At 40.5% G+C, this 236,015-nt stretch overlaps 1 long non-coding RNA gene across 1 annotated transcript; it reads left to right on the forward strand.

Annotated features, from left to right (window-relative positions):
- Positions 1–2,836: 2,836 nt before the first annotated feature.
- Positions 2,837–163,037, forward strand: LOC133100947 (uncharacterized). Its single transcript, XR_009702562.1, has 4 exons — positions 2,837–2,889; positions 24,517–24,573; positions 41,007–41,165; positions 162,968–163,037. It is a non-coding gene; the product is annotated as an uncharacterized LOC133100947 (long non-coding RNA).
- The last annotated feature ends 72,978 nt before the right edge of the window (positions 163,038–236,015 follow it).

The raw sequence follows: 236,015 nt of genomic DNA on the forward strand, positions 1-236,015 counted from the left end.
CATCCCCCTCCCCCCTTGGTATCCATACGTTTGTTCTCTACATCTGTGTCTCTATTTCTGCTTTGCAAATAAGTTCATCTATACCATTTTTCTAGATTCCACATATATGTGTTAACATATGATATTTGTTTTTCTCTTTCTGACTTACTTCCCTCTGTATGACAGTCTTTAGGTCCATCCACGTCTCTGCATATGGCACAATTTCGTTCCTTTTCATGGCTGAGTAATATTCCACTGTATATATGTACCACATCGTCTTTATCCATTCCTCTGCTGATGGACGTTTAGGTTGTCTCCATGTCCTGGCTATTGTAAATAGTGCTGTAATGAACATAGGGGTGCATGTATCAGTTTGAATTATGGATTTCTCTGGGTACATGCCCACAAGTGGGATTGTTGACCCCGAATAGCCGAAGCAATCTTGAGAAAGAAAAAAGGAGCTGGAGGAATCAGCCTCCCTGACTTCAGACTATACTACAAAGCTACAGTAATCAAGACAGTATGGTACTGGCCCCAAAACAGAAATATAGATCAGTGGTACAGGATAGAAAGCCCAGAGATAAACCCATGCACCTATGGCCACCTAATCTACAGTAAAGGAGGCAAAAATATATAATGAAGACAAGACATTCTCTTCAATAAGTGGTGTTGGGAAAACTGGACAGCTACATGTAAAAGAATGAAATTAGAACACTCTCTCACACCATACACAAAAATAAACTCAACATGGATTAAAGACCTAAATGTAAGGCCAGACACTATCAAACTCTTAGAGGAAAACATAGGCAGAACACTCTTTGATGTGAATTGCAGCAAGATCTTTTTTGACCCACCTCCTAGGGTAATGAAAATAAAAACAAAAGTAAACAAATGGGACCTAATGAAACTTAAAAGCTTTTGCACAGCAAAGGAACCCATAAACAAGATGAAAAGACAACACTCAGAATGGGAGGAAATATTTGCAAATGAAGCAACTGACAAGGGATTAATCTCCAAAACATACAAACAGCTCATGCAGCTCAATATAAAAAAAACCAAACAACCCAATCAAAAAATGGGTGGAAGACCTAAATAGACATTTCTCCAAAGAAGACATTAAGATGGCCAACGAATGCATGAAAGGATGCTCAACATCACTAATTATTAGAGAAACGCAAATCAAAACTGCAATGAGGTATCACCTCACACCGGTCAGAATGGCCATCATTACAAAATCTACAAACAATAAATGCTGGAGAGGCTGTGGAGAAAAGGGAACCCTCTTACACTGTTGGTGGGAATGTAAATTGATACAGCCACTATGGAGAACAGTATGAAGGTTCCTTAAAAAATCTACTCCATTCTTTCCTCTTTCTGAGACTCCAACACATACATTAAGCTGCTTGAAATTTTGCTACCATTCACTTTTTAAAAACTGTTTTTCTCTTTGTTCTATGGATTAAATAATTTCTATTGATCTGTACTTAGGTTTACTGGCCTTTGTTCTGCAGACTCCAGTGTCCTGTTAAACCAATTCAATGAGTTTTCCATTATAGATATTATAATTTTCAGTTCTAGAATTTCCATTTATTTCTTTTTTTGTTATCAGCTCTCTCCTGATAATTCCCATCTATTCTGTCATTATGTCTATTATTTCCTAAGTTCTTAGACATATTTATTATCACTGCTTTATAAAGTCCTTGTCCCCTAATTCATCATCTGAGGAATCTCAGTATCTATTTCTATTGACTGCTTCTTTTCTTTGACTATGACTCACATTTTCCGACTTCTTTGCACACTTTGCTCAGTAAATTTTTATTATAAGCTGGACAACTTAGATGATCAGTCATAGGGAGACTAGAATAGGTTGTCTTCCTTTAAAAGATGTCTATATACTTTTTTTTTTAAAGCACTTATTTATTATTTATTTTTTTTGGCTGCATTGGCTTTCTCTAGTTGTGGTGAGCGGGGGCTACTCTTCATTGCAGTGCACAGGCTTCTCATTGCGGTGGCTTCTCTTGTTGCGGAGCACAGGCTCTAGGTGCGCAGGCTTCAGTAGTTGTGGCACGTGGGCTCAGTAGTTGTGGCTCGCAGGCTCTAGAGAGCAGCCTCAGTAGTTGTGGTGCACAGGCTTCGTTGCTCCGCAGCATGTGGGCTCTCCCCCGACCAGGGATGGAACCCATGTCCCCTGCATTGGCAGGTGGATTTGTATTCACTGCACCACCAGGGAAGTCCCTATATACTTATTTAAAAATGCATTTGAAAGTACAGGGGAAAAGAATTTATCAATTTGTTCATAGGCCAATGTAAACATTTTTAAAATAACTATTCATCTAGCAGACAGTGTCTTCCATCATTCTACCATAAGTCACTCTCAAGAGCTGGTTTCTTTATGTTGCTGGAAACATACTCAAATGGAACTGACTACAAGTTGCTTGTTAAAAAGATAAATGAACAAATGAATTGTAGTTGTAAATTCCAGGGAAAGACTTGAAAAAAGGTTAGAATTTGGAAAAGGTTATGCTAGGCACATGGGGCATAAATGCATATACTCAACAATAAGTTCCATATCTTCTTGACACTATCAAGAAATAGTGTTCTTATTTCATCCCTTTCCACTACCCTGTTGACAGCATTCAGAAAAGATATAATATGTTCATAGGTCTCCCTTTCATGGGTTTCTTGCCACTTTACTTAGTCTTCTAAACTGCCGTCAACTATTGCCTTATTCCAGGATCTGACCCAAATCTTTTGCTTTCAGGGATCGGGGGCACAGCACTTGAAATAAAGATAGAAAGGTGATTTACTATGACAGCTACCCTTCAGCTTAATTCCTTTCTTCTTCCTGCCCTGCTTTAGCACTGCTGTCACCCTCCTGGACTTGAGTGGACTGTTTGATATCTTAAAAAGGTAAATTTCTGAATTTCTAGTTCTGTGAGTGGTGGGTCACAGTGGGAACAGCCTAAAATGGCAGCCCTAGTTTACCGGCAACTTCTTAACTGAGTCCAATTTTTAAATTCTTCTTTTCCACTAAGCCCATTTTCAGTCCCACCACCCTACCCCATTCCTTGCTCCTGTTTTTCCTTCCTTTTAAGAGCAAACAGAGCCTGCCAGTCAGAAGTCCTGAAGTCCTATACATCTTGGACCCTTCTAAGCCTTCAGGCCTCTATGCCTTCTGGGAGGTGAAATGGGAATAGCTAGAACATGAGATTAGACCAGACATTTGGTTTTAATATTTAAATGCTGGGATCATGTTTTATGGAAGATGCTTAGTTAAGTATCCACTACCCCCTTTCTTCCTTGCTAACAGAACTCTATTTGCCTTGTGTTGGCAGTGTGTTCAGTCCCAGGCTTTGGCTTATAATTGTGATGGTAATGCTTACCTCCTTTGCAGCTAGTTGTGGTCATTTTCCCAATTCTGACCAATGAGATGATGGGAAATCTGTTATGGTGGGATGTTGTGGGAAAATGTTTGCTTTTCTCATAAAAGAATAGTCATGTGGGCATTGACCCTTCCTTCTTCTACCCTGCATTGAATATGAATGTGCCAGGAGAAAGAGCAGCTCTGTGACACTGAGGAAAAGTCAGGGATGAGCAGAGATGCCATAGAATCTGTCCCAGCAGGTGTCTCCCTCAAGCTTCTTATAACTTGGAAAAAAATATTTGTTTGAGTTACAGGTCATCAGGTTTTATTTGTTGTTTTATTTTTGTTTCTTTGTTTCTTGTAGCTGAAGCATTCCAAATTGATAGGTTTGGGGGATTTTTTCTTTCTTATACTAATAGGAAAAAAACAAATCCATAGAGGAAATGAAAAGATCAGTGGAAGAAAATACAGATCAATGTAAGAAGTGCCTGTTTCAAAACACCTAAAGCCTGTGGTTGATAGAGGGTGCTATGATCTGAATGTTTGTGTCCCCTTAAAATTCATATCCTGAAGCCTAATGCCCAGTGTGACAGTATTGGGAGGTGGGAAATTTGAATGATGATTAGGTCATGAAGGTGGAGTCCTAATGAATTGGATTGGTGCCCTTATAAAATAAGCTCTAGACAGCTCTCTTGCCCTTTCCACCACATGAGGACACAGCAAAAAGGTACCATCTATGAAGAAATGAGCTCTCACCAGACACCGAATCTGCCAGTGACTTGATCTTGGACTTTCCAGGTTCCAGAACAGGGAGAAGTAAATGTTTGTTGTTTAAAAACCAGCCAGTCTATGGTGTTTTGTTATAGCAGCCCCAAAGGACTAAGACAGAGAATATTGTTTTAACGTTACGATACTGTATTTTAGATTTTTCCCCTTCAGGCTATTTTTTTTCTGGAACACTTCATTCATTCATTCATTCATGCATTCAGCAAACATTTACTGAGCCCCAGCTATTTGGCTTTCACTAGGATAGGTACTGGGGATACAAAAATGAGATGAACAACAAAACCTCTTCTGTCCTCATGGAGCTCAGACTAGGAGGGGAGACACAAAAGTAAAGCAGCATGACTAGTAGGGGAGGGAAGAAAAAAACACAACAAGCTGAGAGAACTGTATGTACAAAGGTTCAGAGATGAACTGGCTTATGGAATATTAGTGATGAGTGAGAAGTTCAGCGTAGAACTTGCAGGACTGAGCGACTGGAAATAAAGTTGACATACTGAGCAGGGCTAGGTGTAAAACCCTTGATTGCCAAACTTTATAATTTGGTGAAGCCTACAGGCAATAAACTGTAGGTAATCTAAACCTTTTTTAGATTTTGTCATATTTTAAAGTTGTTGGGTTGACATGGTCAGATTTCCTTTGTAGGAAAATTGATGGGAGTTTAGAGGACTAACTAAAGTGAAAAGAAATCCATGAAAGGGAGTGCCACCATCTGTGTGCCACCATCACAGAAAGTTCTGTTCAACAATGCTGGTTAAATGTTTTAGAAGACTGGAATAAGGAATCAGGGAAATAGAAATTTAAATGACAGTCCATTTCATATCTGTGAGATTAGGGAAAAAATGGAAAAAGCCTGATAATACCAAGTGTTGCTGGGGATGTGGGAAAGGGGGGCGTCTGACACGCTGTTAATAATCAAGCACACGGTTATAAGCACTTTGAAGAACAATTTGGCCCCATCTAGTAAAGATGAAGCTATGTAACCCTACAACCCAGCAATTTAATTTTTAGGGACAAAAGTAAGAGAAACATTCTCATAAGCAAACAAGGAGCCCAGCCAGTACAAGGACATCGCTACAACATTCTTTCTAACAGGAAAAAAAAAAGATCCTCTAAATACCCAAATTGGAGGATGAGTAAGTAAATTCTGGACTCTTGATTTAATGGAAAACTATACAGCGGTTAAAATAAAGAGCTCCATGTCTCAAAATGAATATATCTCAAAAGTTTATTGTTGGACTTCCCTGGTGGCGCAGTGGTTAAGAATCCACCTGCCAATGCAGGGGACATGGGTTCGAGCCCTGGTCCGGGAAGATCCCACGTGTTGCAGAGCAACTAAGCCGGTGCGCCACAACTACTGAGCCTGTGCTCTAGAGCTGGCGAGCCACAACTAGTGAGCCCGTGTGCCACAACTGCTGAAGCCCGCGCGCCTAGAGCCCGTCCTCCGAAACAAGAGAAGCCACCACAATGAGAAGCCCGCGCACCTCAAGGAAGAGTAGCCCCTGCTCGCCACAACTAGAGAAAGCCCGCGCGCAGCAACGAAGACCCAACACAGCCAAAAATAAACAAACAAATAAATAAATTTATTTTAAAAAAGAACTTTAAAAATAATTTTTAAAAAAGTTTATTGTTGAATGAAAATTTTTGTCTATATTGTAAACAATATGCAAGGGGGTATACTGTGTTTATTAATTCCCTGACGTAGGGTTATTCTGCACACTGCCTCCATACTGCCACCAATTTTTCTAAAAAGCTAATCTGGTTATGTGAACCCTTGCACTTTCTTTAAATGGGATAAAAGTTCTCTCACTGAAAAAAATATACGTTGTCATTTTCCAGATTTGAACAATCTCTGTCCAGTTAAGTCTTGTGTTCTCAGCTCAGCATTTACGTAGTTTGAAGGTGGGTCAGAAAAGTAATAAAGACAATGCAAAGTTGGAGAATGTTACATATTAAGGAAGGTTGGCATTGTTAGCCTGGAAAACAATATGAACTTGAGGTGTTTAATGATGGTTTGAGGGCTTCTGTGTTTTCACTTAGATGTGCAGGATCTGTGTGGTTTAGCCTTGAAGATCTAAGTCTAACCTGTTTCTTTCAATGGATCTGAAATTATTCTGGGAATCCCTCCCCCACCCTCCTTTTCTTTCTCTCCTTCTCTTTTCTCTTCTTCTTGGAAAGCTCTATATAACAATGTTAGGAAAGCTTCAGGTGAAAAGCTGATTCCGTTGAATTCAACATGATTTGAAGGCACAGCTACTATTTATTTACCAAGCCCTGTACTAGGGCCTGGAGCCATCGAACTCAGTAACACAACCCAACCCTCAAATCTCATAGTCTAGTTGAATAAAGATCAATATAGACTAGTCATTGTACCCCTGCAAGATTAATGCCAAAATAGACTACCTCAGCGTCTTTATTCTATGCAAAATAGCCTTTATAGAGTCGAGGAGAAGAATGGCTGTAAAGCAATCTCGGTCACGGCGACCACCCAGGTGGTGCCAGAGTTGGAAGCAGCCCTCCTCCCCCAGCACCCGCCATCAATGCGGCTCAGAACGAATCAGCTTTTCAGGAACGCAGAGAGCAACGGAAAAGGCGGCCAAATCTTCCAGGCAGAAGCAATTCCGATCCGAGGATTAGAGCCTATCAGTGAGGGGTGACCGAACTGGAGGGAGGATAGAAGGAAGGAAATAGGGCTTAAGCTCCGAGGGAGACTCTCTCAGGAGACAGGGTCAGGCACCAAGCCGCCGCCTTCGTCGGAAAGCTTCCACCCGCGGGGGAAACAGGCCCCTGCGGCGGGGCTCTCGCGGCTGGGCTGCGGCCTGGCTGGGACCCCGCGCCCGCCCGGCTCCAGCCCGCGCCCCGACCGCCCGCGATCTGAGTCGCCCGGAGGAGGAACTCCAGCGGCCAGGCCTCCTTTGAAGTCTTGGCGGCCGACGGGAAGGGAGATGGATGACATGGGGGACAGGGCCGGGGCGGAGGGGCCCTGCCCGGTTCCCACGATCGATCGGCCAGCGCGAGGGGCCAACGCAGGGTGCGGGCTGGTCCTAGCGTAGGACGTGGAGTGGGTGTGCACACGTGTGCGGGAAGGAGCTGCGCGGGGAGAGGAGCCGGTCGAGCGCACGTGAGAGAGGAGGCCTGGTGGACTCTGGCCAGGGGCTCGGGGTCAGCTACCAGGAGTGTGGGCGGGACCGAAGGCTGGCGCGGAGGCGGCCGAGGAGCCGCGAACACTACGCCCCTCTTGCAGGGTGGCAGGCGGAATCCCTGCCCCTGCCCGGGCGGCTTGGGGCACGTCGGTGGAAGGAGACTCGGCAGGAATGAGGTTCCGTTTAACCTAGGAGCGCAGGAAGAGCTATTAACTTGTCACTGGCATCTGCTCATTCTTAAAAGAAAAAACCCCGCGAGCCAAGGGACCCCCAGGAGGGCGCGCTGGGGGCGTGGCCGTCACCCCCTCTGCTCTCAGGGGTTTTTTCCAAGGCTCGCCCGGCCCCGCCCATCCGCCCGACCCCGCCCACTCAGACTGCGCGGCGTCGGCCAGCGAGCCAATGGGAAGCTCTCAACCTCCAGCCCTGGCTGCAAATCACCGCAGGAAGTGTTAGGCTCGCCTCAGCCCCAGACAAAATCGATTACCTTTCTCCCCTCCGTGGTTCGGCTGGGAACCCGAGAAGAACTCGGGTGGATACCTGTCGGTCTGCCCTCGGGCCAGGAGAAAACTAGCGCTGATGGCTCCGGGGGCCCGGGAGGTCTGCTACTTACCTCTTCCTCCAGCCTTGCCGACACGGATAATAACGCGCCCAGTTTGAGGCTCGGAGAGAGGCTCATTAACTAGACACAATAAAGGCTCTCCTGGAGAGGAAGGCAGTCTTCTCCCCCTACCCCAGATTATTTCCGATGGGGGTCATCGGATAAATCCACAGGTCACATCTGTTCAAAGGGACCTATTAAAATATTTGTTGACCTAGAGTGAGAGTTACATTTGAGAGGGCGTGTGTGTGTGTAACATTGGAGGATGCACCCCACCCACCTGCTAAAATGCACACAATGAGAGGATGTGAAGGGGTCTTAAATAACTACCAGTTCGAATCCCCCTTCTCCCCCAGTCTTTATGTTTGAATAGTCTCCGCGTGCAAGGTACAACTTTGGGTTGCAAGGTAGTTGGGAATTCCTAAGATTTAGTGGTTAAGAAAAGCTTTGAAATGGGGAAAATATTGCACTGAAAAAAACTGAGCAGCAAAACCAAAAGATGGAACATGGGAGGGAGGGAGATAACAAAATAGATAATAGAAGACGCTTTAAAAAATAGCATCTGGGGGCTTCCCTGGTGGCGCAGTGATTGAGAGTCTGCCTGCTAATGCAGGGGACACGGGTTCGAGTCCTGGTCTGGGAAGATCCCACATGCCGCGGAGCAACTAGGCCCGTGAGCCACAATTGCTGAGCCTGCGTATCTGGAGCCTGTGCTCCGCAACGAGAGAGGCCTCGATAATGAGGCCCGCGCACCGCGATGAAGAGTGGCCCCCACTTGCCACAACTAGAGAAAGCCCTCGCACAGAAACGAAGACCCAACACAGCCATAAATAAATAACTAAATAAATAAATAAAAATTTAAAAATAAATAAATAAATAAAAATACTGAATCACTCATTCATTCATCCATCTATTCACCACACATTTAAAAAAAAAAAAAATAGCATCTGTATTCTTCAAGCTCAATAGGCATTCCTAGAGACCGGCTTTCTGTGGCTGATTCAGAGCTCAAATCTTTGTCCTTAGGGAGCTGCAGGTAGGGGTGTTTTTCTTAGCACTTATGTTTTATATTTATGTGCTCTTTTGGTTTATTATCTGTTTTCCCTGGTACAACATAAACTCCCCAAAGGCAGGAGGCAATTTTGTTTGTTCGGTCATTGCTGAATCCTCAGTGCCTCTGTGTGTGGACATAGTAGGCACTCAGTAAATGTTTTTCGAATGACAGTTCTCCTAACTTGTCTCTGACATCTGTCACCCTCCTTCATTCATCCTTTGAGCTGCCATCAGAGTGATTTGCAAATCCAAATCTTCTTCTCTCCTTGCAGGGGCACCCTCAATCCATGTCATGAGGTCCAATCTCCTTAGCATGTATTGCATAACTGTTGCCCAAGGCCACCCAGCTACCCAGAGCTGAAATTCAAATCTGGCTCTGACTGACTTCAAGCATCCAAACTCTTCAAAACTGTATTTTTCTTCTTCTTTTTTCCAGAAACATGGGGACTCTTTGGGCTTCCAACACAATGGGCTGTTTCACACTTCTGTGCTTTGACATATGCTGTTCCATCTGCCAGCAATGTGCTTCCACTTCTTCCTTATTCACCTTGTAAGCTCCTACTCATCTTTCAAGACCCAACCCAAATGTCACTACCTTTGAACCTTCACTGATCCATCAACCTGAATGAATCGCTCTGTTAGCTGTCCAACCAAAATACTTTACACTGTTTCTGTTTTTGCATTATCGCTCAATGTTGTAATTATTTATTTACTTTTTTTATCCACACAGTGAGTATTCAATCAATGACTATTGAATATTTTAGATACTTAAGAGTCCAGTTTTGATTAACTATACTTGAGATGGATGAATATCACATTAAAAATTAGTTTCTTTACCAGCCTAATCTTCAGCTTAGCTGCTCCTAAGTCTCTCTAGACTCATAACTTAATTGGCTAGTTAGAGAATTTAGAAAGTGTAGCATTTAGGAATTACCTTCAGCTGCTAATGACAGAGACCAGAAATAACATTTGCCAAAACATGACAGAAATGTTTTTTCTCTTGCAGAGGCAGTCCAAGGCTAGTATGGTGGCTTCACAGCCATCAGTGACTCTTTTTACATTTTTGTTCAGCGGTGTGAACACACTGATTTGCTTCTGCAACTTTAGTAGAAGGATGATGACAAACAGCATTTGTTCAGTTGTTTTCCGAACCCTATGAATCTGTACTCTTTGATTGGAAAGTAATACCAACACTCTGGGCTCTTGCCAGAGAGAAGAATCTTAATTTTAAATTATTTGGCTCAGCTGAGAGAAGTGATATATGGGGAAGGCTGCCCAGTGGATATGTTATTTAGTGTTTAAAATGAACCCTCAAATACTGAATTATATTAGCTTAGTCTGCAAAGACTCCCCTTCACTCAAGTCTTGATTTTTATGGAAGGTTATTACAAGAAGGTTATTACAAGCCACCACCATTCATAGTAGGTTGCTTCCATTCCCCAGATTGCTTCATGGTCCATGACGGATGCTGGAGCTGTAGCCATCACATCTTTTTTTTAAAGACAGGAAGAAGGAGAAAGGGATATTAGAATCACAGAACAGCTATATAAAATTCTGTAGATCCTTGGTGCCTCTTGGACTAGATTCTATAAGCTTCTCCTGCCACAACACAGCTGGTTAACACTGACTATAATTGGATTAAAGCATTTTGCTACCTGTAGTGGTTATTTTAAAAATTGCTGCAAATCCTTTGCTACTCTTCCCATTGGGTGGTAAAGTGCATGTCTACTTCATGCAAATCTGGAACCTTGTTTTGACTAATTAAGTATGGCAGAAGTGATGCTCTGTGACTTTCAAAACTAGATCATAAGAGGCCATGGAGCGTCCCTCTGGCTCTCTCGAGAGGTTTGCTCTAGGTTAAGCCAGTTGCTATAGAAGAAGTCTGAATATCCTGAGACTGCTATGCTGGAGAGGCCACATGTAGTCACTCCATTGGTAGCCCCAGCTGAGCTCTCAACCGAGAGCCAACATCATTGGCCTACCTGTGTTGGATGTCCCAGCTGACATGTCAGTGTGACCACAGGAGAAACCCCAGGGCAGAACCGCCCAGCTGAGCCACGCCCAAATTCCTGACCAACAAAATTGTGAGCAAAATAAAGTGGCAGTTCTAAGCTGTTGGGTTTGGCGGTTATTTGTTCACAATAACAGATATCTGAAACACGACCAGACAGTTCTGATTGATGTGTGCCAGTCTTTACCAAAGTATTTCAAACAACCCCTCTGGTAGGATCCTGTTTACACTCCTAATGATCTATCAGCAGCTCTCTGTATCTCACCGATTATAAATCCAACCATATTTTTGCATAGTTTCTCCAAAACTTTTTCCAGTTTTCTGTATTTCTGAGGCTCTCAGCCTGACAGTTTACCTAAGGAGCAAGTAGGTTACAGATGCAACTACCCTTCCTTAATGTTCAGTGATATATTGCCTATCTCCTTTGGGAGAAAGTTGCCTAGAACAATGTAAGATGGTTTACAGGTTTCACCGACTCTTCATTTTGTGGATAAGAACTGGTTATGAGTCACATGGCATGATTTCAACATAGATTATTAGTTAGTCATGACCTTTTTAAAAAAGTTCTCCTTTAAGTCACTATGCTACATAAGTCAGTCACAAAAGTACAAATACTGTATGATTCCATTTATATGAGGAGGTAGAATAGTCAAACTCATAGAGACAGAAAGTAAAATGGTGGTTACCAGGGACTGGGGAAGAGAGAAATGGGAAGTTAGTATTTAATGAAACAGAATTTCAGGTGGAGAAGATGGAAAACTTCTGGCAATTGATGGTGGTGATGGTTGCACAACACTAAACTGTACACTGAAAAATGGTTAAATAATAAATTTTATATTATATACATTTTGCCACAATAAAAAATAATTCAAAAAAAATTCTCCATTCCAATACCCCCTATAAAAATCAAGACAAGCAGGAACAGTCTCCTGACAGATCAGATAACAATCCTTTGAGGGGTATAAAACAGGATGATCTCCCTTGTCTTTTAAAAGACTCCCTGCCATGGTAAATAGGAAGAGAAACCTTTTCCTCTGGTCTGATGACATTGTTTTATTATCAAGAACCAAAAGTGGCCTCAAAAAAAAAAAAAAAAAAAAGTGGTTGCAGTATCTAACACCTGTCAAAAATAACAGCCTAACCAACTATAATAAAATTAAAGTCCTGGTTTGTGGGAGCTATTCTCAACTCATTCAATTTCATTTTGCAATGAACTTATTCTGGAGTCTCATCAGAAAGCCTCGTCATTCAGTCAGAGGTACTGTGGGAGTCCTACTGATGTTTTCCTCCAGCCACTGTGGGTGATTAGGAAACACCAGCTCTGAAATTTTTTCCATGCCAAAACAGTATGGAGCTCCAGGGACGCAATTAAACATTTGTTCAAGTGCTGGAGCATGTTCAAAGCAACTTCCTAAGGAAAATTTTGGTTCACCCTTGAGGTGCCCCTGCAGCCTACCTCTGAGGAAACCTGGGGTGGTCTTCAGCGGTGTGAACACACTGATTTGCTTCTGCAACTTTAGTAGAAGGATGATGACAAACTTAGCATTTGTTCAGTTGTTTTCCAAACCCTATGAATCTGTACTCTATGATCCCAAAGTAATACCAACACTCTGGGCTCTTGCCAGAGAGAAGAATCTTAAGTTATTTGACTCAGCTGAGAGAAGTGATATATGGGGGAGGCTGCCCAGTGGATATGTTATTTAGTGTTTAAAGTGAACCCCCAGGGCTTCGCTGGTGGCACAGTGGTTAAGAATCTGCCTTCCAATGCAGGGGACACGGGTTCGAGTCCTGGTCCAGGAAGATCCTACATGCTGCGGAGCAACTAAGCCCATGCACCACAACTACTGAGCCTGTGCTCTAGAGCCCCTGTGCCACAACTACTGAAGCCCGCATGCCTAGAGCCCGTGCTTCGCAACAACAGAAGCCACCGCAATGAGAAGCCCGCGCACTGCAACGAAGAGTAGCCCCTGCTCTCCGCAGCTAGAGAAAAGCCCACGCAGCAACGAAGACCCAACGCAGCCAAAAATCAATAAATAAATTTAAAAAATAAAGTGAACTCCCAAATTCTGAATTATATTAGCTTAGTCTGCAAAGACTCCCCTTCACTCAAGTCTTGATTTTTATGGAAGGCTATTACAAGAAAGAGGGCTGTGATATCCTCTTTTCTTTTCTATAAAAGTACTGTTAGGACACTTCCTGTTACGTCCCTTGGTGCCCTTTATGATACTCCGCATAGGAAATTTCTTTTAAAATTAGTTTCATTTGAAAATAGGCATTCTTTGCATTTTTCAACAGCAAGATCGGTATCAGCGTTTTTCTCTCTTTACCTTGGCTGCTGAGAAGCTCAGAACCAAATCTGAAGCTTGATTTTAGTAATCATGTTCACTCTTAGGGTTGCCTTATTTCAAGTTTCCATTTTTTTCCCTGGTTTTCTATTTTGATTTTACCAATTTATTTGAAATGGGGGTGTTTTCAGTCGTAGACCACCCAGATTCTTTTTGGAAAGAAATAATAAGTAAAACGTAATTAGCTCATAACTCTTAACTCCCTTTGATTGTGTCACCTCAGCTCAGCCTCAATTTACAGGAATTAACCCTCAAAACGAGTGCTTAAGAAACTTAAGGGAAGAAGGTGACGACTTAAGGCTGGTAGGAGGAAACATACCGAAGGTTCTAGAAGAGGCAATCCTGTATGCTAAATCCACATCAGAGACTTTCTTAGAGGGAAATGACCTTTAGTGAATTCCTTCACTTACTTGGAGCCCAAGACAGAACTGAAGTTTGGCCAGACTCAGTTTAATAAAGGACTATCCCTCAGCTGGGAGTAATCCTGCCTCCACTGAATTCCCTAGTACTTTATTTGGAGCCTATCTTGAGGTATTTACACTTTCTACCCCTTGTTACTGTCTAAACTTTCTTCCTATCACTAGACTGGATGATCCATGTGGGTAGGAGCCCTGCATTTATTCATATTTTATCCCTTTCCCAATTCTTTCTGAACCTCCTACCAGAAGAGGTTTGTCCAAATATTCCTTGAATGAGAAATCACTCACTCACTCAAGAAATGATGTTCTTTGAAAAGTTGCTCTGCGTGTGTTATTCACTCTTGGGAATCTGCTGCACAGGTTTGTCCCTTTCTCTGTAGTGTCAAACACTGGCTCTTTGCCCAGACAGGATACCAAGATCTAAGAAGCATGTGACATTCCTGGCATTGCTTTGCTCTCCAATGATGGTCAGCCATAAGGTTTCTGATAAGTAAATGGATGTCTCAGTCGGTCCTTTCTATTCCTTCCCCAAATTATCCTGATCATTAATTACACTTTCCAAAATTACTAGGCTTATTTGTCTCGAATGATGGCAATTAGACTTTGGAATACATTCCTAGAAGAAGATGCGGTTGAAAAACGAATTTGTATGAGTATGCCATTTGTGATTTTCTTACCAGGGATGAGTTTTTTAAAAATACTAAATAGAAATCTGCTCTAAAGAGATGTTAGCCAACTTCTAATCCGAAGTGCAAAAAAAAAAAAAAAAAAAAAAAAAAAATCTAGTGGCTGAATTCTTGCCAGGGAAGGAGCGCAGCGGGAGGAATTAATAAAGGAAAGTCTGACAAGCCAACCTGTAAGAAAGCACATAGGCATAATGTTATGTTTGTGGGCGGAGGCTGCCGTTCATTACTATTCCTTAGGTGTCCTGAATGACCCATGGCTCGGCTTTTGTACTTAGAATAGCTTTTGGGGGACGTCCTCCCCCTCCCGCAGAGGCGCAGTTAGCAGCAGCTCGCCGCTGCCCCCTCCCCGCCCCACCGGGTCGCCGGCCAGGCTGCGGCGCCGGGAAAGCCGAGCCCGCGCTCCCCGGGACAGCCCGGCCGCTCGACCGCCCCGACCCCCAGCCGCGCGCGCTCGCGGGCCCCGGCGATCGGGACGCGCCGCCGGGGCCCCTCCGCCCGCGACGTCTCGGGCGCTGCCGACCTCCGGGGGTCTCTGGCCCGCGGATCCGCAGGGACCCCCGCTGCCTGGGACGCGGAAGTCGCGCCCGGGAGCAACCAACGTTTCCATCCCGAGGGCGGTGTTGGGAACCCGCGGACACCTCCTCCAGCCGCAGGGGAACCGGCGTCGAGCACGGGGGCGGCTGCTCCCCGAAGATGCGCCCCGGGCGCCCACCTAGGGTGTCCTCGCGGAGACGTCGGCTCCCAGGTCTGCGGCGCGCAAGTGCCCAAGACCCGGGCGGAGCGAGGGGTGTTCGATTTCTCCCTCCTCGCGGGTGTCCGGGTCCCGGGGTTCCTCTCAGCCACGCGCCAATGCAGGGCGCTTTGACTTTCACCAATTAGGGGCACGTTTAGAGCCGGCATGAGCGTTTAAAATAATAACAATGATAATAACTATTATATTAATTAATTAGTATAATTAATATTAATAATAATTATTATTTTAAGCGTTTCGAAGAGGGAGGGGCCGGAGTGAAAGTGGAGGGTAGGAGGGGAGAAGTGTTAAAATCTCTACCAAACCACGAGAACTCTTAACTGGTTACGAGTTTGTGACAGTTTATTGGCTTTCCCCAAATATCCTCAGATTAGCCTGACAGCTCCTTCCCTAAAAATACCGAGTAAAAGCCCCCGACTGGGGAGCAGTTAAACGGTGTCACTGAATCCAATCTCAGAGCGATTACAGAGTTAATTCACATAATAAGCAAATCATAGAGTTGACAGATTATTATATGAACACGGACAAATTGTTACATAAAATATTTTAATACTGATTGTTTTATTAGTAATGTTAAGCCTCTTCATGGCTGTTTCTGTTTCTCAGGACTGACATGTTAAACAATGCTCCCTGCTAAATAAATAAATCAAAATGGTGTGAACTGTCTCCGTCATTTAACTGTACACTTTCATTAACATTATTAACAAGATTATTGATAATTCTACTGGATATTTAATCCGTATAAGGTTTTTCAGTAGCAAATGTTACCCACAGAGGAAAAAAAAAATGCCAGCTTAAAGTGGACTTGAATAACATCCAGGTGTGAAACAGATCTTTTTGATGTTTAAAGATAACATTAAGGGTTCTTGTATCCTTAGACTATTATGATATTCCAGGGCACATGCTCCAGCTCTTAAAATCAATTTCAATTATTAATGACAACAACAACAAAAAAGTACAAGGGGTGTAATCATAAGTCAAAACTTAGAAAAATGTTTTGCCTAGCAAAGAAAGGGGAAATGTAATTTATATTTCATTTTATCAAAGAAAGCTCTGTGCAGTTTACTTAGTGCTGTATAATTATGATTTCTAGTTTTAATAGAGACGTGCATATAAAATCAAAATGATTAATAGGTATTTTGCTGATAAAAAGAAACACAGCAACTCAATCTTTTACATTTCAAGTAAAGCTTCATTGACAAGGAACATTTTAGCTAATGAAAAGTCTTTAAGAACTTAAGTGGGGTGTTATGTATCACAGAAGTAAGTGAAAAGTCAGATTTTAAATTCAGCTGGGGTTATCAGTTTCTCTCAGAAACTGGAATCTTACCTATAAAATGAAGTGAACTTGGGGAAGGGGTGAAGAATTGGGAAAGAAGAAGAAGGAAACTAAAGAAATTTTAGTCTATGAACAACATAAATACATCAGTAAATCATATACATCTTTTTCTTGTAAAGAATAAATAAAAGGACAACAGTAAAACTTGTTAAAATTTCGTGCAACACAAAGGAAGTGTTCAAGCAACACCATCTATACTGTCCTATCATTCTCTTTCTGGGCACTAATTTAACCAGAAATATGTTTCCTAGTAGAAGAAGCAAGAAATCCAGAGAGACATCACTGAAAAGTGTTGTTTCTTAGGGGGCAGCTTTGCACATTGCAGTATTAGTAGCCTTGAAGGTACTAACTATGGCATGAGGTGGTCATTAGACCAAAAGTCAAATTTGCCTGTATGTTTTAAACAATGCGAACTGGAAGTATTTCAGAGGAGAGCACCGCCAGGACTAGAAATTTAAGTTACATCAATTGGAAATGTTAAAGGAGTTAAGTTTAAATCCCTGGTAAGGGAAGATTTAGGATGACTGATAATCATATTCAGTTATTTAAGTGTTATCCTAAGGGCACTGGAGTTGGGACATACTAAAAATTTTAGTGAGAAGAAATGAGAATTCAGTGGCAATGGGAGAAATGGGTATTAGTATCTGAAGACTTTCCTAATCTTAAAGTTACTGAACAGTAACAAGTCACTAAGCAATGCATTCCTACGGAACTATAGCTCAACTACCTATTTAATGTACCTTAATGTTTAGAATCTTCTAGACTAGCTGGTGAAGAAAGCTGAACTTGGGAGCTCCTCCTGGTCGTTCATTGTGAAGTTCTACATGAAAATAAATCTTGTGCAAAAATATTTCATTAAAATTTTTTTTTTGGAGTATAGTTGCTTTACAATGTTGTGTTAGTTTCTACTGTATAGCAAAGTGAATCATCTATACGTATACATATATCCCCTCTTTTTTGGATTTCTTTCCCATTTAGGTCACCACAGAACACTGAGTAGAGTTCCCTGTGCTATACAGTAGGTTCTCATTAGTTATCTATTTTATACATAGTATCAATAGTGTATATATATCAATCCCAATCTCCCAATTCATCCCACCCCCCGCTTCCCCCTTGGTATCCATACGTTTGTTCTCTACGCCTGTGTCTTTATTTCTGCTTTGCAAATAAGATCATCTATACCATTTTTCTAGATTCCACATATATGCGTTATTATATGATATTTGTTTTTCTCTTTCTGACTTACTTCACTCTGTATGACAGTCTCTAGGTCCATCCACGTCTCTACAAATGACCCAATTTCGTTCCTAAGTAATATTCCATTGTATATATGTACCACACCTTCTTTTTCCATTCCTCTATTGATGGACATTTAGGTTGCTTCCATGTCCTGGCTATTGTAAATAGAGTTGCAATGAACATTGTGGTACATGACTCTTTTTGAATTATGGTTTTCTCTGGGTATATGCCCAGTAGTGGGATTGCTGGGTCATATGGTAATTCTATTTTTAGTTTTTTAAGGAACCTCCATACTGTTCTCCATAGTGTTGTATAAATTTACATTCCCACCAACAGTGCAAGAGGGTTCCCTTTTCTCCACACCCTCTCCAGCATTTATTGTTTGTAGATTTTGAAATGATGGCCATTCTGACCGGTGTGAGGTGATACCTCATTGTAGTTTTGGTTTGCATTTCTCTAATAATTAGTGATGTTGTGCATCTTTTCATGTGTTTGTTGGTCATGTGTATGTCTTCTTTGGAGAAATGTCTATTTAGGGCTTCCTCCCATTTTTTGATCGGGTTGTTTGTTTTTTGACATTGAGCTGTATGAGCTGCTTGTATATTTTGGAGATTAATCCTTTGTCAGTTGCTTCATTTGCAAATACTTTCTCCCATTCTGAGGGTTGTCTTTTCGTCTTGTTTATGGGTTCCTTTGCTGTGCAAAAGCTTTGAAGTTTCATTAGGTCCCATTTGTTTATTTTTGTTTTTATTTTCATTACTCTAGGAGGTGGGTCAAAAAAGATCTTTCTGTGATTTATGTCAAAGAGTGTTCTGCCTATGTTTTCCTCTAAGAGTTTAATAGTGTCTGGCCTTACATTTAGGTCTTTAATCCATTTTGAGTTTATTTTTGTGTAAGGTGTGAGGGAGTGTTCTAATTTCATTCTTTTACATGTAGCTGTCCAGTTTTCCCAGCACCACTTATTGAAGAGGCTGTCTTTTCTTCATTGTATATTCTTGCCTGCTTTGTCATAGATTAGTTGACCATAGCTTCGTATTATTTTTGATGATAGGTTCCTGCTTTGTCATTTTTCCCCGTGTATTCCTACAATTTATTTGAATTTTTATAATTATCTACTAGCTTGGACTGACTACATAAACTCACTGAGTCTCATTTTCTTCAACTATGGTAATAATTCCTATCTCACAAGTTGTCTTGATGATCAAATACGATAATGAAGTAAATTCATGTTTAAAAAGGGTAATTAATATTAAAAGAAACACCCTACATATTTATATTATGGGTGATGACTTTCTATATTTTTTTCTTGCTGTATTTGGTTGCCTTTTTCCAAAGTGGTTAAAAAATCAAGAGCACAGTTGCCTTTCCTTGTTAGTTGTTTTAGCTGTAATTACAATTTTTTGTTTCTTTTGAGAAGTTAAATGAATACCCTAGTGGAGACCTACCTTTATTTAGCATGCTTTAAGGAACAAATTCACCATTAACGGTGAATATCAGAATTTCCTATTGTGGGTCCCAGTGACCTACCCCTGACACAGTGAGTCATGAAGTCCAAGGGTGGGATACAGAGATCCTAGTTTGAAGATGCTCCAAGAAACAAGATGCATGCCCCCAAATCTGAGAACCCCTGTCCCAAGAGTTAAATTCATTGCCTTCTGTCTATAGCCAGATATGCCAGTCATGTTTGTATATTGAGACCACAGAATGATTCTAGCTTATGGCTGTCATCTTCACTCCCTAGCCTTCAGGGAGACTGCAGAGAGCTGATGTCCTCTGTCACTTGTGAGCTAAGCTGGCTCACACACCTTCAAATTCAAAAGGGCTCATAAATGATTGGGTCTCCTAGAGATCTCAGAGCCTAAACTTTAGGATGGGCTTAGAATTTGCATCCATCTCTTTTGACAGTGATCGATGTGTTCTTAATTCTCATGGAATAACAGGTGTCAATTGTGTCTGCCCTGAGCAAACATGGATATATGGTCAGCCTACCAAACTTAGACCAGGCTTTCTGGAATCAGCCTGGAAGCATCAGAAAAATCTCAGCAAACCCTCCATAACCAAGGGGCATATCCAATCTCCTTCCTTCCCCACCCCCAGATCCTGACTCAGAGCTGAAAAACAGGACTTAGAATGCTTTGGGGGATCGAGAGTGGCCCTGGAATCCAGTCTGGTAGTCCTAAGAAGAGGAATATCTTCCCTGGGGACTCCCCTTTCATCATTCTGTTGGTTGTCAGACAACCGAGAAATGTCATGAGGGTAAGTGTGTCCTGGGGCTCCTGAGCTTCTAAGTCCATGGCTGGCCATTGTGCACAGCCCCTCCCAGGCAGAGCTCCTCCTGTCCCTGCTGGTGAAATGCAACTTCTCTCTCCATTTGCTGATCACTTTTTCATTTCCCAGTTTTCTCTGAAAAGCTCAAATGTTTTACAGGCCTAATATAATTAACCTTCCCAGATTCTTTCTCTTTCTCTAGGACTTTGTAGTTATGGAATTGCATTAACCTTTTGTTTCCATTCTTTCCTATCTGTTGACATTTTCTTCTCTTTACTTTCCTCTTTTCCGTATTATTCTTTCTATCTGGATGCTATGACAGGAAGCCTGGCTAGAGGAAGGCCAAAATTAACATATGAGGACCAGATTGAATGACTAAGAGACAAGGAGATGGTTGAAAACTTTGATGGAGTTTAAAAGATCTTTTAGGAATAGGTATTCAGGATAAAAAAGCAGAGGAAGAACACTGGAATCTCAGTGTTACTTTTGAAAATGTAAGGATTTGTGGCGTGTGTATGTGTGTCACCACACTTTATCTTTCCTGAATTCTGAGAGCAGCCAAGAGACTGTAAATAAGCAACATCAATCCCAGCACTTATTTTTGATCATTCAGTGTCAGCAGCAGAGGCGAGAATAAAATACAAAGTCTGTTGTGTTTTGTAATTTTATTTAAGGACCAAATAACAAGAGGGAGACTGTTCAGTGGTCTCTCATTTAATCTTTATGAAATTTGTTGCTGAAGCTGTTTTCTTAGAACTATTTTAACCTTTTCATATGTATATATTTTCTTTTTTTTTTTTAACATCTTTATTGGAGTATAATTGCTTTACAATGGTGTGTTAGTTTCTGCTCCACAACAAAGTGAATCAGTTATACATATAATGTTCCCATATCTCTTCCCTCTTGCATCTCCCTCCCTCCCACCCTCCCTATCCCACCCCTCTAGGTGATCACAAAGCACCGAGCTGATCTCCCTGTGCTATGCGGCTGCTTCCCACTAGCTATCTATTTTACGTTTGGTAGTGTATATATGTCCATGCCACTCTCTCACTTTGTCACAGCTTACCCTTCCCCCTCCCCATATCCTCAAGTCCATTCTCTAGTAGGTCTGTGTATATATTTTCAATTCCCTGCTGCGCTGCTTCTCTATGTCTTATAAGGTAATCCATGAACTTCCCCTCCATTTCTACAGATGAGAAAACTGAACCACGTTTATTTGTAATCCATTTCTGAATTCTCAGTAAAGCATGAACCCCTGGACATTATCACAACACTAAACTCCTTGCAAATTACTTCTACCCTTTGACTGAAAAAAGAATGAAAGGAGTCTTAGAAAAATAAGGTTAGCATTTCTAGAAGAACGGCATGAACATTTCATGTAATACAATGTGAAGGCAGGAAAGATCACACCGCTGTGGACATCACCGCCATACATAAAACACTTGCCATTTTTATCAAGCTATTCCACGAATTTGGCTTAGTTGGGGGCAAATTCTTGCCCTTTTCAAGGTGAAAGGGAACGATCAAGTTAAAACCATAAAAAATTCCATAGTTTCAGCTTTTATTTTTAGGATTATTGGAGCTTGAAATAATGAGTTCCAAAATCAAGGGTGCAAATTCTTAGAAAACCAAAACCAAACTAAAAATAATGGAAACAAAGAAGAGGTTCATCGAACACTACAGCAAGCCACTTCTCCAGTTTTGCAGTTTCACTCCCCTGGAACTTTAAGATTTTACATAGTTATATATCTAGTAAAAGTAAAATCATTCATCTGAGAAAGAATTGTATAACATTAAGAAATGTACAAGAAAACAGTTGACTATCTTACTGAACCAAATGTGAATGTTCAAAGTTTGATCAGATCTCTTACTAAAATTCATTACATTTTTAGAACTCTACATCTATGAAAGCTTTTCCAGGAGAGAAGTTTATATTGTAAAACATTTCATAAAAACAAAGAAACAAACACAACTCTGACCTTTGAAATTACCATGGAAAAGAAATCCAAAATATTGACATAAACTGAGAAACATACTTGGGAATTTAAAAGCGTGTTCCTTCTTTGCTTATCGGCTCCACTTAAATTAACAATGAATGAAATACACTCTGCCTTTTTCCTCAATTAACTTTCCATTCATTTACAAATACAGTGGACCTGGGCCCTGTAATTAGATCTTTCATTCTTCTTCTTCTTCTTTTTTTTTTTTTGCTTAAAGCAAAATCATGTAAATTTTATTTGCCAAATAATATGAGTAAAAGTTTTCATGGCTTTAAAACAAGCACATATTAACATTGGTAATATTTTTGTGATCTGAGAAAATAAATAAAATAAACAGATATTAGATCTTTCATTCTTAAGTCTGTGAAAGTTGTTAAACTAATCAAAGAAACAAAACAAAATGTGAAATAGCTCCAAGGAATTAAGGCTATTCCCTTAAGGTAGAGATGATGTCTCATCACTTACAGTCCTACAAATCCTTGGCATTCTCCAAAAAGTGAAGATTCCCAAATTTAATTTCCCCCTTAACTGACAGTTAACAAATCCCATAAAAAAGTTAACTGGTAACCATAGGAGAGAGAGAAGGGACGGGGGGAGGGGGGTGTGCATCAGAGCATCAGATTTGGAAGGAGTTAGAGAGCTTTGCGTCCCCATCTATTTCTTCTGTTTGTAAGGAAGGAACAGTTGTTAATGAAGATCAGACAAAGTTAGAAACCAAAATCTCTGTTTGTAGGGTCAAACAACTCATGGGCCTTTTAAATATTTAAAAAACAAAACAAGTTGCACAATCAATGTTATGCTTTAAATAACCTACTTAAATAATCTGAGTTGTCTCAGATTTCATTCCACGACGTAAAATGAAATCCAGAGACATAAGTTTTCGTCAAACAATTTGATATGTTTGTAACATATATATACACTAACAAACAATAAGCACATACACAGACGTCTGACTTTCAAGGTTTTAAGATTACATGCACCTGAGTCATTAAATTAGAGGAAGTGCTACAGGTCTGTTTTAATAGAACATGAAATAAAATCTTTATATACTTCAAGGGGTTAGGATTACTAGTATAGAAATGGGTAAATAAAAGCTTAAATCTCCTCTGATCACACTATGTCATCATTCTAAAGGCTCTACGTGTTTTCCTTGGAGAGTTAGTAGAGTAGACCATAAGCCCTTCCAGGAACCATGGGTGTCCCAGTATAATAAAGACAGAGCGGCCCGAGGGGAAACCATGCTTGGCTATTGTAACCACGCTATTTATCACAATAATGAAACTCTGTGGAAAGCAGTGGTAAGGATGATGCATCACATGGCCAAATCATAAAGCATGGTTACCACCAGTACTGAAAAATCTCAAGACTTTGGCCACCTCACAGATTGGCTTGACGTTTGTCTTCTGTGATAGATCCTCTGCAGTCCATCAACTGTGTTTATGATATTGCAATTCTCCCTTGTTGTAGATGTCAGGTCAATATACTTGCAATTTTAGGCAATAATTTTTAACTCATGCAGTTGACATCTTTGCTCAGTTTAGATTTTTGGGCTGGACCACAGGACTTTCCAGGTGACTGAGTGCTCTGCCTGTCGCTGACCATAGATGGATTTTAATCATGGATTTCAAATACAGCCAGCGGAATACAGAGGGCGTGAGGCCCAGGACCAGATGCACCTCCTGACTCCATAATACCTGCTACAGTCCTTCCCCTTTGCTCCTCTAAATTATTCTTTAGGTCTAGCTTAGCTGTCCCAGAGCTGTGATTTTAAAGATGCTATAGTGTCTTTTCAACTTCCTCCTTTACATTGTGCCTATCACCTCCACCTTTTTGCCAAGGACTGACATAGGAGAGCTTCCTACACTGAAAGAGGGGTTAATGTACAAATAGCTTTCAGTGAGTTAGCATTTAATTGTAATTCACACTATAATGTAAATGACCTGCACAGAATCCTTTCAGTGTCTGAAAAAGAGAAACAGCATAATGTTAATAGGTGTAGGCATTGTAACAGCATTTCACAAGTCCTTCATTTACAAGGCCATCCCCATTAAACCACAGCTATCCTCATTTTACAGCTGAAGACAGTGGGGTTTAGGGGAGTGTGAGGAAATTGTCTAAGGCTTACTATAGGACAGAGCCAGGCTTCACCCACATCCACCTGATATAAAATTTTAAGCATTCAACTCTACTACCTGAGGGAATTTAGCAGTTTGGCCTAGGCCTTTGTTCTCAGCCTCATCGCAGATTGACCCACAAGCATATCACCATTATGCCAATCCTTTATTTCACCAATATCTCTTTTATTGTTTCCCTAAATGCCACCACCTCCCTTCTCATCCTCTGTCTTGTCTGTGAGAACCACCTATAAGCTCCATTTAGAATCTCTTTACCCAGACTTCTGGACTTTATTCCAGAAGATTGATTTTTTCCCTTTAATTCAAGGTTCTTTTGTTTTAATTGAAGTAGAGTTGATTTACAATGTTTCAGGTGTATAGCAAAGTGATTCAATTATACATATACGTATATATTCTTTTTCAGATTCTTCTCCATTACAAGTTATTACAAGATATTGAATATAGTTCCCTGTGCTATACGGTAGGTCCTTGTTGTTTACCTATTTTATATACAGTAATGTGTATCTGTTAATTCCAAATCCCTAATTTATCCCTCCCCTTCTCTTTCCCCTTTGGTAACCATAAGTTTGTTTGCTATGTCTATGAGTCTATTTCTGTTTTATAAATAAGCTCATCTGTGTCATTTTTTTTAGATTCCACATACAAGTGATATCATATGATATTTGTCTTTCTCTGCCTGACTTATTTCACTTAGTATGATAATCTCTAGGTCCATCCATGTTGCCTCAAATGGCATTATTTCATTCTTTTTAATGGCTGAGTAATATTCCATTGTGTGTATATATATATATATATATATATATATATATATATATATATATATACCACATCTTCTTTATCCATTCATCTGTCGATGGACATTTAGGTTGCTTCCATGACTTGGCTATTGTGAATAGTGCTGCTTTGTATTTCAGGGTTCTTAACCTAGGATCTAAGAAAAAAACTTCTGGGGGTAAGGGGAATTAGGATAGGCAAAAGCCTTGAAATTGTAATTTTTCATGTATATAAACAAGTACATTTTTTCAGGAAAAGGAGGGCTCATGGTTTTCATCAGGTTCTCAAGGAATCTGTGACCACAAAATATGAAAACCATGGCTTGATTCAATTTCCAGTGTATAGAGGTGAGAGAGAATGAATTTGCCTAGAAAGTGGAATTTGGGTGACATCAGAATAGTGCAAGAACAATCTACTTTGAACTTCACAAATCTGCCTGAAATTTTCTATATGCTCTGTTGTAAAAGTTTTACCCACTGCCCACAATTTGTTACAGAACTTAGCTCACCGCTCAAAAATCAATCCTCAAGAGAGGCAGATGTTGGTAGAAAGCAAAGTTGCTTTTAATGAGAATGCCAGCAATCTGGGGAGATGGTGGACTCAGTGTCCCCCAAAAACCACCGCCGAAGATTCTGCTCGGCCATGAAAGTTTTTAAAGGCAAAAAGGGAAGTAATCTCAGTTAGTCATTGAGATAGGGGGTCAGAATCCTCGCCATCCCCCACTGTATGCAGGCTTGTCAACTTCTTGGGATTTTCCTTTAGATGCTATCTTGTTCACACAGTTTGTTCCCGAGATTACTGAAGGGGAAGCTAGGGAAGAGATCTGCTCAGCTGTTAATTACTTATTTTTCATTTCTAATTCTTTGGTCTATGGAAAGAATCAACAGGTTAGGCAAGGTATTGTGTGACCAAGAGATTTGAAAGGTGTGCTAAGTCCACAGATGAGTAGACCATGGGGGTACCTGGTTTAAGGTTAGTGACAAGACAAAGGGGTGCCTCCTGCAGAGAGCTCTTTCCTGCCAGAAGCTGCTTACATATTTAGTTCTGCATGTCTTATATGTGATCAGCAGCACATCAGGTACGGTGTGACTGGGCACAGTTATAGGAGGTACGGTGACTGTGGAGCATGTAGTAGGCATTCTTGATGCACCACATTCCCAGCTGGTTCTTGGTGGAAGGGGTTCTTGGTTTCAGACTTGACTGCTAGAGCGACAGTGCCCCTGAGCTTCTGGGATGCTCAGTAAGCAGTTGAGGAAAGTGGGAGAGATGGTGACAATAGTGGTAGAGTGTGTCTGGTAACTATGAACTATGAAATCTCCTCGGGTTCCTGGAGATTGTTCAATAGCCTCGCATTTTATGGTGTGGTTTACTTGGTCATGCAAGGTGAAATTATATACTGCTGTCTGATAAGATCCGACGCTTTTGATCATGATTAAAGTGTTAGGAGAGTTGAACGTAAGTGAGATTTAATGCAATTTAAGGGAGGTATTTAGCGGTGAGTGGATAAATAGAAAAAGTTTAAGAGGAAAAGTGTACTTTTCAAAAGAGAACATACTCAAATGCAAGGAAAAGAAAGGCTAATGACGAATGATGACAATCCTAGTTCTAATTACTGTTTAGGTGTTAGTAGTTAAAAAGGTTGTAACCACCCAATAACTATGTATTCTCATTGATGGAGAACACAATGAAATCTTTAAGGAAAATAATTTCCTTCTGAAAAATCATGGTTGTTGATCTGGAGGTGTGGCAGGGAGATGGAGAGAGGAGAGAATCAGAAATGGTAGTAGCCTTGTTCTTTTTTACTAAAAGTAAACGAACAGGTCCAAAGTGGTTTAACACATTCAAGTAAAGCCTCTAGGAGTTGCACTGAAGATGTCAAGGAGCATTGTGACATCTTGCTGGGGAGGCTTTGGGAAGCAGCTGGGCTGGGTCCAAGTAGATGGTCCCAAGCAGACGAAGGAGAGTCAAATTGGGAGGGACCAGGATGTGCCACTGAAAGTCCTAAAAAGGAAAGACAGAAAGGATGCCAGGAGACCACATGTGGGGCATCTTCTGTGGCCCCCTGGGGAGCAGGCAGCACAGAGAAGAAAGCTGGACTCGGAGGTGGGTCTTGATCACAAATAAACTGGAAAGAATCTTCAGGATTAAGTTAAAAGAAGACATTCAGCACATGGGAGAGACTAAATGGTTCTTTTAAACCCTGGCTAAGGCCACAAGACAACATGAAACTGTAGTATTAGTCCTTAGTTATATATGGTTTGCATTACCAAATTCTCTGGACACACAAAAGTCATACAAACTCCTTGTAAAATACATTTCACAGTGTGTACAAAACTATACAGAATTATATAAACTCCGGATACAAACTATAACATAAAAGTCTTTCCTGATCCCATTACTTTTCCCAGAGGCAACCAGTGTTAATAGTTCTATATGCATCAAACACTCACATACACATACGCACACAATTTTTTTGTATATATGCGTGTGTATTCTGTGATTTGCTAAACAGTGTACCACAGTCTTCTCACCATTTTAACTCATATAGATCTGCCTCATGCTATTAATGGTTGCAGATTATTTTGAAGTATCAAATATGGTAATTTATTTAGCCATGTCCCCTCGCCAATCCCATCTTTAGCAGAAATCTCTCAAATGCCCTTTCATTCATTTATTCATTCATTCATTGGATTCTGAACATCCACAATCAGTATGGCTTCATGTCAAACATATGGTTAGTACAAAGATGTAAAATCCATGATTTTTACACTCAATACTTAAAATCAAGTGGAGGAGATAAGAACCTAGTTGTATTAATATAGCTGTAAAATATAAGACAGTTTAAAGCCACATTAAATCCTTTCTGCTCTAGGCAAAGTATTAGTAGGAAGGGAGTCAATGTAAACAAATAAATAACCAGTTTGCAGCACTGGATTAATGCTGCATGGGGAGTATAAACTAAGAGCCTCGGGAGTTCAGAAGAGGGAGAGGTGGTTTCCAGCAGGGCTTTCCTGCTCCCATCCCCTCCATGCAACTCCGCCAGATCAGTCTTCCCGCAGCCGCACTTTGATCATGCCACTGCTCTTCTCAGAAACCTCCCGTGACCCTCCATGGCCTGGCCTCTCTTCCCATTTGCTGCAGAAATTACTTCATCCATGTCACTGTACCATTAGAATGGAGGTCATTGTAATAGGGTTGGAAGCAACCCAGAGTTGTTCCAAGACCTGAGTGTGAAACCTGCTTCTGTCACTTCTCAGCTAGGTGACCTGGGGTAATCCATGCAACTTCCCCAGATTCAGCTTCTTCATTTGTCGACTGTTGATATGGCCCATCTCATGGGTTTGGTATAAGAATTAAATGAGATAAAGTGGGTGAAAGTTCTTTGTTAACTATCGAGTGTTTTGTGAGTACAAGATATATACGCATATGTGATATACAGATTTGCAAAGGCACTGGATAATCAGGTATTTATAAATATGGCTAGTACTTCTGTATGATATGCCTAAAGGAAGCTTTGACATTTGGTTTAGACTCTGAAGGATTGATGGGATTTTGAGAGGAAAATGGGGGAATGGCATGAGAGTATGTAAAGAGGTTGGAAGGCCCACAGTGTGTTCGGGGAACGGCAAATCATGACTGGCTCAAGTGTGAGGTTTACCCAGAGGGGAGCAGGAGCTCACATTGGAAAGACCTGGGATCAGCTCTTGTGGAGGCTCCCAAGGGCTGGGCCACGAGAGGTTTTTGAGCAGAGGGGCGGTGTGATCAGTGTTCTGCGGGATGGATTGACAGGAGGGTGGTTAGAGGAAAAGAGGATTGCTGAAAGACTATGGTTAGGCCAGGTGGCAAAAAATAAGCTACTGAGCCAAGATTCTGGCAGAGGAAACGGAGAGGAAGAGGTGAGTTAGAGAGATTGCTGTGAAATCATTGGCTGGATTCTTCTTGGTCATTGATTGTACTCTGGGGAGGAGGGAGAAAGATGGATGAAGGAGGTTTTAAGCTTGATGGTGATCTGGGGTTGGGAAATGGGGCCGCTGAGCACCAGAGAAAATGGGGGCGGAGGGGAAGTGCATTTATTTGCCTGGGATATTGTGGTAATGGAAGAGAAAATAGAAAATGTAGCCAGCAGTGATAACTGACCTAGCCAGGGAGGCAGCTGCCTAGGGGCTAGGTAATGACCCCCAGTTTCTCCCAAACCTCACTGATTCAGAAACCGGATTGAAGCATACGTTTGCATTCTCTGTGAACACAAAGTGTACCCAGATAATTAATAGTGAAAACTAGACTTGGGGAGACTCTTAAATCTTAAAGGAACAAACAGTTTTCTAGAACCCACTTATTAGAAACAATTGACTTGATGATTATAATTTATTCTCAGCTGTCTCTTCTATTCATGAAAGAGTTTCCTTCAAAGGATTTGGCTTAGAAACTTTATTAATCATGTTTCAATGACGGTATATCCTTAAAAGGAATCCAGATGCATTTCTCTACAAATAGTCTTCAATTCAGACATTTTACCAGTTCAAACCCACTTTGATTTCTAATATGTTTGAATAAATAAGGCTATGCTGCAAACCTAATCTGTTTCCTGAGGATTTGAGAAATAACTTGGAAATCAGTTGTAAAGCACTATTTTCTGGGAAAACCCAGTACTCTGTAGCCAGATGTCTCCTAAAACACTATAACCAAGAAAAATCCTTCATCTGCATTATTCACCAAAGGAAACAGGAATTTCTCCCCATTGTCAAAACTAATAGAAATTTCTCTATTTTATGTGGGTTTACTCCATTTCGTCTTGTGATCTACTATTATCTATACTGAAAGCAGCAACGAAATATAGTTCACCATAAAAATGAGTCACTGAAGTATAAATGAGACCTTGTCATGCAAATAGATTTTCATGTTGGGATGATCACCAACACAGGGAAAATCAATGGTATAATTCCCAGATGTTAAAAAATGCACAACTTCATATTCTCATTTATTCCAAAGACCTATATATTTTAAAGAACTGACTAGAATTTTTGGTGATTTTTATACTTGAAATTATATAATGGACCTTCTTGAAAAGTTACCAACAGGGAATTCCCTGGCGGTCCAGTGGTTAGGACTCTGTGCTTTCACTGCCGAGGGCCGGGTTCGATTCCTGGTCTGGGAACTAAGATCCCACAAGCTGCGCAGCACAGCCAAAAAAAAAAAAAAAAACTTACCAACATAATTAGAAATAATACTCTCAGATCTTAAAACACTATATAGTTGGAGGTGGTTATTGGATTCAAAAGTACTTCTGTTGAGGGAAGTAAAAGCAAACACTTTGGAAACAATTGTTCAATGCATGTAATGGAGTGTCAAGAAATTGATAGGCTTTTTGATCAGTTCATTTCTAGCAGCCACTGATGCTAATATCTAGTGATGTTAATATCTAGTATTCACTGTAGAAGTCTAGTGAAGGCGGCAGAGGACATAGAAACATTGGAATGAATGTGTGGCCAGTAAGTAAGAGCCATAGAGGTCTCTATCTTTACTCCATATGGTCTGAAGTGAGTCTGATGGGATTTCAGATCATGGCCCGAGATAGCCCAGGATTGTGCAAAGCTCCTGAATGAAAACTCCAAACTTCTGAATCAAAACCTCAGATTCAAGCCAAGCTGGCTGAGAGGTTTGCTGCCTCAGGTCCTAAACTAGATAGGTGCACATTTCAAATGAACCTGAGATGAATTCTGGTTTCAGGTGGAAATCAAGTGAAACTCAGTTTCAGCTGTGCTTCCGTGTAAACTTAGGGTGAGAATCCACATAAGCCAGAAATATGTGCTCTTTCCCAATGTCTTGCGAACCTCACACAACAGAAAACACGAAACCTCCAGCCACTCAAGTTAAAGACGTTTTTGTAAAAGGCGTGCTTTTGTCTTGTACAAAAGTATAACCCACAGCCATGTTACTTCAATGGGTTGGGGGCTTCGGGATTCCTGAAACAAAGGATGAAGGTATTAATGTTCTGGACATGTTTCATATGGATATCTGGCATAGTACCTCAACTCATCCTGAAATAATACTTTATGCTGGTAGCTTTGAACCAAAACTAAGTACGCTGGGTAGACAGTCTTCATAATTCTCTGGCTGGCAGGATACATACTCTCCCATTTCATGGGCAGAGAAGTCAAGAGGGCCAAAATTCTGGATTACTGATTTTAAGGCCCAGGATTACATACCCACAAGTCATTTTAACACAGAAAATGAAGAAATGCTACCTATTACTTGGCCCTTTCCATACCTGTCCCGTCCACACCACCTCTTTAAAAGATGAAGATAGAATGAAATAGAAATGAAGAAAACAATAGCAAAGATCAGTGAAACTAAAAGCTGGTTCTTTGAGAAGATAAACAAAATCGATAAACCTTTAGCCAGACTCATCAAGAAAAAAAGGGAGCAGACTCAAATCAGTAAAATTAGAAATGAAAAAGGAGAACTTACAACTGATACCATAGAAATACAAAGGACCATAAGAGACTACTACAAGCAACTCTATGCCAATAAAATGCACAACCGGGATGAAATGGACAAATTCTTAGAAAAGTACAACCTTTCAAGACTGAACCAAGAGGGCTTCCCTGGTGGCGCAGTGGTTGAGAATCTGCCTGCCAATGCAGGGGACATGGGTTCAAGCCCTGGTCTGGGAAGATCCCACATGCCGTGGAGCAGCTGGGTCCGTGAGCCACAATTACTGAGCCTGCGTGCCACAACTACTGAAGCCCACGCACCTAGAGCCTATGCTCCGCAACAAGAGAAGCCACCACAATGAGAAGCCTGCACACCGCAACGAAGAGTAGCCCCCGCTCTCCGCAACTAGAGAAAGCCCATGCACAGCAACGAAGACCCAACGCAGCCAAAAATAAATAAATTTATATATAAAAAAAGAAAGACTAAGGGTGTTTCTTGAATAAAACAGACTTGAGCCAATTCCAAATATAATGTGTGCTTGAAAGTCATGAAAATGTCTATTGTTCAAACATTTACCTCTTTGGTGATAACTTTTCACTTTCCAATCTCCTCTTCCCTCCTCATCTTATTGCCCTTCCTTTACCTCTGTCCCACGTAAATCTATCCAAATGGGGGAGTGGGGTTTTTTTTCTTTTTTAACCATAAAACACTTTGCCTACTACCATCTATTGACTTTTGGTTTTCATTCCACACTCCCCTATGAATAATCAACTAAACAATGCCTCCAATGTAACCTCAATGAAATCGACATACGGATTGGCCTCGCTTCAATTTAAAGGTAGAGGCAGTTTCCCACATATCTATTTTCAGGTAAATGGCTCAGATTCCCTCCTAGGGTTCACAGAAAACTCTTAGTAACATCTGATGTGTTTGAACTTTAGAGTGGCGAGGCAAACAAAGAAACTTGATTCTTCTTAAGGTGGATCTATTTCTATAAAAATTAACCATTATAAATTAGAAATGTTGGAAATAAAATGAAAACTACATGCTGATTTAATCCTAGGCTCTTGGTACCTGGTCAGCTCCTGAAGATCTTTAAACAGTTCCCTTAAAGATGTTGGGGTCAGCCTACAAACACTGAGCCCTTTATGGGACACCAAAACTCAGACTTGGAGTAAATAATGATCAGAACACAACTCTCCAACCCTAACCTCTAGCCCTATATCCCTCCCCGCACTGTCCTCCCTATGCAGTGGCAATTGAATACAAACTTTATATCATCAACTCAAGATGAAATCATCCCCTTACCACTTTACTAACTTACTTACATTTTAACATCTTTGACATCTTACAATCAATGGTCTCTTATAATCAGTGTTGGCCAGGTAGAAGTCCTGACATAATCGTCATTGCTTTTGTTCCCATAACCTTGAACTTGGTTGACATTTTGGAAACATGACTGGATAACTGCAACCCTTCAATATTTAAGTCAACAAACTGTTAAAAGATAATTTGAGGAAGAAACATGAATTCTGGCTGTTGTCTGAAAACCTTCCTTTGATCTGGTGAGATCAAGCAATAACCAGCATTTGCAGAAATGGGTGTCTATGACTTGAAGGAAAATCCCATAGAGAATAGTGGAGCACTCTTGTGCGGCAAACACAACATTTTGATAGCACAGAGAGCAACACTGTGTGTGGAGAAAAATTCTGAATCAAAAAATGATGGAAAGAGTTAACTTGGGATGAAGGCTTCAGGAATAACTTATAGTTATTTTCTTCATATTTTTCTTTGTATATGTGCATTAGAGCAAAATATGTTAAAGAAAAATCTATCTAAATAAGCTTAAATTAACTCTTTCAATAAAAGCAAAATAAAAATTATAAGTTACAACTCCCCTCCCCAACTTTGTGCCATTTTAACTGGCAGTACTTTTCTTTTTAAATTATACCTGAAATGTTGGTTAGTCTTATAATCAGTGTTATCTCAGATTTGATGAAATAGAAACACATTCTATTCTTCGTGGAGGGAAAAGAAAAGAGGGAGGGAGTGGATATAGAGGAAAAGGAGAGATTTCTCTGTGACTAGGAGGACTTTTCTATTGCTTCTTGCTATGTAGAGGTCCAAAGCTGAAACTAGCCACTGGTTCAGTCTAAAGATAGCAGACTAGAACTTTGCACAGGATTAAAATAAGTGTGTCAAACACCTGCAAAGTAAGAAAATATAAGGAGGAGGCAAACCAGTGTTATTTATTTTACGACCTTTCTGTTGACCATCAACACTTGGTATTCCTGCAACGTGTTTCTTGGCAATTTGCAGCTGTAGGCTGATGGACCTTTGATACTGTGAGGCTGGTAGTTTGTTTTTACTTCCACTTTCCATTTCTACAAAAAATGAAGCCAACCAGTGCGTCCTGTAAGAACGGAGTCAAGCTATTGACTGTTGAGAAATAACTGTAGTCCTCTGCTTCTACCACTAGACAGTGTACTCTCTCCATATTCAAGGCACTGACAATGCTGTATTTCCTTAACCCTGAGAAACTGGGTATCTAATAGAAGAGGTAGCCTTATAAATAACTAAACACTAAGTGTAGATGGACTAGCCAATATTTACTACAGATCGTATCTGGGACGTACTCAGTGTCTTAAGTGCTTGTCTCCTCTGGATTTATTCCAAGAGTAAGAGAGAGAAGATTCCCAGGAGGAACATTGCATTCTTATGGCTCACTATTTTTTCTTGGGAAATGAATGATCTAAATTGCAGATGAATTCATTGACTCTCCAAGCTGTAGGCACTAGCTCCCCCACTCACACCACAGGAATCCAAAAGCAGAACTCCCTTGTTTTCTGGAATGTTGGAAAAATAGGAAGAGATATGGAGCTCCTTATAGTTATTTTTGAAGTAAACAATTGACACATATTTATTTATTTATTTATTTATTTATTTTTAAATTATGGTCAATTGATTTTTTAAAAAATTTATTTATTTATTTATTTATTTATGGCTGTGTTGGGTCTTCGTTTCTGTGCGAGGGCTTTCTCTAGTTGCGGCAAGCGGGGGCCACTCTTCATCGCGGTGCGCGGGTGTCTCTCTTGTTGCGGAGCACAGGCTCCAGATGCGCAGGCTCAGTAATTGTGGCTCACGGGCCTAGTTGCTCCATGGCATGTGGGATCTTCCCAGACCAGGACTCGAACCCGTGTCCCCTGCATTGGCAGGCAGATTCTCAACCACTGCGCCACCAGGGAAGCCCCTGACACATATTTATAAATAGAAGTACTGAGGTATAATGGGAAGAATTAAGGTTTTGATGCCAGATCTGGGTTAGCACCAAAACTGTGTGATCTTGGGCAGATTACCAAACCCCTCTGAGCCTGATTTCATAATCTGCAGCATGGGAAGTTTACAGGAGATAAATTAATCACTGGCTTGTAGTAGAAGCTCAATAAATGTTCATTTCTGTGAAAGAGAATGACTACTGGTATCATTACTTTATAAATCACCTCTTCTTAGAATGTGTGTTATTATAAATAATGCTACAATGAACATTTTTGTGCACAAATCTTTGTCTAATTCTCCAATTTTTTTTCTTAAAATATGTTTCGATCAGTGAAATCATGAGATCAAGGGTATAAACATTTTTAAAACAAATTATAACACATCCAAGCCTTTTCAGAAAGGTTATGTCTTTTTATTTTTATTTTATTTATTTATTTTTGGCTGTGTTGGGTCTTTGTTGCTGCCCGCAGACTTTCTCTAGTTGTGGCGAGCAGGGGCTACTCTTTGTCGTGGTGCGCGAGCTTCTCATTGCGGTGGCTTCTCTAGTTGAGGAGCACCGTCTCTAGGCACGCGGGCTTCAGTAGTTGTGGCTCACGGGCTCTAGAGCACAGGATCCGTAGTTGTGGTGCACGGGCTTATTGCCCTGAGGCATGTGGGATCTTTCTGGACCAGGGCTCAAACCTGTGTCCCCTGCATTGGCAGGCAGATTCTTATCAACTGCGTCACTAGGGCAGCCCAGAAAAGTTATGTTTTTTTACTGAATAGGAGAATGTCTTTCTCACCTATACCTCATGGGCATTACATTTAATTTTTCTTGTTTAATGGTATCTTTTATCTTACCTTTGTTTTAGTTAGCATTTTTTGATTACTTATGAAATTGAACTTTATTATTTATTAATTATTTGTATCAATAACACTTTTTCATGAAATACTGATTTGTGATGATTCATTTCTCATATAAGTTTTCATGCATACTAGAGTCTGATTCTGAATCAGCTATGTCTTCCATTGCTATGTCTTTCCAATCTTGTAACAATGTCACACTGTTTTAATTATCATAGCTTTACTCCAAATTTGAATATGTTTTGAAAAGCCTTAAGACCACTGAGCTCAAAAATAGCAAGGCATGGTAAGATGCTGGGGAAAAAGCAAAAAGAGAAAAAAGAGACCTAGACGGAGATAAAATGTTGGGATGCCTCAACAAACTTCCCAAAGACTTGCATAAGGCTTGAAATAAGATTTGGAAAGTCCCTTCAATCCATTATGGATTACGATAGAGATGAAAAAGATGGGTAGGGGGGTAGCTTTTCTCTGTACCCTGATCACAGCCTCAATGACCAGATGATAGGTGAAGAGTGGATCCCTTTGTGTATGCATTCAGTTTTCCAAATTGATTTTTTTATTCACCTGCAAATGAGATCACATCACTTTTTTGTTTGGAAATTTCCAATCACCTAACCATCACGTAAGAGTGAAAACTACACTTACAAGGCACTAAATGGCCTGGTCCTTGCTAGTCTATGCAGCCCTATCTCCCTCAAAGCCTTCCCCCTTCTGATGGCAGGAGAGGATCTGAATTCCCTGGGTAACCATCCCCCTTCCTTCTGTTCTCCTGATTTTTTTCCTCTGACAAATCCCCATAGTCCTTTACATTTCAGTTCAAATAGAATCTCCTTAATCAACTCTTTCCAGCCTCTTTCAGCTGCTCTCTTTTGTACTTTCTTCATCTTTCCATCACAGCAATGACTTTATTTTAAGGATATACACTCCTTGGGGGCAATGACCATGTTGTTTCATCTTTGAATCCCTGGCACCTAGCATGGCTCCTGGCACAGAATGAGTGACTAATAAAAAGTTCTCAAATAAATGAGACCAGATTGGATCTCGGATGCCATGTAAGAGATACAGCCACTTTTTTTCCCCTCCTGAGAAATACTCCAGAGTTAGAAATGAAACACAACTCTGTACAAATTTTTTCAATGTTAGTCTTTTGAGTTTTTGAATTTGTTTATTTGCTATTGCCAGAAGGGCATACTTGAAGATTTTTCTCCATCCACCTTATTGAGGCATGTGTAATGATTATAAAGCTCTTTTTGTAGAGAGGAAGCATGTGGCTGGGATAAATGTGGCTAATCTGAAGAAGAGGAGCGATATCTCTGAAAAAGCACCGCCATCATCCAAAGAAGGGAACTCGCAAATCCACCCACTCACTCATCAAAAACCAAGTAGGACAAAAACTATCAGCACCTTCTAACCACAAGACTAAATTATAAACTTCCAGCTGCCAAGCCTCGCTTCAGATATTGCTCTTATTTCTGGCTTTTCCAGAATTTTCCAGCTTTGACACACATCTCAATTTTAGTGCTAAACAATAAAGCACATCTTAAGGCCACAACTGAACAAAAACCCCTGCTGGCCTCAAAGTCCAGTGCTTCTGGGGACAATCCCTGGGAAGTGGGCTAGACAGGAAGCAAAGCTACCTCTCACTTTCACAAGTTGTAACAGCCTTCCAGATCGTGTCTGTGGTCAATGACTGGCCAGAACTGGCCAGCCTCCAACAGGCTTGTTTAGACTACTTGATGAGTTGACACAAGCAACGACTCTTTCCAGTGCTATTAGTGTCTGAACATTAACGAGCAAGTGTTCAGGGAGACTATTAAAGAGAAAGGGCATTTTAATCTTTGTTTTGGAAGTGAGCCCTCCAAATAAACCCGTGGTGAGGGAACCCTTCTGAGCCAGTGACTGGATGGCAGCAGCGGTTGACAGGAGATGGGCTGAGTCATCGCTGCCCAAGGATCCTCCGCTCAGGGACCGGGAAGAAGGGAGGGGACCGCCCCAGCCCACCACCCTGAGAGAAAGAAAATGCTAAATACACCCTATGATGAATTGTCAGCACTCTGTCAGCAATACTATACGTTTAAATTCCAAGCCAATGGTTCACAAAGGAGTCCCTTATCTTTCCTAACTGCAAAATAAACAAACCTCCAGGAGAGAGGGTTTCTCACCTTACAAAGGAACCCTTGCAATTTAGAGACTGCTAGGATGGTATTTAAAATTATGGTTCTGGGAACTGGTATGGTTCCCAGGTGTGTTACCCTGTCAATGACAATCTCAACTAAAAGTGTAGAGACGGTGGCAAGAATGTGACACATGAGGCTGTATCTGTCTCTAAGAGTGGGCATTCCAAGCCAAAACAAAGGCAAATGTTTCACGCGCGAAGGAGAAACATGTGCTGATCTTTGCTTCTTTTTTTCTTGTTCTTTTGTCAGCAAACACAAAAGCAGAGAATCATAAAACTTAGAGTTTAAAGGGAACTTAGAGGTCTTCTGATCTAAGATCAGTCTGTTTTGCATATTATTAAGCTGGAGAGTTCAGCTAATGAGGACTCTAATCATACTTTTCATCAAATAGTAATAACCATTTAATTTTCTCCCTGGGGACTTATAAAACTAGAAAGAGAAAAGTTGAATATCTCTGCATCCATGAGTATGAATCAAGAATCGTTGGTAGGATCTATGACACTTCTACTGAGTACGCATCAGTGTTTATTTTTAATCATTCTTATGCAGAATTTCCAAACAGCAAGAAATTACTGACTGTTCCACAAAATCTCTTTTCTTCCAACCATTCGGTTAACTGAGTCCCTCATCAATTTGGTTTGTATAACAGGGGCTGAAATGAAAAACAAAGAGTTTTAACTTCAGACTCTCTTTCATATTTAATAAAAGTGTTTGAAAATGGGAGAGAGTGAGAAATAAAACCATCATATAATATTCAAGCTGAAGAAGATGAGAAATCGGCCCTATCTATCCTTTCATTCTCCCCCTCCATCACTGAGGAAACTATAAACACTGGATTGTGAGAGGCCACTCAAATAGTAATCTTGGAGAACAGAAAAAGAAATGAATGGTTACAGCCTCAATTATATTAGTGATTACAATCAGCACCTGCAAGCCTGCTGCAAATATTTCTATGTTGACAATGTTAGAAATGATGGAAGATATGCCTGGTGCCCATTTTCAAGATGAGGTATATATGCTGGTGATGACTTAAGGTTGTCATAGAAAGTAACCACAGCTGCCTTTTGCTTCATTTATCTGTTTCTTTCATGCACACTACATATTTTAGAAAGTAATTGCCTCTGTCTTATTCCAAGTTTGGAAGTAGAACTTTAAACCACCAGCCTCCTATTCAAATATATGTTTTTCACTTTGGTAGGCTGAATAATGGCCCCCCAAAATACCCAGGTCCTGATTCCTAGAAACAGTGAGAGGTACCTTGTATGATAAAAGGGACTTTGCAGATCTAAGTTCAGGTTCTTGAGATGGGGAGGTTATCTGGGATTATCTTGGTGGGTTCTAAATACAATCACAAGTATACTTATAAGGAGGAGACTTGATTATAAAGAAGAAGGAAAAGGTAATGTGACCACTGAAACAAAAGTCCAGACTGTTGACTTTGAAGATGGAGGAAGGGGTCATGAGCCAAGGAAAGCAAAGAGTGCAATTCCAGAAACTGGAAAAAGCAAGGAAACAGATTCTTCCTTAGAGCCTTCAAAGGGCATGAGCCCTGCTGACACCTTGGTTTCCACCCAGAAAAACCATTTTGGGCTTCCCAGCTTCCAGAACTGAAAGAGAATAAATTTCTCTTATTTTAGGTCACTGAGTTTGTGGTAATTTGTTACAGCAGCCATAGGAAACTAATACAGTCACCTTTCCTTATTAAACAGGCTTTGTGGGACTTCCCTGGTGGCACAGTGGTTAAGAATCCGCCTGCCAATGCAGGGGACACAGGTTCGAGCCCTGGTCGGGGAAGATCCCACATGCTGCTGAGCAACTAAGCCCGTGCGCCACAACTACTGAGCCTGTGTTCTAGAGCCCGCGAGACACAACTACTGAAGCCCGCGTGCCTACAGCCCGTGCTCCACAACAAGAGAAGTCACCGCAATGAGAAGCCCCGTGCACCGCAATGAAGAGTAGCCCCCGCTCGCCGCAACTAGAGAAAGCTCGCGCGCAGCAACAAAGACCCAATGCAGCCAAAAATTAAAAAACAAAACAAAACAGGCTTTGTAAATCACTCACAAAATCAACATTTTTTTCCCCTTAGAATTATAGCTGATGTATATGGGAAACCTGGGCTGTTGAAGAAGTTGCATAATGCAGCACGATAAATTGAAACACTCTGCCCCTTTAAAACTGGTCATCTTTGGAAAGACACTTTTGCTCAACTATTTTTTGGTTTGCAATTTATAGCTTGTATAACTCCAAATAAATATTATATATTTCTAAAATTAGTATATTTTTGACATAATTTTATTTAACCCTTCGTTTCTATTACTCAATATTTAAATTTTCCAGTTTGGGCTTATTGTTCCTTTTAAAACAAATTGTCCTTTACAAAATACGTTATTTTCCCCCCCTTCTAAGAAATTAAATGAGAAATGGTGGCAGTCTATGTTGAAACATTTGTCCTTTAAATTATTTAAAAATCTCCGGAATAATCACATTTTAAACATCTGAAATGGCATAGGACCATTAAGGGTACAACTAGTAAGGAAGTGATTCTGGAGAGAGGAATTGTAGAGAGATGACACTGATGATCTACATACTTCATTGTCAAGCCTGTTTTTGAGTATGGACCCTCTCCCTCCTGGCACACTAATATTTAGCTATGACACCTTTATGAAAATACTTTCACTGCTTGTCATACTTTTATGTGATCTCATTAATTCAACCAACACATGTTGATTAGTACCAGGCAATGTGCTAGATAACAGGGAGATAGTGTTAAAAGAAGACCCAGGTCCTTGCCCTCATGGAGCTTATATTCTCATCTCAAATCAAATTTAAATTCTTTATCACCAATCTTTAGCAAATCTCCAATGCTATGAATTTCTCTTTCCTTTCTATCCAAGGACATACCAGCTTCTCGATAAATTGGTAAAAGAAGTAATGCTCTCTACATATGAAGGGCTACAGAATTTATGGAGCTTGGAATCTCATGTAGAGAGCATACTCTTTTCCTCCCTTATTGGATTTACAGTTATTCTCTTAGCCTCTCTACCCAACCTGTCTACCAATTCATCCTTACCTCCCAAATAATCCTTCACCTGAGTGCACTTTGAAACCCAAGGAGGAGTCAAAAAGAAAAAAAGAAAAGGAAGGAAAAAACAAAAGGGGGGGGGAAGAAAACATTTGGGAAAAACAAAAAAACAACCTAAAGAGTCAACTCTTGGGAGTGTGAGTGAATGTGTTGGCCAGGAGTTTATGAGGACAAGCCTATGAGATTTCAAGGCAAGGGAGACCAGAAACGAGAGAACCGCACATGTCTCCTATGGTTTGCTGCAGAATGCTATGTCATCCATCCGTGGTAACAAGAGACATTAACTGAACACCTACTTTGCTGTAGGTGCTGTGCTCAGCACTGGAGTCGAGATGAAGATTTCCCATCTTCAAGGAGCTCACAGACCATGAATTTAATGAATACCTGCACAACAGTATTGTTTCCTCTTAATTACCATAACTCAAGAGGATGATAAAAGAGAAGATCACATGAATGTGTGCAATGGTAAGAAACTCTTTATGTCTCTTTATGCTTGGTGGATTGTAATAAGGCCCACATTAGCAGGGTCCAAATGTTATCAGCTGGTTATTAAGCCCATTGTTATATCATTTGTTGTTTCTTGTCTTGGTGAAAAGTACTGCTCAGAACCAACCATCACCTGTGCTTTTCTGCTATGTTCATTGTGTAGTAATTTTACAAGTGAACATGAAATGGTGATGATGGTGGATGGGGAAGCATGGGTATTGGGAGTTGAAGTATCTATGTTACAATCCCAGTTCTGCTACTTGCTAACTCTGTGACTTCATACAGATTTCTTAATTTCTCCCTATCTTCATCTGTAAAGGTAGAGATAATATCTCTTCATAGTGATTTTTAAAAAAGGATCAAATGAAATAACACATAAGGAATATATCGAACCAAACCCAGGCACCATTGCCCTAGGTGGAGAGACAGGACATAATAGTGCCATGTTGGAATTGGGTCACAACCACGAGCTGGGATTTTTTTAGAGAGGGCTGACATTCAGCTGATGGGCACTGGTTCTGCTAGAGTTGTCGTTTATAGCTGGGGTCCATTTTGATTTGTTGGTGTTTGCACTAGACTGGCTATAAAATTTTCTGAATTTCACTCTTGCCTTGCAGGAAGCTCTTTCAAGGGTAAAACTACTTGTTAGTCTGTTGCCTCTAGAGCAGTTGAAACAACCTTATAGAGGTCAGTGCTCCCTTTTTATAATAATTCCCTTTATTATTCTAAAATAAAATAATTTTTTATTATTCTGTACAAGAAATATAGAAAAATTAAGGAGGAATAGTACAAATGGATACTCGAATAAACCTAGTGTTAGGGTAAGTAATAACAGTATATGTGTTTACCTATAATAATAAAAAGAAAACTAATCTTAATTTAAGTAAGGGGAAATGTCAAGAAGAAATACAGAGTCGAAGTGCAGAAAATGAAGTCCAATACTCTTACAAATGAGCTGGGTTCTGTTTATAAGTATAATATCAAAATGATTCCCAATTTATGACATGGATTAGGATAATAACACTATCTTACTAGACGTGTATTCAGTCTCTAGGATTTTAAAAGTCCTTGGAGGCTGTATTTTTTGACGGATGGTGCGGAATACAAGGTTTGGGAAAGGGAACTATAGTTCAAGAGGTTGTTGAGAAGTTGTGTGGTGGTACACCTCTGGGGACAAGGTCAGAGTCAGATTGAAAAACAGCAAACATCCCCTGCCCAAATTAGCAAGTACTTCCAAAACATAATTTTCACAACATAGATTTCTTATTATATTGCCTCCAAATTTTTGAATATGAAATATTATAAACCAGCCCTTCTTTTTAATGGACCTCAATCTGATCTCTATGTTTTGCGTGTCTCTGCTCATATAACGTTTGAATGTTAAATTCATTAAAATACATCTCAGTTATCTTTTATTACAATTTTTGGTGACATCTACAGATGTAGACTGAAACAGGTTTGTTGCATGGGCTGTTGAAGACCTTGAACAGCATGGTGATTGGTGACACGACTTCTCAAAATGACAAACAACACTTACTAACCTTCTAAACCAAACAAAGGACCTTCTTCCTTTGATTTACATGGTCTGTTGCTTTGCTGGAAAGTCAGTGTCTATTAAAACTGTTCAAAAATTATATAAAGTAGCATTAGGTTTCAGGCTGAGATAATTATAAACAAATGTCTCACTTATTTGACTATTTGTTGGGATATTTAAAAGCTGTACAAAGCTCAGCTTCTTCATTGAGCAGACTGTCCCCTGTCCTGGGAGACCTCTAGCATGCCTGCTTCATCAACTGCTAGAAGTATACCCTAATCATTGTGAAAACAAAAAATACCTCCACAGATTTCCAAAATGCCCTCTAGGGGGAGGTACCACCTCTGTTGAGAATCAATGATCCAGATCTGTGAACTTGCAAGTATGAGGATGGCCGTTCTCATGTAGCCTCTGAACACATACTTTCCCCTTTGTTTCTGTGTTGCATTACCCAGGCAATCCTATGTGATATTTCCAATTTTAATGACAAAAGAACTATAGAATAATTAACATATTTCTTAAGGTAACACTTGGCTAGAAGTCCAATTTGGTTGGACCCTGTTTTTAGTCTTTCTGTATAACACACAGGGAGGTGCTTCACAAGTTATAGATCAGAACATGAGCATTAGTAGAGACGGGTGAGGGCTGTAGACCTCTTGATGCTGGGATTTGCCTTTTTCATCTCTTCATCAACTAGGCCAATGCCTGGACTGTAACAGCTGCCACTGTTCCTTTCTGTTGGGTCAATGTTGAATGTGGTATGCTGGCACACCTGTTGCAATGCAAGGTAGAGGAAATAGGGACAGTGTCAGAGCTTGGCATCACACTCATCCGTTAGGAAGGATGGTCATTTGTGGAAATTGGTACCTGAGGGGCACACCAGGCTCAGTCTTAATCCTGGAGCTTGTGAGCCCAGGGGGTGTGTGAGGTGGGTGGGAAGGGAGAGGAGTTAGAAAGCACAGTTCAAGATGAAGTTCTAAAGGCTGTGGTGGGGGGCAGAGTAACCAAGAGTCTTGGGACAACACCTAGGCAAGCAGGAAAGCTCCACTGCTGGTTCACATCCCCTATAGCCGGGCTGAGACCCTGGGGTGAGACTCCTGGTCCTCCTGAGAGGGCCTTCAGGAACACAGTACAGCACGGGGGCTCTGGCACCAGCTTGGAGTTTAGGATCGTGTCCCAGGTCTCAGGGAAGTAAGCACGGCAACCGGCTGGACGTTTCGGAACAGAGTGAAAGGAAGAGTCCCAGTTCGATAGCCTGAAGGGGAGTGTGAGATGGCCTAAAGGATTGGGATGGGATGAGTTGTGCTGGGGCACGTTGTGGACGACCAGGGGCCACGGTCTCAAGTCTCAGGTACGATTGACGGCAAACGTGTGAGTTTGGGAGCAATGTGGTGGGACAGAGTCTGCCACTGGGCCCTGTGAGTGGGAGCAAGGCATGCTGAGATACTTTCCAATGAAAGAGAACCTGAGGGTGTCCTGGAAAGTAGGGTCAGGCTGGCCTCAGCTTGGAAGGACTGGATGAGGCAGAAGGGAGGGAAACTAGCTGGGTGGGTGGTAGAAGTGAGGTGAGGTAGGCAGCATCATTTTTCAAGTATACATTTGAATGAGGTGATGTATTTTGACGTATAATGTACTATGAGGTGCGTGAATTACGGTTAGTTTTAACTATATAAGTAAATCACAGGAACTTACTAAGAAAGGCTTAATTCTTAGTGCCCCAACCAGAGGGCAAGCAGACCAAAATTTCCAGGTTAATTTTCCGTCACTAAATGTTGGGGAAAGGTCTAAAGTCTTCCAGATGGAATGTCACTTGAAGTGGGAAGCAGGAAGGAGGGAGAAGTGTGTGCCATTTCTCACATTGACTTTACATCTGTTATTACTTTCTTATTTCCCTGAGATACTAGCCTTGCCTCCACAAAAAACAATCCCTTCTCCCTTCCCATAGCAAAAAGAAGGCAGTAACATAAATGTGAGGCTTTTTTGTTTCTAAACCTATCAATAGGATTGATTTTATTTGAGCATCAGTCATCTTAAGTTTCAAGATTGTCTTATCCTCAACCAAGCAGTGACTGCTTATGTAGAAACAAAGATCACATCACCGTTTAATGAAAGGGGTATGATGACAACACATTTCACTCTAAACAGGAATCTCAGCATTAATAGTTTTCATGTTATTGAAATCTCAAAATTTTTTAGCCACATGGCCTTGTATTATGGATTCTTGGTCCACATTACTCCCGAGCTGGATCCGGTGGGAACGACAAGTAGTTATTTCAACCTAACATTTTGTGTAGATCAAAACAAAGAATCAAAGAGAATTGTTAAAAACAACAGACAGCAAATAAAGTAGAAGAAATTTAAGACAAGATATCTGTCTCAAGGTCTAGTAAGCTGTGCTGGTTCAAGAAGAATATCTTAACACCTTTGTTGGTCCATTCGTGGGTCAGATTTAGAAGCAGTAAATTTAAATTCTGGGGTGTTTACAAAGCAAAGAAGAGATTTCTCACCGTCATCCTTCATAGTCATCAAATAGCTATGGACAAGGATCTATGACAAGATGCTGGGAACCTAATAAAATGGCTGCTAAGGGCCAGATCACGCACCTGGATGATAACTAGTGAAACCTTGTTGCCACCCTGTAAGTATCAGTTCTTGCTGTTTCCCAAGTCCTTTTTGCATAATTTTAAAGTTAGGTTAACCTACAGGAGCAAGTAAGCCTTCCCCGCTTAATAAGAACCATGATAGGCCCTACGGTGAAAAGATCCTAACCATGTTGGATAAATTAAGCCTATCATTGCTATTTTGCAAATAGACCGCATTCTCTTCTCCTTACCTAGAACACCCTCTCCACACCGTCCACTGATCTAAACACCATGCCTCAAGGCCTAGTGAAAGTCATTCATCATCTTAGACCCTGACCCTCACTGAAGCTCCCTGCAGTCCTGAGAGTCTCAACTACATAATTCAACCTGCGTTTCTTTGGGGTTTTCTTTTTTTCTTTCTTTCTTTCTTTTTTTTGATGCATGCTATTACTTCCAGTGTTAATCCTGCCTCTTCCACCAGAGCACTTCACTTATTCCCTTAAGGCGAGTTTCATGTGGTAAGCATCTTTTGCCTTCAACTGGTACAGAAATGAGTTACTATTTTTGGCAAAACGAGTTTAAGATTTACAAAGCACTTTCCTGTATATTCTTCTTTAATCCTCATGATAATTCAGTGAGATGATACTATCATTATCGTCATTTTATAGACGAGGAAACAGACCCACACAGGTCGAATTACTGGCCTGGGATCACACCCTTAGGGAATGGTGGGGCTAGAATTGAACTCAGTACTCTGGATTCTAAATCCTTGGCAATTTCCACTCTGTAGGTGGCCCCTTCCTAACAGGGTGCTCAGTGGACCTAGAATTTTCTTATAGAACAATTCTGTTATACAAGGGTGGGTGGGGGCATGCTTATGATTCTTGTGGTTTACAAGATGGAATTTAGTTTGTGAAGATTCAAACATTTTAAAGGTGCATGCTTGTAAGAACTTTAAATGCATCGATACTGTGGGAGGAGATTGATGTGAATTTCGCCTCCATAACTACCTGGAGCCACGTAGATTTATACCTATATGTAGGTATGTGCTGTATATGTTCAGTTCTTCTTCTTTTTTTTTTTTTTTACTAATTAAATAACTTAATTTTGAAATTAAAAAATTTCATACGGTTGATCACCTTCACTCATTTAACCCATCCCCAAACTCCCTTATCCTCTGGTAACCTCCAATATGTTCTCTGTATCTATGAGTTTGTTTTTGTTTTATTTATTGTTTGTTTTGTTTTTTAGATTCCACATATGAGTGAAATCATGTGGTATTTTTTTCTGTCTCCACCTGACTTAGTTCACTTAGCATAATACCTTCAGGGTTCATCCATGTTGTCACAAATGGCAGGATTTCATTCTTTTTTTATGGCTGAGCAGGATTCCATTGAATATCTTTATCCATTCATCCATCGATGGACACACAGGTTGTTTCCATATCTAGGCTACTATAAATATGCCACGGTGAACATAGGAGTGCACGTATCTTTTTGAATTAAGTGTTAAGTGTTTTTGTGTTCTTTGGATAGATACTAAGAAGTGTAATAGCTGGGTCATATGGTAGTTCTATTCTTAAATTTTTGAGGAATCATCATACTGTTTTTCCATAGTGACTAAACCAATTTATGGTCCCACCAACAGTGTACAAGGACTCCCTTTTCTCCACATCCTCCCCAACATTTGTTATTCCTTGTCTTTTTGTAATAACCATTCTAACAATTGTCAGGGGATATCTCTTTTGATTTGCATTTCCCTAATAATTAGTGATGTTGAGCATATTTTCATGTGCCTATTGGCCATCTGTATGTCTTCTTTGGAAAAATATCTATTTAGATCCTCTGCCCATTTTTAAATCGGGTTGTTTTATTGTTGTTGAGTTGTATGAGCTCTTGATATATTTTGGGTATTAACACTTTATCAGATATATGATTTGTAAATATCTTTTCCCATTCAGTAGGTTGCCTTTTTGTTTTGATGATGGTTTGTTTCACTGTGTAGAAGTTTTCAGTTTAAGTCCTGTTTGTTTATTTTTGCTTTTGTTTCCCTCGCCTTTGGAGTCAGATCCTCAAAACTATCACTAACACCAATGTCAATGAGATTACCACCTATGTGTTCTTCTAGGAATTTTATGGTTTCAGGTCTTACAGTCAAGTCTTTAATCCATTTTGAGTTAATTTTTGTGTATGATGTAAGATAGTAGTCTAGTTTCATTCTTCTGCATGTGGCTGTCCAGTTTCCCCAGTGCTATTTATTGAAGAGATTATCCTTTCTCCATTGTGTATTTGTCGCCCCTTTATTGTAAATTAATTGTCCATATGTTTGTGGGTTTATTTCAGGGCTCTCAATTCTGCTCCATTGATCTGTGGGTCTGTTTTTGTGCTAATAGCGTACCGTTTGGATTACTATAGCTTTGTGTAGTATAGTTTTAAATCAGGGAGCATGAGACCTCCAGCTTTGTTTTTCTTTTTCAAGATTGTTTTGGCTATTCAAGATCTTTTGTGGTTCTATACAAATTTTAGAATTATTTTTTCTAGTTCTTTGAAATATGCCATTCAAATTTTGACAGGGTTTGCATTAAATCTGTAGATTGCTTTGGGCAATATAAACATTTTAACAATATTAATTATTCCAAAATAGGAACAAGGAATAGCTTTCCATTTATTTGTGTCTTTTTCAATTTCAAGTTTAGTTCTTTATTCCACATTAAGTTTCTTTTTTAAGTATGGTGTGAGGCAGGGATTCAGTTTATTTTTCCATTTGGAAGGCCAGTTGTCCCAGCACTATTTGATGAGTAATCCATCACTTTCATTGATCATCAGTACCATTTCTACACTCATCAAGTTTCCATGTAGGTTTTTGATTATGGACTTCTTATTTTGATCCATTAGTTTGTCTACCCCTGTGCTAATAACTTTGTAGCTCCGTAATATTTTAGGGAAAATTCCTTAGTCTTAATAATCATTGTGACTCTTCTTGGCTTTTTGTTCTTCTAGGCCCTTAACCAGTTTGTTAAGTTTCACAAAAAATCCTTTTGGATGTTGATTATAATCGCATTGAATTTATATATGTACTATACCCATAGTAGAGAAAATTCAAAAACAGAAAGAACAAAGTCTCACAATATTAGCACCCTAACACCATCACTCATGGATACATATATATTCATACGTGTGCTTATTGTGTATTTCCCACTAGAATGTTTCCTCCCTGAGAACCAGGACTTTGCATGGCTTGTACTGCAACAATACTGATGCCTGGAAAAGTGCCCAGCACATAGTAGATACTCACTCAGTATTTGTAGAATAAATAAATAAATAAATAAATGTAGGTACATTTTCTTATAATCTTTTTTTTCATTACTGCATCTTTAAGTAGTTTTAAAACCTTTAACAGAGGGATTCGATTTTTTTTTCCATGTAGATTTGTGAAGAATAAGACATTATTCTAAGAAGACATATTTCCCATAATGTGTTGCACAGACATTAGACCAGCAGGATGCTGTGGGAAAAGAGAGCTCAGTGGGCAAACATGTTTGAGAAATGCCTCGTGCAATACTTGTCTCTTAGGGTCACCATGTATATTAGAATATTAAAGGTTCTAAGAAGTTCTGTAGTCATAAAGCTAGTTCAATTTTTTTCCAAAAATGATCTGCCCCCCTCCCACCTTTTAAAAATGCCAAACCCTTATTATGTCAAACACAAATGCTGTTCTAAAAAACAAATCTACTGTATCTGGGAAAGTGTAGAACTGGAAAATATTAGAAAATGTAAAATGATTTAAATATCTTCTCCTATACAATTGAACACTTACTGTAGTAATGCTATATGCCATAGAAAAGATGTGTTGATGGGCCTGGCACATCCCTTGAGAAGTCTTCAACTTTAATAACTTTTTCCCTGCTAGTATTAGATAAAGTGGAAATGATTAGTTGCCATAAACTTTCAAATTTTTGCTAGTTCATAGAAGTAAAATGTAGTCAGAGAAATACATTTACAAATGTCAATTTCATTAATTTTATGCTTGAAGGAGAATAAACTTGTAAACACTGTCTTGTATTTGTGTGTCTATGCTATTATACTAGTGCTGGCATGGCAGCCAATCTACCTCTGTGCTACAGCCCTTTTTTGTCACTCTTTGATTCTTTGGTTCCCAGAGGAGGAAAATTATTTAAATAATTGAATATTATATACTGTGACAACTGTATTTTCCAGATTTTAGTGACAGGTGGTATTTCCTGTCCCAGACCAAACACTAGTTTTATAAAATTTCTTCACTATAACCATTCTGCAATTGATTTTACATCGAATAACTGTAGTTTACTAGGACTTTCTTGAGAGTCAGTGTGGGCACTGTTCTTACATCAGGACAGTAGACATAAACTGGGACTGTCCCCAGCAAGTCAGGCATGCAGTCATCCTAATTAAATAAGACTCATTTCAAATGACTCCTTTAGTGTAGGATGACTGATTGTAACTATCCTACTTTTGAGGGCTTTAAAGCATATATTTTTATTATAATTGATGCAGTCATTTAAAAAATTACCCACAATTTTATGATTCCATCATAAAATCAAGAGTGTGAGGGAGTTGTAAGTGATAAATATCAGTCTTACCAGGCATCAGAAAATGTAGGACCTCTTTTTATAAAGCATCATAACACTGTACTTTAAAAAGAACTGTAGGACCCTGAATATAGACAAAGCCAGTGTGCTTCTTTTTGTTTGCAACTCTTTTAAAATAAAATTTATATATCATAGCTTTGAAAAAATGCCATGGATATGTCAGCTACCCTGGAGGTGACTGCATTGGCATTGGTAACACATCTTCAATTTCTGTTTGAGGAGCGGAGGTGGCTCTTTCCAAGGGGAAACCTTAAGGATAAAGCAGTGGTGATATTTTTACATTTTTTCAAATAATAAAGTATGATTTTGTATGCTATTTAGAATTAATAATTTATCTTTTGGGAACCTCTTTTCGACATCTCGTTAGAAGATAGTAACAAAAATAATCCCCCCAATTGGTGTTTTATGAGTAGAATCATCTTCTTGCTGTAGATATTTGATCCAGTTGGTCTGTAAAGGTATAACCTGGGAGTGCTTAAACTGAAGTCTTATATATACATAACACAATTATAAGCATAGCCAGATACAGATACAGATACACATGGTGTAGATACACAGTTATATATTCCACTTCTGAGGAGTTTCTCAGGAGGACTGTTTGCTTCTTTCAGAAATAAGTTAATCAGCTGTGAGGCCTTAGTAGTAAAATAATTAGGTCACATAGCCAGCAGCACATTGATAGATGATAGATAGATAGATAGATAGATGCAGGTATGGGTATAACCAGAGTATATAGCATATTTCAAATGTAAATAGAGATATAGATGATACAAATATAGGTATATGCAAATAGAGACATAGACACAAATATAAGTTATATAGCTTATTCTTTCCTATTTGAATGAATGTAATTTAATGAATGCACATTAATAACAGCAAATCCTTACTTTTCATCTTGATTTATTTTTCCAAGATATATTTTGGCTGTTATATAAATGAAACCGAAGGAATGGCTAAGATTCACATTAAGATTACAGACTTCTTCCCTTACATGCTAATTTGAGTTGTAAGTTTAGAGAGTAACTGATTTGGAAGACTACTCAACGGCTTATGCCCTGCTGGCTCCCCAGCCTGGAGTGTTCTTGCCACAAATTTCCAAGGCTCAATGTTAGTCTCATCTACTCAGAGAGGCCTTCTTGAGCACTATGACCAGGAGAGTTGACCAACCCCAAACTCTCTCTAATACTCTGCTTTGTTTTATTCTCTTACATTTGTCATTCCTCCTCCCTTCCTTCCTTCTTTCCTTCCTTCCTTCCTTCTTTCCTTCCTTCTTTCCTTCTTTCCTTTCTTCCTTCCTTCCCTCTTTCTTCTTTTTCCACTGTCTCTGTCTCTAAGGGGCTGGAACTTCATTTACATTATAGTGTTTTCAGTGCCTAGAATATTGCCTGGCACAGAGTAGGTATTCAAAATATCTTTGTTACATGGGTAAACGGATAAATGAATTAAAGTTGACCCAGTTTAACTCATCAGATAATGAGAATTTTGTGATCCTCCAATAAGAAGAGGAAACCACATTTTTTTGAACTCCAACCATATTGCAGGCACTGTGCTGGGAACTGCTGGAATATCATTCAACAAAATCATACATGTGAAATGGAACTGTTCCCATGTTTCTTTAACTGAATTTAATTTCTATCTGGGGCCCTTATTTTGTTGGGCAGTGGGAACTTTATCTTCATCTATTTGGGATTCCATGCCCCTTTCTTTGGGGTTGTGCCTACATTTCCAAGATTGACATGTGTGAGTGCGGAAACCAGGTTCTGGTGTTGTCAGCTCTCCATGCTGGGATCTGACGAAGCATCCTTGTTTCTGTGTGGTCCTTGTCTTTTGTCCAGTCAGCTCCCTTCAGGTGTGACCCTCTCAGCTAATTCCTGAAAACCTGAGCACATGGTCAGGCTGAGATGTGGGAAACTCTGCTTCCTTGCTTCTTTCAGCTACCTGAGACCACTGTCCTGCATCTGAGAAGAGAAGGAAGATGCAGATGGCACTTAAGGGGAACGTTTAGGAAACAAGCAGAGGAAAAGGTGCTCCATTAGATCCTTAGAAATGATCAAGAGGTATGAGGACAGAATGGCATCATGGGAACCAATGAAAGAGAGGATTTTGTAAAAGTGAAAGTGGTCAACAGCATCAGACACCAAGAAAAATCAGTTGAAACGGTGAAAAAGAGGCCCTAGGATCATGTCTATGCGGTGCCCAAACAATGATTGAAAAAAAAGAGAGAGTGAAAAGAAACATTAGCTAATATAAGGTAAAACATGGACAAATCATTTGTCTGGACTCTTTTTCCTTATGGAAAAGTTTTGCCATTATTCTATACAAATACAATGAATGAATGCTGGTCAAAGGTGACTTTTCAGTCATAAGATCGCTGACTATGGTGATGGTCACTGGTTCTGTCTCCTCAGCCTTTAATTTAACTAACTTGGCACACTTGAAAAATATTTTGTATTCCATCCTTAGATTTGTGCTGTTTCTTAAATGTCAGTGACCTTTTGATATGATCAGTTGCTCATTTTCTTTCTGCCCACCCCCCCAAAGAAAAAGGTTTTGTAGAGGCATTATACAGAACAGCTGCTTGAAACATGCATAGGCCAGTTTACATTAGGCTGTTTTTTCTAGAGAAAGTCATAGTTTAAACAAATGGTTGTGTCTATTTTAATCATTTTTGCCCTCTTTTGAAGTGTTTTTTCAAGCATAAGTTTTCTTTTTTAGAATAGAGTTTTGCATTATAAATTAGTCTGCTCTGTCATGTCCCTTTTAAACACAGCTGTTACTACAATGTAAACAGAGTTTTAAAAATGTAGATAAACAGTTATAAGAGGAAGAGTTTCAGGTGTTTTTAACACATGGTCAGTTTTTGCTTACTTGAATTCTGTGGTTTGAAAGTTGAATTCAAAATACACTTTTGATTTCACAGATGTCAGGCTATTCAATACAGCTGTTCACGGATGCCCTAAAAGGCATCTTAATTTCACAGTCATTACAATTTGATAGTATCATATTTTTGAAGTCATACTGGTAGTAAACCTAAGATGAATATGGAAATTTTATAATGGTACACTACATAGTACCCTTTTGAGGCATAAAAGTGGAATGGAAAAAATATCTAGTGGCCCAAAGCTAAAATGTGAAAGGATTTTGTGTGGCCAACCCCAACAATGTGAAATATATAGTAAATTTTAGTATCTTGGAAGGAATGATAGTCTTAGTAAGAGAGTCCTTATTCTTCAGTGGAATGATCTTATACCTATAGTCTAAGAATTTGTGCCTAAGCCTATACCTTGAAATGTGAAAAATTAGGCACTGTTTGAACATAAAGCTGATCTAAGTTTATTATTTAACAAATTTCAAAAAAATGGACCTGGGTACAGCAATGAGTCTAATATTTCCCGAACACCAAACTAGGTCTTCTAGGTACACAGGAAACACAAGCATTTGAAACTGAGAGAGTATTAGAACTAGAACATTTCAATGATTTTTGGTGGTATGATGACAATATATTTGAAATCAAAACTTCCATGAAATATCTGTAAATCTACTATCAAAATATTCTAATGATGTTTATGGATATCATTGTATAAATTATTATCCCCAAATCCTCGATTCATTGTTTATCTGTAATAACATGACATATTACTTGAGTGATAAATTTAGGGACCACAATATTTTAGATGATTATTTGGAAAATGTTCTCCCAGGCAATGTCACATAAAGTAAAAATGAGAGTAAAATTAAATTATATCTAAAATGTAGTCTAGTTAGAAAGTGACATTCATTTGAATGTCCAAGAAAAACATACACGATTTCTACCCATATTGTTCCCAAACCACCATGTCTGAGTTATGGATCTTAGGGAGGAAGCCATGTTACTAAACCTAATTACTCTGTGTTTGGCTTGGAAAAATAGTTAAGTGATTATTTAGCTATATCACACAACCCAACATGACCTCATTTTCAATCAAAACATCTGATTTTATCCAAAGCCTTCTGCAGTACTGCATAATTAGACACCTTATCCATCAAGCTGCAAGGAAACCTTGGTAAAGAGTAAAACAAGAATTTTCATGTGTTAAGTTATACAGTAGAGGGAGTCCCATGAATATAATACATACATACTGATATTGCCAAAGAAAAGTCAATTAAAAATTATATGCACTCTAAGAGTTACAAAGCTCAAAACGTGCTGTGTAATTCAGGTCAAATAGCCCTTGAGTACAGGTATTCATGAAAATTAGGCTTCATTTATTAGAGTTTTCATCTCTAAGAGCTTCTAAGACTTTTCCTAAGTGAATTTTGGAACTGATCTAAAAAGTATAAACAACATTTTTTCTTCATCAGAATGTTCAGAACATGTTTGTATGTATGAACACACATATTGTGTATTTATAAGTAGTGCCATGTTTGGAATCTTAAATTTTCCCCTAAAATTTGATCAAATACCTGATCCTTTAATGTTTTTACCTCCAGTGTACATAAATCTTGTTTCAAGGTAAATTGAATTGACTCCCTTAAATAAGAGAGAATCTGGATTTCTTCCAAAACGTCACCTCTTATTTTTATTCTCTGTGATGGCTGTCCCTTATACCTCCCTAGTCATATACGTGAAGGCTAAGACCAAGATGTTTTGCCAAATTTTTTCCCTTTACTTCTCTGTTTTGTTCAGCCTCACACTGTACAATTGACATGGAGAATCTTGCCAAATACAAGTAACAGTAACTCTATAGACTACAGTAATTACGGTCCCTAAAGAGCTTTGAATAGTGCTTAGAAATTTGTGATCAAGGAAAACTGTTAATATCTTCATAGGCTCTTCATTTACTTGTTTATATTTTTAAAAACATGCTCCTCTGGGGTTTATTTTGCCTATTACTATAGCCCATTGATATAATTAGTATAAATATGTAGTCAAATGTTATTTTATAAGCATAATACAAAAGGACCCACCCAACATATAAGCCATTTCTTCACTAGTTAAGAAGAAAGAACTAGTGAGATGTTGAAAAATTTAGGCAAGGTGTTAAATTGCTGCTGAAAATGTAGACTCTCCTGAGTGGATAGTTAACTATTCTACTGGAGAAGCTATCTTACTGGTGGACTTTCCTGTTTCTTTTAAATATTCTTCATATGACCCTGGAAAGGGCTTTCCTGAGGTCAAACGTTGAAATGTAAAGTGATGAGGAGATGATTGAGTTTACTATTATGAAACCTTCACTCTTCATTACTTTAGCATAACACAGCCTAATGCCAATATAATCTTTTCTACCAGATATGAAGGGTACGTACGGAATGATGAAAAGAAAATGATTTCATTTACTATCTTAATCATATTTTCTTTTTTGACTTCTTTATTGTTAATTTCCTTTATTCCAACAACAACAAAAAAAGTGTGTACAAAGTAGAGAGGAGTAATTTGTAAGTATGGTGCTAGCCATTGCCATTTTTGTAAAGGAAGCCCAAGGAACTTTAGGGAATGTAATCCGGTAAGTGTTTTATACCTTATCACTTCCCTACATTTTTGACCAGCTTCCTCTTGCCCTGGTCCCTTTCCTAAATGCCCCATGGTCCTCCCTTTTCACTTTCTCCAGTAGCTTTGTCCAAGATTACCTAGTGACCTTGCTAGCCTTTCCTCTAATTCTTTTTTGCTCCTCAGTCAATACATTTCCTGGAGATTGATCAGATAGTCCTATCTCCTTGAGGGAAAATGCTGGGTTCCCACTGGAGGCTTTGTGGCACTGAATAAATTCCATGACAGTGGCGGTGGTCAAAGGATGAAATAATTCACACTCTCACCAAATAAAGCACAAATGTCCCTTGGGTACAACCCCAGCTCATAAAGTTTTCCTGCCCCATGCACCACACCATTTCCATTGGGCAGCCAAGTATTTAAAATTATAAATATATGTTTTATTAAAGTTTCTAACCATCAGTTGTGGTTTTAAATGACAGAGAAAAATCAAATTCAATCTTGCATGTGCAATAAGAGAAATTTATTGGTTCAGGTAATTGAAAAGCCTGGGAGTAGGTCTGGCTTCAAGTGTGACCTGATTTAGTGACTGAAGTGATGTCATTGGGATCTTTGAGTCTCAGTTTTGCCTTTTCTCTGTTAGCTTCAGGCTCCAGAGCTTCAAGCTCCATATTCACTGATACAAGTTGAGAGGAAAACTCAGTACTTCCTGGCGGTTCCCACTGAAATCCCAGAATTCATTTTTATTAGATCAATTTGAGACAAATTTGTGAACCCATAGCTGTAGTTAGGGAGAAGCAGTTCCATTGATAGACAATGCCTGGGTCACAAGTTCCAGTCCTGGGATGGGGAATAGAGACCATCTAATCACATCGTCTGAGAGTAGAAGACAGGTGGTTCCCCAAAGCAAGTTCTGGTACTGTTTCCAAGAAAGGAAGATGAACACTGGGCAGTATTATCTTCTCAACTCTAGGCAAAGACACAGAATGTCCTAACCTGTTCTCAAGGTGGGCTTTCATTTGGCTCCAGGAAAAATGAGGCCATGTTCAAGGAACATAAAAATCAGGTGTTAACATCCAAATGGACACTAAAATATCTAATTCAATAGTAGGTTATTTAAAATATTTAAGCAATATTTGTGTCCTAGATCAGTTCCTTCCCTTTAATTTCCCATTTTTGTAAGCAAAACCACCTTCTCGTAGTGTTCCAGGCCCAAATGGTCCAGGGCTGGGACCAGGGTGGGTGAGGAGAGTGAAGGGAGGCACTTGCCCTAGATGCCAAATTTAAAGAGTCCTAGGGGGCTTCCCTGGTGGCGCAGTGGTTAAGAATCCACCTGTCAATGTGGGGGACACGGGTTCGAGCCCTGGTCCAGGAAGATCCCACATGCAGAAGGGCAACTAAGCCCATGCGCCACAACTACTGAGCCTGCGCTCTAGGGCCCATGCACCACAACTACTGAGCCCATGCACTGCAACTACTCAAGCCCGCATGCCTAGAGCCCGTGCTCCACAACAAGAGAAGCCACCACAATGAGAAAACCCGCGGACCACAACGAAGAGTAGCCCCTGCTCGCCGCAACTAGAGAAAGCTAGTGTGCAGAATGAAGACCCAACGCAGCCAAAAATAAATAAATAAATTAATTAATTAATTAAGAGATGTAAAAAAACTCAGTGTGGTAGGCTAAAAATTAGCCCCCCTGCCCCCCCCCCAAATCCACATCTAATCTCTGGAACCTGTGAATGGCAAAGACTTTGCAGATATGATTAAGTTAAAGATCATGAGATGGGGATATTCTCCGGGGTTATCTGGGTAAGCCCTAAATGTAATCATAGATGTCCTTACAAGAGAGAGGCAGAGGGAGATTTTACACAGGAAGAAGAAGAGAAGGTAGTGTGACTACATGGTAGAGATGGAAGTGATGCAGCCACAAACCAAGGAATGCTGACGGCCACCAGAAGCTGGAAGAGGCAAGGAATGGATTATCCTCTAGAGCCTCTGGAGGGACTGTGGTCCTGCAGACACCTTGATTTCAGACTTCTGGCCTCCAGAATTGTGATAGAATAAACGGCTGTGTTTTTTTTGTTTTTTTTTTACATTTATTTATTTATTTATTTATGGCTGTGTTGGGTCTTCGTTTCTGTGCGAGGGCTTTCTCTAGTTGCGGCAAGTGGGGGCCACTCTTCATTGCGGTGCATGGGCCTCTCACTATCGCGGCCTCTCTTGTTGCGGAGCACAAGCTCCAGATGCGCAGGCTCAGTCATTGTGGCTCACGGGCCTAGTTGCTCGGCGGCATGTGGGATCTTCCCAGACCAGGGCTCGAACCCGTGTCCCCTGCATTGGCAGGCAGACTCTCAACCACTACGCCACCAAGGAAGCCCCACATCTGTTGTTTTAAGCCACTAAATGTATAGTAATTTGTTACAGCAGCCACAAGAAACTAATGTACTCTGTAATCGAGATAAATATTTTAATGCAATATTTATTTTTAAACATCAAAATTAATGCAAAAAATCCATGGTAAACAAAATATCAAAACTTTAAACAAAGATGGGCTATCTTTGGAGTAATTCTTACTTCTTTTGCTCCCTTACTCCCTACAGCCGATCATTTGATTACTCCTGTGGTCTGTGCCACTGTAATTTCTCTTGACTTGCTCTTTTGCTCATCTTTCCATGGAGGCCACTTTTCCAGCTCAAATGCCCATGATTTCTCACTGTCATGATGTCAACAAACAGTAATCTGCTTTGCCTGTCTCTGCTTTCTCCTCCTTTCTAATCCATCCTCATTCCAGATAGATTTTTCCTAAAACATATATTTGGTCATGTCCTTCTATTTTTAAAAAAATCTTTAATGGGTTATCAAAGCCCTTGGAAACCAGCTTTCCAGTCTCATCTAACACGTTTCCTTTCCACATAGCCTTAGTTACCCAAATACACCCTGCTCTTTTCTAGCCAGCTATCTTTGCTCATGCACTTTCCTTATATTTCTCATCTATTTATGTTTTATAGACACTGTGGCGTAAGCCTTAAAATTAAGGTCCAATGTTATGTGCTGTCTTGACATTTGGTAAAATTGGAAGGACTTCAAATGGTCCAACTGCAAATTCCCTTTCCCACCCTGCTTCTGCAGATAAGGTCTCATAGGATCACGTATACCTCCTGTTTATCCCCAAGTAGCAGTTTTCAGATCCCTACCAGCCCGCAGGATTATTCAAACAAGCCAATTGTATTCTCCTGTGGAATAGGGGATACCTCACCCTCTTGATAATACAAAGACTGCTTCCCACAGGCTCTGCTTTTCTCTGTTTCTAAATGCAACCCCTGGCATGCAGTTTCCCCCTCCCCCAGGTGGTAAGTAGCTGTGATTAATGAACTGCTATCCATGTCATCTGTCCAGTGTTGGGTGTTGTGTGTTCAGCCATCCCCATAACCCTAGGGCAGGAATCCCTCCCTCACCAATGAGGTGAATTGGAGGTGATTAAAACAGAGATTCCTGTCCAGATCCCAATATACCATTTACTATCTTTGTGACTTAAGGAAAATGAAAAGGACAGGAGAATCATTTTAAAATTTAACAAACTATGAGCATTATCACCTCATTTTAAAGTTTAAAAAAAGGCTGCCAAGGACCAGCTTCAAGGTTCAAAGTACTGGGACTTTGTCACCCCATAGGGGGGTGTCATAACAGTCAAAAGTTCAGGCTCTGGAGTCAATTTTCCTGGGTTCAAATTGTGGCTCTACCTCTTACTAGCTGTGCAATCCTGGTCAGGTTTCTTAATCTTCCTAAGCTCTAGTTTCCTCAAGAATCGGGACAATGATAATATCTCCTTGCAGTGTTGTTGTATTGTCCACATAAAGGAGATAATCTATGGAAAAGCCCTGCCACAGTCCCTAGCACATAAGTGCTTCGTAAATATTAGTTTTTATTATTATTCATATTATAGCATGAGCCAGGGCAATAGATGTACATTTGGCTCTGCTACTGAGATCATATTTAGTTTCAAACAATGAAGCCTCAAGAGGCTCCTGGGGTCCTTGATCCTACAGTTTCATGTCTGCCATTTTATATATGTTGTCTTAATTGGAACAAAAGTGACTTTTCTAAGAATTCTATCACACAGACTGCAGGGTTCAGGTTGCCCTGGATAGAATGCCACCCTGTTCATTGAGCCCTCACCTTTCATGCTCTTTGATGCTATTGGAAGAGACTATCCTCAAGTTAATCCTAAGGATTATCCAGGTGATCATTCCAGCCCTTTTATCGGGGCTCCCTGCTTGACACCTTGCAAATGTATTTGGGCAAGTGATGTGCGGGGGCGAGGGGCGGGGGACAGTTTACATTCACACAGCAGCGTATGTCTTTCTCCCACATGATTTTCTCCCATACAGGGAGCAGAATAGAGACATCTTTACATACTAGTCAGATTTCTGTGTGTTGTATTTTGCCAAGTGCCAGACACTCTAGGTAAATGAGATTATATTCCATGTTTTGCAGAGTCATTTCAAATTAAACAACTTTGATTCTGAGTTCTCAGACTGCATCCCAGAACACTGTCTGGTTAAACATGTTTTTGTTTCCTTTTAGTCTCTGGGTGTCGTTCCATAAATATTGCTTTTTAACTAATCTTTCTTCAGGATTCCATTACTGTCCCCAACAGCACTGGGGTTTACAACAGCCTTGGAGTTCATCTCACCTTATAGCTTAGGGTAAATAAAACTTCTGAAAAAACAAGTAGAGAGATGGTTGATATCGTCCATTCATCATGAAGGAGGGAACATTGCCTGAGAGCTTCCATCTCCCAGATTTAGTTTCAGATCCTGGTATGGCTAGCAATCTGTTTGGTTTCGGTTCTTTTGAACTTTTAATTTCCGCTTTGGCAAACCCTCCATGGCACTTCTGGCTTCCTCTCTATTTCTTTCCTCCATAAAAAAAAAATCCCAAAGAAACAGACTTGGATGGTGGGTGACCCAGGTATTGTGTGGATGGTTGTTAGTTGTGGTGGGGCAAGGAAGGGGCAGAAAGGGAAGAAAAGTGGTGTCAGGAATAAGGAAAATATAATGGGGGCAACTGTTCCCTTCCTATTTCACTTCTGTGTAATCTTTTGAATTTTTATTTTTTATTTTTAAATTTAAAACAATTTTAATTAAAAATTTTTTAAATTTTCAATTAAAAAATTTTAATTTAAAATTTCTAAGTAAATTTATTTATTGAAGTATATTTGATTTACAATGTTGTGTTAGTGTACAGCAGTGATTCGGTTATATGCAGTATATATACGTATATATTTTTTCATATTTTTTCACTGATTTATTACATGATATTGAATATAGTTCCCTGTGCTATACAGTAGGACCTTGTTGTTTATCAATTTTATATATAGTAGTTTGTATCTGCTAATCCCAAACTCTTTTTTTCTGAAATTTATTTATTTATTTATTTATTTATTTATTTTTGGCTGCATTGGGTCTTCGTTGCTGCGCGCCGGCTTTCTCTAGTTGCGTCGAGTGGGGGCTACTCTTTGTTGCGGTGCGTGGACTTCTCATTGCGGTGGCTTCTCTTGTTGCGGAGCACGGGCTCTAGGCATGTGGGCTCCAGTAGTTGTGGCTCGTGGGCTTTAAAGTGCAGGCTCAGTAGTTGTGGCGCACCGGCTTAGTTGCTCCGTGGCATGTGGGATCTTCCTGGACCAGGGCTGGAACCCGTGTCCCCTGCATTGGCAGGCGGATTCTTAACCACTGTGCCACCAGGGAAGCCCCAAACCCTTTTTTTAAGTTAATTATTCTTTATACAGCAGGTTCTTATTACTTATCTATTTTATACATATTAGTATATATATGTCCAACCCAATCTCCCAATTCATCCCACCACCATCACCTCCCACCCCCCTGCTTTCCCTCTTTGGTGTCCATATATCTGTTCTCTACATCTGTGTCTCTATTTCTGCCTTGCAAACTGGTTCATCTGTACCATTTTTCTAGATTCCACATATATGCGTTAATATACGATATTTGTTTTTCTCTTTCTGACTTACTTCACTCTGTATGACAGTCTCTAGGTCCATTCACATCACTACAAATGACCCAATTTTGTTCCTTTTTATGGCTGAGAAATATTCCATTGTATATATGTACCACATCTTCTTTATCCATTTGTCTGTCATTGGGCATTTAGGTTGCTTCCAGGACATGGCTATTGTAAATAGTGCTGCAGTGAACATTGGGGTGAATGTGTCTTTTTGAATTATGGTTTTCTGTGGGTATATGCCCAGTAGTGGGATTGCTGGGTCATATGGCAATTCTATTTTTAGTTTTTTAAGGAACCTCCATACTGTTCTCCATAATGGCTGTATCAATTTACATTCCCACCAACAGTGCAAGAGGGTTCCCTTTTCTCCACACCCTCTCCAGCATTTGTTGTTTGTAGATTTTCTGATTACGCCCTTTCTAACTGGTGTGAGGTGATACACACTTTGCAGTTTTGATTTGCATTTCTCTAATGATTAGTGATATTGAGCAGCTTTTCATGTGCCTCTTGGCCATCTGTATGTCTTCTTTGGAGAAATGTCTATTTAGGTCTTCTGCCCAATTTTGAATTGGGTTGTTTGTTTTTTTAATATTGAGCTGCATGAGCTGTTTATATATTTTGAAGATTAATCCTTTGTCTGTTGATTTGCTTGCAAATATTTTCTCCCATTCTGAGGGTTGTCTATTTGCCTGGTTTATCATTTCCTTTGCTGTGCAAAAGCTTTGAAGTTTCATTAGGTCCCATTTGTTTACTTTTCTTTTTATTTCCATTATGCTAGGAGGTGGGTCAAAAAAAGATCTTGCTGTGATTTATGTCAAAGAGTGTTCCTCCTATGTTTTCCACTAAGATTTTACACTGTCCAGTCTTACATTTAGGTCTTTAATCCATTTTGAGTTTACTTTTCTGTATGGTGTTAGGGAGTGTTCTAATTTCATTCCTTTACATGTAGCTGTCCAGTTTTCCCAGCACCACTTATTGAAGAGACTGTAGTTTCTCCATTGTATACCCTTGCCTCCTTTGTCATAGATTAGTTGACCATATGTGCGTGGGTTTATCTCTGGGCTTTCTATCCTGTTCCATTGATCTATATTTTTGTTTTTGTGCCAGTACCATATTGTGTTGATTACTGTAGCTTTGTAGTAGAGTCTGAAGTCAGGGAGCCTGATTCCTCTAGCTCCATTTTTTTCCCTCAAGATTGCTTTGGCTATTCTGGGTCTTTTGTGTCTCCACACAAATTTTAAGATTTTCTGTTCTAGTTCTGTAAAAAATGCCACTGGTGATTTGATAGTCATGGCATTGAATCTGTAGATTGCTTTGGGTAGTATAGTCATTTTCACAATATTGATCCTTCCAGCCAATAACATGGTATATCTCTCCATCTGTTTGTGTCATCTTTGAGTTCTTTCATCAGTGTCTTATAGTTTTCTGAGTACAGGTCTTTTACCTCCTTAGGTAGGTTTATTCCTAGGTATTTTATTCTTTTTGTTGCAGTGGTGAATGGGATTGTTTTCTTAATTTCTCTTTCAGATTTTTCATCATTAGGGTATTGGAATGCAAGAGATTTCTGTGCATTAGTTTTGTATCCTGCAACGTTACCAAATTCATTGATGAGCTCTAGTAGTTTTCTGGTGGCATCTTTAGGATTATCTATATATAGTATCATGTCATCTGCAAACAGTGACAGCTTTACTTCTTCTTTTCCAATTTGTATTCCTTTTATTTCTTTTTCTTCTCTGATTGCTGTGGCTAGGACTTCCAAAACTATGTTGAATAATAGTGGCGAGAGTGGACATCCTTGTCTTGTTCCTGATCTTAGAAGAAATGCTTTCAGTTTTTCACCATTGAGAATGATGTTTGCTGTGAGTTTGTCATATATGGCCTTTATATTTCATTGAGGTAGGTTCCCTCTATGCCCACTTTCTGGAGAGTTTTTATCATAAATGGGTGTTGAATTTTGTCAAAAGCTTTTTCTGCATCTATTGAGATGATCATATGGTTTTTATTCTTCAATTTGTTAATATGGTGTATCACATTGATTGATTTGTGTATATTGAAGAATCCTTGCATCCTTGGGATAAAATCCACTTGATCATGGTGTATGATCCTTTTAATGTGTTGTTGGATTCTGTTTGCTAGTATTTTGTTGAGGATTTTTTCTATCTATTTTCATCAGTGATATTGGTCTGCAATTTTCTTTTTTTTTTGTAGTATCTTAGTCTGGTTTTGGTATCAGGGTGATGGTGACTTTGTAGAATGAGCTTGGAAGTGTTCCTTCCACTGCAATTTTTTGGAAGAGTTTGAGAGGGATGTGTGTTAGCTCTTCTCTAAATGTTTGATAGAATTCACCTGTGAAGCCATCTGGCCCTGGACTTTTGTTTGTTGAAAGATTTTTAATAACAGTTTCAATTGCATTACTTGGGATTGGTCTGTTCATATTTTCTATTTCTTCCCGGTTCAGTCTTGGATTGTTATACCTTTCTAAGAATTTGTCCGTTTCTTCCAGGTTGTCCATTTTATTGGCATCGAGTTGCTTGTAGTAGTCTCTTATGATGCTGTGTATCTCTGCGGTGTCCGTTGTAACCTCTCCTTTTTCATTTCTAATTTTATTGATTTGAGTCTTCTCCCTTTTTTTCTTCATGAGTCTGGCTAATGGTTTGTCAATTTTGTTTATCTTCTCAAAGAATCAACTTTTAGTTTTATTGATTTTTCTATTGTTTTGTTTCTTTCATTTATTTCTGCTCTGATCTTTATGACTTCTTTCCTTCTACTAACTTTGGGTTTTGTTTGTTCTTCTTTCTCTAGTTCCTTTAGGTGTAAGGTTAGATTGTTTTTTTGAGATTTTTCTTGTTTCCTGAGGTAGGATTGTATTGCTATAAACTTCCCTCTTAGAACTGCTTTTGCTGCATCCCATAGGTTTTGGATCGTCGTGTTTTCATTGTCATTTGTCTCTAGGTATTTTTTGATTTCCTCTTTGATTTCTTCAGTTATCTCTTGGTTATTTAGTAACATATTGTTTGGCCTCCATGTGTTTGTGTTTTTTACATTTTTTCCCCTGTAATTGATTTCTAACCTCATAGTGTTGTGGTTGAAAAAATGCTTGATATGATTTCAGTTTTCTTAAATGTACCGAGGCTTGATTTGTGACCCAAGATGTGATCTATCCTGGAGAATGTTCCGTGTGCACTTGAGAAGAAAGTGTAATCTGCTGTTTTCGGATGGAATGTCCTATAAATATCAATTAAATCTATGTGGTCTATCATTTAAAGCTTGTGTTTCCTTATTAATTTTCTGTCTGGATGATCTGTCCATTGGTGTAAGTGAGGTGTTAAAGTCCCCCACTATTATTGTGTTATTGTCAATTTCCTCTCTTATAGCTGTTAACATTTGCCTTATGTATTGAGGCACTCCTATGTTTGGTGCATATATATTTATAATTGTTACATCTTCTTCTTGGAATGATCCCTTGATCATTATGTAGTGTCCTTCCTTGTCTCTTGTAACATTCTTTATTTTAAAGTCTATTTTATCTGATATGAGTATTGCTACTCCAGCTTTCTTTTGATTTCCATTTGCATGGAATACCTTTTTCCATCCCCTCACTTTCACTCTGTATGTGTCCCAGGTCTGAAGTGGGTCTCTTGTAGACAGCATATATATGGGTCTTGTTTCTCTATCCATTCAGCTAGCCTGTGTCTTTTGGTTGGAGCATTTAACACATTCACATTTAAGGTAATTATCGATGTGTGTGTTCCTCTTACCATTTTCTTAATTGTTTTGGGTTTGTGTTTGTAGGTCCTTTTCTTCTCTTGTGTTTCCCACTTAGAGAAGTTCCTTTCGCATTGTTGTAGAGCTGATTTGGTGGTGCTGAATTCTCTTAGCTTTTGCTTGTCTGTAAAGCTTTTGATTTCTCTGTTGAATCTGAATGAGATCCTTGCTGGCTAGAGTAATCTTGGTTGTAGTTTCTTCCCTTTCATCACTTTAAATATATCGTGCCACTCCCTATGGCTTGTAGAGTTTCTGCTGAGAAATCAGCTGTTAACCTTATGGGAGTTCCCTTGTATGTTATTTGTTGTTTTTCCCTTGCTGCTTTTAATAATTTTTCTTTGGCTTTAATTTTTGTCAATTTGATTACTATGTGTCTTGGCATGTTTCTCCTTGGGTTTATCCTGTATGGGACTCTCTGTGCTTCCTGGATTTGGGTGGCTATTTCCTTTCCCATGTTAGGGATGTTTTCAATTGTAATCTCTTAAAATATTTTCTCGGGTCCTTTCTCTCTCTCTCCTCCTTCTGGGACCCCTATTATGCGAATGCTGGTGCATTTTATGTTGTCCCAGAGGTCTCTTAGGCTGTCTTCCTTTCTTTTCATTCTTTTTTCTTTATTCTATCCTGCAGCAGTGAATTCCTCCATTCTGTCTTCCAGGTCACTTAGCCGTTCTTCTGCCTCAGTTATTCTGCTGTTGTTTCTGTCTAGTGTATTTTTCATTTCAGTTATTGTATTGTTCGTCTCTGATTATTTGTTCTTTAATTCTTCTAGGTGTTTGTTCTTTATTTTTCTAGTTCTTTGTTAAACATTTATTGCATCTTCTCTATCTTTGCCTCCATTCTTTTTCCGAGGTTCTGGATCATCTTCACTATCATATTATGAATTCTTTTTGTGGAAAGTTGCCTATCTCCATTTCATTTAGTTGTTTTGATGGGGTTTTATCTTGTTCCTTCATCTGGTACATAGTCCTCTACCTTTTCATGTTGTCTATGTTTCTGTGAATGTGGTCTTCGTTCCACAGGCTGCAGGACTATAGTTCTTGCTTCTGCTCTCTGCCCTCTGGTGGATGAGGCTATCTAAGTGGCTTGTGCAAGTTTCCTGATGGGAGGGACTGGTGGTGGGTAGAGCTGGGTGTTGCTCTGGTAGGCAAAGCTCAGTAAAACTTTAATCTGCTTGTCTGCTTATGGGTGGGGCTGAGTTCCCTCCCTGTTTGTTGTTTGGCCTGAGGCGACCCAGCACAGGAGCCCCCGGGCTCCTTGGTGGGGCTAATGGCAGACTCTGGAAGGACTCATGCCAAGGAGTACTTCCCAGAATTTCTGCGCCAGTGTCCTCGTCCCCGCAGTGAGTCACAGCCACCCCCGCCTCTGCAGGAGACCCACCAAAACTAGCAGGTAGGTCTGGTTCAGTCTCCTATGGGGTCACTGCTCCTTGCCCCTGGGTCCTCATGCACACATTACTTTGTGTGTGCCCTCCAAGAGTGGAGTCTCTCTTTCCCCCAGTCCTGTCGAAGTCCTGCAATCAAATCCCACTAGCCTTCAAAGTCTGATTCTCTGGGGATTCCTCCTCCCGTTGCCAGACCCCCAGGTTGGGAAGCCTGACGTGGGGCTCAGAACATTCACTCCAGTGGGTGGACTTCTGTGGTATAATTGTTTTCCAGTTTGTGAGTCACCCACCCTGCGGTTATGAGATTTGATTTCATTGTGATTTCGCCCCTCGTACCATCTCATTGTGGCTTCTCCTTTGTCTTTGGATGTGGGGTATCTTTTTTGGTGAGTTCCAGTGTCCTCCTGCCAATGATTGTTCAGCAGTTAGTTGTGATTCTGGTGCCCTCACAAGAGGGAGTGATCGCATGTCCCTATACTCCACTATCTTGAACCAATCTCCCAAACTCTTAATTTATCTCTCCCCACCCCCTTACCCCTTTGGTAACCATAAGTATATTTTCTATGTCTGTGATTCTGTTTATGTTTTGTAAATAAGTTCATTTGTATCATATTTTCGATTCCATATATAAGTGATATCATATGGTATTTGTCTTTCTCTGTCTGACTTACTTCATTTAGCATTATCTTCTCTAGTTCCATCCGTGTTGCTGCAAATGGCATTATTTCATTCTTTTCTTATGGGTGAATAGTATTCCATTATATATATATATATATATATATATATATATATATATATATATCACATCTTCTTTACTCATTCATCTCTTGATGGACATTTAGGTTGCTTCCATGCCTTGGCTATTGTGAATAGTGCTGCTACGAATATTGGGGTACATGTATCTTTTTGAATTAGAGTTTTCTGCCCAGGTGTGGGATTGCTAGATCATATGGCAGCTCTATTTTTAGTTTTTAAAGGAACCTCCATACTGTTTTCTATAGTGTCTGTACCAATTTACATTCTCATCAACAGTGTAGGAGGGTTCCCTTTTCTCCACACCCTCTCCAGCATTTGTTATTTGTAGACTTTTTAATGATGGTCATTCTGCCTGGTGCTAGGTGATACCTCATTGTAGTTTTGATTTGCATTTCTCTAATAATTCGCAATGTTGAGCATCTGTTCTTGTGCCTATTTGCCATCTGTATGTCTTCTTTGGAGAAATGTCTATTTAGGTCTTCTGCCCATTTTTTGATTGGGTTTTTTGTTTTTTATTATTGAGTTGTATGAGCTGTTTGCATATTTTGGAAATTATGCCCTTGTCAGTCGCATAGGTTTGCAAACATTTTCTCCCAGTCTTTAGGTTGTCTTTTCACTTTGTTGATGGCTTCCTTTGCTGTGCAAAAGCGTATAAGTTTGATTAGGTCCCGTTTGTTGATTTTTGCCTTTATTTCTATTGCCTTGGGAGACTGACCTAAGAAAACATTGCTATGATTTATGTCAGAGAATGTTTTGCCTATGTTCTCTTCTAGGAGTTTTATGGTGTCTTGTCTTATATTCAAGTCTTTAAGCCATTTTGTCTTTATTTTTGTGTATGGTGTGAGAGAGTTTTCTAACTTCATTGATTTACATGTGGCTATCCAGCTTTCCCAACACCACTTGCTGAAGAGACTGTCTTTTCTCCATTGTATATTCTTGCCTCCTTTATTAAAAATACACCTGAAACTAACACAACATTGTAAATCAACTATCTCCAATAAAAAATTTTAAAAAAAGATTAATTGACCATAGGTGTGTGTGTTTAATTCTGGACTCTCTATTCTGTTCCATTGATCCATATGTCTGCTTTTATGCCAATACCATGCTGTTTTGATTACTGTAGCTTTGTAGTATTGTCTGAAGTCTGGGAGGATTATGCCTCCAGCTTTGTTCTTTTTCCTCAGGCCTGTTTTGGCAATTCTGTGTCTTTTATTGTTCCATATAAATTTTAGGATTATTTATTCTAGTTCTGTGAAAAGTGTCATGGGTAATTTGATAGGGATCACATTAAATCTGTAGACTACTTTGAGTATTGTGGCCATTTAAACAACATTAATTCTTCCAATCCAAGAGCATGGGATATATTTCCATTTCTTTGAATCATCTTCCATTTCCTTTATCAATGTTTTATAGCTCTCAGCATATGTCTTTCACCTCCTTGGTCAGGTTTATTCCTAAGTATTTTATTTTTTTGGATGTGATTTTAAAAGGTATTGTTTTTTTTCACTCTTCAGTGTAATCTTAATTCCTGGCTAGGGATCAATATGTATTTGTTGAGTTAATGCTTATACTTTTTGCAGTCTCTTTAACATAGCTGTGGGGCATTGTTAACAAGCAGAAAATGTGGAAAATGTACATACCTTCTTCTCAACAGCTGAGAATATGTATGAAAAGATATATGAGAGTATATTTCTCAGGCCTACTTCATTTGTAGAGAGAGAGAACACAAAATTCCACACTCTTAGCAACCTGACCCCTGGGCAAACAGGAACAAACACAAGATAATGTGTAATAAGTGAGGGTTACAGTGCCGGCTGGCAACCTTCACACCACAGAAGGCCCTACTGTCTGCCTTCTGGGCTTTAATGGGGAAATTCTCATGCAGGGAAATTTGCACAACGCACCAGCAAGAAAGACATCACCAAATAATTTCAAGAAACATAGAATTTTATCAACCTGAGGACTGGTCTTGTTATGAGGCCAATGTTTTGGCATCAACAGTTCCTACCAGCTGTGCATGATGATGTACCATGGACATCTGTTGTTTTTGCCTGCCCAGAATCTAGCTCCTCTTCTTCTCTGGTACAAGCACCTCTATTTCCATTTGGGAAATCATCGAACGACTATCACATGCAGGATAGGCAGGACCAGTACTTGATCTGCCAAAGAGTGGGAACAAGAGCCAAACTAGGACTCTCCTATTTTTCCTCCTGGGAATGTGACTATTGAATGGAGTGACACAATAAAGGGAAAAGATCAGAGTTAATTCATCCTGACTTAGTGCCCTGACTGTCCATTAACACTTGTTACCTGAATATTCAGAGCCACTCTAGTGTCTGTCCGTTCTAAAGCCAGGGGTAGCAGATTTCCCCTTAATTCTAGGAGCAACCAACCTCAAACCCTTTTAATAATCCCTTTATTACTTAAATTTTCCAGAGTCAGTGTCCTTACCTAGCAACTGAAGAACCTGAGGGAGTCCTCACAGGACAAAAGGAGGGGCGAGGGACTTGGGAGGCACACTTGGCTCTGTCCTAAAATAGTCTATTAACCCAGAGGGGTCCCTTAGTCTTTCTTCATCATGAGCCCCAGTTTCTTCATCATTAGATTAAATAATTGGGTTAGATGATTCTAAGGTCCATTTATCTATAATGTTCCTGAATTCTAGGTTATTTAAAAAAAACAAACAAACAGTCTTTACAGGGTTGTATTCACTTGTAAACATAATTTATTGAGCTCCTGTTGTGCTAGTCATTGGGGATACAGGAATGACCTTGGGATAGAGAGGTAATGTTCTAGTGCAGGAGATAAACTGTAACTCAGTAAGCAAATAAAATCATTACAGACTGTGAGAAGTTCTTTGCCAGCAACAAACAAGTTGATGAGACAGAGAATCAGTGGGGAAAGCCAGTTGGGAGAGCATGGCCAGGGAAGCCTCTCTGAGGAGGTGAACTGGAATGGAAACTAAAAGATGTGAAGAGGTGGGGAAAAGCACATTCTAGGTAGAGAGAAAAACAAGTGCTCAAGCCTGGGGTTAGGAAAGGGGACTGGTTCCTAGAGGACAGTGAAGAGTAGGAGAATGGTAGGAAAGAGACTGCAGAGGGAGGGGGACCAAGACCAGGCAGGACCTTGTGTGCCAAGGAAACGAATTTGCATTTTACCTTAAAAAATCCAACGTCTCTATCAAGGGTATCTCTTTGGATGCTCTGTGGGGTTTTGAATGCCACAGGAGAGGAGCAAGATGAGTTAGGAAGTTATTGCAGTTGTCTAGGTGGGCAAGGATTGTGGCTTAGACTAAAAAGGTGTGACAATGGAGAGAAATGGGTGGATTTGAGATAATTTTAGAAAAAACACCCAGAGGACTTGGTGGTGAGGAAGTTGAGGAAAAGAGAGGATTCTAAAAAGACTCTTAAATATCTGGTTGGACCATGTGGGTGGAGATGTTACCCTTTATCAAAATAGAAGAACCAGGGAAGCAAGCATTATGGTGTATATAGTGGTGGGGGATTCACTTTGCACATATGAAAAGTTTGATATCCTTATTAGATACCTGGTGGAGCTGTCACACAGGAAGTTGACTATAAGTATCTGGAGCTCAAGGGAGGTTGGAGATAAATATTTGAAAATCAGCCACATAAAGATTGTATTCATAGATGCAATTCCTTATAGGAGAACTATAAATAGGGAAGAGGTCTGAAGACCAAAACCTGAGACTCTCCAACATTAGAGGTCAAGTAACAAATGAGATTGTAGCCAAGAAGTGAGAAGAAGTGACCAGTGCAGGTAGAGGAGAGGGATGAAACCCAAGAGAGTGTGGTGTGATAGAAGCTGAGAGTAGAGAGTGTTTCATGAAGGAGAGAGAATGGTCAACTGTGTTCAGTGCTTGTGAATGTCTTAGGAGCATGGACTTAGCAACATGGAAGCCATTGGTGACAGTGACCGGGACAGTTTTAGTAAAGTGGTAGGAACGGAAGATAGACTGGAATGCATTGAAGACTGAATGAATGGGAGGTGACTAAAGTGCTGACAGCATGTTTAGTAGTCTTTTGAGAAAGTTTGCTCTGAAAGGAAACAGAGAAATAGGGCAACGGTTGAATAGTTGAATGGAGGGTTGTCAGAGGATGATGCTAACATAGCCCTATGAAAATGATTCAGTAAAGAGAAAGAGACTGCTGATGCACAAAAGCTGTAATAGCTGGCCAAGAAATGTCCCTAGGAAGGGGAGAGGAGATGGTATGGTATCTGAGCACAAATGAAGGGACTTCTTACTTTTTTTAGGTATAGAGATGATTCTTCTATAAAAGCAGGGGAAATGCTTTAAAAGGCAGATAAGTGTGTAAATACCTAAGCCACCCATCAGAATGCTAAGGAGTTTCTTTTCTCAGTAAAGTATGAGACACCAATGCCTGGGTGGTAGAAATAAGGGGAGGTTTGAGGCAACTGGGGAAAGTATTAAATTTTAACTCAAAGAGCAAGAAAGCAAGTTACAGAGCAAATAAATTAGAACTATTGGGCAGTGGTTTGGGGATTTGGGATGTGGGGTCATGATTTTAAAATAGGTCCTGTTGGTGGGCTCTCATCTGGCAACATGGCAACATGGGTTCATTCACAGAGATGGAAGAGAGTTAGGTTTAAGTAAGGTTATTTTTGTTTTTGTTTTTTTCTGTGTTTTGCTTTGCTTTGCTTTATTTTAATCAGAAGAGTATGATGATGGTGAAAGAAGGGAGTTGAGGGTGTTTGTAAGTGATACACAGTGGAATCTAAATTGAATAAAGGAGGGAAGTGAAGATATGAAGGACTGTGGATAGTGCACCAGTTGTAGGATAAATGAACAGTAAAAAAGAGGTGGGATCACCGAAGTAGAAAATTGTTGCAGGGGGAGGCGTCAGAGTAAGTGAGCTGGAAGGGTAGGAGGTAGGGACTCAGGGAATGTGTTTTTTAAAATCCAGGTTTTGGAGGAGGCATGTTGGGTTACAGGATTTGCGGTGCGGGTGGGGTGGAGTACACAGGCAATAAGCAAAGTGCTCTTGTACACCTTGTGCTGCTTGATTTTTAGTTGGATTCACCTGGTGAGATTTAGGCCTACTTTCTAAAACCTAAAGCGATCAGTCCAAATTCCAAACCTAATATTGTTTTGAGAGTGTCAGATTAAGCTGGGGCTGGGTGTGTTCAGACGGGGATGTATTTTGCTGCCAATACTAGAAAACTCAACCAACAGTGGCTTAAACAACTAGATAATTATCTTCCTAAGAGCCTAAGAGGTTTGAAGAGAGGCAACTACTGGCCTTGGTTTAGGGCCTCTACAATGTAAAGGCCAGGGTTTGTGATTCTTTTGGCCTTTTCCTCTTGGATACAAGGTGGCTGTTGCATCTTCATGTATCACAACTTCTGGGTCCGTTCTCTGCTGAGACCAGGTGGAACCATTTCAGATTCCACGAAGAGGATGGAAGAAGAGTCATTCTGGACAGTCACCAGGGTCTATAAATTATTATTATTATTATTGTTATTATTATTATTTGGAACTGTTATATGAGTGCAAACGAGTATGAAACTAAAAATATTTTTAATCTGTCATCAGATGTTTCCCTTCTCCCACTCCTACCCATCTCCCCAAAAGATCTGTAAGTAGACATGCACACTAGATTTATCAGAAATCTATAATTTGGCTCTCTTTGGGCAAAGAAACTACTCTACGCTTATTGTTGAGATTCTAGATATAAATGTAGAACTACAGACAAAGAAATATGGGTTTCACCTACAAGGATTTTCCGGCCATTTCTGCTACCCCACTTTAGGCAACCTCCTCCCACCACCCATAAATCTTGAAGAATATCAAGTTTCTTATTGGAAGCAGATGGGATGTCTTCAGGAGTTGACACCTCTATGTCAATGACTTAAAGTTTAAGTGCTTGGGCATCTGTGGAATTCTGAACTGAATGAATGGAAATGGCTAATGAATGGAAAGTAATTAAAATTCCATACATAAAACAGTAACCACCCAACTTCAGAGGGGTTATTTAGCCATTTTCAATTCTTCTAATCTTGCTTATCTAAATAAAAATCACAGCTAGATATTCTATATTCTAAGTTGTTTGATCTTTGGCATTTATTGTTTTAGACATATTTGATTTTTTTGTTATTTAGAAATATTTTATGTCTGAATTCTTTCCTGCTTTAGGACTTCATGAACATCTATTATGAGAATATCTTACTGCTGAATTTAGCACTCAAATTAATAAGGTGTGTGCCTTCAGTTGAAAGGATGGCATCCATGTACCTACATGTCTTCTGTTAGTAATTGCTACATATGAAATCTACTCTGTGCAGAATTTTAAAAGAAAAGCATAGATGACCCTGAAAATCAAATCCCTAGGAAGGGTCAGAATAGCAAGAGTTCCTACCAGCACTGGGGTTTAAAAACTGTTAATTTCCGGTTTCACTGAAGTGAATTTCAGTGGCTCTACACTTTTGTCTTTGATGCTCTCCTGATCTGGCCATCTTGTTATTGTTACTCTAAAAAGTGCTCTTAAAGTGCTGCTTTCCTAACTTAACTATGTCCCCACTGTCTATTTTAGAAAAAAAAAAAAAAAAGGAAAGAAAGAAGCAATAAGAGCCATAAAAACAATGGGCAAGTTAAATATACATTTACTTTTGACCTTGATGTTGACCAGTAAAGATTCTAATTATTTTCTTATACCTAAAGGGGAAGGGAGGCCTCTCTGATTTATAGTACACTTAACTTAGTAACACTGCTATCTCAAAGTACTATAGATCAGCTCACCATCAGTATTGTCACTCTCATAAATAATGACAAAGTCTTCTGAAATTGCTGAAATATATGCCCATAATTTCACTTTGATCTCTTTTTCTTTAAGACATGAATGACAACATCTACTTTATGCACCATCATTCAAAAGGAAAATAAAAGACTTCAAGGAGTTTATAATGGAATGACCCACCACGTGGGCAGGATTTATAAGCTAATATGGAAATTCTCCATGAGCATCCAGACTCGTATTCCCATTCATTGGTGTGTGTCCAGTCTAATGATGTTGGAATGTGTTTAAGTTTCCCTCGCATCCAAAGGTGCAATGGACAATTTCCATTCTGGCTGAGATGCCACCGACTTCGCCCTTTCCCATAGTTACCTTTATTTTTAACTATAGGGACTGATTGTGTGGCTCAGGACTTTAATTTAGAGAGATGGGGGGATTGAGCTTTTGGGGTAGAACAGGGATATGGATGGTGGTTCAGAAATCTAGAAACTGCATGTTAATATACAACTGAGTAAAATTTACTGAGCACCTAGTTTAGGCTAGGTGCTATTCTAAACACCACACAAGACAAACCCTTCTTGCATTCTTATGGCTCATCATCTCTTGGAGACTTTCCCAAGGCTTGAAAGAACTAAGAAGGTGGAGGAAGGAAGAGAAAAGATTAGTACCTAATGAAAGAAAAAATTCTTGATGTTGCTTTTCTTATCCTCTGACTAAAGGAATTGCAAAGGTTACCACACTAGTAGATTAACAGCAAAACCACACTTTTAAACTACTAATTGCTCTATACAAGATGCAGGTGTCTCTAACAAAGTTTTTAGACTACTAGACACAGTTATCACCCTAGAAGACTAATAGGTCCAGCTTTGTTGACAAACCATTAGAACTATTACCAGGTGTTTAGTGCTGTCTTTGAGTTGAGCAGCTCAAAACCTAGCACACGCAGGAAAGTGTTAATAGCTCTCTTCCCACGCTTGGTTGGCATGCCAGATTGGGAGGTGAAAGACTCTGAGCCTTTCCATTCATATTAATTCAATTCAGTAATGTTCAATTCATCTATAATTAATTAAGACATGACTTTGCTTTAGGTGTTTGGAAACTACTTCATACCCAGTCTATCCACTAAATCCAGGTCTAGCTGACTTCCTACTGGGTTTTTCCACATGACTATCTCATAGGCACCTAAAATTCAACATGTTCAAATTTTGTTCTCCAAAACGCTCCTTGTTCTGTGTTCCCTATTGCAGGGAGTAGAGCATTGTCATCTCAAATTGCCAAACCTGAAAAACGGGCATCTCCCTGTCCTTCAACCCTTCATCCATCAATGCATTCACTCACTGTAAACATGTACAAAGAGGTAGTATTCCAGCCACAGGGATGCAGCAGTGCATAAAACAGGTAAAATTCCCTACCCGCACGGAGCTTAAATTCTAGTTGGGGGCAGACAATAAATATAATAAATCTAAGAAGGTGGTAAGATTGACGGAGAAAATAAAGTGAGGTGAGTGGGGAGTACTGGCTTTAAATTTTTCTAAATATTTGGTCAGGTGACTTTGAGAAAAGATCTGAGGATGGTGAGGAACAAAACCAAGTGAGTATCTGGGATGGGAGGATTACAAGGAGAGGGCATGGTGGGGCCAAAGACCTTGAGGCAGGAGCATCCATGCTGGAGGAATAGTCAAGAGACCAGATGGCTGGATCTGTGAGCAGAGGGAGATGAGGCCACAGGAGAACTGGGGACTAGATCATGCAGGGCCTCAGAGGTTAAGAACTTTGTCTTTTACTCTTGAGCGACGTGGGACGTCATCAGTGTGGTTTGAGTTGAGGAGTAGAACATGATCTGATACACATTTTTAATGAATCTTTCTGTGTAACTGATTGTAACACGTTGAATGAAAAAGAATCTATGAGTCCATTGTGAAAGTCAGAAGAAGAAAGAGGAGGAATAGGAGAAGGAGGGCAAGAAGGAGAAGGACGGGGGGAGAGGAGGAGGAGAGGGAGAAGGGCAAGAGGATGAATCAGGGAGGAAGGAAAAGGAAAAAATAAGGAAGGCAATGTTTTAACTAAAATGTCTGCTAAAAAATAAGAGTGGGAGTATTTTGAAATCACCATTTCCCAACTTCCACTATAGTAAATAATCTAGGAAGGGTTATTCATAGATCCAAAAACCAGTGGGTAAAATGTTGTGGATAAGATATTTGGAAGGTGCCAGAATAGCACCCCACAACTTTTTACTAATTACAGAAAGGAAAATTTGCTTTCCTAATGGAGAGCTCTGGCAGGTCACCACGTTAACCAAGTGATCAAACTGCATTGCTAATATTAGGACAACCTGACATTATCTGCCTCTTGATATGATGCAATATGAAGTACATGACATCATCTATGAGGAAACTGACAAATTCAGAATGTGTGAGACATTCTTGATGGAAAAATGAATGTCATTTTTTAAAAAGCAGGAGGATGGTTCTAGATTAAGAGAGATTAAAAAGATAAATGAATACGTGAAACTGATTGGATCCTGGATCAGAAAAAAACAAAAAAACTGTAAAAGACATTTTATATTCTATTTTTCAACTTTTCTATATGCTTGAAAAGTTTCAAATAAGAAGTTGACAGGATAGAGTTTTATCGTACTGGCTGCTCTGTAGGGAATAGACTGCAGGGGAAGAAGCAGGGAGACAGGTTAGGAAGTTATTATATTAATCCAGGAGAAAAAGATGATGCCTTAGATCAGGGTGGTAGCAGTGGAGGTGCTGGGAAGTGGTCAGATTCTTCATAAATTTTGAAGCTAAAGCTACGTGGATGTGCCGAAGGAATGAATGTGAAATAAATACAAATAGTCAAGAATTACGTCGAAGCTTTGGATCCAAGAAACCAAAAATGAAATTGAGGTTACCAAAAACGGAGAGGGCTGCAGGTAAAAGAGGTTTCAGGGGAGGGCTCACATTCAGATTGGAGCGTGTTAAGTTTGCTGTCTGCACTGGACATCCAAGTGGAGATGCTACATAGACCATTGAATATTCAAGTCTAGAGTTCAGAGAAGTGTGAGCTGACGTTATGAATTTGGGTATCATTACAGGTTGGTTGAGATTGCCAAGGGAGTGAATGTATCCAGAAAAAAAAAAAAAAGAGGACCAAGGATTGTGCCCTTGGGGTTGGGCAGGGGATCGGGCTCCAACATCAAGAGTCTGAGCACCAGGACCCTAAATCACAGCCCAGAGTCCATCACCAGGTCCTATCTCCTGTTTCCTTCACCTACTCTCCATTCCCACTGAGCTTACTTTCATTTGGGCTCAATGCCATTTTCCCTTTGGCTTATCAAGATAGGCTCCTTACTAATCTGCTTACCTACAATCTTACTTTGCCCTCATCTAATCTCTCCTTAACACCTCTGCAAATCGTGTCCTGTCACCCGTCTGCTGAAACCTTTCAGGGCTCCTCCTGGATACCAGGAGAAAGTCATCAGGCTCTTTAAGATCTAGCTCCTGCCTTCCCTCCCTGACCTCATCCCTTACATGTTCCCTAGTAGTGTTCACAATCCGTGCTTCAGCCATGCTGAACTGATCTTTTAATAGCCATCTTCTCTCCTGATGTCTTGCCTTTAGACATGCCTTCTCATAGGTTTGTCATTTACTCACTTTGTGTACTTTGTGACCATGCCTGTCATGGCACGTGCCATATTCAATTAATTGTATGTTTCCCCCACCACCTCTAAGCTTCTTGAGGTCAGAGGCCTCACCTTAATTCCTCTCTCCCTATCTCAATAAGTGGGACACACTTATTTATCCAATAAATATTCATTGAATAAATGAATAAATAAAGATTTGCCTTTAGGAACGCTGAAGTTGAGGTTGGTGGCATGTCCTTAGTCTGGAAAAAAAAACTCAAATATTTATTGTATACCGACCACTATGGTCTGAATATTTGTGTCCCCCAAATTAATATGTTGAAATCTAATCCCAATGTATGGATGGTATTTGGAGGTGGGGCCCTTGGGAGGTGATTAGGTCGTGAGTGTGGAACCCTCATAAATAGTATTAGTGTCCTTATAAAAAAAGAGCCCCAAGAGAGCTCTCTCACCCTGCCGTGTGGTATTATAGCAAGAAGGTGGCTGTCTATGAACCAGGAAGCAGGTTATCACCAGACACTGAATCTGCTGGTGGCTTCATCTTGGACTTGCCAGCCTCCAGAACTGTGAGAAATAAATTTCCGTTGTTTATAGGCTACGTGGTCTATGGTGTTTTGTTATAGCAGCCTCAATGGACTAAGACATCTACTTAGACCAAAAAGAGGGCATTGTAGGTCTTTTAAAATACGAATTACAAACGAGTCTAGACCAGTTTAATTATAATCCTGTCAAAGGTTGGGAAGAGACAATCTCAGTAAAGTCCATTTCAAAGCACTGATTGCATGTTTCCGGTGTTTCTCCCTCCATATTAAAACTCTGAGCAGCTGGGTGCCACATTACTGAATTTGAAAAGCTACACTATGTTGATCCATAGCAAAAGAGTCTATGAGTCAGGTGATGATCCATCCATCAGTCATAGGAAACATGAGGCACTGAAAATTTAGTATAAAACCCCAAACCCACAAAAACTAGCCACAGTTTCCTATCACAGGGGATGTGACTCATATCTCAGCAGGGATACACATACCTTATTACAGTCACAAAAGAAAATGTTTCTCAAACAAACTTTATCCCCCCAAAATCATTTGCACAGAGCAGTAATTTGGTGAAAATCTTTTGAAACTTACAAAGTAATTTATTTCTTTGTGGTTGGCGCATATTGCTATGCTTGGTTCTTACCACAATGACTCTTAATTTAGGGAACAAGATGATGGGCAATTAATCCTTTAACCATATTCAGCTGAATCCAGAGTCAAATGGAGGATGGATGGAAAGAAAAAGCCCTTGGCTGACCTAACCTCTGGACCTCCCAGGAAGTACTCCCACACTCTAGGGATGCCCCCACCAATGCCCATAGCCAAGAGTTCCTAAACTAGCCATCTCAGTCCCAAGTGGACTCTTATAAATGCACTGCTTTTCTTGGTTGTGGATAAGGGAGAGACGCAAAGGAGGGAAGTGTTGCTGAGAGAAAGAAAGAGAGAGAGAGATCACAAAAATACATCTGAATTTATGGCAAAGAACTTTTTCTTAATACATCTTTAAAGTTGCAGTACAGAGTTGATGATTTTGTTCGTAAATAAAGAATAAGAGGAATGAATGAGTGGGTAGCATGGAGACCTCAATTATGCAACCACTCAATTATTCAGCATTAATTCATTACATGTCTATCATATGCCAGAGATTTAATAACAAAAGAACTAAAACATGAGCCATACCCTAGAGAGAGCCAGGATGCAGTGCGTTAGAATATGAAACAGAGAAAGGAATTCCAGGCAGAGGGAACAATATATGCAAAAGCTAAGAGGTAAAAACAGCATTGTTTGACACCCACTGAGGGGTCACAGCAAGTTATATTCTCACTGCTTTCACCCTGAGGATGTTTTGAGGCTGAAGTTATACCAAAAAAAAAGAAAAGAAAAAAAAATAAGCCTTTAAATGGAAATGGTAACAACATTAATGCATTTTTGTCAAAAAAGCATTTTCTGCAGTAATTTTCCTTAATCAGTTAAACCATTTCCAGTTACTTTTTTCCATTTAAAATTTTATTTTAATTTTCATGGATATCAATTCTTTCTTCTTTGGACCGATATTTACAAAATTCGATTAATCAATCAGCACTTTGATCATAATAACTCTATGGATTCCAGTTTTTTCTAGGAAAAGACAGAGAGAGAGAGAGAATTACTTCAATAAGGACAACATCCCTGGAGCAAATTTTGTAAATCTAAATTTTACTGAGTATCTTTCTATTTGTTGTTTTATTTTATTTTTTTTAAAGATTTGTTTTTGATGTGGACCATTTTTAAAGTCCTTATTGAATATGTTACAATATTGCTTCTGTTTTATGTTTTGGTTCTTTGGCTGTGAGACATGTGGGATCTTAGCTCCCTGGCCAGGGATCAGACCTGCATCACGGGCATTGGAAGGCGAAGTCTTAACCATTGGATTACCAGGGAAGTTCCTGTTGTTTTAATTTGTGTCAATTATTTCTATTAATAATATTATTCAGAAATTGAATAAAATACATATCCAGACATTGCTGGTTAATCAACCAGAAAAACTGAGAGAAATTCCTTTAAATAGTCTGGAGTCGCACTATTACATTGGTCTTCGAATTTTTTGATAAACCTATCTTCATTAACAGTCTGTGCTACTTTAGGTCCAAACAACTAATGATAAATGTTGGAGACAAAATGTTCTGCTTCAGATAGAGCCCATCCGTGACATGTCACATCCCTGCTTCTTCTACCTCCAGATTAACCCACGGACCAACAATGGAATGCCAGATTGCCATTTGAGAAACTTATAATCCCCTAGAACATAATCACCCAATTAAACAGCATAGACTGCTGGCAAAAGGATTCTTTAAGACCACATCAGTCACCATTCAGTCTTAAACTAGGCATTCCATTTTTCCCTGGTTCTCTGCATTTGATCTCTAAACTCCAGGTGCCTTTTAAATCAGTACCTTCCTGTGTTAAAACTTTCTATGTCAAATTCAGCCCTTCCTTAGCATATACTCTGTTCAAGCTGTTTTAGCTAATTTATTTCCCAGGTAACAGCTGTACTATTTTATTTATTTTATTTTATTTTATTTTTTAACATCTTTATTGGAGTATAATTGCTTTACTTTATTGTGTTAGTTTCTGCTTTATAACAAAGTGAATCAGCTATACATATACATATATCCCCATATTTCCTCCCTCTTGCATCTCCCTCCCACCCTCCCTATCCCACCCCTCTATGTGGTCACAAAGGACCGACCTGATCTCCCTGTGCTATGTGGCTGCTTCCCACTAGCTATCTATTTTACGTTTGGTAGTGTATATATGTCCATGCCACTCTCTCACTTCGTCCCAGTTTACCCTTCCCCCTCCCTGTGTCCTCAAGTCTATTCTCTACGTCTGTGTCTTTATTCCTGTCTTGCCCCTAGGCTCTTCAGAACTTTTTTTTTTTTTTCAGATTCCATATATATGTGTTAGCATATGGTATTTATTTTTCTCTTTCTGACTTACTTCACTCTGTATGACAGTCTCTAGGTCCATCCACCTCACTACAAATAACTCAATTTCGTTTCTTTTTGTGGCTGAGTAATATTCCATTGTATATATGTGCCACATCTTCTTTATCCATTCATCTGTCGATGGACACTTAGGTTGCTTCCATGTCCTGGCTATTGTAAATAGAACTGCAATGAACATTGTGATACATGACTCTTCTTGAATTATGGTTTCCTCAGGGTATATGCCCAGTAGTGGGATTGCTCAGTAGTATGGTAGTCCTATTTTTAGTTTTTTAAGGAACCTCCATACTGTTCTCCATAGTGGCTGTATCAATTTACATTCCCACCAACAGTGCAGGAGGGTTCCCTTTTCTCCACACCCTCTCCACCATTTATTGTTTGTAGATTTTTTGATGATGGCCATTCTGACCGGTGTGAGGTGAAACCTCGTTGTAGTTTTGATTTGCATTTCTCTAATGATTAGTGATGTTGAGCATCCTTTCATGTGTTTGTTGGCAATCTGTATATCTTCTTTGGAAAAATGTCTGTTTAGGTCTTCTGCCCATTTTTGGATTGGGCTGTTTGTTTCTTTGATATTGAGCTGCATGAGCTGCTTGTATATTTTGGAGATGAATCCTTTGTCAGTTGCTTCATTTGCAAATATTTTCTCACATTCTGAGGGTTGTCTTTTCATCTTGTTTATGGTTTCCTTTGCTGTGCAAAAGCTTTTAAGTTTCATTAGGTCCCATTTTTTAATTTTAGTTTTTATTTCCATTTCTCTAGGAGGTGGGTCAAAAAGGATCATGCTGTGATGTATGTCATAGAGTGTTCTGCCTATGTTGTCCTCTAAGAGTTTTATAGTGTCTGGCCTTACATTTAGGTCTTTAATCCATTTTGAGTTTATTTTTGTATATGGTGTTAGGGAGCGTTCTAATTTCATTCTTTCACATGTAGCTGTCCAGTTTTCCCAGCACCACTTATTGATGAGGCTGTCTTTTCTCCATTGTATATTATTGCCTCCTTTATCAAAAATAAGGTGACCATAGGTGCATCAGTTTATCTCTGGGCTTTCTATACTGTTCCATTGATCTATATTTCTGTTTTTGTGCCAGTACCATACTGTCTTGATTACTGTAGCTTTGTAGTATAGTCTGAAGTCAGGGAGCCTGATTCCTCCAGCTCCTTTTTTTATTTTTTTATTTTTTTATTTTTATTTTTATTTTTTTAAACATCTTTATTGAAGTATAATTGCTTTACAATGGTGTGTTAGCTTCTGCTTTATAACAAAGTGAATCAGTTATACATATACATATGTTCCCATATCTCTTCCCTCTTGCATCTCCCTCCCTCCCACCCTCCCTATCCCACCCCTCTAGGTGGTCACAAAGCACCGAGCTGATCTCCCTGTGCTATGCGGCTGCTTCCCACTAGCTATCTATTTTACATTTGGTAGTGTATATATGTCCATGCCACTCTCTCACCCTGTCACATCTCACCCCTCCCCCTCCCCATATCCTCAAGTCCATTCTCTAGTAGGTCTGTGTCTTTATTCCCATCTTGCCACTAGGTTCTTCATGACCTTTTTTTTTTCCTTGGATTCCATATATATGTGTTAGCATACTGTATTTCTTTTTCTCTTTCTGACTTACTTCACTCTGTATGACAGACTCTAACTCCATCCACCTCATTACAAACACCTCCATTTCATTTCTTTTTATGGCTGAGTAATATTCCATTGTCTATATGTGCCACATCTTCTTTATCCATTCATCCGATGATGGACACCTAGGTTGCTTCCATGTCCTGGCTATTGTAAACAGAGCTGCAATGAATATTTTGGTACATGACTCTTTCTGAATTATGGTTTTCTCAGGGTATATGCCCAGTAGTGGGATTGCTGGGTCGTATGGTAGTTCTATTTTTAGTTTTTTAAGGAACCTCCATACTGTTCTCCATAGTGGCTGTATCAATTTACATTCCCACCAACAGTGCAAGAGTGTTCCCTTTTCTCCACACCCTCTCCAGCATTTATTGTTTCTAGATTTTTTGATGATGGCCATTCTGACCGGTGTGAGATGATACCTCATTGTAGTTTTGATTTGCCTTTCTCTAATGATTAATGATGTTGAGCATTCTTTCATGTGTCTGTTCCTCCAGCTCCTTTTTTCTTTCTCAAGATTGCTTTGGCTATTCGGGGCCTTTTGTGTTTCCATACAAATTGTGAAATTTTTTGTTCTAGTTCTGTGAAAAATGCCAGTGGTAGTTTGATAGGGATTGCATTGAATCTGTAGATTGCTTTGGGTACTAGAGTCATTTTCACAATGTTGATTCTTCCAATCCAAGAACATGGTATATCTCTCCATCTGTTTCTATCATCTTTAATTTCTTTCATCAGTGTCTTATAGTTTTCTGTATACAGGTCTTTTGTCTCCTTGGGTAGGTTTATTCCTAGGTATTTTATTCTTTTTGTTGCAGTGGTAAATGGGAGTGTTTCCTTAATTTCTCTTTCCGATTTTTCATCGTAAGTGTATAGGAATGCAAGAGATTTCTGTGCATTAATTTTGTATCCTGCTACTTTACCAAATTCATTGATTAGCTCTAGTAGTTTCCTGGTAGCATCTTTAGGATTCTCTATGTATAGTATCATGTCATCTGCAAACAGTGACAGCTTTACGTCTTCTTTTCCGATTTGGATTCCTTTTATTTCTTTTTCTTCTCTGATTACTGTGGCTAAAACTTCCAAAACTATGTTGAATAATAGTGGTGAGAGTGGACAACCTTGTCTTGTTCCTGATCTTAGAGGAAATGGTTTCAGTTTTTCATCATTGAGAACAATGTTGGCTGTGGGTTTGTCATACATGGCCTTTATTATGTTAGGGTAAGTTCCCTCTATGCCTACTTTCTGGAGGGTTTTTATCATAAATGGGTGTTGAATTTTGTCAAAAGTTTTTTCTGCATCTCTTGAGATGATCATATGGTTTTTCTCCATCAATTTGTTTATATGTTGTATCACACTGAATGATTTGTGCATATTGAAGAATCCTTGCATTCCTGGATTCTTCCCACTTGATCATGGTGTATGATCCTTTTAATGTGCTGTTGGATTCTGTTTGCTAGTATTTTGTTGAGGATTTTTGCATCTGTGTTCATCAGTGATATTGGGATGTAGTTTTCTTTCTTAGTGACATCTTTGTCTGGTTTTGGTATGATGGCCTCGTAGAATGAGTTTGGGGGTGTTCCTCCCTCTGCTATATTTTGGAAGAGTTTGAGAAGGACAGGTGTTAGCTCTTCTCTAAATGTTTGATAGAATTTGCCTGTGAAGCCATCTGGTCCTGGGCTTTCGTTTGTTGTAAGATTTTTAATCACAGTCTCAATTTCAGTGCTTGTGATTGGCCTATTTTCTATTTCTTCCTGGTTCAGTCTCGGGAGGTTGTGCTTTTCTAAGAATTTGTCCATTTCTTCCAGCTTGTCCATTTTATTCACATATAGTTGCTTGTAGTAATCTCTCAGGATCCTTTGTATTTCTGCAGTGTCAGTTGTTACTTCTCCTTTTTTATTTCTAATTCTATTGATTTGAGTCTTCTCCGTTTTTTTCTTGATGAGTCTGGCTAATGGTTTGTCAATTTTGTTTATCTTCTCAAAGAACTAGCTTTTAGTTTTATTGATCTTTGCTATCGTTTCCTTCATTTCTTTTTCATTTATATCTGATCTGATCTTTATAATTTCTTTCCTTCTGCTAACTTTGGGGTTTTTTTGTTCTTCTTTCTCTAATTGATTTAGGTGTAAGCTTAGGTTGTTTATTTCAGATGTTTCTTGTTTCTTGAGGTAGGATTGTATTGCTATAAACTTCCCTCTTAGAACTGCTTTCACTGCATCCCACAGGTTTTGGGTCATCGTGTTTTCATTGTCATTTGTTTCTAGGTATTTTTTGATTTCCTCTTTGATTTCTTCAGTGATCTCTTGGTTATTAAATAGTGAATTCTTTAGCCTCCATGTGTTTGTATTTTTTACAGATTTTTTTCCTGTAATTGATATCTAGTCTCATAGCATTTTGGTCGGAAAAGATACTTTATACGATTTTAATTTTCATACATTTACCAAGGCTTGATTTGTGACCCAAGATATGATCTATCTTGGAGAATGTTCTATGAGCACTTGAGAAGAAATGTATTCTGTTGTTTTTGGGTGGAATGTCCTATAAATATCAATTAACTCCATCTTGTTTAATGTATCATTTAAAGCTTGTGTTTCCTTATTTATTTTCATTCTGGATGATCTGTCCATTGGTGAAAGTGGGGTGTTAAAGTGCCCTACTATGATTGTATTACTGTTGATTTTCCCTTTTGTGGCTGTTAGCATTTGCCTTATGTATTGAGGTATTCCTATGTTGGGTGCATAAATATTTACAGTTGTTATATCTTCTTCTTGGATTGATCCCTTGATCATTATGTAGTGTCCTTCTTTGTCTCTTGTAATAGTCTATATTTTAAAGTCTATTTTTTCTGATATGAGAATTGCTATTCCAGCTTTCTTTTGATTTCCATTTGCATGGAATATCTTTTTCCATCCCCGCACTTTCAGTCTGTATGTGTCCCGAGGTCTGAAGTGGGTCTCTTGTAGACAGCATATATACGGGTCTTGTTTTTGTATCCATTCAGGCAGTCTATGTCTTTTGGTTGGAGCATTTAATCCATTTACATTTAAGGTAATTATCGATATGTATGTTCCTATTACCATTTTCTTAATTGTTTGGGGTTTGTTATTGTACATCTTTTCCTTCTCTTGTGTTTTCTGCCTAGAAAAGTTCCTTTCACATTTGTTGTAGAGCTGGTTTGGTGGTGCTGAATTCTCTTAGTTTTTGCTTGTCTGTAAAGGTTTTAATTTCTCTGTCAAATCTGAATGAGATCCTTGCTGGGCAGAGTAATCTTCGTTGTAGGTTTTTCCCTTTCATCACTTTAAATATGTCCTGCCACTCCCTTGTGGCTTGCAGAGTTTCTGCTGAAAGATCAGTTGTTAAACTTATGGGGATTCCCTTGTATGTTATCTGTTGCTTTTCCCTTGCTGCTTTTAATATTTTTTCTTTCTATTTAATTTTTGATAGTTTGATTAATATGTGTCTTGGCCTGTTTCTCCTTGGATTTATCCTGTATGGGACTCTCTGCGCTTCGTGGATTTGATTGACTACTTCCTTTCCCATAGTAGGAAAGTTTTCAACTATAATCTCTTCAAATATTTTCTCAGTCCATTTCTCTTTCTCTTCTTCTTCTGGGACCCCTATAATTCGAATGTTGGTGCGTTTAATATTGTCTCAGAGGTCTCTAAGACTGCCCTCAATTCTTTTCATTCTTGTTTCTTTATTCTGCTCTGCAGTAGTTATTTCCACTATTTTATCTTCCACGTCACTTATCCATTCTTCTGCCTCAGTTATTCTGCTATTGATTCCTTCTAGAGAATTTTTAATTTCATTTATTGTGTTGTTCATCACTGTTTGTTTGCTCTTTAGTTTTTCTACGTCCTTGTTAAACGTTTCTTGTATTTTCTCCATTCTATTTCCAAGACTTTGGATGATCGTTACTATCATTACTCTGAATTTTTTTTCAGGTAGACTGCCTATTTCCTCTTCATTTGTTTGGTCTGGTTGGTTTTTCCCTTGCTCCATCTGCTGTGTCTTTCTCTGTCTTCTCATTTTGCTTAACTTACTGTGTTTGGGGTCTCCTTTTCGCAGGCTGCAGGTTCATAGTTCTGATTGTTTTTGGTGTCTGCCCCCAGTGGCTAAGGTTGGTTCAGTGGGTTGTGTAGGCTTCCTGATGGAGGGGCCTAGTGCCTGTGTTCTGGTGGATGAGGCTGGATCTTGTCTTTCTGGTGGGCAGAACCATGTCCGGTGGTGTGTTTTGGGGTGTCTGTGACCTTATTATGATTTTAGGCAGCCTCTCTGCTAATGGGTGGGGTTGTGTTTCTGTCTTGCTAGTTGTTTGGCATAGGGTGTCAACCACTGTAGTTTGCTGGTTTTTGAGTGGAGCTGGGTCTTAGCGTTGAGGTGGAGAACTCTGGGAGAGCTTTCGCCCTTTGATATTATGTGGAGCCAGGAGGTCTCTGGTGGACCCATGTCCTGAACTCGGCTCTCCCACCTCAGAGGCACAGGCCTGACACCCAGCTGGAGTACCGAGGGAGAGGGAGAGGGAGAGGGAGAGGGGGAGAGAAAGAAAGAAAGAAAGAAGGAAAGAAAGAAGAAAGAAAAATAAATAAAGAGAAATAAAGTTATTAAAATTAAAAAGTAATAAAAAAAAGAAAGAAGAGAGCAACCAAACCACAAAACAAATCCACCAATGATAACAAGTGCTAAAAACTATACTAAAAAATCAAAAATGGACAGGCAGAACCCAGGACAAATGGTAAAAGCAAAGCTATACAGACAAAATCACACAAAGAAGCATACACATACACACTCACAAAAAGAGGAAAAGGAAAAAAATATATGTATGTAACTATATGTATATATTTTCTAAAAAAGGAAGAGAGTAACCAATTCAATAAACAAATCTACCAATGATAATAAACTCTAAATACTAAACTAAGATAAACATAAAACCAGAAACCAGTAAGTCACATACAGGAAACCCCAAATCTACAATTCCTCCCAAAGTCCACTGCCTCAGCTTTGGAATGATTCGTTGTCTATTCAGGTATTCCACAGGTGCAGGGTACATCAAGTTGATTGTGGAGATTTAATCCGCTGCTTCTGAGGCCGCTGGGAGAAATTTCCCTTTCTCTTCTTTGTTCGCACAGCTCCTGGGGTTCAGCTTTGGATTGGCCCCGCCTCCACGTGTAGGTCGCCTGAGGGCGTCTGTTCCCACTCAGACAGGACGGGGTTAAAGGAGCAGCTGATTAGGGGGCTCTGGCTCACTGAGGCCTGGGGGAGGGGGGGAGGGAGGGGTACAGAATGCGGCGTGAGCCTGTGGCCCACGTGACGTTGCAACAGCCTGAGGTGCGCCTGTGTTCTCCCAGGGAAGTTGTTCCTGGATCACAGGACCCTGGCAATGGTGGGCTGAAGAGACTCCTGGGAGGGGAGGTGTGGATAGTGACCTGTGCCTGCACACAGGCTTCTTGGTGGCTGCAGCAGCAGCCTTAGCATCTGATGCTGGTCTCTGGTGTCTGCGCTGATAGCCACGGCTCACGCCCATCTCTGGAGCTCGTTTAGGCAGTGCTCTGAAACCCCTCTCCTCGCACCCCGAAACAATGGTCTCTTGCCTGTTAGGCAGTTCCAGACTTTTTCCCGGACTCCCTCCCAGCTAGCTGTGGTGCACTAGCCCCCTTCAGGCTGTGTTCACGCAGCCAACCCCAGTCCTCGCCCTGGGATCTGACCTTCAAAGCCCGAGCCTCAGCTCCCAGCCCCCGCCTGCCCTGTCGGGTGAGCAGACAAGCCTCTCAGGCTGGTGAGTGCTGGTTGGCAGCGATCCTCTGTGTGGGAATCTCTCTGCTTTGCCCTCTGCACCCCTGTTGCTGCACTCTCATTTGTGGCTCCAAAGTTCCCCCCCCCGCCACCCCCCGTCTCTGCCAGTGAAGGGGCTTCCTAGTGTGTGGAAACTTTTCCTCCTTCACAGCTCCCTCCCCGTGGTGCAGGTTCCGTCCCTGTTCTTTTGTGTCTGTTTTTTCTTTTTTCTTTTGCCCTACCCAGGTACGTTGGGAGTTTCTAGCCTTTTGGGAAGTCTGAGGTCTTCTGCCAGTGTTCAGTAGGTGTTCTGTAGGAGTTGTTCCACATGTAGATGTATTTCTGTTGTATTTGTGGGGCAGAGGGTGATCTCCATGTCCTACTCCTCGGACATCTTGAAGGTCTCCTCCAGCTGTACTATTTTAAAAATAGAATTGACACTCTTCAGAAGCTTTATAGAATTTATGATTTTTAAAAATAAGATAGATCTTTTTTGCTTTCATCATTTCAAGGATTATCACCTTCATATAAGATTAAATTTTCATAGGCCAGATCTCCTAACAGTTAGCACTCTGATTAGTTATTAGTCATTAAGAAAGACTTTCAGTGAAGTGAAGTACCCTTGCCTAATGTGAATCTGTAGCTCATAAAATGGTGGTTCGATATGTCACGATTTTATTTTATATATATTTTATAATATATTTGTATTTGCTTTTACTAGATAATCAGTCTAGTGTTAGAAGTCCAATTAATTATATTTTCACATAGAATTCTTGACGTAAGGACAGTCTCATGCCTCCATGTTGGTGTCATATGAGGAGGAAAACATCTTCAGAATTCATTAGAGTTTTTCTCCTAATTGCATTTAAAGATACATTTCAGGCATCTCTTGCTCTCTTAGACATTGCTGCTTTCCTGCACACACCACACCATGTTCCAAATGCCTTGAGATTGGTGGCCTCTGATGCAGAAAGGGCTAAGGGCTTATGGTTAATTAGTCTAACAAAAATACTTCATGTAACTTTCTTTTCTTAATAGTCTCCATTTAAACAAACAAAAAAAATCAAACTTTCATCTTCCAAGTGTTGTCAGAATTTACCTAAATGGACTTGAAACCCTTAGGAAGTTGATGCCTCAGGAACTGGAGCAACAGTGAGGATGCCCATGTGGCAGTGGCTTTTTGTTGGGCAGCAGTGAGGCCTTGGGAGGCAAAGGCCCAAAACCTGAAACCTGAGCAGAGGTCCCTTGTGATTCCAAATAAAAAGCTGTTACTGGGCCCAAATAGCCAAAACAATTTTGAAAAAGAAGAGCAAAGTTGGAGGACTCACACTTCCTGATTTCAAAACATGTTTAAAAGAGACAGTAAGAAGTCCTGGGAAGTACTCCTTGGTGTGAGCCTTCCCAGAGTCCACCTTTAGCCCCACCAAAGGGCCTGTAGGCTCCAGTGCTGGGTCGCCGCAGGCCAAACAACAAACAGGGAGGGAATTCAGCCCCACCCATAAGCAGACAAGCAGATAAAAGTTTTACTGAGCTCTGCCCACCAAAGCAACACCCAGCTCTACCCACCACCAGTCCCTCCCATCAGGAAGCTTGCACAAGCCTCTTAGATAGCCTCATTCCCAGAGAGCAGACAGCAGAAGCAAGAATAACTACAATTCTGCAGCCTGTGGAACGAAAACCACATTCACAGAAAGATAGACAAAATGAAAAGGCAGAGGACTGTGTACCAGATGAAGGAACAGGATAAAACCCCAGAAAAACAACTAAATGAAATGGAGATAGGCAACCTTCCAGAAAAAGAATTCAGAATAATGATAGTGAAGATGTTCCAGGACCTCGGAAAAAGCATGGAGGTAAAGATCAAGAAGATGCAAGAAATGTTTAACAAAGACCTAGAAGAATTAAAGAACAAATAATCAGAGATGAACAATATAATAACTGAAATGAAAAATACACTAGAAGGAATCAATAGCAGAATAACTGAGTCAGAAGAATGGATAAGTGACCTGGAAGACAGAATGGTGGAATTCACTGCTGTGGAACAGAATAAAGAAAAAAGAATGAAAAGAAATGAAGACAGCCTAAGAGACCACTGGGACAACATTAAATGCACCAACATTTGCATTATAGGGATCCCAGAAGGAGAAGAGAGAGAGAAAGGACCCGAGAAAATATTTGTAGAGATTATAGTCGAAAACTTCCCTAACATGGGAAAGGAAATAGCCACCCAAGTCCAGGAAGCGCAGAGAGTCCCCGGAAGGATGAACCCAAGGAAAAACATGCCAAGACACATAGTAATCAAATTGACAAAAATTAAAGACAAAAAAAAAATTATTAAAAGCAACAAGGGGTTAAATGACAAATAACATACAAGGGAACTCCCATAAGGTTAACAGCTGATTTCTCAGCAGAAACTCTACAAGCCAGAAGGGAGTGGCACAATATATTTAAAGTGATGAAAGGGAAGAACCCACAACGAAGATTACTCTAGCCAGCAGCGATCTCATTCAGATTCGACAGAGAAATCAAAAGCTTTACAGACAAGCAAAAGCTAAGAGAATTCAGCACCACCAAACCAGCTCTACAACAAATGCACAAGGAACTTTTCTAAGTGGGAAACACAAGAGAAGAAAAGGACCTACAAAAACAAACCCAAAGCAATTAAGAAAATGGTAATAGGAACATACATATCGATAATTGCCTTAAATGTGAATGGGTTAAATGCTCCAACCAAAAGACAAAGGCTAGCTGAATGGATACAAAAACAAGATCTATATATATGCTGTCTACAAGAGACCTACTTCAGACCTCGGGACACATACAGACTGAAAGTGAGAGTGTGGAAAAAGATATTCCATGCAAATGGAAATCAAAAGAACGCTGGAGTAGCAATACTCATATCAGATAAAATAGACTTTAAAATAAAGAATGTTACAAGGGACAAGGAAGGACACTACATAATGATCAAGGGATCAATCCAAGAAGAAGATGTAACAATTTAAATATATATGCACCCAACATAGGAGTGCCTCAATACGTAAGGCAAATGCTAACAGCTATAAAAGAGGAAATCGACAGTAACACAGTAATAGTGGGGGACTTTAACACCTCACTTACACCAATGGACAGATCATCCAGACAGAAAATTAATAAGGAAACACAAGATTTAAATGACACGATAGACCACATAGATTTAATTGATATTTATAGGACATTCCATCCGAAAACAGCAGATTACACATTCTTCTCAAGTGCACATGGAACATTCTCCAGGATAGATCACATCTTGGGTCACAAATCAAGCCTCAGTAAATTTAAGAAAATTGAAATCATCAAGCATCTTTTCCGACAACAATGCTATGAGATTAGAAATCAATTACAGGGGAAAAAAACGTAAAAAACACAAATACATGGAGGCCAAAAAATACGTTAGTAAATAACCAAGAGATCACTGAAGAAATCAAAGAGGAAATCAAAAAATACCTAGAGACAAATGACAATGAAAACACAATGACCCAAAACCTATGGAATGCAGCAAAAGCAGTTCTAAGAGGGAAGTTTATAGCAATACAATCCTACCTCAAGAAACAAGAAAAATCTCAAATAAACAATCTAACCTTACACGTAAAGGAACTAGAGAAAGAAGAACAAACAAAACCCAAAGTTGGTAGAAGGTAATAAATCATAAAGATTAGAGCAGAAATAAATGAAATAGAAACAAAGAAAACAATAGCAAAGATCAATAAAACTAAAAGCTTGTGCTTTGAGAAGCGAAAGAAAATTGATAAACCTTTAGCCAGACTCATCAAGAAAAAGAGGGAGAGGACTCAAATCAATAAAATTAGAAATGAAAAAGTAGAAGTTACGATGGACACTGCAGAAATAGAAAGCATCATAAGAGACTACTAGAAGCAACTCTATGCTAATAAAATGGACAACCTGGAAGAAATGGACAAATTCTTAGAAAGGCATAATCTTCCAAGACTGAACCAGGAAGAAGTAGAAAATATGAACAGACCAATCACAAGTAATGAAATTGAAACTGTGATTAAAAATTTTCCAACAAACAAAAGTCCAGGACCAGATGGCTTCACAGGTGATTTCCATCAAACGTTCAGAGAACAGCTAACATCCATCCTTCTCAAATGCTTCCAAAAATTTGCAGCGGAAGGAACACTCCCAAACTCATTCTACGAGGCCACAATCACCCTCATACCAAAAGCAGACAAAGGTACTACAAAAAAGGAAAATTACAGACCAATATCACTGATTAATATACATGCAAAAATCCTCAACAAAATACTAGCAAACAGAATCCAACAACACCATGGGATGGAACCCAACATCATCCCAAGGATGCAAGGATTCTTCAATATACACAAATCAATCAGTGTGATACACCATATTAACAAATTGAAGAATTAAAACCATATGATCATCTCAGTAGATGCAGAAAAAGCTTTTGACAAAATTCAACACCAATTTATGATAAAAAGTCTCCAGAAAGTGGGCATAGAGGGAACCTACCTCAACATACTATAAAGGCCATATATGACACACCCATAGGAAACATCATTCTCAGTAGTGAAAATCTGAAAACATCTCCTCTAAAATCAGGAACAAGACAAGGATGTCCACTCTCACCACTATTATTCAACATAGTTTTGGAAGTCCTAGCCACAGCAATCAGAGAAGAAAAAGAATTAAAAGGCATACAAATTGGAAAAGAAGAAGTAAAAATGTCACTGTTTGCAGACAACATGATACTATACATAGATAATCCTAAAGATGCCACCAGAAAACTACTAGAGCTCATCAATGAATTTGGTAACGTTGCAGGATACAAAACTAATGCACAGAAATCTCTTGCATTCCTAAACACTAACGATGAAAAATCTGAAAGAGAAATTAAGGAAACAATCCCATTCACCACTGCAACAAAAAGAATAAAATACCTAGGAATAAACCTACCTAAGGAGGTAAAAGATCTGTATTCAGAAAACTATAAGACACTGATGAAAGAAATCAGATGACACAAACAGTTGGAGAGATAAACCATGTTCTTGGATTGGAAGAATCAATATTGTGAAAATGACTATACTACCCAAAGCAATCTACAGATTCAATGCAGTCCTTATCAAATTACCAATGGCAGTTTTTACACACCTAGAGCAAAAAATCTTAAAATTTGTATGGAGACAAAAAGACCCTGAATAGCCAAGCAATCTTGAGGGAAAAAAATGGAGCTAGAGGAAACAGACTCCCTGACTTCAGACTATACTACAAACCTACAGTAATCAAGACAATATGGTACTGGCACAAAAACAGAAATATAGATCAATGGAACAGGATAGAAAGCCCAGAGATAAACCCATGCACCTATGGTCAACTAATCTATGACAAAGGAGGCAAAGATACACAATGGAGAAAAGACAGTCTCTTCAATAAGTGGGGCTGGGAAAACTGGACAGCTACATGTTAAAGAATGAAATTAGACACTCCCTAACACCATACACAAAAATCAACTCAAAATAGATTAGTGACCTAAATGTAAGACCGGACACTATAAAACTCTTAGAGGAAAACATAGGAAGAACATTCTTTGACATAAATCACAGCAAGATCTTTTTTGACCCATCTCCTAGCATAATGGAAATAAAAACAAAAATAAACAAATGGGACCTAATGAAACTTCAAAGCTTTTGCACAGCAAAAGAAATGATAAACAAGACAAAACGACAACCCTCAGAAAGGGAGAAAATATTTGCAAACGAATCAATGGACAAAGAATTAATCTCCAAAATATATAAACAGCTCATGCAGCTCAATATTAAAAAAACATACAACCCAATGAAAAAATGGGCAGAAGACCTAAATAGACATTTCTCCAAAGAGGACATACAGATGGCCAAGAGGCACATGAAAAGCTGGTCAACATCACTAATTATTAGAGAAATGCAAATCAAAACTACAATGAGGTATCACTTCACACTAGTTAGAATAGGCATCATCAGAAAATCTACAAACAACAAATGCTGGAGTGGGTGTGGAGAAAAGGGAACCTTCTTGCACTGTTGGTGGGAATGTAAATTGATACAGCCATTATGGAGAACAGTATGGACATTCCCTAAAAAACTAAGAATAGAATTACCATATGACCCAGCAAACCCACTACTGGGCATATACCCAGAGAAAACCGTAATTCAAAAAGACACAGGCACCCCAATGTTCATTGCAACACTATTTACAATAGTCAAGTCCTGGAAGTGACCTAAATGCCCATCGACAGACAAATGGATAAAGAAGATGTGGTACATATATACAATGGAATATTAGCCATAAGAAGGAACGAAATTGGGTCATTTGTAGCGACGTGGACGGACCTAGAGACTGTCATACAAAGTGAAGTAAGTGAGAAAAAGAATAACAAATATCGTATATTAACGCATATATGTGGAATCTAGAAAAATGGTACAGATGAACCGGTGTGCAAGGCGGAAATACAGACACAGATGTAGAGAACAAACATATGCACACCAAGGGGGGAATGCAAGGGAGGGGAGTGGTGGTGGGATGAATTGGGAGATTGGCATGGACATATATACACTATGTATAATATAGATAACTAATAAGAACCTGCTGTATAAAAAATAAATAATTTAAAAAAAAAAAGAAACCCTTAGGAAGTAAAAGAGGGCAGAGAAATGAGTTGATAATTCTCCATATCACACAGCATGGCTGTACCTGCACTTTAAAGGCATTTCATATTTAAAGAGCTAAAGGATATGTTGGTATCTGTATCTTAATTAGAAATTTGAGCAGCGACATCTTTCAAAATATACTATCTTACAGTTTGTATTGACACTAGGAATTTCAGTGTTGTATGTTCCCTTTTTGCTACAGAGGGAGGTTTTCACTGATCATTCTTCTGGGAGCAAAAATTGCAGTTTTTGCAGAGGTGACTTTGGCATTATATAGACAATTGTGTGTGTGTGTGTGTGTGTGTGTGTGTGTGTGTGTGTGTGTGTGTGTTGGGAGACAGAGTGTGGGGTCGTGGTGAGGAAATGGAGGATGGTTTTTATTTCTTCTCCTTTTGTGTTGTGCTGGCCCAGGCAGTAACTTGACTGTCTACAAGTCATCTTTTATCTGCAAGGCTCTGAAGGGCAACAAGAGTATTTGCAGTTCATGCGCATGTGAGTTGGAAAGGAGTAGCAGGCAGTTAACACAGCATTAGAAGCTGTAGCACTCTATAAGCTATTGTAGCATACAGTATGAAATAGCATTTTGATAATAGCTCAATTTCATTGACTGCAGCAAAGGTTCAATGAGTAAATGGCTCTAGAGAAACAGGAAATTCTTCAACCTAAAATCAATTTAGTCAAGATGTCTGCATGGGCACAGGCTCCCCACAAGTTAATAGCAGCTACTTCTGAACAAAAATATTTTTCAAAAGGGAGAAGGAGCGAGCTCTGCTTTATTTCAGGCTCAAGCAAATGCCAGTTTTTTTTTTTTTAATAAATAAACTTTTAATTTTAGAATAATTTTAGATTTACAGAAAAATTTCAAAGCTAGTCTAGAGAGTTCCCATGTACTCTATGCCAGGTTTCCCCTATTCTTAACATTTTACATTAGTAATGGTACATTTGTCCTAATCAATTAACCAATAATCATACATTATTATTAATTAAAGTCTGTACTTTATTCAGTATTCCTTAGTTTATACCCAATGTCCTCTCTCTGTTCCAGGGTCTCACCTGGTATACTATATTAAATTTACTTGTCACATCTCCTTAGGCATCTCTTGGCTGTGACCGTCTCTCAGACTTTCCCTATGTTTGATGACCTTGACAGTTTTGAGGAGTACTGGTCATGTATTTTATAGAATGTCCTCAGTTGGGATTTGTCTAATATTTTCCTCATGATTAGCCTGGAGTTACCAGGTTTGAGGAGGAGACCATTCAAGGTAGAGTATCATTTCCATTCCATCACATCAAAAGTCTGAACATGTACCTTATCACTGTTGATGTTTACCTTGATCACCTGGCTAAGGTAGAGTTTGTCAGGTTTCTCCACTATAAATTTACCCTGTTCCCCACTTTCACATACTCTAGTCTTTAGGAGGAATTCACTATGTTCAGCCCACACTTCAAGAGTGGGGACTTAGGCTTCACAAAGGCCAGTTTTTGTTTTTTTTTGAATTTTTGAATTTTATTTATTTATTTTTTGTACAGCAGGTTCTTATTAGTTATCTATTTTATACATATTAGTGTATATATGCCAATCCCAATCTCCCAATTCATCACACCACCACCACCCCACAAAGGCCAGTTTTTACACGGGCAGATTATGGAAGAAGTTGATACTTATCTTCAAAGCTTGTTCTCCACAAGTGTGTGCTTGTACATTCTGTAGGTTAGTTATCCTATAGCTACTCACATCTCCTCTCTTGCTAACAGAACACTGATTTGGTCCAGGTATTAGGTGGCCACGGGCAGAGACTATGTGGTACCCAGGCACACAGCTAAGCTACATCTCCCAGGCATCCCTATTTCTGACCAATAGAACGTGAACAGAGGGGATGTATACCCACAGAAGCCTCCCAATCAGCTCAGCTTCTCCCCCCACCGGCCTCTCCTCCAGGTAAACAATTCATGATACTATTTTCTAATACTTCTAAGATGTATATTTAAAAAAATTCAACTTTGCTGACATCAGTGGCACCTTAAATTTTTCGAGATGTAGTAGCTTAAGCCAAAGTGATGATTCTGTTTTTCCCATCAATGATTGTTTCCGGCCAATGGAGTGGAAGGGGAAGCTCTCTGGGGCCCCGATAGATGTTTTCTTGCTCTTAAAAAGGGGCTCAAGAAAGATATTTTCCCCCTTCTGGCTTAAGGACTTATGTGAATTGCCATCATTATCTTGTGATAATAAGGAAATTACCCTGGGAACCAGAGTTGACATGCTGAGCATGGCAGAGTGGAAATATGGGAAGAATCTGTGGTTTTAATGATGCTGTTGATCTCTGGACTCACCAACAGTGGAATCCACCTTTCTCTGGACTTCTTGATATGTGTACATTAAATCCCTTAATTTAAAAAACATTTGAGCTACTTGCAACCAAAACCATCCTAATAATTATAAAGATAACAGTGAAATAAACACACCTTCAGAAAATCCATCAAGTGGTGTTAGGGAGAGGGCACTGGGACAGGGGTTAGGGGAGGTGGGTGTCAGCTTGCACAGATGCCAGCAGGTGCTTGATATTGATCAAGTGACTAACTCTTTGGGCTATGGTTTTCTCATTTCTAAAATAAAGGATCTCCAAGGCCTCTACCCGTTCTAAAATACTTGTTTCTTGAGTGTATCTAGACCAAACTCTTCTGTTCTATTTAAGTCAGAGGGGGAGCTCAGAGGTTTAAATACCTGGCCTAAGGTTTCTTCTCCAGTTAGTGAAGAAACCTTACCACTGACTTTGTGACTATCAGTCCAGTGTAGTCTTTTATTTATGCCTTCCCAAGAAGGCGTTTATTAGAACATATATGATTCACACAAAGGTTCACAAACTCAACTCACAGTAATTCAAGCCAATTTATTGGTGTATATCACTGGTAGTCCTGGAATTAATTTGGCTTCATACATGGCTGGTTCTGAGAGTTCAAACAATGCTTCTCTCCCCCTCTCTTTCTCTCTCTCTCTTCCTTCCGCTTTCTTTTTTTCTTAAGCCCACTGCATTCTTAATTAAGATCCCTCCACATAGTGGGAGAGATGGACACTCACAGTTGCAGGTGATATTGTCCTCACAGGTCATGATCTTAGCAGAATCACCTTCCTTGTAGGGGACATATATTGATTGTTCGACAAACTTTTGGAAGAAGAATCACACTTCTTCTAATTCATATGATGGGAATGGGGGGCAACTCCCTCTCTCACCTAGGGAGGGTGAGATGCACTATCAAGCTGGCCAGTCAGGCTGTTACATTCCCCGGGCCATGAAGATTGTCTTCACAAGGAAGGTAGGGATTTGAAATGAAATGACTATCAATACTTTGAAAAGAGGCTGGTAGTAATAAAAATACCAATTTGCCTCCCTCTAGATAAACAATGTAAATCAATCCATTAGAAAGTACTTGTGAGATAGGCTTTGACATTTCTGCTTTGATAATTTTGAAATTTCTCAGAATAATTTTCCATTCGATTGAGGTTTTTCTCTACTTCAGAACTCAAGTCACAGCTAATGACCCTAATGACTTTGAATAGTTCCAGAGGTGGTTTAAAAGCAGGGGCTCTCAAACTTAAGCCTGGGTCAGAATCACCAGGAGAGTTTGTTAAAACAGACTGTTGGGGGGCTTCCCTGGTGGCGCAGTGGTTGAGAGTCTGCCTGCCAATGCAGGGGACACGGGTTCGAGCCCTGGTCTGGGAGGATCCCACATGCCGCGGAGCAACTAAGACTGCGAGCCACAGCTACTGAGCCTGCGCGTCTGGAGCCCGTGCTCCGCAACGAGAGAGGCCGCGATAGCGAGAGGCCCGCGCACCGCGATGAAGCGTGGCCCCCGCTTGCCGCAACTGGAGAAAGCCCTCGCGCAGAAACGAGGACTCAACACAGCCAAAAATAAATAAATTTAAAAAAAAAACAAAAAACAACAACAAAACCAGACTGCTGGGCCCCTCCTCCAGGGTTTCCAGGTCAGTAGGTCTGGGGTGTAGCCTGAGAATCTGCATTTCTAATAAGTTCCCAGGGACCCCACTTTGAGAACCACTGCCCTAGAACATTCATGAAGGCTCTTACATGTACATTATTTAGACATACACATCATTATGGCAGAAGAGGAATCTTATCAATACAAGGTATTATATTCATCATTACAAGGAAAGAATCTTATTTCTTCTTGTAGGCATAGCATAAAAGTTAAACTAGATGTAATTTTGGAACTGGGATTTTTGAGAGAGACTTTTCAGTTTGAACTTACCAAAGCACATACCTGCAAATCCTTCCACGGGTACAGAATCACCCGCGGATCTTTTTAAAACAGAGATTCTCAATCAGGGTCTCTGGGACGAGGCCTGAGAGTTTGTGTTTCTGGCAGGCTGCCTGTAGCAAAGCTAGCCCACGTAAACAAGGCTAGCCCTTATAAATTCTTGGGAAACAAAGGGTTTTCTGCGTCTCAAGTCCCAGCCCTGAAATGTATGCCTGTTGGTGAAAAGATGACTTTCTCAGAGTGAATTAATGGGTGATTTGGAAGTGGTCCATCGCTTTCTTGCACTGTATTCTCCTTGAGGGCTGGCCTCAAGAAACACATTTCAGCCTCTTTTTTTTTTTTTTGGCAGTTTAGTCCAGATTCCCCAACTTTTAGTTTAGGTAGAATCTTGCTGTGACACTTTTATAATTTAGGTTGAAATTCTAACCTTCCAAACACTTTGTGATTAAAGGACCTAGATGCTGTGGATAATACATTCAAGTTCTCTGGTGACCGTTTACCTTTTACACATGTCCAAATGGCCTTATTTTTTAATCAGCTCAGTTCAAGTTGTACATAAAGCCCTCTTTGCCCTCCAGTGGCCATGCCCACTACAGCTCTGGCAACTATTTCTTTCTCCCTCATTCCCACTCTGTTCTTTTAATTTCACTCTTGTATTTCAAGAACTTCTGTTTTTTGTTACTGTCTCCAATGGGTAAAGTAACCGGATTTCTTTAAGCAGTAGTGTTTATACAATTTGTGAGAAGACCTGACTTTTCAATCAAATCCTTCCTTCCTCACTCAGTGACCCACTGTGACTTCCTAGTGCTGCCATATCAAATCTGTACTCCTCTGCCTGCATTTAAAAGCAGTAATTTCTGGTGACCTGACATCTAGCAGGCTATGGATTTTTACAAGCATCTTTTCTAATAGAGACCAGTACCTATAGTATCAAACTAGTAATAATGTAGCCAGTGGCCAGCCTAGGTCAGTGTTCTTCTTGAGCTAAAAGCTGCATAATTTAAAACAAGGGCTCAATGGGAGTTCTGTATCACAGAGCCATAGCTGGCCATCCTTTCTTGAAAATTTTTTGATTACGTTATATTAATAAGAAACAGGCCAAATTCTTTAATCAGTCTCCTTGAGTGAGTGAAAATGTTCCACTTCAATACGACAAGGCTGCATCTCTTAACTTATAATAAATGAGTGGGAGTTGCGCAAGGGCAAATGAAACTCTAGTACATCCGATCTTGTGATGGTTAACATCTATGGATATTCAGTTCAATGCTGAATTCAATTTAATGTTGAATCACTTCAGGAAATCCAAAGGATTCTCATTACACATGGGTGAGTGTTTCCTCACAGAGGTACAGTACTTGGCATCTCCTAGATGAGTGTGAATCACCACTTCGTCTGGCTGCTATACAAGCACACATTGTTTTATTGAACAGAGGGTAAAAAGTCACATAAAACACTGCATACTACAAATGGCTGGGGAATAATTTGACTTGCCTTGGTGCAACTTAATTTACACATTGGACTTCTAGAAAAAAAAAAGAACTCTGCCATAAATATAGCTTAGTCTGGGCACATAAACCATGAATGGCTTTGATTATTATTTTTTTAGTTAAATTCCTCTTGCCCTTTTTTTGGATTGTAATATTTTTAAGATAAAACTACTTGAAGGTAGGGAGAAAATTAAATAGAATGAAAATAGGGTAAGAAAGCCTTGCTGTAGGCAAAATAGAAGAGGAAGACAAAGAACATAAATTTTTCTCAGATTTCTAAAACATAACCATTTATTCCCAACTCTATTGAATATAGCATACTTTCTTCTTTGCAGGGCTGAAATGTTTTTCCCCCCGAACTTCTGATTTTTAGCCACATTTAAAGTTTGGCATATTGTCTCCAGAAAGAAACAATAATGAACTTGTATTTCAAGCTCAGACAACACCCAGGGGATATTGCTTTAAATAGGATGTTCTTGCTGACTTTGTAAATTATGCTTGTTCTATAGGATGTCACTATCTCTGGAATTTTGTATACATGAAGATATTTGGATAAATACTGTATGCAGAGATCCTGATTTGAGCATTTGTGTTAGTAAAGGGAAAAATTAGACTATAACTAGAATATTATCTTGACATTTCCAAACATCCCATGCCTTTGTCCTGAAATATCCAGTTAAGTGATACTAGAATGTCTTCTGAGGGGAGATCTGAGTTACTTAGAACATTTACAAGTGAATAATGGGTATGGATATACATGGATCCAGTCTGAATTGGTTTCCATACTGAATCAGAATTAAGGAAAAGGGAGAGACAGGCACAAAAATGTGTTCTAGAGCTGTTCTAGACTCCTCATCCCCTGAGGCTATAGAAAGCCTTGCTGTCACCCAGGATTCCACTGTCGAACAGGGTTGTAGGTAGGAATTTCAGTCCTTTCTTTTATTTCTCATACATTTTAACCTTTGTTTTCAGTATTGCAGTGCACATTTTTATTTCTACACATCAATTCATTAAAACCTCTAGCTCTCTTTCTGGAAGGTAATTTAATAGCAGACTGGGGCTTTGCTGTGGTTTCAGGTAGTGCTAATTTTTCAGAAATATCCTTTGGGTTGTTGATTATTCCAGCTCACATGGTCCCATCTGATGGGTCTGCCTGTGCCACACTGAGGGCAGAGCAATCTTTGGTGAACACCAGGCCTTGGATTCAGGCCTGTGTCACCTCATGGCCATTTTTCCCTCATCTCCTCCCATGATCTCCAGGTGGTGAGAACCCACCTTCCTCCCCCCGACTCTAAAATGCCTTCCTAGTCTGGCTGAAATCTCTCCCTCTTCAGACTCTCTCCTCTGGCATGGGCTGAGGCTTAGAAATGAAACCCAAGAAGTCCTGTTTCAGACCTCCCATAGGCAAGGAAGCCCAGCCCAGAGTTTTCTACCTGCTTGAATGCAGAAGAGAAAATGAAAAATATCTCAAAATATTAAACTGCCACACATGTTTTCTTGTTTTTGGATCTTTCAGTTCCTGGATCTGGACCGTAATATCTGATTTTCATAACACGACTTGGATATGAAGGGCTTGTGGGAGGCCAGCTTGCCATAACTTTGGTTAAGAAAGATGGACGTCATGTACATGGACTTAGAGCCAAAGATTAGAGTTTGAATCCTCCCTCTTGCTACTACTCAACTGTCATGACGGATAACTTTCTTAACGTTTCGCCTCCTCATTCCTTTTCCCCCATCGGACCTCCATTGTCTTTCACCTGGACCACCATAAAAATCTCCTAACTAGTCCCTTGTCTCCAATAGTACCCTCTCCAGTCTATCATCTATCTTAATCATATATACACATATGGTCACCTCAGGTCCTTCATCCAAAACCCTCCAATGACTCCCTGTTGACCAGAGGGCAAAGTTCAAAATTCATAGCAATGTGTGATGGGCTTTTTCATGCTACTCAGGGGCAGATACTCCCAGTTGTCTTCCAAATTCCATTCTCTCTTTTTTCTATACTAATATTATCACAAATTTTAAACTGAGCACGTTGGTCACCATAGCAGAAGCTATTAGAAGTCTTTAGCAGTAGACGTGGCCATGTGACTAGCTCTGATGAATGAATTATAAGCAGAAGCGTCCCATGGCAGCTTCTAAGAATCTCCCTTAAAAGAAAGCTGGTTTATGCCTTTGTTCTTTTTTTTTTTTCTTTTCCTTCTTTCTGCTGCTCAAAATGTGGATGGGATGGCTGAATCAGGAGTAGCCATTTTGGACCACATGGAGGCCATGCGTGGTGAAAAAAGATCAAATGAATCCGACTTCCTGAAGACTTCTTTTCACCAACCCACCATACCAACCCAGAAACTTCTTGTTTCTCACTGGAAACAAGTGAAAACACTTGCTCTCACTTGTTTAGCTCTCGTAAAGCTAGAAAACACTCTCCAATCTCATTTTCCTCCTTTCTGTACTCACAAGCATGCTGAACTGTTTGCTGTTCTTGAATTCATCATACAGTTCCTTGCTTCTGTGCCTTGCCACTTGCTGCTTCTCTGCTTTATGTTTTATCTTTTCTGGCAAATTTCTTGTTAAGACCCACTTCAAGAATCTCCTCCATTGGAAAGACTACTCACTCACAGCCAGGCAAATACGGTAATTTTTCTTTTTTGCCATCATTGTATCTTGTGCATCTGACTAACACTGACTCATCACATCCCACTATCAATGTTTTATTTACCTATTTGTTCTACATAATAGACAGTGAACTTCATCAGGTCATGACTAAGTTTTTTTCATCTTTGTATTTCCAGCAACTAGCACACATTTGGGTCCAAAATTAAAATTATTGAATGGATGAATGATTGAATGAAATTCTCTTAACTTCCATTCCATCATCTGTAAAATGGCAGTAATATTAATTCCCATCCTATAGATTTTATTTTTTGAGAATTACATGAGATGAGAAATGAGAAGTTTCTTTGTAACTATAACGTGTTATCCGAAAAGTAAAGGTATTGTGTGTTTATGCAGATTTCTACTATGTGGTCAGTCATCTTGCACAAATATAATGTGTATAGAATCCAGGGCTATTGACCTACATTAAACCTACAGGAAATGGAAACAAAGGATGAATCAGAAAGAGGGCATACTTCTGATACTAGCAATGTAAAAATTAGTAATATAACCAAGAGTTCTTATGGTCAATTTATTTATTTTTTATTTTTTTAAAAACTTATTATTTATTTATTTATTTGGCTGTGTTGGGTCTTAGCTGCGGCATGCGGGACCTTTGTTGAGGCATGCAGGATCTTTCACTGCAGCACGTGGGCTCTTTCGTTGCAGCGCGAGGGCTCTTCGTTGTGGTGAGCAGGCTTCTCTCTAGTTGTGGCGTGTGGGTTTTCTCTTCTCTAGTTGTGGTGCACGGGCTCCAGGGCACGTGGGCTCTGTAGCTGTGGTGCGCGGGTTGCAGAGTGCGTGGGCTCTATAGTTTGTGGCATGTGGGCTCTTTCGTTGAGGCACACAGGCTCAGTAGTTGTGGTGCACAGGCTTAGTTGCCCCGTAGCATGTGGGATCTTAGTTCCCTGACCAGGGATCGAACCCGCGTCCCCTGCATTGTAAGGCAGATTCTCTACCACTGGACCACCAAGGAAGTCCCCTTATGGTCAATTTAATATCTGTTGCTTGATAGTTAAGTATATTTGATCGCACCTATCCTACAAATGCTTAGCTTTAAGTAAACTCTTTAGCCACTGGGCAAACATAGCTCCATGCAAAATAATTCTACTTAAAACAAAAATAAGACGTGTCAAGCAGCTTCCACTTGCTGAGATCACCTGTAGAACATAGAATAGGCATATGAGCCAAGAGCTCAGCTGCTCTAAGAGAACATGGGACAGTCAGAGCTGGAGCTGCAGCCCGAGATAGGATGCACTTTTGTTTCTGCCATATTAACCTAAGCAGCCAGGGAACTCCAGACATCCTTTGAAGAAAAGGGATCCTATGGGGTGATGGGCCTGCTCAACTCATGCTCACTTCTCTCTTGGGACTTGTATTCTAAGCTCAGCAGCCTCATGAAGTCATTAACCAGAGCCACTGTGTGATGTTGATTCTGCTATGGTTCTTCAACTGTCTGCTGTCCCTGGAGCCTTGCTTTGGTCCCTAAAACTTCCCAGCACCAAGATCTCATGTCTGAGATTCTAAAAGCCCCTTTTTATAGCAGTTAATTTGCTCTCACTACTTCCTTGGAATCCAGTCTTGTTTTTGCCTGTAGGTTCCTGTCTGTGGGTGTGGGGGGCATAGATTTAATGTCACCTCTTATATTATGAATCAATGACATAGGCTTTTAAAGCCAAAGTATTTGTAAGATCCCCTTTTAAAAAATAGAAGATTTAACTACCTTCACTCTCCTATTTAAACTGATTTCAGAAGGAAACGTAGGGTTCAAAGCGAAGTTCAGGCTCTTCTCTTCTGTATATTTGCAAATGCACAAAGCTGGGTCTGTTATGTCCTGTCTGAAAGGCTATCTATTTGTACAGCTTTATGCATCTCTTCAAAGAACACCCATGAAGTTACAGCTCATATTTCTACTTTAAATATTCGATCTTTTGGCTTTAAACACCCATAAGGGTTATTTGTCAAAACGGGTCTTAAACCTCGCCCCACAGCTCTGCAACAGATCTTTAAAGTAATGCTGTAGGGGTGGGAAGGAAAGGGTGGGGAGACGGGAAGAGTCAGCCATTCAGCAAGCATTTATTGAGTGCCAAGTACGTGCAGAGCATATGGTATCTAGTAATAGGTGCTGTGAGGGGGATAAAAAAGAAATGGAATACGTGTTCTTGCCCTCAAGATGAAGGAGACAGAAACATAAGCACTGACAGTTCAATCCTAGATCGAGACATTTTAACCTTATTTTCCAAAGATATTTGAATGAAGAGCAGGGACCAGCAACCTGGGGCATGTAAGAACACTTTAGCAGCAGAAGTGTTCTTACAGAAGGGGAGGGAGAGAGGGAGGGGGGAGAGGAGGGAAGGGGGAGCGGGAGAGGAGGGATGTGGGAGGGAAGGAGGGAAGTGGGGAAGGGGGAGGGAGGGAGAAAAAGGAGGAGGAGGAAGAGGAGAAAGGGTTTGTGGGTACAGGGATGGGATTGAGGGTGAAGAAAGAGTCATGCCTTGTATGGAAGGTCCTTTCTTGTTGTGTTTTCTCAGTCATCTTCTGACCCAAGATGCCTTTTGCTAGTTTTCTGAGATGCCAGCAGCAAGCTCCTATGTTCCCTTTTTACAGCAATGCATGTGTTCCTGATCCTTGGGATCCAGGCTTTCTGTTTTTCCAAATTTGTGTTTGTTTTGGTCTTATATGAAGATCAGCTTGCCTTGCTCCTCCTGACCATTCATTTCTACCATCAGCCTCTGTGGTTCTGAACTGTGTTGTGGCCAGACTCCTGGAGGGACACCTGCGTGAACCCAGGAGGGTGGCCTCCTTATCCTGCCCACAGAAGGCCTGACCACTCTAGTTCTTGTGCTGGGAGTGGAGACTTGGAAACCACTATGAGGTACTGCTGAGCCCTTAGACAAGTGTGCAGGGTAGTGAAGAGTCAGGCAGGCTTGGACTAGAATCCTGCTTCTACTATTAACTACCTTATAAAACCACATTGAGCCTCAGTCGCTCCATCTGTCAAATGGAAATTCTCTTCACGTTATTATGATAGGCAAATGATTAACGCATATAAAGTGCTTAGCATATAGTAAGCACTCAGTAAAAATTTTGGCTAGTATGATAACATTAATATAGTTTTCATTACTATTTATGAGTTTGCCTTGAGACTTTTCTTTGAGACCTAACATAACATTTGTTCTGTCCTACAGAGTACATGACTAAGAGGGAAACAGGAAATGTGACTTACTCTATCCATTAAACAAGCTTTTTTGAGTGCTGACTGCATTGCCAAGTACTGTATCAGATCCCTCCCTCCTAGCTCCCTTCCTTCATCCTTCCCCAAACATTTGTTGTGTGTCTATGAGGTGCCAGGCATTGCATTAGATTCTAGTAAAATGGCAATGAGACAGACAGGTTTTCTTCCACCAGAGAGCTTATAATTCAGGGAGGAAAGAAATATATTACACAAGTACACCCTGATATAGAACCAGGTGTAATTTCTAGGTGCTACAATAGTTCTCGTGGAATATGGGGGATGTAATAGGATCTGCAAGATCAGCAAGACTGTCATGTTATAAGTTTCCATTTCTGAGGCCTGCTCTCAAAAGAGTAAGTGACTTGGCTTCCAATAGGTCAGTGATGTTTTCATTATGCTTCTCTAGACAAGGCTGGCATTTTCTAATGAGATATCTCTCAATCAAATCCATGAATTTCCAACTCCATATTTTAAGTGACAAAATGGCTCTTCACTGGAAGATTTGAACATAGTACCTATTGAAAAAGGGACATATAAAGAATCAAGATTTAAAATAAGAACTTCATAGATACAACCTGGTGTGTGCTTTACTAATGCTTAGTGCAATGTGTTTTGTCTTAATAGTTCTATTTAGAACTTAGTCACCCAGTTCAGACTTTACTAGAATATTTCTTTGTACATCACCCTCCACTGATTAAGGCAAAAGCCAGATTATGAATACGGTTCTAAAACTTCTCAAATCACACCTGTATCTTTCTTCTGCAGCTAATAGCTTCCATGCCATTACAGCAAGGACAAAAGGATGGGGAACTTATGTCTACTGATTATCAGTTGTGTGAGTGCCAAATGTAGTCTCATGTAATTCTCACAGGAACCTTGTAAAAGAGGTCTTATTTCCATCTCTTTTCACATATTAGGAAATTGAGTTTCTCTCTCTTAACCTCTCTAGGTTAAGAAATTTGTCCAAATTTGCAGGGCCTTATCCAAAGCCAAGACTACCTGATTCTCAAGGGTACTCTCAATTTGGCCATGAATGAGCTGACCATTCACAGAAAGTCACACAAAGGGGCTTATTTCCACCCGTGCACAGTATATTTTAATTTATATAACCACTGCAAGGCTGAACAATCATGCAATAGTCACAGTTTAACTTACAAAAATCCACTTATAATTTTTGTATCACAAATTGTGTATAATTTATCCTGGGCCCTAGGAACTCCCTTCCCTTTTTGCCCTAAATCTATATTTCTTTGAAATTCTTTTCATATACTATAGTTTAAATTCACAGGATGCTTAAGCCCTTTCAATATGCCATAAATAGGAAGACAATACTATATATACCACTCTTTCTGAGATGATAATTTTACTTTCCCATATTCATGAAAAGTTCTCTTTTCAGCAGAGCAGACAAAATATTTGTCCTCATTCGGTGTGCCTAAAATGAAGCCCATCATCTTCCGTCAGGACTGGATTGATCTTCCCTCTTTCCTGTTGCTTTCCCGGGAGCTGTCTGCTTTCCCAGGCACCTGGGGTCAGGTCCTTGCGGCCATCCTCGACTGCTCACACCTCCTCACTCTCCCACATCCAGATATTGTTTATAATAAGAACAGCTTCTGTATCAAATGGCAATAAACCTTCACTCTCTCGTTTGCCTTAGTCTTCAGAGCAGCCCCCTAAGGCAACTGTTATCAATTCCATTTGACCAATAAGGCACCTGAGCTTCAGAGGACTCAGAAGTTGATAATTAGTGGAGATTTGAACCCAGGTCTTTATGGACGACAAAATACCGTCTATGCTTCCTTCATCATTGATCTTGTGCTCAGCTATTTCCTTTTATTTCCCATGAACTCACCTTGAGTCAGACTTGCATTTCTTTATGTTCAAATTAGTGCCACAGTTTCCTAACCATTCTCTTTCCTCAACTTCAGTCAAAATTCTATGCCCCAAACCAGGTATATCTTCCCAACCACTCATCTTTTTCCATTGTCTAATGCAGTAGTTCTGAAGCTACTAAAAATCAAATAATAATGGTGTTTCACTTGTTTACAGAAAAGGAAATGTTTACTTCTTAAAATAAGTATCTAAAATTTAATATTTTAAATTTCTCTCCCTGAAGTTTTTTTCTTAAACTTTTTTTTTTATTTTGCTGCACCGCACAGCCTTCGGGATCCTAGTTACCCAACCAGGGATCGGACCCATGCCCCCTGCATTGGAAACGCAGAGTCTTATCCACTGGACCGCCAGGGAGGTCCCCTTTTCTAAAAAACTTTTATCTTGATCATCGGCTAATACATAGTTATTTCATATCACCTGAAAATACTGTGGTTTCTAGGGAGCCTGTCATTTGTCAAATTGAGATTCATAGCTTTAGATAGTAAGTGCTAAAAGGATGGTCAAGACCCTCTAAACTCTGCCCACAGGTCACATTTCGGCTACTCTATAATCCAGCATCCTTCCTTTGTATGCAGTGGGTTGAAGTTCCGAGCCTAATGCGGGGCATACGAGTGGATTCAGTCATGGCTCGCTGCCGTCAATCCACTCATTACTCGGAGAATGCGCTCTGCTGCGGGACATTCCTGGCTTTGCTCATGCAAGGCGCTTGCTCCCAACTTCTTCCTTTCCTCTCCTTTTTATCACGTTTTAAAAGATAACAGTTAATATTTATTGAATGCTTCTGATGCTCCAGGCACTTCCCAAGGGCATTACATGTATTGACTCATTTAAGCTTCGCAATACCCTCTATGGTGGGTATTAGCAAGACCTCTTTCTGGGCTTCAGTTTCTGATTTTGTAAAATAAAGATTAAAATAATACTTGCCTCATAGGATTGTCGTGAAGGTTAAGTGAGTTAGCACATGAATTGCCTCGGACATGGTACTTAGTAAATATTATTATTTTTTTATGCCACCTTCCAATTGTGGAAATTAAAGCTTATGTTGATTAACGATTTGCTAGTCACCAGTAAAGCCAAGATTTGGACTCAGCCGTGTCTCCAGAGTCTGAACTCTCAAACACTGGGCTTCTTCCTTATGCTTTTCCCTGCTTACTCAAATATCCCACCCCCTCCAGGAAGTCTTGGTCACTCATTTGTGTTCCTAATATCTCCTTTGAACACATCATGATGTGGGGCATAGTGCTCACTCATATAAGACCTTAAGTATATGAAATACTTTCCTTCTTTGTTTCCGTTGTATTAACAGCTAGAGACAGACCTATGCAAATGACATACTTTTTCCATTTCCTATTTGTGCTAGGGCCCCCCAGGACCTCCCTCAGGTTCAGTGATTTGCTAGGAAAACTCAGAGGACTCAGCATAGAGTCATAGTCATAAATAAGATTTATTATAGCAAAAGGGTACAAAGCAAAATCAGCAAAGGGAAAATGTACACAAGGCAAACTCTGGAGGAAACCAGGCACAAGCTTCCAAGAGTCCTCTCCCCGTGGAGTCACACAGGATGTGCTTCATTCCTCCGGTGATGAGTTTTGACAACACACAAGAATTGTCTACCAGGGATGCTCGTTACAGTCTCGGTGCCCAGGGTTTTACTGGTGGCCAGTCATGTAGGCACTCTGCCAAGCACATAATAAAATTCTAGACTGGGAATGCCTTTTTTTATTCTTCATGGGAATAATGAAAGCAGCTGTTCAGCATGAACCACGTTACTCATACAAACAGTTTAGTCACAGTGAGTCACTCTTATCAGTTCTGGGGATGATGGGAACCCTCCTGTGTTGGTTAATTTTATACGTCAACTTGGAGGATGCTTTTGGATGAGATTAACATTTAAACGAGTAAATTCTGAGTAAGCAGATTGCCTTCCATGATATGGGTGGGCCTCGCCCAATCAGTTGAAGGCCTAAATAGAACAAAAAGATTGGCCTCCCCAGCAAAAGTGAATTCTCAAGCAGACTGCCTTTGGACTTCAGGTCAGCTCTCCTGGATCGCCAGCCTGCTGGCACACATTGCAGATTTCAGACTTGCCAGCCTCCATAATCACATGAACCCATTTCTTATAATACATTTTTTTCTCTCTATTATACACACACATATCCTTTTGGTTGTGTATCTCTGAAGAAACCCGACTAATCCAAGTTCCCAGATGCCAGTCAAGGGTCAACCTTGAAAGCAGGCCTTCCGAAGGAAAGCAGTCTCAGGCCGGCTATGTTAGCTTTATTCTGCACATTACTAACTTTTATACCAGCAGAAGCCACAGGTGGTAATACCATGGAGCAGCAGAGCCCACGGAAAATAAGAAACTATAGGGTGGAAAGAAAGGGAGTAGAGAGTGATTGGCTGGTAGTGGCAGAGAAGTGGAAGCAGCAGACAGAGTGCTGCAGTGGAGGATTCATGTAAGAGTTCAACATTCAAACAGGAAACAGGAGGTGTCTGTAGCAGGGGGAGTAGAATGAGCAGGTAACAAGATGCTCCTTTATTCCACAAGACCTGATTACATAACTGTGGTGGGTTGAAGATAGCCAGAGATTCTTTGCCACTCCTTACCTGAACGTGTAGAATCTGTTTCCCTTCTCCTTGAGTCTGGGCTGGAATGTGATTTGCTTTAACCAGTAGAACACCACAGAGTTGGCACTGTGGCTGTTCCAGGCATGAGCCTTAAGAAGGCCTTGCAGCTTCTGCTTTTGTGATTTGGGGAGCCATGAGTCACCATGCCATAAAGTTCATCTACTGTGCTTGGAGAAACTTGGAGAGAAAGGAAGAGAGAGAAAGATGTCTAGCCAGCCCCCAGCTGTTCCAGCTATCCCAGCTGAGATTCATGCATGTAAGTGATGTCATTCTGGATGTTCCAGCCCAGTTTGAGACTCCAGATGACAGCACCTGCCTACGTGACCCCAGGCCAGACCAGCAGAAGAATCACCCTGCTGAGCCCCACTCAAATGACAGAATCAAGAGCACATAATAAAATGCTGTGACCCTAAACTACAAACTGTTAGGATGGTTTATTTCATAGCAATAGATAAGTGATGTGGTGAAACAGCTGAAGCAGTCTGAGCACAGTGGCTTCACTGTAATGCTGGGGCACCAGAGGAGAAAGCAAGAGATGTCTGTGGATGGGGCAGCAGGATGACTCCGTGAGGCTTGACGCAAGGCGCTCTTTTCCAGTTTTCACTGTTTCACAACAGTGACACGTGTCACTTCATAAAGAAAACAGTCTGTACCCTTCTGAATTAAGCTTTACCCGAGAATCTTTTCCAGACTTCCCCAACCCTCAAACCAAAGTTTGTGAACAGTTGATTGAGATCCCATGTGTGATGAGTCATGTTTGTCTTCAGAATGCCTATTGCCTTAGTGGAGATCTTAGATCATCAAAAGTCCCATGCCCTGGAGCTCGTTTCTTCCTTTGGGAAGCCAGCGTACAATGTATAACTTCATCTCTGGCAAAGATTCTCAACATGTGCCTGAGCATGTACGCGCAGGATGCCAAATCAGTGAGTCCAAAAGTGTAATAGTTACCTGCCAAAACCAGTCTGACTGATTTTACTGACAGAATTAATGGGTCATTTAGTTGTAGCAGAAACTGGGCCTATGACCAATTGTTGCAAATATTTTCATCTCTCTTTTATGGATGAGGATACCAAGAGGGAGAGACAAAGAGAGAGAGAGAGATCCCATGAATTACCAGAGCCACTCAACAAGTCAAAATTGAAGGCAGGGACATAATCCAGAGCTCCCAAATCTCTCTTCAGGGCTTTCTCCACTATTGGCAGTGTTAGTTTTCATTGATATGTTTGTATATTTCTCTGCTGGAGAGGGCATAGGTGCAGCCCAGCATTTTTTATTACCTTAAGCAAAACATATTTCTTCTTTGTGATATCACTGTTTTACACTGAACACTTGATTAGTTTCTTATGGGCAGTCTCAGCTATCTCTTGGAAAAAAAAAAAGATCCAGTAAGAAATAAACTCCCCAAGGACCATGTGTTGAGAAAGAATGTAAAAGCCCAGCCAGCGGGGTGAGTGTGGAGAGGCTCTCCCTGCTGATAAACTTGGGAGAAAGAATTGCCTGACTTAGAAATATGACATTTTTCTAGGCCACCTCATTTCATCTGATAAAAAAATGACCACTTTCCGATATGTTCCTATTAAAGAAAATGAATGAAAACATAGCTAGGAGGTAACCTAGAATGATAAATCAGAATGAGTAAAATCTACATGTCCATATCTAGTCAGTAGATACTCTGTTTTATTTATAGCATACGGAGAATTCATTCACTCACCCATCCATCCATCCATCCATCCATCCATCCATCCATCCATTCACCGAATGTTGATTCACCTACCACGAGCAAAGCCCTATGGAGACACAGTAGGTACAAACCATACCTTCTGCTCTCCAGAGACTGCTTTAACAGTCTCATAAAGGAGATAAGACAAGACGTGAACACAAAGAACTATGATCAAGGTAATAAATGAGTAAGTACCACAGAAGAGAAAAATAAGGTGAGATGAAAGTTCAGAAAAGGGAGACATCACTTCTGGCCAAAGGAAATATAGAGTAGAATGATTTTTTAGAAGTATAATCTATCACCTTCCAACTCCTGGTTTAAAAGCCTCACACAGTTATTAGCTATATGACCTTGGGCAAATCATAAATTTTCTCTGTCTTAGTTTGCTTATCTTTTAAAAGGAAGGGTTGGAGTAAATGATATTGAGGGTCCTTTCTGCTCTAAAGTACTAGGGTACGTAATTTTTCATGAGACGGCCTAGCTAAATATGTGACAATCTATTATACAACCAGAGTAACTCTTTAAACCTAAATAAGATCATGTTACCCATGGCTTAAAACCCCTTCGTGGCTGCATTTCAAAGAAAACCCGAGCTCCTTTTGATGGCGTGCAAGGTCTTGCAACATCTGGCCCTGCTCCTTCTCTAACCCCATCTCCCAGATCTCCTCCTCTCACCCGTGCTCTCCCAACACAGGGACCTCTTCTCTGGTCCCTAATGCACCAACCAGGACCTTCACACATGCTGTTCCCTCTGTCAGGTATGCCTTTCCTCTCCTCTTAAAAAAAATGTATATATGCGTGTGCCTATAATTTTTATGAAAAGAATAAATGTACACAATTTAAAACAAATGATGCTATAGGGTTATAACCCAAAGTCAGAGACTTAGGAGGCTGGGAGGAGTAGAAATCATGTTCCAATATATAGATTTGTGCTTAAACCCTTGTTTCCATGCATCTCTCCCCTACTTCCTCTGGGCCTGGCATCCTGGGTATGAAGCCACTCAAATTTTCCATGGAATAAAAATCCTCTGTCATCCTGGCAGAATGAGGGAGGGACAGTTGCCTGAATAGGTGGAATGGAGGAGAGAATCTGGGGGCCTAAATGTTCTTTATACTGACTTCAAGACATTTTTCTGATTTCCTCCCTATACTTTCTACCCCTACATGACCCACATCAGGTGCCTTCAATTCCTGAGACTTTTCTGGGGAGTTCAGTGCTGTGACTTGACGCCTTTAACAACGGCATCCCCTTTGCAAGCACTTGGTATTTTGCATTTTTAGTTTTGCTAACTCTTCCTCCCACCTTTTATCTTCCGAAACTGTGATCACTCTTTGCAACCACAATGCTCTCTCTCTTCACCCATTCTCTTTGTCCTTCTGAGTTTCTTTCTCATTAATTCTTTTAATACTCAATTTGAGTAGGGATTGTTGAAGGGGTCAGGATGAATGTCTTATACCTTCCATGTTTAACTGGAGGGCCTCTTCCCTTTTCTCAGTTTTAGACTTTACATCCTTTAGATATCAGGTTCAAAGTCAGAGTGAACTTCCCCGACGACACGTCTAAGTGCATCCTCTTGGGTTTGTCTATTAGAGCACCGTGTTTGCTTCTTTCATAACAATGAATACAACTTAAAGCTGAATCCTTATTTACTGACTAACTAATTTTAAAAAATGTACGTTTATGACTTTCTTTAAGGTCTGTTGCTCCGACTAGAGTGCAGACTCAGGGAAGACAGGAACCATGTCTGTTTTCTTCAACCAATTTATACCGAGTGCTCAGTACAGTGCCTCACCCTAGCAGGTGCTCAAGAATTCTTATCTATGAATGTTGACAAACATGAGGATCAAATCTTAGACTCCACAGACAGCACTACCAACACAAGGACAGCCTAGAAAGAAGAAAGGCAAAGATGTAGCACACTGCTTAAGAGGATGAACTCTGGAGCCAGATTTTCTGTCTTCAAATCTTAGAATGACCACTCGCTTAGCTGTGCAGATAAATTACATTAACAAGGAGATAATAATAGTACACTTACCTCATGAGACTATCGTAAAGATTAAAGTGAGTCAGCATAGCTAGAACTCTTAGAACAATGGCTAGCACGTAAGCAGTGCTTTATTAGTGTTGACTGTTATGTATCAGAGTACTTGGCTTGGGAAGACCTTGGCTGGGTGAGGACCAAAGTCTGAAGTTTCACTTTGAAAAAAAGTCTAAACTTCCATAGAATATAAAACACGTTGACCTTGTATGTCCAGAATGTTTAGAATCCAATTTTGAATTCTGGGTTCCACTTCTTAGGTTTTCATTATGTTCCCACTTATGTCCAGTAATTTATAAAGCAAGTCCCTTTAGGGTAGCCCCAAACAGAAGACTCCTCCCTGGGGACAAGTTATGGTGGGGCGGATGGGGCAATGGATTCAAGGAAGGAGGTAACTTGATAGGCTTAAAAGAATAGAAGGCCTAGAAGAGTGGCATGTGAGGGTGAAGAAAGGGGTTTGGGGCACTAGGAAGGCTTTGGTTGAAATGCCAGCTCTACCTTTACCAGCTGTATGACCTTGAACAATTTGCTAGACCTCTTGGTGCCTCAGTTTCCTTGGTATATATATATAATCTGAGATGATGATGTACATATAAAACTTAGGCGAGTACCTGATATAGAGAAAAATACTCCAGTATTTAAATTATTATCACTATGATTAAGATTAGTCAGGAGACCTGGGTTTTAATCCCATCTCTGAATCTGACTGGCCTTGTGGCCTTAGAGAATTCATTTTCCTTTTCTATGTCCAAGAGGTTCATCTATGAAACTAAGTCACTCTATTTCTTTGCAGCTTATGAGTCAGAATCCTGCCAGTAGCTACTTCTGGAGACCCCCTATACACACACACACACACACACACACACACACACACACATTTACAAATTCCTGGGATCCTGGGCCTTTTCCAATTCTTGCCAGGACAGTGTTTCCAAATTCTGGTCTGCAGCTGGACAAAATTAACCTACATTACAGCATGAAGAGTCAGGGGGAAGCCAGCCTCCAAGAGGGTCCTCTTGAGCCCCACCTACTGGTAGTCATACCCTGTGCAGTCCCCTCCCATAGTGAATAGAGCTGACCAGTGTAACCAGGAAGATTTTTTAGAAATGTCAGAGTGTGACTCTGAGACTAGGTCATGAAAGACATTGAGGCTTTCCCTTTTGTTCTTGGCTCCCTCACTCTGGAGGAAGCCAGCTGCCATGTCAGAAGGACACTCAAGAGGCCCTGTGGAGAGGTGCATGTGGTCAGAACTGATGCCTCTTGTCAACAACTAGCACAAATTTGTCAGGCATGAGAATGACATGATCCTCCAGCCTCAACGAAGCCTTCAAGTGACCAGTCCCAGCCAATGTCATGACTGAAACCTCACGGGAGACCCTGAGTCAGAACCTCCCAGCTAAACGCTCCCAAATACCCAACACTTAGAAACTGTGTGTGATCATTTATGCTTATTTTTGTTTCAAGCCTCTACATATTGGAGTAATTTGTTATGCAGCAACAGTAGCTAATACAGGGCTCCCTGGGAACATGTTACGTACAGTTGAGTCAGCTTACAAGTGCAGACTCTCCATCTAATCTTCACACTGGCTGAAACCCCATGAACCTTTCTAAAATCTCATTTATTTCTCCTCCCCTTTAGGTAGCAGGCCTGTTTCCCAGATCTTAACACTGGATTACAGTTCCTTTTTTTCTAGGATTTTTTTGTTCTTTGTTTGTTTTGCGTATGGAGGCATTGTTCAGAGGTTTCTTGAATACCCAGGCCCTCTCCAGGGTCTGGCAAAGTTCAAAGTCCTTCACTTGCACAGTTATCTTTCAAGGCCCTGAGAAGGGCCTGTGCAATGTGTTCACATGGTCATATGGATAATAAAATTTGTGGAGAACAATAGTTGATGACAATTGGTTAGCACCACTCTATTTCTATTTCTCCTTCCACTCTGTCATGCTTCCCCTCACGTTCAGTGGCATTTGAGTGGCCATGGGCATTTTGTCATTCAACTAAGCGAGAGTTGAGTTTAATTTGAATGTAGTGGGATATGTTTTGTGGTTCACAGGCACTTCTATGTGGAGTTAAGCAATTTCTGGCCTTTTCAGTGTTGGAATGGCTTCCAGCAATATTCCTGGAAATACTGCTGTACTTACACAAAGGGACATGACCAGAAGCCCTATCACTGTAATACACCCTATGCCATGTCCTATGGGCATCAGAAGACTGTGGATTGGGGAGGAGAAATAAGGTTGGAAATATACAGAGCCAGAAGCTAGTTTGTGAAAACTTCTTCCCATCTTCAGATGTGTAAGATTGTAAGCCAAAGATTGACCAGGTCAATGTCTAGTTAAAAATACCAAAAATTTAAAAATTAATCATTCGATAGACGAAAGACTGAATTATTTTTCTGTTCACTCTGCAGAGAATTATGCTACAAAGTCATTTTCATAGGAAGAAATGAATGACCAAAAAGGAAATACAGCCAAAAAATAAAAATTAGGAAAACCAATATAGATGTGCATCCAAGAGTACAACTATTATATTTTTCTGGATTTTGCAAAGTCTGAGGTAATTGTCACATTTAAAGATGTGTAATGCATTGTGATTTCTCTTTCCAAATAAGTATTCGCTTTCATACCTGAGTTGCTATTTACAATTTTGTGTTCTTCTTAAAGAGAGTCCTCGAAATTGAATGCTGCTTCAGGCTCCATAAAACCTGGCCCTCTGCCTGGTCCTTCCCACCTGGCTCCAGATTCTTGCAGAAAGAGCTCCTCGTTTTCTGCAGCCCAGCCTCCCACTTTGGCTTTGATCTGAGCTGCTCTCCATTCCCTCACTTGTTGTTCTCAGTAGTTCTCATGAGGATCCTGTGGCTCTTCTTCCTTTTGGTTCAGATCCCTTCGTTTTCTGAGTGCCTTCTCATATCTCCACTGGCAAGTGTTGAATTCTTTCTCCATGAAACTCAGTTTCCTTTGGGAGCCCTCGTGTGCTTTTTCTTTGATGGGAGCCCATGGCAGCCTCACTTCTCCCCCACCCCCCAACAAGAAACGCCCTCCCAGGTCTCTGTTATTTCTACCTGCCTCACGGCCGCCATTACTTATCAGCTCTGTGAGGGCAGGAAACAAATTAGAATCATTCATGTGTGCTGAGTGCAAGTGCAGGCACAGTAAAGGTTTGTGGAAGAAATAAATGGGCACATAAATTATACTGTATATCTGTTGGCATAAACATGAATCCTCATTTATGTGATCAGTCTTTACTTACGATCAAAATCTTTTAGCACCAAGTAGGCAAATTGCCCTAAAATCCATTAGCTTGGCGGGAAAGAATATGTTTTCACCACAGGGATTTCCTCTTTGCTTTTCCACTGTTGAGGCTTTATCCCTAAGTTTTCTTCTCCTTCCCTTTTTCTAGCCTTTTCCCCTCACCTGTCACTTTCACCTAATACGTGCATGCACACGCGCACACACACGAATACTTATATACACTGGAGGAATTGATTGTGAATAACCGGAGGCTTGTGATCAGAGTTATTTATTTAACACTTAAATTTGTTGCCCAAGTTGCTTGAAATCTAGAGAGGGCAAGAACAGAGGAAATCCTGTGGTCAGGAATCAGCAGTGCCCTGTTCCAGCTGACAGTTTGCAGAAGATGAGGGACACCTTTCTTAAAATGGGCCTCAGGAGAGAAAACACAGGTCTAGGACTAAATCTCTGTTAGCTTCTCATAGTTAACAGGAAGGATACCTTATTTTCCCAGCAATAATACATTTCCTTCATTGAGATAAGTGACCTGTAGCTTTATTTCCTTGCAAACTAGATTATAACCCTCTAAAATGAAACACCTCACCCTATGATATTTTCATGGAATGGAGTGGACAGCTGTTGCATTTGCCTGTCCAGTATCCATCCCCTGTGATTCTGATAATAGTCCACTGGGTTTAGGATGATGGGGGCTCATTCCATGCCGGGATCCAGCAATAAGAATGCATCAGACATTCTTACCCCAGAAATTAAAACTTGAATAAGCTGTCAAAAAATGGAAATCGTAGCAATTCTTTTATCTCAACCTCAGTGGCCTGAAGAAAGTGTCCATGTATTGCTGGCCCCAGATCCTCGAAGCTGTTTGAGTTAACACCTAGTTCTTTTTTTAAAAATTGAAGTACAGTTGATTTACAATGTTTCAGGTGTACGGCAAAGTGATTCAGTTATATATCCCTTCTTTTTCAGATTCTTTTCCATTATAGGTTATTACAAGATACTGAATATAGTTCCCTGCGCTATACAGTAGGTCCTTGTTGTTTATCTGTTTTATATATAATAGTGTGTATCTGATAATCCCAAATTCCTAATTTATCCCTCCCCCCTCCCTTTCCCCTTTGGTAACCATAAATTTGTTTTCTATGTCTGTGAGTCTATTTCTGTTTTGTAAATAAGACCTAGTTCTTTTATTTTTACTTCCAAGCTACTTCTTAACCTTGATTCTTTTCATTCTTTTTTTTTTTTTCTTAAGTGTTCCAATGTGGGTTTCTGTAGTCTGCAATCAAGAACCTAGCAGATACAGATAACTGAAGTGGATCTAAGCTGTCAAGAAGACCAAAATCTGGGACCAGACCCAGTTATAATTGTACAGCAGGAAAAAACTTACTTCTCTGATTCCCCATTTCTTTCCCATTTTCATCTTGCTGTGAAGCCACAAATTCCCATCCCCACACCATCACCTCCTTAACACTCAGTTGAAAGGGCCATGGTGCCCTTTCCAATTCCTTCTTAGCAACACCTAGTCTCCAAAAAGGCACTGACATCAGCCATCGTTTATTTGATCAATACTTTTTGAGCATCTACTGTAAATTGTATACTCTTCCAGGTGCTTGGGATACAGCAGCAAGATCTCTGTTACAATGAGGCTTTCATTCTAGTGGTAGAAAACAGACAACAATCAGGTAAACAGATAAATTAACAATATAATTGAGCAGAGTGGTAAGTATTATGAAGGGTGACATTATAGAGAATGACTGGGTGGTCAGGGAGGACTTTCCCAAAGAGCAGACATTGGAGATGAAATGGTGATCATGTGTGGGAAACAGACACATGAAAACATGGGGGCGGGGAGCAAAGCTATCTGGGCAAATGAACAGCAAGTGCAGGGACAAGCCTGGTGTGTTATGGTGGTATGTGTGAGGGAGAGAAGTACAAGAGGTCAGGGATGTATGCAGGGGCCCGATCATCTTGGGTTTTGTAGACTATGGTAAAAAGTTTGTATTTTATTCTCATTGCCATGTAAAGCATTAGAGAGAGATGACATGATATAATTTCTGATTTTTAAAATATCACTGACTGTGGTATGGTAATCAGTTGTAGAGCAGAGAATCCAGCTGGGAGGCCATCACAGTAGTTACTGCAAGAGATAATAAGGCTGGGGCAAGAGTGGATATGGAGAGACGGGAGAGGATATTTTGGACATGGAGCTGCAGGTGCTGGAAAAACATGAGTGATGGTGCTGTTCACTGAGATGACAAAAAAGTGGTAGAGGTATGATGGAGAGGTGAACTCAAGAGTTGTTTCAGCTGTGTTAAATGTGCCTCCTATGGCCAAATAGAGCTGTCTGGAGTCCGGTGGAGGAGTCAGGGCTGATATAAAGCTGGGAATTGTTAGGATATGAATGGTATTTAAGGCTGTTGGATTAGATGAACTATCCAAGGGGAAAATCATGAGAGAAGAGAAGAGGGTCATGGACCAAACCCTGGGGCAGTTGACTACTACAATATTGAGCCATCATTACTAATTTAATTAATACATTTCCAAGGTTCTTTTAATAAAGAAAAACAACAACTCTTTTTATTTATTTATTTATTTATTTGGCCGTGGCATGGCTTGCGGGATCTTAGTTCCCTGACCAGGGATTGAACCCGAGCCTTGGCAGTGAAAGCGCTGAATCCTAACCACTGGACCTCCAGGGAATTCCCCCAAGGTTCTTAATCAAGATCTTAGTCCAGATCTTTGGCCTTGATAAGTTTACAATCTAACATAGTACTTTTAAAGCATTTATTATTATTATTATTTTTTTTTTTTACAGCTCGCTAATTTTTGTTTTCTTTTATTATAGTTTTTGTTTTTCTTTGCATAGGGAATCCATCCACACAGTAAAAAGGATATAGGGTGAAAACAAATGTCTTTTCATCCCTCCCCTGTCCAGCAGCCACCCTGCTCCAACACCCACTCAAGTTGCACTGAATATTTCCGAACCTAATCACAGGAGATACATGAGACAAAAACTGATAGAACTACAAACACAACAAATCCACAATGATAGTTGATGATTTTGACAGAATATGGATGCCATTAACCACATGTGGCTATTTAAATTTAAATTAATTAAAATTAAATACTCAATTTCTCATTTGCCTAGCCATATTTCAAGAACTCAATATATGGCTAGTGGTTACGATATTGGACAGCACAGATATAGAACAGTTTCATCATTGCAGAAAGTTCTATTGCACAGTACCACTGCGGAGGTAACTGCTGGTACCAATTCCTTGTGAACTTTCTACTTAGCCAGAATTTCTGCTATTCTCTTTTATTTTTATTTTTTGAATTCTTGAATTTTATTTATTTTTTATACAGCAGGTTCTTATTAGTTATCTATTTGATACATATTAGTATATATATGTCAATCCTAATCTCCCAATTCATCCCACAACCACCACCCCCTCTACTTTTCCTCCTTGGTGTCCATACGTTTGTCCTCTACATCTGTGTCTCTATTTCAGCCTTGCAAACCAGTTCATCTGTACCATTTTTCTAGGTTCCACATATATGCGTTAATATACGATATTCGTTTTTCTCTTTCTGACTTACTTCACTCTGTATGACAGTCTATAGATACATCCACGTCGCTACAAACGACACAATTTCGTTCCTTTTTATGGCTGAGTAATATTCCATTGTATATATGTACCACATCTTCTTTATCCATTTGGCTGTCGATGGGCATTTAGGTTGCTTCCAGGACCTGGCTATTGTAAATAGTGCTGCAATGAACATTGGGGTGCCTGTGTCTTTTTGAATTATGGTTTTATTTGGGTATATGCCCAGTAGTGGGATTGCTGGTTCATATGATAATTCTATTTTTAGTTTTTTAAGGAACCTCCATACTGTTCTCCATAGTGGTTGTATCAATTTACATTCCCACCAACAGTGCAAGAGGGTTCCCTTTTCTCCACACCCTCTCCACCATTTGTTGTTTGTAGATTTTCTGATGATGCCCATTCTAACTGGTGTGAGGTGATACCTCATTGTAGTTTTGATTTGCATTTCTCTAATAATCAGTGATGTTGAGCAGCTTTTCATGTGCTTCCTGGCCATCTGTATGTCTTCTTTGGAGAAATGTCTGTTTAGGTCTTCTGCTCATTTTTGGATTGGGTTGTTTTTTTAATATTGAGCTGCATGAGCTGTTTATATATTTTGGAGATTAATCCTTTGTCCATTGATTCGTTTGCAAATATTTTCTCCCATTCTCAGGGTTGTATTTTCGTCTTTTTTGTAGTTTCCTTTGCTTTGCAAAAGCTTTTAAGTTTCATTAGGTCCCATTTGTTTATTTTTGTTTTTATTTCCATTACTCTAGGAGGTGGGTCAAAAAAGATCTTGCTGTGATTTATGTCAAACAGTGTTCTGCCTATGTTTTCCTCTAAGAGTTTTATAGTGTCCGGTCTTACATTTAGGTCTCTAATCCATTTTAAGTTTATTTTTGTGTATGGTGTTAGGCAGTGTTCTAATTTCATTCTTTACATGTAGCTGTCCAGTTTTCCCAGCACCACTTATTGAAGAGACTGTCTTTTCTCCATTGTATATCCTTGCCTCCTTTGTCATAGATTAGTTGACCATAGGTGCGTGGGTTTACCTCTGGGCTTTCTATCCTGTTCCATTGATCTATATTTCTGTTTTTGTGCCAGTACCATATTGTGTTGATTACTGTAGCTTTGTAGTAGAGTCTGAAGGCAGGGAGTCTGATTCCTCCAGCTCAGTTTTTTCCCCACAAGACTGCTTTGGCTATCTGGGGTCTTTTGTGTCTCCATACAAATTTTAAGATTTTTTGTTCTAGTTCTGTAGAAAATGCCACTGGTAATTTGATAGTCATGGCATTGAATCTGTAGATTGCTTTGGGTAGCATAGTCATTTTCACAATATTGATTCTTCCAATCCAAGAACATGGTATATCTCTCCATCTGTTTGTGTCATCTTTGATTTCTTTCATCAGTGTCTTATAGTTTTCTGAGTACAGGTCTTTTACCTCCTTAGATTTCTGTGCATTAATTTTGTATCCTTCAACTTTACCAAATTCATTGATTAGCTCTAGTAGTTTTCTGGTGGCATCTTTAAGATTATCTATGTATAGTATCATGTCATCTGCAAACAGTGACAGTTTTACTTCTTCTTTTCTGATTTGGATTCCTTTATTTCTTTTTCTTCTCTGGTTGCTGTGGCTAGGACTTCCAAAACTATGTTGAATAATAGTGATGAGAGTGGACCTCCTTATTTTGTTCCTGATCTTAGAGGAAATGCTTTCAGTTTTTCACCATTCAGAATGATGTTTGCTGTGGGTTTGTCATATATGGCCTTTATTATGTTGAGGTAGGTTCCCACTATGCCCACTTTCTGGAGAGTTTTTTATCATAAATGGGTGCTGAATTTTGTCAAAAACTTTACTTGCATCTATTGAGATGATCATATGGTTTTTATTCTTCAATTTGTTAATATGGTGTATCACATTGATTGATTTGTGTATATTGAAGAATCCTTGCCTCCCTGGGATAAATCCCACTTGACCATGGTATATGATCCTTTTAATGTGTTGTTGGATTCTGTTTGCTAGTATTTTGTTGAGGATTTTTGCATCTATATTCATCAGTGATATTGGTCTGTAATTTTCTTTTTTTATAGTATCTTTGACTGGTTTGGGTATGAGGGTGGTGGTGGCCTCGCAGAATGAGTTTGGGAGTGTTCCTTCCGTTGCAAATTTTTGGAAGAGTTTGAGAAGGATGGATGTTAGCTCTTCTCTTAATGTTTGATAGAATTCACCTGTGAGGACATCTGGTCCCAAACTTTTGTTTGTTGGAAGATTTTTAATCACAGTTTCAATTTCATTACTTGTGATTGGTCTGTTCATATTTTCTATTTCTTCCTGGTTCAGTCTTGGAAGGTTATACCTTTCTAAGAATTTGTCCGTTTCTTCCAGGTGGTCCATTTTGTTAGCATAGAGTTGCTTGTAGTAGTCTCTTACGATACTTTGTATTTCTGTGGTGTCTGTCGTAACTTCTCCTTATTCATTTCTAATTTTATTGATTTGAGTCCTCTCCCTCTTTTTCTTGATGAGTCTGTCTAATGGTTTATCAATTTTGTTTATCTTCTCAAAGAACCAGCTTTTAGTTTTATTGATCTTTGCTATTTGTGTTCTTTGTTTCTATTTCATTTATTTCTGCTCTGATCTTTATGATTTCTTTCCTTCTACTAACTTTAGGTTTTCCTTGTTCTTCTTTCTCTAGTTCCTTTAGGTGTAAGGTTAGATTGTTTATTTGAGATTTTTCTTGTTTTTTGAGGTAGGATTGTATTGCTATAAACTTCCCCTTAGAACTGTTTTTGCTGCATCCTGTAGGTTTTGGATCATTGTGTTTTCGTTGTCATTTTTCTCTAAGTACTTTTTGATTTCCTCAGTGATCTCTTGGTTATTTACTAACGTATTGTTTAGCCTCCACGTGTTTGTGTTTTTTACGTTTTCTTCCCTGTAATTGATTTCTAATCTCATAGTGTTGTGGTCAGGAAAGAGGCTTGATATGATTTCAGTTTTCTTAAATGTACCGAGGCTTGATTTGTGACCCAAGATGTTACCTATCCTGGAGAATGTTCCATGTGCACTTGAGAAGAAAGTGTAACCTGCTGTTTTTGGATGGAATGTCCTATAAATATCAATTAAATCTATCTGGTCTATTGTGTCATTTAAAGCTTGTGTTTCCTTATTAATTTTCTGTCTGGATTATCTGTCCATTGGTGTGAGGTGTTAAAGTCCCCCACTATTATTGTGTTCCTGTCGACTTCCTCTTTCTAGCTGTTAGCAGTTGCCTTATGTATTGAGGTGCTCCTATGTTGGGTGTGTATACATTTATAATTGTTGTATCTTATTCCTGGATTGATCCCTTGATCATTATGTAGCGTCCTTCCTTGTCTCTTGTAACATTCTTTATTTTAAAGTCTATTTTATCTGATATGAGTATTGCTACTCCAGCTTTCTTTTGACTTCCATTTGCATGGAATATGTTTTTCCATCCCCTTACTTTCAGTGTGTATGTGTCCATAGGTCTGAAGTGGGTCTCCTGTAGACAGCATATAGATGGGTCTTGTTTTTGTATCCATTCAGCGAGCCTTTGTCTTTTGGTTGGAGCATTTAATCCATTCACATTTAAGGTAATTATCGATATATATGTTCCTATTACCATTTTCTTAATTGTTATGGGTTTGTTTTTGTAGGTTCTTTTCTTCTCTTGTGTTTCCCACTTAGAGAAGTTCCTTGTGCATTTGTTGTAGAGCTGGTTTGGTGGTGCTGAATTCTCTTAGCTTTTGCTTGCCTGTAAAGCTTTTGATTTCTCCATGAATCTGAATGAGATCCTTGCTGGCTAGAGTAATCTTGGTTTTAGGTTCTTCCCTTTCATCACTTTAAATATATCGTGCCACTCCCTTCTGGTTTGTAGAGTTTCTGCTGAGAAATCAGCTGTTAACCTTATGGGAGTTCCCTTGTATGATATTTGTCGTTTTTCCCCTGTTGCTTTTAATGTTTTTCTTCGTCTTTAATTTTTTGTCAGTTTGATTACTATGTGTCTCAGCATGTTTCTCCTTGGGTTTATCCTGCCTGGGACTCTCTGCACTTCCTGGACTTGGGTGGCTATTTTCTTTCCCATGTTAGGGAAGTTTTCGACTATAATCTCTTCAAATATTTTCTTGGGGTCTTTCTCTCTCTTTTCTCCTTCTGGGACCCCTATAATGCAAATGTTGGTGCATTTAATGTTGTCTCAGAGGTCTCTTAGGCTGTCTTCATTTCTTTTCATTCTTTTTTCTTTATTCTGTCCCGCAGCAGTGAATTCCAGCATCCTGTTCTCCAGGTCACTTGTCCGTTCTTCTGCCTCAGTTATTCTGCTATTGATTCCTTCTAGTGTATTTTTCATTTCAGTTATTGTATTGTTCATCTGTGTTTGTTTGTTCTTTAATTCTTCTAGGTGTTTTTCTTTAATTCTTCTAGGTCTTTGTTAAACATTTCTTGCATCTTCTCGATCTTGGCCTCCATTCTTTTTCTGAGTCCTGGATCATCTTCACTATCATTATTCTGAATCCTTTTTCTGGAAGGTTGCCTATCTCCACTTCATTTAGTTGTTTTTCTGGCGTTTTATCTTGTTCCTTCATCTGGTACATAGTCCTCTGCCTTTTCATTTTGTCTATCTTTCTGTGAATGTGATTTTCCTTCGCAGGCTGCAGAATTGTAGTTCTTCTTGCTTCTGCTGTCTGCCCTCTGGTGGATGAGGCTATCTAAGAGGCTTGTGCAAGCTTCCTGATGGGAGGGACTGGTGGTGGGTAGAGCTGGGTGTTGCTCTGGTAGGCAGAGCTCAGTAAAACTTTAATCCACTTGTCTGCTGATGGGTGGGGCTGGGTTCCCTCCCTGTTTGTTGTTTGGCCTTAGGAGACCCAGCACTGGAGCCTACCCAGGCTCTTTGGTGGGGCTAATGGCAGACTCTGGGAGGGCTCACGCCAAGGAGTACTTCCCAGAACTTCTGCTGCCAGTGTCCTTGTTCTCACGGTGAGCCACAGTCACCCCCCGCCTCTGCAGGAGACCCTCCAACACTAGCAGGTGGGTCTGGTTCAGTCTCCTATGGTGTCACTGCTGCTTCCCCTGGGTCCCAATGTGCACACTACTTTGTGTGTGCCCTCCAAGAATGGAGTCTCTGTTGCCTCCAGTCCTGTCAAAGTCCTGCAATCAAATTCCACTAGCCTTCAAAGTCTGATCCTCTGGGAATTTCTCCTCCCATTGCCAGACCCCCCAGGTTGGGAAGCCTGACGTGGGGCTCAGAACCTTCCCTTCAGTGGGTGGACTTCTGTGGTTTAAGTGTTCTCCAGTTTGTGAGTCACCCACCCAGCATTTATGGGATTTGATTTTATTATGATTGCACCCCTCCTACCATCTCATTGTGGCTTCTCCTTTGTCTTTGGATGTGGGGTATCTTTTCTGGTGAGTTCCAGTGTCTCCTGTCAATGACTGTTCAGCAGTTAGTTGTGATTCCGGTGCTCTTGCAAGAGGGAGTGAGCGCACGTCCTTCTACTCCGCCATCTTGAACCAATCTCAGCATTCATTATTTTTTTAATGGCAGGATATTCCTCCAAAGCAATCTTATAGCTCAATCTAAATCTAAAATTGGAAGTGCTCTGGTTGTTTCTGGGTGGGGATGGGGGCTAGTCCACCCCCAAAGTCCTGCACTCTCAGTTTTCCCTCAGACACCCTCCCCCCAACACTTACACTGAAAATGATATCTGAGGGCTCACTATGGAATTCAATGGGCACATGGAGAACAGAATAAAAAATCCCTGACCTCCTTCACGTCTATGGTCAAATGTCACCTCTTTGATAAGAGACTATAGAAAAATTGCAGATTGCAATTGCAGATTGTCCCCCATACCTACCCTTAGTCCTCCTGATACTTTTAGCCTACTCTTTTTTTAAATCACATATAAAATACTAACATACTATATGCTTTACTTATTATTTTTATTTTATTTTGAATTGTCTGTCCTTGCTAGAACATAAGCTCCACAAAGACAGTCATTTTTTTTTCTCTGTACTGATGTTTCCTATACACTTATAAATAATGCCTGGCACATGGTAGTACTCAATCAATAATTCTGGAATGACTGAATGAATGGATGAACTAATGTTACAAAAGAAGCAATTCCTTAGTGAGCACAGTATTTTTTTAATTCCTCAAATATTTATTGAATATCCAGTTAATCTACTCTGTGCCAGATAATACAGGAAAATTAAAGGCATTTAGAAAATTAAATTTCAAATAAGGATTTGTCTTATTCTAGGCATCTTGGAGAACTCAGTAGTGTAATTTCTGATTCTAGAGAAAAGTAATATTTCCTTTCTGTTTTAAGTGGTAGATTGGAATGCTGGTCTCAGTTTTCCACTCCCACCCTAGAAAAGCATTCTGATTCCATACCGCTTGCCATATAACTTTGCAGTGCCTCTTAGTAGAGGAGGTGGGACAGTCATCTCTGACTTGGGCTTTGCGGTATTACTTGCTTTGGCCAATGGAAAGTGATCAGATGTGTTTTGAGCTGAAGCTTTCATTATGCTTGCATGGTCGGGCTTGTCCTGGGCTTTTGCCATCTGCCAGGAGATGAGCTAGTCCCAGTCAGCCACTGTTCCCAGAATGAGAGACCAGGAGAGCAAATCTGAATCCAATCCAAAGCCTAAAACCAAGCCACCTGCCTATCCACAGACCTATGAGCAAAAAGTTAATATTTGTTGCTTTTATTATAAACCACTGAGTTTTGGGGGTTGTTTGTTCCCCAGAATTAGCACATTAAAAATCTGACCAATATAGTCACAAATAAATATAATGAACTTAATAATAGTGGCTCTCCTTGTTGGAATTTAAATGAAAAAAAAATCCACCTTCTATTAAAATTGAAATTAGAAGGCACGTCCTGGTTTTCCTTAAAGCACTAGTAAACCAAAATCGAGGCATATTTCCTAAGGGAAACATGGTTTAAGGTGTGATTCTAACGAAGGCTAAATGATTTTGCAGTAAAAGAGCAGAAAGGTGAGTCCTAGCAGACTATGCCCCTCTTCCCCTGAGTGAGCCATGGGAAGTCTAGTAATTCCTGGATGGTCCTGCGTGCAGAAAATGAGGGTAGCCAAGTAGATGGTTGCTAAGGTAGCTTTCTGCTCTAACATCAGATTAACCATCCTTATGTAGAAGCAGAAGAAAAGTTATTACGTAACAATAGAAATAAAGTACTCTACTGATGAATGGAAAAAATTAAGAATTTTTGAAAGGATAAAAAAATATTCCATGCAACTGATTTATTCTGCTATTGTAAATAGAATTTTTTAAAATTAATTCATTTATTTATTTTTATTTTTGGTGCATTGGGTCACCAGGTAAGAAGCCACCAGGTAAGTCCTTGCTTCTGTTTTATGTCTTGGTTTTTTGGCCGCGAGGCATTTGGGATCTTAGCTCCCTGACCAGGGATCGAACCCACACCCCCTGAACTGGAAGGCGAAGTCTTAACCACTGGACTGCCAGGGAAGTCCCGAGACTGAATTTATTTTAATATGCAATACAAACAATTTACAGGCTAATTGGTTTTCTACCTTAGCGTTTTTTGCATCACTTAATGCATTTATAAGTGATCCAACAATTTTACGAATTCACTACATAAAAAGTATTTTGCTATAGAAAATAAAACAATGGGTAAGACGTGCTTCTTGCTTCACTCATTTTCTACCCTCACACTTCATGGAATAATTTTAAGTGCCTATTGTGTGCAAAGCATTTTACTGGATGCTGCAAATAATGGAAAGAAAAAACAAAACTTATTTCTGCCCTCTAGAAGCTCAAAGTGACATGGGAAAGACATATGCATAAAATAATGTTAATATAAGATAGACTCAGATAAGTAAGTGCTAAAATAATAAAGGTACAAAGTGATTGGGGGGTATAAGGAAGGGAGGGAGTAAGTCCGGTGGGGAGGGGATCAAGAAAAGCTTCTTGGAGGAGGAAGGATTTGAGCTTGGCCTTGAGAGATGTCTGGGCATTTAACAGGAGGCTGGGGGATGGGGAGTCAGAGGAGGAGAGAGGGGTTTGTGTGGTCTGGGTTGCTGGGTTGTTCTATAGGGAGGTTTTCATTTCTCTGGACAATTTTCAACTGTCACATGGAAGAGTCATGTCACATGGAAAATACACAGACCAACTGAAAACCGGTCTGCAAATACAGCTATGTGAATTCAGAGAGGGAAACCATTTCAGGCTGGGGTGTGGGCTACAAAAGTGACAGGTATAATTAGACATTGAGCAGATCAGCATTTTTTGATTAATAAGCTCATTCTTCCTATACATTGACTCCCGGGCCTAAAAGGAAGCTCAGGAAGTTATTTAGGTCACCCTTGACTGGGATGTTTTTCTGTGTTGCTCCCTTAGCCTTGGCCCTATAACATGAGCTCTTCCAATGTTGAGACGTTTAGGTTCCACATGAGGACCAGTACAATAAAATATAGAGGTGGCATCAGTAGAAACAGCCTTGTAATACCCCTGTTTTGTAGCTATGTTAGTAACATTGGGTGGGCATTGAGGCAAGGATCTGTGGGTCTCTCGGGGCTGTCTTTTCAGTCTGTTCCCATCATGGGGGCACCTCCTGCTTGAGATGAAAGCTGATCATTGAAGTGATTCATGCTGGTTTCCCACGGCCTTGCCTTAGGAAAGTTCATCCCTAGCAAGCTACCGATTAGAAGTCTAAAATGATAGAATGTTAGAGCTGGAGGAGCTATTAGGAATAATACAGCCCAGCCCCTTCAGTCTCCACTTTAAAGTAGTGGAAAGAGAATATTGGGGAGAAATGATTGTAAAGTCACACAATGGCTTACCTGAACTAGAACTAGAATGCAAGACTCTAGGTTTCCCTTCCTTCAGATCAGTTTCTTTCCCCTGCACCATACTGGCTTCTTTATTTGCATCTCTGGATGAGTGAGAGTGTGTGTGTGTGTGTGTGTGTGTGTGAATATTTCCAAGATTTCAGCTTAAAGCCTTCAGTAGAATCACAAAGAATAATGTATGCTAAGCAAAAGAGGTAAAATGCATTGGCTCCTAACCCTCCCCCTTGGAAAAACATTAGAATCCTGGGAATTTCTTCAGACGCAAGAAAGCTCAGCCCCCAGGACTTGCAGTGTAAACACTGTGGCTAATTTGTTGAAGTGAGATGCCATTGATGATTCTCTCTGCCTTGAGAGATGACAGGGCTCCTGATGGAACAAAGCGGATTGCTGTAGCAGATTGCTGGGTGCAGGCAGACTGCAAAAAGTGATCAGGAAAAGACAAGACATTTTACTGAGACAGATCATCTTTCTTGAAGAATAGTTGTGGGGGCAGGGAGACAACTAAAAAGGAATTCCTCCCATAAAGTTTGCCTAGAGGAAAACCTGCCTCTGCCCCAGAACGTTGGACAATAATGTGGAGTGAGGCTCATCAAAGCTAGTACATTAGTTCTACAAAAGCAGTTTTAAGAACACTGAATTTGCTTCTCTACTTATTTTCTTATCAAAGAAAAATGTCCACAAGCTTTTCTGTAGAATAACCTTTCTTACCGACAGGAGTTGTATCCTTTTGATGTGATTCGATTTGGGGTGGTCTGGGAAGATCCCACATGCCGCGGAGCAACTAAGCCCATGCGCCGCAACTACTGAGCCTGTGCTCTAGAGCCCACGAGCCACAACTACTGAAGCCCCCGCGCCTAGAGCCCGTGCTCCGCAACAAGAGAAGCCACCGCAATGAGAAGCCTGCGCACCGCAACGAAGAGTAGCCCCCGCTCGCCGCAACTAGAGAAAGCCCGCGCACGGCAACGAGGACCCAACACAGCCAAAAATAGATAAATAAATAAACAGATAAATATATTTTTAAAAAAACAGAAGCAATATTGTAACAAATTCAATAACGACTTTAAAAATGGTCCACATAAAGAAAATCTTTAAAAAAAAATAGTCTGTTTAATCGATGTCAAGAATGAAATTTGCCAGTAATATTCATTTAGAAGTAAATGCTCCTTTCATTCACCCAATGAATTTATTTATAACGAGTCTCTACACACTTTAATTTGGAAGGAATGCATACTTTTAATGAAACACTCAGCGTATTTAATTAATCATTTACAACAAGCCGTAAAAGACATGAAAAACCATCTTTCCATTTAAATGACTATTTCCTAGTATAACAAACTTTTCCACTTCTACTCAAGGCAAGTACAGTAATTTCTGTTACAGCATTTTACATTTGTCAATTTTGCCATCTCCTCATTCTTTTTCTCCTTTTTTTTTTTTTTTTTTTTTTTTGCACTCAATCAATTAAACTAAATCAAAGGCTGTTAAAGTGATCTTGGTCTATCCCAGCCTCTTTCTACTCCTCCCTCCACTTCACCTAATGTCATAACATCCTTCACATACACTTCTTAAAATTCTCAGAAATATTCTCTGAATTTTGAGCTTTATAGACTTGGAAAAAGAAATGCAGTATCTTGCCTAATTGCCATTTTCCACACCTCTTTTCCATACAGAGTTCTGTGCAGTTCACTAAAATCCAACTGTCTTTGGATAACCTGTGTTCCTTGGGCAAAGTTAAGCAAGAAATGTACTCATTGTCTGTGACAATTGTGCTTTGTCCCTTCCCACAATAATGCTATTATAAAATGGTGAAGTTAGTTTGATATAACCAATGCCTAATCTGCTAGTATAGAACAGTTCCATTGGAGGGGGGGTTCCATTTTGTTTTAAACAAAAGACAGAAAAATATACTTCACATTTTTCACAATAACCATTCATTCAACAAGCAGTTGTTCACTGTTTACTGAGCATCTGTTATGAGATAGGTGCTGTTCTAAAAAGGTTTTAGTCTTGTCAGAGAGATAGATTATCATTAAACTTTCCAACTCAGTGCAGTCAGTGCTATAATAAAGTACATGCTAGAGTTTCCCACAGGGAAACAGAGACAAAAGTTAAGATGATCAATGGAATGTGAGCAAGGAACTGTACAAAGTTTTATGGAGAATCAATACAAAGATAAATCGGACCTTAAAAAGTGTAGCGTACAATATGAGAGAGCTTGTGCTTACATAGCAATGACATGGTAGAGAACCTATTAGTATCAGAGGAAAGATACAGTCATGCTATAGAGAGGTTGCTTTCAGATTGAGCCATGAGAGCAGTCTTCAGGAAGGAGATGGCACTTGAGATTAGCCTGGAAAGGTGAGTAGAATATAGATGCATAAGGATGGGGAAGGGAAAGGAGAAAATGGGAATATGAGTCTTGGTAAGACTAGGACAGCACATGACATAGTTCTGCTCTTCACCTTTCTAAGCAGCCACCAGATAGGATAATGTTGCCTTTTGCTTTTAAAATGTTGCTGTGCTACCAACTACCCATGGTCTAACCAGTCCTTGGTCTCTCCCCTTTGACCTTCTCATCTGCTACTAATTGTGAGAAAACTTTCATTGGAGATAGTTTTATTGTAATCCTCCTTAATAGCCAGGGAATAAATGGGGAATGGCACCACCTGAGTGATTTGCTTATTTTCTCCCATAAAGGTACATCTCACATTGTTCATCATAATTGAAAAGCAAATGCAAGTGAAAGCAAAGAATCTCTATGTTCTTGGCTTTCACTCTTTGAAAAAAGAAAAGAAAACCATAGCACAATGGTACAGAGCTTGGACTTTAGCTGCTGTGCCAATGATGGTGGCCACTAGCCACATGTGGCTACTTAAATGTCAACTAGGTTAAAATCAAATAAAATTTAAAATGCAGTTTCTCAGTCACCCAAGCCACATTTCAAGTGTTCAATAGCCACATGGGGCCGGTGGCTATCCTGTTGGGCAATGCAAATATAGAATGCTTCTGGCATCACAGAAAGTTCTATTGGACAGTGTTGCTCTAGAGCCTTATGACTTGGTGACCTTGGGCAAATTCCTCTACGCCTCGGTTTCCTCATCTGTAAATGGGATAATAAATAGTGCCCATTTCACAAGATTCCTATGAGGATTAAATGAGTTAATATTTGTAAAGAGCTTAGAACAATGCACGGCACATGGTAGGCCCTATGTAAGTGTATCTTAAACCAATAAAAACACACAATTTACACATCTGAAATATGGCAGCCACTTCCGAATAATATCCAGCGTGAATAAAAGTCGGTGGGTGAAGAATCAATTCCTATTGTTTCCCACCAGCTGAGGTTCTCTTCCCACCTCTTCCCTTGGCCTCCACTCATGTTTGTTTTGTTCAGCTGGGAAGACCACCAAGCAGGAGCTCTTTTCTATTACACAGTGAGTGCTTCATAAATATTTATACTAGAAATAATAATGATGTATATGGAAAAGAATCATTCCATCATCTTGGAACTGTAGCCACTGCCAAAAAGTAGATGACTTCAAGCCCCTCGGCTGTGCTCCATAGCAGATTAGGAGAGGAAGTGAAAAACTCAACTTGTTTGGGGATTTATGATGAGAAATAGTTCTGTTAACCGAAGTCTCTTGGATCCAACCCAGGCTGGTAATCCCACTTGGATATATATTTGGGTGTTTTATCATAAATACAAAAAAAAAAAAGTCTCTTTGCCTGAGACACTCAAAGTGTGTGTTGTTGAATGAAATTCTTCCTCACTCCCCACTTTATGGGGATGATGGACAGATTGTAAAGAGAGAAACTGATGTCATTAGGATATGTACCCAAACTACAGACATCAATTTCTCCTGGCCTGGAAAATTTTTGTACCTGTGCACGATATAATATGTGCCAATGACAGGCACAGCCTTCATTATCAAACAACAATTTGCCTTCTCTTGTGCCATCCTTGTACCAGCTTTGCCCTCTGTCCCACCTCTTACTATCCAAATTCTCTTCATCCTCTAGGTCCTTATAAAATATCCTCCCTCTAGATGGCCTTCTCTGATCACCCCAGCTGGGCATGCTCATGTCCTCTTCTGAAATTTTTGTGTCATTAACAAATTGCTGCCATATGTGACATCTATGTGCTTACATGTTTATTTCCCCGTTGATCTAATGTCTTTGTATCCTCTGCATCTAGCTGTATTTTCAACATAGCAACTGTTGCTCAGTGTCTCAGACTGCTAGGTGCCTTCTCCAACATCCTGTCCCCCCTTTTTATGTAGAAAAAGAGCCCTGATTTTTAGCCAAGCCTCTCTCTCTATTTTTTTTTTTAATTCAATATAAATTAAATAGCTAAAAATTTGCCAGACTCCTTGACGGGTAAGTGTGGCCATTTGTCTACGTGCCTGACCAATGAGATTGAAGCAGAAGTATAATATAAAACTTCCAGCAAGTCCCATTAAAGGGAGGAAGCAGGCCTTATTCTCTGGTTTCTCACTCTCTGCTTCTTGGAAGGCAAATGTAATGGCTGGAGATCTGGCAACCATATCAGGCCATGGGATAGTAGTTATGGGCTGGTGTGAGAGCCTCAGCAAAGCCAGAAGCCTTGGTCTACAAAGTCTTTATGGTGTCACCACTCTGGCCCAGGACTGCCAACTTCTATGCTTTTTTTACATGAGAGAGAAATATTCTTTTTTCTAAGATTTTGTTGTTGTTTTTTTCTGTCAGGTGTAGTCCTAAAGCATGCATTCAACAATGATTTTCATTCATTTATAAATGATTAGTATGTAATTACACCCACTTTCTACTGTATAATAACTTATTTAGGTTTTCAAATTCATTTATTTTTAATTAATAGACTTTATTTTTGAAACAATTTTTGTGCACAGCAAAATTGAGCAGAAGGTACAGAGTCCCCACAGAACCCCTCGCCCCACACCCAGCCTCCCTGACCATTAACATCCCACACTCTGTTTCGTTACAGTCCTTGAAGCAACATTGATACATCATTATCAACCAAAGTTCACGTTTATTGTGGATGACTCTTTGGTTATACGTTGGTTACATTCTGTGGATTTTGACAAATGTATAATGACATGTATTCATCCTTACAGTATCATACAGAGTAGTTTCACTACCTTAAAAATCCCCTGTGCTCCACCTATTAATCTCTCCTTCCCTCCTCCCAAGCCCCTGACAACCACTGATCTTTTTACTCCCTCCATAATATTGCCTTTTCCAGAATGTCATATAGTTGGAATCACACAGTATGTAGCCTTTTCAGATTAGCTTCTTTCACTTAATACTATGCCCTTAAGTTCCCTCCATGTCTTCTCATGGCTTGATAGCTCCTTTCTTTAGCATTGAATAATATCCCATTGTATGGATAATACCACAGTTTATTTATCCATTCACCTACTGAGGGACGTCTTGATTGGTTACAAGTTTTGACAATTATGAACAAAGCTGTTATAAACATCCATGAGTAGGTTTTGTGTGCACATAAGTTTTTAACTCCTTTGGGTAATTATCAGGGAGCACAATGGCTGGATGGTATGGTAAGAATATGTTTAACTTTGTAAGAAACGATCAAACTGTCTTCCAAAGTGGTGGTACCATTTTGTATTTCCACCAGAAGTGAATGAGAGTTCCTGGTATTTTGTTGTTTTCATTTGCAATTCCCTAATGACAATTGATGTTGAGCATATTTTTATAATTATCTTAAACAACCATTCCTTCCTACAACATTGTGAGGAAAGGTTACATTGTTACCACCTCTACCTAGCAGCAGAGGAGACAGACCCAGAAAACTTCCTGATTGTCTGTGTAATCTTTATAGGTAAGGAATGGGAAATTATAGTGAGAGTTCTGAGCCATCCAGCTAATGGAGGCTTCGTTGTTGACTCTCCAAGGATTGCTCCCTCTGCTTAATGGGAACCAAGAAGCTGTCTCAACACTTTGAGAAGTGGCTATGTCTGGCCATGCCTGTGTAATACAGAAGAAAGGTAATGTTTGGTAAATCAACACCTGAAAAGAAACAGCAGTCATTGACCAGCACACAGTTGGCTGCCAAGAGCATATCATGCTGGGCAAAACCGTGCTTGCTTATTTTCAGGCAAACCCCTCTTTCTTTCATCTGAGAAACAAAAGCAAAAAAGCCTTCAGACAAAACAAAACAAAAAACCACCAAGAAAACCAAAAACACATAACACAAATCATACCGAGTCCCTCACACATGAAGCACCTTTTAGAGTACCCAACAGACCCTCATAGCATTTGCAAACAACACTTTTCTGGCAGGCTTTGATTTTTCTCTTAAACATTTCAGATGTGAATGCTAAATTTTTGAACACCACAAAAACTGAATTTCCTATGCATTACTTTCAGCACTGAAATTTGAATGCCTAATCAGCTCTGTCTGTACTTTGAGCTCAGGATGGTATTAGTATTAATCAAAAATCCAATAGATGTAAAAGAAAAAAAGTGTAGATCTTCAAGTTAACTAAAAATATGGACACAGCATAATTCCCTGCTCATGTATAATGAAATTCAGACTCTTCAAGAATAGAAATAAGGACAGGAACTTCTGAAACACACAAATTTTTAAAATGGATATGTTCCCTAGAGCAGAATATCCCCTAGGCCATTGGGTTGTACCATTTTCAGTAACAGTAGTTTAGATTTTAGTTTATGATATGCAGAGTGAAAGACATGCCAGTCTGGCAAGTTACTAGGACTAGAGGATGTAAAAGTTGGGTAGTGGTGGCGGTGAGGAGGGGGAGAAGAGTTGGATTACTTTGGAGATTAACTAAATTTCTGCTTATTCAATAAAGCATATTCTAACATTCCATATATACATTTTTGGCACTGCTCCGAATCAATCAGCCAGCTTTCTTTTTATTGCTTTACCATATTGAAAAAGTAAGTAACCTCAGAGTTGACAAAGTAGGAAAGGAAAAGAAGTTCTCTGAAGTCAAAGTAAGAAACAAAGGAAAGGTAAGATTGTGGAAAATGAGAAAGGAGGTAAAGGAACATTGTGTGAAATATGGAGTAAAATCCTCCTTTCCTTTCTCATATTGAATTGTAACATCAATAATTCCTGTTTCCTAGAAATAAACAGAGTGTTCATGGCCTTAGGCTCTGCCAAGATTAGCCAACGAATTCTCAGATCACAGTCAAGCAAGTACTGGTTTTCTACTTTTTCCAAGAGGAATATGCCAGACTACATCCATGAATAGCAGAGATTCGAGATGACCAGAGGCTACAGGCCACGTGATTTTTGTCAGGGTTATGTGCTCTATTGGAACATACGGCCACCTTTTCACTGGATGTATCTAATTAGAAGGCTTTGGATTGTAATGGAATATCCATCTGAAAGTGGCTTCAACAAGAAATCAAGAGGTACCTGGTCCCAGGAGTATAACAGTGGCCCAAAAATATAATCACAACATTAGGAAGTTTCTGCCCTTTCATCTTGTCCATCCTACTGAGATATCTTTGATCCTCAGGCTTGTCATCTCAGGATCACAAAACAGCAACCACAATTCCAAGCATCATATTCTTTCACAATTACATCAAAGAGAAGAAGAAGGGGTGGCAGGAAAAAAAACCCACACACACAAAACACCAAAAAACCTCTCCTCCCATACCTCTCCTTTTATCAAAAAGGAAAACATTTCCTAGAATCCCCCAAGCCAGAAATGGCCAGAACTGAGTCACATGACCAACCTTAGGTACAAGATTAGCTGGAACACTGGATGCCTATCTGGAATTTCAAGTTTTTATCATGGGAGGTGGGCTTTGCTAAGAAAGAAGGCATAGAAGAGTGGAGTTGTATAGACAACAGTGCCTGCCATTGCCATAAGTTCAGAAAGATTGATGGGTATCCAGAGGAAAAATCCCTCCTAACACAAAAGATAGATAGAGTTCTTACTGGGACACAGGACTGTCACACAACCAAAGAATTCAGACTTAGAAAAAAGGTCCTACAGTGTAAATCTACCATTCCTGATCTGATCAGATTGATTATGTATTCTAGCTTTAATAGAGAAAATCATAACACTGAGGGATTGACTGGTTATAAGCTGAAAGATGAACCTTTTGTACCATGAGGCTGGTTTTGCTATTCCTGTTTCTTAATTCTTCTGGTCCCAGATGGGATTCACTCTATAAAACTTAGCTTTCATTGATTCCCTGGGGCCCAAATGTTTTTCATTGAACCACTGGAGTTGAATATTTTCACAAAGTTTCCCATAGAGAGATGGTGGGTGAAAACCCACCCAGCCCAATAAAATCTGCCATCTCCTCCTCCAGGACCTTTAATCATGACCAAGCTTCAAATACTGCAGCTCAAAAACACATTTTATTTTTCTGCTTAAGATGAAGAGAGTATTTTGAAATACCCAGTACTTCAAGATTGTGTTCACCCCTGCTCAGGAGTCTCAACTAATTAAGATGATCTTACCTTACCTTTCAGAAACTCTGCCATTCTTTTTTTTTTTTTTACAGTTTAAAATTCTGTGATTATTTTTTTTTTATTGGGGTATAGTTGTTTTACAATGTTGTGTTAGTTTCTACTGTACAGCGAGGTGAGGCAGAGTTCCCTGTGCTATACAGCAGGTTCTCATTATTTATCTATTTTATACATATTAGTGTATATATGTTAGTCCCAGTCTCCCAATTCATCCCACCTCCCCTTTCCCCACTTGGTGTCCATACGTTTGTTCTCTACATCTGTGTCTCTATTTCTGCTTTGCAAACCGGTTCATCTGTACCATTTTTCTAGATCCCACAAATATGCGTTAATATACGATATTTCTTTTTCTCTTTCTGACTTACTTCACTCTGTATGACTGTCTCTAGGTTGCCATTCTTTTTATTTGCTTGAACAAAATGCTGGTTGGGAATTTTAAATTCTTCCCATGGTAGGAATGCAAATATTTTTAGCTCTCATAAAATGATCTTCTCTTAATAAAAGAACAGAGAGATCACCCACAAAACAAAATACTTAGTCTGCGTTCAACTTGAAGAATTGAAAATATTTGTGTTATCTTGGTTTTCAATAGGAGTTGCCCTGTGGGATCAAATCGTTATTTTCAGGGCTAACATCCCCACCTCCTGTTTAGCCAGAATCAGTTGTACTAGAGAAAAGGAAAAGGAAAATAAAGAGGGAAAGTCAAGCTTATTGCACCTGGCCCATTGTGTAATATCCCACACTGGACTGCGAGGTGGGAATTCCTTCCCACTCTCCACATGTGATCAATTTACATCCTGGAACTTGAGACTTCATTTCCTTGTATCTTTTTTGTTCTAGTTCACATAGCTTTAAATGCTAGTCACACTCATAAAATTATCTAATCCTTCCTCAGATCCTACTCTCCCCTGCCTCAGCAGCCCCCAGTGGTAGTAAATGCCACAGGCTGACTATGCTGGTGAGGTTGAAAAGAAGTTGGTTGATTTGCATCTCTCTCTCCTGTTTGTTTGTATTTTCTATCTTCCAGTTGCAATGAATGTGCCCTGTTCTTATTTGAAATAAGCTTTAAAAATGCGTATTCACTTTGTTATACAGCAGAAACTAACACAACATCGTAAAGCAATTATACTCCAATAAAGTTGTTAAAAATAAATAAATAAATAAATAAAATTTTTTAAAAATGCATTAAAAATTCCCCTGGGAGTTTCCTTTGATCTTGGTTAAATGGGCTTATTCGAGATTTTGTTGTCCCGACACTAGCTAAGAAATATACTCTGGGAAAAAGTGAACAAATGAAAGTGGAAGCAGGTGCAATGGAGAACTGAGGAAGTTATCTACAACAGCTTTTCTCAGGGGATATTTGGGCACACTCTACTCCTGGTGACTGCTCCACCATGAGCGTTCCATAGCCAGACGTAAGGAACACATGGCATACAACCTCCATGCGAGCTTCCAAGGCATAAGTTAAAGGCTCTGAGAGCTTGGCAGCAAATAGAAGACTCTTGGTCACATTTATTTAACCCAGTGTTTCCCAAACTCATTTGTCCTTGGTACTCTATTCTTTGGGATACATATTAATTTCTCATAGAACCAATGTTTGAGAAATACTGCCTAAGCAATTTAGGCAAAACATCTTTTGTACAAGTAACAATCATTAGTCACTGCTCTGAACTCTAGTAGTATTTGCCCAGAGGCAAAGAGCCGCATGCAATAGAGGAAAGGGCACAATATTTGGAGTCAGAAAATCTTGGTTTTAGCTTACGTCAAAGGATGAAGTTCAGCTTCTTAGACCATGACATAAGGATAGATACATTACCACGCACCAATATTTCTAAAAGGATTGGGTAAAGCAATGAAGTAAAGGGTCTTGTGGAAAAGTAAAGCATTATATTTTTTAAAAATTATATTCTATTGGTTTGACACCTAGAATATATTATCTTGAGTTATTTACTATTTATATAATTTTCTGTTATAAGTTGGTATAGAGTTGTTGCCAGAACAAATCATCTTCAAATCTCAATGTCATTATATAATAAAAATCTTATCTTTCTCCCTGATACTGTTCATTTCAGATGTTACTGCTCTGGAAATTCTCTTGGGTGTTTCACTTCTAAGCAGAAACTCAGGGCCTTTCCATCTTGTGGTTCTGCCATACTGTGGCTTCAAGGTCACCCTGGCACTACCCAGCCAGCAGACAGCAGGGGAAGTAGGATTTCATAAAGAAATACACAACATTATTTAGGGCCCAGAAGTAGCATATACCACTTCTCCTCCCATTCTATTGGTCAGAACTAGTCATGTTACCCCCTCTTCAATGCAAGTGGCCTTGGGAATGTGATATTTCTGTGCTTTGGGAGGAAATGAGATATCTGCATAAATATATAGCATTGTCTCAGACACAAGTCCTGATTCCCAACTGTCTCTAAGCCCCTCCATTCTTAACACTTGAGCCCGAGCTCCCAATAAGTGTTAGTGCTAATAATGAAGCAACTTAAACAGTTTGTTTTTCTCTTTGAATTATTTACAATGACCTCAATTACTTGACATTTGGGACAAAGAGCTTCCAAATCACTGTGCACAATTACAGAGAAAACATAGGGAAAATACTCTGGTGGAAATGCCGTCTGATGAGGGAGAGAGAACCCACATAAATATATCCAAACACCAACTACAGACCCTGCCAAATATTCAAAACCAACTGCATCTGTGCAGAGGACACATAAATCTGTAGACAGTGAGAAAGGCAGTAAAGGAAGGGGATGAGCTGGATGTCTGAATGACTTAGAACCAGGAGGAGAGCACTGGAGAAGACTATGGTCAAAATTTATACAGTACTTTTCAATAGCATATAATTTTCCTAATTTAAAAGGGACACAATTTAGAAAACACAGAAAAGTACAAAACATTTTAAAAAATCACCCATAATCCCAATACCCATGCACCCTCCATACACATCATCTCTGGGGAGAATATTATAATTTACTTTTCCATATAGGTTCTTCCAATCTTTTTTCTAAGCATACACTCCCCACCCCAATATCATACTCTACAGGTTTTGTGATTAATTTTTTAAAAACTCACTAATATAGTCTGAATAGATCCCAATATTCAGAACATGACTTTTAACTGTCTGCATATTCAACTACGGTTGGGCAAAAATTGTTTTAAATTTTTCACTCATAAAAAATGGTGGGTTGAACGTCTCTTAGTATCCATCTTTGTACACATCTCTGATTATTTTGCCCTCCAGAAGAACTGTCATAAATGGGGAATTACGTTCCTTGAATTTTATGATGTGTTTACCCAGAATTAAGTTCCTTATAGGCAATATCTCATTTAATCCTCAGAACAACTGTTATGCCAGTACGAGAAGTATCCTATTCATTTTACAGGTGAGGAAACAGTGAATTAGAGAGGCTAAATCACTTGCCCAACATGGCACAGCTAGTATATGGCAGAACTGGGATTTGAACATGGATTGGCTGATCCAGAGCCCAAGCTCCATCCACTGTGAGCATACTCTGCCCCAGAAGTCCACTTAAAGTCTCACTAGCAGATTAACCTCCATGGAAAGTTGACAGAGTAATGGACATGGCTTGAGAAGAGGCCTGTATAATCAGGAGGAATGGTTTATGTGATGGCTTAGAGAAGAGAGAGAGGGTAAAGTTTTATGAGGGATAATAACTTTTGCCAGGTTGAAGTAAAAAAATATGAGCTAGTATGTCTAGGGAGGTAAATTCATTTCAAAGGAGGGTTTCCATGCCAAAGTTCCCGAGTGTTGAAAAATTATTTAAAGAGACAATGGGAGTGCCTGTCAGGGGAGACCCTGACAGGGGAGTGATGTCAAAGGGGAGTGATGTCAAAGCAATACTTGATAAAGATGTCCTTGGTTTCATTCTTTGATTTAGGAAACTAACTTTCAGCTTGTGGAATGAGATAAAATGCAAGATTCAGAAGTCCTTTTGGAGACCTTTTGTCATAATTTTCTTCAAGTCTGACATGTTCTCTGTGGGAATGAAACTTTCTTCACAGTAGCTGTAGAATTTTAAGGGAGCCTGAAAGTCATGACCTTGGATGCCTCTTCCATTTCCAGCCTTTATACACAGCCACTTCTCTGAGTGCATTCCAAATTCTAGATGGAATCAGGGCAGGAGCGATTGATTGCCTCCGAGAGACAAGAATGTTGACCAGAGGAACATCAGGGCAGAGGATAGCATGATTGTCATGAGTATTAGCTCCATCTTCCAACTACCTGGATTCAAACATTACTTACTAACCATATGACTTTGGGCTATTTACTTATCTTCTCTGTGTCTGTTTCTTTAACTGTAAAATAGGGTGATAACAATACCTACTCTTTAGGGTCATTGTGAAGATTACATGAGTAAAAACAAATCATAAATGTTAGCTACTATTAGCTCCACAAGGTAAAAGATATAATAATTTCTGCAGTTGGCTCTCTGTCCCCAGTTCTTGGAACACTCAGGTCCTCAGTAGATGTGTATGGATTTGACCTGGGAGGCCAATTCTTCCTATGTCAGATAATTCTTGCCCCTGAGGAACGAACATCTGTTTGCCAAATATCCTAAGCATCAGTGTGTACAATCACAAACAGACTACCCCTAACACTTTCTTTTTCCCTCCTGAACGTTCTGGACAGTCACACAGAGGCCCCGGGCCAGCACTACCAGTTTACGAACAACACAGAGAGCTCTCAGACCAGTATTCCCTTCCCCTCCCCTCTCTTGTGTGTGTCTTACTTCCCAACGTCTCTCGTCTCTCCTTGCTCACTGCTCAGGTACTCTCTGTGCACAAAATTTTAACCTCTGTACTCCTTTCCTTCTTTCCCATTTCTTGTCCTGTTACCTTTCTGGTGGTGGAAGTTGAATGGGGACCAGGGACCTTTCTGTTTCCCCTTTTCGTCATAAGCGATCAGATGGGATTAGACAACTAGAGGTCTAATAGCATCATCTGTCTTTAGAGTTTTGAAAGTATCCCAAAGGCTTCTACAGAAATGACTCAAAAGTCTCCATCTCTTATCTCAAAAATCTAGAATTGAAACTAATCTTCCTAGATGTTAGCATTTAAAATTATGTGTAAATCAATCAATTACTTTTGTGCCAATTAATTAAGAATATTAAACTTAAAATGTTCATTTAAAAATCTACAATAGTCTGCTACACTATGGGTTAAAAAGCACTTAGAGGGTAGTCTGGGAACTAACTCCTATGGGTGACATTGTTTCTATGGGAAAATGCACTCTGAATTCCAGACAACCCATTTACCCACTAACTTTTGGGATACGACCCTTGAGTAAGTTGGAGACTGACTAAAAATACCAAATATTTTTATGTATTTTTTATCAATGTATTAAAAACACATTCTTTGGCTTTATCTTAATAGATTGAAGCAAATTCTAGACTCTTCCATAAGAGTTGCTTTCTTGACCTCTGAAGTACAATGAAAAGAGGGCTTATGGATTTTCTGCGAAGAAAGGACCTGGCTGTTTTAATTAGCTAATTAAAATGTATGTAAGATCAATTATTTTGAGACAGTAGGCAAACAAAATCATTCATATCGTTGGCAGATTTGCACAAATGATTTCACAAGGGTAAATCACTTTCAGGTTACAAAGGACAGATGCACTCAGTCTACGTGAGAACGTTTGGAAAATATTTTTCGACTCCTTTTTTTCAAAGGCACACGCTATGTGTGGAATTAACTGGAATCTGCTTCTATAATTATTTCTTTATGACCCACACAATAATGATGGTTCCTACTCACAGGGTGATGTGACATGTCTATGCTATCGAGTTTCCTGTCCTTTCGACCATTTTCTAAAGGAGACAATGTTTTTCCTTTGCCATTGGAAGTTGGGTCCCCTGTGAGGTTTCACATAGGAATGAGTTGAGGAAATACATGTATATACGGTGGATGGTCTGTTTGAAACTTATTTTAACTGAAACAAAAACTGCAGCCTGTGGAGTGCCCAGAACTGTCAGAAGCCCTGAGATTTGGCCCTGACTCCTGAACTGAGTGGCTTTGAGCAAGTCCCTCACCTCAGAGCCTCATTATCTTGACCTGCACAGTGAGGGGTTTGCATCTAGGACTTGAAGTTCCTCTCCAGCCCTATGTTCTGTTTCCATGGTGGGTGATGATGTTAAGGATGCAGGGCACAAATTCTTCCAAAAGCTGGTCTCTCCATTCACATCACTTCAGTGGGGAGCAGAGAGGAACAACTGATATCACAATAACTTTTTTTCAGTTTACATTAACTTTAAAGTGTGTTTTAACAAATAGCAAGTTAGGTGTCTGTGAATAACAATCAATAGTCTCCAAAATTTGACTTCTTTCTTTCCCTCTTTTTCTGCCTTTCTCTCTCCCTCCCTCTCCCTCCCTTCCTTCCTTCCTTCCTTCCTTCCTTTCTCCCTCCCTCCCTTCCTTCCTTCCTTCTTTCCTTCCCTTCTTTCTCTTTGCCTTTAAGAGGCAGACACAACAGTCTTGGCTTGGAAACACAGCTCTGCAGGTCAAGCTCTAACAAAGGGAAATCCCCATGTGCTGGAGCCTTGCAACTCCAGAAATGGGCCATTTATGAAAGCTGAAGTACCGCTGGGGTGAGCCAAGAAGCCACTTATGATTCCAGCCAATTGTCCCCAGTCCAGACCATTCAGAGGGAAGGGCTGTGCCGATCTCCTGCCAGCAGCTGTCCAGATCCAGGAGGTGCAGCATCTGCTCAGGAAAGCCACCACGCCAGGGGAAATGACTGCTGGGGAGGGCACACTTTCTCTTCTGCGTTGGCAAGGCTGCCTTTTTGCTTAACTTTAAATATTCTTTCCCTGGAAGGTCTCACTATTTGAAGATAGCTTTCAATATATTTAGTTTAATGCTTGTTAACTTTTAAAACTCATGATGAATGGGAGGGAGGGAGGGAGGGTGGGGTCTGGCAAGGGGCTGGGTGGAAGATTGGGAGTGGTGGAATGGGGGGGGTGGGTATAGAAGATAAGGGCAGGCTGGTGTGGGAAGGGGAAGGGTGGAGATAAAGGAATGAATAAATAAAAGACCTAATGAAAGAACAAGCAAAAAGCAGCAGGCAAATATGCCAACAAAATGAAATATATTTTGAGTGTCTGTAATCTGCTAGGTGTTGAGTTGGGTACCAAGCATACAGCAGTGACCAATGCAGCCAGGTCCTCCCACTAAATGGAATTTATAGTCCAAGGACGGAAGATATTAAACAAATAAACAAATAGCTTAACAGTCACAACTGTGATACAATTGCAATGAAGATATAGGGACCTCCACCTAAGCCAGGAGGTAAGGAGGGTGGTGTTGAACAAAAGTTGGATATTTTCATACCATCTTCCAAATAGAAATCTAGAAGTAAATTTTTTTTTTAAGTGAGAAGGTCGATTTTATTTTTATTTCATTTCTTAAACTTTTTTGGGTGCACAGCATGTGGGATCTTAGCTCCCCTACCAGGGATCAAACCTGTGCCCCCTGTATTGGAAATGCAGAGTCTTAACCACTGGACCACCAGGGAAGTCCCTAGAAGTAAATTATATTGCAAGATGGTGTATGTTTTTTCCCAAACAAAACCCTAGCACGGGTCCTGCTCTGCCCTACTCTACAGCCCCACACGGGAAGTTCCCTCCCGTGTCTCAGCATCAGCCTCGATGTTCTGTGGTTCTTTTTCCAGTCTGAGAGCTCCTTCCTTCCCCTCCCAGGCTCACTGTGGGGCGCCTCCTAGAGTCTGACTGAGGCATTCCCATAGCCATAGAGTACAATGATGTTTAAAAACCTAAGATATTTGCTATTAAAAAAAAATTGAATAAATAAATAATCAAATAAAAAATTAAAGAATGAGCGAATGAGAAAAGCAGCAGGAAAATACACAAACAAGACAAAAACTTTCATTCACTGTCCTTGGCATCCAGACTGAATTAAAAGGACTTCCAAGTTTTCTAGGAAGAATGGCTTTCTCTAGGCGCTTTCCAAGATTTGTTTTGCAAAGCTGCCAGGGAGCATTATAGACAATCAATTGTAAGTAGCAAGTCTCATGGTGACATCCAAAGTGTTTTAAATCCAAACCTCAGAGTTAGAAGGTTCCAAGAAGATGCCTACAGTTAAATCAAATTTGCCTTGTTCTTACTAATAACTGCCCGATAATGTACTGAACAGTCTATATTACAGAAATACCTATGGCATTAAGACAGAACCAACTGTTGTGATTTATGGGGTGGGTCAATATTACAGCCATTAAGGAAAAGAAAAAATGCATGAGGTTTGTCATTTTTAAATCACCTTAAGGCAAGATATCCAGTTCTGTTACCCCATTCCAATTAGCCTGATAAGAACAACCAAACACATTTCAAAAGTGTTATCTCATATATAAAGATAAAGGTGGACCATATCTTTCTCCCTTGCACTAGGCATATCCTTTCTCCCTCAAAAACTCGACCCAAAGGGAAAAAAAATCCAGATAAGGAAAACTCACTTTCATGCCTCCATTTACTCATTTTATTTAAACATTTATTGAGCACCTCCAGTGGTAATGTAGAGATGAAGGAAGATTCTGTCCCAGGGTACTTACAATCTAGTTGGAGTAAGTCGACAGCAGATGCCAAGAAAGTAGCTATGACCAGAGTGGGCTATTTCTAAATACTATCTAGAAATAAGGAGAAGCACAGGGTGTTGAGAGTACTGCTAAGGGGCTCCTGACCAGTTTGGAGAGGCCAGAGAAGGTTTCTCCTCAGTAAGAGTGCTATGTCTTTAAAGTACCAGCTTCTTGGAAGGCTAAGTTAAACACAAACATGTTTACAAATGCAGAAAGGTGAAGGTCTCATATTTACTAAAAATTTTCCATCTGAGATATTGGGTCAAAAGAGAAAAATGAAAATGAACATTACTAGAATATAAATTCCAGGAATAGAAAGACCATTTTGCTATTCATTTTGATCTTGTCCACTCCCATAGCTCTATCACTTTCCAAAATGTCTAGCACATAATAAGCATTCAATAAATTTTGTTGAAAGCTGGGTGAATGTTTAACAGAATCCCTGTTATACAGAGTAAAAAAAAAAGATCAGTAATTGTATATTTCAGTCACCCACAATTTATTGCAAGTTGGTTTATTGGCATGCTTTCTTAAAAGACTTCATTGGCTTTCTATTGTCTACTTTACCAAATTTCAATGCGTCTACCTATCTTTTTTCTACTTCACTAAATTTCAATGCTTCTACCTATTTTTAACATGCCCATCTCAACCCAGTTCCTCCTGTGTCTCCAAATTTGTTTCCTCCTACTCTCTCATGTGAACTGCCTTTGCCAAACAGGTTGGTTTATTTACAGTTCCAGTACCACAAACTGCATTCCCACTGGCAAACCTTCACTGTTTTGGGTTCCCTCCTCTGGATTCACTCTTCTCTCCTCTTCCTCTCCAATCCACGCCTCCCCCAGATCTATGGAAATCCTCGCTATTCTTCAAGAACCATTTTGCCATCACCATGCTTTCCCTGACTAATCCATTCCCTTTCTCTTTCTGTCTTTCTCTTGCATGTGCACTCGCAATTTCAAGCTCATATAAACTTTACAGTCTATGTCACATCAGTGACTCAATTATATAACTGCCTGCCATCTTTCACTTTTATGGATGTTAGTCTTATCTTCTCAACTAGACTCTAAACTCTAAACAGTTATGGTTCATGCCTCATTCTTCATCTACATAAAATACCCACTTGGCTGGGACAGAGATTCTGAATAAGGCAGTGGTGGAAAATAAGAGTGTAAGGAAAACTATGTCCAAATCATGGAAAACCTTGAAAGCCAGGTTAAAAGATTGACTTTAGCTTTTAGGCAGTAGTAACAAAATGTTCCACCATGTCAGTCAAAGGAAAGGCAAGCATCCTCTTCTCCATAGATACTTCACCATTATTAGCCAAGTGCTTACCAATCATTCATTATAAAGAAAAATCCTGGAAAAGGAAAAACAGAGAATACCTTCTCTGATTTTCAGCATCTTGATTTCTGTGTTCCACAGAGTTTCCTGAAAGTTATTATGTGTGTTAGGTGAGTGGTTAACTAAATATGCTGCACTTAATTCCTCCTCTCTCTTTTATTGGAAAAGATTGAGTCTGGTGGTCTCCATGAGATTTCTGAGCAGCTGTGTTCCACCCAAGATTTGGACAGGGCTGAAATGGCTGATGATATTACTCTTGACTGAACTGAAAAAGCAGCTAATCAGAAGCATTTGGAAGAAATTGACAAAAGAATAAAAAATCAAGTATTGCACTTATAGAATCTTTTGTTTAATGAGCTCTTCTCTTGATAGGCAAAAATTTCATTAAGAACTTAATTAAAAAGAAATTTTAGCAACTTTGAAAGTAAATGTCTTTGGAAAACTCCTCTTCTACATGGAACAACGCAATAAAACAAGAGTTGCATCTTTGGACTCAGAGAACTTAAATAAGCAAAAACTAAAAGAATGTATTTAGCAAGTATTTTGTTCTTTTCATTCAAACATTTAGACTGAAAGAGCAATGTTTCATTTTTCTGCTGAAATGTAGGATTTCTTTGCCTGGACTAGCTTAATAACTACTTCAGGAAGGAGTCAATCCACATTATTCATGGATTTTGTAATTACAGATTTGCCAACTTGCTACAATTTATTTGTAACCCTAAAACCAATATTCAGAGCACTTTTGCAGTTATTCACCAACATGGATGGCGAAAACTTTGAGTTGCTCAATATACACATTCCCAGCTGAGGTTAAGCAAGATGATACCCTGCACCTTCTGTTTCAGCTCCGATACAATAAAAAATTGTCCTTTTTTGTGGTATAGTGTCATGTTTTTGCATATTTGTGCTTTTTGTTGGAAATTTTGCTTTTTAAAATGCCCCTCCCCCAAATGTAATGCTGTCTAACGTTCCTAAGTACAAGAAGGCTGTGAAGTGTCTTATGGAGAAAACATGTATGTTAGATAAGCTTTGTTCAGGAATAAGTTATAGTGCTTCTAGGCCTGGAGTTCAATGTTAATGAATCAATAACATATACTAAATAAGGTATCTTTAAACAGAAACACATAAAAAAACAAGACTATGTATTGATTGGTTGACAAAAATGTTGTGATCAGAGACTCACAGGAACCTAACCCTAAATTTCCTCTGGGAGCAGTGATTCAGGATTTGCTAATTCAGTGTTTGTGGTGACTTTATAGCATATGACTATGGTGAATAACAAGAATTAACTGCACATGGATTAAAAAGCTCCATAATTCTTGATTCCCCACAATCAGGACTAAGCGTTTGACAAACCATTAGTCCACACAAGAGATAATGTAGCAGCTGCTTTGATGTCAGATGGATTTGGGCTTGAAACTCTGTCTACCCATTAACTGTGTGACTTGATGCAAATCACTTTACCTTTTTAAGGCTACATTTCAAGGTTGTTAAGAGAATCCAATGGGATGTTTTGCACAGAGCCCAGCACAGTTAGCATATGGTAAGCCCCTCATACATTGTTACTGTCAATTGTTCCACTTTCTCTCTCAAGTAATTCAATCACCATTTTAATGGCTTATGAAATTATAAAGATGAAAATGACTTTCTGTGGACAGTATTCTTCACTCTGCAGAGGGGCTCATAACAGCCTACTTACATAGAATTGCAAGTTAAGAGCCAGATAGGAGGCTGGAAAACCAAGTTCCAAATGATCTGCTTATGGTTTTGACCTATTTCCAGGCAATTTTCTGTCCAAAATGTGATCTTATAGTTACCATGTGCCAGGCACTATCCTAAACTCTACATACCTTCAGCTCATTTAAATATAGGCAGCAACAAAATGGTCCCGCAGTCAACACACAATCACAAGCTGAGAGTCCTGAAAATTGTTCAATCTGTCCTTCAGTTCAAATTTAAACATTATCTCCCCAATCCATCCAGAGTTCACAGTGTTGGAGACTTAGGAGGGATTCCTCCGGATTATTCAACTTACCTGTGTGCTCATTCCTTTAAGCGGGGAGCATTAGTCCTGGGCTCTAGGAAAACACCATCTAGCTGTGTCTTTGAATATTAGAAAGGAATCCTCTCTGAGACCTGGTCTCTCAGATGGCCTCAGGCATGACCACGGACAGTCACGCCCAGACAAGTCCAAATCCACTGTTGGGTGGAAAGGTAGAAATGGACTTCAGTTCTGCTGAGGAAGGGGAGAAGGGGCAGAAACACTTATGTGTTTTGGCCTTAAAGGGAAGCATCTACAAATTAATCACACCTTTTTCACTGAGAAAATTAGTCTCCAGTTAGCATTTCTCCTTTCCCTCTTTATTCTAAAAGAATGGATGAGTCCTTCTCAGCCTTGAGTGATATTTCCAAAGCGCTGCCTCTCTCATCTTACCTTCAGTGTGGGGAGTTGCCAGGAAAGGGTAGGAAAACCCATTCCACCTTACTTGCTTTTCAGAAAGTTGCCATATCTTCATTTTTTAAAACCTTGCTTTCTTCTCCCTTGCCTGGTATTACAATGAAGTCTTGCCTCTTATTTGAAGAGAAAAGAGTGAGATTAAGTAGACCCTGAAAATAAGGAGAAATAGCACTTACAATCCCAGAATCTCTACTGATTGAACACTGCTGGGGCTATTAATCATGAGGGCTTATTTTCCAAAAAAACATCAGAGCACATCTGGAAATTAAATAAAAATAATAAGAGGGTTCAAATCAACTGACATTTTCCAGAGATTTCCTCAAGACAATAAGATGCTGCCCACAGAGGCACACAGAAACTTTGATTCTGCTCTGCCTGAACAAGGCTTTAAAAAAAAAAGTATCAAAATTCACCCCCAATAGTTTGGTTTTCATTAACTGCCCTCTCTTGAGGGGCTCCACGTAGAGAACTGGAATCTGTTTTTGTCCAAACTGAGTGAATGGGTGGCTGTTTCTAAGTGGTCTTTTTGACACTGCATAATTCGGACAGCACGAGTTACTCTGAGCCCTGAAGAAGGAGGCTATTTGCTGTGGGAGGCAAGGCTGTGGGGAACACATCTCTCCTGAGAAATACTCTGATTAGGTGACTCTCTCCAAAGAGCCAAGGTCAAAATTAACTCTGGATTTGGCTTCCCCATGACAAGAGGGAGGCATTCATTTGGAGAAGATCTTCTTTGTTAGCAAGATGGTCCGTTAGACAGTGCAAAGAAGAGAAAGGAAGTGACTTCAACCTTTTCCTTATCTATGAAATGCAATGATTACTCCCTGTGGTTTGGTACAGCCAGCTTGTCAGGAATCATGGAGTTGGGCCAATTGGAGGCAAGTGTAGGGAAAGAGCCAAATCTGGTCTTTGCAGCCCCCTCCCCTCCCCTCCTCTTCCTTGCTGTCTCTCTCCATTCTCCTGTCCCTTCAGGTACCCTGGAACCTCTCACAAGTTGCCAAATGCTCTGGGTCCCCAAACTCGCTTTGAGTACTCTAATCTGAGTGTTATGAGTTGAATGGTGTCCCCCCCCACACACATTCATGTGATGAAATCCTAACACCCAGTACCTCAGAATATGACCATATTTTGGAGACAGGGTCTTTATAGAGGTAATCAAGTTAAAATGAGGTCATTAGGGTGACAAAATCCAATATGACTAGTGTTCTTATAAAAGGGGGAAATTTGAAGACAGATCTGTATAGAGAGAGAACATCATGTAAACATGAAGACAGTTGTCAACAAGCCAAGGAGAGAAGCCTAGAACACATCTCTGCCTCACATCCCTCAGAAGGAACCAAACCTGCTGACACCTTGGTTCAAACTTCCAGCCTCTGGAACTGTAAGACAATGCATTTCTGTTGTTTAAGCCACTCATTTTGTAGTACTTTGTTATGGCAGCCCTGGCAAGCTAATATACTGGACTGCACAGTTCCACTTGCTGTAGTACATTTGGTTCCCAAAGTGTGAGCCTCCAACCTGAAGGAGCCTTGCAGCTCTCGTCAGAAGCTCTAAGATTTATACAGTCATTTTGTTCTTAATTTAAAGCCAAGTAAATATGCTGTGTGAATAACACATGTAGATTGCCCAGTGATTGTCCTTTGTATTCCTTTCTAGATTTAACTCTTATCACTTTCTCTCTCTCCTCACTCTATTCTAGTTGGACTGATCTGCTCATTTCCTGGAGGGAAACCTGTTCTCTCACCTCAGAACCTTTGCACATGCTGTTCTCTTTTCCTTAAAATACCCCACGTATGCCAAGTTCTGGCCACCTGCCACTAATACATTAGTCTTGGCTGAGTTGCCACCTCTTTGGGGAAGTCTTCCCTGACCTTTGCCAAAACTGGGTTAGATGCCTTCTTATGTGACCCTGTAGCACCACGTGCTCACATCTCTTCTATCAGTAAACAGAGTCTTCGATGATCACCTCTTGACTTGGTCACCTAGCCCATGAGACTGTGGGAGGAGCTACTTCATGTTCGATTTCATATTCACAGCCTCAGACTCAGTGGGTATCACAAAACTCATTTTTATATATTATAATCATGCATCAAAATGTTTTGTTTTTGTGAATTTTCTTAATAGATATGAAACTATGATATTGGGAAAACTCACTTTTTTTTTTTACATTTAAAAGTGCTCCTCATCCTCAGTTTGGAAACTATTGCTCTAATCCAGACATCCCACAACAGCAGCCCTAGGGCCTAATCCAGCCAGCAGATGGGATGGTTTGGCCAGCCCAGTGCTCCAAATGTCTCTGGACGTGGACACCCTTCCTTGGGGCTGCAGGCACCACAAACACCCCATTTCCACTGTCTGGCATTCACTGCTTTCCTCGTTAGTGTTATTTCTCTGCCCCCTGAGGCACTGGTTCCTAGAAAACATTGCCCCCAGATTCTTCATCAAAATTTACTCTTCTGATATCCCCCTTCCTCAAATGTATTATCTAAGCCAAAACAAAGATCTAATAGGTTGTCTCCCTCTGGGAAAATCTGTTTATCCAGAACCAGTGAGGGAGATTATTTGGGGCGAATGTGGGCAGGGAATTTTTTTCTTTTTGGAGCAGAGAAAGGTTTATTGCAGGACAATGCAAGGAGAACAGGTGGCTCACGTTCCAACCCTGAACTCCCCAAAGGGTTTCAGCAAAGTATTTAAAAATTTTTTAAATCTTAAATTGGAGTATAGTTGATTAACAATGTGTTATTTTCAGGTGTACAGCAAAGTGATTCAGTTATACATATACATGTATCTATTCTGTTTCAAATTCTTTTCCCATTTAGGTGATTACAGAATACTGAGCAGAGTTCCCTGTGCTATACAGTAGGTCCTTGTTGGTTATCTATTTTAAATAGTAGTGTGCACATGTCAATCCCAAACTCCCAATCTATCCCCCTCCCAAGCAAAGCATTTCTTTTTTTAACATCTTTATTGGAGTATAATTGCTTTACAATGGTGTGTTAGTTTCTGCTTTATAACAAAGTGAATCAGCTGTACATATACATATATCCCCTTATCTCCTCCCTCTTGCATCTCCCTCCCACCCTCCCTATCCCAACTCTCTAGGTGGTCACAAAGCACCGAGCTGATCTCCCTGTGCTATGCGGCTGCTTCCCACTAGCTATCTATTTTACATTTGGTAGTGTATATATGTCAGTGCTAATCTCTTAATTCGTCCCAGTTTACCCTTCCACCTCCCCGTGTCCTCAAGTCCATTCTCTACGTGGGCAGGGGATTTTTTTCCCGTAATCCTTCAAAGCAAAACACTCAAAGGAAGGTTGACGGCTATTCCCTGAGAGTTTCACCTTGTCTTGTAGAAAGTATACAAGGCCTAGAAACAAATTAATTTTGATCAGCCTTGGTTTTCCTTTCTGGACTCTGCCAAAGACACTAACGAGCAGAGAAACAGCCAAATCAGGGGAAAGTTTGGAGGTGGATGGAGTGGAAAGGGCCGCGTAATCCCTAGTCAGAATTGTGGCTCTGTAGGAAACAGAATATTAAATCACTGAAAGTGAGGTATAAAATGTTGTTTTATGAATTCTCTTATCTCTTTAAACAACTTCAGAAAGGGGAAATGGTAGTTTCATCTTAGAATATATCTAGATTGCTCTGGGTTCATGCTATGGTAGGTTTTAAATCAAAGAGAATTGCTTAGTATATTTGTTTTGGAGACTCTCCAAAAAAAAAAAAAGAAGAAGAAGAAGAAGAAGAATAAAGAAAGAAATGTGCTATGTAGCTCAGGCTGACAACCAGGACATGATAATGCAGAGTCCTTCCAACTGGAGGTAAAGTCCCCACAAAAAAGAGTCTGTCTGCTTGTGGCCCAGTTCTTCCTAGAGTTCCCACCCACCACCCCAACTCTCTTTTATATAAACTTCCCAGAGGGACACCTTTGGTGTCCTGGGAAAGCCCCATTCGTCTGCCAAATGCAGCTTCTCTTCTGATCCCTCTTATGTTACTGTGTTCAAGGCTGACACATTTCTGTTCATAGTTACCATTTCTTTCCTCCCCTTTTGCCAGTTTTTAGTCCAATATGCCAATTGTCCTGTACTTGCATGACTTCAGACCTTAAACATTTTCACCAACAGTGGAGAATTCTGTAGAGCACTTTCTGAAAAACGCAGTCTATAATCTCCTCCCTTCCCCCAGCCAGCTCACTGGGGCAAATTTCCTCAAAGAATTCCAACAAATTAGTTCAGCACGACTCCCCTTCCTGAAATGATGTTAGCTGTCTTTAATCAAGCTTGCTATTCCAACTGTTCCTGATTTGATACCTTCAAGTAGTTACAGAGTCCTTCTCTCTAACTGAAGTTAAACTGACAGGCTTATCTTCTTATTCCCGGCATACCCACAAATACTGATAATATTTCAGGGAGCGGGTGAGGGTGATGAAGAGGAAAAGGATTCATTAAATCTTTTAACTTATCCTACTTTTTTCATAGACAGACTTTTTTTTTTTTTTTTTTTTGGTAAGTCCCAAAATAAGTGTTCAAAATCAGAATCCCAGAGAGAGGCATCTCAAAATCAGTCCTGGTGCTTTAAAAATGCTAGTAGTCCCTTTACACGTTTGAACAAATGTTTAAAGTAAGGCCACCTTAATTATCTGGTGCCAATGGAATGAATTTCCTACACTAATCACGGCTGGTATTTACTTGGTGTTTGTTTGTAGTGCCAAATCTCAACTTCTGAAGTCAAGAGGTTAAGTTATAAATACCCGCTATTAGATAGCTGTAAAATATTTGCCTGAAGGCTTTGATAGCTTAAAGCTTTCCATTATAGGTATATACAGACATGTATATTCTTGTAGCTATGTATATTTTAAGATACATATGTATCTCCACAACACCTCATGTGTGGTCATGAAATCCATCACATAAACTTCTGCATTTTCCAAACCCTGGGATACAATTTCAAGCCATATATAAACTGACTTTATACTGCCCATATGCACTGCACTGGGCCCTACCACGCAGATGGCATCATCATTTCCACAGTCTGATTCACAGTCCAAACCCAGGAGAGGGTCTCAAGGAAAAGACGTTTTAGGACCAGGTTTCCAACTTGAAACTCTCCATGGGAATTTCCAGAATAACTCTGATACATCAAGGGGGAAAAAAAAAAGTGAAGAAGGACTGAAAACCAGAACCAAAACCAAACAAAAGGAGAAGCATTAAAAAGTTATGTGATGAAGTGGGATGCTATAAAGTTTTTATTATGACTTGTTTGGAAAGAGCTTGCTTAACAAATGCAGTCATCCTCTATTCAAATGCAAAGCAATAAAACATTTTATAGTCCACTATTATACGCCATAATGCATATGGAATGGTTAAGCCCAATCAGATCTTAGAAAAGAACATTTCGTTTGCTCTTCTAGGAAAGTTTGCCCTTTAAAAGAGAGGGAAAAAAAAAGTGAAGGAAGAAAGAAACTTCTACAGTGTTATGGGGATGGAGAATTATCTGGAAATTATACAACTGAGGAATGGATGCAAAAAGGGGAGCTATCTCTGTACCTGGAAAAGAGAAAACTAGTGGCGGAAATGAGAGCTGTCTTCACATATTTTCAGGGCAATTTTGTAGAAGAGTTATTAATTTTAGAGTTATGATGTGAAGTTATACAGGACAAAACTAGATCCAATTGGTAAACATTGGGGTGAAGGGAGGGGGGTAGATTTGACTCAATACAGAATCTTCTGACATGATAGCTTCTCACAAAGGGATGATCTGCCTTGGGAACCATTGAGTTCCCCATGTATAGAAGCAGAGGCTCATTTAGCATCTAATAGGGATGTTATACAGGTAGGAGGCTGTCCTGCGGCAGGTGGACTCTGGATGAGTTGACCTATATGGTACCTCCCATATCTAGATGTCTGTGATTCTAAGATTTGCATAAAATTCCAAATGGGCATTTGGAGACATTTCATATCCCCCGTAAATCTGAGCATGCATCTGAATAGGATTTTCATGAGAAAAATTTAGAAAGTATAAATTTGTTCTCATTGTTTAGTGTTCCCTATGAAAAAGGGGGTTTCTTTTTTAAAGTAGGAAATGTCAGAAATAAAGTCTTTTTTGATCTCAGGTTTGGAGCACGGAGTTTTTCTATTGTTCATTCATAACCCTTTTGTCAAATGTCTTCAAGTTGGGAACCACAATATGTTGAAAGGCTGTAGGGAAATTCCAAAAGGTTTAAAGAAATCAGAGCTGTCAAATTCTGAACAGAAATTTGTGGTAAAGTATATTAGTTCTTTTCCTTCCACATTATCACCCGATTCCTGTTTTTTTTTCCAAATCACACATCTGCCAAAGGCCCCCTTTCCTTTTGACTCCCCCTCCTTCATTTTCACCTCCTGTGTCCTCTTAGGTCCTGTTCTTGCCTCTCGTAGCATATTTTTTTTCTGAGGTAAAACAAAGGAAACCTATTCCTATTGCTCTCTCCTTAACAGGAGAAACCAGACGGGCTCTCTGAAGGGGTAGGAAATAAGAAAGTTGGAGAACTGCTGAGCTAGTCTCATTACCTCACTCCTTGTTTATCCTCAAACTTGCCAAAAATTGCCCAGGAACAGACTTCCTGCTCCATCATTTAAAATGACTCTCTCTCTCTCTCCTACTTTCTTGCCAAACTTACTTCATGATACAAGAGACTCTGAGACGGAAGAGGGCAAGGTAATAATAAGCCCAGGATGAATTCTATCCTTGTTAAGTACCTTTCATTCCTCAGAATCCCCAAAGGCCTGACAATCTATATTTCATGCCCTTCTACCTCACCACAGAAAGTTGGACTCTATGCTGTGAAGGGAATACACAATAAAAGCAGAGGTAAACTCTCTTCAAGTCCGATCATTACTTCCATTATGCATTAGCATTTCTATGACACCCTATATTGGTCAATGTTATATTACTCAGTCTAGACAGGAGGGTAAGGGGTCTTCCTGTAAATTGTATTTCCACACATTTTCCTTCTCTTTACTTGCCTTCCTTCTCGGGTTCCCTTTCTGGGTACTATATTTTCCCTCTCACATGGAATTCTTCTATTTAAATCCATCAAAATTCATTTCAGGAAGTTTATGAGGAAAGCATCTACCTCACAAAGCACAAAGCAAGAGGCAGAGAGTGAAAGTTTTCTTTTTAAGTTTTTCATTAAATAGAAACATATTATGAAATAAAATATTAAATGTGAATAGCACATGACTGTACCTTAAAGGAAAAGATATCTATCTCATTCACCAAGCAGGGGAAAGAGGGGTGTCTTAACCACACTAGTCTACCACTAGCCATGAAAACATTAAAATAGCTGATCCATAAAGTGTGTGCTTAGTAGGTATCACCTGTTTTATATTTACTATCTCATTTATTTCCCACAACAACCTTATGAGATGACACCATATTATTTTCATCGTGAAAGAGAAAAATGAAGCTTAGAGAGATTAAGCAAGACACGTGCAAGGTCATGCCGATTCTTTAAGGAATTTGGACCCACGTATTTCTGACTTCAAAATCTTTCCTTTGAACCACCATTTTCCATCCTGCCTCAGGCATTTCTTCCTGGACAAACGTGAAGAAAGAGACCATTTTCATTTTGACTGGATCTTCCTAACTGCTTCCATCTTGACTTAGGGTTAATGCAGTCTTTCTTTCGTTGTGACTTTGGGGTGAACCCTCAAGCACTTGGAGTTCTCCATTATTGAGTAACTCCTGGCCAGCGGAATCTTCATTCAGATATTCTTCCATTTTCACTGTTCTTTCCCGTTCATCCCTCTCTCAAGAATCTATGCTTGAACTTGGGGGGCGGGGTGGGCAGAGTGCAGTGCAAGCCTTTGCTTCTCACTGAAAAGGCAGCTGTCCACTGAGTTCACACAGTAACTTGAGTAGGTGTGTTACTTAATACGCCACAAGAAAATGCCCACCCCGAGAGTCTACAATTGTGGATTTAACAGGCCTCCTGCTGCTGCTCGGCTGCCTTCCAGAGGCCGGCCGAATTGCTTCCTCTGCAAGCAGGACCTTCTGCCAGAGACTCTGGGGGACTGTGGTTGTTGATCTGTGGTGAGAGGTGACAGGTGGTCACTCTGCAATCGTGGGATGTTAAAATTGATATTAAAATATTTTTTCCAAAGGGTGAATGGAGACTGGGTAAAGAAAGAAAGGCTGTTTGATACTGCGCCCTAATGTTTCTGTGCCTTTGGAGAAGGTGTGCTGGCTCCCAACCAGCTTTCCACACTCAGAGACCTAAATCCTCAGAAGACTCTTTCCGGGAAGATCTTGGCATGAGGATAGAGTGGGTATGCCCGAGCCGGGCCTTCACAGAGGTTTGTTTAACTGAGACCCCTCACCCAACCATACCTCCTCACCAGCGTCAAGGAGGGGGCTCCATGTAGAGCATAACTACTACTTTATAGAGGCTGTTGTCCCCCCCTCCTTTTTTTTCTCAAGAATACTGAGGAACTACTACAGATGGTCTAAGACATGACAATTCCAGAGGTGACAGGCCTTCTTATTTGACCTATGGCATAGCAAACTTCATTGAAGGACAGGACCAGGAGCTTTCTACAACTCACCGAATGAATTTGTCACCGTAGTGGAACAGTGGAAGGCAGGAAGTACTCGTTTTGTGAACTTGAAGAAACCAAACTGCCTTTGGATAAAAGTCATCTCCTTCTGGAGACAGTAGATGGGTCATTTCTAAAACACTGTTTTTTGGAAAAAATGTGAGAGATGTTTTCATAGTTCAGCTGAAACGTATCATGTGTTTTATATCAATGGTTCTGCTTTTGTTCTTTATTCGGGTTTCTGTTGTTTAAACCTTCATGGAAATAGCTGCTTCTTAGGCATGTGCTGTATTGCTTTCTTCCTGTTGTGATGTATCAGGGTATTCCTGGGAGACTGCAACTGTTCCTGAGACCAGGAATTCCGTGTGTAGATTCCTTTCTCAAAGAGTTTCTTTGGGACGGAAGCCAGGCTCGACCCTCTGAATTTGGAGTTGGCAGTTGTTAGCACTACTCTGTCACAGTGGACATTTGTCATTCTTTTTTGGTTGCCCAGAAAGTATCTGAACTCCTTACCCATATTTGCAAACTTCTCTGCCTTGGGATTCTTGGTGGAAGGCCAGGTTATTAAGCAGCAGAGAAGTTGAAAATGCTGTATATTCATTGTTTTTCAAATTTCTCTACAGTGGGGGCCCAAACATGTGACCCAGGCTCCCGCAATCAGATGCATCCATCGCAGACTTAGAATCTGGAATTTGTGATACAAGGAGCTTGGATGGTGAGGAAGACTCTGGCCGTGGTGGTAGCTACAGGGTAATCAAGGCCCTGGGCCAGCGGAGGTGGTAATGCCAGAGGCAGTGTCCAGCTCTCAGAGCTGGCAGCCTAAGATGTGCCAGCTGCAGGGCCTCGGGGTCCCTGTGACATCCTCCCCAGAGCAGTTCCACAGTTGGATTCTGGGCACTGTTCCTGGTAGTAGAGCTGAGAATCAGGCTAAGCTATCTGGCAAATCCATGAGCTACTCAAAAGCCTCTTAATAAATTCTTCTCCTAGAATGGCTTTCTGACTGCTGCTTACAACTAAAACTCCTGACTTAAAACAGTAGAAATAAATTTAGAATAGCTAAAAGTTCCAATTTCTTAAAATAACAGAAAAATCATCTCAAAGCATAAAACTGTACACCAGTGCAGTTCAGAACCCACTGAACTCTATAAGGGGTGCGTTATGAATACAAATACACGTTTACATATCTGTACAGAGACATAAGCATGTATATGTGTGTAGGCACGTGTGTGCGTGCGTGTGTGTGTGCGTCTGTGTGTATACATCCAAGACACACAATTCAATGTGTCACATTTAGGACTGGAAGCCAGTGGCATCCAATGCCAAACTTTAAATTCCCTTCTGAAGTTGTAAGGCCACCCTCCTGCTCCCCAGTCGATTGCTTGCTTTCTGTTCACTTCCTCTATTGAAAGAATGTATTTTATTTTTATCAAGCAGAACAGCATTCTCCTCCTTTTCCAACCAATTTCAGCTGTGTTAATCACTAACACAAAATGAACTAAGACCAGCCAGCACCAGCTGCAGGGTGGCATTCATTGTGAAGCAGAAACGCCGAGCTTAAGTGAAATGCGAAGTTGTTAAAAGGGGAGTGTGTACCGTATACCCTCGGGGCCGTATGCTGTGCTTCTTAAGGAAGTCTGGGGCTCCGAAATCCTGGTTCACAAAGCACACACTTTTTTTTTTTTGCAACAAGAAATCCAATAATGCAGAGGAAACTGAAGCAAACTTCCCTGGAATCTCCACTGAACTAGCATTTTCCAAAGCTCCTAGCCAGAACATGGGAATGTTTTCAAAGCTTGTTCCCCTCTGTAGGTTATATCATTGAATCCTTGCAATGCCTGTGGGGACTAAACCAAGGCGGGTACATCTCTGTCTTACAGACATGAAACCAAGGGCCAGGGTCACCCAGATTGTTAATGGCAGAGCCAATACTAGAATCATGAGCTTCTGGCTCCTAGCTCATTTTTCTCTACCATGACATTTCTTAACGTTTCAGCGTCGGTTTTCTGGTTTCCTGCTTTTGGGTAGAGATACACACATGCACACACACATACACATGCATGCATGTGTGTATGCATATATATCTCTATTCATCTATATATTTGTATATACATATATTTTAGTATGTATTTTTATATATTTGTTAAACTATTTAAATATACAAAATATATAAAATACTATATAATAAAATGACTTCCAGTCAAGGGAAAATATCAGGAAATTGCTTACGTGTTTCTCTTCCAAAAATAGTGAGTGACTAACCTTTTTATGAGCCAACCATGAGCTGGGGGCTCATCTTTGACATCTGCCTTCCTCCATAATGACTGTTCTTGCTCCTTTTCCCCAAGGTAACTCCTATCCACCCTCCACTGTCCAGCATAAATAGCCCTTCTTCTGGGAAGCCTCATCGATTAGGTGGAGGTCCTTTTATTATATGCGCTCCTAGTCTTGTATTCCTTTCTCACATCATTGTCATTCATTACATATGAGTTAATGTGTCTACTTCTTTAATACCTATTTTTGTTTACTATTCTATCCCCAGAACCTAGCCCAGTGCCTGGCACGGAGTGGACACTCAATCATCTTTCCAGAAGGATGACACAAGAGCAGAGCAAGAGGCATTAATCAACAGCAGGTGGGTCTCCTCATTCCGGACAGTGTGGTAGATAAGCCGGGATCTGCAGTCACGATACTTGTGTTTGAAGCCTGGCTCTGCAACCTCCTAGCTGTGTGACTAAACAAGTCGCTGGGACTCTGCCCCTGAGTGGCCTCACCAACATTTTGTTGACCATACAGTTGCCTGTCTCACAGAGCTGCTTGAGAATTAATTGAGTTTATATCAGGAAAGTATTCAAGACACTGCCTGGTACATAACTGCTTAATAAATATTGGCAGTACTTATTTTTTATAACAAGGTGAGAAGAATGAGTGTGAATAAAAACAGGTTTACAGGTTCAGTGGTGGGAAATTGAAGAAGATCCTGTATGAAGACTTCTATTTTCTGGGCAAGTGAGAAAATGAAAAGAAGAGAAAGTTTTGAGTGTCAGAGATCAGAGGAAAGTGCTACAAACTAAACTGCTGCACAGAAACCCTGCCTGCATCCGTCCCATCGTGGAGCCTGCCTCTCCCCACTCTCCCAGGTCTTCTATGTGGGCAGGCAAAGCCAGCTTGCCTCCCCACAGGGGGAACAATCAGAGTCATTTTGCTAATTCTACTTCAGGAATGGAAAACTCAAAAGTCCAACACATCGAGGACCCCAGAGCACCCACGCAGTCAGCAATACCAAGGCCTGAGAATTTCATGTGAATGTGGAATGCACCAAATATACAATTAGGAAAAAGCTTTTGCATTCTGGAAGAATCTGGCCCCTTTGCAGTAGTCCTTAGTTCCTTGAAGTTCTGAGATTTTATTGTATCCTTAGGGTGATCAACTCTGTTTCCTTAATGTGTGCAACTGCAGACATCCGTTCATTGGGGCAGACGAGCTAACCTGTCACTGCGTGATGGATGTTTTCCTATTGCTCTGCTGAAGAGCATTAAGTTAAGCCTTCACTGCAGCTCCACAGATAGTTGAGACAACAGATGGCCTTTTTTTGCAATTCTAAGGAACTGCTGCCATAGGAGGTTCAGAAGAGTGGCTTCTATATGCTGATGGCTTAAAATAGACTTGGCAAATAAAGAACTGTTATCATTATGTATGCCAGTGAGTACAGTGGCCGATGAAGGTGGGGTTGGAGGTAAGGAGGGAAAACTTGGCCTAATTGTCTTCCTGACCTTGCAGGATGCAGTAAATTTAGGCTACAGGGTGGATGGAGGGAGCCAGAGGAGTTTTGAAGAAGTCAAGTTCTACCTGTAATACTTGCAGATGTTGAATATCTTTTCTGAGGACACAAATGTCATCTTAAGCACAAATAGAAGACTGACAATGCAAATCCATTTTCAAGAATGATTGGTATGCTTCAATGAATATTAATTCCATTCATTAAAAATACTTATAATCAAACCCTGGAACCGGTGAATTTTTTTTAAATGACAGTTTGGAGGCATATGAACCAGCTTGATATCATTTCTCCTGTTTTCTGGGATTTCTATGACAAAGGGAGGCATTTAAACTCTCTTGAAGCAAACAAAATTACTGCCCCTTCAATATTATGTGTACTGCATTTCTGACCATTTATGGAACTCCAGCAATTTATCACAGTAAGAAGTATTCTGCTTCACATAAGACTAGACTATTTGATGAGCTCATGGGATTATTAGCAGTGTACTGGCTACCTGAAAATCGTCATTGTTCAGAGCTATCAACCTCACAAAAAAGGAATCAAAAGCCCGGTTGGCAGGTTGCTATTTATATTGCATGGTAAAAAGCTTGTTGCCATCTGAACACTGCAATTTAGGGGCTTCTTGGATGGAATGTCACATTTGGCCTGAAGCAAAATGCACCCACTGATTGAATGGGATTTCATATTTGTAATGGTCTCACAAAAGACAGTGAAACTACATTGTTACATGTATTAGACATTAGAGAGACCACTTCTACTAGAAATGCTCTCTATCACATATAGGTAGAGCATTTGCTAATTCTAAGGGCAAGAAATGCAGACTCTATAATACCTGCAGATCGTCCAGGCACACCGCCCCTACTCAGGTGGCAGAGGATTATTCTACAGTCTGCTCGCAGATCAAGGATGCGAAGTGTAAATGCTTTCAGCAGATGCTTTGAATCTTGAAGGCATATGTTGTTCATGCTTCTTTAAAAGAAATTGCCAAAACTGCTGTACTAGTTCAAATCATCTGGCATTTGGGAACCTCGGTTATTATTTTCATATGAAAGTAAAACCAAGAGTTGGGTCATAAAACGACAGTCCGGTGCAAGGTGGTTGGCAGTCCATGCAATAGCACTTTAATTTACTTAACAAGAATGCAAGGTGAGGATAATGATTTGTGGGTGATACGGAGGAACAAAAACTCCCTATAATTGGCAAAATAACACTTCCGAGTATTTTCCAATGAAGAATTTAACCTTCAAATTGCAGCACCCTCACAGCAGTGATGCTGCTGGAAGGATATGGTGAGTGTGCTCTTTGACTTTACGCCTAGAATGTGGTAGGCACACTGATAGGCACTGGGGATACACAAAACCTCATAGAGTCAGAACCCCCTCCCCCCAAATTATTCCCATTAATACAGCCTGGGTGTATGGAATTGCAGTATATCTCCCCCACCACCACCTGTTTCCTCTTGAGTTTCATAAGAGGAAACCATGGCCATTTTATCTAGATTTAGTTATTGTATTCATTCAACTGAAATCTAAAGATACACCTTTTGCTCTAACCAGGGAAATGGAAAGATTTGAATATCTAATTTAACAAGACGTTATCAGTTAAGGTTTTTGGTTGCAATCAACAGAAAGAGATTCTGAGCAGAGAAAGGAACTTAATGGAAAGATTTGGGGATGTTCAATGGATTGAAGAAACATGTAAACCAGGACTCAGAAAGGACACGAACCAGGGCAGTTTCAGGGACCCAAACAGCAGGAAGGAATGGAGCACATGGGCAGGACACCTTCAGTAGGATGGATTTTTTTTTGTCCAACACTTTAATCCTTACTTGTAAAGCTGAGTAAAGAGCACAAGTCTTTAATGTTGAAGGTTTTGCTGACTCATCGCTACCTTTTTTTTTCTTTTGTAGATCATGTATGGAATGTATCTACCTAAAATATCTTTGTCTATGTTTTTATAGTTTTAGGTTTACATTTAAATCTATGATCTATTTTGAGTTAATGAATTTAAGAGTCATGTTTTAATATGTCTCTAGGTGTGGATCCAAGTTTTGTTTTCGTGTTTTGTTTTTTTTTTAATGTTTTTCCAGCATCATTTGTTGAAAAGACTATTTTTCCTCCACTGAATTGCCTTTGCACCTATGTTGAATATTACTTGTCCACAGGTGTTTTGTCCATAATCCATCAGTTGTTATATATGTGGATCTATTTCTGCATTCTCTGATCTGTTTCACTGACCTATTTGTCTATATGTGAACCAATGCCACAGTGTCCTCATTACTTTAACTTTATAGTAAGTCTATATAGACTTTACAGTAAGTCTTTATAATAAGGTCATATAAGACCTCTAACATTCTTTTTCTTTTACAAAGATGTTTTGGGCTTTCTATGCTCTTTGCATTTCTATATGAATTTTAGCATCGTTTTTCCAATTTCTATCAAAAGAAAAGAGCTTGCTAAGATTTTTATTGGTATTGCATTGAATCTGCAATTTAGGGAGAATTACCATCTTAATAATATTGAACCTTAAGGCCCATGAATAAGGTATATCTCTCCAATTATTTAAGTCATAGTTCATTTCCCTTAGAAATATTTTGTAGGTTTTAGTGTACAAGGCTTACCAACGTTTTTCAGATTTATCCCTAAGTATTTTATATTTTTAATGCTATTCCAAATACTATTTTTTAATTTTATTTTCCAGTTGTTAATATAGAAATACAGAAATACAAATGATTTTGGTACTGGTCTTTTATCCTTCAAACTTGCTATATTTACTTATTAGTTCTAAGATTGTTTTTGTAGATTTTTATCAGATTTTCTACATGGACAATCATGCATTCTGAATTAAAAACAGTTTTGCTTTTTCCCTTCCAAAATAAATGCATTTTTTCTTGCCTTATTGCTCTGACCAGACCTCTAGTACAGTGTTGAATTGGAGTATGAGAAGGCACATCTTTTTATTCTTCCTGAATGTAGTGGGAAAGCATTCAGTCTTTCATCATTAAGTATTGTGCTGGCTGTAGGTTTTCTTTGATGTCTTTTATCAGAGTAAGCAGAAATTCTCTCTATTACTAGTTTGCTTAGAGTTTTCATCAGGAATGGATGCTGGATTTTGTCAAATGCTATTTCTGCGTATATTCAGATGATGATATGGTTTTTCTTTTTTTGTGTTAATATGATGAATTACACTGATTGATTTTTAACGTTAAGCCAAATTTGCATTCTTGGAATAAACCTCACTTGGTCATGATGTACTATGCCTTTCATATATGCTTGGATTTGATTTTCTAAAATTTAGTTTCAAATTTTTTATCTATGTTCGTGAGGAATCTTGATCTGTAGTTTTCTTATTTTGTAATGTCTTTGGTTGGTTTTGGTAGTGGGCTCACAGAATAAGATAGGAAGTATTTCCTTCTCTTCAGTTTTCTGGAAGAGTTTATGTAGAATTAGTATTATTTATTCCCTAAATATTTGGTAGTGATGCCACTTAAACTTGGAATTTCTTTATGAGAAGGTTTTTAACTACAAATTCAATTTTTAAAATACATATAATGCTAAGGAGGCTATATATTTCTTCTTTTGTGAACTTTGGTAGTTTGTGTCTTTCAAGGAATTTATCTATTTCATCTACATTGTTGAAGTTAGTGACATAGAATTGTTCAACATATTCCCATATTATCCATATCTATAGTATGCTTCCATTTCTCCCTTCCTAGCCTTTATGATATTGCTTTTATCCATTTTACTTATACGTATGCCCCATAGCACATAGCTGTAATTTTTGTTTAAATAATCGAATATCTTAAAGGAGTTTAAATAATAATAAAATAATCTATTTCCCCAGAGTTTCCATGTATGGTTCTCCTCATTCTTTTGAGTAAATCCAAATTTTCATCTGGTAACATTTTCCTTCTGCTTGAAGGACTTCCTTTAACATTTCTTATACTGAGATGCTGCCGGTGATAAATTTTTTCAGCTTTTAGGTGATTGAAAAAGTCTTTTTTCCTCTCCTCCTCCCCCACCACCCCCCTTGGCAATCACAAGTCTGTTCTCTATATTTGTGAGTCTGTTTTTGTTTTGTAGATACACTCATTTGTGTCATATTTTAGATTCCACATATAAGTGATATCATATGGTATTTGTCTTTCTCTTCTGACTTACTTTGCTTAGTATGATAATCTCTAGGTCCATCCATGTTCCTGCAAATGGCATTGTTTCATTCTTTTTCATGACTGAGTAGTATTCCATTGTATATATATACCACATCTTCTTTATCCATTCATCTGTTGATGGACATTTAGGTTGTTTCCATGTCTTGGCTATTGTAAATAGTGCTGGTATGAACATAGGGGTGCATGTATCTTTTTGAATGATAGTTTTGTCTGGATACATGCCTAGGAGTGGGACTGCTGTATCACATGGCAACTCTATTTTTACTTTTTTGAGGAACCACCATACTGTTTTCCATAGTGGTTGCACCAATTTACATTCCCATCAACAGTGTAAGAGGGTTCCCTTTGAAAAAGTCTTTATTTCACTGGGTATAAACTTCTAGGTTGATAGTTATTTTTCCTTCAGTATTTTAAAGGTGTTTCTCCACTGTCATCTTGCTGGTATTGTGTCAGATGAGGAGTTTGTGATCTTCTCTATCTTTGTTCTTCTGTATGTGATGTAGTTTTTCTAGAGCTGTTTTTAAAGATTTTCTATTTATCACTACTTTTGAGAAATTTGATTACCATATGTCTTGGTGTAGTTTTCTTTATGTTTCTTGTGCTTGAAGTTCATTAGGATTCTCAGATATGTAGAGTTTTTAGATGCCATCAAATTTGGAACTTTCCAGTCATTTCTTCAACTATTTTTTTTTTCTTTCTCACCAACCTCACATTTGGGGACTCTGATAAGAGGTATATTCGGATGTTAAAAGTTGTCTCAAAGTTACTGAAGCTCATCATCTTCATTTTGCATTTCATCTTGGATTGCTTCTATTGCTATGTTTTCAAATTCACTAATTTTTTCTTCTGTAATGTCTAATTTGCTATTAATTCCATCCAGTGTATTTTTTAAAAATCTCAGACATTGTAGTTTTTAGCTCTAGTTGTTCAATTTTTGGTATTTGTTTTTCATATGTTCTATATCTCTATTTGGGGGGCTTTCAGAATATAGTTATAATAACTCTTTTAATGTCTGTGCCTGCTAATTCTAACATCTGTGTCAGTTCTGTGCAGGTTTTAATTGATTGATTATTCTCCTCATTATAGGTCACATTTTTCTGCTTCTTAGAATGCCTATTACTCTTTTGTTGGATGCCAGACATTGTGAATTTTACCTTGTTGGCTCCTAAATATTTTTGTATACCCATAAATAGTCTTAAGCTTTGTTGTGGTATGCAGTTAAGTTTCTTGGAAACATTTTGATCGTTTTGTGTCTTGCTTTTTAAGACTTGTTAGCCTGGACCAGAGCAGCATTTAATCTTGGTAATGTGTCCCTTAGTACTGAGGCAAGACCCTTCTAACTACTCTACCCAATACCCCATGAATTATGAGGTTTTTCAGTCTGGCTGGTGGGAACAGACACTGTAACTGGTCCTTTGTGAGTGTTGAATACTTTTTTGTTAGCGTTTTCTCCAATCTTGGACAGTTTTCTCATATATATAAGCTGATCAGTACCCTGCTAAATGCTCAAAGGTAACCCTCTACAGATCTCCAGAGTTCTCTATGCAGCTCTCTCCTCTGACCCAGGTACTCTATCCTACAAATTCAAGCTGCCTTGGCAGTTGTTTGAGGCAAGAAGGTAAATTTGATCCCTGTCATTCCATCTCAGCCACAAGAGGAAGCCAATAATTTATTCTGAAATTATTTCAAACATACAGAAAAATTTTAAGACATGTACAGAGAACTCCCATATTCTCTTTACCCAGATTTCTCAATTATTAACATTTTACCACATTTGTTCTACCTCTCTCTCTCCACATATATATATATACACACACATATATATATTATCATTATTCTTTTTTAAACCATTTAAGCAGTAACTGCAGGCCTGATGATTCATCACTCTCACTTCCTCCAGTGTCTATCTTTCCAAAACAAAGACAGTCTCCTACACAACCACAGTACAACCAAAATCAGAAAACAATATCAATACAACTCTACCATCCAGTTCACAGAACACTCTCAAGTTTTTCCAACTATCCCAACAATGTCTCTTTTTTTCTGGTCCAGTAGCCAATCCAAGATCATGCATTGCATTTAATTGTAATGGATTTCCAATATCACTCAATCTGGAATCATTTTTTAGTCTTTCCATCTTTTCAGTCTGTAGATATTCCTTTACCTGAGTTTGTCTCATGTCCAGAATCAGGCCATATTTTCTATGCAGGAAAAGGCTATGATAGGCTTTTCTTGGGATATCACATCAAGAGACACACAAGGTTAATCTGTCCCACAACAAGGGAGGTTATTGTTCACTGGGTCAAGTTGATATCCACCAAGTTTCTCCACTATAAAGTCACCATTTTTCCTCTTGTGACTGATAAGCATTTTGTGGGAAGATATTTTGAGACTGCACCAATGTTTAGCTCCTAATCGAACCTCCACCCACCAGCCTGACATCTATGGATGACTCACGCTGAATCCATAGAACGTGGTCTTAACATGTAGCTCATTTTGTTTTCCAAAGGCGTCAGCTACCCTGACAGAAGATCAGCTATTCCAGCAGCAACAGTTCTAATCTCTGTTGAAGACCAATATAAAAAGAAAAACCATACCTTAGAGAAGCAGTTCTTTTCATTTAACAATCCATCTATCCAACTCTCAATCCATATATCATCCATTCACTGAGTAAGTATTGAAAGTACTTTTACATGGTGCCAGGCTGTGGAGATTAAAAAAAAAAAAAAAAAGACATAAGACACAGTGCTTATATCTAACATGCTCCTGGTTTTTATAGGGAAAATAATGTCAACAAATAATTACAATTCAAGGTGATTATAATACAACAATGTATTGTAATGCAGGTAAGTATTAAATATGTGGAGTATCAAAGGAACATAAACTTTATTTGCATATAAGAGAAGGTTTCCTAGAGAGGTAATATTGGGGTGGGTCCTTTAAGGTGAATGGGAGCTTGGGACATATTTGATGAGAGTGGGGATAAGTAGTATGTTCCAGTTAGAAGAAACAGCATGTGATAATGTAGGTATAAAAGCATAAAGTACAAAGGACACAGAAGAAGTTCACTGTCCGGAAGAAGGGAGGGTGCAGGAGGGAAGGGGGATTGGTGGCAGGGCAGGAAAAATTGAGACGGGGCCAGCTTGGTACAGGACCAAACATGCTAAGGAGTCTGGGTTTTTTATTCATTAGGGGTTCCCACTAAAAGTGCAGTTTCCCGGACCCCATCACAATGTTATTTAAATTAGAATCTCTGAGCAAAATCTGGGAGTCTGTATTTTAACAAACACCTCAAGTTTGGAGAGCACTGCTATAAGTCAGAGGGTGCTACTGAATACTTTAAAACAGTGAAATAATCAGATTTGTGTTTCAGAAAGATGACTTTGGGACTCGCAGAGGATGTCTTGAAAAGGGGAGCAGGTAGACACAAACATCTGTGGCAGTAGTCATAGCACTCTCCCAGTTCTTTCCAACACACAGATTGCCAAGCCCTGTCTTTTCTGGAGATGATCTTAGCTGAAGTTAAGGAATTTGTGGAGGGGACTTGATCCAAGCTGCCAGCATTGCCTCATGCCTCTGAATTGGTCAGGCTAAAAGGGTAATCCAGACACAAAGATGCTCCAGAGTGGACTGTTAGATTACACTGGCCAACAAGACTTGCCAAGTGTCTCATTATTGAACACATTTATTATTCCATGTTCAATAGTAGGAGTGTGGTGGTTATGGTTGATTGGCACTTAGCATCTATTCCACTCCCCTTCCAGTGTAGCGGCTTTCAAACTTTTTTTTAAAGAAAAACATATTACATTGCAGTGCAGTATATGCATATGTGTGTGTTGCACAAAACATAACTTACCCTTACTAAGTTGATGCCCTCTGAAATTTTTATTCTGTTCTACTTTATTTCTTTCAGTGCTTTCATGATTCACTAATGATGAGTCCTGATCCCCAGAGTGAAAGCCATTGCCGTAATGTGCTTTCCTGTATAACAGAGGCTAGAAAGCTAAAGACTGCATTTTCCACCCACTTCAGCTAAAGTTCCAGGTGTTTTTGGCTCTGCAAACCCAATGCCCTCGTATTGCTTTTGCTATTTCTGCTGGCAAGTGTGTCATGGAAGTGTTTGGTCTTTCTTGGCAATGACAACAGAGGTTTAGTCATTAGCATAGGTGCTTTTCACAGGTATCAAGAAGAAAAGCAAGGGGTGTCCATTTTTGCTGGTGAAGTTTGTATCATAGAATGGTCTGGAATCTGCAGCATTCGTGGCTTTGTAAGCATGGTACCTTCTTACTCATGTAAACTTCTGATTGCAGTGGCTTCAAGGTCAAGGCGGTGACCAAGTTCTGAGTGGTAGGAGCTGCGTGGGTGCCCAGTACTGTGGTGGGACTGGGGAGAGGGGAGGAAGGTTACCAAAAGGTCCCCCTAGAGACTGTCTGCCCTTCCAACGATCTACATGCCACTTAAAAACCTGCAGTAAATCTCTACCTAGACAGGATTCTGTTCTCTGCAACAGAACCCTGGACACAAGTAACCAGTCCCGCTGAAGTACTAATGAAGTACTAAGTCACGGGGGCTCAGGACTTGCCTAAGCCTTCACCTGTCAAACTTAATCTGGGTCCAGCCACATAAATGAATGAAGGACAACTATATCTAACAGCATGGGCCAATCAGAAACAGAAAATTGAATAAAAATAGCAAAACACACAAGTATTTTGTTCTGTTTATATAATGTTTAGAAAACAAACAAATTAAACCATATTGATTAGAGATCCATATTTAAGGAATAGATCTATTAAAAAAAAGAGAGGTTTACCATAAAAGTCAGAATGATGGGCATGTGATTATTAAGGGTCATGGAGAGACTTCTGAGGTGCTGGCTATGTTCTATTTTTTACCTTAATGGTGATTTCGCAGGTGTTTGATTTATGTACTTTTCTATATGTGCATTATATTTTACATTCTCTCCCATACACAAAGGATGAAAAATTGCAACAATAAACAAAAATTTGAATTGGAATTCATACAACTTATGATCATCCAGTCTTATCTACTCATCTGATGCTTGAATCTCCCCACAACATTTTCTGTCCTCTGCTTGACCCCTTCTGAAGAGCTGGAGTTGCGCAGTTGTCGCTCATGAGAGCAGTAACACACCCAGGCAAATAACAGTTGAGTCTCCAAGCATTATTGTCGTGTACCTGTGACTGTCCACCCTCTTCCCTCAATTTCCAGCTGCCAGGTCACTGAAGACCATATTTAAAGACCTCAAAAGGATCCTCAAACCTAACATTGAAACTTAGCACCCTCAGGACATAACTTCCTTCCCTCTGACCCTTGGGTAACACAGCTTCTTTTATTCAGCAGGGAGATATCTATTTGTTATTTGTTGTTATTATTATAAGAACCAAAACAGCAATGATCAGTACCAAAGCAGAAAAAGAGATACATAACATATGGGTTACCTTGGAGTATGAGTTGCTTTCTTTTTCAAATGGTCTGCTGAGTTTGGGAAGGGGAATTGGGAGAGCAGAAATGAGAGGTGAGACGGAAAGAAAACTCCACCTTCCCTGTAGCCTTATTTCATATTTTCTGACTTTACAGGATGACCTGGTGAGTTGAGTAGGTAAGAGACAAGTGTCCTGGATCTAAATGATCATCCAATGAAGGAAAAGTCACAGTATAAAGGTTTCCACTTCTCCAGTCTTCAAGGAGAGATACAGTGTATCTGGGGTGTGGGGACTAAAGTCATGATTAAATGTTAATACATGAAATCTTTTCAAGCAAAAGGTGCCATGTCAACTTCAAAGTATACATGTGCCTTACGAGGTGAACTTTTTGTTTTTAAAGAAACATAGCCTCGGGGCTTCCCTGGCGGCGCAGTGGTTGAGAGTCTGCCTGCCAATGCAGGGGACACGGGTTCGAGCCCTGGTCTGGGAAGATCCCACATGCCACAGAGCGACTGGGCCCGTGAGCCACAACTACTGAGCCTGAGCGTCTGGAGCCTGTGCTCCGCAACAAGAGAGGCCGCGATAGTGAGAGGCCCGCGCACCGCAATGAAGAGTGGCCCCCGCTCGCCGCAACTAGAGAAAGCCCTCGCACAGAAACGAAGACCCAACACAGCCATAAATAAATAAATAAATAAATAAATAAATAAAATTAAAAAAAAAAAAAAAAGAAACATAGCCTCTGCAGGAAAACTTTTCCAAAATTTTTTCACCTTTTCCTGGTGCTTCATAATCCTTAAAAGATTTTTCAGCTGATAGGAGATTTCTGAAACAATGGGCATGATACATAAGGATAATATGTCTTTTGTTTGTCCAGTAAATATTTGTTGAATGAATCACAATGAACAAATTTTAAAAATTATAAAAGAATAAATCACTATTACAAATTAGGTGGCTCTTTTTGATATACACAAAAGTTACCCATTTTCATGAGAATGACTTCTGAGAATTACAGGTAATGATTCTATTACAACAAAAGACAAAAAGGTAGCGTTGCCTTTCTACTCCATGCAGGCAAAGGAAAGTTGAAAAGTAAAGCCATTATCTGGATAATTCAGACAAAAAACCAACTATTGAGGGAAAGGAGGCCCTTTTTTTCCTGGCCCAAATTCATTTGAGCCATCCAATAACTTGACCCACTAGAGTGGAATTTGGCATTCAAGAGGCTTGTCTTGGCTCGTTTCCAGTGGGTTTTAGTTACTGAATTCTTTAAAGGACATTGTTCAAACATGGTCTCCCATGTAACTGGGTTCTAAGGCATGAGCTGCAAGAACCTTGACATCACCACGTGACTCCAGAGTATTCTTCCATAGGATCAAATTATGCAGAAAATCACTCTCATTCCAGTTTACGTTTCTGGGTTAGACAAAAGCAAAGTGGATTGCCCAAGATTTGCTTCACAGTAATTACATGCGAATACTTGAAAGCTCTGCCTGAAAAGTGTGTTAATAAATATGATCCCCGTTCCTAGATGGTGTAGATAGAAGCAAATGGGCCAAAGGTGACAGTTATTTGGCAGTTCCTCACTCAATACCCCTGCCTGCCACGTTCTTGGTTCCTCTGAACGCACCTTTGATTACTGAAAGAATTGTGTTGATTTCATGAATGGTAGAAATCACGACACCTGAACTGCCGCCATTCCAACCTTCTTTCATGACTCTAATGTGCTCCCTGAACACTTATTTAACAATTGGGAAAAAAAAACCAAAAAACCGAAAACACAAGGATGTCTTGCAGAGAGTAACCATGTTGCAGGTTACTGTACATGTACAGTACAGTACTGTACAAGGTTTTTTGTAAGATGACCTGGAGTTGGGCATTCTGCCCACGTGCACACCTGGCAGCTCGAATCTTCCTATCCTTGGGAACTCGGATACATGCTGAGTTCCCATTTTCTTTGACTGCAAAACAGACAAGGACCAGCTGGTTAGTGCTGACACGGCTCGCACTACTGGCGGGAACACTACTTAAGTGTTCTGCGTTTGCTCATTATTTATCAATGGGGAGATATTTCTCCGGAGAAAAGCATGTCCTTTGTCTCCTGATGGAAAGTCTGTTCTTCCAATGGGGGATGTCCTAGAAAGCAAAAAAATTGGTAATTCATTTCCCATGTGTGAGTCCCACGTGTAATTCTCCATGTGTAAGTTTTCATTTTAAAGGTTCGAATTCAAATATAAGAAATGAATTGTGGCCCTAGAAATACCAGATACTTAACTTTTTCCCATAGCAATATGATTTTTAATAGCTGAATATGCCATCTCTCCTTGAACAGGTTGCTTTTATCACCAGTTTGAAGCATAGATTATTGTTATAAGTACTATTAATTATTTGAAGATAACTTCACACTGGAAATAATTTTTAACATCCCCTGCCTCAAGGCATCAAATAATGCAATGCTGGGTTTAGTGTGTTCATGTAGGCAAAGCGCTTTCCTGTGTGGCTACGTGGACCTCACATGAACCTGCAGGCTCTGGGAGACAGAAAAGTGGAAAATCAGACACTAATAAAGTGTAGCGAAGGCTCTTCTGATTTTCCAACATTATGTGGGATAACATAAAAAATGTAATAAAGGAATTTTTTATCCCTTTACCTGAAGTTAAAAGCTCCCAAGCTCTCCTTCTTTTCCTCCTCTTCTTTTTCTTCTCTCCCTTCCCTTCTCTGTCTCCTTCTCTTCTCTTTTCTTATTCTTTTTGGTCTTGTTAGATCGAATATCAGGGTCTCTTTGCTCTTTGAATTATTCATGTTACTCCGATTAACGTTGGATTCATATTCATCCAAAGAAACTTATTTTTGCTTAAGTTTTCCAACCATGAAACTAATAGAGCATGATGGAAATGTAACTGATACTTAGCTATTGTCCTGGAAATAGATCCCATTACAATTATATGTAAGAGATATTTTAAAATAACTGTAAAACAGGAGGGATATTTATGCTCTTCTGAAGATGAATAGACTTATTTATAGGTAGAGAGACATTCCAGAAGATAAGCTAAAATTAATCATATTGCTGAAGTTTTCAAAGAGGTCAGAGTCCAAATTAAATATAGAAGGGCAAACCGGTTTCTTCCTCTTGCGTATTTTAATGAAGACTAGAGAGGCTAGAGAAATATTTATATTCTTTTATTCATATTTTCAGGATTGCCTCATGTCTCGATTTTTTTTCCAAATCTCTCATTTAAGTGAGGGTACTTCAAAGTGAATATGGGTATTCTCAACTCCTCATATCTTAAAAAAGAAAAAAAGGAAGAATTAATAGGGACTGGAAATTTAAAAACAACAGATGTACTAAAAGTGTGATTACTGCCATGAGTAAGACATACGGGGGAGTGCCACCACTTTATGTAGCCTTGGTTGAGGGCTGATTGTATCGTAGAGAAACTGGAGCCCCAGAGCCATGCTAAGACCATCTCTAGGAAATGACTGCTGATTTGCCTTGGAGTGAAAGAGATAAGCTGTTTCTCTCTAAACATAGCTCTCTAACTGCTTTGTGGTTAACAAGATGTCCTGCTAAGAACTGTGGGTAATTCATTTAAGGCTGAATATTGAACTGTGATGTGTGATGAGGGAGGAAACTGAGCTCCCAAACACTGGCTGCATTACTCTGAAGGAACTGAAACGTAGAGAGGGACCAGCTCTTTGCATCCTCCACAAAGGGGCGGACACACGTGAGCTGGACTCCAGAATCCAAGGTCAGAAAGAGACCTCCAACAGTACCACATGGGCTGAAGTGACATCGCTTCCATTCTGGCCCCAGATTTTTTTTTTTTTTTCCTTCACAGAGCTACATACTTCAGTTGTGATGCCTTAAGCAAGAAAGCAATGTCTTCAGACAGTGGCTGATATAAGAAAGACTAGGTGAAGCTGAGTCCCAGGCACAATGGTGTGCATGTTGATATCACTGAGTTATGAACTATTTCCTTTTAACCCAGTTTCAAAAGATGACTTCCTCCATATGCAGTTAATTCCACATATAACTACAAGGAACTGCATATTTTCGAACAGTTGTGTCATCAGTATGAATGTTTAAACAATCTCTGTGGTCTTTTTCCCACAAACTGATTTAACATGTATATAAAAAGGCTTTTGGAATGAGCACTTTACATTTGCTTCTCAAACTTCAGCGTCTGTTTTTAGTAAATATTGAAGATGAAACTTCCCCCATTCATGCCTGGAGCACTGGCCAATTGCAACTGAGGAATGCAGTTCTTGGGCTTTTCATGAATAAAATTCCCTGGTTGTGAACCTAGTCTTTCTCAGGCCATGTCAACAGGACCACAGCTGAATGGATGTGAGATAAAGCACTCATGGCAGCTGGTTGAACTGGCTACAGATTATTCTAATTAATATCAAAAGACAGTGGGCTCCACACAGACCAGTTCAAATCCTGACTCTGTACAGGGGGGACCATGTATCCCTGTGTGTCCATAGTGGCCCCAGTTCACTCTTAATGCTCCTGTGTAACCATTAATAGTGTCCCTTTCAAAAATGTCCCAGTTTAAGCTAGAATGTATATGATAGCTCTACTAAGAGCAAAACCCATTTTAGATCTCCGTGCCCTTGCTTTTTATGGGTGCAGCAATATGTGTTGGGGCTCTGGTCCTAGAGACCCATTTTATAGGCCAAAATCATCAAAATTGATCATGAAAATAACTTAGGGTTAACTAAAACACAACTATACATGTGACATAGTAAGTTATTGACAAATTAAGGTATCGTTTTTCTCCCCACATATTTGTTTTGTCTTCTTTTCTCATTTCAAGTAGGAACCAGTCCTTTGTGTGCTTCCTTGCCTCAGGGATTTTTGCAGGACGGAAGGCAGACTGCCCCTGAAAAGTCTATAGTTCTTCTTGTGTTGTTGCAAAGGCCTACGGCCACTGAAGAAATAAAAGTGCTCCAGACTCTAAGGAAGAGGGATGAGGCTTTGGAGGGCAGAGAGTCAGAGAGAGAAGCTCTTCATCTTAAGGAGGCAGAGGAACAAGACTGCAGGCTCTGCAGAGAAGGTGAGCAGAGGAGGTGGCGACTTAAAACCGGAGCAGGATCAGCTATGCAATCTGGGGGACTCGGTGCAAAATGAAACCATGGTGGCCCTTGTTCAAATTTCAAGATGGCCACAGCAGAGCGCTAAAACAAATTCAGGGCTCTTCTGAGCATGGAGCCCTGTGAAACTACACAGTCATATGGCCTTGCAGCTACCCCTGCCCAGAGGAGATGGCTTCTTGATGTGCCTAGAGGCACCCTCTGCAAAGTCCCCTAACCCCAAATGGCGCCGCCAAAATCCAGGGCCCTACTGTGGGCTCCACAGAGCAATAACAATGGTACCTTAAAAGACTGGAGAGTAGAGGCCCTTCCTCAATTGTCTTCATTCCAAGTAAACCTCTGGGTTCTGGTGTGACTCTCGGAAGGAGAGGGGTTCCCAACAAGGATGAGATAGCAATTCTTGCCATCTCAGAGGAAGGATGGTGCCTGAGAGTCAGAAAACTAAGCTGATTTAAAGAAAGAAAGAAATTGATATGTTTTGCACACTTCAGTTTGTGGACTAAAATTTATTCCACATATGCTTTTACAAATATTTAAGTTTATAAAACCAAATGTTTAATATAAGATCCACATTGTAAATATTCCTTTGAGAGTATTTTTCTGCATGGACTGGAATGGCTGAGCTTCTTAAAATGTAAGTCCATAAAGTGGAGGGGAAGATGCCTGCTTTCTTGGTAAACCTCCCTGAAATACCCACAGGCTTTCCTCACCACTGCAAGGACTTTTGCTCTGCATTTAAAATTCAGATTGCTTGTCTCAAACATTTTCCTTATCCATTTCATGTGCAAAAATGCTCTGAGAGTCACTGAATGGTAGGTTCTGTGGGATGAGAAGTTCCATGGTTTGGGTTCACTGACAATATATGTGAACATCTTATTTATGACAGTAAATGTTTTTTAAAAAGTTGTTATTCTCTGTAATAGTGTGTGATATTTGAGCAAGTTATTTAACCTGCTCTCCTTATCTGTAAAATGAGGATCATACCTAACTCTTGGGGTGCTATCAGGACTCAATCAGATGACAGAGAGAGTACCCAGCATATATGAAATGCTAAACGGTTGCTGAGTCTTGGACATGACTCTGCCATGTTAATCACACAATGGTGACCCAGTTTTTAGTTCATGGGTTACCTCAAGCTTTTGTTCCCCTCGTTGTAAATGAGAGAACTTCTACCCACCATGAAGTTCCGGGAATTTTTTTGTTTTAACAGTAAGACAATTGTCTTCTCCCTCAAAACACAAGTTAGCACCAATCTCCTCAGATGCCCGTGGACCACAGAACAGATTATTTCATGCTGCTGCCAGCTACTTCTGGCCTTGGGCAGATATTGGATCATTGAGGATTAGAATCAAAAAGGACCAGAGATCACAGTCTTAGGTAGTGACTTAGAAACTCCTGGGGGTGCCCAAGGGGCTCCCAAGAACATGTGGTCCCAGACACCTCCTCCCCACTTGCCAGAGCAAACTCCAACTGTATCTGTTTTACACATTGTCCATCTAAGTAAGATTTTATTTAACAAAAGGGCACAGCTAAAAAAATAAATAAATAAAAAGACCCTTTGAAAATCACGGATCTGCTCCAACCCCTGCATTTTGGAGTTGATGAAATCTACAACTAGAAGATTGTTTTAACCAATATTACCCAGCTAGTTTGTGGCAGAGCCAGGAGTACACTGAGGTCAGCTCCCAGTCCCATGCAGTTTTCATTCTAGCAGGCTGCTTCTTGAAGAAAGATGGAGATGACACCGCAGATGTTGTAGGGTCAAGATTTACATCTTACAAATCAGATGTATCAAAACAGTAGTTTATGTATTTGTTTTCTATAACTCATTTAATCTCACTCTGAAGCTCTCATTCCTACAGACGGCAGAAATAAATTTGCTAAACAGCCCCTTTCAGGGTGAAAAAAAGGGGGGGCCGTATTCATGCAGTTCAACCATTGAACTTCCCTATCAGAGACAATTCTCTACCTTCTGGGGCTCTCCCTTCTCCCTTCTTCTCAAGATGGCATCTGGATGATGGAGAAGTTTATGGATCCTCATGGAGCAGGAGGAGGAATGTGTAACTCGCAGGTTGTCTTCCTCTGCAGGCTCCTGCTGTTCTGCAGCTGAGGCATGACTCCTCTCAGTCTTTGGGCATCAGATTCTTTGGGCATGTATCCTCCCTACATGTGCTATGTAAGTGTTTGCAGCTGGTGTAATTTGCGGTCTGCTCTCTCCGCATGGGCAATCTATGGTGATAGCTCTCAGGGAGCTAGGCCATCTCTCCCTGGGAAAATTCTAACCAGGGTACCAGTGCCATGGGAAGGCCATCTTCAGAAAGGAACTGACTGCAGTTCAGGGAAGCTCCTCTTTATTAGCCACCTAAACAACTGAAAATTAACTAGAGTTTTGAATACCTTCTTCTTTTAACTTTTTTTTGAAGTAAAAAAATTAAAAGCAGACACATAATTACTTTAAAACCTTGGTCTTCTTGTTAAAGACAGCAGAGTAAAAACACTTATGCCATTCCTCTTCCTAAAAGTCCAATGAAAACAATAAATGGAACAAAAATAGAAGGAAAAAAATCTCCGTATCATGAATGAAGCAAGGAAACAGCTACAATCCCAAACCACAAACTATGAAGAACACCTGCTAAATATTGGGGACATAGGTGGAGCTGAGGGAGGCCCTTCATGCTGACAAATGCCTCCTTGGATCTCAAGCAGGATCTATATTTCTCTAAAATTAAGTGAGGCAGCCCTAAAAAGTCAAGCCAATGATCCTTTGCTTAGAGAGGGGAGGTTGAAAGATATGAATGAGACATGGGAGAAATGGGGACTGTCCTTAAGAGATACTGAGTTTTAGAGGCTACAAATTTTTCACATATTTGTACTTTTCTGAGTTTTTGGACAAATTTTTATGAGTACTATTTACCAAAACAATAGCCATTCTAACTAAGTGAAAGCTAAAATCAAAACAACAACCCTTTTAACTGTGTGTAAGAGGGTTAAAAGATAATTAACAGCTACCTCAGAATTCTTCTTAGGGAGGAATAGTCTTTATTATAATTTCTTAATAGGTTATTGAGTGTAAAAAGATAAATCAGACCCAGAGTCTGGAAGAAGAGGGGAGAATAGAGTGAAGGCTGAATTGTTCTACATTCAAATATGGGCACAATTAGTAGGGTGAGATGATTACTCTTGAGAGGTAAGCAGGAAGAGAAGGATCGAGGGACCAAAGAAACAATAGGAGGGGAGGGCGGAAGGTAGTGTTAGAACCTGAGTTAGCAGAAATGGCCAAGTCTCTCTAGCCTTGAGAATTCTGAGGTTTTTAAGTTATTTGCATTACTTTGAAAAAGACCTTAGCTTCCCTCTGCCTTCTGCTACACCCACAAAGATCTTGGATTTTATTGATTGATTGATTGATTGATTTGATTGATTGATTTGGTTGGTTGGTTGGTTGGTTGTTTGAGTAGGTATTAAGGGAACCAAAGGGATGAGACAGCACTTCTGGGTTGGAGATGATCAGCAGAAGTATGAGCTCTGAATCAGAGCTCATTAGGGAAGCCACAAGCTCCTCTCACCTCCATCTCCAGCCCATCCACTGTCTAATCCAAACTCCTTCGCCACAGCTGCAAAGGGGTTTGAGCCACTTTCATTTGCACCTTAACTGTCCTCTGGATTAACTATGCCATAGATTTGGGTTGAAAAGGAGAAGGATGGGGCCACTTTGATAGAGCCAAAGTAGGAGGGCATGATAAGGAGCAGTGAAGAGGGGCAAACAGAACAGAGAGATCACCACGGTTTCTGTTCACAGGTGACCATTCCCCATCTTGAATGGCCACCTGTATCCTATCTACACACCCACCCTAATTCTCTCTAGACCACTTCCCTTCTCTCAGTTCCTCAACCACACGTTCAAAAAAAAAACATCCAGGGGCTTCCCTGGTGGCGCAGTGGTTGAGAATCTGCCTGCCCATGCAGGGGACACGGGTTCGAGCCCTGGTCTGGGAAGATCCCACATGCCGCGGAGCAACTAGGCCCGTGAGCCACAATTACTGAGCCTGCGCGTCTGGAGCCTGTGCTCCGCAGCAAGAGAGGCCGCGATAGTGAGAGGCCCGTGCACCGCGATGAAGAGTGGCCCCCGCTCGCCGCAACTAGAGGAAGCCCTCGCACAGAAACGAAGACCCAACACAGCCATAAATAAATAAATAATTAAAAAAAAAAAAAGAGAGTACATGGAAGGGGAAAAGAAAGGCTTATTTAAAAAAAAAAAATCCAACAGATGAGAAAGAGGATAACACAATGATTCTTACTAGTATCTGGAGCCCCTTTAAGATCTCAGTCCTTGCTATATAGCTGAATAATATTTTGAGTCCAGAACACATTTCTTCTCATTCTAGGGTCTTTCGTCTTCAGAATAATCTTCTGTTTTAAATAGTAAGGACTTTTAAAAATACTTATTTTTTAAACTGTTATTTACTGAAAGCCCAAACCTCAAAGATGAGTCATTTCCCAACACACTCGTTATACAGCGGTGGAGAAGAGACAGGATAACCAAGATTTATAAACTTTCAGGTTAAAAAGTAGAAGACTAAGAAACACTCAGCAGTCATTACGCAACAGCAAATAACAAATCCGGCTGAAGAGACAGAGCAATGACTCCCAGTCCACTTACTTGGTTGGTGATTCTAGAAACTGCCCTCTGGGGTAATCTCCTTGTAAATTATCCCATATGAATTCATCCTGGGTAAGTAATAAAGAACATAGCTTTCTGCGGGGGTATACAGATTTCATAGACTTCTTCCTGCTGGTGTGGACCTAGAGGCCTGAGATTTGTTTTCAGGATAAAATCATAGGTGTTCACCAGGCCGACTTGAGGCATCTTTGACAATGTGGTTTCCTAAAAATCTCAGTTGGCTTCTCTTCTCCTTGCTTCCTGTCAATGGCAAGTACATGTAGACAATGGCCAAAGATCCTGTGTGAACAGCCTTTAAACCTGAAGATTTCCTCCTGTTCCTTCTGACATTAGTCATCTGTCCTTTCCTAGTCCTTCCTCAATGCCCACTTCTTCGAAACAATTTGAAGTCATAGCTTCTTATGGTGAGACATCCACTGAACTTGAAGTTTTCCAGTGGGTCTGAACAAGATGTCTTACAGAGAGCTGTTAATTAATAGGAGAAAAGCACGGGGTCTTACTAGCTAAGGTGACTACTTTGAAGTCATGGTTTCTAACTACTTCTTTGGAGGATAAAGAAGCAGTTGTCTTTGTCAGCCTTTCAAAACTCCACATCATGGGGCTTCTCTCTATCTTAGGTAGTGGCCACAGTTAGAGGGTCCCTACAGAATTGGCTAATTTTAGTACTTGGTGCATAATAAAAGACACCTTGCCTCCTTTGCCGAACTGTGCCCCCCATCCCCAAGCTCAATTCCACACTTTCGAGTCCGATAGATCCTAGATTTTCCCTGCTTTCATGGACCAATTTTTAAAATTAGTTTCTTTTCTTTTTCCTTTCTTTTCTCTTCCTTTCTTTATTTTCTTCTTTTTTTCAGTTGCAAACTAGAGAATCCATCCACACTGGCTTAAGCAGCATTTATTAAGAGTTATTAATAGCTCCGTGACTCAGTGGGAGGTCTGGAGAAGAAGCACAAGGCTAGGCTCCCAGGCACACAGAAATGACCTGACGTGGCTGCTGCTGCCACCACTGCTCTTCGCCGCCACTTTCACCTGCAACATGGATGCGCAGTGGTCAGAACCCAGTCTGTTTCCTCGGGTCGCTGACATCCAAACCAGAGTTTCACGTGGGTGTGCTTGATTGGTGGACTTTAGGTCACATGCCTGCTCCCTAGCTGCGTGAGATGCTGGGAATTTCCTCCCTGGGAAAGTAAGACTAACAATGTGGGAAACTATGAACATGTAGAGCAGGGGTTTAACAGAATGACAGGGACCTGCTAAAGAAGATTTTTTTCTAATGAGCAATTTGCTCCTAAGAGCCCCTGAAAGATTCAGGCCTTAGAGACCCTACATACTATAGAAAGGGAGGGTGGAGCAGGAGGCTGAAACATGATTTGGTTGAAGACCTGTGGAAGGTAGACCTCTAGGTTCCCTCATCCACACCCACACAGCCAGGCATTCAACTTCTCTGTTGAAGTTCCAGACTCGGGATACCAGGCCTAGAGGAGCGCAGGGCCAAGGTGCTGGCCTGAAAACAAGAGATTAAGTTAAATTCTCTTTGCTAAGTGTGGGAATAACCTACTTTCAAAACCCCAAGTGATGCTTTCAACCATCTCTAACTATACCCCAGCAGCAGGCATTCTAGGAAACTCCACTCCGGTCCCAGGCATCTTCGTTGGGCTGGGAAAGGAGAATGGTGGGGGTTGTGATGAACATCTGCTTCCAGGCTCAGAACATGTTTGGGAAGGTGTTCTCGTTCTCTTCTCTTCTCTTCTCCCCAGAATCTAGTTTTTGCTAGTCCTGCTATTTCATTCCTCAGCATCTTATGAGGCTCCCAAGAATGTCCTGGACAAGTCAAGGAACAGGGCGAACCTTATTCATCTCTAGTTTAAGAAATGACTGAGATGGTGTCTGAGTTATATCTGGTTCTGTTTCTACCACGGGTGAGCTGGACATCATAGAAAGATACAGCTAGATGATCAAGCACTGTATCTTTTTTTAAAATTAATTTTTATTGGAGTATGGTTGCGTTACAATGTTGTGTTAGTTTCTACTGTACAGCAAAATGAATCAGCCATATATGTACATATATCCCCTCCCCTTTGGACTTCCTTCCCATTCAGGTCACTACAGTGCATTGAGTAGAGTTCTCATTAGTTATCTATTTTATACACAGTATCAGTAATGTATATGCAAGCACAATATCTAATAGCTAAAACAATCACATTTTGATTCATAACTAAAATTTAGAATCTTATGGTAGAGAAAAGATGGCTTTCCCAGGTTCAAGCGCCCGGGAGCCTGACACCACATGCCATCTGCTGGTGTTAAGCTGTATCGCTCGGCAGTGACTCCAGAGGGAACAAAGGGAACTCTCATCTCCTTGGGAGGGGGAGGCTCCCACGGGCCCTCTGCTACAGGTTTTAGACGTGAACAAGTCCAGACCATGACCTTGAGAGGAATGAGGAAAATAAGGACTACTTTATTTTGGCATGTATCTCAAAATTGTCATCATTCACATAAAGTTCATAACCACAAAGACATTCCTACTTATTTTCTCAGGTGTTATGAAGCTTTGACATGGGAAGAAAATATCACTTCTAGAGGCATAAATTAGGCTGATTCAGAGTGCCCTCATGTTTACAACAATCCTCCTCTCAAAGAATATGGCATCTTCTTAAGGAACCCTGTCTCAGACTCTGTACCAGCCCAAGTGTACGCAATCTTAACATCCTACCCGATGATCTTCCCCGGGCTCCAATCTTTGTTCACTGCCGGGGTGGGGGAGTTCAACAGCTGCCAGATAGCAGATAACACAACTCACACCCTTTTCCATAGAAAGTATCACTAAATAGCCTTAATTAATGGGTGCCAATTTTACTTTCTTCCCTCTTCCTTGTATTAAATTGCCTTTGATCAAAGTTAGTTTATTTGAGCAACAAGGGCCTGGCCATCTCATGGTGTGCCTGGTATGGAGGCCCCTGGAATGACCTTGTATGGTGACAGAAGGTTTACTCTCAGGGTTTACTCCCCACCTTTTATGAACCAAAACACACACACACACACACACACACACACACACACACAAAAGTTTCCCTCACAGGGCACACATTCATATTTGAGGCAACAATCCAGTCAAATGAGTGGCAGAAAAATAACACCATTATCCTTTACATATTAAAAATATTCTTAAGTCCAACCACGGTTTGCAAGTTGTAGCACCAAATAGTCTATAGATGCAAAAAAAAAGTAAATATAGTATTGTCATAGACCCTGTGATTCCAGATGCCAAGCCCATCAGCCTAGAAGTGGAAGAAATTTCTGAGTCTTGCTCAGGCAGGGCACTTTGACAGCACACATTCACTGGCGGGTATAAAACTAAAATATCCAATGGATTCTTTCCCTTACATTTTGCACAGTGAATACAATGAGCTGTTAATTGATGAAGCAGTTGGCTTGGCACCTGCCCTGTTTCCTGCAAGGACAGACAGGTCTAGAAAACACCACCAGAAGGATTGGGAGTTGGCGGAGAGGGCGGTGGAGGGCAGGTGGTAGTATATGGGTCATTTCCAATCCTCCACAAGTCATTGGGGGAAACTTCGACTGGCCAGCATCTTTGTTCCGCTCTGAATATACGGTCACCCTAATGGCCAAGGTGCAGATTCCAAATTCTTGGGTCAGGTTTTACATTTCGGCCTCCAGGTACAGAGAGAAATTGGTAGGTGGGGTGGAGAGGTATTGGAACAAGTCTGGATATCCTGAAAGCTGAGTTCTAGACCCGGGGTTGCCTGCAGTTAGCTGAGACCTTCACAAGTCGATTTATCTTCCCAAGCTTCCATTTTCTCATCTTGCAATTCTTACTCTTACTTTCTTGTCACTCCCCCCCGCCTACCCCTTTCCCCTTTACGAGCTGGGGGAGGGCAAGGGGAGCAGTAGGAGTTCTGTGAGCCCCCTCCTCAAGGTGCTAGAGGAGTGAGCTCAAGCTCCACGCGGCAACTTTGAAATACACATGCCCGGCCCTCCCCACCCCTGAATTCTGGCCAGCCCTTCATTTGTCCTCTCCTTTCTCACTCTTTTCCTTTTTCCCTCCCTTGTTTTCTTGCCTGTCCCTCTTTGTCCCCATCGGCAACCTCCTTTTCCTGGTATCTAATCAATCCTCCAATTCTGTTTCACTTCATTGGCCTAAGAGGCTATGTTCCCCTGGCTATGTGTTATTTCTTTTCTTTTTTTCCTTTTTTTTTTGGTCACGCCACACGGCTTATGGGATCTTAGTTCCCCAACCAGGGATTGAACCCGGGCTCTCGGCAATGAAAGCACAGAGTCTTAACCACTGGACCGCCAGGGAATTCCATATGTGTTATTCCTTTTAAAAAATATTGTATGTATGGGTAGCTGGACTTATTGCAGAAATTTTGTAAGATGTAGAAAAGCACATAATCATAATAATGATGATGGGGAGGAGAAGGACAGCTAAGGTTCATGAGCACTTGCTGTTTGCCAGGCAATGTTGAAAGCACTTCACGGGTACTCATTCATTCAACACCCCACGAACCCCACGAGATAGGTACCGTTATTATCCCCTTTTGGCAGGAAAGGAAACCGAGGCACAGAGAAGTTAAGTAACATAAAAGAGAAGGCTAAAAATTACCCATAAGATCGTGCTGAGAATAACTATGGATAACCAATATGGAATCCTTATATCTGAATGAATGGAAGGCCACTTGCCTCATGCATGCATTTATTCTTTCAAAAACCATTTTGCCACAACTGTCCTGGAGCCAGTTGTGGATTGAAGGACCTCTTCTGATAACTGATTTTGAGGCGTGGCCTTTTGTCATGGAACGCAGAGGGAACTTCTGGCCAGTGGAAGAAGTAGGCTGAAATCCACTGCCATCCTATATCCCTATTCCCAGATCCAGCCGTACCAGAGACAAAAATCCAAGCAAGAACCCAGGGTCTTGCCAAGAGCCAGCTTTGGAATTGAGGGTATTAAAAATAATAACCCCAAAGCAGCCGCTACTTCTGCTTGGAAGCAGTCATTTCAATGACTGACATATGTACTAGAGGAACAAGTGTCATCTTACTAACAGGCTCTCATTAGTGATGGCAGCAACTATAAAACACATACACACCATGCACTTTTAATGACATGGGAAAGTGCTCATGATGTGTCAGAGGAGAAAAGAAAACCACAAAACAGAATGTGTGTGTGTGGTATGATGGCAAACATTCTTTTAAAAAAAAAGGGGGGGGCCCATATGCATTGAAAAAATACTGGAAATTTTTTTGAAAAACAAACAACTTAGTAATCCCACCTAAAGAAAGGTTATGTGGGATTTTTTTTTCTTTTAGTTCCCCAAATTTCCGCAAAGAGTGTGTATTATTTATATGCTCAGAAAAAAAGTCAATAATATTTTTTTAAAGCTGTACAAGTTGATTAACAGTTGAAAGTCAACATATTATATTCAGATGAAATTCAGAGTTCCTAATTATCTTTTAAAAGGGAAAAAACCTAATATTTACTTGCTAATCATTTTGTCCTACATTGCCTCATGCAAGCTTCGTAAGGCTTTGTAAGGTCAGTAGTCTATTGCTGCAGAGGCATTACGTACTGTGAGCAAGATTACTTGACTGTTACGGGGCGGAATGTCCAATTCCAGCTGACTCCCAAACTCACATTGTTCTCCAGGCCAATGGAGTTCCACCATTTTATTTTCTAACACAAGCATAATAACCTACTTTCATCTGTAGCTCTTTGAAGCAATGATGGAGAGTAAGAATGGGAAGGGAGGCAGGGGGTACATCTCAGAATCTGCTGAAGGCTCCCCCCAGGTGATCCAGATCTGCTCTTACTCTATCCTGTCCCCCAAGGGTGCAAGGGTGCGGTATTATGGGGGGGACACTGAGTCAGCAGCATGATTTCCAGGATAGTGAGAAGGCCCATCACATCAGCAGACTACCTCTCTAGAGACATCCTTTGGCTTACGATTCTTTGTGCCTTTAGCTAAAATGCAAATGTCTCTGAGCGTAAGATTGCCTTAAACGATATCACTCCTGAGTATAAATAAGTTTGTCAACTTCTCTCCCAAGTGGTCGAGAGGATGATTAGAACACCCAGAGAAAGACAGATACACAGAAGACAAGAAGGGCATCGAAAAACCACTAGAATCTCCATGCCCTTCTGCATAGTCCTGCCTGCCAATGGCTGGCCTTGATTATAATATTTAGGTTTCTGTGTTTATATCCTGTCAAGGGAAAGCAGAATATCACATTCTATCAAGTCACTTGAAAAGAACCACTGATTTACAACTCCAAGGCACTAACAGAGTGTTTGATTTAAAGAAGTGTATCTTTGTAACTGTAATAAACACACCACACTCCAGAAAGTCTGCAGATAGCTTCTCTGTGAGTAAATGGCGAAGAAGAACTAGGACTTGTTTATATTTCTTCCCTTTCCTAAGGGTTATCAGGGCCTTTTTCATCACCTTGGAGGGAAAACAAATGATCAAAAGATGGATGACCCCTCGTCCCTTCCATATCTCCTTCTTGGTATGTCAAAAAGCTTTCCAGCAAGTCAGGGCAAGCTAATTATTTTCTTCTAATCAATCAGCTATTTTAATGATGTATGACACTCCTGATCTATCAGTACCATTAAGATAACGTCTGCTGTGTTGGTCTGCAGCTAGTTTACAGACACTTCACTAGCCAGCGTGGACCCTCCAAAAATCCAAACTCATGTTCGTCTGGGCCTCAAGAAGGAAAAAAAATCAGACCTGGAATCAGTGCCTAGGTGGAACTGATTTGAGGAATTATTGAAATGCAAGGCTGCCCCCCAAAGCCTACCACAGAACCTGAAATTTCCACTTGTTCCTCTGAGTTTTTTCTTGGTCTTCAGAAGTCATTGTTAAAATTAAAAAACAAAAAAACCTTCCCTGAACATAGCTAGGTGCTACCATCAGAAATCTTTGTCAGCAGAGAGCAAAGACACAGAAAGAAAGATCCGGAATAGAGTCTAAGTGTCCCAGTTCTACCATTGAAGGGAGGCATGAATAGAAGGGAGAACATGAGGGTTCTTGGGAAAGGCATGGAAGAGACAGCATTCGGAGTTAGGAAATCCTGACAGGGCCATGGACCTGAGTCAATGAGAACAAAATCAGTTTTGCTGCTTAGGTGGCGTCTAGCCGGCCCTTCAGCCCCTCGGGTCCTAAACAGAGGCTGCTCCTCATTCTCCAGGGCCTGAGTGCACATCTATGGGCCAAGCAGAAGTCTCCTGGTGGCCGGCAGGGAAAGCAAGCATGGGAAGAAGGAGGCTGGCCTTAGCCCTCCTAACAGCCTCACCCCAGGACTGGCCTCTCCTTCTCCTCACTTTCTCTGCGGTTCAGAGGCACCTCCAACAATCTCAAGAAATCAGATGGGGAAGTCTCTGGTCTCGGTCTCCCCAGCTGACAGTGGCCCTGGCCAGATGTTGCACCGGAAGCCTTCACACACCTCTCCCATTAGGCAGTAATGGCACCCGGGCTGCAGGGGGAGGGGCACCAGGCTGCTGGGCCCCAGCTGGCAAGCAGCTTTTGTTCTGGATGACTTCAGCTTGAAAATCTGCCTTAAGAATGGTCTCCTCTCAAAGGAAAGGAAAACCCTAGTGAGGCATGGACACAGGCTGCTTTCACTTCTGAATGGGGCCTGCAGGGAGGGGAGCGGGGCATCCCATCCTCTCTGTTCATAGACAGCTCTTTGTTCAACAGGAGAAACAGATTTTGGACACCACCACCAGCCCTGCCACTTGGCAGGAGCCACCGGGGCTGGCCGGCTTTCCCCGCGCTCTGTCTTTTTCTATGGAATGTATAAAAATCTGTAGGCTCCTCACAAATGTGTATCATGTGACTACGGCATTCCAGACGCTGGTGCTGGAGATGCAAAGAGGAATAAGACGTGCTTCCTGTCCTTAGACAGTTCACTACAGGGGGAGAGGGGTCCAGAGATATAAACATGCAGTCACAATATGGTATCGTAAACACTAATAAAGATCTATATGGGTAGTGAGAAGACACAAAAGAGAGACAAGAAACAGCTTCACAGAAGAAGAAAGGGTGGTGTTGGGTCTGGAAGCAGAATGAGCAGGAGTTTAAGGATCAGGCAAGGGGGAAATGCAGTCCTGACAGAAGGACCTGCATGTGCAAAGGCAAGGAGGCACTGGGAAATTGTGCCCCATATCATTGCCTGTGTTCTCAGTAAGAATTAAGAGGAAAGATGGGACTTCCCTGGTGGTCCAGTTAAGAATCTGCCTTCCAATGCAAGGGACACGGGTTCGATCCCTGGTCAGGGAACTAAGATCCCACATGCTGCAGGGCAACTAAACCCACGTGCTGCAACTTCTGAGCCTGTGTGCTCTGCGGCCCGTGGGCCACAACTAGAGAGCCCACGTGCTGCAACTACTGAACCCGTGCACTCTGTAGCCCACGCACTGCAACTAGAGAGCCCATGTGCCACAACTAGAGAGAAGCCCACACACCACAACGAAAGATCCAGCATGCTGCAATGAAGATCCTGCGTGCCGCAACTAAGACCTGATGCAGCCAAATAAATAAATAAATATTTTTTTAAAAAAAGAATTAAGGGGAAAGAAATTCAAACATTTATTCATCCCTTTGATAGATATTTGTCAGATGCCATCATATGTTTCAAGCACTAGGGTATGGTGAGTAAACATAAGTGGATTTGGCTCTCCTGGAGCTTATAGTTTAGTCATGGAGATAGACAATAAGCAAATAAGCAAGCACGTAAATTACAAACGAGAGCAGCTCTTTGAAGGAAGTAACCAGAGTCCTATAATAGAGAAAAAGAAAGGTGGGTAGGTTTGCTTTAAATGGGGTGCCAGGGAGGAGTCTTGGAGTTGTGGGGGAGAATCATCTAGAGGAGAGCCTTTGAGGTTGAGGACACAGCCTATGCAAAGGTCCTGAGGCAGGAAGAAGCTTGAAAATTTGGGGAAGTCAACAAGGCCAGTGTGAATGGAAGGTAGGGACAGAAGGGAAGGGTAGGAGATAACCATTAAGATCTGAGGGGCCAGATCATGCAGGGTCTTTTAGGTCAAAGCAGAGGGTTTGAGGTTTCTTCCAGGTACAAGGAGAAGACACAGAATAGTTTTAAACAGGAAAGAGAGACATAATCTGAATTTAGCTGGAAAAAAAAACAAAGTCTAAAGTAAAAATTAGGGGGTCATTAAGGGAGCCTTTGTCCATGGCCCCATAAGATGGTGGCTCTGTCAATGGTGGTAGCAGTGCATATGGAAGGAATGATGGATTTATGATATTAATTTGTCATTCCAGTTCTCTTTCCTGTCTCACAATACTTTCTCTTTTTTGGAAAGTCATAGTTTAAGCACTCTGAGAATAGTATACCACTTGCCTTTACCCTTCCACTGTAACAAGTACTTGACACATGTCGTCCTTGATCTAGAAAAGAAGGAAGACTCCAGTCCAATGGCCTTTCATCCCAAGAGACTCTGGGAGCTTCTCTGGCCTTCTTTGTTTATCTTCTCTGTCCAACCCTGTCCAGAGCACCCACCTCAGGCTGGTTTTAGAGAACTGGGCATAGAGGAGAGAAGCTGAGGCCAATCTCCCTCTTCCCAAACACAAAGTATCCATTAAAACCTGTTCTTCCATAGTGTTTTCTTGCTTCCTAGGGTCTGGGGAGAAGATGCTCACAAGACCAGCCTGCGGCAAGTATTTCTGCAGGTGGCACCCTTGGCACCTTTCTGACCTGTGTTACATTGTCTTGTCTCCATCCATGACTTTGAGGTCTGTCAGTTCATCCGCCCACTGCGGCTCCAGGAGTCGAAAAGCACGCACACAGAGGAAGATAAAAAATGCTCAGGTTGGCTTCTAATTTATAACCTGCCTCTTTCCAAAAATTCTTGAGAGAAGCCTCAGTCATACTCAGGGTCCTAATCAGCTTTAAGAAAGTCTCCGCACAGCCTCCCCTTTTTAGAAATATGAAGATTTATGTCATAATCTCTTTTACCAAACTTCATCAGGCCTTCACTATGCTTTGCAGTGACTGGAAGATGATTGTGCCATGAGTGTGTGTGTGTGTGTGTGTGTGTGTGTGTGTGTGTAATCTCCAATGTGAAACAGTAGAATTTATAAAGCACTTTCCCATATATTTCTCCTTTAGTACTTACTACAACCCCATTTTACAGGTGAAAAAAATGAGTCTCGGAGAGGTAAAGTTATTTGGTGATGGGCATCCAACTTATAAGCTCCAAGAAAGTAGAGTCTATGTCTGCATTTATTCTCCATTAAATCTCCAGAGCCTAGCACAGTGCATGACACAGAGTAGATTCCTGATAAGTATTTGTTGAATTAATTAACAAATGAGTTACTTGTAACTTGATGAAATTGAGATTAAAATTCTGAATTCCAACCTTTCTATCCACTATGAATTGATTCCCTCTGATAGCACAGTGCATTTATCTACAGAAATCTGAACAAATGAACACTTACTCAACTCAGTCTTGTAGCTTAGAAACATTTTTGTGTAACACATATCAAAGTCGTGCCCCATAGGAGTGAGTCTATCCATTTGGCGTATTGTGGGCAGAATAAGGCTGTGCGGCAAGGAATTCTCAGATTAGGGTTTCTCACTGTGCTTTGACTCTATGACCCTTTGTGGTGCTACACACCCCTCCCCCACCCCAGCCCCCAAAATATACATAATCACATACATATTTTGCACACCATTTTATGGAGTGCACAAACTCCCTACTCAAGTTCAAGACTATCTTTGGGGGCTTCTTTGCCAAAATGGATGTTTAATGTATAGTAAGTTCCTCTGATAAGCTGTATGCCCCCACAGGGTACATGGCTACTGCTGGGCTTCCAAGGGTAAGAAAGGAAGGAAGGAGAAACAGAAGGTCACGAAAAGTGGTGCTCTTTATTGCATCTGCAGCAGAACAGCAAGCAGCTCACTAGAATTTCTAACTGGCTTGGAATGCTAAAGGATAGGAAAGGTTGGTCAAATAATTCCTTCAGATGCTTCTACTCAAGAAATCTCAGAGCAGTCTGCTGGTTAGTTGACTAGTTTTTCATTTATTTCTGAGGAATGAGAGAAGGTTGATTGTACATCTGAATCCTTGTTGACCTGTGGCTGGGAGCTGTCTGACACATTGCATCAAGTCTTGGCTATTTGTATAAATACGATTGAGCGAATGATTGATTTATCCTCAGAGAATTCTGAGTCCCAGGCCATCTTTTTGCCCCTTTCCCCCACTAATATTCTTGGTAAATACAAATAGAGTGGTTTTATAGACACTCTTTTAATAAACCCCAGAAATTGGGCCAAGACTCGCATCTACAATCCCGCTTTCAGGAACAGGTTCCCTTGCCTCAGATCATTATTCCTTGTGAAAATACCACATTCAGTTAAACAGACTTGCTGGTGTGGTCAAATAAAATGGTAAAATGCAAAATAAAAAACCTTTGGTAGGGAGGAATGAATGAAGTAAAATAATTCTTCTGCCAGCTCAAATACATCTAAATATCTCTAGAGTTCCATGACCTTCAAAATAAAGATGAATTTGTGAAGATTAGCAGTGACAGCCATGGCAAGTAGAGAAAGATAGCAGAGCCCAGCCGAGCTTTCAATGAGGAAAAAAGAATTCAACCATTGAGAATTCAGGGGCCCCAAATCCTGTATATAGCAACTGAGCATAATGTAAGCTTCCCATATACTGCTTGCTACCACTGTGCCCTCACTTTAGAAAGGCCAAGTTTCTCCAACAGAATGAAAATCATATGCTATCTATGTACAATATATTTTTTTAATTATGAAAGAAAATGTATAAAACAAATACACATGTAACAAAACAAAATATACTTAACAAGATAATATATAATAAAAATGTGTTAATATATACCTATATGTATAATGCATTAATAGTTAAGCAAGCTTGAAAGCAAGAAATAATGATGGTAAATGTGCATTTAATGCTTACCATGTGCCAGGCACTGTTCTCAGGATTTCATATATATTAATTCATTTGACCTTCACGGCAACTCCATGAGGATACAATTATAATCCCCATTTCACAGTTGAGGAAACTGAGGCACAAAGAAGTTAAGTAATTTGCCCAAAGTCATACAGCTAGTAAATGGCAGAGCTATTTTAATTCCAAGTTGTCAGAATCTAGACTACTCTAAAAAAAAGAACTCAATGTAGAAGTTGAAGATGGAATTTCCCATGGGCGTGCTGGAGCTGAAATACACTGGTGCCAGGGGTAGTATCAGCTCTGAAGGACAAGTGTTGAAATCACATACCCCTGTGTGCTGTAAAGCTGAACCCCAAATCATGCCTAAAGCCAAACACTGGGACATTCTGTCTTGATGTAGCACTAGGAAAACTCTGCCCGCTGGTTAGGGATGTGGCTCTGAAGAGCGGGAAAGTCACTTGAAAGAAACAGAGATCCCAGGACCACTCTGTTCAGGAGTGGGTTCTGAATTCACACTCCCTGCATGAAATGGGAATGAGAAGTTAACATAAAAACTGGTCTGCAAGCAAACTTTGGGCCTCCCCAAAAAGATGTCTCCCATGAGAAACAACTCTCCCTGAACACGAGCTCAGAAGCACATAGGAAACAAACTCCCATGAAAGACAGTGAGCAGATATACAAGAACAGAGACAACTGAGCAGTCTGAAAGAGGTTTTCAACTAGAATTTTTTTCTAAAAAATTCAAGAGAACAAGAAAGAAACATGCAAAAAGAAATATTTTGGATAAATAATAAGAGAATTTCTAAAAAGAGGCAAATTTATACTCTAGTTATGAAAAACAAAGTGCTTTAAAAACCTTAATACCTGAGTAAAACAGCAAAGTAGAGCTGAGGAGAAAATGAATAAATTACAGATAGATGTGAGGAAATCACTCAGAACACAGTTCAAAGAGATAAAGAGATGGAGCTCATAAAAGAGAAAATAAAAGATATGGAGAGAGAATGAGAAGCCCCACATGTGGAAGAGAGGTATTACTTGAGGAGATGATGGCAATATGTTTTTATACATAAAGAAAATTATGATCCTCACATTGAAAAAGAACATGGAATCCAAATATGATAATTAAATAAAAATCCATACTTAAACACATATTACTGAAGTGACTTTACATAAAAATAGTCTCCTGAGGAAAAGGCATATTACCTTAAAAGAAATGATAATCAGTTTAACTGCTGACTTATCATCATCAATGATGGATTCCAGAAGACAATGGATTAATACCTTCTAAGTACTGATGGGACACAACCATTAGTTTAGCTTTTTACAACCAGTTAAGGTAACACTCTTAAATGACAGCAAAATAAATACCTTTTCAGACTTCCACGAACTAAAAGAGTTTACTATTAAGACTTCACTGAAAGAATTACCAAAGGACATACCTCAGTAGGAACAAAATTTAAGACTAAGATTCAAGAAGCATTGGTGAACAAAGAAACAAGCAAAACATATTAGGAAATTTAAATAAGTATTGTCAGTGGGAATACATTGCTCTGATCAGCAATAATACAGAGAAAGAGGGTCACTTTGGAATTAGGGAGTTCTGAGGTCTAATTCAGGAGAAAAACTGACATTGATAACCTTCACACTTTGAAAAATATATCATAAATGTAGCAGTATAAAGTATGCTAATTGAGTAAGATGGTATTTTCTAGTCTGTTAACTAGTCATTATTAAATCCCTTGAGATGTTTTCTAAAAGTACAGATTCTCAAGCCCCCTTGTTTATTTTAGCACAGCGTATGTGGAGGGGACCTTTGCTTCTGTATTTTTTCGAAGTCCCAGCTAATTTTGCTGGGAAATCATAGTTGGTACTAACTAGCTCAGTAGGACACATCCTCTAGGTTCTTGCTCCTTGGATCTCCAAGATGGAGTGACAAGCTATGAGTCAGAACCCATTGGAAAAACCGATGTACCATAAGAAGAAGCACCTGAAAAGTGTCCTGGAATTATAATGGGAAAAGTCTCTTTATTCTCCCTGGCATGTAATGTTTTTCCAGGTGATTGGTTTAAGGAGGTAATTTAGTAGATCCTGATAATTGGAAACAAATTATTTTGAAGTGATTTAAATTGTTATATTGGCAGGAATTGACTATTTAGGCATAATGAGTTTAATTGAGTGTCAGGAAGTGTTTTTTACAATGATGTAATAACTGTCCACATTCTGTTTGCAATAGCAGGGAGCTTTAAATGTTTGAAGTGATTGAACAGTGCTGCTTGTGAGAAAGTGCTTTTTAAAAACATGTAAACATTATTAGCACCTTCTTTAGCCTGGTGACTTCTTACCGTGACTAAAATAGGATTATCACTTACCAAAATCCTTGATTTGAGGTCCCATGATCTATTTCTGAAGAATATTTATCAGTGGGGCCCAATTCCCCAAACTCAGCAATAGATGCGCTACATATGAAAAGCCAAAGTCTAGGGAAGTGTAAATTTACTTCTTTTTCTAACACTTGCTATACTGAATTTGGGGGATTAAAAAAAAGTGTGTAGTGTGTTATATTAAAGCCCACTCCCTTTGTCTGAAGTCCTTGGGGTATGGGAATGGTGGAATTTAGAAATCATAACCTTCACCTATAGAGCTGAGCATATCCAAGGTTGAGTTACAGGAGAATTATCCCTCAGTTTTTCCCATTTACAGCAACCCCCAAAGAGCACGATTCTGTCCCCTCAGTCATAGTGCATTGCTACTACTCCTCTGAGCCTCTTCCCTCTATTAGCCTGTGAATGCCTCAAGAGCAGGGTCTTGTTAATCAGGCAATCTCCAGGTCTAGACTTGTGCTTGGCACAAAATGGGTACCCAGTATATTTTTGTTTTTGATTGACTGGGTGAATAAATGAAGTCCCTGAGGTCAATGCACTTAACATCATCTCAGAAAAACATTTCATCCCCCTTACATGAACCTCTGCCCCGTGTAACCTGGGCTAGTTCAGGATTTGGTTCACATAGGTCTGTACTTTCCAATATGGTAGCCACATGTGGCTATTTACATTTACACTGATTTAAATTAGATTAGATTTCAGTTCCTCAGTCACACTAGCCACAGATTAAGTGTTCAATAGCTTCATATGGCTAAAGGCTACTGTCTTGGACAGCACAGCGATAGTGCTGTCACCGTAGAAAGTTCAGTTGGACAGGGTTGGTATAGATAGACCCTTAGCTGGGACTCCTGGAGGTCTATACCCATCTCAGATTTAACCAGTTAACAATGTGACTGGGCAAATCACTCACATTCACATGAGCATGCTATTCCCTTTGCCCGAAGCATTTTTCCCTCATGGGGTAGTCTAGTTAATTGCTTCTGATCTTCCAGGTCTAATAGCCCCAGCTAGGTCAAGGCCTCTCATGGAATCTTGTGCAATTTCTTGCCAAGGTTAATGTTTTACATATATATTTTTTTTTCTAATTTTTAATTCTTTTTTTTACCATTTTTAAAGTTGAAGACACTTTCTACATTTTTATGATTACTCGATTAATATCTCTCACAACAAACTGTCAGCTCTAGGACAGGAACAAGTCTGGATTTGTTCAGCATTGTAGCCCCAGTGCCTAGCAAAGTGAGTGACACATAGTAAGCACACAGTGTTCTTTGAACAAATCAATGAATGAACCATCGGTTTCAGTGTCTCTGCCACTGCAAGTGGTCGGTGCTCTGTTGGGCTGATATTCAGCTAAGAAACACAGACACGGCCATATCTGTTGTTCACAGCCATCATCCCTTTGATCGCTAAGGATGTGCATTCTGCTTCATTGTTGTCTGGGCTAAATATTTTCAACATCACCCCTGGTGATTCACCAGCACAATTTAGACCTTGGAGGTAAACAGACTGACTGTGCCAGTTGCATATCCACAAGCAGGAGAAGAACACAACATTTCATCTAGGATTTGAGTCAGGCACTGTTAACCTTCCTTATAGAGGAGCCACTCATCCAAACTCTCCATCAAGTCAAAAACCTGACACTGAATCCCTGGACTGTTTTATGGACAGTAATTCTTCTCTAAAACCCACCACCTCCGGGGTTTAACATCCAGCCCAACTCTCAAGATTACATACAGGAAGTTAGAAGACATACAGGTCAATGCTCCAAAATTCTAGCCACATTTCTCCCAAGTGCCCCAGAGGTTTGCAACTGTCCAGGCTCTCCTGAGCATCGTCCCAGAACTCTTGTTTCAGTGGAAACTTGAGGCAGTGGGGGCAGTTCCAGCCGAGTCTCCTGAAGTGATTCAGATCTGCACATATCACAACCATCGAGTACAGGCAGACCAAAACAGCAACAAAAAGAGCTGCCCACTCAGGCTCCTGTGAGCCTTCACGTCTGAGTTCATGTGGCTCTCACTCAGAAACGGAAGTGGAAAACCAAATAAAGTCAACTCCATGGAGGTCCTGGGGACTTAACACTGAGCAGCCACACAAATACCAGAGTGATGCATCATGATTCATGTTCTTACAATAAATGCCTAAGAAAGTCATAAGGATTTGGCACTTAGTATAAAGCATTGGCAAGACGGCTCAGAGTTTTCTGCCAGTTGTAAAGTGTGGCCTGGGACATTTTCTCCCATTGAGCGATATGCATTAGTAATGTTATCTATAGTAGCAAAGGAGTTACTCATAAAACTTTATTAAGTGACGTCAAGCCTTTTTTTTTTTCATGTTCTTTTCTGTTCTGGGAGAGGCTTTAGAAAAGACACTAAGTTGTTGTTTTTCCCAATAAGTCCATACCAGCCCAATATTAGAAGATGAAACACATACCTAGAGGATTAGCAATCCAGGAATCATTGACTTAATACTGTTTATACTTATAGAATAGACTCTGCAGAAGAAACAAGTTAAAGCAAAGAGCATTCCTATAGAGCAAATTCCAGGACGGACGGACGGACGGACGGACGGACGGAAGGAAGGAAGGAAGGAAGGAAGGAAGGAAGGAAGAAAGAAAGAAAGAAAGAAAGAAAAAGAAAAAAGACCAAATGGTTCTCTGGGCCCTCACAAGTATGGGAAAGGATATGATGCCTCACCAGGAAAGGGGCTTTTCCATTTAGAAAAACAAAATTAACAAAATTGCATCCCCATGGTGGCTCAGACAGCTAGTGGCCCAGCCAACACATCCATTCTGGCCAACTTTAAAGTGGACACATCCTTGCTGGCAAATCAATTAAGTGATGATCTGTGTGGCTCATTGAGGCAGCTAAAATAGATAGGGAAGGTGCAGGCCATTTATCTTGTACACTGAATGGATACCTTGCTGGCCGATGGTCTGATAGTGTGAATTCTTGGTTTAGTATAGAAGAGTTGGAAGAGACCTTGGGAAGAATTACTCTTCTCTGCCCTCCTGTTTGATATGACAGGTGCCCGGACAGCATCTCCAATAACTTTCTATATCGACAGTCTCAAGCAACATGAGTCAGAGAGGAGATCAAGGGGACGAGGGGCACATTTGCAGGGCAACATCTGCCCACGGCTGTGGAAGGCCTTGCAGCATCTCTCCTCAGGCCCCCCTACTTCCTTGTGGTCTCTCTTGCATCTAGGTCTTTGCACATGTGGTTCTTTCTGCTTGGGACCCTTTCCACTCCCCACTCCTCATCAACCTGCCTGGCTAACTCTTCCTTATCCTTGCAGGCCTTCCTTCTGACAACAAGCCTTCCCTGACTTGGGAAGTTTAGGTTTGGTGCTGCTTCTCTGGCTTGCCCCACTAGGGTGAACAACCATCCTGGTTTTCCTGGGACTGAGAGACTTCCTGGGATGTGGGGCTTTTAGTGCTGCAATCAGGACAGTCACCCTGTCTCCCAGGTTCCTTGTGCTTACCTTCCCCAGACTTGGGGTCTTCTACCATAACTGCCTGCTTACTTGTAGCCCTAGAACAGCCAGTTCTCTGAAAGCAGGGATAGGGTCATTCATCTCTGTAATCCTGCTGCATACCTAGCACAGCTCTTGCACATGGCATATAAGCAAAAACCAAAACTGGAATAGGTACTTAGTGCTGAATGAATGAATGAATGTAAAATTGACATTCTTTTTCATATGGGTCTCTCATTCCTGTTTCCTGCAGCCTCTCCCGCCATTCCTTGAATCCGGGTGTGGATCCTGAGACTTGCTCCCAGCACCCAGAGCAGCTAACACATGCCTGGCAGAGGCTCCTGCATACAGATCAGTGCACTCCTCCTTCCCACTCTGGGTCACCATTTACCGGCATAAAGAGCCTAAGGCCTAGGAAATATATTTTTGTTATTGTTGATTTCTTTGGCTACCATTCATTGAGAGTTTACATGTCAAGCACTACGCTATGCCCTTTCATTCATTTTCAGATTTAATACTCAAAATAGCCCTACAAGTTTGTAGCCCTATAAGCCCTACAATTGCCACCATTTCCCAAATGAGGACCCTGAGGGTCAGAGGAGTTAAGTAACTTGCCTGAAGTCCCACAGTTGGTTACAGGTGACCTGAAGCTAGAACCCAAGTCAGAAGTTTTTTGCTTTTAACCACTACCCTCTAGTGCCAGAAGCCGTCGGTGGTGTTGGACGGAGGCAAGCTGAGGGACTTTGCTGTCAAGTTCATAGCACAGTAAACTGGGGCCAGAGACACACGGGGCTGTTTTGTCCCTTACCCATCACCCATCCTGAGCCTGGCCACCTCTTGGGGGAAGGAAGCGTGGTTCAGAAGCACGTGTCCCTGAATTTCAGGGAAGACTGACCCAGTGGTTTTATGAGAGAGCTGAAAATAGCTGATAAAACAGGAAGGTTCTCAAACCCTTTATGTGATAAATGAGAAGCCAAGATCAAGAGGGGTAGAACTTTTATTCAAGGTAACACAGCCAGACAGTGGCAACACCAGGCCCGAAACTCTAATTTCTGATTTCCTATCCATGTCAGCTCCCCACTTTCTTCCCCCATTCTATGACTATTAAAAACACACAAAGCTCTCTTTACCACATTCCTTGGGTTTTAAAGCCACTGCTCCTGCTGTCGTCCCTGCCCAATCCTAATATTTTTTTCTTTCTTTTTAACATTTGAGGAAGAAAGTGTTATTTTTTTGAATTCCACAATGTCACTGTAACATGTAATAAATACTTTTTATTATTTATTACCAAATGCTTAGGGGCCATGAAAGACTGAAAGCTCTTCTATTCCTTCTGATGCAGCTCTAACAAGTTTGCTCCAGTCACTGGTTGGGGTGGGGGCGGTGTGGCTAGACTTAGTGATTTAATCTTCTCAATGCCATTGGCTGTATCTGTAAGATTATGCTAGAATTGTAGGTGACTGGAAGATTTATTTTAGCTCAATCATTGTGGCCCTGAGAATGGTACGTTCTCAGAAACCTCTATCCAGCCACCCAAGACCACCTGAATGAGCTAATGGGGAAACCAGTCCAAGAGGCTGGGTCACACCAGAGTCCACAGTAGTCAGAAAGTTCTGTTCCAGGGTAAGGGCTGAAGAAAGCACTGCACATTCAAAGCCAGTTGGGCAAACTAACTTTGGGGATATTTTTGGTACTTTTAAAAACAGTGTCCAAAAAAGCAAGATGGTGGAGGAGTGGGAGGATGTAGAGTTCATCTCTCTCCACAAATGCATCAAGAATACACCTACAGATGGAACAATTCTCACAGAACACCAGCTGAACACTAGCAGAAGACCTTGGACACCAGAAAGGACAAGAAAGATCCCCACGTAACTAGGTAGGACGAAAGAAAGAAGGGAAAAAGAAGCTCCCTGGTGGGGAGCTGAAGGAGAGGAGAGGTTCCCGCATCCGGGGAAGCCCCATTGCCAAAGGGGAAATCAGTTCGGACAGAAAGGGAGCATCTGAGGCTGTCAGAGGACTGTGGAACGGCTGGTCTGTGGCAGACAGGACAGAGTGAGACCTACACAGATGGTCCGTGCCACAGCCCTGCACGCCCCAGACTGGACGTGTGTGCGCCAGTCCACACGGGGGCTGAGGGCTGGAACGTGGGGATTGGAGAGCAAAGCCGGGGGGAGGACTGCTGTTGGCTGTGAGGAGACAGCCTGAGGGGACGAGAGGGAGGAAATCCACAACCGGGAATGCTTGTGGAGGAAACCCAGACTGCCGTAGAAGCAAGGTGCCACAGTTGAGTGGCACGCAGGGGGTGGAGCCGCCACTGCAGCCTCTCTCTCCCCTTGTGCTGGCCCCCTGCCCTGCCAGGCACTAGGAAAAGCCCCCTCCAGGGCTGACCTTCTCACACCAGCCACCAGGCACTAGGAAAGGCTCCCACTGGGGCTGGATCCCTCGTGCCTGTGGCCGCCGGCTTTCCCGGACACCTGTCGCCGTCAGGGCCCCTGTGACCCAGGCAGTCATGCCACCTCCACGCCCTGTCCTCACCGGGGCAGACCTGAGTGCTCCAGGGCATCCTTGGAAGCAGATTCCTGTGGGTGGCCGAATGGCAAAGGTGGGGCTAAAACCACAGCTGAGCCCTAGGGGCAGGGAGACTAAGGAAGAGGAACAAAAATCTTTCCATGCAGCTGCACAAACCACAGATTAAATCCGTGCAATCGGCTTGGTAAACCCTGCATCTATGGAATATCTGAATGGACAGCGAGTGTTCCCAAAACTGAAAACGGTCTAGCTCTAGCAGCTGTGGACTTTGGGGACTGGTACATGTGGGAGTTGGGCTAGGTCAGACTCTGAACTGCCCGCACAGTGTCCACAGAGGGACCAGAAAGCTACCTAGAGGTTTTACAGGGCCTCCTGGGGAGGCGGAGGTTGGCTATGGCTCACTGTGGGGGCAAGGACACTGACAGCTGAGACCCCAGGAAAACATACTTGTTACTATTTTTTTAATGTTTTATTTTGTTCTGTTTTTAAAATTATTATTGTTTCTATTTTTCTTTTTATTTATTTTTTAAATATATTTTTAAATTTTTATATTTCTATTTCTGTGTTACTTTTTTGCTGTTTTGTGTTTTTTCCTTTTTTTCTTTCCTTTGTTCTATTTGTTTTTATCTTTTTTTATCTTTTTTCTTCTTTTTTAGTTGTTTTTGTGTGTTTGTTTTATTTTCTTTGCTTTTTCCTTCAGTTTGCATTCTGCTTTTGTTTTCTTTTTTCTTTTTTGTTTTTGTTAGCTTTGTTTTTAATTGTTTGATTTCATTTTGGGATTCTTTTGTTTGGTTGTTCTCTTGCTTTTTGTTTTCTCTGTTTTTGTTTCTTATTTTGTATGTGTGTGGTTTGTTTGTTTTTTATTTTTGGTTTGTTTTTGTTTGGTTGGTTTTGCTTTTACCATTTCTCTGGGGTTTTGTTTGTCTGTTTATGTTTAATTGTTGCTGTTGCTGTTTGCTTGTTTTTATCTTTGCTATTTATCTTGGGTGTTGTATGTCTCTTTGTTTTCATTTGTATTCTTCCCGCCCTTCTTTTTTCTTTTCTTTTTTTTCCCTTTTTTGCTGAGCTGGGGCGGGGCGGGGGGGGGGAGCGGGTGGGTCTTTGTTCCCAGGCCAGGGGTTGGGCCTGAGCCTCTGAGGTGGTAGCATCGAGTCCAGGAATGCCAAAGAATTCCCAGGCCCAGGGAATATTAATCAGCAAGAGCTCTCCCAGATGTCTCCATCTCAACTCCAAGACCCGGCTCCACCCAACTGCCTGAAGGCTCCAGTGCTGAATGCCCCATGCCAAACAGGAAAGACAGGAACACAAATCTACCTATCAGCAGACAGGCTGTCTAAAGTCATACTAAGCCCACAGACACCCCAAAACACACCACCTGACACGGCCCTGTCCATCAGAGGGAAAAGATCCAGCTCCACCCACCAGAACGCAGGCACCAGTCCCTGCCACCAGGAAGCCTACACAAGCCACTGGACCAACCTCACCCACTGGGGCAGACACCAGAAGCAAGAGGAACTACAACCCTGCAGCCTGTGGAAAGGAGACTTCAAACACAGTAAGTTAGACAAAATGAGAAGACAGAGAAATATGTTGCAGATGAAGGTAAAAACCCACAAGAACAAATAAATGAGGAGGAAATAGGCAATCTATCTGAAAAAGAATTTAGAGTAATGATAGTAAAGATGATCCAAAATCTCAGAAACAGAATGGAGAAAATACAAAAAACGTTTAACATGGACCTAGAAGAACTAAAGAACAAACAAACAGTGATGAACAACAAAATAAATGAAATTTAAAATACATTAGAAGTGAATCAATAGCAGAATAACTGAGGCAGAAGAATGGATAAGTGAGCTGAAAGACAGAATGGTGGAAATAACTGCCGTTGAGCAGAACACAGAAAAAACAATGAAAAGAATTGAGGACAGTCTCAGAGACCTCTGGGACAACATTAAACTCACCAACATTCGAATTATAGGGGTCCCAGAAGAAGAAGAGAAAGAGAAAGGGTCTGAGAAAACATCTGAAGAGATTATAGTCGAAAACTTCCCTAACATGGGACAGGAAATAGTCAAGTCCAGGAAGCACAGAGAGTCCCATACAGGATAAAGCCAAGGAGAAACACACCAAAACACATACTAATCAAACTATCAAAAATTAAATACAGAGAAAAAATATTAAAAGCAGCAAGGGAAAAGCAACAAATATCATACAAGGGAATCCCCATAAGGTTATCAGCTGATCTCTCAGCAGAAACTCTACAGGCCAGAAGGGAGTGGTAGGATATATTTAAAGTGATGAAAGGGAAAAACTGACAACCAAGATTACTCTACCCAGCAAGACTCTCATTCAGAATTGATGGAGAAATCAAAAGCTTTACAGACAAACAAAAGCTAAGAGAATTCAGCACTACCAGACCAGCTTTGCAACAAATGCTAAAAGAACTTCTCCAGGCAGGGAACACAAGAGAATAAAAAGATCTGCAAAAACAAACCCAAAACAATTAAGAAAATGATAATAGGAACATACATATCGATAATTACCTTGAATGTAAATGGATTAAATGCTCCAACCAAAAGACACAGACTGGCTGAATGGATATTAAAAAAAACCCATAATATGTTGTCTACAAGAGACCCACTTCGGACCTAGGGACACATACAGACTGAAAGTGAGGGGATAGAAAAAGATATTCCATGCAAATGGAAATCAAAAGAAAGCTGGAGTAGCAATATGCATATCAGGAAAAATAGACTTTAAAATAAAGACTGTCCCAATAGACAAGGAAGGACACTATATAATGATCAAGGGATCAATCCAAGAAGAAGATATAACAATTGTAAATATTTATGCACCCAACATAGGAGCACCTCAATATTTAAGGCAAATGGTAACAGCCATAAAAGGGGAAATTGACAGTAACACAATAATAGTGGAGAAATTTTAACACTTCACTTATACCAATGGATAGATCATCCAGACAGAAAATCAATAAGGAAACACAAACCTTAAATTACACATTAGACCAGCTAGACTTAATTGATGTTTATAGGACATTCCATCCGAAAGCAGCAGAATACATTTTCTTCTCAAGTGTACACAGAACATTCTCCAGGATACATCACATCTTGGATCACAAATCAAGGCTTGGTAAATTTAAGAAAACTGAAATCATATCAAGCAACTTTTCCAACCACAATGCTACGAGATTAGAAATCAATTACATGAAAAAAACTGTAAGAAACACAAACACATGGAGGCTAAACAATATGTTACTAAATAACCAAGAGATCACTGAAGAAATCAAAGAAGAAATTTAAAAAAATACATAGAAACAAATGACAACAAAAACACAATGACCCAAAACCTATGGGATGCAGCAAAAGCAGGTCTAAGAGGGAAGTTTATAGCAATACAAGCCTACCTCAAGAAACAAGAAAAACCTCAAATAAACAACCTAACCTTACAGCTAAAGCAATGACAGAAAGAAGAACAAGGAAAACCTATAGTAGAAGGAAAGAAATCATAAATATCAGAGCAGAAATAAATGAAATAGAAACAAAGAAAACAATAGCAAAGATCAATAAAACTAAAAGCTGGTTCTTTGAGAAGATAAACAAAATTGATAAACCTTTAGCCAAACTCATCAAGAAAAAAAGGGAGAGGACTCAAATCAAGAAAATCAGAAATGAAAAAGGAGAAGTTATAACTGACACCGCAGAAATACAAAGGATCATAAGAGACTACTACAAGCAACTATATGCCAATAAAATGGACCACCTGTAAGAGTTGGACAACTTCTTAGAACGGTACAAACTTCCAAGACTGAACAAGGAAGAAATAGAAAATATGAACAGACCAATCACAAGTAATGAAATTGAAACTGTAATTAAAAATCTTCCAACAAACAAACGTCCAGGACCAGATGGATTCACAGGAGAATTCTATCAAACATTTAGAGAAGAGCTAACACCTATCCCTCTCAAACTCTTCTAAAAATTTGCATAGGGAGGAACACTCCCAAACTCATTCTACGAGGGCACCATCACCATGATACCAAAACCAGACAAAGATATCACAAAAAAAGAAAATTACAGGCCAACATCACTGATGAACATAGACACAAAAATCCTCAACAAAATACCTGCAAACAGAATCCAACAACACATTAAAAGGATCATACACCATGATCAAGTGGGACTTATCCCAGGGATGCAAGGATTCTTCAATATACACAAACCAATACATGTGACACACCATATTAACAAATTGAAGAATAAAAACAGTATGATCATCTCCATAGATGCAGAAAAAGCTTTTGACAAAATTCAACACCCATTTATGATAAAAACTCTCCACAGTGGGCATAGAGGGAACCTACCTCGACATAGTAAAGGCCATATATGACAAACCCACAGCAAACATTATTTCAGTGATGAAAACCTGAAAGCATTTCCTCTAAAATCAGGAAGACAAGGGTGCACACTCTCGCCCCTATAATTCAACGTAGTTTTGGAAGTCCCAGCCATGGCAATCAGAGAAGAAAAAAAAATAAAAGGAATCCAAATTGGCAAAGAAGAAGTAAAACTGTCACTGTCTGCAGATGCGACCAGAAAACTACTAGAGCTAATCAATGAATTTAGTAAAGTCACAGGATACAAAATTAATACACAGAAATCTCTTGCGTTCCTATACACTAACAACAAAAGATCAGAAAGAGAAATTAAGGAGACAATCCCATTTACCATTGCAACAAAGAAGAATAAAATACCCTGGAATAAATCTACCTAAGGGGGCAAAATACTTGTATGCAGAAAACTATAAGATACTGATGAAAGAAACCAAAGATGACATAAACAGATGGAGAGATATACCATGTTCTTGGATTGGAAGAATCAATATTGTGAAAATGACAATACACCCAAAGCAATCTACAGATTCAGTGCAATCCCTATCAAATTACTAATGGCATTTTTCACAGAACTAGAACAAAAAATTTTACAATTCGTATCAAAACACAAAAGACCTCAAATAGCAAAAGCAATCTTGAGAAAAAAACCAGAGCTTCAGGAATCAGGCTCCCTGACTTCAGACTATACTACAGGGCTACAGTAATCAAGACAGTATGGTACTGGCACAAAAACAGAAATATAGATCAATGGAACAGGACAGAAAGCCCAGAGATAAACCCACACACCTATGGTCACCTAATCTATGACAAAGGAGGCCAGAATATACAATGGAGCAAAGACAGCCTATTCAGTAAGTGGTGCGGGGAAAATTGGACAGCTATATGTAAAAGAATGAAATTAGAACACTCTCTAACACCATAAAAAAAAATAAACTCAAAATGAATTAAAGACCTAAATGTAAGGCCAGACACTATAAAACTCTTAGAGGGAAACATAGTCAGAACACTTGCAACAAGATCTTTTCTGACCCACCTTCTAGAATAATGAAAATAAAAACAAAAATAAACAAATGGGACCTAATGAAACTTAAAAGCTTTTGCACAGCGAAGGAAACCATAAACAAGACGAAAAGACAACCCTCAGAATGGGAGAAAATATTTGCAAATGAAGCAACTGACAAAGGATTAATCTCCAAAATATACAAACAGCTCATGCAGCTCAGTATCAAAAAAACAAAGAACCCAATCCAAAAATGGGCAGAAGACCTAAATAGACATTTCTCCAAAGAAGACATACAGATGGCCAATGAACACACAAAAAAATGCTCAACATCACTAATTATTAAAGAAATGCAAATCAAAACTACAATGAGATATCACCTCACACCGGTCAGAATGGCCATCATTACAAAATCTACATACAATAAATGCTGGAGAGGGTGTGGAGAAAAGGGAACCCTCTTACACTGTTGGTGGGAATGTAAATTGATACAACCACTATGGAGAACGGTATGGAGGTTCCTTAAAAAACTAAAAATAGAACTACCATATGACCCAGCAATCCCACTACTGGGCATATACCCAGAGAAAACCATAATTCAAAAAGACACATGCACCCCAATGCTCATTGCAGCACTATTTACAATAGCCAGGGCATGGAAACAACCTAAATGTCCATCAACAGAGGAATGGATGGAGAAGATGTGGTACATATATACAATGGAATATTACTGAGCCATAAAAAGGAATGAAATTGGGTCATTTGTGGAGACATGGATGGACCTAGAGACTGTCATACAGGGTGAAGTAAGTTGGAAAGAGAAAAACAAATATTGTATACTAATGCATATATGGGGAATCTGAAAAAATTGATATAGACGATCTTATTTACAAAGCAGAAGTAGAGACACAGACGTAGAGAACAAACGTATGGACACCAAGGGGGAAAGGAGGTGGGGGTGGGATGAATTGGGAGATTGGGATTGACATATATACACTATTGATACTATGTATAAAATAGATAACTAATGAGAATCTACTGTATAGCATAGGGAACTCTACTCAATGCTCTGTGGTGACCTAAATGGGAAGGAAATCCAAAAAAGAGGGGATACATGTATACATATAGCTGATTCACTTTGCTGTACAGTAGAAACTAACACATTGTAAAGCAACTATACTCCAATAAAAATTAATATAAAATAAAATAAAATAAACTCAAAATAAACTCATTTCCAATAAATAAATAGATAAATAAAAACCGTGTCCAGAGTTTTAAAAAAACCCAGAGACTGTAAGCCCTTCACACACCACCCCCACTGTCTTCCATACACGCAACCCAGGAATTTTGCTTGCACTAAAAATGCATCTTCCAAGAGGACCTATGAACTTAAAACAAATGCTGTCTAATTTGCTATTCATTAGGGGTGTATCTGGATTGATTTATTGTGCCCTTCTGACCCCACGTCTTTGGAACAGCATTCCTTCCCGATTAAACAGGGAAAGGATTCAGGCAGGACTTCCAGGGATCAGTGTAGAAGGCTACAAGGATACTTCAAATAGCTCGGTATCAGGTAACCCAAAGGAAACACTTTCGATCCAATTCAGCATTGAATGCACGTGAGCCAGACAAGAGTTTGCAAGTTTTTTGACCCAGGTTTCCCAAGCCTTTCCTAAGGGATGTGGCCAGCACAGACCACTATTATCCAGATTATGGGCTTTTGAGTACTTCCACATTCAGGATATTCTGAGAATGCCTAACCACATACAATTGATCACAGAAATAGCAATCCTTTTTGATCCCAAGGAAGTCAGCTCTTCCTGGTAACTACCCAGCAGCAGCAAAAAAAAAAAAAAAAAAAAGAGAGAAAGAAAAGAGAGAGAAGGAAAAATAAAAAATAAAGGGGGGTAAAGGAAGGAGGGTGTCGTGCACCAGGAGAATAAATTTCTACTGGCAGCTCAATAGGCCAGTGGTAATCAGAAAATGAGAAAAACCTTGTAAAGTGCTAAGAAGAGTGAGGCGACAGCAATTGCCCTTTAGAAATGAGATCAACAGCCTCTCTTGTGGGTGGCACGAGTATAATTACAGTAATTAAGAGGAAAGACTACAGTCATTTTTTGCTCTTAATGTGTAAACAAACAATTTAGGAACTTGTAAGCTGGAGAGAGTTGGTACATAGCTTAATTTTACCTACTACTGTGGCTCTCCTTTCTTTAATTGGCTTCCAGGAAAATTTCAAGGGCCGAGGCCTTTGTGGTTGTGGTTTTAGTTAAATGCACTCATTTACCTGGAGCTGGGGTGGAGGAGGGGGAGAGGAGGGCTTTCACTGTCTACTTAACTCCGACCAGCCCGTGAGCCCCCAGGCTACCCAGAGTGTCCAGAATGTTCAGAGTGCCCAGAATGCATGAGGCCCTAGAGAGAAAGGGATCCAGGCTGAGGGCACCCTGTGCTCAGGACTTCTTGTGAGGCCTTGAATACTGTGTGCTCCCCCTGGAGCAGCCACAGTGGCATGTGTTGGGGCATCTAGCAAGCATCCTAATTCTGTTTTGTTTTCCTGTTGAAGCCCAATGGCCATAGAAGAAATAAAGAGTCTGGAGCAGCGGGCTGGGCTGGGAAGTTGCTCATTATCTGTGGTTTGGGGGCAACCAAGATGCCTCAGAACCAGCCTCGTCAAGCAGGGGCTGACATCCTACCATCTGCGAGTGGCTGGCTTCCCTAAGGATGGCTTAGGATGGATTAATGCAGCTAAATAAATGAATCCCTGGCTATTGACCGTGGAACTTAGCTACATGGAATCACTGCTGTGAAAAGCAACTTGATTGCAAATCAAGTCCTGACAGTTCTCTGGATGATGACTTCCACCTCTCGCTAAAGAATCTGGTGCATGCTTCATAGTTTAGCTGTAAGTCAGACAATCCTGAACAGCCTCTGAACATAGTGACAATCCATCCAGCTATTTTCTCATGATGCAATAACAGGCCAGCAGGCAGAGAGTTAATTTTATTGATAAGAGATTTATTTCTTTGGTTTAAGAATTGCTCTTTTGAAATACAAATGGTTTTTCTCCAATATTTAGTATACATGCAAAATGAGAGGATTTTTATCAAGGTAAGGCTGATAGGGGAAATGTTGGGAATTAGGAGACCTGAGCCCTTCTGCCAGCTCTTATGGCTATTTGGCTGGAGAACCAAGAAGCTGCCTGCCTAGGCTCTCTCACTCTCTTGTACACCTAGCTCAGAGTTCTCTTGCTGTTCCAGGCTGCCTTCCACACTAAATCTCTACAGGAAGCTCTCACCACTGCTTCATAACCTCACAAAGCCCACCTGAAGCTCCTCTTGATGATCTGAAGCGGGCTAGAGCCAACCAGGGGAGCTGGTGGAGGCTGGAAGACAGCTTTCTGGATTGAATTTAGGGCCAAGTCAATAGAGCCTACCAGAAGGTTCAGCAGGGTGGGTGTTTGTGAAAGCCTTTGTCTCCATCCTGGGACCATTTTTCAATGATTCTGAAAGTTTGGGCCCAGGGTGAGGGCCAGAAGCTCAGAGGAAAAAGAAACCAGACACCCTACAGGAATCAGGAGTCACCCATAACAAGAGAATTATGTCTTTGTGGTGGTTTTTCCCTCCATACCATTCATGAATGCTCAGGTGTCACTATGGCCCATCAGCTCATTATCACAGTTGTCACTCTCCTCCAGCAATGACTCAATATGGTCGTGGATGGGGTGGGGGAAGTTGGAGGGTGTGGGCTCTGCATGCTCCCAACTGCCCCATCCTAAGCCCCCACCAGTATTCCTTCTTTCTTTCCTGGCTGGCATTACCCTCAAACTCTTCTGCCATTTAAGCCTTCTTGGCTTTATATGCTTTGCCTTATTTGTTCTACATCAATCAACTGAGAAATCTTAACATCTTTGGATGCTCAGTGTCCTTTCTCCATCGAAGCTGCCTAGCTCTATGACCTTGGAAATGTCCTTAACTTCTCTCCACATTTGTAAATGGTGCTAATTTACACCATGAGGATGCTAACACAACCCTTGCTGGGTTATTGAGAGTTAAACTGAGGGTGTTAAATGAAATAATGTATATAAAACACAAGTAAATACAAGTTTAACACAAGTAAACACTCAATACATGTTAGCTACTAGAATTAATATTAATTCATACACTACTATGCCTTTTTGTTTATTTCCTCTGAAAATAACACATTTGTGGGAAGATGCTGGGATTATGATTGTTCTAAAAAGAGACCATCCTTTTCCTTAAAAGTTATTGAGCAGATCTGCCTTGATTTCTGTCAGGCACTTCCTCCAATTGTCCTTTACATTTCTAACTGACTAATGGCATTCACCTTGCACAAAGTGTAACAAAGAAACAGAGCAGGCAGAGGGGAGCATATTTGTGAAAGTTCTCCACCAAATGTTAGGAAGAAAAAGAGGTGGAAATAATAGAAGAAAAGCAGCAGAAAATTGCAGACGAGGCTTAGAATATGTGTGGAGCCAAAGGGACCTTGAGTGTAGAGCATGTTTAGGGGGTGGGGATCTTAAAAACTATCTACACAACTATTCTGTAGGATTGACCCTGAAGGTCCCTGTCCAAGGAGTGCTCCTTGCCCAGGAATGGAGAGCCCTGTGGAAGGACTCTGTCTGGTGCAAAGCCGAGTTCAGTGACCTCTGGATCACATGATAAGCTCTTGGCTTTAACTCGACCTGCATTTCATCAAGCAGAGGAATACTTAATACAAAGTGAAGGGACAAAGCTATTTAGTGTCAGACTTCTGCCAGATCTTTCCATTCTGAAGCATGGGTTTGAGCCAGGGCCAGAAAGAAAGAATAGTTGTTGGGCGGGGATCATGCGATGAGGGAGTAGGAGCTGGGGCTGCAATTCTTAGTTCTACCACCAACTCTTTGTGGGATAGTGAACCTCTCAGAGTCTCTATTTCTGGTAGCAAAGCTAGAGAGAAAAATTTTTAGCGCCCATTAAAAGCCTGACCATTCCAAATGGTTTATGATGATTTTTCTGGGAAAATAATGTACAATTGAAATAACACGAGAGAATCAATGGGAAAATGCATAAGTACACAAGACTCTTCACATCCCCAACACTGTATAATGTCACATCACATCACATCACATCACAGAGGAGAAAATAGAAAGAAAAATATGTCTCTAGAGAGTTTAACCACATCTCAAGCCTTTTTGTCCCATGAATACAAATGTTTATATTGTATAGCTAAAGTGCCATATTAGGAAATTGCTTTTCTGCAAGGTTTTCTCAACTGGGTAATTGGCAAATGGGTCCAAAATGATAAGAAAAAAATTATTTTCATGGTTCTTTGATGTTTCCTTATGTCTCTGGGTTCCCATCTCCTCAATGTTCAGGCAGAATAGGGTGTCTGAATAATGCTTGTCCTTTATGGGAAAACAGAGGCGGGAATAGCCATGGGACTCTAGCAACATCTGTGGCAGGTCTGGGCATCACAGCTTCCAACCCTCTGATGGAATGATCAAGCCACCCAACTGGGGAACACACAGGGAAAAGAGGCCTCTTGACACTGACTTAAACAAGTCATCCAGCATTGAATTGGCCAATGCCCTGGGTCCTACTCAGGGAAGGCTCTATCTACACAACATGCAGACTTTTCCAGTGAACATCTCAGTGACCAGAAATTAAAGAGATGGTTCAGAGTCAATTAAGGGAAACCCTCTGCTGGGTTTGAACTTTCTCCACCATACATCAGCTGCATTATCTCTGGCAACTTACTAGGCCTTGGTTTCCCTGTATGTAAAATGGAGATAATGGTACCTACCTCATCAAGTCACTTTAAAGATTAAATGAGTTAATAAATATAAAGCACTGATAACAGTGACTAGCACTTGTAATAGTGACTTGCCCATAGTAAGCACTCCATAAATGGTAAGTATTGTTACTATTATTATTTTTACTATTAAGATTAGTATTATTCTTATAAGAGTATACTGGCTTGTCTTCTAAAATGTCTAAAAGTATATGTTTAAGAACCTTGGATTGGGTGGAGTCCAGCACAAAACCGTGAAATAGGTGAAGGGGTCCCTGGGTCCCCTTCCTTGGGGCCAAGTTCTATTAACCATCAGAGACCCTTGACCAGCCTCTCAAATATCTTTAACCCTCTAATAGCCCAGAGTTCTCCCTTCACCCTAACTGCACACACCACCACCAACTACTACCACACAAACACACACACACTTATTGACACAGCCCCCGAGGTATTGGGTTTCTTCCCACCTGACCTGATCAACTTTGAGATACAGTGAATTAGGGAACTGGTCTTTATGGGACAGCCTTCATCACTGTAACTGAATGCTTCTGCATGTACAAACATCTCCCACCTTTCTGACCTCAAGGAGACAGAGGGGATGGACCGGCCTGCAGTCTGTCTCATGGCTCAGGCTACAGCTGTTTTCCCTGGGACATGCCACGTTCTCCTCTGCTAACAGAGAATGCACCTGGAGGGGGGTCAGGGCCACACTCCTCAACATCACAAGATCCCTGCTTAGTCTTTCCAGTTCATGCACCAGAAGTCCTCCCACTGACATGTCTTGCTCCTTCATACTCATGAGACTTTGTACATGATACTTCTTATACTCAGAATTGCTCTTCCCGAACTCCTCTTCCAGCCAAACTCTACTCAAAAGCCACATTGATTGATGCACTTCCTTAGACTTCCTTGGGTAGAATTAGACATCTGCTTTGCTCCCATAGCACTTATTATTCATCTGTGTGTCTGTTTTCCCAACCAGACCACTTCTCGATGCTGTTTTCAAAACCCCATATACCTACCAAGAATATAGTAGATACTTGCCAGGGGTTAAACCCTTTTTTGTTTTGTTTTGTTTTAAAACAGTTGTTGGGAATTCAGAAGTCAGATCCTCATTTATTGGCAGGATTATGATGCCTTCTAACCAATCTCCCAGCTTCCAGTCCATTCTTGCCACCCACTTGTGTTACCTCTGTGTACAAAAACCAGCAATGGCTCCACATTGTCTACAGATTAAAGTCTGAACTCTGTAATTTAATGTTCAGAGCTTCACTCCGTCTTTCTATCCTCCCTCCCACCATTTCCCATGGGGCATCCTAAGCTCATGGCATCTGGAATACTCAGCAGTTCTTTTTCCTCTGTGGATGGGTTTGTTCCTACTGACTATAATTCCCTTGTCTCTTTTCTCTAGGCCAGCTCCTATTCAGACTTCAAAGCCCCAGTGAAATGTCATCTTCTATAAAAAACCTTCTCTGATTCTCCCTCAGCAGCACCAGCTGCTTCCTTCTCTGGGTTTTTATGACACTTTCTACACACCTCAATTATATCTGGGTTTTTATGACACTTTCTATACACCTCAATTATATGTGGTTGTGTCCGTTATTTATGTGCCCCAGCTTCTTCAGGCCGGAGACCTTGGAGTCCCATTTGATTAGCTTTCAATTAATCCCTTTTAATTAGTTTTTCAATTCTAGAGAAGCTCCTGGTCTCTACAGATAGTGTGCACTGGAGCTGTGTGGTGCCCAGCCTGTGTGATCATTTGCAGAAGCTCCTGGTGGTGGGGGACCCAAACACATCATGCAGGAGGCATCTCTGCTTTCTGTAAGAGAGATCTTCTCTGCAGACAACATGCAACCTGCACATAATGTCATTCTGACATTCTGACTCTCACATTCAAGTGACACTACATTTTAGTGACTATAGGCTGGAAATTAACTCAACCAGATTAAACTTCTTCTCTTCCCCTGTTAAATATTTCATTTAAAAATTCTTCTACTAGGGACTTCCCTGGCGGTCCAGTGGTTAAGACTTTGCCTTCCAATGCAGGGGGTGCAGGTTCAATCCCTGGTGGGGGAGCTAAGATCCCACATACCTCACGGCCAAAAAAACAAAACATAAAACAGAAGTAATATTGTAACAAATTCAATAAAGACTTTAAAAAATGGTCCATATAAAAAAATCTTAAAAAAATAAAATAAGGACTTCCCTGGTGGCACAGTGGTTAAGAATCTGACTGCCAATGAAGGGGACACATGTTCGAGCCCTGGTCCGGGAAGATCCCACATGCCGCAGGGCAACTAAGCCCGTGCGCCACAACTACTGAGCCTGCACTCTAAAGCCCACGTGCTGCAACTACTGAAGCCTGCGTGCCACAACTACTGAAGCCTGCATGCCTAGGGCCCGTGCTCCACAACAAGAGAAGCCACCGCAATGAGAAGCCCGCGCACCTCAACAAAGAGTAGCCCCCGCTCACCGCAACTAGAGAAAGCCCAAGCAGCAACAAAGACCCAATGCAGCCAAAAAAATTAAAACAAAACAAAACAAAACAAAAACTCTCTGAAGGGTAGGGAAACAGAGTGAAGAAGTTCAGGGGAAGAAAAATTTTTTTTAATAAAATAAAATAAAAGTTTTAAATAAATAAATAAATAATAAAAATTCTACTACTCACTCACTGTCTTACCCCTAACTCCAAATGACTTTGTTTCCTTCCATCCCACACTTCTTGGGCAGAGAGGATTTTTCCTTTATAAAAGGGTACGTGCATTGATGACTCATTCACAGGCCAGTGAGTCCAGCCAGATCAGGTGAATCTATTGCTACTTTGAGTTCATTCATTCATTCGGAAAACCCAAATCCATCTAGGCAGACACTGTGCTGGGGGCTGGGGCCAGAGATGCAGACATCTTCTCCCTGCCTTGAAGATGCTCACTGCTTGTGGCTTTCTTTCTGGCTGCCATAAGTCCTCCCATTCCTTCAGGGCAGCTGGCTTACTGGTTCCTAGATCTGGGAGGGAAGCCCTTTCAGCATTAGCAAAAGGAGACATCTCATCAGGAGGAACCGTAAGGAGCATGGCGTTTTTACCCTAGACTCAGTTGATTCCCTATTTGCAGAAGCAGCATGGAGCTGGGCTCCAAAGCACACTATTTTCTGATGGAAAAGAAAAAGAAAACATATGAGTCAAAGGACCAGAGATGTTAGGGGCAGTCATGACTTCTGGTCTCAGGGAGTCAACCCAGAAGTTGCCAGCACAGTGCTGAGCATGAGGCCTCTCAGGAGAAACGCAGATGGAGCTCCCCCATGTGAGGTGCTCCACTAGCATCCTAGCCACTGTTGCCGCTCAACAAATCACCTCGAAACCTTAGTAGTTTAGAAATTTTGTTATTATCTCCCAAGGTTCTGGACTCAGCCAGATGGTTCTCACGCAGCCTCTCTCGTGTGGTTGCAGTTCAGTGGCTGCCAGGGCTGGTGGTGTCTTTTCAAAGTCTTTCTCACTCAAGTCTGTGATTCATCCTGGCTGTGGGCTGAGGGCATCAGCTGAGCACTTATGCATGGCCTCTCCATGTGGCTTGGGCTTGTGCAAAGCATGGTGGCTGGGTTCCAAGAGGGAGCATCCCATGAGAACCAGGTGGAAGTTGTATCACCTTTTATGATCTAGCCTCGGAAGTCACATAGAGTCACTTCTATCACACACCATAGTCAACCAGATTCAAGAGGAGGGCACGTAAACCTCCTTGATGGGAACAGTCAAAGAATTTTGCAGACCTTTTTTTTTGAATTTTATTTTATTTTTTTATACAGCAGGTTCTTATTAGTTATCCATTTTATACATATTAGTGTATATATATCAATACCAATCTCCCAATTCATCACACCACCACCACCCCCGGCACTTTCCCCCCTTGGTGTCCATACGTTTGTTCTCTACATCTGTGTCTCAATTTCTGCCCTTGCAGACATTTTAAAACCACCACAGCTCAGCAGAGGAAATCGTCAAGTCATCACGGGATGACTATGACCAAATGAGGAATTGTTGTGTAATTGGTAAAACAAAACCAAAACACATGCCTGAAACAGGGGTTGCAGACTTTAATGGGTTATATCTGTTGCCATAAATTCTAGCAGGTTGGGACCATTAGACACACACTAGACTGGGAATCAGAATGTTTTCCTTTCGACTCCATTATTTACACTGACTATTAGTTGAACCTGGGCAAGTTAATTAACAGTTACAAACCTCAATTTCTTCATCTTTATGAAAAAGATAATGATACTACCTACCTTTCATGGTTCATGGATATTTACAAGAAAGCAATAAGAAAAAGAATGCAAAAGGCCCTTGAAAACTATAATCACTAATTAATATAAAGTACTGTAAATAGTGTAGAAATTTTATTTTTACCCTTCCTAGGCTTTGGTTTTCTTACCTGTAATAGAGAGGTGGTGGAATAGATTAGTTTCTCAAACTTGGTGACCTAAGGACAAATTTTAACGAAAAAAAATTTCTCATAGATTCCTGAAAACATATCTGTGGGCCCTCAAGTCTCCATGGATCCGAGTTTGACAAACATTGACTCAAGGAACTAAAGTTTTACTCCATGAAATTTTCTTCAATTATAAATCATTGTGAACCCAAAAGGACTTTTTCACTAGTAAAATACGTTTTAGATTATAATCAAAATGAAAACCACAAAATTAAAAAACAAATATATAGAGCTCTCTGACCCTGGAGAATACATCTGTGAACCTGGACCAGATGATCTTTAAGATGCTGTCCATTTCTCTGCATGAGTCTGTGGTTTTGTAGAGTGATTCACAGAGCCAGCTCCTCTACTGAGTTGTAAACTCCCGGAGAGAAGGGATGTGTCTCAGACCTCTTTGAAGCTGTCAAGGCATTTTGCACATAGGATGTCCTCAGTAATTTTTGATTGAATGGAAGTATAAATGGACAGTGACAGAGAAAACAATACACAGGATAATGAATTCACATTTGAATTTCATCTTTTTGCCAAGCTAGTGCTTTAATATTGACCGTCCCACTCAACTCTTACAGTGGAGGATGCCAGCAGCCTTGGCAGTGACAGGTTGACTCCTAATTGGCTATTTCAGGATCTAATTAGCTGAATGCCTGAGAGGTCCTTACTTCCAATCAAGCTGACAGTGGTAGAAAGTGGTTTAAACAAAACTGATTGGAGGGTGAATTCAAAACACAAAATCCTGCTCTTGGCCTTCAGGTCCTGCATGACGTGGGCTGTCCCTGTCTCTCAAGCCCCGTCTGAGCCACTTTCCCTCATCCTTGCCGTTCCCTCTGTCTGGAATGCTGTTCCCCCAGCTCTTTGCCTAGACATCTCCTCTCCATCTTCCAAGTCTCTGTTTCAGTGTCTCTTCATTGGCACTTACTTGAGCCCTTCATTCTAAGTCAAGCCCCCTGTTATGCCCCCTCTTAGCACCTGTATCTTTCATATACAGCACTTATTCATATTACTTTTTGAGTTTGTTCAATTTCTGTCCTTCCCACTAGACTATAATCTTCATGAGGGCAAGAACCACATTGATTTTGTCCAAGATTATCTCTCTAACATCTAGTACAATACCTGGAATAAAGCAGGCCTCTAAATGAATATTTGGTGAACACATAAATGAAACAAGCAAACAGGGATTATTATTATTTTTTAAAGCATTTCATGTGTGTCCAGCATTGTGTTAGCCACAAGCGATTGGTAAGTCTCTCAGGCCATTGAAGGAAAAAAAAAATCTTCCTCTGAAACTAGAATTTCTCTTTTAAAACCAGCAGCCAAGCCCCTGCTGCCTGTCAAACATGGCTGCATAAGCCAGATTGACTAAAACCAGATGTACTCCAGGGCCCTGTTTCACACCGTTTCCAATAGGATATGAATCAGACAAGATACCATCAACCGAGCATTCAGTCAGGAAACAGGACGCTGGTAAACCTTTCAGGGTGACCCACATTATTCTGCCAGGATCCAGCCCTACTGACAGCATCTATTATAACACTGAAGAATGGAACTCACTAAACCCCACAAAATGTGCCTTGGAGCCAGGCGGCGGGCAGCCACGGGAAGTGTGCTAAGTGTGGAAATTCCCTTCAAGCTTTTCAAGCAGCTCGAAACCATGAGCTAAGGAGGGACTTCAAAACGCCAAAGAGAAATTCCACTTTCCTTTTCCTTGGCCCCGGGTCTTTCCATTCCAAACACAGTCCCGCTGGTTTGAGCCACTTCATGAATGTGGGATTGTTAGGATCGGTCCAGAGCCTCGCCACTATTTTTCTTAGGTTAAAACACACACACACACACACACACACACACAATTTGGCATACATATTCTCTTTCATTTGCCCTGAATAAATCAATATCCTGGTCTGGGATTACCAGCTGTGGTTCACATACACCCTTAGGCATAGCTGCTTTATGTTATAGCTACCCACATTCTTCTCTGGAGCCCCAAACCTCTCTCGTCCAAGCTCGAGGATGGGCTTATTATGTCCGATGCTTTGATGAGGTCCTTCCTTATCTGCAGTTACAAGGACTTATCATAGGAACCAAGGTTCCACCTCCACTCTCTTTTTCCTGTGTGTCTTGAAGCAATTTCTAAGTAGGCAGAATGCTATCTGTTTGTTTTATAAATTCAAGGAAACAGAATTTTTATTTGTTACTGGCTCCATGACTAGCTATGGGCTCAAGGGGAAGTTACTTCCCCTCAAAGCCTCAATTTCTTTAACTGTGAAATGGAAACAATAACTGTATGTACTTCACAGGACTGTCATAGGATTAAAAAAGAAGCTACAAATAAGGCACTAGCACACTGCCTACCTGTAGTATGATAGATTAAAGATGGTCACAATTATTTTTGCTATTCCTTCCATTGAGAGGTGGAGTGTAATTCCTCTCTTTTTGGATATGGGCTGGTTTTAGGAACTTGCTTGATGAATAGAATGTGGTGGAAATGATTTTCTAAGACTTCCAAGGTTGGGTCATAAGAAACCTTCCAGCTTCTGTCTAGCCTCTTGGAAAACTCATTCTAGGGGAAGCCATGTAAGAGATCCAACTACCCTAAGACCACCATGCTGTAAGGAAGCCCAAGCTAGCCTCATGAAGAGGCTATGGAGAGAGAAAGATGCCTGGCTTCTTCCCAGCTCTTCCAGCTAGTCCAGGCCAAGCACCTGTCTTGTGAGTGAAAAACATTTCAGGCCCAGAAGATATAACTTGGAGAAGAACCAAGGAACCCAGGCAACTTCCAGAACAAATTTCCAGACACATGGCCCTAAGCAAGCCAACCATTCTCCAGCCATTCAAGCCACCCAGCTGAGGCCCCAGTCTACATGGAGTAGAAACAAAAGCTGCATAGCTGCCCCCACAGAGCTCTGCCCAAATTCCTGACTTGCAAAATTGTGGTGTTTCACACCACTAAGTTTTGGGGTGATTTATTATGCAACAGTAGAAAATCAAGAAGAATGTCCCCAAATTGCTCCATAAAATTCTGAATTTTGCAGGACACATGCTTCTTGAGGGCATATGGTGCTAGAAGGATTACAAAGCAACAGAAGAGAGGATGCACCCCAGAGAGACAGAGACAGTCCCAAGTGCCCTGGAAGTACTTGGCATTTCAAAGGTGCTCAATCAATATCTCCTTCATGAATGAATGACAGACATCATACATCTTTTTAGAACATCTACTTCCCCCCAAGATTTTTTTTCTAACAGATTTTGTTATGGAACAGAATACAAAAGTCTTTCAAAATTTTAAGATAATACATGAGACTTTCCCCCCAAATTAAACCTTGGGTTGGCGATTCAAGTACTGAAGCCATTCCTGTGGTTATGAATTCCCTCTCCTCTTCCATTGGGGGTAACTAATTAAGTCATTCATTTAACTACTACATGAGTGCTTACTTTGTGCCAGACACGGTTGTAGATGCTGGAAATACAGTAGTGAGCAAACAAAAATTACCTGTCTCTTGGAGATAACATTGTATCTTTTTTTAATTTTTATTTTTATTGGAGTATAGTTGTTTTACAATGTTGTGTTAGTTTAGACTGTAAAGTCAATCAGATATATGTATATGTATATCTCCTCTTTTTTGGATGTCCTTCCCATTTAGGTCACCACAGAGCACTGAGTAGAGCTCCCTGTGCTATACAGTAGGTTCTCATTAGTTATCTATTTTATACATAGCAGTGTGTATATGTCAATCCCAATCTGTATGGACACCAAGTGCGGGAAAGGGGGGTTGGGGTGAATTGGAGCTAACATTCTAGTTGGGGGAGACAGTGAACAAAAAAGTCATGTGTATGCTTCTGAGTGCCAGGGAGAAAAATGGGGCAAGGTGAGGAGGACAAGAAGTGCTAAGAAGAGCTAAGAGCTGCTCTTGTTAAAAGAATAGAGATTGAAAACCTCACACACATAAGGTGACATTTCAGCAGAGACTAAAGGCAGTGAGGGAGTGAGTCATGTGGCTACTTGAGGGGAGAGGGTACCAGGCAGAGGGAAGAGCACGTGTAAAGGCTTGTTTAAGAAATGGTCAGGTGAGCAATGTGCCCAAAGTGCTGAGCATCTCAAGGAGAGGGCTAGGGGATGAGGTCAGAGAGGTGGCTGGGAATTGCGGCCGACCCTAAAGCACTTTATGGACCATTACAAAGACTTGGGCTTTTTTTCTGAGATATGGGGAACCACTAGAAGGTTCTGGGCAGAGAAACTTTAATATTTGAGTTTTCATTTTAAGGGAATCCCAGTGGCTGCTGGGTGGAGAACAAGCTAGTGGGAGGTGGGCAAGAACAGAAGCAAGACGACCAGTTGGGAAAGTACTGCTATGATCTAGGTGAGAGCTGATGGTGACTTGGCGGTGGGAGAGTTGAGGAGCAGAGCTTTGGACAATAAGCACCCCGACTCTGACTCAGGTACCAAGGGGAGAATCTCTGTCTCTGAAACATTCGCCTCCTTGGAGTCTTAAAGATGGAGAAGAAACAACACTGTAGACACCTCTGCTTCCTTTGCTGAGCTGGGCAAAACTACATAACACACTCATATGTCTTCCATCTTTGAAGTTGTTACTGATGTGATTGATTTTTTTCTTTAACAGCTCCACAAGCACTGCTCACATGCCAGTGAGGGCAGTCCCATTCAAAGTCACCCTAGGAGGCTACACTATTTCCAGTTATGTCACTGTTGCTCAAAACATGTTGGACATGCATACTATTTTGAAATCGCCTTCAGGATTGATATATGAGCCTCAAAAGAAGTCAGTCTTATTACTGTATAAATGACAACTTTATTTTAACTGAAAACAGAATTCCATAGTTTCATCACTCATCTCTCTTTTGAGTCTTAGCTCTTTTTTTTTTTTTTTCCTGGTTTCCATATCTTGCAAAGCTTTCTTCCTCTCCTCTTTTCCCCACTCCAGCATACCCATATTATTTTTTTAAGTTTTGAAAAGTTTTGAAAAATTGAGCTTATTTTCTCCCTAATACCTAGTATAGTACCTGGCATGAAATAAGCATCTAAATGAATACTTGGTGAATGAATAAATGAAACAGTAAATGGATTTTTTTTTTTTTTTTTAGCATTTCATGAGTGTGCAGCACTGTGCTAGTTTTTAAAAATTAAGTTGAGGGGCTTCCCTGGTGGTGCAGTGGTTGAGAATCCGCCTGCCAATGCAGGGGACACGGGTTCGATCCCTGGTCCGGGAAGATCCCACATGCCGTGGAGCAACTAAGCCTGTGTGCCACAACTACTGAGCCCGCGTGCCGCAACTACTGAAGCCCGCGCGCCTAGAGCCTGTGCTCCACAACGAGAGAAGCCACCACAATGAGAAGCCCGCACACTGCAATGAAGAGTAGCCCTCGCTCGCTGCAACTAGAGAAAGCCTGCGTGCAGCAACGAAGACCCAACACCGCCAAAAATAAATAAATAAAATAATTTATTTAAAAAAAAAGAAATTAAGTTGAATCTTCTGGACAAATTCTAGGGTAAGTGGCTAGCTAGAAGGTGAGGAGAGAAAATAGTGGGAAGTGGGGTATAAATGGGTGAAAAAGTAGAGGACTTGAATTTTCTGTTCTCTTAGGCCCAGGGTCTGAAGCAAGGGAATTACCACCTAGATGGCCAAGGTTCTGGCAAAATATAGCCCCATCTCATACTAAAAACAAATTTTTTACTTCCTCCCACTGGTTAGGTTTTAGCTATAGAATAAGGATAAGGAAAGAATAGGAAAATGGTCATTTCTGGCTGGTAGTTGAGATGGACACGCTATTCCAGGGGCTCAGCTTCACATGCTCAGCTTCAATGCCTAATAGAGGTTACTTACCAAAGGTACTAAATGTGGGTGGGCTGCTTGGAGGAATGTCACGGACAGCAGTGCCAGTGAGTCAGCCTTGTTGGCACAGGGCTGGTACAATAGGGTATGGGGCATTCTGCTTCTCTATTGCTGCATAACAAACTACCTCAAAATTCACTGGCTTAAAACAACAATAGATTATTTCTCATGGTTTTGTGTGCCGGTTAGCCTCATTTGGGCGGTTCTCACTTGGAGTATCTCATGCTGGAGTTATTTGAAGGCTCAATGGACTGGACGTCCAAGAAGGTGCACTCACACCGCTGCAATCGATGCAGGCTATTGGCTGGAAGCTCAGCTGGGGACCGTCAACTAGAGTGCCTACATTTGACCTCCACATGGCTTACACTTTTCATAGCGTGGTGGCTGGGTTCCTAGGAGAAACATCCCAAGAGCGAGTAATGCAAGATGCAGAAAGTAGAAGCTGCCAATCCTCTCAAAGTCTAGGCACAGAATTGGTACAATGTCACCTTTGCTATATTCCATTGGCCAAAGGAACCACAAGTCAGCCCAGATTTTAGCAGATGGAGGACAGACTTCACTTCTTAATGGTGGGTTGGAAGAGCATAGAAGGAGAGAAGGAATTGATAGCATCGATCTTTGAACGAGCTACCACATGGGGTATCTCCAGAAAGTATCTTCTAGATTCAGTGGGACCCACTGGGCTCCCACTGAGTGGACTGTAATTGGTTGCCAGACAATTGAAGAGTTATGGAGAAAAAGACAGATGAATAAATTAAAATAAGCCTATTTGTAAAAACTCATCCCTACTCTCCCCCTCTCCACCGCGGTGTTGCTCTTCTCTTGCCACATGTACACCTAGAGGCAGAGTGCAGTGGTTCAGAATTCTAGCAAACCAGTTGGTGGGGCTAGGCTATGGAGTAATGGGCTTATGTCACTGACTTATCATTAAACCATTCCCCCAGGCTGGTATGGCCTGGAAAACTACCTGTTACACATAAGTAAAAATTCAGACTCAAAGGACTAGGGTTTACCCGTCATCAGGGCAATTCAAAACAATATGTTGTAGGTTTGAAGACAATTTCCAGAGAGACATGCATTCTCAGAATGTTTTCAGTAATGGCAAAATCACTGGAATAAGCAGTTGACCTCCTCCCTGGGGGACCATGCTCATTAAGTTGTATGTGTCCGGGACTGTTAAAATTCCAACTCATTACCTAATAGTTGCACCTTATGCACTTGGATACCTCTGAAAATGCTTCCAGCCCTTCCACTTCAGTCATAATAACCAACTCACAGTCTCATACCTTTGAGAGGCTTTAAGAGAATGTTGCTGTAGCAAAGTTTAAAACGAAAAGGAGAAAACTTAACAAGGAAGAACTATTGATAATCCTCTCTGTTCATTTTCTTTGAATTAATCTAAGATGCATGAGGAATGAATTCTCCCCAGCTTTGAGGTCAGTGTTCAAGTCTTCATTCATTCTTTTCTCTCATTGATTTCTACATTCGCCAGGGAAAACAACAATCCAACCTCAAGAACAATTCCAGAGCCCAAGCCAACAGTGCCTTGGAGGCAATGTCAACCAACATTCCTCGATTGCTAACACTTGTCCTTCAGGATCAAACTCAAGCATCCTTTCCATTGAAACCTTCCTCTAATCCTTCTTTCCCTGTGGTAGAGTCAAATCATTCCCACCACCAACCTCTCTTTACTCTTCCATTAGAGGCTTTGACTCTTTCTTTCCCCTATATTTAACTCTTTGATTTTCCTCTTTTTCTCTTACTAAATTTTGAGCATCTTGATGTCAGGGAGCATCTTGATATTGCATTCATCTTTGATCTTTGGATACCCAGTACCTGGTGCAGTGCCTGACCTATTCAGCAAAGTCGGTCAATGTTTGCTGAATAAATAAATGTGGTGGGTGGTTCTACAATCAATTTGCCAAGGCTGTGCACTGAGAAGCACCTTAAACAGAAAGGTCAGTTTAATTATAACCAGAATAAAAGAGGCCTGACTTTAAGGAGTCAAGAATGAAAAGTTAAGATTTGTATGCAAATAATTATCATCCTAGGCAAGATGGAATATGGTATAGAGAAAGCATACTGGCTTATGAGATTTGGGTTCCAGGGCCAGCTCAGGTTCTGAGGAACAGTAGGATCTTTTGTTTGCCTATTCAGCTCTTCGTTGATTGCCTTCTGTAAACCATGTATACCCATCCCTTCCCTCACTTAAGAACTTTAATTTGTTCCTGAAAACCCTTCCTTCCACTAAATGAAAAACTGTTAAATACCAAAATAGTTCCATTAATATTAAAGGGAAAAATTATGATGTCTTCCACTTCTATCTAAGATACCAAATAATTTTCACAGATATAAAAACATACAATTGAACAATGAAAAGAAGTATTTATAAGTAATAAAGGAAATAAATAGAAGACATGTGAATTTGAGGTGCCTGTAAGTTATCCAAGTGGAGAAGTCAAGTAAAATGTTGAGTAGGTTCATATGGAGCACAGAGGGAATCACACAGAACCTGTTATGAAAAAAAGAAGCCTGGGAGGCATCTTCATGTACGCAAGCAAAGATAAATTTGGCTGTGTGATTTTGGAAGAGGAAGAGCCCATAGCTCACTGAGCATATTATGGAGAATTCATGGAGGAAATGGTGGCATTTGGGCTGCCATTTCAAAGGGAATTCCACCAGTGAGGATAATGGAGGAAGGACAGAGGTAGATTTTGAAGGAAGACAAAAAGATACCTTAGGAGAATGCTGCAGTGATGCATGTGAAGGATGATGATGATGGAAGGGACAGTGGTACTGAATGCTGGGTTGGGAAGGAAAGTGCATCTTCCATACGCTTTGTGTAGGTAGTCGAAAATAACATGGTAGTTGACTGGACTGGGAGGAAGAGGAAGGAGTCAAAGGAAATTGAAGCTTTGACCCCACAAATGAAGAAGTGTGTTAAGAGCTGCTTTGGGCTTTTGTCTGTTCATGGAGGGGAGGGCAGAAGAGTTGGGGAAGTTGATGAGTATAAAATGCCAACAAGATACCCAAATAGAAATGCCCATTTCTGCCACTCTAGAAAGAGGACTGGAAATACAGAATAGGGCTTTTGCTGCCTAAGCATATTCCTAATGGTGATAGGAAAAGACATGGTTAGGAGAAGGGAGAGAAGAAAAAGAATAGGGCTTCCCCAGGCTAGTGCCGGGGGGGGGGGCAGGGGCAGTCACTCAGATCCACGGACCACAATGCGCATCTCAAGGTGGACCCCTGTGGCTCTCCATTCCCTGGACCTCATTCTCCTAGTGCCTATTAGGCGCTCAGTAAATGAATGAATTCCCCTGAAAGGCGACTCTCTCCTATGCAGCCGCCGCTGTCACCCAGAGTCCTCTCCCCTCCGCTGCGGTTCCTGCTGTTGTCCCCGCTGTAGACCCCAGGGTCGCCCTCTGCCCTCCTAACATCGCCGCTCTTCACAGTGGTTGCGGATTCTCTCTGCGCTGCTTCCCTCAGCACGGGTGGGGGTGAGGACACGGATAATTTAGACCCTAATTCTCTCCTGTCTTTCATTGTTGGCTATTTGTTCTACTCCTGTAGGCACTGGGCATACGGGGGTGAGGTGGAGGGGACTCTATAAATTATGTTGGAAGAGAGACAGGCCTAAAGTCATGTTAGGTGCACTGGCAGCTTGGTCTCACCTCAGGGACACTAAAAAGAGGCACATACGTTAAGCGTGTATGTTTGGGTGGGGAGACTTATGCTTAGTAACCCCATACATTTCTGTTGTTTACATAAAGACGAAAAAGAAAATGCTTTAGCAGGAAACTTCCCCCCTCAGTATGTCAAAAAACGCCAGGGTGAATAAAGCAATTCCAAGAAATGTTTTACTTCAGGGAGATGGTTTGGGCAGTAAGATATCGCAGGCCCTGCCTTGGTCATTGGTTAGCTCCCAGCAGACACGGTTTGGTATAATGTAGTATCTGTCACAGTCCGACTTGATCTGTCCCCAGGAAAGTGACTGGATTGTCACATCACACCCTGCAAGTTAAAATTACTCATGTTTCTTGGTTCTGACTCAGGGCCAATGAAGCCTTCCTTTCCAGCAATGTCAAGATGTGAGTTTGAGGTATCACTCAGCCTTCTCACGAATTCCCATTTCAGGCTTCTCAGGGGGCAAAAGGAAGGCTTCATGCGAGTTGCTGTTTAGGTTGCGGTCCCTAAGCATGTCCCTCTTTTCACCTCATTTTTCTTCCTTTTTGGACTGCAGTGCAACTGATCTACCCTGATCCTTATCAGGCAGCCTATCTCCATTTTTAGTCCTGCAAAATAACTTGCCTCACTCTCCAATAGCATCTGTGCATTAAAATCAAAGGTGCAAAAGTGTATCTTCCCCAATTTTTGCCTTTGAGGCTTCTGGGACCTGTGTTCTTTGGACAATTCTTCCTCATCTTACATGACCATGTTGCATTGTGGTAAGTCCAGCTTTCTGCTTTTCCTCAGGCTACACCTCCCCTGCTCTCTCTCCCGTGGTTAGAGATTAATTCCCAGTTCCGTGGGAAAGAAAAACACCATCTTTCCCGGCTCACCACTCTGTGCTAAGGTTGGGAGCAGAATGGGGCTGGATCCTCTCCCCAAGTAAGGAGAAAAGGAGGAGTCGTATTATTCTGCTCAGGTTGCCATACGAAGTACCACAGGTTGGGGGCCTTAAACAAGAGAAAGTTATTGTCTCACAGTTCTGAAGGCCAGATGTCCAAGATCAAGGTATTGGCAGGGTTGTTTCCTTCTGAGGGTCTTGAAGGAAGGATCTGTTCCAGGCCTCTCTCCTTAGTGTATAGATGGTCATCTTCTCCCTGGGACTCTTCACATTGCCTTTTCTCTCCCTGTGTCTTTACACCCAATTTCCTCTTCTTATAAGGACGCCAGTCAAATTGGATTAGGGCCCACCCAGATGACCTCCCTTTAACTTCATTACTCCTATAAACTCCCTCACTCCAAACACTGTCACATTCCGAGGTACTAGGGGTTAGGACTTCAACGTATGAAATTGGGCTGTGGGGGAACACCATTCAGCCCATCACAGATCCCCGTTTGACCATGGAGGCTGGATCTGGGGTCAGGCTGAGCCCCGGGTGTGCAACTGAAGTGTGGGCTGCTGCTCCCCGGCGGTCTCTCAGACTGGCTCACCTGTCTGACAGTCGCCTTCCAATGTGGACAAGCTCAGGACATTTGTGCCTCTTTCAACTTGACAAGGTGGAATTTGTCTCAAATCTGTGGATAATTACTGCTACTTTACAACCACGGTAAGAGGCATTGAAAGAGGAGGGAGAAAGCCCATCGAAGGATGTTTTGTTACACCTCTTATGGGCTCCTCTTCTTCCTTCTTGTTTGCTCCTTGGGTCACACTGCAGATGGGGTGACAGTGTGGAGTGTGCGTCTTTCGCCCGAGTTCAAATATCCTTTAACGAAGCCTTCCTTGTTGATCCCTACCTACTCCCACAGCCCTGGCAAAATAAAGCACTTCCTCCTGTGGATTCTTGCCTTTTTTTACTTGAATATTAACCATATTACTATGGTTATTTGTGTATGTGCACACTCCAGCTTGTCAGCCCATAGATGAGAGTCTCTGAGTCCATTCATGATTCTGTAACAAAAATTCCATAGACTGGATGACTACAGAGCTTTATTTCTCACAGTTCTGTTCTGGAAATTGGCAAATTCAAGATCAAGGTGCCAGCAGATTCAGTGTCTGGTGAGGACCCGCTTCTTGGTTCATAGATGGCCTTCTTGTCACTGTGTCCTCACATGCAAAAGAGGCAAGGGAGCTCTCTGGGGTCTCTTTTACAAGGGCATTAATTCTAGTCATGAGGGCTCCACCTTCATGACCTAATCACCTTCCAAAGGCCCCACCTCCAAATACCATCACACTGGAGATTAAGTTTCAACATAGGAATTAGGGGAGATAGAAACATTCTGTCTACAGCACTCTTTGCATATTTATTCAATGCTTTTAAGGTTAAGTGACTAAGTAAAAGAGTGAACAAATGTCCATATATCAGAGAAGTTGATTTACTAGCAATTTCTGTACTAGTACTGTGCTGTACTAGTAATGATAGTACTGAAATGATAGAGAGGCTGATTAGTATGTGTCAGTTCAGTCCCCCAAGAAGCAGACACCAAGACAGAGATTTAGACACATAACAGATTACTCTTGTTATTGGAGAAACTGTCTGTGGGAGAAAACAGGTTCGAGGGTGAGCAGAAAATGCAGGGAGAGCCTTCAAACCTAACGTGGGTCTGACCCCTGTGAGGGAGATGGGATGGGAGAGTCTCAGGGAGCAGCCCAGTTCCCAGAAAGACTGAGCCAGGCTCAACTTCTGGGGAGTCCTTCAGCTAAAGTTGCTGCTAGAGGAGTCCCAGGTCTCTCAAGAATGAGCCTGTACTGGCATCCCTGCCACGCTCCATCAATGGCTTGCAGCACCTGTGAGAAGTGTGGCCTTGGGGCAATCATGGTGCCAACAGGATTTAGAGCTCACCAGCTAGGACCATCTATTGTATATACTTTTTATTTTCTATATATGATGTTTTGACACCCTGAAAAACCTTTTCTGGCTGGAGTCTGCTCCTCCAGGGGCTAGCCAATTCTAAGAGATAGTAAAGAACTAGGCGTTCCCCTCCATCTTGTCTTTGGCCACTTGACTGGAAGCTAGCTCTTCCCCTGGGACCCTTCGTGGCATGCAGTGACTCCCTTTCTAGGACCTGTGAATATAATGAACTTTGTTTTCTTGTGCCTCTTCTGTGTCCTGTCTGGGAGCCACACCTGACTGCCCATCACATGAGAGAACACAGGACAGTCCATTAGTCAATCAGTGTCACTGCTGCAGGAGGTCTGAGAGGCACCATTTCATGGCAGCCACAATATAGAAAAATAACAATAAGTAGCACGTATATCGGCATTGCGTTCTGCCTTCTGTGCTTGACCCCATTGCTGCTCACAACAACACCATGACGTAACCTCAGTTCACAGAGGAGAAGGTAGAGGCATGAGAGTTTACATCTTCCCTCCAGCGCTTTCTCCACAGAGCTGGCCAGAACCCAACTGGTATCCATGAGTCACTCAACTCGATGCCAGGAACAAATGGGGGACCCTAAATACCCTGCAGCCAGTTTCAGGGTCCCCCACAGCAGCAGCCCCGCGGCTCTGGTGGGCTCTCAACCTTCAGCGGCTCGGCCTAGGCCTGAGGGTGAGCGCATATACCCGTCTGTGTCTGATGCCATTTGCGCTTTCCTGGGGAATGTGCCTTCTGAGGTCCACCGATAGAGTGTGCGCCGCTGCCTGGGCTAACAGGATCTAGCTTTATGTGACAGGAAGACTAATATCGGCCCTGAGCCTTGTGCTGCTGGCGACAGAGTGCGGATGCTCTTTGTTAAGCTCCTGGGTTCTGGAAGGAAGCAGCTATGCTCTTGTTTAATTCCATATGAGCAGCTTTTTTATTTTTACAAATAGTTCTCTTGCTGTTAGGGAGTGAGTGAGCAACATAAATCATCATCATGTCTTTGGCAGCCAGGATTTCTTGGGCATGGTCCTCATTAAAGTCTTTAGTTGCAGGGTTCCTGGAGACCTTCCTTTGATACCTAAAAACATCAAACTGAAAAAGCCATGGTGAGGAGGCGGAGGAAACGGGGGTGGGGGGAGGATGGGGTGAAGCTCATGAGGACCCCAGAATTACTGTTGGGAAATGGCAAAGCCAAACTAGAATGATTATTATTCACGGCTACAAAAAAAAAAACAAAAAAAAAAAAACAAAAAAGGCAGAAGCACGAGCAGCAGAGGCAATAAAACTTCCCCGCGGAACAGGCTCCAATGTGCCCACACAAAGGAGAGAGGCAGCTGCACAGGCGGGAAGGGTGGCTTCTCCCAGGTGATTCATGAAAAAAGGAGAGTTCTCTGAGCCCTCTCCTCCCCAGACCTCAGCTCAGCAGGCTGTGGCAATCAATGAGCTAACCTTTTCCTAAGGCCTTGTCTCCCTGCTGGGCGAGAATCCAATCCCCGGGCAAAGGTCACTGGGAATACCATCCTGCTGTTGGCAGTGGCTGTTCATTCACAAAATGAGCTCCTTTGTGGTAAAAGGAGGGAGAGCAGACCCGGGGTTTGTGTGCCTTTCGAGCTGGTGGAGGAGAGCTGCCAACACGCCAGGTCAGTGGGAACCCAGCAGCACAAGCATCTCAGTTTACACGATTGATGTGGCCCTGCAGAACCATGTACGTGGAATTCCTATAAATCAAGTCGCATTTTAAATGCACTAGGGGAGCTGGCCGTTAAAAGGAACCCTGCAGTGAGTCTTTGGGAAAGGTGAAAAATCACTGCTGAATGGATCGATTTTGCCATGAAGTAACAAATATTTATTGAGTGCTTATCATGTGCCAGGCCTAGTGCTAGGTGCTATAAGCATTTCTCAGAATGGGGGTGGGGGCATCCCCTGAGTCTGAGAAAAACCTTTGGGAGGGTGGTTATAGATTTTGGCTAAACCAGGGTGAGTACAGAAGAAGGGAGACGAGAGATTGCAGCTGGAGCCATATCCTGTCACTGCCAGAGGACATCCACCAGGCGGTCTCCCTCTGAGTGACCAGGCAATATTTCTCATTCACGAAGACAAGCAATGCTCAGTGTCTTCTTAAAGCCTGAAACAGGAGGCTGTGGCCAGGGGCTCAAGGAAAAGGCCAGGGTCTCCTATCAGAAAATATAACCAGAGTCAAGTTTCCCAATCAGTATCTACCCGTAGTAGAGGCAATAATCATCTCTTTCCAGGAAACTTAATGCCAAGCTTATTCATCCTAGGATTTTGTATATAGTTTGGTGTTATACAGGTTTACATACAACTTGAGTCAAATCATGTCTCCAAGACATATACGTAAGTTCTAGACTCTAACATTTGGGCAATTTACTGCACTTGCAAACAGAACCTAAAATAATTGAGGCTGTGGAGAAAAAACAAAAAACAAACCCACATTTGCACAAATGAAGATTTAACCTGGAGGTTAAAAGAGCACAAACTCAGGTGTTAGATAGCTTGTACTGGAATCCTAGTTTTACCACGTTGTTATATGATCTTGGGAAAGTAATTTATCAGCTCTATGTTTTGGTTTGCTTCTCTGTAAAATGGGGATAAATAATAGAATCTACCTCATAGGGACTTCCCTGGTGGTGCAGTGGCTAAGAATCTGCCTGCCAATGCAGGGGACACAGGTTTGAGCCCTGGTTCGGAAAGATCCCACATGCCGCGGAGCAACTAAGCCCGTGCGTCACAACTACTGAGCCCACGCTCTAGAGCCTGAGAGCCACAACTACTGAGCCCACGTGCCACAACTACTGAAGCCCGTGCGTCTAGAGCCCGTGCTCCTCAACAAGAGAAGCCACCGCAATGAAAAGCCCACCTGCCGCAATGAAAAGCCCGCCTGCTGCAACAAAGAGTAGCCCCCACTCGCTGCAACTAGAGAAAGCCCGTGCGCAGCAATGAAGACCCAACGCAGCCAAAAATAAATAAATAAAATAAATAAATTTATAAAAAAAGAAAAGAATCGACCTCATAGGATAACAAAAGTGACTTTACATGTAAAGGCTTGGAAGAATGCCTTATATATAGTACATGCTCAATAAAATTAGTTATGATGTTGGAGTTCATTTAAAAAAGAAAACCCTGGACATATATTGCATGGTTTAAGAGGTTCAACTGCCTGGTAGTAGCTGGTTATCAATTGGATGGGGCATCATAAAGAAGGGACAATACATGTTCTAAAGTCTTACCGCTATTAGAAGCACACTGTGTGCCTCCAAAGGGAAAGGGAAAGGGAAAGGAACTCTGAGCAAGCCAGGTATGACCTTTGCAGACATTATTCTGAGAAGCATCCTTGGCATTTAGAATGGAAAAGGGATCTTGTAAAGGGGGTCATCGCGTCTAATCTCTTAATTTCTAATGAGGAAACGTAAAAAACTCAGATGAAGCAAGAGGATACATACATCTTGTTGTTTTTTAAAAAATATAAGACAAAAATTTGAGTCTCTGACCTTCCAATCTAGGATGCATACTTCCCAGTGTCAGTTTGAAACCTCTTAGAGAGCTTCCCAGGTATAATCTACCAGCTTCTAGACTCACAGAGGGCAGGTAGAAACCAAAGAAAGAGGCAGACCACTCCAGATTGGTATGTGGCAGGTTTAATAAGAAAAGGAACTTCCTTATGAGGCTTGTCTCATGTGGCTGCAAAATAAGTAGATTTCTGCATCCGCCCACCATAATCTTAAAAGTTTATATAGAGGCCTTAACTGGGTTCAGTCACGTATACCATCCAGATGGTCTCAACACCACATTTCTATGTCAAGGCTGTATCCTTGGGGCAGCTTCTGGGAACAGGGAAGGTAAGAAGTACATATATTCCAAGGACAGATGAGGGGGTGGGGAGCCTCCAGTTGCCCACGTCCAGCTCGTGGGTCAATCAATGGTCACGTCTTCTCAATATCCTCCACCACCACCCAGTAAGAAAGGAATATTCTCCACAGCTAGAATGAGATACAATGTGCTTCATTAA

Source organism: Eubalaena glacialis, chromosome 11 (assembly GCF_028564815.1).
Source record: "Eubalaena glacialis isolate mEubGla1 chromosome 11, mEubGla1.1.hap2.+ XY, whole genome shotgun sequence".
In the NCBI taxonomy this organism is placed as follows: Eukaryota; Metazoa; Chordata; class Mammalia; order Artiodactyla; family Balaenidae; genus Eubalaena; species Eubalaena glacialis.